Source organism: Heptranchias perlo, unplaced genomic scaffold (genome assembly GCF_035084215.1).
Source record: "Heptranchias perlo isolate sHepPer1 unplaced genomic scaffold, sHepPer1.hap1 HAP1_SCAFFOLD_404, whole genome shotgun sequence".
Taxonomy (NCBI): Eukaryota; Metazoa; Chordata; class Chondrichthyes; order Hexanchiformes; family Hexanchidae; genus Heptranchias; species Heptranchias perlo.
In genome coordinates this window covers 1-219,679 of record NW_027139416.1, presented here as the reverse complement: position 1 = coordinate 219,679, position 219,679 = coordinate 1, and the positions used below count along the sequence as shown (strand labels likewise).

Below are 219,679 nucleotides of genomic sequence, written 5' to 3'. Positions count from 1 at the left end.
CCCTACACACTCTCTCTCTCCATTCCCTCCCCCTACACTCTCTCTCTCTCCATTCCCTCCCCCTACACTCTCTCTCTCTCTCCATTCCCTCCCCCTACACTCTCTCTCTCTCTCCATTCCCTCCCCCTACACTCTCTCTCTCTCCATTCCCTCCCCCTACACTCTCTCTCTCTCCATTCCCTCCCCTACACTCTCTCTCTCTCTCTCATTCCCTCCCCCTACACACTCTCTCTCTCCATTCCCTCCCCCTACACTCTCTCTCTCTCCATTCCCTCCCCCTACTCTCTCTCTCTCTCTCATTCCCTCCCCCTACACTCTCTCTCTCTCTCTCCATTCCCTCCCCCTACACTCTCTCTCTCTCCATTCCCTCCCCCTACACTCTCTCTCTCTCCATTCCCTCCCCCTACACTCTCTCTCTCTCTCATTCCCTCCCCCTACACTCTCTCTCTCTCCATTCCCTCCCCCTACACACTCTCTCTCTCCATTCCCTCCCCCTACACTCTCTCTCTCTCCATTCCCTCCCCCTACACTCTCTCTCTCCATTCCCTCCCCCTACACTCTCTCTCTCCATTCCTCCCCCTACACTCTCTCTCCATTCCCTCCCCCTACACTCTCTCTCTCTCTCTCTCCATTCCCTCCCCCTACACTCTCTCTCCATTCCCTCCCCCGCACTCTCTCTCCATTCCCTCCCCCTACACTCTCTCTCTCTCCGTTCCCTCCCCCTACACTCTCTCTCTCTCTCTCTCCATTCCCTCCCCCTACACTCTCTCTCTCTCTCCATTCCTCCCCCTACACTCTCTCTCTCTCCATTCTCTCCCCCTACACTCTCTCTCTCTCCGTTCCCTCCCCCGACACTCTCTCTCTCTCTCCATTCCCTCCCCCTACACTCTCTCTCTCTCCATTCCCTCCCCCCGCACTCTCTCTCTCTCCATTCCCTCCCCCCGCACTCTCTCTCTCTCTCCATTCCCTCCCCCGACACTCTCTCTCTCTCTCTCCATTCCCTCCCCCTACACACTCTCTCTCTCTCTCCATTCCTCCCCCTACACACTCTCTCTCTCCATTCCCTCCCCCTACACTCTCTCTCTCTCCATTCCCTCCCCCTACACTCTCTCTCTCTCCATTCCCTCCCCTACTCTCTCTCTCTCCATTCCCTCCCCCTACACTCTCTCTCTCTCCATTCTCTCCCCCTACACTCTCTCTCTCTCCATTCCCTCCCCCTGCACTCTCTCTCTCTCCATTCCCTCCCCCTACACACTCTCTCTCTCCATTCCCTCCCCCTACACTCTCTCTCTCTCCATTCCCTCCCCCTACACTCTCTCTCTCTCCATTCCCTCCCCCTACACTCTCTCTCTCTCCATTCCCTCCCCCTACACACTCTCTCTCTCCCCATTCCCTCCCCCTACACTCTCTCTCTCTCCATTCCCTCCCCCTACACTCTCTCTCTCTCCATTCCCTCCCCCTACACTCTCTCTCTCTCCATTCCCTCCCCCTACACACTCTCTCTCTCCCATTCCCTCCCCCGACACTCTCTCTCTCTCCATTCCCTCCCCCTGCACTCTCTCTCTCTCCATTCCCTCCCCCTACACTCTCTCTCTCTCCATTCCCTCCCCCTACACTCTCTCTCTCTCCATTCCTCCCCCTACACTCTCTCTCTCTCCATTCCCTCCCCCTACACACTCTCTCTCTCCCCATTCCCTCCCCCTACACTCTCTCTCTCTCCATTCCCTCCCCCTACACACTCTCTCTCTCTCCATTCCCTCCCCCTACACTCTCTCTCTCTCCATTCCCTCCCCCTACACTCTCTCTCTCTCCATTCCCTCCCCCTACACTCTCTCTCTCTCCATTCCCTCTCCCTACACTCTCTCTCTCTCCATTCCCTCCCCCTACACTCTCTCTCTCTCTCCATTCCCTCCCCCTACACTCTCTCTCGCTCTCCATTCCCTCCCCCTACACTCTCTCTCTCTCTCCATTCCCTCCCCCTACACTCTCTCTCTCTCCATTCCCTCCCCCTACACACTCTCTCTCTCTCCATTCCCTCCCCTACACTCTCTCTCTCTCCATTCCCTCCCCCTACACTCTCTCTCGCTCTCCATTCCCTCCCCCTACACTCTCTCTCTCTCTCCATTCCCTCCCCCTACACTCTCTCTCTCTCCATTCCCTCCCCCTACACACTCTCTCTCTCTCCATTCCCTCCCCCTACACTCTCTCTCTCTCTCTCTCCATTCCCTCCCCCTACACACTCTCTCTCTCCATTCCCTCCCCCTACACACTCTCTCTCTCCATTCCCTCCCCCTACACTCTCTCTCTCTCCATTCCCTCCCCCTACACTCTCTCTCGCTCTCCATTCCCTCCCCCTACACTCTCTCTCTCTCTCCATTCCCTCCCCCTACACTCTCTCTCTCTCCATTCCCTCCCCCTACACACTCTCTCTCTCTCCATTCCCTCCCCCTACACTCTCTCTCTCTCTCTCTCCATTCCCTCCCCCTACACACTCTCTCTCTCCATTCCCTCCCCTACACTCTCTCTCTCTCCATTCCCTCCCCCTACTCTCTCTCTCTCTCTCCATTCCCTCCCCCTACACTCTCTCTCTCTCTCTCCATTCCCTCCCCCTACACTCTCTCTCTCTCCATTCCCTCCCCCTACACTCTCTCTCTCTCCATTCCCTCCCCCTACACTCTCTCTCTCTCCATTCCCTCCCCCTACACTCTCTCTCTCTCCATTCCCTCCCCCTACACTCTCTCTCTCTCCATTCCCTCCCCCTACACTCTCTCTCTCTCCATTCCCTCCCCCTACACTCTCTCTCTCTCTCCATTCCCTCCCCCTACACTCTCTCTCTCTCTCCATTCCCTCCCCCTACACACTCTCTCTCTCCATTCCCTCCCCCTACTCTCTCTCTCTCTCCATTCCCTCCCCCTACACTCTCTCTCTCTCCATTCCCTCCCCCTACACTCTCTCTCTCTCCATTCCCTCCCCCTACACTCTCTCTTTCTCCATTCCCTCCCCCTACACTCTCTCTCTCTCCATTCCCTCCCTGTTCTGGGCTCTAACCCACTCCCCACCATTTCCAGTGGAGATTATTGTGCCGAAAGCTGCTGTCCAATTCCACAGTCCCGCAGCTCCTGCTCTCATCAGCCCGCTCACAGGGAGATGACTCCCCGCTCAGCCCAAAGGCCGAGTCCGAGCAGCGCCGCTGTAGTTTGCGGCTCTGTGTGGAGAGGCCGCAGTGTCCGGGCCTGTTGGTGCTGGAAGAGCCCCAGGTTCCCCCGGGGGGTGGAGCCGCCTCTCCAGGCTCCACATTGCCCGTCCCTCCCTCGCTCTGCTCCGGCCCGGGCCCAGTGCCCCCGGGGGGGGGGGGAGCCCCGCGCAGGCGCGTCAGGCAGAGAGGCGGTTCCCGGGTTTATTTTCCACCTTCCTCTCTGCAGGGTTTGGAAAGGGGATTTTTTCCTCTTTATCTCCGGTTTAATTTGTTTCTTGTCCCATTCTGGGTCTGTTCTGAGCTGATTATTTTCGGTTTGTGTTCACTGGGCCCAGTTTGCTGCCCCGTCACTCCCGGCACCGAGTGTTTATAAGAATTTCACTTCCTGCTCTGGTTCCTCGCTCTCTCTTGTTCTGTGTGAAAGCTGCTTCAGGAGCTGGAGGAATGGAGCCCGGAGCTTTCGAGGATGAATTAACCTGTGCTGTGTGTCTCCAGGTGCACCAGGACCCGGTGGTGTTGTCCTGTCAGCACAGTTTCTGTTTGAAATGTATTGAGGGACTTTGGGCCCAGACACCAGGCCCAGAAGGGTTTGAGTGTCCTCAGTGTCACCGGAAATTCAACCCCAGGCCCAGTCTGGAGAGAAACTTCACGCTGTGTAATATTGTGGAAAAATACAAGCGGTCACAGCCTGCTGCTGATTCAGCCCGTGTCGTCTGCGATTACTGTGTCGAGAATCCATCCCCAGCTGTGAAGACGTGTCTGAAATGTGAAATATCTCTTTGCTCCCATCATTTAAAACCACATCTGCTGAACAAGGCCTTCAGTGGACACACCCTCATCGAGCCTGTAGCTGACCTTAAAGACAGGCAGTGCGTTGACCATAAGAAGATCCTTGAATACTACTGTGAAGATGATGCAGAGTGTGTGTGTGTTTCTTGTGTAATAATAGGGAAACATAAATCCCACACACTGCTGAGCCTGGATCAGGCACAAGCTGCAATTAAGGTGAGTGACACAAGTCCCGATATTAAATACAGTGAGGGAGAATTTTCCTGTTAATGACCAACATTAATTAGAACTTATTGCAGACAGTGCTGATTTATCCCAGTGTTTTCTTGCTGCCCCGGGTCTGGGTTTACAGCTGTTTGTCAGTCAGATTTGCTCCCTCTCCTTTCTCTTACAGTCTGAGAGAACAGGGTGGGCTCTGGGAGGGTGTGAGAGTGGCCCAGGGTGACTGCCCCTCACCCACACTCAGCCCCTCCTGGTGAGGGCACTGTAGAGCTCAGTAATTCACTGTGTGGGCACCTGTGAGAACTGGCCCTCCATGGCATAGGGCTGTAGAGCAGAGCATGTTGTCGCCCTGTGTAACGCTGGGGTATTCTGCCATCTGACCAGCAGGGAGAGGACCATCACCGGTGGAGGGAGTGAGGGACACCCACGGGGGGAGACTCAGGGGCTGGGGGGAGAAACTGTTTCTCACAACAAGAGGGAATTGGTGTTTGAGAAATGCTGGTGTGACTGAGTCTGTCTCCCTTTCCCCTCGGCTGATTCCTGGAAATGGAGGAGCTGAGTCCGTGTGAAAATTTGTTTTTTATTTGTTCATGGGATGTGGGCGTCACTGGCGAGGCCAGCATTTATTGCCCATCCCTAATTGCCCTTGGGAAGGTGGTGGTGAGCCGCCTTCTTGAACCGTTGCAGTCCGTGTGGTGAAGGTTCTCACACAGTGCTGTCAGGTAGGGAGTTCCAGGATTTAGATCCAACGATGATGAAGGAACGGCGATATATTTCCAAGTCAGGATGGTGTGAGACTTGGAGGGGAACGTGCAGGTGGTGGTGTTCCCATGTGCCTGCTGCTGTTGTCCTTCCAGGTGGTAGAGGTCGTGGGTTTGGGAGGTGTTGTCGAAGAAGCCTTGGCGAGTTGCTGCAGTGCATTCTGTGGATGGTACACACTGCAGCCATGGTGCGCCGGTGGTGAAGGGTGTATGGGGTGCCAATCAAGCGAGCTGCATTGTCCTGGATGGTGTCGAGCTTTTTGAGTGTTGTTGGAGCTGCACTCATCCAGGCAAGTGGAGAGTATTTCATCACACCCCTGACTTGTGTCTTGTTGATGATGGAAAGGCTTTGGGAGTCAGGAGGTGAGTCAATCGCCACAGAATACCCAGCCTCTGACCTGCTCTTGTAGCCACAGTATTTATATGGCTGGTCCAGTTAAATTTCTGTTCAATGATGACCCCCAGGATGTTGATGGTGGGGGATTCGATGATGGTAATGCCATTGAATGTAAAGTGGAGGTGGTCATTGCCTGGCACTTATCTGGTGCGAATGTTACTTGCCACTTATCAGCCCAAGCCTGGATGTTGTGCAGGTCTTGCTGCATGCAGGCACGGACTGTTTCATTATCTGAGGGGTTGCGAATGGAACTGAACACTGTGCAATCATCAGCAAACATACCCATTTCTGACCACATGATGGAGGGAAGGTCATTGATGAAGCAGCTGAAGATGGTTGGGCCTCGGACACTGCCCTGAGGAACTCCTGCAGCAATGTCCTGGGGCTGAGATGATTGGCCTCCAACAACCACTACCATCTTCCTTTGTGCTAGGTATGACTCCAGCCACTGGAGAGTTTTCCTCCTGATTCCCATTGACTTCAATTTTACTCGGGCTCCTTGGTGCCACACTCGATGAAATGCTGCCTTGATGTCAAGGGCAGTCACTCTCACCTCACCTCTGGAATTCAGCTCTTCAGTCCATGTTTGGACCAAGGCTGTAACGAGGTCTGAAGCCGAGTGGTCCCGGCATAACCCGAACTGAGCATCGGTGAGCAGGTTATTGGTGAGTAAGTGCCGCTTGATAGCGCTGTCGACGACACCTTCCATCACTTTGCTGATGATTGAGAGTAGACTGATGGGGCGGTAATTGGCCGGATTGGATTTGTCCTCCTTTTTGTGGACAGGACATACCTGGGCAATTTTCCACATTGTCGGGTAGATGCCAGTGTTGTAGCTGTACTGGAACAGTTTGGCTCGAGGCGCGGCTAGTTCTGGAGCACACGTCTTTCGCACTACAGCCGGGATGTTGTCGGGGCCCATAGCCTCTGTTGTATCCAGTGCACTCAGCCGTTTCTTGATATCACGTGGAGTGAATCGAATTGGCTGAAGACTGGCTTCTGTGATGATGGGGATAACGGGAGGAGGCCGAGATGGATCATCCACTCGGCACTTGTGGCTGAAGATGGTTGCAATGCCTCAGCCTCTTCTTTTGCACTCACATGCTGGACTCTGCCATCATTGAGGATGGGGATGTTTACAGAGCCTCCCCCTCCCATTAGTTGTTTAATTTTCCACCACCATTCAGACTGGATGTGGTCGGACTGCAGAGCTTTGATCTGATCCATTGGTTGTGGAATTGCTTAGCTCTGTCTATAGCATGTTGCTTCTGCTGTTTAGCATGCATGTAGTTCTGAGTTGTAGCTTCACCAGGTCGGCATCTCATTTTTAGGTACGCCTGGTGGTGCTCCTGACATGCTCTTCTACACTCCTTAATGAACCAGGGTTGATCCCCTGGCTTGTTGGTAATGGTAGAGTGAGGAATTTGCCGGGCCATGAGGTTACAGATTGTGCTGGAATACAATTCTGCTGCTGCTGATGGCCCACAGCACCTCATGGATGCCCAGTTTTGAGCTGCTCGATCTGTTCTGAATCTATCCCATTTAGCACGGTGATAGTGCCACACAACATGTTGGATGGTGTCCTCAGTGCGAAGACGGGACTTCGTCTCCACGAGGACTGTGCGGTGGTCACTCCGACCAATACTGTCATGGACAGATGCACCTGCGACAGGTAGATTGGTGAGAACGAGGTCAAGTAGGTCTTTCCCTCATGTTGGTCCGCTCACCACCTGCCACAGGCCCAGTCTGGCAGCACGTGGTGAGTCAGTGTGAAAAGAAGCCGGTGTGTGTGGTTATTCAGTTTATACAGGGCAGGGAGCGCCTCTTTACTGAGAGCCACAGAAGGGAATATTTCTGCTCGGGGCCCGGATACTGAGTCCGTTATTTGAGGGGAGGGAGTACCTCAATGGAATTGGTTTACTCAGCGGGGGATTGTGAGATCACACCCGGGAGTGTGAGATTACGGGGGATGAAATGGCGGGGGGACAGAGACCACCAGGGGCTTTGAGATCAGCGGGGGTTTGGCCAATTGTTGGGAGGGAGGCAGATAGCGAAGTGTGTAGCCCGATCGTGGGGGTTGGGGAGAGATGGCGGCAGGATTGCTTGAAGGTCCGGGGGAGAGCTCGCTCCTGCTCCTCCTGGCCCACAAGCAGTGCTGGAAAAGCACTTACCTGCTGGATCCGGCAGCTCCCGCTTCCCTTCAGCTGCCAGGTTTCCCGAGTCCTGGAAATCCCGGCCCACAGCCATTAAATCCAGATGGCAGCTAAAATCTGAGGCTGGCAACCTGATTAAAATATTAGAATTCCTGATCCACCTCTCGAGAGACCATCCTTGGTCCTTTGGTCAACAAGGGGCCATAAATATAAGACTGTCACGAATAAATCCAAGAGGGAATTCAGGAGAAACTTCTTTATCAGAGAGTAGTTCGAATGTGGAACGTGTTACCACAAGGAGTAGTTGAGGCGAATATCATAGATACCATTTACAGGGAGGCTGATAAACACATGAGGGAGAAAGGAATAGAAGGATAAGTTGATGGTGTTAGATGAAGTAAAATGGGAGGAGACTCATGTGGAGCATAAACACTGGCATACACCTGTTGGGCCGAATGGCCTGTTCCTGTGCTGTCCATTCTATGTGATCCGTTCAGCTGCCTCCGCCTCTTCCCTCCCTTCCCCTAGCCCACCAAACCAAACTTCCCCCAAGGTTCCCCCCGCCCTAGCCCTGAACTCACATTGCGCTCTAATTTATCTCCTATCTCTCCTCATGCCCTCTCCATGCTCACCTTGTTCATGAGACCCACCTCCTGCTCTCTCGACCCTATTCCCGGTAAATTACTGACCACCCAACTTCCCCAAATGGTGTGTTCGCCTTTATTGCAAGGGGGTTGGAGTATACGAGTAAGGAGGTCTTGCTGCAATGATATAAGGCTCTGGTGAGACCACACCTGGAGTACTGTGTACAGTTTCAATCTCCTTATCTAAGGAAGGATATACTTGCCTTTGACTGGGTGCAAAGGAGTTTCACTAGATTGATTCCTGGGATGAGAGGGTTGTCCAATGAGGAGAGTTTGAGTAGAATGGGCCTGTATTCTCTCTGGTATTGAGTCGAATGAAAGATGATCGCATTGAAACATATAACGTTCTTAGAGGGCTTGACAGGGTCGATGCTGAGAGACTGTTTCCCCTGGCTGGAGAGTCTAGAACTCGGAGTCCTAGTCGGCCATTTAGGACCGAGATGAGGAAACATTTCTTCACTGAGTGTTGTGAATCTTTGGAATTCTCTATCCCAGAGAGCTATGGATGCTCAGTCATTGAGTATATTCAAGACTGAGATCGATAGATTTTTGGACACGAAGGGAATCAAGGGATGTGGGGATAGGGCGGGCAAGTGGAGTTGAGGTCGAAGATCAGCCATGATCTTATTGAATGGCGGAGGAGGCTCGAGGGGCCGTATGGCCTACTCCTGCTCCTATTTCTTATGTTCTTATGTCCTTCCTGGCCCCTATGCTAGCTGATATTGTAAATAGTTCCCTCTCTTCAGGTACTGTCCCACTCCCTTTCACATCTGCTGTGATCACCTCCCTCCTCAAAAAACTCACCCTTGACCCCTCTGTCCTTGCAGACGACCACCTCATCTCCAATCTCCCTTTCCTCTCAAGTCCTTGTACGTGTTGTCACCTCCCAAATCTGTGGCAATCTTTCCCGCAACTCCATGTTTGAACCTCTCCAATCAGGATTCCACCTCTGCCACTGTACTTAAACGGCCCGACTAAAAAGTCACAAATGAGATCCTTTGTGACTGTGGCCGTGGTGAACTATCCCTCCTCATCCTTCTCCACCTGTCTGCAGCCTTTGACATGGTTGACCACACCATGCTTCTCCAACGCCTGTCCTTTTGTCCAGCTGAGTGGGACTGCCCTCGCCCGGTTCCATTCCGATCTATCCAGTCGGAGCCAAAGAATCTCCGACAATGGCTTCTCTCCCCACCCCCCCGATACCTCTGGAGTCCCCCATGGATCTATCCTTGACCTCCTCCTATTTCTCATCTGCATGCTGCCCCACGGCGACATCATCTGAAAACACATTGTGAGGTTCCACACTTAGACTGATGACACCCAGCTCTACCTCAGCACTACCTCACTCGACCCCTCCACTGCCTCTGATTTCTCACACTGATGGTCCGACATCAAGTCCTGGATGAGTCGAAATTTCCTCCAATTAATTGGGAAGACTGAAGCCATTGTCTGAGACACTCCCCGCCCCCGGCCACAAACTCCGTTCCCTAGCCACCGATTCCATCCCCCTCCCTGCCACTGTCTCAGGCTAAACCAGACGTATCGCAATCTCAGCGTCCTATTTGACCCTGAGCTGAGCTTCCGACCCCATATCCTCTCCATCACTAAGACCACCTACTTCCACCTCTGGAACATCGACTGTGTCCACCCCTGCCTCAGCCCATCAGCTACTGAAACCCTCATCCATGCTTTTGTTATCTCCAGACTTGACTATTCCAATGCTTTCCTGGCCGACCTCCCTCCTTAAATATGAGCTCATCCAAAACTCTGCTGCCCATATCCCAACTTGTACCAAGTCCCATTCACCCATGTGCTCGCTGACCTGTATTGGCTCCCAGTCCAGCAACGCCTCAATTATAAAATTCAAATCCCCCCATGACCTCACCCCTTCCTATCTCTGTAACCTACTCCAGTCCTACAACCCTCCGAGAACTCTGCGTTCCTCCAACTCTGGCCTCTTGTGCATGCCCAAATTCCTTTGCCCCACCATTGGCGGCCGTGCCTTCAGCAGTCTCGGCCTTAAGCTCTGGATTTCCCTCCCCAAACCTCTCCGTCTCTCCACCTCTCCCTCTCCTCCTCGAAGACTCTCCTTAAAACCTACCTCTTTAACCAAGCATTTTGTTACCTGTGCTAAAGTCTCCTTCTTTGGCTCGGTGTCAATTTTTGTGTGATGACTCTCCTGTGAAGAGCCTTGGGAGGTTTTACTACGTTAAAAGCGCGATATAAATGCAGGTTGTTGATATAAGAACATAAGGAATAGGAGCATACGGCCCCTCGAGCCTGCTCCGCCATACAAAAGATCATGGCTGATCTTCGACCTCAACTCCACTTTTCCGCCAGATCCCCATACCCCTTCATTCCCTTAGAGTCTAAAAATCTATCGATCTCAGTCTCGAACATACTCAACGACTGAGCATCCACAGCCCTCTGGGGTAGAGAATTCCAACCCTCTGAGTGAAGAAATTTCTCCTCATCTCAGTCCTAATTGGCCGACCCCTTATCCTGAGACTATGCCACCAAATTCTAGACTGTCCGGTCAGGGGAAACAACCTCTCAGCATCTACCCTGTCAAGCCCTCTCAGAATCTTACATGTTTCAATGAGATCACCTATCAATCTTCTAAACTCCAGAGAGTATAGGCCCATTGTACTCAATCTCTCCTCATAGGACAACCCTCTCATCCCAGGAATCAATCCAGTGAATCTTCGTGAAACTGCCTCTAAGGCAAGTATATCCTTCCTTAGGTGAGGAGACCAAAACTGTACACGGTACTCCAGGTGTAGTCTCACCAAAGCCCTGTTATTTTAAAGACTTTCTAATTGCCTTTACAGGAAGAATTGGAGAGAGAAATCGAGAAGCTTCGAGTCCAGCAGAATGGTTCCAACAAACAGCGAGACTTGGAGAGATCAGAAGCTGAAATAAAGGTGGGTAAAGTGGGACTGGATTTAGAAAGGGTTTCTCTCCCCGCTGAGTCAATGAGCACATCAGAAACAGGCCTTCCAAACCAGACTGGTTGTGTTGGGGCCGAGTCACTGATTACACTGAGTTCCCCGTGTGTTTGATGTGAGGGGGAGCTGCTTAACTCTCCCTGCACCTCCCAGGGAATATTATTACATCACTTGGGCACTGGATTTCCTGAAACAGACACAGTCAGAGGCTGGGAGTTGGAGACTTGCCCTGAAGCCTGTATCAGATGAACATAGAAAGGAAGAGGAAGAAAAGACCATTAGTCCCAGCGAGCCTGCCCCATGCAGACAGGGTTCAATCACACACACCACTGATCCACCCCGAACCATGGACTCACCTGGGAAAGGCAAACAGAAGAGAGAAAAAACACCTGCAGACAATTCAGGACAAACTCTGGGAAATTCCTTCCCAGCTCCCTTTTAAAGGGTGGGAGTGACTCCATACCCCCGACATGTTGAGGGAGTCTGTTCCAGAGATCGAGGACTCTGGGGTCTAACCTAACTCTGTGCCTATGGATTTTATACACAGGCCCTCCAGTCCTACCATCCCGATCCATCTCAAGTACCTCACCCAACGAGTGAGTCCAATAATCCCTCGATCATTTTAAAAACCTCAATCATGTCCCTCTCGGCCTGCCTTTCTCTAAATCGCCCTCCCTCTTGGAGCCGATCCTCAGAACTAAAATCCGTCAGACTACGTGTCATTCTGGCCACCGTCCTCTCCAGAGTCTCAATCTCCTTCACCAGGTGTGGGCACCAAAACTGGACCCATCACTCCAGGTGTGGATGGACCAGGTGGCAGTGCCATACACAGTCTAAATACAGTGCTCTTTCTATTAAACTCAAGGCTCAAGGCAACACTCGTTAAACTCTGTTTTCTCTCCCAGTAGACCCTCCCCCACTGCTTGTCTATCTTTAACGGGTGATCGAGTAGTGATCGAAACAAACTGTCCCGTCCCTGGAAAGTGCTGTGTGCTCAGGGTAAGAGCTGTGTGGAAGGGCCGTTTGTAATGAGAGTTGGTTTGGGTTTCAGACACGAATCAATGAGTTGAAAGGAAAGCTATCGAAGAGCTTCTCTGAATGGAGGAAAGAGCTGGAAGAAGATGAAGAATACGCACTGAAACTGATCGATGAGGAGGGGCTCCGAGCTCTCTCACAGATTAGAAGCTGTTCTGAAGCATTAAATGGGATGGAACAGATTCAATTAATGGATAGAGAAACCCAGAGTCTGGTACAGAGGGACCCTCTCTCCTTTATTCAGGTGCATCTTCAATATAAACAGGGCCATGTCTGGGGAATGGGACGTTTCTGTGAGGCTGGTGAGAGGGCTGAATTGTTTGAAGATTGTTGGTGGGTCCAGCATTGGCGCTGCCCCCTCAGCCCTGCCCTGGGAGTGTTGGCGCTGCCCCCTCAGCCCTGCCCTGGGAGTGTTGGCGCTGCCCCCTCAGCCCTGCCCTGGGAGTGTTGGCGCTGCCCCCTCAGCCCTGCCCTGGGAGTGTTGGCGCTGCCCCCTCAGCCCTGCCCTGGTTGTGTTGGCGCTGCCCCCTCAGCCCTGCCCTCAGAGTGTTGGTGCTGTCCCAGGATGGAGTGCAGTGAAATGTGGGATTATTGCCCATTCCTGTGACTGGCCCCACCTACTGTTATACACTGAACTCTTTACTCTCAATCCCAAATTCACTCTTTGGTTCCATTGGTTGTTGATTTGTTCGTTGACTGATTTGATCTCCTCTCTTTATTCACAGAACTCGAAGCAGCTCCTTTCCAGGTAAGTTCCTCTCAGTCATGCAGTACCTGCTGCTGATAGGGAACCTTCCCCTGTATCTGGGAGAAGAGTGAAAGTAGAATCACCGCTTGGAAACCTTCCCAGATAAGGTGCTTTCAAATGGTGGGAATATTGAGTGATGTTTAACTGTGGTTTGAGGGGTTATTGGCTCAGGCAGCCTGTGGGAAATGGGAGTGACCTGTGCTGTTCCATCGGTGTGTCGAGCTTCTCAGGAACCTGTTCGACAGCAAGTGAGAGAGAGAGAAACCTGCAGTGACCTGTATCTAACCGAGGCTTCCGAAAGGCTCCATGTGTGTCAGTGACAGCTTTATTCCATTGGGTCAGTAAGTGCTGTGTGATTGGCTTGTCCTATCAACCAGCCCATGGAGAAATGAGGAGAGGGGCAGGTCCCAGTGTTAGTGACAGTAAAATGTGTTGTGATTGGCTCATTCTATCCACTAACAGAGAAATGAGTCAGTGCTGAGATTTCCCAGTAATGTCAGTGTGACTGGACCCTCAGTGAGGGAATCCCACTGATCCCAGGTCCCTGGGAGGCTGTTCCTTCTCCTCTCCTCACTTCACATGATTGTAGAGAGTGTGATCCTGCACAGAGTGGGGAGCACAGACTGGAGACCCTCGGGATAATGATAATTATTAATAATGGAAAGATGAGGGCTCCAGTACAGAAAAACTGGACTGAACACAGACTGCTTTGAAAATCACAAACTGAGCTGAAGTGGCAGCAAACCAGGATCCCACTGCACATGTGGAGATCAGTGTGAATGCAGGGAGACTGCAAATCCCGGGATTCTGCCATTTTCAGGATGGGTTGCTGCGGGGTCTCAGTACGAGCATTAGAAGGGGTGCAGGTTGTTGCACTGATCACTCGTTCCCCTTTGGGTTTCGGATCTGAAATGTCCCCACTGATAAAAACATTCTCTCCTCTCTCATTCCAGAGTGATTGAGACTCAGAGAGTCACAGACCCAGATGTTCCAGCGCTCACCCTGAACCTGTCCAATATATCTCAACTTATCCAGAAGAGGCTGAATGGATCGGGAAAGTATCACTCAGACATACTGGGAATCATTGGTAAGAACGTGCAGCTTTTCTCCAATATAAGGGACTGAGAGCAGGTCGGGTTAGTTGTGTTTAGACAGTTGGGAATATCCCCGAACTTTAATATCAGGTCCCTGTGTGTGTGGATCAGGAGCCTGAGATTAATCCTCAGTCCCCAGTCACACCTGCTTTAAACATTCCTCACTGTAATGGGCCAGAGCTTCACCCCCCATGGGTCAGAGAGGGGCGGGTTAGAGGAACGATGTTCTTACTGATAAGTTCCTGCTCAATATAATAGGGTCGACAGTATTACAGTGGATTGACAACGGATCTGGCCCGGGTAAATTGGAATCAAAGATTTGCAGGCAAAACTGTAATTGATCAATGGGCGGCCTTTAAAGAGGAGATAGTTTGGGTACAGTCTGGGTACATTCCCATGAGGGGGAAAGGTAGGGCAACTAAAGCTCGAGCTCCCTGGATGACAAAAGAGATAGAGAGTAAGATGAAGCAGAAAAAGCGGGTGTGTGACAGATGTCAGGTTGATAATACAAGTGAGAACCAGTCTGAAAATAGAAAATACAGAGGGGAAGTGAAAAATGAAATAAGGGAGGCAAAGAGAGAGTATGAGAATAGACTGGCAGCTAAGAGAAAAGGGAATCCAAAAGTCTTCTGTCGGCATATAAACAGTAAACGGGGGGTAAGGGGAGGGGTGGGGCCAATTAAGGACGTAAAAGGAGACCTACGCATGGAGGCAGAGGGCATGGCCGAGGTACTAAATGAATACTTTGCATCTGTCTTTACCAAGGAAGAAGATGCTGCCAAAGTCACAATAAAAGGGGAGGTAGTTGAGATAATGGATGGGGTGAAATTTGATAAAGAGGAGGTACTAGAAAGGTTGGCTATACTTCAAGTAGATAAGTCACACGGTCCGGATGGGATGCACCCTGGGTTGCTGAGGTAAATAAGGGTGGAAATTGCGGAGGTACTGGCCCGAATCTTCCAATCCTCATTAGATCAGGGGGTGGTGCCAGAGGACTGGAGAATTGCAAATTCAACTGCAAATTTTTGAACAAGGGTTTAAGGAAACATCCGGAAACTACAGGCCAGTCAGTTTAACGTCGATGGTGGGGAATCTTTTAGAAACGATAATCCGGGACAAAATTACCAGTCGGTTCTCATAGAATCCTAGAAAGGTTCCAGCATGGAAGGAGGTCATTCGACGCATCGAGTCAGTGCCTGCTCTATGCAAGAGCAATCCAGCTAGTCCCACTCCCCCGCCCTTTCCCCGTAACCCTGCAATTTTTTTGCTTTCAAGTACTTATCCAGCTCCCTTTTGAAGGCCATGGTTGAATCTGCCTCCACCACCCCCTCGGGCAGTGTATTCCAAATCCTGACCACTTGTGTGAAAATGTTTTTCCTCATGTCACCTTTGGTTCTTTGGCCAATCACCTTAAATCTCTGTCCTCTGGTTCTTGACCCTTCCCCCAATGGGACCAGTTTCTCCATATCTACTCCGTCTCGACCCTTCATGATTTTGAATACCTCGATCAAATCTCCTCACAACTCTTCTCTGTTCCAAGGAGAACAACCACAGCTTTTCCAGTCTATCCACGTAACTGAAGTCCCTCATCCCTGGAATCATTCGAGTAAATCTCTTCTGCACCCTCGCTAAGGTCTTCACGTCTTTCCTGAAGTGCAGTGCCCAGAGCTGGACACAATACTCCAGTTGTGGCCGAACCAGCGTTTAATAAAGGTTCATCATGACTTCCGTACTTTTGTACTCTATGCCTCCATTTATAAAGCCAAGGATCCCGTATGCTTTATTAACCGTGTTCTCAACCTGCTCTGCAAATTTCAACGAATTGTGCACATATACCACCAGATCTCTCGTTCCTGTACCCTTTATGAGTTGTGCCCTCTAGTTTATATTGCCTCTCCTCGTTCTTCGTACTGAAATGTATCACTTTACATTTTTCTGCATTAAATTTCATCTGCCACATGTCCGCCCATGCCACCAGCCTGTCTATATCCTCTTGAAGTCTATCACTATCCTCCTCACTGTTCACTACCCTTCAAGTTTTGTGTCAACTGCAGATTTTGAAATTGTGCCCTGTACACCCAAGTCATTAATATATATCAAAAAAAGCAGTGGTCCCAGCACCGACCCCTGGGGAACACCACTGTACACCTCCCTCCAGTCCGAAAAACAACCGTTCACCACTGCTCTTTGTTTCCTGTCACTTAGCCAATTCTGTATCCATGTTGCCACTGCCCCTTTTATTCCATGGGCCGCAATCTTGATAAGCCTACCATGTGGCACTTTATCAAATGCCTTTTGAAAGTCCATATACACCACATCCACTGCATTGCCCTCATCTACCCTCTCTGTTACCTCATCAAAAATCTCTATCAGGTTAGTTAAACATGATTTGCCTTTAACAGATCCGTGCTGGCTTTCCCTAATCAATCCACACTCATCCAACTGATTGTTAATTCTGTCCTGGATTATAGTTTCTAAAAGTTTCCGCATCATTGAGATTAAACTGGCTGGCCTATAGTTGCTGGGTTTATCCTTGCACCCTTTTTTGAACAAGGGTGTAACATTTGCAATTCTCCAGACCTCTGGCACCACCCCTGTATCTATGGATGTTTGGAAGATTATGGCCAGTACCTCCACAATTTCCACCCTTACTTCCCTCAGCATCCAAGGATGCATCCCATTCAGAGTGGGTGACTTATCCACTTTAAGTCAGCTAGCTTTTCAAGTACCTCTTCTTTATCAATTTTTAGCCCATCCAGTGTCTCAACTTTATCTTCCTTTACTGAGACTCTGGCAGCATCTTCTTCCTTGGTAAAGATCGATGCAATGTACTCATTCAGTACCTTGGCCATGCCCTCATTTTTTCTCTTCGTTCATGGGATGTGGGCGTCGCTGGCTAGGCCAACATTTATTGCCCATCCCTCATTGCCCTTGAGAAGGTGGTGGTGAGCCACCTTCTTGAACCGCTGCAGTCCGTGTGGTGAAGGTTCTCCAACAGTGCTGTTAGGAAGGGAGTTCCAGGATTTTGACCCAGTGACGATGAAGGAACGGTGATATATTTCCAAGTCGGGATGGTGTGTGACTTGGAGGGGAACGTTCAGGTGGTGGTGTTCCCATGTGCCTGCTGCCCTTGTCCTTCTAGTGGTAGAGGTCGTGGGTTTGGGAGGTGCTGTCGAAGAAGCCTTGGCGAGTTGCTGCAGTGCATCCTGTGGATGGTACTCACTGCAGCCGGTGGTGAAGGGAGTGAATGTTTAGGGTGGTGGATGGGGTGCCAATCAAGCGGGCTGCTTTGTCCTGGATGGTGTCGAGCTTCTTGGGTGTTGTTGGAGCTGCACTCATGCAGGCAAGTGGAGAGTATTCCATCACACTCCTGACTTGTGCCTTGTGGATGATGGAAAGACTTTGGGGAGTCAGGAGGTGAATCATTCTCCACCGAATACCCAGCCTCTGACCTGCTCTTGTAGCCATAGTATTTATGTGGCTGGTCCAGTTAAGTTTCTGGTGAATGGTGACCCCCAGGATGTTGATGGTGGGGGATTCGGTGATGGTAATGCCGTTGAATGTCAAGGGGATGTGGTTAGACTCTCTCTTTTTGGAGATGGTAATTGCCTGGCACTTGTCTGGTGCGAATGTTACTTGCCACTTATCAGCCCAAGCCTGGATGTTGTCCAGGTCTTGCTGCATGCAGGCACGGACTGTTTCATTATCTGAGGGGTTGTGAATGGAACTGAACACTTTGCAAGCACCAGCGAACATCCCCATTTCTGACCTTTTGATGGAGGGAAGGTCATTGATGAAGCAGCTGAAGATGTTTGGGCCGAGGACACTGCCCTGAGGAACTCCTGCAGCAATGTCCTGGGGCTGAGATGATTGGCCTCCAACAACCACTACCATCTTCCTTTGTGCGAGGTATGACTCCAGTGACTGGAGAGTTTTCCCCTGATTCCCATTGACTTCAATTTTACTCGGGCTCCTTGGTGCCACACTCGGTCAAATGCTGCCTTGATGTCAAGGGCAGTCACTCTCACCTCACCTCTGGAATTCAGCTCTTTTATCCATTTTTGGATCAAGGCTGTAATGAGGTCTGGAGCCGAGTGGTCCCGGCAGAACCCAAACTGAGCATCGGTGAGCAGGTTATTGGTGAGTAAGTGCTGCTTGATAGCACTGTCGACGACACCTTCCATCACTTTGCTGATGATTGAGAGTAGACTGGGGCGGTAATTGGCCGGATTGGATTTGTCTTCCTTTTTGTGAACAGGACATATCTGGGCAATTTTCCACATTGTCAGGTAGATGCCAGCGTTGTAGCTGTGCTGGAACTGTTTGGCTGGAGGCGCGGCTAGTTCTGGAGCACATGTTTTCAGCACTGCAGCTGAGATGTTGTCAGGGCCCATAGCCTTTGTTGTATCCAGTGCACTCAACCATTTCTTGATATCACATGGAATGAATCGAATTGGCTGAAGACTGGCTTTTGTGACGGTGGGGATATCGGGAGGAGGCCAAGATGGATCATCCACTCGGCACTTCTGGCTGAAGATGGTTGCAAATGCTTCAGCCTTGTCTTTTGCACTCACGTGCTGGACTCTGCCATCATTGAGGATGGGGATGTTCAGAGAGCCTCTTCTTCCCATTAGTTGTTTCATTTTCCATCACCATTCACGACTCGATGTGGCAGGACTGCAGAGCTTTGATCTGATCTGTTGGTTGTGGAATCGCTTAGCTCTGTCTATAGAATGTTGCTTCCGCTGTTTAGCATGCATGTCATCCTGTGTTGTAGCTTCACCAGGTTGGCACCTCATTTTTAAGTATGCCCGGTGCTGCTCCTGGCATGCTCTTCTACACTCCTCATTGAAACAGGGTTGATTCCCTGGCTTGTTGTAATAGTAGAGTGAAGAATATGCCGGGCCATGAGGTTACAGATTGTGCTGGAATACAATTCTGCTGCTGCTGATGGCCCACAGCGCCTCGTGGATGCCCAGTTTTGAGCTGCTAGTTCTGTTCTGAATCTATCCCATTTAGCACGGTGGTAGTGCACATAACATGATGGTTGGTGTCCTCAGTGTGAAGACGGGACTTCATCTCCACAAGGACTGTGCGGTGGTCACTCCTACCAACACTGTCATGGACAGCTAGATTGGTGAGGACGAGGTCAAGTAGGTTTTTCCCTCATGTTGGTTCGCTCACCGCCTGCCGCAGGCCCAGTCTAGCAGCTATGTCCTTCAGGACTCGGCCAGTTTGGTCAGTAGTGGTGCTACCGAGCCATTCTTGGTGATGGACATTGAAGTCCCCCACCCAGAATACATTCTGTGCCCTTGCTACCCTCGGTGCTTCCTCCAAATGGTGCTCAACATGGAGGAGGACTGATTCATCAGCTGAGGGAGAGCGGTAAGTGGTAATCAGCAGGAGGTTTCCTTGCCCATGTTGGCCTAATGCCATGAGATTTCATGGGGTCCAGAGTCAATGTTGAGGACTCCCAGGGCCACTCCCTGCTTGCTGTATATCACTGAACCGCCACCTCTGGTCGGTCTGTCCTGCTGGTGGGACAGGACATACCCAGGGATGGTGATGGAAGAGTCTGGGACGTTGGCTGAAGGGATTATTCTGAGTGTGTGGCTTTGTCAGGTTGTTGCTTGACTCGTCCGTGGGACAGCTCTCCCAATTTTGGCACAAGTCCCCAGATGTTAGTGAGGAGGACTTTGCAAGGTCGACTGGGCTTGGTTTGCCTTTGTCGTGTCCGGTGCCTCGTGGTCTAATGCCGGGTGGTCCGTTCAGTTTTATGACTCCATGAGTCGGTCTCCTTTATGGTCTCTAACCGGCCCCACCCCTCCTTTTACTGCCCGTTTACTGTTTACATGCCTGTCGAAGACTTTTGGATTCCTTTTTATGTTGGCCAGTCTATTCTCATACTCTGTCTTTGCCCCTCTTATTTCCTTTTTCACTTGCCCTCTGAACTTTCTATATTCTGCCTGGATCTCACTTGACATCTGCCATACGCCCCTTTTTTCCATTTGAACTTACTCTCCATCTCTTTTGTCATCCAGGGAGCTCTGGCTTTAGTTGCCCTACCTTTCTCCCTCGTGGGAATGTACCTAGACTGTACCCGAACCATCTCCTCCTTAAAAGCTGCCCACTGTTCAATTACAGTTTTGCCTGCCAATCTTTGATTCCAGTTTACCTGGGCCAGATCTGTTCTCATCCCACTGAAATTGGCCCTCCTCCAATTGAGTATTTTTACTTTCGAGTGGTGCGTGCCCTTTTCCATAGCTATTCTAAACCTTATGATGCGATAATTGCTGTTCCCGAAATGCTCCCCCACTGACACTTGCTCCACTTGGCCCGCCTCATTCCCTAGAACCAAGTCCAGCAATGCCTCCTTCCTTATTGAGCTGGATACGTACTGATCAAGAAAGATCTCCTGAACACATTTCAAAAATTCCTCCCCCTCTTTGCCCCTTATTATTATTAACCCAGACTATATTAGGATAGTTGAAGTCCCCCATTATCACTACTCTATAGCTTTTGCACCGCTCTGTAATTTCCCTGCAAATTTGCTCCTCTGTATCGTTCCCACTAGTTGGTGGCCTATAGAATACTCCCAGTAGTGTAATGGCACCTCTATTGTTTCTTTACTAACCAAATAGATTCTGTCCTTGCCCCCTCCAGGACATCCTCTCTCCAGCATTGCATTATTCACCTTAATCAATACTGCCTCCCCCCCCATCCTTCCTTTCCTTCCCTCTCTTTCCTGAAAACCTTGTATCCAGGAATATTTAATATCCAATCCTGCCCTTTTTTGAGCCAGGTCTCCGTTATCGCCATGACATCATATTCCCGTATGACTATTTGTGCCTGCAGTTCACCGACCTTGTTTACCACACTTCGTGTGTTTACACACATACACTGCAAACCAGTCTTAGACTTTCTTCTACTCTCTCCTTGTCTGATCCCACCTAATACTGTACTATTTCTTGCTCTATTGCTGTCTGTCTCTCCCGATCCTTTGTGCCCCTTGTTTCTCTTTTCTAATGCTACATCCTGGTGCCCATCCCCCTGCCAAATTAGTTTAAACCCACCGCCCCCCACAGCATAAGCAAACCACCCCGCGAGGACATTGGTCCCAGCTCCATTGAGGTGCAACCCCCCGGCCTGTTCAGGTCCCACCTCCCCCAGCACGAGTCCCAATAACCCAGGTATCTAAAGCCCTCCCTCCTGCACCATCTCTCCAGCCACACATTCATCTGCTCTATTTTCCTATTTCTATACTCACTGGCGCATGACACTGGGAGTAATCCGGAGATTACTACCTTTGATGTCCTGCTTCTTAATCTCTTTCCTAACTCCTTAAAATCTGCCTGCAGGACCTCATCCCTCTTTCTACCTATGTCGTCGATACTGATATGGACTTCGACTTCTGGAAGTTCACCCTCCCCCTCCAGAATGGTCTGCAGACGCTCAGTGACATCCATGACTATGGTGCCATGGAGGCAACGTACCATCCTGGACTCGCGTCCGTGGCTGCAGAAATGCCTGCCTGTTCCCATAACTGTAGAATCCCCTATCACTGTTGCTCTCCTGACCTTCTCCTCCTCCTCCTCCCACTCCTCCCCCCCCCCCCCTGTACAGCCGAGTCACCCATGGCGCTATGGTCCTGGCTCTGGTCCCTCTCAGGTCTGCCACCGCTCTGTTCTCGGGTCTTGGGTCGCCCCTCCTTTTATCCCCGCTCTCGGGTCTCTCACCTCGGGGTCCGCTCCGCTCTGGTCAGTGACTTAATAGTCACGTGGACAAGAGGAGATTGGATAGAAGTGTTTCAAATCATGACGGGTTTAGATAAAGTAAATAAAGAGACACTGTTCCCATTGGTGGAAGGGTCGAGAACCAGAGGACACAGATTTAAGGTGATTGGCAAAAGAACCAAAGGCGACGAGAGGTTGGGATCTGGAATACACTGCCAGGGGGTGGTGGAGGCAGATTCAATCGTGGCTTTCAAAACGGAATTTGATCAATATTTGAAGAGAAAAAAATTTGCAGGGCTACAGGGAGAGACCGGGGAATGGGACTAACTGGATTGTCCTGACAAAGAGCCAGCACAGGCTCGATGGGCCGATTGGCCTCCTCCTGTGCTGTAACGATTCTATGATACGGGTGGATAGTCACAGGTTTATTAAGCATATGATAACTATTATTGACAATAATTAAACACACACAACAACAGCACTCAGGAGTTTTTAACCCAGAGAATCCAGACGTTAACAGTGAAATGGTCGGCTGGTCAGGCCCCATCAGATTCTGAGCTCTCTCTTCCCACTACGACTGTTTATCGTTTTTCCCAATCCTGTTATGTTTTAGTATTACCTCTTGTTCCTTTCATGTCCCCTGTCAATGATTTCCACATCCTGATTGATCTGTCAATCAAATCCTTAGGATGAGGTCAGTTACAGAACCATCAAAGACATTCTAACCCTCCAGTGCACGTGTTGCTGTTCCTCACACTGGGCCGTATTCCTTTCGACGGGTCTCTCCTTCCAGGGGGGCCTTTACAGACAGCTGTTTATGTCTCAATACAACCAGCTTCAACATTACAGACAACGAACCACCACTCCCACCTCTCTCATGTCCCTGTGAAGTTCAAAGACGAAGAGTTTACAAGATGCCGTTCCACTCGCACCGACACGCCTCCTAAGGTCTTGTTACAGGGTCTGTCCATATCAAAGGGAGAATCAAACTGCTGGTCAGATCAGTTCCAATTGAAAAGTTACTGAACACAGTTAAATTAATATAAAGAGGAATCAATAACAGTACCATTTGATTAACCCTTCGCTATCAGCGGAGTTACACACAGCCAATCAGTGTGTCTCTTAAAGGGACACCGTCCCTCACAGGGCTGTCAGTATCTGTGCTCTGGGGAGGAGGCAGAATCAGCTCAACAGGGGCAGCCCCTGTCCCAGGGATCGTCATCGAGCAGGGGACTGGGATCAGGGGGAGAGCGGGAATATTCCAAGGTGTGTTTGTAATCTTAAACGGGGATCATTAATTTCTATTTAACCCTTTATTTGTTGATTTAACCCTTTATTTTTCTGTGCTGTTTCTTCAGTCCGGGTTCAGTGTGAGGGATTCGAGGGTCGAGTTCCTGCTCCTGTTTCCCCCTCACAGCTCGGAATTGGTCCGAGTCTCAGACCCAGGTCCGGAGGGAGTGTTGGTGAATTCAGAGTGAACAGGGAGAAACAGTTTAATGTGCAGAAGGGAGATCAGATTCCCCTCAATTCCCCACTGAATCCTGCCTCCTGTGAGCTGTGTGTTCCCAGTACAGCCGGTGCTGAGATTGTGGGGCTGGAACTGTGAGTCTGTGGGATGTGTTGTGTGCCGGTGAATCCCCTCCATTGTGTCTGGGAGAACGTGAGCACAGTGCCAGGGGCTTGTGTGATTAAACTGACTGCTACTGTGTGTCTCCACTGCAGTGTTTGCACTGAGTGTACAGCACTGGGACCCACACACTGCTATTTAACAGGGATTCTGATTGAAGGCCATTGATTTAACATGGGATGAATCCAGTCTAAGAGGTAATATGGGGCTGACACTGTCTGGGAAATACTGACACTCCCACCCTGCAGCTGTCAATCATTGATCTGAGTGGAATAACCCTGTCTGACCAATCTCTTCTCTCCTCTCTAGGGCAAAGGTCACCGATGAGCCTGGATCCAAAGACAGTAAACTGGAACTTGGTTCTGTCTGATGATCTGAGATCAGTAACATGGACTGAATGGGAACAGCCCTACCCACCTCACCCAGAGAGGTTTAAAGACCGTCCTCAAGTCCTCTGCTCCCAGAGTTTCTCCTCAGGATCCCATTCCTGGGATGTGGAGACTGATGGGAAGGACTGGGGAATAGGGATTGTGTGTGGGAGTGTAGAGAGGGAGGGGGACGAGTCTAATCTTAGGCTCAGCAGGAAATCCTGGTGTTTGGATTTTTATGATGATGATTCTTTCAGAGCCTATCACAATTCCCAGTTCACTGCCCTCCCATTGAACTGGTCAATCAGCAGGATCCGAGTTCAGTTAGACTACGAGGCCGGGACTCTGTCATTTCACCGGGTCACTGACTCACTGAGACATTTACACACATTTCAAACCACATTCACTGAACCCGTGTTTCCAGCATTTTATTGTGGGAACAAATCCCTAAAACTGTTAAATTAATCTGAGATTCTGTTGACATCACTCCCGGGTCTGCCACTCGAAAGATGTCACTTCTGGGTTGCTGGATATGATTGTATCACTCCCGGGTCTGCCCCTCTGATGATGTCACTCCCGGGTCTGCCCCTCTGATGATGTCACTCCCGGGTCTGCCCCTCTGATGATGTCACTCCCGGGTCTGCCCCTCTGATGATGTCACTCCCGGGTCTGCCCCTCTGATGATGTCACTCCCGGGTCTGCCCCTCTGATGATGTCACTCCTGGGTCAGCCCTCTGATGATGTCACTCCCGGGTCAGCCCTCTGATGATGTCACTCCCGGGTCAGCCCTCTGATGATGTCACTCCCGGGTCAGCCCTCTGATGATGTCACTCCCGGGTCAGCCCTCGGATGATGTCACTCCCGGGTCCGCCCCCTCTGATGATGTCAGGAGCTCAGAAGCTTTGCTGTTTTTAAGGATCCGTGGGGTCTTTGTGCTTTTCTTTGTCAGGGTCTGTCACTAACGCTAAAAATAGTAACTTTAGGTGAGTTTGCTTGTAATTCGTGGTGTTACAATTGATTGTCTACTTCAGTTGTATAATTTTACTACTTTAGTTCCATAATTGTAGTGGTATTAATCTCAGTAATGAATCATAGAAATGTCAGGTGTGACTGTGTTAATCTCAGTAGTGAATGATAGTAGTGGCAGGTGTGACTATTAATCTCAGTCGTGAATGATAGTAGTGACAGGTGTGACTGTTAATCTCAGTAGTGAATGACAGTAGTGGCAGGTGTGACTGTTAATCTCAGTCGTGAATGATAGTAGTGACAGGTGTGACTGTATTAATCTCAGCAGTGAATGATAGTAGTGACAGGTCACGTGCCCTTTTAAGAGCTGCTCTGAAAATCTGATGTGGAGATGCCGGTGATGGACTGGGGTGGACAAATGTAAGGAATCTCACAACACCAGGTTATAGTCCAACAGTTTTATTTGAAAATCACAAGTTTTCGGAGGCTTTCTCCTTCGTCAGGTGAATGTGACGAACTCACCTGACGAAGGAGAAAGCCTCCGAAAGCTTGTGATTTTCAAATAAAACTGTTGGACTATAACCTGGTGTTGTAAGATTCCTGACATCTGAAAATCTGAGGCTGGGGTTGAAATTGTTCTTTGGCCGTAGCTCAAAACAGCGATGGTGAATCGACAGCCCGAGTTGCACTGACTTCAGTGGAAAGGAAAATCGTGCGGGGTGTAAAATGGGCTGTCCATTCACTATCGCCCGTGTTGCACTAACACCAGAGACTAATTCCACCCCCGGGGTCTCCTGGGCATCGCTGAGAGCTTCTGGGACTGCCCAGGGGGGTAACACATCTGTCCTAAACTAAGTCAATGTATTGATAGATTGGACCAGACTGGGAAATTTTAATCTATGGTTTATGGGGTAATGATTTTTAGTTTATTGGACAGTAAGGTTCCTCCAGTGCTCCCGACCAACATGAAATGGTAATATTATGGGATGTTTAACTTCATTAGACACGAGGAAGTGACTGAGTGTGTGAGGTATGAACAGGAAAATTGCCCCACCAATTGGGGTCTACAATCAGTGTCTCAGGTGATCGTGGGTGATAATGGCCCCCAGGATCCCACAAAGGAGGGGGAGGGAGGGGCTGTTGAAGATTGAGACTGAGAAGTAAGAAGGGAAACCACTTTCTCAGATTACTTCTGTAGTTTAAAACCCCTAATATTGATAGACTGACAGTGCACATGAAACAACGTAATGCTGAGATTGAAAAGGGGACCTCTCCCCTTGGGAATTATGAATGGTGGGAGGTCGTCTATAATGTGGGACAGCATCCTTGGGTGAAAATCATGTCTATACTTTTTGTTATTATACAGCTTGTTATGATTGGAACACTTTTCTTTCATTTGTCATATTTGAAAGAACTTTTGTGTCGATGTCACGGTGATTAAACTTCTTGTAACAACAATTCTTAACCTTATCTGTGGTGAGTGCAATTCAGATTCATTGAATGATTTAAAGTCAGTTGTTCGATCGCTCACACTCACTGAAGGATTTTGGACTTTTCAATCCCAGTTATTAATTACCTGCTAAAGGAGCTGAGTTTGGTTAAAAGTATTAATTCAACAAAGGACCTGTTAAACTGACTGTTCAAGGCAGCATGCTGGGAAGGTTGGTCACATTGGAAAAGTCTTATTCAGCAGACTGTCGAGATGGTTAAAGATAAGACAGCGGTGAGGCCTTGAAAGTCTGTGAGAAGCTGTTGTAAACATCAGATGCTGTCGTATCAACTTGTTTAAACCACGGGAAAGAGAGAGAGAGTGGGAAAAGGAACAACAGTGTGTTTTGAGCAGCAAGAAGGGTCTAAAACCAGCCATTTTAGTGAGATGGAAGGAGACAGTCCACGAGAGAGACCAGAGACAGACCAGAAGATCACAGCACAGGATGGTGATGGAGAATTAACCTCTCAGTCTCCCGAAGCAGAAGAATTGGCCATTCTGAGTTTCGAGTTGTGCTTCTAATTAAGCTTGTATCAATCTCTATCTGTAAAACTGGTATTTTAATGTTAATAAAACCAATTGGTTCGAAAAGTTTAAAGCCTTGTTTGATCTTACCTCTGATTACCCTAAAGAGTAAAGAGAGTAAATTAAAAACCCTACAGTCACTCTGTCCCGAATAACAGATTCTAGTAACTTCCCCACAACAGACGTTAGACTAATGGGCCTAATTCTTCTGCAAGAAATGAAGGTGTTTGGAGAATGTGGCTGCCATGGTGGAATAGCTGAGTGTGTGTGAGATGTGAGTTGTGGGTGAGTGAAGTTTGTAACAGTGCTGAGTGTGTGAGGATGGGGAGAAGGATGTTTAGTGAAGTGTGGTGCAGTGATTAAATAGAATTACATCGAGTCCACAGCACAGAAACAGGCCATTCGGCCCAACTGGTCTGTGCTTGCATTTATTAATTAGGAATTAAAGGAAATTAGTATTAGTAAAAAAAGAAGTGCTGGAGAAATTAATGGGACTGAAAGCCGATAAATCCCCAGGGCCTGATAATCTGCATCCCAGAGTAATAAAAGAGGTAGCCATGGAAATAGTGGATGCATTAATTGTCATCTTCCAAAATTCTATAGATTATGGAACAGTTCCTGCAGATTGGAGGATGGCAAATGTAATCCCACTATTTTAAAAAAGGGAGAGAGAAAACAGGGACCGACAGACCGGTTAGCCTAACATCAGTCGTAGGGAAAATGCTGGAGTCTATTATAAAGGAGGGTCATTCTTTATCCATGGGTGGGAGTGGCGATAGGACAAGAGGCCCTCCAGACATATGCTCAAAAGGCAGTGGGGGTCAGCGGGGGACGAAGTCAATGCCAGGCTCACAGCATCATGAACATGGATGCAGTGCAGGAAGAAGTTCAATGCTTTGCCATGAGTGGTCAAGGTGAGTGAGGTCAATTGTCCTTGGCATCTCCTACCAACTGCTCCACCCACTACACCCCCATCACCCACATACCAACAAACTCTATCCATCAGTACTCAACTCTTACAGTCAGATGCTTCCTCTCACCCTCACACATTACCACTGTTGCAAGCCACACACCCACAACTCATAGGACACACACTGGTAGCTATTCAACCATGACAGCACATCACCCAGACACACTTCTCGCTTCCTTGCAGGAAACGGTGGAGCATTCCAGGAGGCAGCAAGTGGCCGTGGCATTTAGTCCCTCGAGCCTGTTCCAACATTCAATGAGATCATGGTCGACCTGTGACCTAACTCCATATACCCACCTTAGCCCCACATCCCATAATACCCTTGGTTCACAGAAATCTATCAATCTCAGATTTAGAATTCACAATTGAGTGAGCATCAACTGCCATTTACAGAAGAGTGTTCCAAACCTCTCCCACCCTTTGCGTGGAGAAGAGTTTCTGAACTTCACTCCTGCACGTCCTGGCTCTAAATGTTAGACTATGTCCCCTCATCCCAGGATTCAAATATAGGAGACCTCCAAAAACAGTTACAAATGCATCAGCAGCCAGAAGCAATAATCCAGCCACTAACCTGTAAATCCTGCACGGTCCCTTTAAATAGCGCTGGTGGGGGGTCCTCCAGGCCGTCTAAGACGTGTTCAGCTGGTCGTGGTTAAGACAGTGCGTTGAGTGGAGCGTTAAATGCCAAAATGGTGTCTGTCCCTCGAATTCAGCGTTGCACACTGATCAAATGCATATTCTCCCCACTTTACATGATGCCGGCACTCGTTATTTGCGCAGGTGCGAAACCCTTTACCAAGATGGTGTCCGGCGCACGTCACGCTAGAAGCGTGCGTGCACATCCCGGAAACCATCTTGGACATTCGGAAAGCCACGTAGCGCCGAAACAACGGGCGCTACACGGCCCAATTTAGCGCTCATCGAGTCCACAGCACAGAAACAGGCCATTCGGCCCAACTGGTCTGTGCCGGTGTTTATGCTCCACACGAGCCTCCTCCCTCCCTACATCATCGAACCCGATCAGCATATCCTTCTATTCCTTTCTCCCTGGTTTGCTTATCGACTTCCCCTTAAATGTATCTGTACTATTCACCTCATGACTCGCCAAAAAACAACACTGTGACTATCGCAAGGGATTGAGTGTTTCCTCTTCCAATGACGCCCATGTGCGGGACGTCAATCTGGCCGACCGTGCTCATTGTATGTCACCGACTGCCCTCGCTGCCGTTCAGTAAAAGCGCGGACTGGAGGACGAGCACCAAAAATGCAGCCAATGCAGGTAGTCATGAGGGGGGAGGGGAGCAGAATCAGCGGGGGAGGAGCAGAAACAGGGGGCAGGGAGGGAACCCCCCCATTAGACCTGGATCTCACTCTCCTCCTCCCCCCATTAGACCTCGATCTCACTCTCCTCCTCCCCCCATTAGACCTCGATCTCACTCTCCTCCTCCCCCCATTAGACCTCGATCTCACTCTCCTCCTCCCCCATTAGACCTCGATCTCACTCTCCTCCTCCCCCCATTAGACCTCGATCTCACTCTCCTCCTCCCCCCATTAGACCTCGATCTCACTCTCCTCCTCCCCCCATTAGACCTCGATCTCACTCTCCTCCTCCCCCATTAGACCTCGATCTCACTCTCCTCCTCCCCCATTAGACCTCGATCTCACTCTCCTCCTCTCCCATTAGACCTCGATCTCACTCTCCTCCCCCCATTAGACCTCGATCTCACTCTCCTCCTCCCCCCATTAGACCTCGATCTCACTCTCCTCCTCCCCCCCATTAGACCTCGATCTCACTCTCCTCCTCCCCCCATTAGACCTCGATCTCACTCTCCTCCTCCCCCCCATTAGACCTCGATCTCACTCTCCTCCTCCCCCCCCATTAGACCTCGATCTCACTCTCCTCCCCCCCCCATTAGACCTCAATCTCACTCTCCTCCCCCCATTAGACCTCGATCTCACTCTCCTCCTCCCTCCATTAGACCTCGATCTCACTCTCCTCCCCCCATTAGACCTCGATCTCACTCTCCTCCTCCCTCCATTAGACCTCGATCTCACTCTCCTCCCTCCATTAGACCTCGATCTCACTCTCCTCCCCCCATTAGACCTCGATCTCACTCTCCTCCCCCCATTAGACCTCGATCTCACTCTCCTCCCCCCCCATTAGACCTCGATCTCACTCTCCTCCTCCCCCCATTAGACCTCGATCTCACTCTCCTCCTCTCCCCATTAGACCTCGATCTCACTCTCCTCCCCCCCCCATTTGACCTGGATCTCACTCTCCTCCCCCCCATTAGACCTCGATCTCACTCTCCTCCCCCCCATTAGACCTGGATCTCACTCTCCTCCCCCCCATTAGACCTCGATCTCACTCTCCTCCCCCCCATTAGACCTCGATCTCACTCTCCTCCCCCCACATTGGACCTCGATCTCACTCTCCTCCTCCCCCCATTAGACCTCGATCTCACTCTCCTCCCTCCCCCATTGGACCTCGATCTCACTCTCCTCCTCCCCCCATTAGACCTCGATCTCACTCTCCTCCTCTCCCCATTAGACCTCGATCTCACTCTCCTCCTCCCCCCATTAGACCTCGATCTCACTCTCCTCCTCTCCCCATTAGACCTCGATCTCACTCTCCTCCTCTCCCCATTAGACCTCGATCTCACTCTCCTCCCCCCATTAGACCTCGATCTCACTCTCCTCCTCTCCCCATTAGACCTCGATCTCACTCTCCTCCCCCCCATTAGACCTCGATCTCACTCTCCTCCCCCCCCCATTAGACCTCGATCTCACTCTCCTCCTCTCCCCATTCGACCTCGATCTCACTCTCCTCCCCCCCCATTAGACCTCGATCTCACTCTCCTCCCCCCCATTAGACCTCGATCTCACTCTCCTCCCCCCCCCATTAGACCTCGATCTCACTCTCCTCCTCCCCCCATTAGACCTCGATCTCACTCTCCTCCCCCCCATTAGACCTCGATCTCACTCTCCTCCTCTCCCCATTCGACCTCGATCTCACTCTCCTCCCCCCCATTAGACCTCGATCTCACTCTCCTCCTCTCCCCATTCGACCTCGATCTCACTCTCCTCCCCCCCATTAGACCTCGATCTCACTCTCCTCCTCCCCCATTAGACCTCGATCTCACTCTCCTCCCCCCCATTAGACCTCGATCTCACTCTCCTCCCCCCCATTAGACCCCAATCTCACTCTCCTCCCCCCCATTAGACCTCGATCTCACTCTCCTCCTCTCCCCATTAGACCTCGATCTCACTCTCCTCCTCCCCCCATTAGACCTCGATCTCACTCTCCTTCTCCCCCCATTAGACCTCGATCTCACTCTCCTCCTCCCCCATTAGACCTCGATCTCACTCTCCTCCCCCCCATTAGACCTCGATCTCACTCTCCTCCTCCCCCCATTAGACCTCGATCTCACTCTCCTCCTCCCCCCATTAGACCTCGATCTCACTCTCCTCCCCCCCATTAGACCTCGATCTCACTCTCCTCCCCCATTAGACCTCGATCTCACTCTCCTCCTCCTCCCCATTAGACCTCGATCTCACTCTCCTCCCCCCCCCATTAGACCTCGATCTCACTCTCCTCCTGCCCCCATTAGACCTCGATCTCACTCTCCTCCCCCCCATTAGACCTCGATCTCACTCTCCTCCCCCCCATTAGACCTCGATCTCACTCTCCTCCTCCCCCCATTAGACCTCGATCTCACTCTCCTCCTCCCCCCATTAGACCTCGATCTCACTCTCCTCCTCTCCCCATTCGACCTCGAACTCACTCTCCCCCCCCCATTAGACCTCGATCTCACTCTCCTCCCCCCATTGGACCTCGATCTCACTCTCCTCCCCCCATTAGACCTCGATCTCACTCTCCTCCTCTCCCCATTAGACCTCGATCTCACTCTCCTCCCCCCCATTAGACCTCGATCTCACTCTCCTCCTCCCCCCCATTAGACCTCGATCTCACTCTCCTCCCCCCCATTAGACCTCGATCTCACTCTCCTCCCCCCATTAGACCTCGATCTCACTCTCCTCCTCTCCCCATTAGACCTCGATCTCACTCTCCTCCCCCCCATTAGACCTCGATCTCACTCTCCTCCTCCCCCCCATTAGACCTCGATCTTACTCTCCTCCTCCCCCTGACGATACCGGATTCTTTACTCTTAGTCTGGTTCAGCAAAAACTGAAAGCGAATACACTTGAAAGTTTTAACACAATTTATTAGCTGCAGCTGGCCCGATCTATAGAATTGATTTCAACTCTTGACAGAGTCTGGTCAATCTCATAGAACAGGCAATTTACACAGTCAGAGTTCACACAATTATACATTTTCAGAGTGGGGAGGGACATGAGTAGCAAGGGGTTAAAACCAATCATAAGCTGAGTCTGGGCAAGCCATACTAACTGACATAATGACCGACCACTCACAGGTGATACCTGTTCATACGTCGGTCACAGGAAAGGGAGTCTCACTTATCTCAGGCCTGGGATGTTTTTCGACCTTGTCCGAAATAAGGATCCATTCATTAGGTAGCTGCAAAACAACACTCCCTACACCTGCTTACCCCAGAATTCAGCTTATCATATCGCTTTGCTTGATTCATAATAAAGCATACATTTTCATACAGGAAATTAATAACAATTCAGCTTATCATATCGCTTTGCTTGATTCATAATAAAGCATACATTTTCATACAGGAAATTAATAACATAAACGAATGCTCAAGGATAAACTCATTTGAAAAGCTCATTGTTCTAATTCTAGCTAGCAAAATGGGCCACTTATATTAACCCTTGGTTTACCATACTGCCATTTTGTTATGGAGGCATCTTATTGAGCTACTGAAAGCTTACTACATATGCATTTCATTAGAGGGGCACCTCGTAGGTATTCTCACCCCCATTAGACCTCGATCTCACTCTCCTCCTCCCCCCCATTAGACCTCGATCTCACTCTCCTCCTCCCCCCCATTAGACCTCGATCTCACTCTCCTCCTCCCCCCATTAGACCTCGATCTCACTCTCCTCCCCCCCATTAGACCTCGATCTCACTCTCCTCCTCCCCCCATTAGACCTCGATCTCACTCTCCTCCTCCCCCCATTAGACCTCGATCTCACTCTCCTCCTCCCCCATTAGACCTCGATCTCACTCTCCTCCTCCCCCCATTAGACCTCGATCTCACTCTCCTCCTCCCCCCATTAGACCTCGATCTCACTCTCCTCCCCCCCCATTAGACCTCGATCTCACTCTCCTCCTCCCTCCATTAGACCTCGATCTCACTCTCCTCCCCCCCCATTAGACCTCGATCTCACTCTCCTCCTCCCCCCATTAGACCTCGATCTCACTCTCCTCCTCCCCCCATTAGACCTCGATCTCACTCTCCTCCCCCCCCATTAGACCTCGATCTCACTCTCCTCCCCCCATTAGACCTCGATCTCACTCTCCTCCTCCCCCCATTAGACCTCGATCTCACTCTCCTCCTCCCCCCATTAGACCTCGATCTCACTCTCCTCCTCCCCCCATTAGACCTCGATCTCACTCTCCGCCTCCCCCCATTAGACCTCGATCTCACTCTCCTCCCCCATTAGACCTCGATCTCACTCTCCTCCTCCCCCCATTAGACCTCGATCTCACTCTCCTCCCCCCCCCCCCCATTAGACCTCGATCTCACTCTCCTCCTCCCCCCATTAGACCTCGATCTCACTCTCCTCCTCCCCCCATTAGACCTCGATCTCACTCTCCTCCCCCATTAGACCTCGATCTCACTCTCCTCCTCCCCCCATTAGACCTCGATCTCACTCTCCTCCTCCCCCCATTAGACCTCGATCTCACTCTCCTCCTCCCTCCATTAGACCTCGATCTCACTCTCCTCCTCCCCCCATGAGACCTGGATCTCACTCTCCTCCTCCCCCCATTAGACCTTGATCTCACTCTCCTCCTCCCCCCATTAGACCTCGATCTCACTCTCCTCCCCCCCCCCCCCCATTAGACCTCGATCTCACTCTCCTCCTCCCCCCATTAGACCTCGATCTCACTCTCCTCCTCCCCCCATTAGACCTCGATCTCACTCTCCTCCTCCCCCATTAGACCTCGATCTCACTCTCCTCCTCCCCATTAAACCTCGATCTCACTCTCCTCCTCCCCCCATTAGACCTCGATCTCACTCTCCTCCTCCCCCCATTAGACCTCGATCTCACTCTCCTCCTCCCCCATTAGACCTCGATCTCACTCTCCTCCTCCCCATTAGACCTCGATCTCACTCTCCTCCTCCCCATTAGACCTCGATCTCACTCTCCTCCTCCCCATTGGACCTCGATCTCACTCTCCTCCCCCCATTAGACCTCGATCTCACTCTCCTCCCCCACCATTAGACCTCGATCTCACTCTCCTCCTCCCCCCATTAGACCTCGATCTCACTCTCCTCCCCCCATTAGACCTCGATCTCACTCTTGACCATGAACGTCAGCGAGCCAATCCATGGCCCACACACGATGCCCCATCACTCTCCCCAGCTCTCTCCCACAGTGTTTAGTTTGACGGACTGATTAGTGACAGTCTGGGGATTTCCAGTATTTGATCGGCCAGTGACATCACTTCCAATGATGTCACCCTCACCCGTTCTCGGTGAATGAAATGCGCCCTCACTGAACCAACCTTAGAGCTCAGATTATGTCAAATAGTCAGTGCTGTAGATTTGTCAAATTCAGCCTCAGAGATACGGTTACAGCCCACCCACCCCCGTGATCTTGCAGTGCCCGTTCATGGGGCCGAATATTCGAAGGGGCCCACAAGCCAATTGCTGGGTTGGCCTGGAGTGGAGTGTTTTCAGAGTCAAAGTGAGGTGGGAGGCTGCTCAATGTGGAGGCCTCACTCCCCCAGCAGACAGGGGAGTTTTACAGATCAGGCTGATACTGTGCCATGTGTGATGCCAGGTTCACAATGACTGGCATAAATTGGTGCCATGCAGCTCTCCATAGAGTGGGGTCTGGCTCGCCAGTGGAGATAATCTTTCACTATTTACCCACAGTAAGGTCCCCAGGTCTCACTCACCCCTTTACCAGCTGCTCCTCTCTCGCCATCGCTCCCACTCACCATGTTCTTGCTGCTGCTCCCGACTCTGCCCGACTTATCCCGCCCCGACCATCTCCCCCACCCCCAATCCACAGTCTCCCTCTTATCATCTAAGTCTACGCTGCTCTCGAGTAAAGGGCCATTGAAAGGTCGACCTGCTGCTGCTCCCGAGATGCCCTTCCACACCAGGCACTGCAGCAGGCCGAGTCCCCAGGCATGATGGTGATCGATGAGTATGGGCCATGAGGGTGAGGGCGAGGGGGATAGTGCACCACAGTGACAGTGAGTTCCTCACAACTTCTTGTTGGAGGTGAGGGGTGGGTAGGGGCGAGTTCCTGGAAATGATTGATGGGGCAGTGAAGAAGTGGAGGGTTATCATTGCTCTCCAGGATGACCCTGGAGTAGTCGGTGGTCTTGGCAGAGGAGGGTGAGGCCTGAAAGCGCTTGATGTTGTCCATCCTGATAAGGTGATGGATGGTTAAGTGTGTTGTGCACCGGATACACCCAGACCTGTGCCCCTTGGGCTCACAGAGTGAAGATGGGGGCCAGACCACGGGAAGGCAGGAAGGAAGGAAGGAAGGAAGGAAATAAAGGAACCAAAACACGGGAGCCGATTTGCACACAGCAAGATCCCACAAACAGCAATGAGATGGTGTTGGTGAAGTGGGCAGGGTGGGACTTATGCCTGCCCACGCAATCCCCCCAGCAGCTACTCGTAATGTGGAGGCCTCACTCACCGAGCAGACAGGGGAGTTTGGTTGGAGTTTTTCCCGATCATGCTGAGCATTCGACAAGGTTCCACATCAGAGACTGTTAACAAAAATGAGAGTGTCTGGAATTGGAGGCAACCTATTGGCTTGGACAGGGAATTAGTTAGGAAGTAGGAGACAGAGAGTAGGGATAATAGCTCTGGACTCAAACTGTCAGGATGTGACCAGTGGTGTCCCCCAGGGATCTGTCCCGGGGCCACAGCTTTTCACTATATTTATAAATGACTTGGATGAAGGAATAGAGAGCCGTATATCCCAGTTTACTGACGACACTAAGTTAGGAGGCACAGTAAATAACGTCGATGGGAGCAGAAAGTTGCAAAGGGTCATTGATAGATTAGGTGAGAGGGCAAAACTGTGGCAGATGGAATTTAATGTTGGAAAGTGTGAGATCATCATCTATTTAAATGGTGGAGCAGGCTCGAGGGGCTGAATGGCCTCCTCCTGTTGCTGTAAATGTATACTACTACTCAACATCACTGGGAGAAGGCAAACAATCCCATCACTGTCCATCACCGCACTCCCTGTTCTCTGGGTCCGAACCCCCTCGAAACCTGTTATTGCATTCTAGTGAATCAAGTCATTGTAATCGAAATGAAGACCAAGGGTTTTTGCCAAACACCATTTCATCAAAGGTGAGGCCCCTTTAACTGGACGGGTCACACCGTGAGGTCACAGAGCGAGCCTCACCCTCACACTGAGCATCACAGTGAGATCAGACATCACAAGAGGTTTGTAAACTGGGTCAATTTGAGGCAGGAGGCTGGACAACCAGTTTAAGTGAAGGAAAGGGAGCTGCACTGACTGGGACTAACTGGCTGATCTATCTCGGAGTGAATGGGGTCGGGTAGAGGATCTGAACAGGTTTACTTTGTGAAGAGAACACATGGAAACATCATCAATTAGACAGAAGGTTGTGGTCATTGAAAGGTTTGTCTCAACGTTTTTATCTTGTATCATTATTTGTGAAAGTCACAACGAGTAATATGGACAGTTTAACAGACCCAGTAATATTGATGCACAGTCGGGTGGAATAGTTCAATGTAATGTCACGAAAGGATCTTCCATGGCGTTGCTCATTAGGTAGTCTGGGGCCTGGAGCCTGGTTACTGCTGGTGACTGAGCCCCACTCTCAGGTCCCTCCCTCCCTGTTGTCCCTCACTGACCGGCTGCTCCCAGTCCTTGAGTTTGGTGCTCACTCTCTGTTCTGTAAATGTAGACAGTTGTATCGGTCTCTGGTTAGACCACATCTGGAGACTGCGTTCAGTTCTGGGCACTGCACCTCAGGAAGGATAGATTGGCCTTGGAGGGGGTGCAGCCCATATTCACCAGAATGATACGGGGTTAAAAGGGTTAAATTATGAGGACAGGTTGCACCAACTCGGCTTGTATTCCCTTGAGTATAGAAGATTAAGGGGTGATCCAATTGTGGTGTTTCAGATGAGTAAAGGATTTGAAAGCGTAGATGGAGAGAAACCATTTCCTCTGGTGGGGGTGTCCAGAACAAGGGGGCAGAAATTTAAAATTAGAGCTAGGCCATTCAGGGGTGATGTCAGGAAGCACTTCTTCACACAAAAGACAGTGGAAATCTCGAATTCTCTTCCCCCAAAAAGTTGGTGGGCTGGGGGTCAATTGAAAATTTCAAAAATAGATTGATAGATATTCTTTAGGTGAGGGTGTTAATTAAGTGCGATGGAATGAAGGAGGGTAAATGGAGTCATGATAGAGATCAGCCGTGATCTAATTGAATGGCGGAACAGGCTCGAAGAGCTGAATGGCCCCATTCTTGTTGCTGTAAATGTATACAGCAACTTATCATTGGTAGAAGGCAAATAATCCCATCATTCCCCATCGCCCGTGCACCGTCTTCTCTGGGTCCGAACCCCCTCGAAACCTGTTATTGCATTCTAGTGAATCAAGTCATTGTAATCGAAATGAAGCCCAAGGGTTTTTGCCAAACTCTGTTTCATCAAAGGTGAGGCCCCTTTAACTGGACGGGTCACACCGTGAGGTCACAGAGCGAGCCTCACCCTCACACTGAGCATCACAGTGAGATCAGACATCACAAGAGGTTTGTAAACTGGGTCAATTTGAGGCAGGAGGCTGGACAACCAGTTTAAGTGAAGGAAAGGGAGCTGCACTGACTGGGACTAACTGGCTGATCTATCTCGGAGTGAATGGGGTCGGGTAGAGGATCTGAACAGGTTTACTTTGTGAAGAGAACACATGGAAACATCATCAATTAGACAGAAGGTTGTGGTCATTGAAAGGTTTGTCTCAACGTGTTTATCTTGTATCATTATTTGTGAAAGTCACAACGAGTAATATGGACAGTTTAACAGACCCAGTAATATTGATGCACAGTCGGGTGGAATAGTTCAATGTAATGTCACTAAAGGATCTTCCATGGCGTTGCTCATTAGGTAGTCTGGGGCCTGGAGCCTGGTTACTGCTGGTTACTGAGCCCCACTCTCAGGTCCCTCCCTCCCTGTTGTCCCTCACTGATCGGCTGCTCCCAGTCCTTGAGTTTGGTGCTCACTCCCTGTTCTGTAAATGTAGACAACAACTTACCATTGGTAGATCTCCCATGGCATTGCTCATAGGTAGTCTGGAAGGTGGGGACCAGTTACCAATGTTTACTGGGCCTCACTCCAGTTGCTGTAAATGTTTACAACTACCTAACATCATTGGTAGAAGGCAAACAATCCCATCGCTGCCCCACCGCTCCTGACACCGGCCCAAGGGAAGGGAATTGGATATAAACTTGTAAAGGAGAGATTTGCAGGGCTCTGAGGAAAGAGCATTGCAGTGGGATAATTGGGGAGCTCTTTCAAAGAGCCAGCACAGACACAAGGGGCCGAATGGTCTCATTCTGTGCTGTACCATTCTATGATTCCAGGTACAGCAGTCTCAACCGATGATCCTGAGCTACAAAACTCAAAATTAATTTTCCTCATTGTGATTAGAATAGACCGAGCCAGCAGAGTGGGAGAGAATAGAAGTCTTGGAGAGGGAGAGAAGACATTGACAGAGGAAGAGTTGGAGACAGGGAGTGGATACAGAGAAAGAGAAAAGAGAGAAAGACACAGAGAATATGAAGAGAGCTCAGAGAGTGAGGTGGGAAAACTTTCACAAGAGACTCTCAGAGGCAACTCTTGCAGCAAATAGGCACTGTACCAATTCCTTCCATTCTTTTGAGCTGCAGGCAATATCTGAAACACCGAAAATACTGCATTCTGGGGGTGAGAGGGGGGAGATAGTGGCTGTTTTAAACAGAAAATGGAAATACTGCTCCTGAAATGTTTTTGATGAGGAACAGTTTATTATTTAATTGAACCCAGTGCATTGACACTCTGTTAATTAAAAATATAAAAAGATCTGGAGCTTGGGCTTGGCCTCAGACAATGAGACTGAAGGAGTCGGGGAGATACTCTTGACCCAGGTGTTACTGGTGTCGTCTGGACTTGTCAATCCCTGGGTCCTTGCCAAGGACCTCCCAGGTCAGCTGGTTCAGGTCCTGCCATCTGAAGCACTCCGATAGTGTCAGACAAGCTCCTCTTGTGCCAGTGATCCTGGTTCACCTGAAGGCATGGCAGCCATTCTGGACCTTCTCTCTGATTCTGAAGAAGGTGTCAATTGTCCAACTCCAGAACCGGTGGAATCTTCTGCCTTTAATACTCAGGTGGCATCAGAATCTGTGGCCAGAAACGTTACAAGAAAAGAAACAAGTCATCTGCATTAAGCATTTCCATGTTGAATGGTTTACTATATGTGGGCAGCTATAAAATGCCTGTCGTTGTCCTTGTTGCAATCCAGTGATTTTATGTGTAATTTCTTCTGCTGCCACAGGTACACGGTTGGTGTCAGGATGAGTGAGAGGAAATGGGTGTTTTTATCAAACTCCCCACAGACTAAAGTTGGAACAAAACCACAAAGAACAAGTGGATCTAATACAAGTGAGAGCGTATCCTGACCGGAATCGAATCAATGCCAGCAGAGATACCACAAAGGAGGGAGCAGTGCAACTGAAATTCCCCTCACGCCATCCCTCTGTGTCCCATCCATTTCTCAGTGCCAACTCCACATCTTTTCATTTGCTTTTTAATTGACGGCCAAAAACCAACCCCCAAAGACCCATCTAAACGTGCAGCCAATGACTGGAGATGGTGTTAAACCCACTCTCTCCCTTCTCTCACATTTCTTTCCCATCCCAGACTCCCAGTTTTAGCAAAATGAAAGGGTCGACCCACCAGGTTTATTTTGTTCACCTCCCCGGATTAACAAGACAAATAGATGTCAAGAGTACGGAACTGAAACTAAAAGTTTGGAACTGGTTCATTGATTCTGATGATTGAAGCAATGAAAGTGCCCAGAGAGAACCTTAGTCCCTTCCTCGATTGATTGTGTCTCATCTACAGGCCCATCTGAGGAGTCATTGAAGGGTTGGCCAACAATTTACACTGATCACTAACAGTGAGAAGTCTGTGGGTCTGCAGTTTGGACACTAAGGTCACCGAGCCTGTTATCCCTACCAGCTCTGCCTTGACTTATTCTGACATCTATTTGTATTGTTAATTTGCTCCCCTCCTCCCCACTCCCCTGGGCTGGACCTCCACGTCCAGCCATCTTGTCCCTGCATCGGCATCAAGCACCAACCCTGCTCCAACTCCAGGTTCAGTTCGGCACTGCTCGGGGTTAACTGCACTGGCACTGGAGAGGGCCCAGTCCATACAGTCATCTCCGACCGATGTCGGCTGGAGCTCCACCTTGGGACTGAACAGGAAAGTCTCGAGGGGGGACACTCCGGTTGTTGCCTCGATGGTGTAGAGTGGGACAGGCTGGTTAAAGCCACTCGCCAACCAATCCCTGCCATCCCAGTCCACACCATCGGGTGAAGCCCCGGTACCAACTTGTACCGAGGCCTCCCGGGATAAAGAGGAAGAGTCCTCCTCTGGCACCAGCTGGCTCTGAGGTGTCCGTGCCTTCTGGTGCCAGAATCAGGCTGGTTCCCCCAAGTGCCGCCAGCTACTGTTGGTGAGTCCTTCACCAGAGGCATCTGTCGTGCCCTCTGGTGACACCAACCCAGCCCCGGGACATTGGTCTCCAGTTGGCGCCAGCTCATTTGGGGGCACCTCTCTCGGAGGACTCGACCCCGCTCAGGGTCACCGATGCTGCGAGTGAGTTCCACTTTGGTGAGGGCAGTCCCAGGTCTCCGTTCACTTTTTATAGATCTGTGTCTCCCCCACCCCCCACCACCTTCAGCCGCTCCCTACAATTCCTGAGGGGCATCCAGGTTCCAAGGGCTCTCACTCCCAGGGAGGTTACGTGTGCCTCAGTGGCACCTCCCCCGAGTGGCAGGGGCTCATGTCTCGAGGGTTTAACTCGATCGGCACTTGTATTCATGAGTCTGTTGCTGGTATAGCCGCCCTCATCCCTGTTCCCAGGGGCTAACTATCAACCTTCCCTGTCGGTTTAGCCCGAGGAAGCTGCCCGGAGGCTTCCCACCTTCGGAAGCCCAGTTGGGAGCCTGAGTCAGACCACGACCTCCAGTCACTGAGGCTTATTCATGTATTCAACACAAGGGTGACCCAGAGTCTGAAACTGTCGGTTCCGGAAGTCCCTGTCCTTCTGTTGGTTATGGCCAAGGTAGACAGCATCCATCGTGCCTCCGCCACCCTGCTTCACACCTTGCAGTTCACTGATCCAGCTGGTGAACTTTAGTCGTGAAAGCATCAGAAGGAAGGTCACCGCCCAGGAAACGAGTCCTGTTCCACCCACCACAATCCAAATGGTGGGACATGTGGGTCTGGTGGACCTTCCTGCAGGGTTTGGCACATATCCCATTTTCCCTGCTACCAAATCCACTGGGGCCGGCTTTACTTATTGGCAGGCAAATGGTTCGCAGGTGAGTTGAGGGAACAATCCCTGCCACACAGTGAGGACCACCTTCAGAGAGCATCCACTGCAGCAGCAGGCTGTGTGGGTGCCCTCAATGTAGGAGCAGCGTCCATCGTCCAGTGGATCTTGTATCACCAATTAGCTTGTCTGCGCACCTTGGGGTTCCTTCAGGAACTGTACAGCAACTACTGCAGCTGCCGTTTGATGCTGAGGTCTTCTTTGGCGAGCAAGTGGAGGAGCTGCTGCAGGGCTACAAGCATCTCCAGCAGAACCTTCAGGCATTCCCGGATTGGCACCCAAGGTGGGGGGGACACTTAGGCAACACCCCATCTACAGGCCCCTTCAAAGCTTTAGCTGGGCCGCAATGTCCTTTGTACCATGCCAGCCCGTCATTCCAGATTAGGACCTGGAACGCAGGGAGCTCACAACAAGTAACCTTCGAGACCCTGTCCAGCTCCACCTCCCCAAGCAGTGATCCTGCCTTGATAGCCCACCGCAGATCTGGATGACTGGCCATTTCCAGTCCTTCCATGTGGACGTGGATCACTCTGGATGCTTGGTTCCAGGAGACCAGTAGTGAGTATCCTCTGCGTTAGCAGCTTGAGCCTCCATGTTTTTCACAACGTGGTTTGGTTTGACCATCAGAGGAACCATCTACTACTGGGCATACTGGCAGGTGACATCATGGTCTTCTACCATCCACACTGAGAGTGAGTGAGTGATTGTCATCCAGAAGGCTCAACTGTTGGGGATATTTCTCCAGTTGAGTCTTGCTCCGCCAGTAATGTTTCCACAGGTCTCCTTTGCCACGGCATCTGAACTAGAGCTGGTGGTCCTGGGAGCACAGTGTTCTCCAGGGGTTGGTGCAACAGCCATCAGGGTCTTCAGCTAATGCTCTGACATATGGGTGGAGGTCACATTCAGGGTGAATGGGCTTCTAGGCCAGTGGACACGGATGGGTTCACTTGGCATTTCAACAGGCTCGAGGAGTGAACGATACAACAGGACATTATCCATTTTCAGACTCGGTGCGGGGTAAGTCAGGGTGTCTCCAGACAGACAATATGGCAGTATTCCGGTCTGTCTACAGGGTGGGACTCCCTCCTGGGTCCTTCTGTCAAGATGACACGTTGCTTCCCATTGGTGCTTGAACGATGGGGTGACACTCTTGGTGCCACATTTGGCCGGCGTGGACAACACTACAGTCGGCACACTCAGCTGCTCTGTAGTCCATCCTGACGAGTGGATGATCCACACTGAGGTAGTCCAGAATATCTTCAGGACTTGGGGGGTGACCAGATCGATCGACTTGCTCGTATCACCAGACAATCACCAATCTGCTCGAGGACCTCAGACAGTCAAGGTGGAGGCTGGGACAGTCTTTCATTCTTTTGTTTCTAGATTCTGTTGCTCAGGGTTGCCTGATCTCCAGGATGCTGCAGAAAATTGCAGCAGGAGGTGGCTCTGGTTAACCCTTTACTGGCCTCACAGACCGTGCTTTTCAGATACACCGGTGTTGAATGCTGCCAGTCTGACTTCAGGAGCCCACGGGAGAACGCCAAGTCATTTGAAGATTAAAGACGTCCCTACTTTTTTAGGGAATCTTTCTGCTTCATTCCGACATCCTCCAAACACTGCTGGACACTGTCCAACTGGTACTCAGGGTGAGAAGGGTGGACCCTGCAAGGGAACAGAATCCGGCTCCCAGGACAAATAGGTCAAAGTGAGCGTGATTCCCAGAAATGCTCGGGAACCAAGGGTCCAGTGAGAAGGAGGAATTATTATTCGTAAAAAAATAGTGCTGGAGAAATTAATGGAACTTAAAGCCGATAAATCCCCAGGGCCTGATAATCTGCATCCCAGAGTACGAAAAGAGGTAGTCATGGAAATAGTGGATGCATTCGTTGTCATCTTCCAAAATTCAATAGGTTATGGAACAGTCCTGCAGATTGGAGGGTGGCAAATGTAACTCCACTATTTAAAAAAGGAGGGAGCGAGAAAACAGGGAAATACAGACCGGTTAGCCTAACGTCAGTAGTAGGGAAAATGCTGGAGTCTATTATAAAGGATGTGATAACAGGACACTTAGAAAATATCAACGGGATTAGACAAAGTCAATTTGGATTTATGAAAGGGAAATCGTGTTTGACAAACCTACTGGAGTTTTTTGAGGATGTAACTGGTAGAATAGATAAGGGAGAACCAGTGGATGTGGTTTATTTGGATTTTCAGAAGGCCTTTGATAAAGTCCCACATAAGAGGTTATTGTACAAAATTAAAGCACATGGGATTGGAGGTAATATACCGGCATGGATTGAAAATTGGTTAACAGACAGGAAACAGAGAGTAGGAATAAATGGGTCTTTCACTGGGTGCCAGGCAGTGACTAGTGGGGTACCGCAGGGATCAGTGCTTGGGCTCCAGCTATTCACAATATATATCAATGATTTGGATGAGGGAACCAAATGTAATATTTCCAAGTTTGCTGATGTCACAAAACTAGGTGGGATCGTGAGTTGTGAGGAGGATGCAAAGAGGCTTCAAGGCGATTTAGACAAGTTGAGTGAGTGGGCAAATACATGGCAGATGCAGTATAATGTGGATAAATGTGAAGTTATCCACTTCGGAAGGAAAAACAGAAAGGCAGAGTATTATTTAAATGGTGATAGATTGGGGAATGTTGATGTACAAAGGGACCTGGGTGTCCTTGTACACCAGTCATTGAAAGCAAACATGCAGGTACAACAAGCAGTTAGGAAGGCAAATGGTATGTTGGCCTTCATTGCAAGAGGATTTGAATACAGGAGCAGGGATGTCGTACTGCAGTTATACAGGGCCTTGGTGAGACCACACCTGGAGTATTGTGTGCAGTTTTGGTCTCCTTACCTAAGAAAGGATATACTTGCCATGGAGGGAGTACAGCGAAGGTTCACCAGACTGATTCCTGGGATGGCAGGACTGTCGTATGAGGAGAGATTGGGTCGACTAGGCCGGTATTCACTCGAGTTTAGAAGAATGAGAGGGGTCTCATTGAAACGTATTAAATTCTGACAGGGCTCGATAGACTGGATGCAGGGAGGATGTTTCCCCTGGCTGGGGGTCGAGACCCAGGGGTCACAGTCTCAGGATACAGGGTAGAACATTTAGGACTGAGATGAGGAGAAATTTCTTCACTCAGAGGGTGGTGAACCTGTGGAATTCTCTACCACAGAAGGCAGTGGAGGCCAAGTCACTGAATATATTTAAGAAGGAGATAGATAGATTTCTAGACACAAAAGGCATTATGGGTATGGGGAGAGAGCGAGAATATGGTATTGAGATAGAGGATCATATTGAATGGCAGAGCAGGCTCGAAGGGCCGAATGGCCTACTCCTGTTCCTATTTTCTATGTTTCTCTGGATCCAAACAGTGAGCTGAAGTGTCAGGATCAGGATCTGGATCCTGCCAGATGCTGATTGATGGCCTGGCTGTTGAGATGGAATGCCTATCAGATTAGGGTACACCAGCAGTGGGACATTCATGGGCAATGTTCACTTTATCATGTCTGTCCTGGTCACTTAAGTCTCCGTTCCCCTACAAGTACCTCCATCCTCCTTGTCCTCAGTACTACTTGGTTAGTCCCCAGCAGAGTGTGAAGAATGCCTGAATGACCATCAGCTCCCTTGTAAGCTGATTGCGGTGCAGTCTGACCAGAACTGGACACAGTACTCGAGGTATGACTGACAGAACTGGATACAGTACTCGAGGTGTGACTGACAGGACTGGACACAGTCCTCGAGGTATGACTGACAGAACTGGATACAGTACTCGAGGTATGACTGACAGAACTGGATACAGTACTCGATGTGGGACTGACCAGAACTGGACACAGTACTCGAGGTATGACTGACAGAACTGGATACAGTACTCGATGTGGGACTGACCAGGACTGGACACAGTACTCGAGGTGGGTCTGACCAGAACTGGACACAGTACTCAAGGTGGGTCTGACCAGAACTGGACACAGTCCTCGAGGTGGGTCTGACCAGAACTGGACACAGTACTCGAGGTGGGTCTGACCAGAACTGGACACAGTCCTCGAGGTGGGTCTGACCAGAACTGGACACAGTACTCGAGGTGGGACTGACCAGAACTGGACACAGTACTCGAGGTGGGTCTGACCAGACCCTGTACAGTTTGATCGTGACTTCCTCTGACTGTATTCTCCTGTTTTGGATTTGATGTACAACATTATTTTATCTTTGTTGGTCACAGCTCTGTGTTGTTTGGACATGTTTCGTGTTGAGTTTACTGAGACTTGTAGCCTCTGCTGGTTTGCTTTGTTTGATCTCTCTTTGCCCCTCTGATGAACCTTTTAACTTTTTCTGTATATTTTTCCATTCCTCCCAGAGATCTCCTTCACCTTCCTCTCTGCAGGATTTGTAAAGGTTATTCTTAAAATTACAAATTTTTTCTGTGTGTTTCTGATTTTTGTTCTGAACTGCTGCTGCAGGCCTGAAAGGGTTAATCTTCAGCAAAGGTGAATCATGAAATTAACACCGTCACTCCCGGCACCGAGTGTTTATAAGAATTTCACTTCCTGCTCTGGTTCCTCGCTCTCTCTTGTTCTGTGTGAAAGCTGCTTCAGGAGCTGTAGGAATGGAGCCCGGAGCTTTAGAGGATGAATTAACCTGTGCTGTGTGTCTCCAGGTGTACCAGGACCCGGTGGTTTTGTTCTGTCAGCACAGTTTCTGTTTGAAATGTATTGAGGGAGTTTGGGCCCAGACACCAGGCCCAGAAGGGTTTGAGTGTCCTCAGTGTCACCGGAAATTCAACCCCAGGCCCAGTCTGGAGAGAAACGTTACGCTGTGTAATATTGTGGAAAAATACACACGGTCACAGCCTCCTGCTGATTCAGCCCATGTCTTGTGTGAGTACTGCATCGAGAATCCATCCCCAGCTTTGAGGATGGGAGTAATTTTAGCCAGGAGCCAGGAAGGGGGCGGTGGGGGTGCGGGTCGATTTGCGGAGAGGAAACCCGGAAGTACGGGTTTCCCAGACATTCTTACAATTTTAAGGTCAGGATGTCTTTTTTTTGACGGTTTCCCGACTGACAGGCCAGCCTGATTGACAGGCCGGTCTCAGTCAGATGGGAGCAGAGCAAGGAAGGGGTAAGTGTTCAGGTCAGCCTTAGATTGGATGGATGGGAGGGTAAAGGTCATCGGTGGGCATGGGGGCATTGGGGGGCATGGTGGCATTGGCGGTGTCGGGGGGAGTTAGTCATTGGGGTGGGGATCAGTCATTGGGGGGTTAGTCATCAGGAGGGGTATCGGGCGTCATGGGGAGGGGAATCGGGGGTCATCGGGAGGGGAATCGGGGGTCATTGGGAGGGGGATCGGGGGTCATCGGGAGGGGGATCGGGGGTCATCGGGAGGGGGATCGGGGGTCATCGGGAGGGGAATCGGGGGTCATCAGGAGGGGGATAGGGGGTCAGTCACCGGGGGATCAGTCAACGAGGGGTGGCGGGGTCATGATCGGAGGTCATCGCTGCAGGTGGGCTTGTCGGGCCGGGGGGAAGCACTCCTGCTCCTCTGGGCCCACAAGCTGTGCTGTAAAGGCACTCACCTGCAGTTTCGGGCCTTCTCGCCTCCTCTCACGGTGTGATGGAGAAGGCCCAGGAATCCCGGGCCCCAGTGACTAAAATCACAAAACCTGACAAAATGGAGGCCCACAGCCTCCTTGAAAGCTTTTAATGACCAACCCTCCTCCTGAGAGCGGGTTGGTCGCCCGCCCCTCGTCCCGCCCCTCGTCCCGCCCCTGGGAAAACCAGAAATGGGCGGGTTGGAGGCGGGTTGGGGGCGGGTTTTAAATTGTTGCAATTTTTAATGCACCCCGTCCCCAACCCACCCGTTTTTTAAGGCGAAAATCATGCCCAATGTGTCTGAAATGTGAAACATCTCTTTGCTCCCTTCAGGGTAAGCACATTCCTTATAAAGTGAAGGGCAAGGCTGGTAGAAGTAGGGAACCTTGGATGACTCGGGAGATTGAGGCCCTGGTCAAAAAGAAGAAGGAGGCATATGACATGCATCGGCAGCTGGGATCAAGTGGATCCCTTGAAGAGTATAGAGATTGCCGGAGTAGAGTTAAGAGAGAAATCAGGAGGGCAAAAAGGGGACATGAGATTGCTTTGGCAGATAAAGCAAAGGCGAATCCAAAGAGCTTCTACAAATACATAAAGGGCAAAAGAGTAACTTGGGAGAGAGTAGGGCCTCTTAAGGATCAACAAGGTCATCTATGTGCGGAACCACAAGAGATGGGTGAGATCCTAAATGAATATTTCACATCGGTATTTACGATTGAGAAAGGCATGGATGTTAGGGAACTTGGGGAAATAAATAGTGATGTCTTGAGGAGTGTACATATTACAGAGAGGGAGGTGCTGGAAGTCTTAATGCGCATCAAGGTAGATAAATCTCCGGGACCTGATGAAATGTATCCCAGGACGTTATGGGAGGTTAGGGAGGAAATTGCAGGTCCCCTAGCAGAGATATTTGAATCATCGACAGCTACAGGTGAGGTGCCTGAAGATTGGAGGGTAGCAAATGTTGTGCCTTTGTTTAAGAAGGACGGCAGGGAAAAGCCTGGGAACTACAGACCGGTGAGCCTGACATCTGTAGTGGGTAAGTTGTTAGAGGGTATTCTGAGGGACAGGATCTACAGGCATTTGGAGAGGCAGGGACTGATTAGGAACAGTCAGCATGGTTTTGTGAGAGGAAAATCATGTCTCACGAATTTGATTGAGTTTTTTGAAGGGCTAACCAAGAAGATAGATGAGGGCTGTGCAGTAGACGTGATCTACATGGACTTCAGCAAAGCCTTTGACAAGGTACCGCATGGTAGGTTGTTACATAAGGTTAAATCTCACGGGATCCAAGGTGAGGTAGCCAATTGGATACAAAATTGGATTGACGACAGAAGACAGAGGGTGGTTGTAGAGGGTTGTTTTTCAAACTAAAGCCTGTGTCCAGCGGTGTGCCTCAGGGATCGGTGCTGGGTCCGCTGTTATTTGTTATTTATATTAATGATTTGGATGAGAATTTAGGAGGCATGGTTAGTAAGTTTGCAGATGACACCAAGATTGGTGGCATTGTGGACAGTGAAGAAGGTTATCTAGGATTGCAACAGGATCTTGATAAATTGGGCCAGTGGGCCGATGAATGGCAGATGGAGTTTAATTTAGATAAATGTGAGGTAATGCATTTTGGTAGATCGAATCGGGCCAGGACCTACTCCGTTAATGGTAGGGCGTTGGGGAGAGTTATAGAACAAAGAGATCTAGGAGTACAGGTTCATAGCTCCTTGAAAGTGGAGTCACAGGTGGATAGGGTGGTGAAGAAGGCATTCAGCATGCTTGGTTTCATTGGTCAGAACATTGAATACAGGAGTTGGGATGTCTTGATGAAGTTGTACAAGACATTAGTAAGGCCACACTTGGAATACTGTGTACAGTTCTGGTCACCCTATTATAGAAAGGATATTATTAAACTAGAAAGAGTGCAGAAAACATTTACTAGGATGCTACCGGGACTTGATGGTTTGACTTATAGGGAGAGGTTAGATAGACTGGGACTTTTTTTGGAGAGTAGGAGGTTAAGGGGTGAACTTATAGAAGTCTATAAAATAATGAGGGGCATAGATAAGGTAGATAGTCAAAATCTTTTCCCAAAGGTAGGGGAGTCTATAACGAGGGGACATAGATTTAAGGTGAGAGGGGAGAGATACAAAAGGGTCCAGAGGGGCAATTTTTTCACTCAAAGGGTGGTGAGTGTCTGGAACGAGCTGCCAGAGGCAGTAGTAGAGGCGGGTACAATTTTGTCTTTTATAAAGCATTTGGACAGTTACATGGGTAAGATGGGTATAGAGGGATATGGGCCAAGTGCAGGCAATTGGGACTAGCTTAGTGGTATAAACTGGGCGACATGGACATGTTGGACCGAAGGGCCTGTTTCCATGTTGTAACTTCTATGATTCTATGATTTAAAACCACATTTATTGAAAGGGGCCGACAAAGATCACACCCTAATCGAACCTGTGGCTGATCTTACAGACAGGCAGTGCGTTCACCATAAGAAGATCCTTGAATTCTACTGCAAAGATGATGCAGAGTGTGTGTGTGTTTCCTGTACAATAACAGGGAAACATAATTCCCACACACTGCTGAGCCTGGATCAGGCACAAGCTGCAATTAAGGTGAGTGACACAATTCCTGATATTAAATACAGTGAGGGAGAGTTTTCCTGTTAATGACCAACATTAATTAGAACTGATTGCAGACAGTGCTGATTTAGCCCAGGGTCTGGGTTTACAGCTGTTTGTTTTTTGTCAGTCAGATTTGCTCCCTCCCCTTTCTCGTACAGTCTGTCTGAGAGAACAGGGTGGGCACTGGGAGGGTGTGAGAGTGGCCCAGGGTGACTGCCCCTCACCCACACTCAGCCCCTCCTGGTGAGGGCACTGTAGAGCTCAGTAATTCACTGTGTGGGCACCTGTGAGAACTGGCACTCCATGGCATAGGGCTGTGGAGCAGAGCATGTTGTAGCCCTGTGTAACGCTGGGGTATTCTGCCATCTGACCAGCAGGGAGAGGACCATCACCGGTGGGGGGAGTGAGGGACACCCACGGGGGGAGACTCAGGGGCTGGGGGGAGAAACTGTTTCTCACAACAAGAGGGAATTGGTGTTTGAGAAATGCTGGTGTGACTGAGTCTGTCTCCCTTTCCCCTCGGCTGATTCCTGGAAATGGAGGAGCTGAGTCCGTGTGAAAATGCAGCACACGGTGAGTCAGTGTGAAAAGAAGCCGGTGTGTGTGTGGTTCCTCAATTTATACAGGGCAGGGAGCGCCTCTTTACTGAGAGTCACAGAAGGGAATATTTCTGCTCAGGGCCCAGACACTGAGAATCCCCAAAACTACTTTCTATCCACACCCAGTGGGGTCACTCCTGGAACGGAATCATTTCCCTTTTACATTCCAGTTTGAGTCCCTTTTAAACACTTTCCAATTACCTTCACAGGAAGAATTGGAGAGAGAAATCGAGAGGCTTCGGAGAGTCCAGCAGAATTGTTCCAGCAAACAGCAAGACTTGGAGAGATCAGAAGCTGAAATAAAGGTGGGTAAAGTGGGACTGGACCTGGATTTACTCTGGAACCTGCAGACAACTCAGGAAAATCTGTGGGAAATTCCTCCCCTTTTAAAGGGTGGGAGTGACTCCATACCCCCCACATGTTCAGGGGGTCTGTTCCAGAGATCGAGGACTCTGGGGTCTAACCTAACTCTGTGCCTATGGATTTTATACACAGGCCCTCTGGTCCTACCATCCCGATCCATCTCAAGTAGCTCACCCAACGAGTGAGTCCAATAATCCCTCGATCATTTTAAAAACCTCAATCATGTCCCTCTCGGCCTGCCTTTCTCTAAATCGCCCTCCCTCTTGGAGCTGATCCTCAGAACTAAAATCCATCAGACTACGTGTCATTCTGGCCACCGTCCTCTCCAGAGTCTCGATGTCCTTCACCAGGTGTGGGCACCAAAACTGGACCCATCACTCCAGGTGTGGATGGACCAGGTGGCAGTGCCATACACAGTCTAAATACAGTGCTCTTTCTATTAAACTCAAGGCTCAAGGCAACACTCGTTAAACTCTGTTTTCTCTCCCAGTAGACCCTCTCCCACTGCTTGTCTATCTTTAATGGTGATCGAGTCGTGATCGAAACAAACTGTCCCGTCCCTGGAAAGTGCCATGTGCTCAGGGTAAGAGCTGTGTGGAAGGGCCGTTTGTAATGAGAGTTGGTTTGGGTTTCAGACACGAATCAATGAGCTGAAAGGAAAGCTATCGAAGAGCTTCTCTGAATGGAGGAGAGAGCTGGAAGAAGATGAAGAATACGCACTGAAACTGATCGATGAGGAGGGTCTCCGAGCTCTCTCACAGATTAGAAGCTGTTCTGAAGCATTAAACAAGAGGATGGAACAGATTACATTAATAGATGGAGAAACCCAGAGTCTGGTACAGAGGGACCCTCTCTCCTTTATTCAGGTACATCTTCAATATAAACAGGGCCATGTCTGGGGAATGGGGCGTTTCTGTGAGGCTGGTGAGAGGGCTGAATTGTTTGAAGATTGTTGGTGGGGCCCAGCATTGGCGCTGCCCCCTCAGCCCTGCCCTCGGAGTGTTGGCGCTGCCCCCTCAGCCCTGCCCTCGGAGTGTTGGCGCTGCCCCCTCAGCCCTGCCCTCGGAGTGTTGGCGCTGCCCCCTCAGCCCTGCCCTGGGAGTGTTGGCGCTGCCCCCTCAGCCCTGCCGTCGGAGAGTTGGCGCTGCCCCCTCAGCCCTGCCCTCAGAGTGTTGGTGCTGCCCCCTCAGCCCTGCCCTCGGAGTGTTGGCGCTGCCCCCTCAGCCCTGCCCTCGGAGTGTTGGCGCTGCCCCCTCAGCCCTGCCCTCGGAGTGTTGGCGCTGCCCCCTCAGCCCTGCCCTCGGAGTGTTGGCGCTGCCCCCTCAGCCCTGCCCTCGGAGTGTTGGCGCTGCCCCCTCAGCCCTGCCCTGGGAGTGTTGGCGCTGCCCCCTCAGCCCTGCCCTGGGAGTGTTGGCGCTGCCCCCTCAGCCCTGCCCTCGGAGTGTTGGCGCTGCCCCCTCAGCCCTGCCCTCGGAGTGTTGGCGCTGCCCCCTCAGCCCTGCCCTCGGAGTGTTGGCGCTGCCCCCTCAGCCCTGCCCTCGGAGTGTTGGCGCTGCCCCCTCAGCCCTGCCCTCGGAGTGTTGGCGCTGCCCCCTCAGCCCTGCCCTCGGAGTGTTGGTGCTGCCCCCTCAGCCCTGCCCTGGGAGTGTTGGCGCTGCCCCCTCAGCCCTGCCCTGGGAGTGTTGGCGCTGCCCCCTCAGCCCTGCCCTCGGAGTGTTGGTGCTGCCCCTTCAGCACTGCCCGAGGAGTTATATCGAATTTCATAGAATCTACAGCACAGAAACAGGCCATTCGGCCCATCATGTCTCTGCTGGTGTTTATGCTCCACACGAACCTCCTCCCTCTCTGCTTCATCTCACCCTGTTAGTATCTCCTTCTATTCCTTTCTCCCCCATGTGTTTATCGAGCTTCCCTTTAAATATATCTGTGCTGTTCACCTCAACTACTCCTTGTGGTGGTGAGTTCCACATTCTAACCACTCTCCGGGTTAAGAAGTTTCTCCTGAATTCCCTATTGGATTTATTAATGTCTATTAAAATACACTCTTGGACCTAATCCATTAAATAAGTGTCCTTTTCGAGTTTTTATGTTGCTCTTCAATTCTCAATATCTGGCAAAACCACGGATCAGGGGCTGTAACCTCAGTGACACAATAAAGTCTCATTATTGAACAGAATTGATCAAGCAGTGGAGGAGTTGAGGGGATAAAATTATATTTATGGCCCCTATTTCTGGTCTCCCCCACAAGTGGAAACATCTTCTCTCAGTCTACCCTATTAAACCCTTTCATCATCTTAAAGACCTCAATCAGGTCACCCCTCAGTCTTCACTTTCTAGAGAAAAGAGCCCCAGCCTGTTTTTTGTGATATATATTAATGATTTGGACTTAAATGTAGGGGGCATGATTAAGAAGTTTGCAGATGTTACAAAAATTGGCCGTGTGGTTGATAGTGAGGAGGAAAGCTGTAGACTGCAGGAAGATATCAATGGACTGGTCAGGTGGGCAGAAAAGTGACAAATGGAATTCAATCCAGAGAAGTGTGAGGGAATGCATTTGGGGAATGCAAACAAGGTAAGGGAATAAACAATAAATGGGAGGATACTGAGAGGTGTAGAGGAAGTGAGGGACCTTGGAGTGCATGTCCACAGATCCCTAAAGGTAGCAGGACAGGTAGATAAGGTGGTTAAGAAGGCATATGGAATACTTTCCTTTATTAGCCAAGGCATAGAATATAAGAGCAGGGAGGTTATACTGGGACTGCATAAAACACTGGTTAGGCCACAGCTTGAGTACTGTGTACAGTTCTGGTCACCACATTACAGGAAGGATGTAATTGCACTGGAGAGGATACAGAGGAGATTTACGAGGATGTTGCCAGGACTGGAGAAGTTTAGCTATGAGGAAAGATTGGATAGGCTGGGGTTGTTTTCTTTGGAACAGAGGAGACTGAGGAGAGATTTTATTGAGGTGTATAAAATTATGAGGGGCCCAGATAGAGTGGATTGGAAGGACCTATTTCCCTTAGCAGAGAGGTCAGAGGGCATCGAATTTAAAGTAATTAGTACATAAGAACATAAGAACATAAGAAATTGGAGCAGGAGTAGGCCAATCGGCCCCTCGAGCCTGCTCCGCCATTCAATAAGATCATGGCTGATCTGATCCCAACCACAAATCTAAAGAACACAAGAAGTCGGAGCAGGACCCGGCCACATAGCCCCTGGGCCCTCTCCGCCACCCACAGGGCATTGACCGATCCGAACTCAGCTTCATGTCCAATTTCCTGCCCGCTCCCCATAACCCCTAATTCCCTTTACTTCTAGGAAACTGTCTATTTCTGTTTTAAATTTATCTAATGATGTAGCTTCCACAGCTTCCTGGGGCAGCAAATTCCACAGACCTACCACCCTCTGAGTGAAGAAGTTTCTCCTCATCTCAGTTTTGAAAGAGCAGCCCCTTATTCTAAGATTATGCCCCCTAGTTCTAGTTTCACCCATCTTTGGGAACATCCTTACTGCATCCACCCGATCAAGACCCTTCACAATCTTATATGTTTCAATAAGATCGCCTCTCATTCTTCTGAACTCCAATGAGTAGAGTCCCAATCTACTCAACCTCTCCTCATATGTCCACCCCCTCATCCCCGGGATTAACCGAGTGAACCTTCTTTGTACTGCCTCGAGAGCAAGTATGTCTTTTCTTAAGTATGGAGACCAAAACTGTATGCAGTATTCCAGGTGCGGTCTCACCAATACCTTATATAACTGCAGCAATACCTCCTTGTTTTTATAGTAGAAGGATTAGAGGGGAGCTGAGGAAACATTTTTTCACCCAGAGGGTGGTGGGAGTCTGGAACTCACTGCCTCAATGGATGGGAGAGGCAGAAACCCTCAACTCATTTGAAAAGTACCTGGACGTGCACCTGAAGTGCTGTGACTTACAAGGCCACGGACCAAGTGCTGGAAAGTGGGATTAGGCTGGGTGGCTCATTGTCGGCCGGTGCAGACACAATGGGCCAAATGGCCTCCTTCTGTGCCGTAAATTTTCCATGATTCTATGATTCAGTCTTTCCTGATAGGTATCACCTCTCAGTTCTGGTATCATTCCAATAAATCGTTTCTGCACCTTCTCCAGTGCCTCAATATCCTTTTTATAATATGGAGACCAGAACTATTCACAATACTTCAAGTGTGGTCTAACCAAAATTCTATACAATTTTAACATAAATTCTATCCCTCGAGAAATGAAAACCAGTCCTTTGCTTTTTTTATGGCCTTATTAACCTGCGTCGCTACTTTTAGTGATTTGTGTATCTGGAGCCTCGAGATCCCTCTGCGCTATTTCGACTCTTGTTTTCCAAGGAGTTTGAGGCCTCCTTATTATTCCAACCAAAATGTAATGCCTCACACCTAACTATATTGAAATTCATTTGCCAGATACACACCCATTCCGCAAGTTTATTAATGTCTTCCTGTATTTTGTCGCAGTCTCCTCAGTATTAACTACACCTCCAATTTGGTGTCGTCCGCAAATTTTGAAATTGTACTTCCAATTCCCGAGTCCAAATCATTTATGTAAATGGTGAACAGCAGTGGTCTCAGCACCGATCCCTGTGGGACAACACACCCCAAGTTTTACCCTGCCCTCGGAGTGTTGGTGCTGCCCCCTCACCCCTGCCCTCAGAGTGTTGGTGCTGCCCCCTCACCCCTGCCCTCGGAGTGTTGGCACTGCCCCCTCACCCCTGCCCTCGGAGTGTTGGTGCTGCCCCCTCACCCCTGCCCTCGGAGTGTTGGTGCTGCCCCCTCAGCCCTGCCCCCGGAGTGTTGGTGCTGCCCCCTCACCCCTGCCCTCGGAGTGTTGGTGCTGCCCCCTCAGCCCTGCCCTCGGAGTGTTGGCGCTGCCCCCTCAGCCCTGCCCCCGGAGTGTTGGCGCTGCCCCCTCAGCCCTGCCCCCGGAGTGTTGGTGCTGCCCCCTCAGCCCTGCCCTGGGAGTGTTGGTGCTGCCCCCTCAGCCCTGAGGGGGAGTGTTGGCGCTGCCCCCTCAGCCCTGCCCTCGGAGTGTTGGTGCTGCCCCCTCAGCCCTGCCCTCGGAGTGTTGGCGCTGCCCCCTCAGCCCTGCCCTGGGAGTGTTGGCGCTGCCCCCTCAGTCATGCCCTCGGAGTGTTGGTGCTGCCCCCTCAGCCCTGCCCTCGGAGTGTTGGCGCTGCCCCCTCGGCCCTGCCCTCGGAGTGTTGGTGCTGCCCCAGGATGGAGTGCAGTGAAATGTGGGATTATTGCCCATTCCTGTGACTGGCCCCACCTACTGTTATACACTGAACTCTTTACTCTCAATCCCAAATTCACTCTTTGGTTCCATTGGGTGTTGATTTGTTCGTTGACTGATTTGATCTCCTCTCTTTATTCACAGAACTCGAAGCAGCTCCTTTCCAGGTAAGTTCCTCTCAGTCATACAGTACCTGCTGCTGATAGGGAACCTTCCCCTGTATCTGGGAGAAGAGTGAAAGTAGAATCACCGCTTGGAATGTGTTGTGATTGGCTCATTCTATCCACTAACAGAGAAATGAGTCAGTGCTGAGATTTCCCAGTAATGTCAGTGTGACTGGACCCTCAGTGAGGGAATCCCACTGATCCCAGGTCCCTGGGAGGCTGTTCCTTCTCCTCTCCTCACTTCACATGATTGTCGAGAGTGTGATCCTGCAGAGAGGGGGGAGCACAGACTGGAGACCCTCGGGATAATAATAATGATTAATAATGGAAAGATGAGGGCTCCAGTACAGAGAAACTGGACTGAACACAGACGGCTTTGAAAATCACAAACTGAGCTGAAGTGGCAGCAAACCAGGATCCCACTGCACGTGTGGAGATCAGTGTGAATGCAGGGAGACTGCAAATCCCGGGATTCTGCCATTTTCAGGATGGGTTGCTGCGGGGTCTCAGTACGAGCATTAGAAGGGGTGCAGGTTGTTGCACTGATCACTCGTTCCCCTTTGGGTTTCTGATCTGAAATGTCCCCACTGATAAAAACATTCTCTCCTCTTTCATTCCAGAGTGATTGAGACTCAGAGAGTCACAGACCCAGATGTTCCAGCGCTCACCCTGAACCTGTCCAATATATCTCAACTTATCCAGAAGAGGCTGAATGGATCGGAAAAGTATCACTCAGACATATTGGGAATCATTGGTAAGAACGTGCAGCTTTTCTCCAATATAAGGACTGAGAGCAGGTCGGGTTAGTTGTGTTCAGACAGTTGGGAATATCCCCGAACTTTAATATCAGGTCCCTGTGTGTGTGGATCAGGAGCCTGAGATTAATCCTCAGTCCCCAGTCACACCTGCTTTAAACACTCCTCACTGTAATGGGCCAGAGCTTCACCCCCCATGGGTCAGGGAGGGGCGGGTTAGAGGAACGATGTTCTTACTGATAATTAATGGTCAAAATACTGGGGTTCACAGTATTACAGGTGGATAGTCACAGGTTTATTAAGCATATGATAACTATTATTGACAATAATTAAACACACACAACAACAGCACTCAGGAGTTTTTAACCCGGAGAATCCACACGTTAACAGTGAAATGGTTGGCTGGTCAGGCCCCATCAGATTCTGAGCTCTCTCTTCCCACTCCGACTGTTTATCGTTTTTCCCAATCCTGTTATGTTTTAGTATTACCTCTTGTTCCTTTCATGTCCCCTGTCAATGATTTCCACATCCTGATTGATCTATCAATCAAATCCTTAGGATGAGGTCAGTTACAGAACCATCAAAGACATTCTAACCCTCCAGTGCACGTGTTGCTGTTCCTCACACTGGGCCGTGTTCCTTTCGACAGGGGTCTCCTTCCAGGGGGGCCTTTACAGACAGCTGTTTATGTATCAATACAACCAGCTTCAACATTACAGACAACGAACCACCATTCCCACCTCTCTCATGTCCCTGTGAAGTTCAAAGACGAAGAGTTTACAAGATGCCGTTCCACTCGCACCAACACGCCTCCTAAGGTCTTGTTACAGGGTCTGTCCATATCAAAGGGAGAATCAAACTGCTGGTCAGATCAGTTCCAATTGAAAAGTTACTGAACACAGTTAAATTAATATAAAGAGGAATCAATAACAGTCCCATTTGATTAACCCTTTGCTAACAGCGGAGTTACACACAGGAGGGAGAGAGCCCAGGGCACACTCCTGTATTCAGGATGGGACAGTAACAGGAGGGAGAGAGCCCAGGGCACACTCCTGTATTCAGGATGGGACAGTAACAGGAGGGAGAGAGCCCAGGGCACACTCCTGTATTCGGGATGGGACAGTAACAGGAGGGAGAGAGCCCAGGGCACACTGCTGTATTCAGGATGGGACAGTAACAGGAGCGAGAGAGCCCGGGGCACACTCCTGTATTCGGGATGGACAGTAACAGGAGGGAGAGAGCCCAGGGCACACTCCTGTATTCAGGATGTGACAGTAACAGGAGCAAGAGAGCCCGGGGCACACTCCTGTATTCAGGATGTGACAGTAACAGGAGCGAGAGAGCCCGGGGCACACTCCTGTATTCAGGATGTGACAGTAACAGGAGCGAGAGAGCCCGGGGCACACTCCTGTATTCAGGATGTGACAGTAACAGGAGCGAGAGAGCCCGGGGCACACTCCTGTATTCAGGATGGGACAGTAACAGGAGCGAGAGAGCCCGGGGCACACTCCTGTGAGCTGTGTGTTCCCAGTACAAATGTAAGGAATCTTACAACACCAGGTTATAGTCCAACAGTTTTATTTGAAAATCACAAGCTTTCGGAGATTATCTCCTTCGTCAGGTGAGTGAGTGAATGACGAAGGAGATAATCTCCGAAAGCTTGTGATTTTCAAATAAAACTGTTGGACTATAACCTGGTGTTGTAAGATTCCTTACATTTGTCCACCCCAGTCCATCACTGGCATCTCCACATCATGTTCCCAGTACAGCCGGTGCTGAGATTGTGGGGCTGGAACTGTGAGTCTGTGGGATGTGTTGTGTGCCGGTGAATCCCCTCCATTGTGTCTGGGAGAACGTGAGCACAGTGCCAGGGGCTTGTGTGATTAAACTGACTGCTACTGTGTGTCTCCACTGCAGTGTTTGCACTGAGTGTACAGCACTGGGACCCACACACTGCTATTTAACAGGGATTCTGATTGAAGGCCATTGATTTAACAAGGGATGAATCCAGTCTAAGAGGTAATATGGGGCTGACACTGTCTGGGAAATACTGACACTCCCACCCTGCAGCTGTCAATCATTGATCTGAGTGGAATAACCCTGTCTGACCAATCTCTTCTCTCCTCCCTAGGGCAAAGGTCACCGATGAGCCTGGATCCAAAGACAGTAAACTGGAACTTGGTTCTGTCTGATGATCTGAGATCAGTAACACGGACTGAACGGAAACAGCCCTACCCACCTCACCCAGAGAGGTTTAAAGACCATCCCCAAGTCCTCTGCTCCCAGAATTTCTCCTCAGGATCCCATTCCTGGGATGTGGAGACTGATGGGAAAGACTGGGGAATAGGGATTGTGTGTGGGAATGTCGAGAGGGACACGATGAACTCTGATCTTAGGCTCAGCAGTAAATCCTGGTGTTTGGGATTTTCTGCTGATTTTCTCAGAGTTTGGCACAATTACCGGAGCACTGGCCTCTCACCGATCCCGTCTAACATCAGGATCCGAGTTCAGTTAGACTACGAGGCCGGGACTCTGTCATTTCACCAGGTCACTGACTCACTGAGACATTTACACACATTTCAAACCACATTCACTGAACCCGTGTTTCCAGCATTTTATTGTGGGGACAAATCCCTAAAACTGTTAAATTAATCCTCACAGCTGAGACTCTGATGATGTCACTCTCGGGTCTGCCCCTCTGATGATGTCACTCCCGGGTCTGCCCCCTCCGATGTGTCACTCCCGGGTCTGCCCCCTCCGATGATGTCACTCCCAGGTTTGCCCCCTCTGATGATGTCACTCCCGGGTCTGCCCCCTCCGATGTGTCACTCCCGGGTCTGCCCCCTCCGATGATGTCACTCCGGGTCTGCCCCCTCTGATGATGTCACTCCCGGGTCTGCCCCCTCTGATGATGTCACTCCCGGGTCTGCCCCCTCCGATGATGTCACTCCCGGGTCTGCCCCCTCTGATGATGTCACTCCCGGGTCTGCCCCCTCTGAAGATGTCACTCCCGGTTCTACCCCTCTGATGATGTCACTCCCGGGTCTGCCCCCTATGATGATGTCACTCCCGGGTCTGCCCCTCTGATGATGTCACTCCCGGGTCCATAAGACCATGAGATCATGAGAGATAGGAGCAGGAGTAGGCCATTCGGCCCCTTGAGCCTGCTCCGCCATTAAATGATGTCATGGTTGATCTGATTTTTATCTCGACTCCACTTTCCCGCCCTTTCCCCATATCCTTTGACTCCCTCGCTGTTCAAAAATTTGTCTAAGTCAGCCTTGAATGTCTTCAATGACTCAGCCTCCACAGCTTTTTGGGTTAAAGAAGTCCAAAGATTCACGACCCTCTGAGAGAAGAAATTCCTCTTCATTTCCATCTTAAACAGGCGACCCCTTATTCTGAGACTATGTCCCGCAGTTTTAGATTCCCCCATGAGGGGTAACATCCTCTCAGCATCTACCCTATCGAGTCCCCTCAGAATCTTATATGTTTCAATAAGATCTCCTCTCATTCTTCTAAACTCCAATGAGTACAGACCCAACCTGTTCAATCTTTCCTCACAAGACAACCCTTCCATACCCGGAATCAACTGAGTGAACCTTCTCTGAACTGCCTCCAATGCAAGTATGTCCTTCCTTAAATAAGGGCACCAGAACTGTACGCAGCACTCCAGGTGTGGTCTCACCAGCGCCCTGTACAGTTTGGAGCATGACTTCCCTGCTTTTATACTCCATCCCCCTAGAAATAAAGGCCAATATTCCGTTTGCCTTCTGGATTACCTGCTGCGCCTGTATGTTGACTTTTTGTGTTTCATGTACGAGGACACCCAGATCCCTCTGTACCGCAGCATTTTGTAATATTTCTCCATTCAAATAATATTTTGCTTTTTTATTTTTCCTCCCAAAGTGGATGACTTCACATTTTCCCACATTATATTCCATCTGCCAAATTTTTGCCCATTCGTTTAACCTGTCAATATCCCTTTGCAAACACTTTGTGTCCTCATTGCAACTTGCTTTTCCACCTAGCTTTGTATCATCAGCAAATTTGGCCACAAGACACTCTGTTCTTTCATCCAAGTCATTGATATTTATTGTAAATAGTTGAGGCCCCAGCACTGAGCCCTACGGTACCCCACTAGTTACAGATGCCACTTTGAAAATGACCCTTTTATCCCAACACTTTGTTTTCTGTTAGTTAGCCAATCCTCTATCCATGCCAGTATATTACCCCCAACACCATGAGCTCTTATCTTGTGCAGTTATCTTTTATGTGGCACCTCATCGAATGCCTTTTGGAAATCCAAATATACTGCATCCATTGGTTCCCCTTTATCCACCCTGCCCGTTACTTCCTCAAAGAACTCTAATAAATTTGTCAGACGTGATTTCCCCTTCATAAAACCATGTTGACTCTCCTTGATTGTATTATGAGTCTCCAAATGTCCTGCTACTACTTCCTTAATAATGGATTCTAGCATTTTCCCAATGACAGATGTTAGGCTAACTGGTCTATAGTTACCTGCTTTCTGTCTCACTCCCTTCTTGAATAGGGGTGTTACATTTGCGGTTTTCCAATCCGCTGGGACCTTTCCAAAATCTGGTGAATTCTGGAAGATTACAACCAATCAGAGGGGTCTGCCCCTCTGATGATGTCACTCCCGGGCCTGCCCCTCTGATGATGTCACTCCCGGGCCTGCCCCTCTGATGATGTCACTCCCGGGCCTGCCCCTCTGATGATGTCACTCCCGGGCCTGCCCCTCTGATGATGTCACTCCTGGGCCTGCCCCTCTGATGATGTCAGGAGCTCAGAGCTTTGATGCTTTTAAGGATCCGTGGGGTCTTTGTGCTTTTCTTTGTCAGGGTCTGTCACTAACACTAAAAATAGTAACTTTAGATGAGTTTGCTTGTAATTCGTGGTGTTACAATTGATTGTCTGCTTCAGTTGTAGAATTTTGCTACTTTAACTCCATAATTTTAGTGGGATTGATCTCAGTAGTGAATCATAGAAATGTCAGGTGTGACTGTATTAATCACAGTAGTGAACTGTAGTCGTGGCGGGCACGACTACATTAATTTTGTTAGTGTGTCATAGTAGTGGCAGGCACGATATCATTAATCTCAGTAGTGAATCATAGTAATGGCAGGTGTGACTGTATTAATCTTAGTAGCAGCAGGTGTGACTGTATTAATCTCAGTCGTGAATGATAGTAACGGCAGGTGTGACTATTAATCTCAATAGTGAATGATATTAGTGACAGGTGTGACTGTATTAATCACAGTAGTGAATGATAGTAGTGACAGGTGTGACTGTATTAATCTCAGTAGTGAATGATAGTAGTGACAGGTGTGACTGTATTAATCTCAGTAGTGAATGATAGTAGTGACAGGTGTGACTGTATTAACCTCAGCAGTGAATGATAGTAGTGACAGGTGTGACTGTATTAATCTCAGTGGTGAATGATAGTAGTGACAGGTGTGAGTGTATTAACCTCAGCAGTGAATGAGAGTAGTGACAGGTGTGACTGTATGAATCTCAGTGGTGAATGATAGTAGTGACAGGTGTGACTGTACTAATCTCAGTTGTGAATGATAGTAGTGACAGGTCACGGTCCCTTTAAAGAGCTGCTCTGAAAATCTGAGGCTGGGGTTGAAATTGTTCTTTGGCCGTAGCTCAAAACAGCGATGGTGAATCGACAGCCCGAGTTACACTGACTTCAGTGGAAAGGAAAATCGTGCGGGGTGTAAAATGGGCTGTCCGTTCACTATCGCCCGTGTTGCACGAACACCAGAGACTAATTCCACCCCCGGGGTCTCCTGGGCATCGCTGAGAGCTTCTGGGACTGCCCAGGGGGGTAACACATCTGTCCTAAACTAAGTCAATGTATTGATAGATTGGACCAGACTGGGAACTTTTAATCTATGGTTTATGGGGTAATGATTTTTAGTTTATTGGAGAGTTAGGTTCCTCCAGGGCTCATGACCAACATGAAATGGTAATATTATGGGATGTTTAACTGAATTAGACATGAGGGAGTGACTGAGTGTGTGAGGTATAAACAGGAAAATTGCCCCACCAATTGGGGTCTACAATCAGTGTCCCAGGTGACCATGGGTGATAATGGGACATTTTGTGATGACCAAAACCAGCGGGTCGGGAAAAAGATGTGTGAGTGACCGGTGAGAAACAAAGATCACCTGGGAACAACCCCCAAAGGACATCAATCAGGGATCAGTGCACAATCCAGTGAAAGTCAGGGAAGGGGAGTTAAGAATAGTTCATTGACAGCTTTCTCTTGGAGATGGTTGTGTCCTTGCTTAAACTGAACAGTGAGAAGAATATTTTATAACCTGGCCACTACCCGAGACATCGGGACCGTGCAGGGGGAGATAAGCAAAGACCTCCAGACACCCCCCGATCTGTTGATAAGACAGACTGAAAGTGCAGGAATGGTTTGTATTTGATGTCACGTTTGGGATGATTTTGGGAAACCGCTGTGTGTAAATGTGATATGTTGCGTGTGAGGCAACTCGTATGTGGAATGCATGATGAAGATGCACTGAAGAACGGGTCTCAGACACGCTCAGTCACGTTGACAACATCACTACATGAAATGGTTAATGTGCTCAGGAGAGTGAGGACATCTACTGGGTCACTACTGATCTGAACTTTTTTTAATCAAGGCACTGACACAAACTCCATAAACCGAGCAGTTAATGAAACAATCAGGATCGAGTTAAACACACTGGTACCTGTCAGAGGGATTGAAATTAAAGTAAAGAGGGACAGAGAATTTGGATTTCCAGAATTCAGGGTTGGGTTTCTTTGAGTTAACAATGAAATTGGGACAACTGAGGGCCGGAGAGAAATAATACTTAGCCTGAATTATCCACAAGATGGATAATGGGAAAGAGGGGAGCTGGAGGATCTTTGAAGTCCAAGATTTCTTGATAATATGGGAGTATTTGGGGGAGCTGAGTTTCTGTAGTTTTCTGTACAATGTATTATGATTTTCTTTGTCTCTATCATGATGTGTAATATTAACCAAATGAAACTTCGATTAGAAGAGCAAATGGCTGGAGATCGGTCTGTGATGCTAACAAGATGAGGACCTTGGATAAGGCCCCCAGGATCCCACAAAGGAGGGGGAGGGAGGGGCTGTTGAAGATTGAGACTGAGAAGTAAGAAGGGAAACCACTTTCTTAGATTACTTCTGTCGTTTAAAACCCCTAATATTGATAGACTGACAGTGCACATGAAACAACGTAATGCTGAGATTGAAAAGGGGACCTCTCCCCTTGGGAATCATGAATGGTGGGAGGTCGTCTATAATGTGGGACAGCATCCTTGGGTGAAAATCATGTCTATACTTTTTGTTATTATCCAGCTTGTTATGATTGGAACACTTTTCTTTCATTTGTCGTATTTGAAAGAACTTTTGTGTCGATGTCACGGTGATTAAACTTCTTGTAACAACAATTCTTAACCTTATCTGTGGTGAGTGCAATTCAGATTCATTGAATGATTTAAAGTCAGTTGTTCGATCGCTCACACTCACTGAAGGATTTTGGACTTTTCAATCCCAGTTATTAATGACCTGCTAAAGGAGCTGAGTTTGGTTAAAAGTATTAATTCAACAAAGGACCTGTTAAATTGACAGTTCAAGACGGCATGCTGGGAAGGTTGGTCACATTGGAAAAGTCTTATTCAGCAGACTGTCTGGACAGTTAAAGATAAGACAGCTGTGAGGCCTTGAAAGTCTGTGAGAAGCTGTTGTAAACATCAGATGCTGTCGTATCAACTTGTTTAAACCACGGGAAAGAGAGAGTGGAAAAGGAACAACACTGTTTTCGCCAGAAAGACGGTTATAAAACGAGCCATTTCTTGGCCAGTATGTTTCCGGCCCAACGAGGAAGGAGGCATTGCTGGATCTCGTTCTGGGGAATGAGGTGGAGCAAGTGTCAGTGGGGGAACATCTACCGAACAGCTATCATAGTGTCATAAGGGTTAAAGTAGTTATGAAAAAGGAGCAATCTGGAGTAAAAATACTTAATTGGAGGAGGGCCAATTTTAGTGGGATGAGAATCGATCTGCCCCAGGTAAATTGGAATCAAAGATTGGCAGGCAAAACTAATTGAACAATGGGCGACCTTCAAAGAAGTGATGGTTCAGGTACAGTCTAGGTACATTCCGATGAGGGGGAAAGGTCGGGCAACTAAAGCCAGAGCTCCCTGGATGACGAAAGAGATAGTAAGATGAAGCAGAAAAAAGGGGCATATGACAGATGTCAGGTTGATAATACAAGTGAGAACCAGGCTGAATATAGAAAGTTCATTGTGCAAATGTTTTCTGAAGAGCTGTTTAACAACAATCGACGCTGTTCAGTTAACGAGGGCCAAGATCCGCAGGATCAGAGGACAGTATCTCGGTGAGACAGTTTCTGGTGCAACACAGTGAAACATTCAAGGGAGCAGCCCATTCTGACATTCGTATCCCTCCTCTGTGATCATCTGGAAAAAAGGTTCCCAGAAAATGAACTCAATGAACGGTCGGCTTTCGAATTTGCTTAATTTGCACCACAACAAATCAGCTACGAGTTTGGGACTGAGAATATTGAAAAGCTGGTTGACAAATCCAGACAAATCCTGATCCTTGGTCAAGTAAAGTCTCCTGGGCAAAACATCATGGATGAGAAGGAGCTCATTGTGAGCCAATACAATGACTGCAAGTATTCAATTGCAGAGAGGATTGAAACAAAGTCACTGAAAACATTTCAGGACACGGCGACTTTCACTCTACAAAATGCAGAACGGTACAATGGGGTTTCACAACGAGTGGATATATGGGGAACGTTTCAAGTGCTGATTGTGAGCCTGACTTCAGCCGTATGAATAATATAAAAACAAATCACCTTGATATGTTTCTGTGGATCAAATCTCATCTGTCAAGAGGGAGAGAAGGAAACCTGGACAAAATATATAAACACTGGAAGAGAGGGAGAGACAGAAGAGAAAAATATCTGAACCAGAGACAGACACCCTCTCCTCCGTCATCTACAGACTCTGGGTCTCAATCAGGCCCCCATTCCTCTGGTGACAGTGTTTACATCTCAAATTTCCATCACCAGTTTTGTTAATTAAAAATCCTTAACAGCTCGCCTTGTTACAATTATCCAGCATTTTGTACATTTGTTCTGTTTGTTATATTCCCTGAATAATGTTTTCTAAAAACATCTTCTCTTCAAAGTTGTGTTTTTTTTACAGTGGTGAACACAGCCTTTATATCGATGGACAAACCAAACTTCATTCCTCACATGGCCGAAAAAATACAGGGAACCTTGCTCGGGAATATGGCCCACTGTAAGAGCAGGTCTCCAGAAACTGGATAGAAATACAGTACCAGCTCCTTCCTTGGTCATCATACTGGAACCTATGGGGAATTCTTAGCAGTAAGGATGTCAAGGCCATCGCCACCGAGACAAAGCTGGTCATGTACTGAGACAGATCCTGAATCACAGAGCTTATAATAGAAAATGAGTCCCTGAGAAGGTCATTTCGGAGATGTTCATCTACTCATTGTTTAGCCGCCTTCTTCGATTAAAAAAAATGTCAGTGAATCAATGCAGAGTTTAAAGCTTGCATTGATAAATTTCATAGAGAAGACTTCTTTATCTTGTATCATTATTTGTGAAAGTCACAACGAGGAATATGGACAGTTTAACAGTCCCAGTAATATTGATGCACAGTCGGGTGGAATAGTTCAATGTAATGTCACTAAAGGATCTTCCATGGCGTTGCTCATTAGGTAGTCTGGGGCCTGGAGCCTGGTTACTGCTGGTTACTGAGCCCCACTCTCAGGTCCCTCCCTCCCTCCCTGTTGTCCCTCACTGACCGGCTGCTCCCAGTCCCTGAGTTTGGTGCTCACTCCCTGTTCTGTAAATGTAGACAACTATTTACCGTTGGTAGATCTCCCATGGCTTTGCTCATAGGTAGTCAAAGAGAGTCAGCGTGGATTTCTGAAGGGTAGGCCATGTCTGACCAATGTAATAATTTTTTTGAGGTTGACCATTAACATTGTGGACAGGGAGTGTCTATGGATGTTGTCCATATGGACTTACAGAGGCATTTGATAAGATTCCGCACAGGAGATTATTATTAAAAATAAGCCTTCATGGAATTGGAAGTAACCTTGTGACATGGACATTAATTGGTTGGGAGATAAACACAGAGAGTAGGGATAAAGGGAATGTTTTCTGATTGTAACAAGTGGTGTTCCCCTTTCACTAGATTTATCAATGACTTAGATGAACGAACAGAGAGCCATATATCCTAGTTTGCTGATGTCACTAAGTTAGGTGACACAGTAAGTAGTGTAGATGGGAGTAGAAAGTTGCCAAGAGGCATTGATGGATTTAGTGAGTGGGCAAAACAGTGTCAGATGAGGTTCAACATGAGGAATTGTGAGGGCATCCACTTTGGACCCAAGAAAAATAGATCAGAATATTTCCTAAATGGTGAGATGCGAGGAATGGTGGAGGATCAGAGGGATTTAGGGGTCCATGTACAGAAATCACTAAAAACTAATGGACAGGTACAAAAAAGAATTTAAAAAGTTAATGGAATGTTAGTCTTTATCTCAAGGGGGCTGGAACACAAATGGGTGGAAGTTATGATCCAGTTGTATAGGTCTCTGGTTAGACCACATCTGGAGGACGGCGTTCAGTTCTGGGCACCGCACCTCAAGGATATATTGGCCTTGGAGGGCGAGCAGCCCATATTCACCAGAATGATAACGGGGTTTAATGGGTCAAATTATGAGGACAGGTTGCACCAACTAGGTTTGTATTCCCTCGAGTACAGAAGATTAAGGGGAGATCTAATTGAGGTGTTTAAGATGAGTAAAGGATTTGAAAGGGTAGAGAGAGAGAAACTAGTTCCTCGAGTGGGAGAGTCCAGAACAAAATTAGAGCGAGGCCATTCAGAGGTGATGACCGGAAGCAAATCTTTACAGGCAGTGGAAATCTGGAACTCTCTCCCCTCAAAAGCGACTGGGCTTGGGGTCAAATGAAAATTTCAAAAATTAGATTGATAGATATTCTTCAGGTAAGGGTATTAATTAAGTGCTATAGAATGAAGGAGGATAAAATGGAGTTATGATACAGACGAGACATGAACTAATTAAATGGCGGAACAGGCTCGAGGGGCTGAATGGCCTCCTCCTGTTGCTGTAAATATATACGACTACTAAACATCATTAGTAGAAGACAAACAATCCCATCATTGCCCATTGCCCACGCACCCTGTTCTCTGGGTCGTAACCACATGGATTATTACTGTTATTGCATTCTAGTGAATCAAGTCATTGTAATCGAAATGAAGACCAAGGGTTTTTGCCAAACACCATTTCATCAAAGGTGAGGCCCCTTTAACTGGACGGGTCACACCGTGAGGTCACAGAGCGAGCCTCACCCTCACACTGAGCATCACAGTGAGATCAGACATCACAAGAGGTTTGTAAACTGGGTCAATTTGAGGCAGGAGGCTGGACAACCAGTTTAAGTGAAGGAAAGGGAGCTGCACTGACTGGGACTAACTGGCTGATCTATCTCGGAGTGAATGGGGTCGAGTAGAGGATCTGAACAGGTTTACTTTGTGAAGAGAACACATGGAAACATCATCAATTAGACAGAAGGTTGTGGTCATTGAAAGGTTTGTCTCAACGTGTTTATCTTGTATCATTATTTGTGAAAGTCACAACGAGTAATATGGACAGTTTAACAGACCCAGTAATATTGATGCACAGTCGGGTGGAATAGTTCAATGTAATGTCACTAAAGGATCTTCCATGGCGTTGCTCATTAGGTAGTCTGGGGCCTGGAGCCTGGTTACTGCTGGTGACTGAGCCCCACTCTCAGGTCCCTCCCTCCCTGTTGTCCCTCACTGACCGGCTGCTCCCAGTCCTTGAGTTTGGTGCTCACTCCCTGTTCTGTAAATGTAGACAACTACTTATCATTGGTAGATCTCCCATGGCATTGCTCATATGTAGTCTGGAAGGTGGGAACCAGTTACCAATGTTTACTGGGCCCCACTCCAGTTGCTGTAAATGTTTACAACTACTTAACATCATTGGTAGAAGGCAAACAATCCCATCGCTGCCCCACCGCTCCTGACACCGGCCCAAGGGAAGGGAATTGGATATAAACTTGTAAAGGAGAGATTTGCAGGGCTCTGAGGAAAGAGCATTGCAGTGGGACTAATTAGGGAGCTCTTTCAAAGAGCCGGCACGGACACGAGGGGCCGAATGGTCTCATTCTGTGCTGTACCATTCCATGATTCCAGGTACAGCAGTCTCAACCGATGATCCTGAGCTACAAAACTCAAAATTAATTTTCCTCATTGTGATTAGAATAGACCGAGCCAGCAGAGTGGGAGAGGATAGAAGTCTTGGAGAGGGAGAGAAGACATTGACAGAGGAAGAGTTGGAGACAGGGAGTGGATACAGAGAAAGAGAAAAGAGAGAAAGACACAGAGAATATGAAGAGAGCTCAGAGAGTGAGGTGGGAAAACTTTCACAAGAGACTCTCAGAGGCAACTCTTGCAGCAAATAGGCACTGTACCAATTCCTTCCATTCTTTTGAGCTGCAGGCAATATCTGAAACACCGAAAATACTGCATTCTGGGGGTGAGGGGGGAGATAGTGGCTGTTTTAAACAGAAAATGGAAATACTGCTCCTGAAATGTTTTTGATGTGGAACAGTTTATTATTTAATTGAACTCAGTGCATTGACACTCTGTTAATTAAAAATCTAAAAAGATCTGGAGCTTGGGCTTGGCCTCAGACAATGAGACTGAAGGAGTCGGGGAGATACTCTTGACCCAGGTGTTTCTGGTGTCGTCTGGACTTGTCAATCCCTGGGTCCTTGCCAAGGACCTCCCAGGTCAGCTGGTTCAGGTCCTGCCATCGAAAGCACTCCGACAGTGTCAGACAAGCTCCTCTTGTGCCAGTGATCCTGGTTCACCTGAAGGCATGGCAGCCATTCTGGACCTTCTCTCTGATTCTGAAGAAGGTGTCAATTGTCCAACTCCAGAACCAGTGGAATCTTCTGCCTTTAATACTCAGGTGGCATCAGAATCTGTGCCCAGAAACGTTACAAGAAAAGAAACAAGTCAATGAGTTCTGCACCCAACATCTGCATTAAGCATTTCCAGGTTAAATGGTTTACTATACGTGGGCAGCTATAAAATGCCTGTCGTTGTCCTTGTTGCAATCCAGTGATTTTATGTGTAATTTCTTCTCCTGCCACAGGTACACGGTTGGTGTCAGGATGAGTGAGAGGAAATGGGTGTTTTTATCAAACTCCCCACAGACTAAAGTTGTAACAAAACCACAAAGAACAAGTGGATCTAATACAAGTGAGAGTGTATCCTGACCGGAATCGAATCAATGCCAGTAGAGATACCACAAAGGAGGGAGCAGTGCAACTGAAATTCTCCTCACGCCATCCCTCTGTGTCCCATCCATTTCTCAGTGCCAACTCCACATCTTTTCATTTGCTTTTTAATTGACGGCCAAAAACCAACCCCCAAAGACCCATCTAAACGTGCAGCCAATGCCTGGAAATGGTGTTAAACCCACTCTCTCCCTTCTCTCACATTTCTTTCACATCCCAGACTCCCAGTTTCAGCAAAATGTAAGGGTCGACCCACCAGGTTTATTTTGTTCACCTCCCCGGATTAACAAGACAAATAGATGTCAAGAGTACGGAACTGAAACTAAAAGTTAGGAGCTGGTTCATTGATTCTGATGATTGAAGCAAAGAAAGTGCCCAGAGAGAACCTTAGTCCCTTCCTCGATTGATTGTGCCTCATCTACAGGCCCATCTGAGGAGTCATTGAAGGGTTGGCCAACAATTTACACTGATCACTAAGAGTGAGAAGTCTGTGGGGGTCTGTAGTTTGGACACTAAGGTCACCGAGCCTGTTATCCCTACCAGCTCCGCCTTGACTTATTCTGACATCTATTTGTATTGTTAATTTGCTCTCCTCCTCCCCACTCCCCTGGGCTGGACCTCCACGTCCAGCCATCTTGTCCCTGAATCGGCATCAAGCACCAACCCTGCTCCAACTCCAGGGTCAGTTCGGCACTGCTCAGGGTTAACTGCACTGGCACTGGAGAGGGCCCAGTCCATACAGTCATCTCCGACCGATGTCGGCTGGAGCTCCACCTTGGGACTGAACAGGAAAGTCTCGAGGGGGGACACTCCGGTTGTTGCCTCGATGGTGTAGAGTGGGACAGGCTGGTTAAAGCCACTCGCCAACCAGTCCCTGCCATCCCAGTCCACATCATCGGGTGAAGCCCCGGTACCAACTTGTACCGAGGCCTCCCAGGATAAAGAGGATGAGTCCTCCTCTGGCATCAGCTGGCTCTGAGGTGTCCGTGCCTTCTGGTGCCAGAATCAGGCTGGTTCCCCCAAATGCCGCCAGCTACTGTTGGTGAGTCCTTCACCAGAGGCATCCGCCGTGCCCTCTGGTGGCACAAACCCAGCCCCGGGACATTGGTCTCCAGTTGGCGCCAGCTCATTTGGGGGCTCCACCCTCGGAGGACTCGACCCCGCTCAGGGTCACCTGTGCTGCGGGTGAGTTCCACTTTGCTGAGGGCAGTCCCAGGTCTCCGTTCACTTTGTATAGATCTGTGTCTCCCCCACCCCCCACCACCTTCAGCCGCTCCCTACAATTCCTGACGTGTGCCTCAGTGGCACCTCCCCCGAGTGGCAGGGGCTCATGTCTCGATGGTTTAACTTGATCGGCACTTGTATTCATGAGCTCGTTGCTGGTACAGCCGCCCTCATCCCTGTTCCCAGGGGCTAACTATCAACCTTCCCTGTCGGTTTAGCCCGAGGAAGCTGCCTCCGCGGAGGCTTCCCACTTTCGGAAGCCCAGTTGGGAGCCTGAGTCAGACCACGACCTCCAGTCACTGAGGCTTATTCATGTATTCAACACAAGGGTGACCCAGAGTCTGAACCAGTCGGTTCCGGTAGTCCCTGTCCTTCTGTTGGTTATGGCCAAGGTAGACAGCATCCATAGTGCCTCCGCCACCCTGCTTCACACCTTGCAGTTCACTGATCCAGCTGGTGAACTTTAGTCGTGAAAGCATCAGAAGGAAGGTCACCGCCCAGGAAACGAGTCCTGTTCCACCCACCACAATCCAAATGGTGGGACATGTGGGTCTGGTGGACCTTCCTGCAGGGTTTGGCGCATATCCCATTTTCCCTGCCACCAAATCCACTGGGGCCGGCTTTACTTATTGGCAGGCAAATGGTTCGCAGGTGAGTTGAGGGAACAATCCCTGCCACACAGTGAGGACCACCTTCAGAGAGCATCCACTGCAGCAGCAGGCTGTGTGGGTGCCCTCAATGTAGGAGCAGCGTCCATCGTCCAGTGGATCTTGTATCACCAATTAGCTTGGCTGCGCACCTTGGGGTTCCTTCAGGAACTGTACAGCAACTACTGCAGCTGCCGTTTGATGCTGAGGTCTTCATTGGCGAGCAAATGGAGGAGCTGCTGCAGGGCTACAAGCATCTCCAGCAGAACCTTCAGGCATTCCCGGATTGGCACCCAAGGTAGGGGGGACACTATTTTATTTTGTAGCTTAGGCAACACCCCATTTACAGGCCCCTTCAGGGACAGCAGCCTTTTCAAGGCTTTAGCTGGACCGCAATGTCCTTTGTACCATGCCAGCCCGTCATTCCAGATTAGGACCTGGAACTCAGGGAGCTCGCAACAAGTAACCTTCGAGACCCTGTCCAGCTCCACCTCCCCAAGCAGTGATCCTGCCTTGATAGCCCACCACAGATCTGGATGACTGGCCATTTCCAGTCCTTCCATGTGGAAGTGGATCACTCTGGATGCTTGGGTCCAGGAGACCAGTAGTGAGTATCCTCTGCGTTAGCAGCTTGAGCCTCCATGTTTTTCACAACGTGGTTTGGTTTGACCATCAGAGGAACCATCTACTACTGGGCATACTGGCAGGTGACATATGGTCTTCTACCATCCACACTGAGAGTGAGTGAGTGATTGTCATCCAGAAGGCTCAACTGTTGGGGATATTTCTCCAGTTGAGTCTTGCTCCGCCAGTAATGTTTCCACAGGTCTCCTTTGTCACGGCATCTGAACTGGAGCTGGTGGTCCTGGGAGCACAGTGTTCTCCAGGGGTTGGTGCAACAGCCATCAGGGTCTTCAGCTAATGCTCTGACATATGGGTGGAGGTCACATTCAAGGTGAATGGGCTTCCAGGCCAGTGGACATGGATGGGTTCACTTGGCATTTCAACAGGCTCGAGATGTGAACGATACAACAGGACATTATCCACTTTCAGACTCGGTGCGGGGTAAGTCAGGGTGTCTCCAGACAGACAATATGACAGTATTCCGGTCTGTCTACAAACAGGGTGGGACTCCCTCCTGGGTCCTTCTGTCAAGATGACACGTTGCTTCCCATTGGTGCTTGAACGATGGGGTGACACTCTTGGTGCCACATTTGGCCGGTGTGGACAACACTACAGTCGGCACACTCAGCTGCTCTGTAGTCCACCCTGACGAGTGGATGATCCACACTGAGGTAGTCCAGAATATCTTCAGGACTTGGGGGGTGACCAGATCGATCGACTTGCTCGTATCACCAGACAATCACCAATCTGCTCGAGGACCTCAGACAGTCAAGGTGGAGGCTGGGACAGTCTTTCATTCTTTTGTTTCTGGATTCTGTTGTTCAGGGTTGCCTGATCTCCAGGATGCTGCAGAAAATTGCAGCAGAAGGTGGTTCTGGTTAATCCTTTACTGGCCTCACGGACCGTGCTTTTCAGATACCCCGGTATTGAATGCTGCCAGTCTGACTTCAGGAGCCCACGGGAGAACGCCAAGTCATTTGAAGATTAAAGACGTCCCTACTTTTTTAGGGAATCTTTCTGCTTCATTCCGACATCCTCCACACACTGATGGACACTGTCCAACTGGTACTCGGGGTGAGAAGGGTGGACCCTGCAAGGGAACAGAATCCGGCTCCCAGGACAAATAGGTCAAAGTGAGCGTGATTCCCAGAAATGCTCGGGAACCAAGGGTCCAGTGAGAAGGAGGAATTAAAGGAAATTATTATTATTAAAAAATAGTGCTGGAGAAATTAATGGAACTTAAAGCCGATAAATCCCCAGGGCCTGATAATCTGCATCCCAGAGTACGGAAAGAGGTGGTCATGGAAATAGTGGATGCATTGGTTGTCATCTTCCAAAATTCTATAGATTATGGAACAGTTCCTGCAGATTGGAGGGTGGCAAATGTAACTCCACTATTTAAAAAAGGGAGAGAGAAAACAGGGAAATACAGACCGGTTAGCCTCACGTCAGTAGTAGGGAAAATGCTGGAGTCCATTATAAAGGATGTGATAACAGGACACTTAGAAAATATCAACGGGATTAGACAAAGTCAGCGTGGATTTATGAAAGGGAAATCGTGTTTGACAAACCTGCTGGAGTTTTTTGAGGAAGTAACTGGGAGACTGGATATTGATTGAGAGTTCGGCCGAAGGGGAAGGGGAGAAACCGGAATCGGTCGGGTCGGGGGGGGGGGGTGGGGGTAACCTTTCCCGGTTTATACTCGGGCCCGATGCCCGGTCCCCCCGGGATTGATAAACCTGCTCCCCCCGATCCTCCGACCCGCTCCCCCCGACCCGCTCCCTCCGATCCTCCGACCCGCTCCCCCCGATCCTCCGACCCGCTCCCCCCGATCCTCCGACCCGCTCCCCCCGATCCTCCGACCCGCTCCCCCCGATCCTCCGACCCGCCCCCTCCGATCCTCCGACCCGCTCCCTCCGATCCTCCGCCCCGCCCCCTCCGATCCCCCGACCCGCACCCTCCGACCCGCTCCCTCCGACCCTCCGACCCCCTCCCTCCGATCCCCCGACCCGCTCCCTCCGACCCGCTCCCTCCGTCCATCCGACCCCCTCCCTCCGATCTCCCGACCCTCCGACCCCCTCCCTCCGATCCCCCGACCCGCTCCCTCCGATCCTCCGACCCCCTCCCTCCGATCCCCCGACCCGCTCCCTCCGATCCTCCGACCCCCTCCCTCCGATCGCCCGACCCGCTCCCTCCGATCCCCCGACCCTCCGACCCGCTCCCTCCGACCCTCCGATCCTCTCCCTCCGATCCCCCGACCCGCTCCCTCCGATCCCCCGACCCCCTCCCTCCGATCCCCCGACCCGCTCCCTCCGATCCTCCTACCCGCTCCCTCCGACCCTCTCCCTCCGACCCTCTCCCTCCGACCCCCTCCCTCCGATCGGCTCCCTCCGACCCCCTCCCTCCGATCCCCGACCCTCTCCCTCCGACCCTCCGACCCGCTCCCTCCGATCCTCCGACCCCCTCCCTCCGATCCGCTCCCTCCGACCCTCTCCCTCCGACCCACTCCCTCCGATCCTCCGACCCTCTCCCTCCGACCCTTTCCCTCCAACCCTCCGACCCTCTCCCCCCGACCCTCCGACCCTCTCCCTCCGACCCTCCGACCCTCCGACCCTCTCCCTCCGACCCTCCGACCCTCCGACCCGCTCCCTCCGACCCCTCGACCCGCTCCCTCCGACCTTCTCCCTCCGACCCTCCGACCCTCTCCCTCCGACCCTCCGACCCTCTCCCTCCGACCCTCCGCTCCGACTCGCGCAGCTTCCAATGGCCGCGCGTGCTCCGGGCTCACAGGCAACAATGAGCCGCTACTGCGCCTGCGCGCTGGCATTCCCTGCTACAGATAGGGGACATTCTGTACCGCGCTGCATGCTGGGGGCTGCAGCCGCCATTGATCATCTTAATCTCCGGACTGACAGCAAAGAGATTGGAATCAGGGAGAATGTGTTTGCTCCATGGATAATAAAATACTCGGAAACTTCAACACTTGATGCTATTAAAACCGCAACAAACACCCAGTGCAGCCGTGGTCCGCCACTTTGGTTCACTCCAAATATGATTTCTTCCCGTGACTATTCATTTCGTTCTGTTAAATATTGTAACTACCGGGTTCAATTAATGTTTATTTCCCAACTGCCCCTCAGGACCGTCACTCTCACATTTCACCCCACTCTGGCGACCAAGGAGAGTCCCGGACCAATAGGAAGAGCGGAGAGTGACTGGAGGACCGAGCGTGCGGTTGGTGCTCCAACCAGTCGGAGTGTGTGAGGGGTGGGACTGACGGCAGTGAGTGGACGGGTCTGAGCCCGGAGGTCCCTCATTGTCTGAAACTCTGCATCAGATTGAAAACTTCATTTATGTTAAATTCAAGGAGAAAACCGGACCTTTATATTATGGCTTTAAACAGATGAAACCCTGTGAGGTGGAGCTAACGTTTCAACATTTGTTAGTAAAATGGATTAATTAAGGACGCCATGGATTATTTAATATAATAACTCAAGTGCAATGATAAAGGAAATGCAACGGATGTTGTATCGATGGATTTTGAAAAGGTGTTTGATAAGGTGCCGTACACGAGCTTTTTGGTAAAATTAAGACTGGAGTAATTAAAGGGAGTGGGGGATCGTGGGTAGGAAGTTGGGTAAAGGGCAAAAAACAGAGAGTTGTGGTGAATGGATGTTCTTCAGACTGGAAGGATGTAAACAGGGTCAGTATTGGGGCCATTGATCTTCTCAATATAAAGAAATGACCTGTGCTTGGGTATATGGTGCACAAGATGAGAATCACTAGTTGACGCCAAAAAAGGAACTCGGGCTAACTGTGAGGAGGACTGTGAGTGACTTTAGTGTGACAGACACGGGTTAGTAAATGGGGCAGGTCGGTGTCAGATGAAATTTAACGCAGAGCAATATGAGGTGATACCTTTTGTGATTTAAAAAAAGATAAAGTCGAGACTAAAAGATAAAAGTTTAAAAGGAGCAGAGGAACAGAACAGTAGCGGGCTGTAAGATTCTAACTGACGCCTTGTCTTATTAATTAGCAGATTCGAGAGTCGAGCGTCAGCAACTTTAATACTTTATTGAGAAATACAAGATGAGCAGATTTTATGTCCTCTACCGTCTCTTATATTGATCCATCGATCAGAGTAAACATGCAAGTCCCCCGTGTCCACAGTAACTTACACGAGGTCAGCCCACTGGATGGAACCTCGGACGTCCTGAGCTTGATGTCCGGTGTCTCCAGTCCCGACTTCCCCCTTCCATCAGTATCCCCTGACTTTAATACCCTGGAGTGATCGATCTCTGTCACCTGACTCTTTGTTTTCTCTGTTGGGTTTAGGCCGGAAGCGAAGAAAAGACAGCTGGAACTTCTCTGACCTGTGATTTAAAAGGACACATTCCTTGGTTCCCAGCAGTTGCTTTTCTTCAGTAATGTCATCATTATCCCTAAACTACCCTGTTAATTATGTTATTTCTTATACTTTTACAATTATAGGTAGAAACAGCACACATTATAATGTCATCTATTATATTGCTCACGCTGGTTTAAGTTTATAGTGTGGTTAATAACAGAGAAAGCCTCTGTTCTTTCCCCTTATCTGATCAGAGTGACCAACGAGCTGATTCTGTGAATGGAATCGCTGATCAGGATTGCCAGGGCGACCTGTCTGCTGTGAAGCGCTTGTTTGAGTTTCTAACTCAGGCTAAATTTCTCTTTCCCAAAATACACATTGTATCAGATTTATCCCAGTTATCCTGACCCTGCACCCCTGCAAGATCTAAAGGGGGTGATTCACTTTGAACTTTATTTATCTGGCCCTGCAAGGCTCCGGGTGGTTCCCACACTTCTCGGGCAGCCTCGAGTGCCCTGGGCCAGCTGATCAGCCTCGCCGTTCTCACTGGCCCAGGGGGTGATTTTAGAATGGGCTCGGACTTTGACCACCCCCAAGGGCTGTTGCCTCCTCTCAGACTCTGCCTGAATCCACTGGATCAGCCCTGCCGAGGGCAACGGCTCACCGTCCGCAGAGATAAATCCCCATTTATTCCAAATCACCAGGGAGTCAGTTAAAGACAAGCAGGAAAAGTGACTGTTGGGGAATATAGTGAGAGGGCCCTGGAGTTCCGATATCTGTAATATAGAAACTCCTGCTGCCGGCTCTCCCTGTTGGGGAATATAGTGAGAGGCCCTGGAGTTCCGATATCTGTAATATATAAACTCCTGCTGCCGGCTCTCCCTGTTGGGGAATATAGTGAGAGGGCCCTGGAGTTCCGATATCTGTAATATATAAACTCCTGCTGCCGGCTCTCCCTGTTGGGGAATATAGTGAGAGGGCCCTGGAGTTCCGATATCTGTAATATATAAACTCCTGCTGCCGGCTCTCCCTGTTGGGGAATATAGTGAGAGGCCCTGGAGTTCCGATATCTGTAATATATAAACTCCTGCTGCCGGCTCTCCCTGTTGGGTGGAGAGACCTCCCTTTGGCCGCACTGATTTCTCAATCCCCAATTTGGGACCATAAATCCCAAACCCCACTCTCGATCCCCTGGAGTGAGGTGACTCGATCCATCCACAAAACCCTGCCTGGATCCTTCTCTGGGACCCGGGATAAAGGGCCCCTGGCCGGGCTCGGGGATGCTCACCGTGCTCTGTGTGGCTTTCCAGGGAGCAACAGCCCAGCCCCCAAATACAAAGGATTGTGGACATGCAGTTTCCCTCCTGCAGTCCGAGGCTCCACCTTGCTGCCCGGCCGTTAGAAACTGCCCCCTCCCTGAGGACCCCCGAGAACAATAACTCTGTGGGGGTGAGAGTGGTGGAAAGAATGATCTTATCCAGTCCCGGAATGGGGGAGAATTTCACTGCCCCCCAATACACTGGCGGTCCGTGATTCACCCCCGCCCGTTCATTGCGATTCCGGCACAACCTCAAATCCGTGCTGCCTGATGGTTGAATGATTCCTGCCTGCAGCCAGCGCTCCCCGTGCTGTGGATTGGCTGCACGCATCAGGAGGGGGCCGATATGGGGAGTGGACAGGGCGATTTAAAGGCAGCCAGCGCCTCTTAAAGGGGAGGTGGATTGTGGCTGCAAGTTGGTCTGAAGGCGGGAATCTGTGGATATCCAGTGAAGAATGGCAGAAGGTGGGAGAGAGTGTGGAGCAAGGTTCTCCCTCACTGCACTGGAGGCCTTGGGGCAGGAGGTGGAGAGGAGGGGGGGACATCCTCTATCCCCGGGGGAGGGGGAGGTGGAGAGGAGGAGGGACATCCTCTATCCCCGGGGGGGAGGGGTGGAGGTGGAGAGGAGGAGGGACATCCTCTATCCCCAGGGGAGGGGGAGGGGGGAGGTGGAGAGGAGGAGGGACATCCTCTATCCCCGGGGGAGGGGAGGGGGAGAGGAGGAGGGACATCCTCTATCCCCGGGGGGAGGGGGGAGAGAGGAGGAGGGACATCCTCTATCCCCGGGGGAGGGGGAGGTGGAGAGGGGGAGGGACATCCTCTATCCCCGGGGGAGGGGGAGGTGGAGAGGAGGAGGGACATCCTCTATCCCGGGGGGGAGGTGGAGAGGAGGAGGGACATCCTCTATCCCGGGGGGGAGGGGGAGGTGGAGAGGAGGAGGGACATCCTCTATCCCCGGGGGGGAGGGGTGGAGTGGAGGAGAGGAGGGGACATCCTCTATCCCCGGGGGAGGGGGGAGGTGGAGAGGAGGAGGGACATCCTCTATCCCCGGGGGGGGGAGGTGGAGAGGAGGAGGGACATCCTCTATCCCCGGGGGAGGGGGGAGGTGGAGAGGAGGAGGGACATCCTCTATCCCCGGGGGAGGGGGAGGGAGGAGGGACATCCTCTATCCCCGGGGGAGGGGGAGAGGAGGAGGGACATCCTCTATCCCCGGGGGAGGGGGAGGGGGAGAGGAGGAGGGACATCCTCTATCCCCAGGGGAGGGGGAGAGGAGGAGGGGCATCCTCTATCCCCGGGGGATGGGGAGGGGGAGAGGAGGAGGGACATCCTCTATCCCCAGGGGAGGGGGGGGGGAGAGGAGGAGGGACATCCTCTATCCCCAGGGGAGGGGGAGAGGAGGAGGGACATCCTCTATCACCGGGGGAGGGGAGGTGGAGAGGAGGAGGGACATCCTCTATCCCCGGGGGAGGGGGAGGAGAGGAGGAGGACATCCTCTATCCCCGGGGGAGGGAGGTGGAGAGGAGGAGGGACATCATCTATCCCCGGGGGAGGGGGGGAGGAGGTGGAGAGGAGGGGGGACATCCTCTATCCCCGGGGGAGGGGAGGTGGAGAGGGGGAGGGACATCCTCTATCCCCAGGGGAGGGGGAGGTGGAGAGGAGGAGGGACATCCTCTATCCCCGGGGGAGGGAGGTGGAGAGGAGGAGGGACATCCTCTATCCCGGGGGAGGAGGTGGAGAGGAGAGGGACATCCTCTATCCCCGGGGGAGGGGGGGGAGAGGAGGAGGGACATCCTCTATCCCCGGGGGAGGGGGGGGAGAGGAGGAGGGACATCCTCTATCCCCGGGGAGGGGGAGGTGGAGAGGAGGAGGGACATCCTCTATCCCCGGGGGAGGGGGAGGTGGAGAGCAGGAGGGACATCCTCTATCCCCGGGGGGGGGGGGAGGTGGAGAGGAGGAGGGACATCCTCTATCCCCGGGGGAGGGGGGAGGTGGAGAGGAGGAGGGACATCCTCTATCCCCGGGGGAGGGGGAGGTGGAGAGGAGGAGGGACATCCTCTATCCCCGGGGGAGGGGGAGGTGGAGAGGAGGAGGGACATCCTCTATCCCCGGGGGGGGGGGGGGGGGAGGTGGAGAGGAGGAGGGACATCCTCTATCCCCGGGGGAGGGGGGAGGTGGAGAGGAGGAGCGACATCCTCTATCCCCGGGGGAGGGGGAGGTGGAGAGGAGGAGGGACATCCTCTATCCCGGGGGAGGGGGAGGTGGAGAGGAGGAGGGACATCCTCTATCCCCGGGGGAGGGGGAGGTGGAGAGGAGGAGGGACATCCTCTATCCCCGGGGGAGGGGGAGGTGGAGAGGAGGAGGGACATCCTCTATCCCGGGGGAGGGGGAGGTGGAGAGGAGGAGGGACATCCTCAATCCCCGGGGGAGGGGGGGAGGTGGAGAGGAGGAGGGACATCCTCTATCCCCGGGGGAGGAGGTGGCGGGGGAGGGACATCCTCTATCCCCGGGGGAGGGGAGGTGGAGAGGAGGAGGGACATCCTCTATCCCCGGGGGAGGGGGAGGTGGAGAGGAGGAGGGACATCCTCTATCCCCGGGGGGGGGGAGGGGGGTGGAGAGGAGGAGGGACATCCTCTATCCCCGGGGGGGGGGGAGACGAGGAGGGACATCCTCTATCCCCGGGGGAGGGGGCGGTGGAGAGGAGGAGGGACATCCTCTATCCCCGGGGGGGGGGAGTGGGGGGAGGAGGAGGGACATCCTCTATCCCCGGGGGGGGGGGGGGGGGGAGGTGGAGAGGAGGAGGGACATCCTCTATCCCCGGGGGAGGGGGGAGGTGGAGAGGAGGAGGGACATCCTCTATCCCTGGGGGAGGGGGAGGTGGAGAGGGAGGAGGGACATCCTCTATCCCCGGGGGGGGGGGAGGTGGAGAGGAGGAGGGACATCCTCTATCCCCGGGGGAGGGGGAGGAGAGGAGGAGGGACATCCTCTATCCCCGGGGGGGGGGGGGAGGTGGAGAGGAGGAGGGACATCCTCTATCCCCGGGGGAGGGGAGGTGGAGAGGAGGAGGGACATCCTCTATCCCCGGGGGGGGGGGGGGGGGAGGTGGAGAGGAGGAGGGACATCCTCTATCCCCGGGGGAGGGGGGAGGTGGAGAGGAGGAGGGACATCCTCTATCCCCGGGGGGGGGGGGGGGGGGGAGGTGGAGAGGAGGAGGGACATCCTCTATCCCCGGGGGAGGGGGGGGGAGGTGGAGAGGAGGAGGGACATCCTCTATCCCCGGGGGAGGGGGGAGGTGGAGAGGAGGAGGGACATCCTCTATCCCCGGGGGAGGGGGGGAGGTGGAGAGGAGGAGGGACATCCTCTATCCCCGGGGGAGGGGGGGGAGGTGGAGAGGAGGAGGGACATCCTCTATCCCGGGGGAGGGGAGGAGAGGAGGAGGGACATCCTCTATCCCCGGGGGGGGGGGGAGGTGGAGAGGAGGAGGGACATCCTCTATCCCCGGGGGAGGGGAGGTGGAGAGGAGGAGGGACATCCTCTATCCCCGGGGGGGGGGGGGGGGGAGGTGGAGAGGAGGAGGGACATCCTCTATCCCCGGGGAGGGGGGAGGTGGAGAGGAGGAGGGACATCCTCTATCCCCGGGGGAGGGGGGGGGGTGGAGAGGAGGAGGGACATCCTCTATCCCCGGGGGAGGGGGGAGGTGGAGAGGAGGAGGGACATCCTCTATCCCCGGGGGAGGGGGGGAGGTGGAGAGGAGGAGGGACATCCTCTATCCCCGGGGGGGGGGGGTGGAGAGGAGGAGGGACATCCTCTATCCCCGGGGGGGGGGGGGGAGGTGGAGAGGAGGAGGGACATCCTCTATCCCCGGGGGAGGGGGGAGGTGGAGAGGAGGAGGGACATCCTCTATCCCCGGGGGAGGGGGGGAGGTGGAGAGGAGGAGGGACATCCACTATCCCCGGGGGAGGGGGGGGGAGGTGGAGAGGAGGAGGGACATCCTCTATCCCCGGGGGAGGGGGGGGAGGTGGAGAGGAGGAGGGACATCCTCTATCCCCGGGGGAGGGGGGGAGGTGGAGAAGAGGAGGGACATCCTCTATCCCCGGGGGGGGGGGGGGAGGTGGAGAGGAGGAGGGACATCCTCTATCCCCGGGTGAGGGGGGGAGGTGGAGAGGAGGAGGGACATCCTCTATCCCCGGGGGGGGGAGGTGGAGAGGAGGAGGGACATCCTCTATCCCCGGGGGAGGGGGAGGTGGAGAGGAGGAGGGACATCCTCTATCCCCTGGGGAGGGGGGAGGTGGAGAGGAGGAGGGACATCCTCTATCCCGGGGGGCGGGGGGGGGAGGTGGAGAGGAGGAGGGACATCCTCTATCCCCGGGGAGGGGGGGGAGGTGGAGGAGGAGGAGGGACATCCTCTATCCCCGGGGGAGGGAGTGGGGGTGGAGAGGAGGAGGGACATCCTCTATCCCCGGGGAGGAGGGGGGGAGGTGGAGAGGAGGAGGGACATCCTCTATCCCCGGGGGAGGGGGGGAGGTGGAGAGGAGGAGGGACATCCTCTATCCCGGGGGGGGGGGGGAGGTGGAGAGGAGGAGGGACATCCTCTATCCCGGGGGAGGGGGAGGTGGAGAGGAGGAGGGACATCCTCTATCCCGGGGGGGGGGGGAGGAGGTGGAGAGGAGGAGGGACATCCTCTATCCCCGGGGGGGGGGGGAGGTGGAGAGGAGGAGGGACATCCTCTATCCCCGGGGAGGGGGGGAGGTGGAGAGGAGGAGGGACATCCTCTATCCCCGGGGGAGGGGGGGAGGTGGAGAGGAGGAGGGACATCCTCTATCCCGGGGTGAGGGGGGGAGGAGGTGGAGAGGAGGAGGGACATCCTCTATCCCCGGGGGAGGGGGGGAGGTGGAGAGGAGGAGGGACATCCTCTATCCCCGGGGGAGGGGGGGAGGTGGAGAGGAGGAGGGACATCCTCTATCCCCGGGGGGGGGGGAGGGAGGTGGAGAGGAGGAGGGACATCCTCTATCCCCGGGGGGGGGGGGGAGGGAGGTGGAGAGGAGGAGGGACATCCTCTATCCCCGGGGGGGGGCGGGCGGAGAGGAGGAGGGACATCCTCTATCCCCGGGGGGGGGGGGAGGTGGAGAGGAGGAGGGACATCCTCTATCCCCGGGGGAGGGGGGGAGGAGGTGGTGGAGGAGGAGGGACATCCTCTATCCCCGGGGAGGGTGGGGGGGAGAGGAGGAGGGACATCCTCTATCCCCGGGGGGGGGGGGAGGTGGAGAGGAGGAGGGACATCCTCTATCCCCGGGGGAGGGGGGGAGGAGGTGGAGAGGAGGAGGGACATCCTCTATCCCCGGGGGAGGGGGGGAGAGGAGGAGGGACATCTTCTATCCCCGGGGGGTGGAGATGAGGAGAGGAGGAGGGACATCCTCTATCCCGGGGGGTGGGGGGTGGAGAGGAGGAGGGACATCCTCTATCCCCGGGGGGGAGGTGGGGAGGTGGAGAGGAGGAGGGACATCCTCTATCCCCGGGGGAGGGGGGAGAGTGGAGAGGAGGAAGGACATCCTCTATCCCTGGGGGGGAGGTGGGGGAGGTGGAGAGGAGGAGGGACATCCTCTATCCCCGGGGGAGGGGGGAGGTGGAGAGTAGGAGGGACATCCTCTATTCCCGGGGGTGGAGGAGGTGGAGAGGAGGTGGGACATCCTCTATCCCCGGGGGGGAGGGGGAGCAGGTGGAGAGGAGGAGGGACATCCTCTATCCCCGGGGAGGAGGATGCTTTCCAGGCACTTGATGAGGAGGCAGTGGGAGGAGGTCGCAGAGGAGGTGAATGCCAGGAGGCACGGCTCCTCGAACCTGGATGCAGTATCAAAAGAAGTTCAATGATCTGACAAGAGCTGTGAAGGCATCAAATGGCGTCTCGTAACAGCTTCACCACTAACCTCATCAACTGCTGAATTCACACCACCCCATCCCCCACCTGCCTACAATCTTTATCAATGACGACTCAACACTTCCATCGATGAGCTTAACCTCACCCTCACACACTCAGAACTATCGAAAACTTCACACCGACAACTCACATCTCACACACACACTGCCAGCTATTCAACCATTAAATTAATGACCTGGACTCGGGGATACAGGGTATAATTTCAAAGTTTTCAGATAACACGAACTGAGAAATGTAGTAAACAATGTGGGGGATAGTAACAGGCTTCAGGAGGACACAGACAGACTGGTGAAATGGGCAGACACGTGGGAGATGAAATTTAATGCAGAGAAGTGGTGAAGTGATACATTTTGGTAGGAAGAATGAGGAGAGGCAAAATAAACTAAATGGTACAATTTTAAAGGGGGTGCAGGAGGAGAGAGACCTGGGGGTGTATGTACACAAATCTTTGAAGGTGCAGGACAAGTTGAGGAGGCTGTTAAAGTATATGGGAACCTGGGCTTTATTAATCGAGGCAGAGAGTACAAAAGCAGGAAAGTATGCTAAACCTTCATAAAACACTGGTTAGGTCCCAGCTGGATTATTGTGTTCAATTCTGGGCACCACACTTTAGGAAGGATGTCAAGGCCTTAGAGAGGGTGCAGAAGAGATTTACTGGAATGGTCCCAGGGATGAGGGACTTCAGTTATGTGGAGAGACTGGAGAAGCTGGGGTTGTTCTCCTTGGAGCAGAGAAAATTAAGAGGAGATTAATGGAGATGTTCAAAATCATGAGGGTTTTGATCGAGTAAATAAGGAGAAATTGTTTCCAGTGGCAGGAGGGTTGGTGACCAGAGGATACAGATTGAAGGTGATCGGCAAAAGAACCAGAGGCGACATTAGGAAGCATTTTTACACAGCGATTTGTTCTGATCTGGAATGCACTGCCTGAAAGGGTGGTGGGAGCAGATTCATAGTAACTTTCAGACGGAATTGAATAAATACTTAAAGGGAAAATTTTACAAGGCTATGGGGAAAGAGCAGGGGAGTGGGACTAATTGGATAGTTCTTTCAAAGAGCCAGCACAGGCACGATGGGCCGAATGCCACTTTCTGTGCTGTATCATACTATGGTACTGTGATACTATGACAGCCTCATCACCCAGACATATCGCAGGATGCTCACGAACACACCAGTTCACTAGTTCATGAGGTCACACACTAGTTCACAAGTTCATGAGGTCACACACTAGTTCACAAGTTCATGAGGTCACACACTAGTTCACAAGTTCATGAGGTCACACATTAGTTCACTAGTTCATGAGGTCACACACTAGTTCACAAGTTCATGAGGTCACACCTAGTTCACAGTTCATGAGGTCACACATTAGTTCACAAGTTCATGAGGTCACACACTAGTTCACAAGTTCATGAGGTCACACACTAGTTCACAAGTTCATGAGGTCACACACTGGTTCACAAGTTCATGAGGTCACACACTAGTTCACAAGTTCATGAGGTCACACACTAGTTGTGCTGCAGGGGACTCAGATGATGACGTCGATGGGCAGGCTACAGAAGGCGGCTCATGGGCTTACAGCAAGAAATGCCTGGTGCACTGGGACACCTGCCGGTGAACTTGCACACAATGTCACGGAGTATGGAGGGGTCCAGCTCCAACTTAGCTCAGGGCTTTGAGCAGAGCTTGGAGCCCATCCTTTCCAACGTGGGATGGGTGGTCACCTCCATCAGCACAGCTGTGGAACTCACCATGATGCAGCATCTGATGACCAATCTGAGAGCTTCCATCACAAATCAAACTGCTGCCATGGAAGCTCAGACAGATGCCATCTTGGCTCTGGGAACCACAGTTGAAAGGGGCTTCCAGGGCGTCACATCAGTCCAGCAATCTATTCTCCAACAGAGCCCTCGGATTGCTGAGGCTCCGTCCCAGGAGAGCGGCCTTGGCTCCATGGGAGAGGCACTTGCTGTCCTCTCTCAGGATGACAGCATGCCTGCTCCCCCGCCAGACACTCCGCCAGTGCCCTTACTGGTGCCACTCAGCCAGCCGGCCCAGACTGCTGCAGCCCAGGCCGAGATGGTGCAGTCTGCAGCCGGGCCCTATAGGCCCAGAGCTGCTCGAGGTCGTCCTCCAAGGTCATCTGCAGTCTCCCAATGGAAGCTCAGCAGCCTTCCACCTCCCAAGCTCCAGCCACTGGGGCAGCTCCTCGTAGGAGCACCAGGATAGGAAAGGTACACGAAAGACAGGCACTAAGGGAATGCACAAGGTCATTTGTTTCATTTTGTTTGCAGAATGCAATGATTAGTTTGATAATTGAGATTTGAATTTGCATTTGGTGTTGGTTTTTCTGTCTGTGGTCAAGTGAGGGCGGGAACAATAAGTGTTGGGAGAAGGAGGAGGATGTGATGGTGATTGACAGAGGAAAGGGAAGGATTGTGGGACTGCTGGTGAATGGGGAGGTGGAGTTGAGGTTCGTGGAATCGCTCCTCAATGAGCTGATCTCTTGGAGCCCTGGCAGAAAGGGCTGTGGAGATCGCTGCCTCTCCTCCTCTAGTTTGTCGGCTGATGGAGGATTTTAAGATTATGAACGGGTTTCATAGGGGAGACGGAGAGAAAATGTTCCCACTTGTGGGGGAGTCCGAAACTCGGGGTCATCAATATAAGATCGTCACTAATCCATCCAATCGGGAATTCAGGAGAAACTTCTTCACCCAGAGAGTGGTTAGAATGTGGAATGTGCGACCACAAGGAGTAGTTGAGGCGAATAGCACAGATAGATTTAAAGGGAAACTAAATAAACACGAGGGAGAAAGGAATAGAAGGAAATGCTGATAGGGTGAGATGAAGAGGAGTGGCAGGAGGCTCGTGTGGAGCATAAACACCAGCATAGACCATTGGGCCGAATGGCCTGTTCCTGTGCTGGAGACTCTGTGTAATTCTGTATAATCACTGCACCACACTTCACTAAACATCCTTCTCCCCATCCTCACACACTCAGCACTGTCACAAACTTCACTCACCCACAACTCACATACACACTCAGCTATTCCACCATGACAGCCACATTCTCCAAACACCTCACAAGACTGTTTCACATGGCTCAGTGATCGCACTCTCACCTCTGAATCAGAAGGTTTTGAGTTCAAGCCCCACTCCAGCAACTTGAGCCTAGACTTACACTCCAGTACAGTACTGAGGGAGTGCTACACTGTTGGAGGTGCCGTCTTTCGGATCTGATGTTAAACCAAGGCCCAATCTGCCCTCTCAGGTGGATGTAAAAGATTCCACAGCACCATTTCAAAGAAGAGCAGTCTCCTGGTCAATGTTTATCCTCAACCAACATCACTAAAGCAGATTATCTGGTCATTATCACATTGCTGTTTATGGATCTTGCTGTGTACAAATTGGCTGCTGCTTTTTCGACATTACAACAGTGACCACACTTCAAAAAACACTTCATTGTCTGTAAAGTACTTTGGGACGTCCCGAGGTAGTGGAAGGCGCTATATAAATGCAAATCTTTCTTTCCTTTTGACTCTCACTGACACACTTCCCTTTCTTGCAGGCCAATTAGGCCAATTAGTGTAACACCTGTTGTGGGGAAGTTTCTCGAATAAGAACATAAGAAATAGGAGCAGGAGTGGGCCACACGGCCCCTCGAGCCTGCTCCACCATTCAATAAGATCATGGCTGATCTTCTAACTACTCCACTTTCTCACCCTTTCCCCATATCCTTTGATTCCCTCAGTATCCAAAAATCTGTCGATCCCAGTCTTGAATACACTCAACGACTGAGCATCAACATCTGTTATTAGGGACAGAGTGACTGTAGGGCTTTCAATTTACTCTTTAGGGTAATCAGAGGCAAGATCAAACAAGGCTTTAAACTTTTCTAACCAATTGGTTTTATTAATATTAAAATACCAGTTTTACAGATAGAGATTGATACAAGCTTACTTAGAAGCACAACTCGAAACTCAGAATGGCCAATTCATCTGCTTCGGGAGACTGAGAGGTTAATTCTCCATCACCATCCTGTGCTGTGATCTTCTGGTCTGTCTCTGGTCTCTCTCGTGGACTGTCTCCTTCCATCTCACTAAAATGGCTGGTCTGAGACCCTTCTTGCTGCTCAAAACACATTGTTGTTCCTTTTCCCACTCTCTCTCTTTCCCATGGTTTAAACAAGTTGATACGACAGCATCTGATGTTTACAACAGCTTCTCACAGACTTTCAAGGCCTCACCGCTGTCTTATCTTTAACCGTCCAGACAGTCTGCTGAATAAGACTTTTCCAATGTGACCAACCTTCCCAGCATGCTGCCTTGAACAGTCAGTTTAACAGGTCCTTTGTTGAATTAATACTTTTAACCAAACTCAGCTCCTTTAGCAGGTAATTAATAACTGGGATTGAAAAGTCCAAAATCCTTCAGTGAGTATGAGCGATCGAACAACTGACTTTAAATCATTCAATGAATCTGAATTGCACTCACCACAGATAAGGTTAAGAATTGTTGTTACAAGAAGTTTAATCACCGAGACATCGACACAAAAGTTCTTTCAAATACAACAAATGAAAGAAAAGTGTTCTAATCATAACAAGCTGTATAATAACAAAAAGTATAGACATGATTTTCACCCAAGGATGCTGTCCCACATTATAGACGACCTCCCACCATTCATGATTCCCAAGGGGAGAGGTCCCCTTTTCAATCTCAGCATTACGTTGTTTCATGTGCACTGTCAGTCTATCAATATTAGGGGTTTTAAACTACAGAAGTAATCTAAGAAAGTGGTTTCCCTTCTTACTTCTCAGTCTCAATCTTCAACAGCCCCTCCCTCCCCCTCCTTTGTGGGATCCTGGGGGCCTTATCCAAGGTCCTCATCTTGTTAGCATCACAGACCGATCTCCAGCCATTTGCTCTTCTAATCGAAGTTTCATTTGGTTAATATTACACATCATGATAGAGACAAAGAAAATCATAATACATTGTACAGAAAACTACAGAAACTCAGCTCCCCCAAATACTACCATATTATCAAGAAATCTTGGACTTCAAAGATCCTCCAGCTCCCCCTTTTCCCATTATCCATCTTGTGGATAATTCAGGCTAAGTATTATTTCTCCCCGGCCCTCAGTTGTCCCAATTTCATTGTGAACTCAAAGAAACCCAACCCTGAATTCTGGAAATCCAAATTCTCTGTCCCTCTTTACTTTAATGTCAATCCCTCTGACAGGTACCAGTGTGTTTAACTCATGGAATCATAGAATCATAGAAGTTACAACATGGAAACAGGCCCTTCGGCCCAACATGTCCATGTCGCCCAGTTTATACCACTAAGCTCGTCCCAATTGCCTGCACTTGGCCCATATCCCTCTCTACCCATCTTACCCATGTAACTGTCCAAATGCTTTATAAAAGACAAAATTGTACCCGCCTCTACTACTGCCTCTGGCAGCTCGTTCCAGACACTCACCACCCTTTGAGTGAAAAAATTGCCCCTCTGGACCCTTTTGGATCTCTCCCCTCTCACCTTAAATCTATGTCCCCTCGTTATAGACTCCCCTACCTTTGGGAAAAGATTTTGACTATCTACCTTATCTATGCCCCTCATGATTTTATAGACTTCTATAAGATCACCCCTTAACCTCCTACTCTCCAGGGAAAAAAGTCCCAGTCTATCTAACCTCTCCCTATAAGTCAAACCATCAAGTCCCGGTAGCATCCTAGTAAATCTTTTCTGCACTCTTCCGAGTTTAATAATATCCTTTCTATAATAGGGTGACCAGAACTGGACACAACTCGATCCTGATTGTTTCATTAACTGGTCGGTTTATGGAGTTTGTGTCAGTGCCTTGATTAAAAAAAGTTCAGATCAGTAGTGACCCAGGAGATGTCCTCACTCTCCTGAGCACATTAACCATTTCATGTAGTGATGTTGTCAACGTGACTGAGCGTGTCTGAGACCCGTTCTTCAGTGCATCTTCATCATGCATTCCACATACGAGTTGCCTCACACGCAACATATCACATTTACACACAGCGGTTTCCCAAAATCATCCCAAACGTGACATCAAATACAAACCATTCCTGCACTTTCAGTCTGTCTTATCAACAGATCGGGGGGTGTCTGGAGGTCTTTGCTTATCTCCCCCTGCACGGTCCCGATGTCTCGGGTAGTGGCCAGGTTATAAAATATTCCTCTCACTGTTCAGTTGAAGCAAGGACACAACCATCTCCAAGAGAAAGCTGTCAATGAACTATTCTTAACTCCCCTTCCCTGACTTTCACTGGATTGTGCATTGATCCCTGATTGATGTCCTTTGGGGGTTGTTCCCAGGTGATCTTTGTTTCTCACCGGTCACTCACACATCTTTTTCCCGACCCGCTGGTTTTGGTCATCACAAAATGTCCCATTATCACCCATGGTCACCTGGGACACTGATTGTAGACCCCGATTGGTGGGGCAATTTTCCTGTTTATACCTCACACACTCAGTCACTTCCTCGTGTCTAATGAAGTTAAACATCCCATAATATTACCATTTCATGTTGGTCGTGAGCCCTGGAGGAACCTTACTGTCCAATAAACTAAAAATCATTACCCCATAAACCATAGATTAAAAGTTCCCAGTCTGGTCCAATCTATCAATACATTGACTTAGTTTAGGACAGATGTGTTACCCCCCTGGGCAGTCCCAGAAGCTCTCAGCGATGCCCAGGAGACCCCAGGGGTGGAATTAGTCTCTGGTGTTAGTGCAACACGGGCGATAGTGAATGGACAGCCCATTTTACACCCCGCACGATTTTCCTTTCCACTGAAGTCAGTGTAACTCGGGCTGTCGATTCACCATCGCTGTTTTGAGCTACGGCCAAAGAACAATTTCAACCCCAGCCTCAGATTTTCAGAGCAGCTCTTTAAAGGGACCGTGACCTGTCACTACTATCATTCACCACTGAGATTAAGACAGTCACACCTGTCACTACTATCATTCACTACTGAGATTAATAGTCACACCTGTGACTACTATCATTCACTACTGAGGTTAATACAGTCACACCTGTCACTACGATCATTCACCACTGAGGTTAATAGTCACACCTGCCACGACTATCATTCGCTACAATGATTAACAGTCACACCTGTCACGACTATCATTCACGACTGAGATGAATACAGTCACACCTGTGACTACTATCATTCACTACTTAGATTAATACAGTCACACCTGCCGTTACTACGATTCACTACTGAGAATAATAGTCACACCTGTCACTACCATCATTCACTGCTGAGATTAATACAGTCACACCGGCCGTTACTACGATTCATTACTGACATTAATACAGTCACACCGGCCGTTACTACGATTCATTACTGAGATTAATACAGTCACACCGGCCGTTACTACGATTCATTACTGAGATGAATACAGTCACACCGGCCGTTACTACGATTCATTACTGAGATCAATACAGTCACACCGGCCGTTACTACGATCCATTACTGAGATTAATACAGTCACACCGGCCGTTACTACGATTCATTACTGACATTAATACAGTCACACCGGCCGTTACTGCGATTCATTACTGAGATTAATACAGTCACACCTGCCGTTGCTACGATCCATTACTGAGATTAATACAGTCACACCGGCCGTTACTACGATTCATTACTGAGATTAATACAGTCACACCTGCCGTTACTACGATCCATTACTGAGATTAATACAGTCACACCTGCCGTTACTACGATTCATTACTGAGATTAATACAGTCACACCGGCCGTTACTACGATTCATTACTGAGATTAATACAGTTACACCTGCCGTTACTACGATTCATTACTGAGATTAATACAGTTACACCTGCCGTTACTACGATTCATTACTGAGATTAATACAGTCACACCGGCCGTTACTACGATTCATTACTGAGATTAATACAGTTACACCTGCCGTTACTACGATTCATTACTGAGATTAATACAGTCACACCGGCCGTTACTACGATTCATTACTGAGATTAATACAGTTACACCTGCCGTTACTACGATTCATTACTGAGATTAATACAGTCACACCGGCCGTTACTACGATTCATTACTGAGATTAATACAGTCACACCCGCCGTTACTACGATTCATTACTGAGATTAATACAGTCACACCTGCCGTTACTACGATTCATTGGAAGTGATGTCATCAGAGGGGCAGACCTGGAAGTGACATAATCAGAGGGGCAAACGTGGAAGTGATGTCACCTCAGGATCCAGAAACAGGAAGTGATGTCATCCAATTCTCAGATTAATTGAACAGTTTTAGGGATTTGTTCCCACAATAAAATGCTGGAAACACGGGTTCAGTGAATGTGGTTTGAAATGTGTGTAAATGTCTCAGTGAGTCAGTGACCCGGTGAAATGACAGAGTCCCGGCCTCGTAGTCTAACTGAACTCGGATCCTGCTGTTGGACGGGGTCAGTGGGAGGTGAGTGAACTTGGAATTGTGATAGGCTGAGAGAAAATTATCAGAAAAAAATAAACACCATGATTTACTGCTGTTCCCAAGATAAGAGCCTCTCCCCTTCCTCTCGACACTCCCACACACAATCCCTATTCCCCAGTCCTTCCCATCAGACTCCACATCCCAGGAATGGGATCCTGAGGAGAAACTCTGGGAGCAGAGGACTTGAGGACGGTGTTTAAACCTCTCTGGGTGAGGTGGGTAGGGCTGTTTCCGTTCAGTCCATGTTACTAATCTCAGATCATCAGACAGAACCAAGTTCCAGTTTACTGTCTTTGGATCCAGGCTCATCGGTGACCTTTGCCCTAGAGAGGAGAGAAGAGATTGGTCAGACAGGGTTATTCCACTCAGATCAATGATTGACAGCTGCAGGGTGGGAGTGTCAGTATTTCCCAGACAGTGTCAGCCCCATATTACCTCTTAGACTGGATTCATCCCATGTTAAATCAATGGCCTTCAATCAGAATCCCTGTTAAACAGCAGTGTGTGGGTCCCAGTGCTGTACACTCAGTGCAAACACTGCAGTGGAGACACACAGTCGCAGTCAGTTTAATCACACAAGCCCCTGGCACTGTGCTCATGTTCTCCCAGACACAATGGAGGGGATTCACCGGCACACAACACATCCCACAGACTCACAGTTCCAGTCCCACAATCTCAGCACCGGCTGTACTGGGAACACACAGCTCACAGGAGTGTGCCCTGGGCTCTCTCCCTCCTGTTACTGTCCCATCCTGAATACAGGAGTGTGCCCTGGGCTCTCTCCCTCCTGATACTGTCACATCCTGAATACAGGAGTGTGCCCTGGGCTCTCTCCCTCCTGTTACTGTCACATCCTGAATACAGGAGTGTGCCCTGGGCTCTCTCCCTCCTGTTACTGTCCAATCCTGAATACAGGAGTGTGCCCTGGGCTCTCTCCCTCCTGTTACTGTTCCATCCTGAATACAGGAGTGTGCCCTGGGCTCTCTCCCTCCTGTTACTGTTCCATCCTGAATACAGGAGTGTGCCCTGGGCTCTCTCCCTCCTGTTACTGTTCCATCCTGAATACAGGAGTGTGCCCTGGGCTCTCTCCCTCCTGTTACTGTCCCATCCTGAATACAGGAGTGTGCCCTGGGCTCTCTCCCTCCTGTTACCGTCCCATCTTGAATGCAGGAGTGTGCCCCGGGCTCTCTCCCTCCTGTTACTGTTCCATCCTGCCCACAGCTTGATTAAAGCCTCCATCAGTTTACAAACAGTACCGCGGATTGACCTGAGAATTCGGATGAATCTTATGCCCCTTCGGTTAGTCCCTGTTCACTGTGAGTTCCCCAGGACCCCCCTCCAGCCCTGAGTCTGAAACTCGGACCAATTCCAAGTTGTGGAGAGGAAAGAGGTGCAGGAACTCGACCTTCGAATCCTCTGTACTAAACCCTGACTGAAGAAACACCAGAGAAAAACAAAGAGTTGAACAGAAATGAATCACTGCCCCCGTGATCCTTGTGTAAGATTATAAACAGACCTTGGGATATTCCCGCTCTTCCCGTGATCCCAGTCGACAGCTGGAGGACGTTCCCTGGGACAGGGGCTGCCCCAGAGGAGCTGTGTGGGGGAGGAGTTACATTCGATGGGCCCCTGTATTCGGTGGAAGCTGGCACTGTAAACAAAGCACACGGTGATTGGGAATTGTAACCCAGTGAGGTATAAAGACTCTGAGAAAAGGGCAGCAAATACTCGAAAACACTTGTTCTGTTGGACCCAGGAAGCCAATCGATGTGTGGGAACAAGTTAAGTCCTGTTTTGTCTCATCCACTGATTGGCTCTTGCTTCTGTATAGTTTTGCTTCTTGATAAATACTAATTACTATTTTTCACCCGCAGAGAACAAAACAGACCGACTGTGTATTGTGTCGAGTGAACCAGACAGCACGGGTGTGACAGACCCGAACACAGTGAAACTGACGGGGCAGGTATTACAGTCGGTGAAACCGACAGGAAAACGGGGTGGGAATTACAGAGTGAAACAGATCAGTCAAGTATTAGAGAGTGGAACAGATAGGGCGGGTATTAAAGGGAATGGAATAGAGAGTCACAGTAATACAGAGAGTGAAACAGACAGGGCAGGGATGGGAACAATTCAATAAATAAATCCTTTTGATGCCAACTGTGGGAACAGTCAATGTTCCTTAAATCAGTCAGTATCAGGACTTCCATTGATTTCAATCTCTCTCTCTCACTGTGTCTGTTTATATTTGTGTATTTATTGATTGTCTCTATATCTGTCTGTGTCTGTCTTTGACTCTGTGACAGGGCGTGTGTGTCTGTGTGAGTCTCTGTGACAGGGCGTGTGTGTCTGTGTGAGTCTCTGTGACAGGGCGTGTGTGTCTGTGTGAGTCTCTGTGACAGGGCGTGTGTGTCTGTGTCTTTGTAAGTTACTGAATTATTTTGGATTTTCCCAGCTGTCTGAACACAACTAACCCGACCTGCTCTCAGTCCCTTATATTGGAGAAAAGCTGCACGTTCTCACCAATGATTCCCAATATGTCTGAGTGATACTTTTCCGATCCATTCAGCCTCTTCTGGATAAGTTGAGATATATTGGACAGGTTCAGGGTGAGCGCTGGAACATCTGGGTCTGTGACTCTCTGAGTCTCAGTCACTCTGGAATGAAAGAGGAGAGAATGTTTTTATCAGTGGGGACATTTCAGATCAGAAACCCAAAGGGGAACGAGTGATCAGTGCAACAACCTGCACCCCTTCTAATGCTCGTACTGAGACCCCGCAGCAACCCATCCTGAAAATGGCAGAATCCCGGGATTTGCAGTCTCCCTGCATTCACACTGATCTCCACACGTGCAGTGGGATCCTGGTTTGCTGCCACTTCAGCTCAGTTTGTGATTTTCAAAGCCGTCTGTGTTCAGTCCAGTTTCTCTGTACTGGAGCCCTCATCTTTCCATTATTAATAATTATTATTATCCCGAGGGTCTCCAATCTGTGCTCCCCCCTCTCTGCAGGATCACACTCTACAATCATGTGAAGTGAGGAGAGGAGAAGGAACAGCCTCCCAGGGACCTGGGATCGGTGGGATTCCCTCACAGAGGCCATGATTTTAATCTGCCTGTGGGATGGCAGCGGGATGTCAAGGGGCCCGCGGGAAACCCGAAAAATTAATCCCCACCTTTCCCCACACGATCGCGACTTAATGGATGGCCCTTAACGTTGGTGGCGGGTTTGCCGTCTGAAAGCTGCGCAGCGGGCGGACTGCGCACCCACATGACCTGCTGTCAGTTGGAGTGTCCGTATTTAAAGGGCCATTGATGCAATGACTTTTGCTGCACAAAGGAACAACCAGGCAGAATGGAGCAGCAGAGGGACAAGGCAGCTCCACGATTTAGTGACTCCTCACTTGAGGTGCTGCTGGCCGGGGAGAGGAGGAGGAGGGAAATATTTTTCCCGGTGGACAGGAGGAAGTGGCCTGCCTCTGCCAACAAGAAGGCCTGGCTCGAGGTGGCTGAGGAGGTGACCAGCAGGAGCAACATCTCCCGCACTTGGGTTCAGTTCAGGAAGCGTTTCAATGACCTAACCAGGTCAGCAAAAGTGAGTACACTCACTGATTCTCCTGCAATCCGTGGTGCACATCACTCCCCCACCCTCACCCCCTCTCACTCTGCACTGCCATCACATCACTCCTCACACCCACTTAAGGCTCATCCTCAACTTACCTTCACTTCCTCAGCACTTCCTCACCTGCCCATTAGTCCCCCCACCACTACCACTCACCCCAATCCTCATCCAATGTGATGTCTCTGTCTGATACTCACCCTCTGATGCACCTCTTTCACGGTCAGCCTCACCCAAAGCAATGCATTCATTGGCTGACCACTTCACCCTCACTCACTCACACGTCTGTACTTTCTCCCCTCGTCGGAGAAGAGCTCAAAATACACGGGAGAGGGTGAGGACTGGAGGGGGGGCCACAACTAATAGTGGTCCTCACAGAGGTGGAGGAGGAGGCCCTGCAGATCAGACGCACCCTCGAGTGCCTGTCCATCGGGGACGGCGAGACTGGCACCCCACAAACATCTGGTGACACAACTTTAACATTCATCACACACAACATGAATTGATGTTAACAATGATTGGCATGTTGAACACCTCAGTATGCTCATCGCAACATGACACATCTGTGATGATGCTTAATATTGCCTTCTGTTCTCTCACAGGCCCTTGAATGACTGCAGTAACGGCAGAGGGCGATTCCTCAGAGGAGCTCCCGGCCTCTGAGGGTGCACCGTCACATCTTAGTGAGCCATCCACCAGTGCAGATACTCACACCTCGATGGTCCTAATAGTGAGTTCGTTGGGTTGGCACCTGGTGAGTCACCATACACAAGTGAGCACGAGCAGGCACTAGTGGCAGAGGCAGCTGTGGAGAGTCCGTGTCGTTGGGAACTCTCCTCTCCTCTCCAGACTCTGCTCAGCTGGACGCAGATGCTGAACTCCGGGGACCATCCTTTGAAAAGAGAATGATCGAGGGACAGCAGCACATTTACGAGGTACTGGAATAGCGGAGAGGATGGAGGAGTCCAACTCCTGCATGAGTGGAATGGTGGCACAGATACAGGAGGGAATCTCTGAGATACTGTCACAGGGACGTGCTAGAATATCTGAGATTTTCAGAGGTGAGGTGAGAGTGACTGCCCTTGACATCAAGGCAGCATTTGACCGAGTGTGGCACCAAGGAGCCAGAGTAAAATTGAAGTCAATGGGAATCAGGGGGAAAACTCTCCAGTCGCTGGAGTCATACCGAGCACAAAGGAAGATGGTAGTGGTTGTTGGAGGCCAATCATCTCAACCCCAGGACATTGCTGCAGGAGTTCCTCAGGGCAGTGTCCTAGGCCCAACCATCTTCAGCTGCTTCATCAATGACCTTCCCTCCATCATAAGGTCAGAAATGGGGAAGTTCGCTGATGACTGCACAGTGTTCAGTTCCATTCGCAACCCCTCAAATAATGAAGCAGTCCGAGCCCGCATGCAGCAAGACCTGGACAACATCCAGGCTTGAGCTCATAAGTGGCAAGTAACATTCGCGCCAGATAAGTGCCAGGCAATGACCATCTCCAAAAAGAGAGAGTCTAACCACCTCCCCTTGACATTCAACGGCATTACCATCGCCGAATCCCCCACCATCAACATCCTGGGGGTCACCATTGACCAGAAACTTAACTGGACCAGCCATATAAATACTGTGGCTACGAGAGCAGGTCAGAGGCTGGGTATTTTGCGGCGAGTGACTCACCTCCTGACTCCCCAAAGCCTTTCCACCATCTACAAGGCACAAGTCAGGAGTGTGATGGAATACTCTCCACTTGCTTGGATGAGTGCAGCTCCTACAACACTCCAGAAGCTCGACACCATCCAAGATAAAGCAGCCCGCTTGATTGGCACCCCATCCACCACCCTAAACATTCACTCCATTCACCACCGGCGCACTGTGGCTGCAGTGTGTACCATCCACAGGATGCACTGCAGCAACTCACCAAGGCTTCTTCGACAGCACCTCCCAAACCCGCAACCTCTACCACCTGGAAGGACAAGAGCAGCAGGCACATGGGAACAACACCACCTGCACGTTCCCCTCCAAGTCACACACCATCCCGACTTGGAAATATATCGCCGTTCCTTCATTGTCGCTGGGTCAAAATCCTGGAACTCCCTTCCTAATAGCACTGTGGGAGAACCGTCACCACACGGACTGCAGCGGTTCAAGAAGGCAGCTCACCACCACCTTCTCAAGGGCAATTAGGGATGGGCAATAAATGCTGGCCTCGCCAGCGACGCCCACATCCCATGAACGAATAAAAAAAAACATGCGGGAATATCTGAGATAGTGGCACGGGTAATTGCGGGAATATCTGAGATAGTGTCACAGGTACGTGCGGGAATATCTGAGATAGTGGCGCAGGAACGTGCGGGAATATCTGAGATAGTGTCACAGGTACGTGCTGGAATATCTGAGATAGTGTCACAGGTAAGTGCGGGAATATCTGAGATAGTGTCACAGGTACGTGCAGGAATATCTGAGATAGTGTCACAGGTAAGTGCGGGAACGTCTGCGATGGAGAGAAGGCGAGCCTCCATTGAGCTTCAAGCACGGCTCACAAATGAGTCCATTCAGGCCCTGACAATGGGCTTTCGGACTGTGGATGCAAACATGTCTGCTACCTTAAACAGGCAGACAGAAACTTTAGAAGTGGCCTTACTAGGCATCACACATATCCTCCAAACTGTTGTCAGCAGGGTGGTAGGAGTGATGTGGCCCTGACCCAGGAGAGGGATGTTGGCAAAAGGGGACATGGAAGTGGGGACACCACTCAAAGCGTTCCCATGTCTCACCCTTTGCCCCCCCTCTCAACCGGTACCCACAATGCTGCCTCCTCTCCAGGTTGCCGAGTCTGCCCCTGCACAGGTGCAGGTGGAGCAGTCTTTGGAGGGACCCTCATAGGCTCCAAAACCCAGACAGCGTCGGCCGAGAGCATCTTAACAGTCAGGCTATGAATCTGAGCAACCTGCCACTACCTCTGTTACAGCCACAGGGGATGCACCACGTAGAAGTAGGAGGAAGAGGAAGGCGAAGGTTTTGTGATCACCGGGGGTTTGCACAAGTCTGACAGACTGTCAGGTTTATCATTTATATTTGGTTTTTGTTAAATTCACATTAAATGTTATCATTCTCACCACTACTGCCACATCTTGCCCATTCTTGAGTCCCTTTTGTGATCGGGCCCTTTCATGTGCTTCATCATGAACGGTGAGACTTGATGCCACCCAGTGGGTGTGTTTACAGTGGGTGTATGTGTGGTTGTTGGACTGTTTTGTGCCGGGCGGGGGTGTTGGTGTTGGTGGTACTCGTTCCAGGTGGTCTGAGGACTGGACTATCCTCACTTTGCAGATGTCCTTCTGAGAATCGGTCAAATATCAGTGACTCCTTGGCCTCACGAGCAGCAACCCTCCTCGTCCTCATCCTCCTGCTCCTCCTCCTCAATGTTGATGGCTGGGGCCTCATCCACTGGTAATCCTCTCTGTTGCGCGATGTTGTGCAGGACACAACAGACGACTATAATTCTCCCCACTCTCGCTGGTGCGTATTGAAGCTCTCCCCCAGATCGACCCAGGCACCTGAAGCCCATCACATCGCATGTTCAATGACAGACCTGGTGGTGATGTGACTGTCGTTGTACTGACTCTGTGCCTCGCTGATGGGGTTTCTCACAGGTATCATGAGCCACGTCTGCAGGAGGTTTCCCTTGTCTCCGAGGAGCCAGCCCTTAAGTCTGTTTGGTGCGTGGAAGAGGGCCGGGATGTTGGATTCCCGCAGAATGAAGGAATCGTGGCAGCTGCCAGGGAATCTGGTGCACACGTGAAGAAATCTTTTCCGGTGATCACAAACGAGCTGCGTGTTGAGGGAGTGATATCCCTTTCTGTTGGTGAACAGTCCTGGCTCGTGTGGAGGTGCTCGGATTTCTACGTGTGTGCAATCAATTGCACCCTGTACCCGTGGGAAGCCAGCACAGTGAGTGGAAACCCACTGCCCTCTCCGTCTGGCTGAGATCGTCCATGGGGAAGTTGACATAGTGAGACACCCTGCAAAACAAACCATCGGAGACCTGTCTTATGCACTTGTGGGCAGACAAATGAGAGACCCCGATGATGTCACCGGTGACACCCTGGAAGGATCCGGAGGTGAAGGAGTTAAGGGCAGTGGTGACTTTAACTGCGACGGGCAATGCGATGCCACCAGGCCCAGCCGGGAGCAGCTCTGCATGAAGGAGGCTGCAGATGTCTGCGACCACCTGGTGACTCACTCTCAGCCTCCGGATGCACTGCTCCTCAGAGAGTCCAGGAAGCTCAGCCTCGGTCTGTAGACCCTCTCACGAGGGTAGTGCCTCCTGCGATGTCAGGCCCTCTGTTGTTCCCCTCTCTGCTCTTGTGCGGGTCCCTGTGACGTACCTCTGTCTTGTGGAGCTGCAAGTGGTGGATCTGCAGGCCGTGCCTGGCGACGATGGTGATGTGCCTCCTCCTCGGATATACTGGTGAATGCAGCCATCGCGCCCCCCATCCTGATGTTACCAGTTTGAGGGGGTCCAAAATGTAGGTAAATATGTGTAAACAGAACAATTCTGAGTGTGAACCAAGAATTCTCAGACTAAACACAAAGAACTCCCAGCCAATAGTTTGTCTGAGAGAACTGAGTGCCCTGCTGCAATAACTCACCTTTTATCCCCATCTGTCAAACAGGGATTTCAATGGCCAAATGGCTGCCGGCTGCAACTCACCTCCGTTTCCATGGCATGCTTCACACAGCACAGGAAACACGTTGAGGCAGCGTTGATATCGTTTCCCTGCATCAATAAAATGTAAATCACAATTCCAAGGACTTTAACTCCGTTAATTGTGGGTTTAAATATCGTCCCGTCCCAGCTTCCTGAACCCCGCGCACCCAGGTGGCTCTGGGTCGGACGTGTTTTTCAGCGGGTTGGAGCCGGGATTCCTTCCCGCTCCGGAAATCCCCGATTTTGTTTGCCCCACGCCCCCAACCCACCCGGACCTCGGAGATAAAATCGTGGCCAGAGGGTCCAATCACAGTGACATTACTGGGAAATCTCAGCACTGACTCATTTCTCTGTTAGTGGATAGAATGAGCCAATCACAACACATTTTACTGTCACTCTGACACTGGGACCTGCCCCTCTCCTCATTTCTCCATGGGCTGGTTGATGGAACAAGCCAATCACACAGCACTTACTGACCCAATGGAATAAAGCTGTCACTGACACACATGGAGCCTTTCGGAAGCCTCGGTTAGATACAGGTCACTGCAGGTTTCTCTCTCTCTCACTTCCTGTCTAACAGGTTCCTGAGAAGCTCGACACACCGATGGAACAGCCCAGGTCACTCAATAACAACAACTTGCATTTATATAGCGCCTTTAAAGTAGTGAAATGTCCAGGGGGCTTCACACTGAGCCACATAAGGAGATATTAGGACAGGTGACGAAAAGCTTGGTCAAAGAGGTAGGTTTGAAGGAGCATCTTTAGGAAGGAGAGGTAGAGAGGCGGAGAGATTTAGGGAGGGAATTCCAGACCTTAGGGCCGAGGCATCTGAAGGCACGGCCACCAATGGTCGGGCGAAGGAAATCGGGGATGAACAAAAGGCCAGAATTGGAGGAACGCAGAGTTCTCTGGTCAGTGGACTGGTCAGGTCGGCAGAAAAGTGACAAATGGAATTCAATCTGGAGAAGTGTGAGGCAATGCATTTGGGGAGGGCAAACAAGGCAAGGGAATACACAATAAATGGTAGGATAGTGAGAAGTGTAGAGGAACAGAGGGACCTTGGAGTGCATGTCCACAGATCACTGAAGGTAGCAGGACAGGTAGATAAGGTGGTTAAGAAGGCAAAGGGGAAACTTTCCTTTATTAACTGAGGCACAGAATATAAGAGCAGGGAGGTTATGCTAGAACTGTGTAAAACACGAGTTGGGCCTCAACTAGAGTACAGTGCACAGTTCTGGTCACCACATTATAGGAAAGATGTGATTGCACTGGACAGAGTACAGAGGAGATTTGCGAGGATGTTGCCAAGATTGGAGAATTTTAGGTATGAGGAAAGATTGGATAGGCTGGGACTGTTTTCTTTGGAACAGAGGAGGCTGAGGAGAGATTTAATTGAGGTGTATAAAATTATGAGGGGCCTGGATAGAGTAGATAGGAAGGACCGATTTCCCTTCGGAGAGAGGTTAATAACCAGGGGGCATAGAATTTAAGTAATTGGTAGAAGGATTAGAGGGGAGTTGAGGAGAAGATTTTTCACCCAGAGTGTGGTGGGGGTCTGGAACTCACTGCCTGAAAGGGTGGGAGAGGCAGAAACCCTCATTGCATTTAAAAAGTACTTGGACATGCACTTGAAGTGCCGTAACCTACAGGGCTACGGACCAAGAGTTGGAAAGTGGGATTAGGCTGGATTGCTCTTTTGTGGCAAGCACGGACATGATGGGCCAAATGGCCTCCTTCTGTGCCATAAATTTCTCTCATTCTATGATTGTATGATTCTCAGGGGGTTCTAGGGCTGGAGGAGGTTACAGAGATAGGGAGGGGCGAGGCCACGGAGGGATTTAAAACAAGGATGAGAATTTGAAATTCGAGGCGTTGCTGGACCAGGAGTCAATGTCGGTCAGTGAGCAGAGGGTGATGGGTGAACGGGACTTGGTGCGAGTTAGGATACGGGCAGCAGAGTTTTGGATCAGCTGAAGGTCATGGCGGGTGGAAGATGGGAGGCCGGACAGGAGAGAATTGGAAAAGTCGAGTCGAGAGGCAACAATAGCATGGATGAGGGTTTCAGCAGCAGATGCTGAGACAGGTGATATTATGGGGTGGAAGTAGGAGGTCTTGGTGATGGAGAGGAAATGGGGTCGGAGGCTCAGCTCAGGGTCAAATAGAACGCCGAGGTTGGGAACAGTCTGGTTCAGACTCAGACAGTGGCCAGCGAGGGGGATGGAGTCGGTGACTTGGGAACGGAGTTTGTGGTGGGGACCGAAGACAATGGCTTCGAACTTCCCAATATTTAATTGGAGGAAATTTCACCTCATTTAATCGTGGATGTCGGACAAGCAGCGTAACAAATCAGATGCTGTGGAGGGGTCGAGAGAGGTGGTGGTGAGGTAGAGCTGGGGGTCGTCAGTGTACATGTGGAATCTCCCATTTCCCACAGGCTGCCTGAGCCAATAACCCCTCAAACCACAGTTAAACATCACTCAATATTCCCACCATTTGAAAGCACCTTATCTGGGAAGGTTTCCAAGCGGTGATTCTACTTTCACTCTTCTCCCAGATACAGGGGAAGGTTCCCTATCAGCAGCAGGTACTGTATGACTGAGAGGAACTTACCTGGAAAGGAGCTGCTTCGAGTTCTGTGAATAAAGAGAGGAGATCAAATCAGTCAACGAACAAATCAACACCCAATGGAACCATAGAGTGAATTTGGGATTGAGAGTAAAGAGTTCAGTGTATAACAGTAGGTGGGGCCAGTCACAGGAATGGGCAATAATCCCACATTTCACTGCACTCCATCCTGGGGCAGCACCAACACTCCGAGGGCAGGGCCGAGGGGGCAGCACCAACACTCCCAGGGCAGGGCTGAGGGGGCAGCGCCAACACTCCGAGGGCAGGGCTGAGGGGGCAGCGCCAACACTCCAAGGGCAGGGCTGAGGGGGCAGCGCCAACACTCCGAGGGCAGGGCTGAGGGGGCAGCGCCAACACTCCGAGGGCAGGGCTGAGGGGGCAGCGCCAATTCTGGGCCCCATCAACAATCTTCAAACAATTCAGCCCTCTCACCAGCCTCACAGAAACGCCCCATTCCCCAGACATGGCCCTGTTTATATTGAAGATGTACCTGAATAAAGGAGAGATGGTCCCTCTGTACCAGACTCTGGGTTTCTCCATCTATTAATGTAATCTGTTCCATCCTCTTGTTTAATGCTTCAGAACAGCTTCTAATCTGAGAGAGAGCTCGGAGACCCTCCTCATCGATCAGTTTCAGTGCGTATTCTTCATCTTCTTCCAGCTGTCTCCTCCATTCAGAGAAGCTCTTCAATAGCTTTCCTTTCAGCTCATTGATCCGTGTCTGAAACCCAAACCAACTCTCATTACAAACGGCCCTTCCACACAGCTCTTACCCTGAGTACACGGCACTTTCCAGGGACGGGACAGTTTGTTTCGATCACCACTCGATCACCGTTAAAGATGGACAAGCAGTGGGGGAGGGTCTACTGGGGGAGAAAACAGAGTTTAACGAGTGTTGCCTTGAGCCTTGAGTTTAACAGAAAGAGCACTGTATTTAGACTGTGTATGGCACTGCCACCTGGTCCATCCACACCTGGAGTGATGGGTCCAGTTTTGGTGCCCACACCTGGTGAAGGAGATTGAGACTCTGGAGAGGACGGTGGCCAGAATGACACGTAGTCTGGTGGATTTTAGTTCTGAGGATCGGCTCCAAGAGGGAGGGCGATTTAGAGAAAGGCAGGCCGAGAGGGACATGATTGAGGTTTTTAAAATGATCGAGGGATTATTGGACTCATTCGTTGGGTGAGGTACTTGAGATGGATCGGGATGGTAGGACTAGAGGGCCTGTGTATAAAATCCATAGGCACAGAGTTAGGTTAGACCCCAGAGTCCTCGATCTCTGGAACAGACCCCCTGAACACGTGGGGGGTGTGGAGTCACTCCCACCCTTCAAAAGGGAGCTGGGGAGAAATTTCCCAGAGTTTGTCCTGAATTGTCTGCAGGTGTTTTTTCTCTCTTCTGTTTGCCTTTCCCAGGTGAGTACATGGTTCGGGGTGGATCAGTGGTGTGTGTGATTGAACCCTGTCTGCATGGGGCAGGCTCGCTGGGATTAATGGTCTTTTCTTCCTCTTCCTTTCTATGTTCATCTGATACAGGCTTCAGGGCAAGTCTCCAACTCCCAGCCTCTGACTGTGTCTGTTTCAGGAAATCCAGTGCCCAAGTGATGTAATAATATTCCCTGGGACGTGCAGGGAGAGTTAAGCAGCTCCCCCTCACATCAAACACACGGGGAACTCAGTGTAATCAGTGACTCGGCCCCAACACAACCAGCCTGGTTTGGCAGGCCTGTTTCTGATGTGCTCATTGACTCAGCGGGGAGAGAAACCCGTTCTAAATCCAGTCCCACTTTACCCACCTTTATTTCAGCTTCTGATCTTTCCAAGTCTCGCTGTTTGCTGGAACAATTCTGCTGGACTCCCCGAAGACTCTCGATTTCTCTCTCCAATTCTTCCTGTAAAGGCAATTGGAAAGTGTTTGAAAGGGATTCAAACTGGAATGTAAAAGGGAAATGATTCCGTTCCAGGAGTGACCCCACTGGGTGTGGATAGAAAGTGGTTTGGGGGATTCTCAGTGTCTGGGCCCTGAGCAGAAATATTCCCTTCTGTGACTCTCAGTAAAGAGGCGCTCCCTGCCCTGTATAAACTGAGGAACCACACACACACCGGCTTCTTTTCACACTGACTCACCGTGTGCTGCATTTTCACACGGACTCAGCTCCTCCATTTCCAGGAATCAGCCGAGGGGAAAGGGAGACAGACTCAGTCACACCAGCATTTCTCAAACACCAATTCCCTCTTGTTGTGAGAAACAGTTTCTCCCCCCAGCCCCTGAGTCTCCCCCCGTGGGTGTCCCTCACTCCCCCCACTGGTGATGGTCCTCTCCCTGCTGGTCAGATGGCAGAATACCCCAGCGTTACACAGGGCTACAACATGCTCTGCTCCACAGCCCTGTGCCATGGAGTGCCAGTTCTCACTGGTGCCCACACAGTGAATTACTGAGCTTCTACAGGAAAACTCTCCCTCACTGTATTTAATATCAGGAATTGTGTCACTCACCTTAATTACAGCTTGTGCCTGATCCAGGCTCAGCAGTGTGTGGGATTTATGTTTCCCTATTATTATACAGGAAACACACACACACTCTGCATCATCTTTACAGTAGAATTCAAGAACCTTCTTATGGTCAACGCACTGCCTGTCTGTGAGATCAGCCACAGGTTCGATTAGGGTGTGATCTTTGTAGGCCTCTTTCAGTGAATGTGGTTTTAAATGAAGGGAGCAAAAGGAAGCTTCACATTTCAGACACGTCTTGACAGCTGGGGATGGATTCTCAGTGCAGTACTCACACGCGACACGGGATGATTTAGCAAGAGGCTGTGACTGGTTGTATTTTTCCACAATATTACACAGCGTGAAGCTTCTCTTCAGACTGGGCCTGGGGTTGAATTTCTGGCGACACTGAGGACACTCAAACCCTTCTGGGCCTGGTGTCTGGGCCCAAACTCCCTCAATACATTTCAAACAGAAACTGTGCTGACAGGACAACACCACCGGGTCCTGGTACACCTGGAGACACACAGCACAGGTTAATTCATCCTCGAAAGCTCCGGGCTCCATTCCTACAGCACCTGAAGCAGCTTTCACACAGAACAAGAGAGAGCGAGGAACCAGAGCAGGAAGTGAAATTCTTATAAACACTCGGTCTGGGGAGTGACAATGTGAGTTTCATTTCCTGATTGACTCTGTCTGAAGATTAACCCTTTCAGGCCTGCAGCAGCAGTTCAGAAACAAAATCAGAAACACAAGATTACAATTTTACAATCTGGAGCCAGAATACAGCAAACTGGGCTCAGGAAACACAAACCAAAAACTAATCAGCTCAGACCAGACCCAAAATGGTTTAAGAAGCAAATTAAAACTGATATAAAGAGGAAAAAATAACCTTGACAAATCCTGCAGAGAGGAAGGTGAAGGAGATTTCTGGGAGGAATAGAAAAATATACAGAAAAAGTTAAAAGGTTCATCAGAGGGGCAAAGAGAGATCATAAACTCCATCTTCTCATAATGAAGTCTACGTGTTTATTATCATCTTTCCTCTCTCTCTTCCCCCCCCCCAATTTTTAATGATTAATTTCCACCCTCTTCCTCCTCAGGAGGCAATAACCCAAAGTCTCGTTCCAGCCCAACAGGCAGTGTTTGCCTCCAGTACCTCACCCTCACGTGGCCAGCATTCATATGTAAACTTGGACATCGAGTACTGACAAGGTATTTGACCGTGGAGAGAATCACAGCTCAGCCCAAGCCTGTTTTTTATTTCTCTCTCTCACTCGTGCTCTGTCTCTCATAGGATCAGGAGGAGGCCATTCAGCCCCTCGAACCTGTTCCGCCATTCAATTAGATCATGGCTGATCTGTATCCTAACTCCATTTACCCACCTTGGCTCCATATCCCTTAATTATTAATTGAGCGAGTATCTCCTGCTTGTAGTGGGAGAGAGTTCCACACTTCCACCACCCTTTGTGTGAAGAAGTGTTTCCTAACTTCTCTCCTGAATGGCCTGGCTCTGATTTTAAGGTTATGTCCCCTTGTCCTCGACTCCCCCACCAGCGGAAAAAGTTTCTCTCTATCTACCCGATCAATTCCTTTCAAAATCCCAAATCAAATCACCCCTCAACCTTCAATATTCCAGGGAATTCAAGCCTAGTTTATGTAATCTCTCCTCATCATCTAACCCGTGGTATGTTTTGAAGTGCAGTCAATGTTGTGAGCTGGAAACACAGCAGCCAATTTGTGCACAGCAAGATCCCACAAACAGCAATGTGATAACGAGCAGATAATGTGTTTTCCTGGTGTTGATTGAGGGATAAATAGTATTCAGTCCTGCACTGGAGTGTCAGCCTAGATTTAGTGCTCCAGTCCCTGGAGTGGGACTTGAACCATCACATTGTGACTCCCGAGGCGAGAGTGCTCACACTGAGCCCCGGCTCACACCCACATTCATTACTGAGGGAAACACTTCAACAGATTCAGTTTGTGCTGTTTTATTTATGATCCTTTGTACAAAATGTGGTTCTAAATCCTGTGAGACGGTTGTTTAATAAAAGGTGGTGTTGGTGAAAGTGCCTTTGGTTTGCTGCATGAGTCCTGTGTGTAATGACAGTCCCTGGACTATAATACTGGGCCAGGATTGGGGTTTGTTATGTGAGGAAAGAGAATGGGATTTCTCTCCTAATCCTTTCTCCCTGAAGACAAGGTGGACAGAGGCTGGGGTTTGGTTCCCGAGGCCCCGGCAGTCCGACCCCACCTCATCCAAATGAGCGCTGATGGATGAGCCTCGACGGGGAGTGGAGACAGGAGACTTGAGCAGGATGTCTGGGGGAGGGGGGCGAGGCATCATTGCCGGCCTCGGGGAACATCCAGACAGGCCTGGTTTCCGGCAGGAGTCCCTGGATAATGAGAGTGATCAGGAGCAAGGCCCGGGATCATTTCTCCCGCTCCCCTCCCCTCCCCTCCTCACACCAAAAGCCCAAAACCTCAAGGGAACTGATCAGAAGCCCGGGATCAAATCTGGGCCATTCGCGGTCTATTCGGGTCACTGCCCCAGTGAGCGGGGGATTGACCGCGCTCCATGTCGGGGGATCTGATCAGAAGCCGATTACAATTTACTCACAATCAACGGCATTGACTCTCAGCTCACAACTCGCAGCGCGGGCCCGCCCCCGCGCGCTCCCGCTCACCCCCGCGCGCTCCCGCTCACCCCCCGCCACCGCGCGCTCCCGCTCACCCCGCCCCCGCTCCGCGCGCTCCCGCTCACCCCGCCCCCGCGCGCTCCCGCTCACCGCCCCCGCGCGCTCCCGCTCACCCCACCCCGCGCGCTCCCGCTCACCGCCCCCGCGCGCTCCCGCTCACCCCGCCCCCGCGCGCCCCCGCTCACCGCCCCGCCCCCCGCGCGCTCCCACTCCCCCCGCGCCGCCATCGAGCAGCGGACTGTGATCAGGGGGAGAGCGGGAATATTCCCAGGTTTGTTTATAATCTTAAACCGGGATCAGGAATTTCTATTTAACCCTTTATTTGATGATTTGACCCTTTATTTGTTGATTTGACCCTTTATTTGATGATTTAACCCTTTATTAGATGATTTAACCCTTTATTTGATGATTTGACCCTTTATCTTTTGATTTGATCCTTTATTTGATGATTTGACCCTTTATTTGATGATTTGACCCTTTATTTGTTGATTTGACCCTTTATTTGATGATTTGACCCTTTATTTCCCAGTGCTGTTTCCTCAGTCCGGGTTCAGTGCGAGGGATTCGAGGGTCGAGTTCCTGCTCCTGTTCCCTCCTCACAGCTCGGAATTGGTCCGAGTCTCAGACCCGGGTCCGGAGGGAGTGTTGGTGAATTCAGAGTGAACAGGGAGCAACAGTTTAATGTACAGAAGGGAGATCAGATTCCCCTCAATTCCCCACTGAATCCTCCCTCCTGTGAGCTGTGTGTTCCCAGTACAGCCGGTGCTGAGATTGTGGGGCTGGAACTGTGAGTCTGTGGGATGTGTTGTGTGCCGGTGAATCCCCTCCATTGGGGCTGGGAGAACGTGAGCACAGTGTCTGTGTGAATATTACTGTCTCTTTAAAAAGCCCGTGTGAATATTACTGTCTCTTTAAAAAGCCCGTGTGAATATTACTGTCTCTTTAAAAAGCCCGTGTGAATATTACTGTCTCTTTAAAAAGCCCGTGTGAATATTACTGTCTCTTTAAAAAGCCCGTGTGAATATTACTGTCTCTTTCAAAAGCCCCTGTGAATATTACTGTCTCTTTCAAAAGCCCCTGTGAATATTACTGTCTCTTTCAAAAGCCCCTGTGAATATTACTGTCTCTTTCAAAAGCCCCTGTGAATATTACTGTCTCTTTAAAAAGCCCCTGTGAATATTACTGTCTCTTTAAAAAGCCCACTTGAATAGAAAAGCAAGTTGTGATGAGGACACAAAGTGTCTGCAAAGGGATATTGAGGTTAAGCGAATGGGCAAAAATTTGGCAGATGGAATATAATGTGGGAAAATGTGAAGTCATCCACTTTGGGAGGAAAAATAAAAAAGCAAAATATTATTTGAATGGAGAAATACCACAAAATGCTGCAGTACAGAGGGATCTGGGTGTTCTCGTACATGAAACACAAAAAGTCAACATACAGGTGCAGAGGTAATCCGGAAGGCAAACGGAATATTGGCCTTTATTTCTAGGGGGATGGAGTATAAAAGCAGGGAAGTCATGCTACAACTGTACAGGGTGCTGGTGAGACCACACCTGGAGTACTGCGTACAGTTCTGGTGCCCTTATTTAAGGAAGGACATACTTGCATTGGAGGCAGTTCAGAGAAGGTTCACTCGGTTGATTCTGGGTATGGAAGGTTTGTCTTATGAGGAAAGATTGAACAGGTTGGGTCTGTACTCATTGGAGTTTAGAAGAATGAGAGGAGATCTTATTGAAACATACAAGATTCTGAGGGGACTCGATAGGGTAGATGCTGAGAGGATGTTACCCCTCATGGAGGAATCTAAAACGAGGGGGCATAGTCTTAGAATAAGGGGTTGCCTGTTTAAGATGGAAATGAGGAGGAATTTCTTCTCTCAGAGAGTTGTGAATCTTTGAAATTCTTCACCCCAAAAAGCTGTGGAGGCTGAGTCATTGAATACATTCAAGGCTGAGTTAGACAAACTTTTGATTCGCAAGAGAGTCAAAGGATATGGGGAAAGGGCGGGAAAATGGAGTTGGGGTAAAAATCAGATCAGCCATGATCTCATTAAATGGCGGAGCAGGCTCGAGGGTCCGAATGGCCTCCTCCTGCTCCTATCTCTTATGGATTTCTCAGTTTGGTTTGGAGACTCTGAAACATGGTGATTGGTTTCACTGCATCAAATACTCACCTGCCCAAGGAAACACATTGAAATGCCTCCCTCTCCTCTTGTTCCACACGGTGGAGATTATTCTTGTCTGGGTATCCAGCTGTATATTTTTTCCAGATAGTCCTTGACACAATGTGTCAGGAATGCTCACTAATATTTCACCTTAAATTCCTTATGTGTGTGTGTACACTGTTTCTCAGTTTTAAATTTAAGAAATGTTGACAAAATGGCCTCTGTACTTTGAATAAAACAAATTGCTGACAATACACAGCAGAACTGACTCAGGATCCCACCCAAACCATTGATCCTCAGATGCTGACTGACCTGTGCGGAGCTCAGTTGGTACCATGTTCCATTCTGTGACTGGAGAGTTGTGGGACTTGCTGGGGCTCGGCGTTTGAGCTCATAGAATTACAGAATGGTAACAGCACAGAAGCAGGCCATTCGTCCCATCGAGCCCGTGCCTGCTCTTTGGATGAGCAATCCAGTTCGTCCCATTCCCCCGCTATTTCCCCATAGCCCTGCAAATCGTTCCCTCCCCCGGCACTCTCTCTCTCTCCGTTCCCTCCCCCGGCACTCTCTCTCTCTCCGTTCCCTCCCCCGGCACTCTCTCTCTCTCCGTTCCCTCCCCCGGCACTCTCTCTCTCTCCGTTCCCTCCCCCGGCACTCTCTCTCTCTCCGTTCCCTCCCCCGGCACTCTCTCTCTCTCAACGTTCCCTCCCCTGGCACTCTCTCTCTCTCTCTCCGTTCCCTCCCACTACACTCTCTCTTTCTCTCCGTTCCCTCCCCCGGCACACTCTCTCTCTCTCTCTCCGTTCCCTCCACCGGCACTCTCTCTCTCCGTTCTCTCCCCCTACACTCTCTCTCTCCCCCTACACTCTCTCTCTCTCTCCGTTCCCTCCCCCTACACTCTCTCTCTCTCCATTCCCTCCCCCTACACTCTCTCTCTCCATTCCCTCCCCCGACACTCTCTCTCCATTCCCTCCCCCGACACTGTCTCTCTCCATTCCCTCCCCCAACACTCTCTCTCTCTCTCCCCCTACACTCTCTCTCTCTCTCCGTTCCCTCCCCCCACACTCTCTCTCTCTCCATTCCCTCCCCCTACACTCTCTCTCTCCATTCCCTCCCCCGACACTCTCTCTCCATTCCCTCCCCCGACACTGTCTCTCTCCATTCCCTCCCCCTACACTCTCTCTCTCTCCGTTCCCTCCCCCGGCACTCTCTCTCTCTCCATTCCCTCCCCCTACTCTCTCTCTCTCTCCATTCCCTCCCCCTACACTCTCTCTCTCTCCATTCCCTCCCCCTACTCACTCTCTCTCCATTCCCTCCCCCTACACTCTCTCTCTCTCTCCATTCCCTCCCCCTACACACTCTCTCTCCATTCCCTCCCCCTACTCTCTCTCCATTCCCTCCCCCTACTCTCTCTCCATTCCCTCCCCCGACTCTCTCTCCATTCCCTCCCCCTACTCTCTCTCTCTCCATTCCCTCCCCCTACACTCTCTCTCTCCATTCCCTCCCCCGACTCTCTCTCTCTCTCCATTCCCTCCCCTACACACTCTCTCTCTCTCCATTCCCTCCCCCGACACACTCTCTCTCTCTCCATTCCCTCCCCCTACTCTCTCTCTCTCCATTCCCTCCCCCTACACTCTATCTCTCCATTCCCTCCCCCAACTCTCTCTCTCCATTCCCTCCCCCTACTCTCTCTCTCTCTCCATTCCCTCCCCCTACTCTCTCTCCATTCCCTCCCCCTACTCTCTCTCTCCATTCCCTCCCCCTACACTCTCTCTCTCCATTCCCTCCCCCGACTCTCTCTCTCTCCATTCCCTCCCCCTACACTCTCTCTCTCTCTCCATTCCCTCCCCCTACACTCTCTCTCTCTCCATTCCTTCACCCTACACTCTCTCTCTCCATTCCCTCCCCCGACACACTCTCTCTCTCTCTCTCCATTCCCTCCCCCTACACACTCTCTCTCTCTCCATTCCCTCCCCCTACTCTCTCTCTCTCCATTCCCTCCCCCTACTCTCTCTCTCTCCATTCCCTCCCCCTACACTCTCTCTCTCTCCATTCCCTCCCCCTACACTCTCTCTCTCTCTCCATTCCTTCACCCTACACTCTCTCTCTCTCCATTCCCTCCCCCTACACTCTCTCTCTCTCCATTCCCTCCCCCGACACACTCTCTCTCTCTCCATTCCCTCCCCCTACACTCTCTCTCTCTCCATTCCCTCCCCCTACACACTCTCTCTCTCTCCATTCCCTCCCCCTACACACTCTCTCTCTCTCTCCATTCCTTCACCCTACACTCTCTCTCTCTCCATTCCCTCCCCCGACACACTCTCTCTCTCTCTCCATTCCATCCCCCTACACACTCTCTCTCTCCATTCCCTCCCCCTACACTCTCTCTCTCTCCGTTCCCTCCCCCGGCACTCTCTCTCTCTCCGTTCCCTCCCCCGACTCTCTCTCTCTCTCCATTCCCTCCCCCAACACTCTCTCTCTCCGTTCCCTCCCCCTACACTCACTCTCTCCGTTCCCTCCCCCTGCACACTCTCTCTCCGTTCCCTCCCCCTACACACTCTCTCTCTCCGTTCCCTCCCCCTACACACTCTCTCTCTCCGTTCCCTCCCCCTACACACTCTCTCTCTCCGTTCCCTCCCCCTACACACTCTCTCTCTCCGTTCCCTCCCCCTACACACTCTCTCTCTCTCCGTTCCCTCCCCCAACTCACTCTCTCTCTCCATTCCCTCCCCCTACTCTCTCTCTCTCCATTCCCTCCCCCAACACACTCTCTCTCTCTCCATTCCCTCCCCCCACTCTCTCTCTCTCCATTCCCTCCCCCCGCTCTCTCTCTCTCCATTCCCTCCCCCTGCACACTCTCTCTCTCCATTCCCTCCCCCTGCACTCTCTCTCTCCATTCCCTCCCCCTGCACTCTCTCTCTCCATTCCCTCCCCCTGCACTCTCTCTCTCCATTCCCTCCCCCTACACACTCTCTCTCTCCATTCCCTCCCCCCGCTCTCTCTCTCTCCATTCCCTCCCCCTGCTCTCTCTCTCTCCATTCCCTCCCCCTGCTCTCTCTCTCTCCATTCCCTCCCCCAACACACTCTCTCTCTCTCCATTCCCTCCCCCAACACACTCTCTCTCTCTCCATTCCCTCCCCCTGCTCTCTCTCTCTCCATTCCCTCCCCCTGCTCTCTCTCTCTCTCCATTCCCTCCCCTACACACTCTCTCTCTCCATTCCCTCCCCCTGCACACTCTCTCTCTCCATTCCCTCCCCCTGCACTCTCTCTCTCCATTCCCTCCCCCTGCACTCTCTCTCTCCATTCCCTCCCCCTACACTCTCTCTCTCTCTCCATTCCCTCCCCCGACACTCTCTCTCTCTCCATTCCCTCCCCCGACACTCCCTCTCTCTCCATTCCCTCCCCCGACACTCTCTCTCTCTCCATTCCCTCCCCCTACACTCTCTCTCTCCATTCCCTCCCCCTACACTCTCTCTCTCTCCATTCCCTCCCCCTACACTCTCTCTCTCTCCATTCCCTCCCCCGACACTCTCTCTCTCTCCATTCCCTCCCCCGACACTCTCTCTCTCTCCATTCCCTCCCCCTACACTCTCTCTCTCTCCATTCCCTCCCCCGACACTCTCTCTCTCTCCATTCCCTCCCCCTACACTCTCTCTCTCTCCATTCCCTCCCCCAACACTCTCTCTCTCTCCATTCCCTCCCCCTACACTCTCTCTCTCTCTCCATTCCCTCCCCCTACACTCTCTCTCTCTCTCCATTCCCTCCCCCTACACTCTCTCTCCATTCCCTCCCCCTACACTCTCTCTCTCTCCATTCCCTCCCCCTACACTCTCTCTCTCTCCATTCCCTCCCCCTACACTCTCTCTCTCTCTCCATTCCCTCTCCCTACACTCTCTCTCTCTCCATTCCCTCCCCCTACACTCTCTCTCTCTCCATTCCCTCCCCCTACACTCTCTCTCTCTCTCCATTCCCTCTCCCTACACTCTCTCTCTCTCCATTCCCTCCCCCTGCACTCTCTCTCTCTCTCCATTCCCTCTCCCTACACTCTCTCTCTCTCTCCATTCCCTCCCCCTACACTCTCTCTCTCTATCTCCATTCCCTCCCCCTACACTCTCTCTCTCCATTCCCTCCCCCTACACTCTCTCTCGCTCTCCATTCCCTCCCCCCTACACTCTCTCTCTCTCCATTCCCTCCCCCTACACTCTCTCTCTCTCCATTCCCTCCCCCTACACTCTCTCTCTCTCCATTCCCTCCCCCTACACTCTCTCTCTCTCCATTCCCTCCCCCTACACTCTCTCTCTCTCCATTCCCTCCCCCCTACACTCTCTCTCTCTCCATTCCCTCCCCCTACACTCTCTCTCTCTACATTCCCTCTCCCTACACTCTCTCTCTCTCCATTCCCTCCCCCTACACTCTCTCTCTCTCCATTCCCTCCCCCTACACTCTCTCTCTCTCTCTCCATTCCCTCTCCCTACACTCTCTCTCTCTCTCCATTCCCTCCCCCTACACTCTCTCTCTCTCTCCATTCCCTCCCCCTACACTCTCTCTCTCCATTCCCTCCCCCTACACTCTCTCTCTCTACATTCCCTCTCCCTACACTCTCTCTCTCTCCATTCCCTCTCCCTACACTCTCTCTCTCTCCATTCCCTCTCCCTACACTCTCTCTCTCTCCATTCCCTCCCCCTACACTCTCTCTCTCTACATTCCCTCTCCCGACACTCTCTCTCTCTCCATTCCCTCCCCCTACACTCTCTCTCTCTCCATTCCCTCCCCCTACACTCTCTCTCTCTCCATTCCCTCTCCCGACACTCTCTCTCTCCATTCCCTCCCCCTACACTCTCTCTCTCTCCATTCCCTCCCCCTGCACTCTCTCTCTCCATTCCCTCCCCCTACACACTCTCTCTCTCCATTCCCTCCCCCCACTCTCTCTCTCTCCATTCCCTCCCCCTGCTCTCTCTCTCTCCATTCCCTCCCCCTGCTCTCTCTCTCTCCATTCCCTCCCCCAACACACTCTCTCTCTCTCCATTCCCTCCCCCAACACACTCTCTCTCTCTCCATTCCCTCCCCCTGCTCTCTCTCTCTCCATTCCCTCCCCCTGCTCTCTCTCCCTCTCCATTCCCTCCCCTACACACTCTCTCTCTCCATTCCCTCCCCCTGCACACTCTCTCTCTCCATTCCCTCCCCCTGCACTCTCTCTCTCCATTCCCTCCCCCTGCACTCTCTCTCTCCATTCCCTCCCCCTACACTCTCTCTCTCTCTCCATTCCCTCCCCCGACACTCTCTCTCTCTCCATTCCCTCCCCCGACACTCCCTCTCTCTCCATTCCCTCCCCCGACACTCTCTCTCTCTCCATTCCCTCCCCCTACACTCTCTCTCTCCATTCCCTCCCCCTACACTCTCTCTCTCTCCATTCCCTCCCCCTACACTCTCTCTCTCTCCATTCCCTCCCCCGACATTCTCTCTCTCTCCATTCCCTCCCCCGACACTCTCTCTCTCTCCATTCCCTCCCCCTACACTCTCTCTCTCTCCATTCCCTCCCCCGACACTCTCTCTCTCTCCATTCCCTCCCCCTACACTCTCTCTCTCTCCATTCCCTCCCCCAACACTCTCTCTCTCTCCATTCCCTCCCCCTACACTCTCTCTCTCTCTCCATTCCCTCCCCCTACACTCTCTCTCTCTCTCCATTCCCTCCCCCTACACTCTCTCTCCATTCCCTCCCCCTACACTCTCTCTCTCTCCATTCCCTCCCCCTACACTCTCTCTCTCTCCATTCCCTCCCCCTACACTCTCTCTCTCTCTCCATTCCCTCTCCCTACACTCTCTCTCTCTCCATTCCCTCCCCCTACACTCTCTCTCTCTCCATTCCCTCCCCCTACACTCTCTCTCTCTCTCCATTCCCTCTCCCTACACTCTCTCTCTCTCCATTCCCTCCCCCTGCACTCTCTCTCTCTCTCCATTCCCTCCCCCTGCACTCTCTCTCTCTCTCCATTCCCTCTCCCTACACTCTCTCTCTCTCTCCATTCCCTCCCCCTACACTCTCTCTCTCTATCTCCATTCCCTCCCCCTACACTCTCTCTCTCCATTCCCTCCCCCTACACTCTCTCTCGCTCTCCATTCCCTCCCCCCTACACTCTCTCTCTCTCCATTCCCTCCCCCTACACTCTCTCTCTCTCCATTCCCTCCCCCTACACTCTCTCTCTCCATTCCCTCCCCCTACACTCTCTCTCTCTCCATTCCCTCCCCCTACACTCTCTCTCTCTCCATTCCCTCCCCCCTACACTCTCTCTCTCTCCATTCCCTCCCCCTACACTCTCTCTCTCTACATTCCCTCTCCCTACACTCTCTCTCTCTCCATTCCCTCCCCCTACACTCTCTCTCTCTCCATTCCCTCCCCCTACACTCTCTCTCTCTCTCTCCATTCCCTCTCCCTACACTCTCTCTCTCTCTCCATTCCCTCCCCCTACACTCTCTCTCTCTCTCCATTCCCTCCCCCTACACTCTCTCTCTCCATTCCCTCCCCCTACACTCTCTCTCTCTACATTCCCTCTCCCTACACTCTCTCTCTCTCCATTCCCTCTCCCTACACTCTCTCTCTCTCCATTCCCTCTCCCTACACTCTCTCTCTCTCCATTCCCTCCCCCTACACTCTCTCTCTCTACATTCCCTCTCCCGACACTCTCTCTCTCTCCATTCCCTCCCCCTACACTCTCTCTCTCTCCATTCCCTCCCCCTACACTCTCTCTCTCTCCATTCCCTCTCCCTACACTCTCTCTCTCCATTCCCTCCCCCTACACTCTCTCTCGCTCTCCATTCCCTCCCCCCTACACTCTCTCTCTCTCCATTCCCTCCCCCTACACTCTCTCTCTCTCCATTCCCTCCCCCTACACTCTCTCTCTCTCCATTCCCTCCCCCTACACTCTCTCTCTCTCCATTCCCTCCCCCTACACTCTCTCTCTCTCCATTCCCTCCCCCCTACACTCTCTCTCTCTCCATTCCCTCCCCCTACACTCTCTCTCTCTACATTCCCTCTCCCTACACTCTCTCTCTCTCCATTCCCTCCCCCTACACTCTCTCTCTCTCCATTCCCTCCCCCTACACTCTCTCTCTCTCTCTCCATTCCCTCTCCCTACACTCTCTCTCTCTCTCCATTCCCTCCCCCTACACTCTCTCTCTCTCTCCATTCCCTCCCCCTACACTCTCTCTCTCCATTCCCTCCCCCTACACTCTCTCTCTCTACATTCCCTCTCCCTACACTCTCTCTCTCTCCATTCCCTCTCCCTACACTCTCTCTCTCTCCATTCCCTCTCCCTACACTCTCTCCATTCCCTCCCCCTACACTCTCTCTCTCTACATTCCCTCTCCCGACACTCTCTCTCTCTCCATTCCCTCCCCCTACACTCTCTCTCTCTCCATTCCCTCCCCCTACACTCTCTCTCTCTCCATTCCCTCTCCCGACACTCTCTCTCTCCATTCCCTCCCCCTACACTCTCTCTCTCTCCATTCCCTCCCCCTGCACTCTCTCTCTCTCCATTCCCTCCCCCTGCTCTCTCTCTCCATTCCCTCCCCCTACACTCTCTCTCTCCATTCCCTCCCCCTACACTCTCTCTCTCTCCATTCCCTCCCCCTGCACTCTCTCTCTCTCCATTCCCTCCCCCTGCTCTCTCTCTCTCTCCATTCCCTCCCCCTACACTCTCTCTCTCTCCATTCCCTCCCCCTACACTCTCTCTCTCTCCATTCCCTCCCCCTACACTCTCTCTCTCTCCATTCCCTCCCCCTACACTCTCTCTCTCCATGGTTGGGGATCAATGATCTTCAGCGCTGCGGGGCTCGGGGCTTTCAATAAAAACACAACCCGGGGCCGCGCTCACTGAAGGGCAGCGCGGTGCGCAGGCGCGGCCGGCCGGGGGGAGCCCCGCGCATGCGCGTCAGGCAGAGAGGCGGTTCCCGAGATTCAAAGAGCAACTGTCGCCCTCGAGAGGAGGAAATGGCGGGCGGGCCCGGCCCGGACAGTCCGTGTGGGAACGGCGGGGTTTAGAGACGATCCCGGGCCCGGCCCGGACAGTCCGTGTGGGAACGGCGGGGTTTAGAGACGATCCCGGGCCCGGCCCGGACAGTCCGTGTGGGAACGGCGGGGTTTAGAGACGATCCCGGGCCCGGCCCGGACAGTCCGTGTGGGAACGGCGGGGTTTAGAGACGATCCCGGGCCCGGCCCGGACAGTCCGTGTGGGAACGGCGGGGTTTAGAGACGATCCCGGGCCCGGCCCGGACAGTCCGTGTGGGAACGGCGGGGTTTAGAGACGATCCCGGGCCCGGCAGGTCTGCCGCCAGTTCCAGGTGTTGCCGTTTTCACTCAGTGCCGGTGAGCGATTGGGCTTCAGCTTCCCGGCTCCAACATGTGGGACTGGCTGAGCTCGGGGGGGAAATGAGCCCATCAGACAAGATGGGAGTCGCCACCTTCACCTTGTCGCTGCTGATGGAGATCCGCACAGCCTGTCCGCACCTCCCGCACACAGTCACGGCTCTTCTCCATTCTCAGGGCAGAGAAACTCAGGGCGGACTCACCTCCTCGGCCTTTAAATACAAAACACCGGCATTTCAAAATCTAATCCGAGAAAAGCCGTGTCCACAACTGGCAACAACTGGAGAAACCTCAAACGCACAGAAACGCTGCAAATTCACAGCAAGACTTGCATCGATACGGTGCCTGTCTGTGTGTCTCAAAGTGCTTCACCTACAATCAATTACTGTGGAAGCAATGACTTGTCACAAACAGCCACCACCTTGTGCACAGCAAGATCCCATAACCAGCATTCAGATCAATGACCAATAATTTCCTGGTGTTGCTAGAGGGAGGGATGTTATTCGGGACACAAAACGTTCCTGCTTTTCAAATAATGCCCTGGGATCTTTACCATCCACCTGAACAGGCCGGCAGGGCCGCAGTTTAAAGCATCATCTGAGGGAAGGCACCTCCATAATGGAAATTGGAGAGGTACTGGCCATAATCTTCCAAACATCCGTAGATACAGGGGTGGTGCCAGAGGACTGGAGAATTGCAAATGTTACACCCTTGTTCAAAAACGAGTGTAAGGGTAAACCCAGCAGCTACAGGCCAGTCAGGTGGGGAAACTTTTAGAGACGATAATCCAGGACAGAATTAACAGTCACTTGGACAAGTGTGGATTGATTAGGGAAAGCCAGCATGGATTTGTTAAAGGTAAATTATGTTTAAGTAACCTGATAGAGTTTTTTGATGAGGTAATAGAGAGGGTTGATGAGGGCAATGCGGTTGATGTAGTGTGTATGGACTTTCAAAAGACATTTGATAAAGTGCTGCATAATAGGCTTGCTATTAAGATTATGGCCCATGGAATAAAAGGGGGCAGTTGCAACACCGATACAGAATTGGGTAAGTGACAGGAAACAGAGAGTAGTGGTGAACGGTTGTTTTTTGGACTGGAGGGAGGTGTATAGTGGTTTTCCCCAGGGGTTGGTGCTGGGACCACTGCTTTCCTTGATATATATTAATGGCTTGGACCTGGGAGTACAGGACACAATTTCAAAATTTGCAGATGACACAAAACTTAGAAGGGTAGTGAACAGTGAGGAGGATAGTGATAGACTTCAAGAGGCTGGTGGCAAGGGCGGACATGTGGCAGATGAAATTTAACATAGAAAAATGTGAAGTGATACATTTTGTTAGGAAGAACGAGGAGAGGCAATATAATCTAGAGGGCACAACTCTAAAAGGGGTACAGGAACCGAGAGATCTGGTGGTATATGTGCACAAATCGTTGAAGGTGGCAGAGCAGTTTGAGAAAGCGGTTAAATAAGCATACGGGATCCTGGGCTTTATAAATAGAGGCATAGAGTACAAAAGTATGGAAGTCATGATGAACCTTTATAAAACACTGGTTCGGCCACAACTGGAGAATTGAGTCCAGTTCTGGGCACTGCACTTCAGGAAAGACGTGAAGGCCTTTGAGAGGGTGCAGAAGAGATTTGCTAGAATGATTCCAGGGATGAGGGACTTTAGTTATGTGAATAAACTGGAGAAGCTGAGCTTGTTCTCCTTGGAACTGAGATGGTTGCGATCCAGACAGAGTAGATCGAGAGAAACTGTTCCCATTGGCAGAGCGGTCAAGGACCAGAGGACCTAGATTTAAGGTGATTGGCAAAAGAACCAAAGGTGACATGAGGAAAACTTTTACACAGCGAGTGGTTAGGATCTGGAATGCACTGCCTGAGGGGGTGGTGGAGGCAGATTCAATCATGGCCTTCAAAAGGGAACTGGATAAGTACTTGAAAGGAAAAAATTTGCAGGGTGGGGGAGTGCGACGAGCTGGATTACCCTTGCATTGAGCCAGCTCGGACTCGATGGGCCGAATGGCCTCCTTCCATGCTGTAACCTTTCTATGATTCGATGAACTTAAAAAAGGACATCAATTTTTCTCAGGGCTTTCAAATTGTCCAGGGCTTTGGTGAGACCTCACCTGGAGTCATGTGTACAGTTTTGGTCTTATCCAAGGAAGGACAGACTTGCCTTCGAGGCGGTGCAGCAAAGGTTCACTAGATTAATTCCTGGGATGAGAGGGTTGTCATACGTGGTGAGGCTGAGTAGAATGGGCCTATACTCTCTGGAGTTTAGAAGAATGAGAGGTGATCTCATTGAAACATATAAGATTATATGGGGGCTTGACAGGATAAATGCTGAGAGGTTATTTCCCATGGTTGGAGAGTCTAAGAACCAGGGGGCACAATCTCAGGATAAGGGGTCGGCCATTTAAGACTGAGATGAGGAGGAATTTCTTCACTCAGAGGGATGTGAATCATTGGAATTCTCTGCCCCAGAGGGCTGTGGATGCTGAGTCGTTGAATATATTCAAGACTGAGATAGACAGATTTCTGGACTCTCGGGGAATCAAGGGATATGGGGATCGGGCAGGAAAGTGGAGTTGAGGTCAAAGATCAGCCTTGATCTGATTGAATGGTGGAGCAGGCGCAAGGGGCCATGTGGCCTACTCCTGCTCCTATTATGTTCTCGCAGTGTCGGTTGTTGCTCTGTTTAAATTTCATTACTTGTTGGCTTGGTGCTAGATTTATTAAACACTTTATAATCAGAACACTGTGGTTTTCATACTGCGTTCCTTTGATTGTAATTGAATGCAGAGGGAAGTAAGTCCTTCCCCTCTCCTCCCACGCCTTGAATTGCTACAAACTCTTTCCCGCACCCCTCCCTCCCCCCAAAATACCTCATCATGTGTGTGTACATGTGTATATACTCGCACCAAGTCCCGTTCACCCATCAGCCCCTGTACTCGCTGACCGACATTGGCTCTCGGTCCAGGAACGCCTCAATTTTAACATTTTATTCTTGTTTTCAAAACCCTCCATGGCCTCGCCCCTCCCTATCTCTGCAACCTCCTCCAGCCCGACAACCCTCCGAGATCTCTGTGCTCCTCCAATTCTGGCCTCTTGCGCATCCCCGATTTTCAAACCTCCACCATTGGCGGCCGTGCCTTCAGCTGCCTCGGCCCAAAGCTCTGGAATTCCCTCCTTAAACCCTCCACCTCCGTGTCTCCTCCATTCAGTCGCTCCTTAAAACCTACCTCTTTGACCAAGCTTTTGGTCACCTGTCCTAATGTCTCCTTTATGTGGTTCGGAGTCAGATTTTGTTTGATAATTGCCCCCGTGACGCACCTTGGGACGTTTTACAACGTTAAAGGCACTATATGAATGCAAGATGTCGTTGTTATAAATGTGAACGTACTGCGGGAGTGAAACTGATCTACACCGGGAGCGTGAAATGAGCTCATCGCGAATCACCAGCCCGTTTCACACCACACCCGGTTTCCTTTCCCGTTCTGCCGCGGTGGAGAAGGGGCTGCCGATTTGGCGACGAGCCCGATGAGTGGAGACTGATTTCACCTCCCTGTGGGGCTGGGAATGAGCCTCGGACGATGGTGTGAAACAGCCAATAGCGAATCAGAGATACGATTCTGATTTTTGACTTGAATGGAAAAGAAAATCAGGCGGAGTGTAAAAACGGGCGGCCGATTGGCGATCACCCGTTTCACACTACAGCCCGAGACCAATTTCTACCCCATTATGTGTCCAAATGTAGTTCAGAGGCGAAGGAAGCTCTGAAAGGTGGGCTCTGTTTATGTAGGTTAGACTATCTTGTTCTTATCCCTGGTGTTTAATCTTTAAACTGGCAATAGGAAAGTCTGTGTAATAGTGTTCAATTTTCATAGTTTGTTTTTAATAATTTAAGAAATATGAATAATTAAAATAATCACTTTTACTCTGTGCCACGGTGATTCTGTGTGATGTTTGCAGCCCTGTTCCTGCTGCATTATATGGGCAATAGTTAGAATATCTCCCTCTCTTCCCGTTCCCTGCCCCTACGCTCACTCTCTCTCTCTCCGTTCTCTCCCCCGACACTCTCTCTCCGTTCCCTCCCCCGACACTCTCTCTCCGTTCCCTCCCCCGACACTCTCTCTCCGTTCCCTCCCCCTACACTCTCTCTCCGTTCCCTCCCCCTACACTCTCTCTCCGTTCCCTCCCCCTACACTCTCTCTCCGTTCCCTCCCCCTACACTCTCTCTCCGTTCCCTCCCCCTACACTCTCTCTCCGTTCCCTCCCCCTACACTCTCTCTCTCCGTTCCATCCCCCCGCACTCTCTCTCTCCGTTCCCTCCCCCCGCACTCTCTCTCTCCGTTCCCTCCCCCCGCACTCTCTCTCCGTTCCCACCCCCGACACACACTCTCTCCGTTCCCTCCCCCAACACACTCTCTCCGTTCCCTCCCCCCGCACTCTCTCTCTCCGTTCCCTCCCCCCGCACTCCCTCTCTCCGTTCCCTCCCCCCGCACTCTCTCTCTCTCCGTTCCCTCCCCCCGCACTCTCTCTCTCTCCGTTCCCTCCCCCCGCACTCTCTCTCTCCATTCCTTCCCCCCGCACTCTCTCTCCATTCCCTCGCCCTACACTCTCTCTCTCTCTCCATTCCCCCCCGCACTCTCTCTCTCCATTCCCCCCCCCGCACTCTCTCTCTCCATTCGCTCCCCCCGCACTCTCTCTCTCTCCATTCGCTCCCCCCGCACTCTCTCTCTCCATTCCCTCCCCCCGCACTCTCCCTCTCTCCATTCCCTCCCCCCGCACTCTCTCTCTCTCCATTCCCTCCCCCCGCACTCTCTCTCTCCATTCCCTCCCCCCGCACTCTCCCTCTCTCCATTCGCTCCCCCCGCACTCTCTCTCTCCATTCCCTCCCCCTGCACTCTCTCTCCATTCCTTCCACCCGCACATTCTCTCTCTCCATTCCCTCCCCTTGCATTCTCTCTCCATTCCTTCCCCCCGCACACTCTCTCTCTCTCCATTCCCTCCCTCTGCACTCTCTCTCTCCATTCCTTCCCCCCCGCACACTCTCTCTCTCTCTCCATTCCCTCCCCCCAAACACTCTCTCTCTCCATTCCCTCGACCGACACTCTCTCTCTCCATTCCCTCTCCCTACACTCTCTCTCTCTCTCTCCATTCCCTCCCCCTACACTCTCTCTCTCTCCATTCCCTCCCCCTACACTCTCTCTCTCCATTCCCTCCCCCCAAACACTCTCTCTCTCCATTTCCTCCCCCTACACTCTCTCTCTCTCCATTCCCTCCCCCTACACTCTCTCTCTCTCCATTCCCTCCCCCTACACTCTCTCTCTCTCCATTCCCTCCCCCTACACTCTCTCTCTCTCCATTCCCTCCCCCTACACTCTCTCTCTCTCCATTCCCTCCCCCGACACTCTCTCTCTCTCTCTCTCCATTCCCTCCCCCTGCTCTCTCCATTCCCTCCCCCTACACTCTCTCCATTCCCTCCCCCTACACTCTCTCTCTCTCCATTCCCTCCCCCTGCTCTCTCTCCATTCCCTCCCCCTGCTCTCTCTCCATTCCCTCCCCCTCCACTCTCTCTCTCTCCATTCCCTCCCCCTACACTCTCTCTCTCTCTCCATTCCCTCCCCCTACACTCTCTCTCTCTCTCCATTCCCTCCCCCTACACTCTCTCTCTCCATTCCCTCCCCCTACACTCTCTCTCTCTCCATTCCCTCCCCCCACACTCTCTCTCTCTCCATTCCCTCCCCCTACACTCTCTCTCTCTCCATTCCCTCCCCCTACACTCTCTCTCTCTCTCTCTCCATTCCCTCCCCCTGCACTCTCTCTCCATTCCCTCCCCCTCCACTCTCTCTCTCTCCATTCCCTCCCCCTACACTCTCTCTCTCTCCATTTCCTCCCCCGACACTCTCTCTCTCTCCATTCCCTCCCCCGACACTCTCTCTCTCTCCATTCCCTCCCCCGACACTCTCTCTCTCTCCATTCCCTCCCCCTGCACTCTCTCTCTCTCTCTCCATTCCCTCCCCCTGCACTCTCTCTCTCTCTCTCCATTATCTCCCCCTACACTCTCTCTCTCTCCATTCCCTCCCCCTACACTCTCTCTCTCTCCATTCCCTCCCCCTACACTCTCTCTCTCTCCATTCCCTCCCCCTACACTCTCTCTCTCTCCATTCCCTCCCCCTACACTCTCTCTCTCTCCATTCCCTCCCCCTACACTCTCTCTCTCTCTCTCCATTCCCTCCCCCTACACTCTCTCTCTCTCCATTCCCTCCCCCTACACTCTCTCTCTCTCTCTCCATTCCCTCCCCCTACACTCTCTCTCTCTCTCCATTCCCTCCCCCTACACTCTCTCTCTCTCTCCATTCCCTCCCCCTACACTCTCTCTCTCTCCATTCCCTCCCCCCACACTCTCTCTCTCTCCATTCCCTCCCCCTACACTCTCTCTCTCTCCATTCCCTCCCCCTACACTCTCTCTCTCTCCATTCCCTCCCCCTACACTCTCTCTCTCTCCATTCCCTCCCCCTACACTCTCTCTCTCTCCATTCCCTCCCCCTACACTCTCTCTCTCTCTCCATTCCCTCCCCCTACATTCTCTCTCTCTCTCCATTCCCTCCCCCTACACTCTCTCTCTCTCCATTCCCTCCCCTACACTCTCTCTCTCTCCATTCCCTCCCCCTACACTCTCTCTCTCTCTCTCTCCATTCCCTCCCCCGACACTCTCTCTCTCTCTCCATTCCCTCCCCCTGCACTCTCTCTCTCTCTCCATTCCCTCCCCCTACACTCTCTCTCTCTCTCCATTCCCTCCCCCTACACTCTCTCTCTCTCTCCATTCCCTCCCCCTACACTCTCTCTCTCTCTCCATTCCCTCCCCCTACACTCTCTCTCTCTCCATTCCCTCCCCCTACACTCTCTCTCTCTCCATTCCCTCCCCCTGCACTCTCTCTCTCCCCATTCCCTCCCCCTGCACTCTCTCTCTCTCCATTTCCTCCCCCTACACTCTCTCTCTCCATTCCCTCCCCCAACACTCTCTCTCTCCATTCCCTCCCCCTACACACTCTCTCTCTCCATTCCCTCCCCCTACTCTCTCTCTCTCTCTCCATTCCCTCCCCCTACACTCTCTCTCTCCATTCCCTCCCCCTACACTCTCTCTCTCTCCATTCCCTCCCCCTACACTCTCTCTCTCTCTCCATTCCCTCCCCCTACACTCTCTCTCTCTCCATTCCCTCCCCCTACACTCTCTCTCTCTCTCCATTCCCTCCCCCTACACTCTCTCTCTCTCCATTCCCTCCCCTACACTCTCTCTCTCTCCATTCCCTCCCCCTACACTCTCTCTCTCTCTCTCTCCATTCCCTCCCCCTACACTCTCTCTCTCTCTCCATTCCCTCCCCCTGCACTCTCTCTCTCTCTCTCCATTCCCTCCCCCTACACTCTCTCTCTCTCTCCATTCCCTCCCCCTACACTCTCTCTCTCTCTCCATTCCCTCCCCCTACACACTCTCTCTCTCCATTCCCTCCCCCTACACTCTCTCTCTCTCCATTCCCTCCCCCCAAACACTCTCTCTCTCTCTCCATTCCCTCCCCCTGCACTCTCTCTCTCCCCATTCCCTCCCCCTGCACTCTCTCTCTCTCCATTCCCTCCCCCTACACTCTCTCTCTCCATTCCCTCCCCCTACACTCTCTCCATTCCCTCCCCCTACACACTCTCTCTCTCCATTCCCTCCCCCTACTCTCTCTCTCTCTCTCCATTCCCTCCCCCTACACTCTCTCTCTCCATTCCCTCCCCCTACACTCTCTCTCTCTCCATTCCCTCCCCCTACACTCTCTCTCTCTCCATTCCCTCCCCCTACACTCTCTCTCTCTCCATTCCCTCCCCTGCTCTCTCTCTCTCTCTCCATTCCCTCCCCCTACACTCTCTCTCTCTCTCCATTCCCTCCCCCTACTCTCTCTCTCTCTCTCCATTCCCTCCCCTACACTCTCTCTCTCTCCATTCCCTCCCCCTACACTCTCTCTCTCTCTCCATTCCCTCCCCCTACACTCTCTCTCTCTCCATTCCCTCCCCTACTCTCTCTCTCTCTCTCCATTCCCTCCCCTACACTCTCTCTCTCTCCATTCCCTCCCCCTGCACTCTCTCTCTCTCTCCATTCCCTCCCCCTACACTCTCTCTCTCTCCATTCCCTCCCCCTACACTCTCTCTCTCTCTCCATTCCCTCCCCCTACACTCTCTCTCTCTCCATTCCCTCCCCCTACACTCTCTCTCTCTCTCCATTCCCTCCCCCTACACTCTCTCTCTCTCTCCATTCCCTCCCCCTACACTCTCTCTCTCTCCATTCCCTCCCCCTACACTCTCTCTCTCTCCATTCCCTCCCCTGCTCTCTCTCTCTCTCTCCATTCCCTCCCCCTACACTCTCTCTCTCTCTCCATTCCCTCCCCCTACTCTCTCTCTCTCTCTCCATTCCCTCCCCTACACTCTCTCTCTCTCCATTCCCTCCCCCTACACTCTCTCTCTCTCTCTCCATTCCCTCCCCCTACACTCTCTCTCTCTCCATTCCCTCCCCCTACACTCTCTCTCTCTCCATTCCCTCCCCCTACACTCTCTCTCTCTCCATTCCCTCCCCCTACACTCTCTCTCTCTCCATTCCCTCCCCCTACACTCTCTCTCTCTCCATTCCCTCCCCCTACACTCTCTCTCTCTCTCCATTCCCTCCCCCTACTCTCTCTCTCTCTCCATTCCCTCCCCCTACACTCTCTCTCTCTCCATTCCCTCCCCCTACACTCTCTCTCTCTCCATTCCCTCCCCCTACACTCTCTCTCTCTCCATTCCCTCCCCCTACACTCTCTCTCTCTCTCCATTCCCTCCCCCTACACTCTCTCTCTCTCCATTCCCTCCCTGTTCTGGGCTCTAACCCACTCCCCACCATTTCCAGTGGAGATTATTGTGCCGAAAGCTGCTGTCCAATTCCACAGTCCCGCAGCTCCTGCTCTCATCAGCCCGCTCACAGGGAGATGACTCCCCGCTCAGCCCAAAGGCCGAGTCCGAGCAGCGCCGCTGTAGTTTGCGGCTCCGTGTGGAGAGGCCGCAGTGTCCGGGCCTGTTGGTGCTGGAAGAGCCCCAGGTTCCCCCGGGGGGTGGAGCCGCCTCTCCAGGCTCCACATTGCCCGTCCCTCCCTCGCTCTGCTCCGGCCCGGGCCCAGTGCCCCCGGGGGGGGGGGGAGCCCCGCGCAGGCGCGTCAGGCAGAGAGGCGGTTCCCGGGTTTATTTTCCACCTTCCTCTCTGCAGGGTTTGGAAAGGGGATTTTTTCCTCTTTATCTCCGGTTTAATTTGTTTCTTGAACCATTCTGGGTCTGTTCTGAGCTGATTATTTTCGGTTTGTGTTCACTGGGCCCAGTTTGCTGCCCCGTCACTCCCGGCACCGAGTGTTTATAAGAATTTCACTTCCTGCTCTGGTTCCTCGCTCTCTCTTGTTCTGTGTGAAAGCTGCTTCAGGAGCTGGAGGAATGGAGCCCGGAGCTTTCGAGGATGAATTAACCTGTGCTGTGTGTCTCCAGGTGCACCAGGACCCGGTGGTGTTGTCCTGTCAGCACAGTTTCTGTTTGAAATGTATTGAGGGACTTTGGGCCCAGTCACCAGGCCCAGAAGGGTTTGAGTGTCCTCAGTGTCACCGGAAATTCAACCCCAGGCCCAGTCTGGAGAGAAACTTCACGCTGTGTAATATTGTGGAAAAATACAAGCGGCCACAGCCTGCTGCTGATTCAGCCCGTGTCGTCTGCGATTACTGTGTCGAGAATCCATCCCCAGCTGTGAAGACGTGTCTGAAATGTGAAATATCTCTTTGCTCCCATCATTTAAAACCACATCTGCTGAACAAGGCCTTCAGTGGACACACCCTCATCGAGCCTGGAGCTGACCTTAAAGACAGGCAGTGCGTTGACCATAAGAAGATCCTTGAATACTACTGTGAAGATGATGCAGAGTGTGTGTGTGTTTCTTGTGTAATAATAGGGAAACATAAATCCCACACACTGCTGAGCCTGGATCAGGCACAAGCTGCAATTAAGGTGAGTGACACAAATCCCGATATTAAATACAGTGAGGGAGAATTTTCCTGTTAATGACCAACATTAATTAGAACTGATTGCAGACAGTGCTGATTTAGCCCAGTGTTTTCTTGCTGCCCCGGGTCTGGGTTTACAGCTGTTTGTTTGACAGTCAGATTTGCTCCCTCTCCTTTTGACGATCCGGATTCTTTCCCCTCAGTCTGGTTCAGTAATAACTGAAGTCGAATACATTTTAAAATTCAACACATCTTTAATAGCAGGGTTCTTAGTCTGCAGCATTGATTTGGACTCCTGATAGAGTCCCTCTATGCTGGCAGAGCAAGAACAAAAACATACAGAAATCCACACGTTTTTATACAAATCAATAGGGTTGGAACATACTTAACGAGGGTCAACACCAATCATAAGCCGGGCATAGGTTGCCATGCGAGGTTACATTATTTCCGGCCAATCATAAATCGTCCATGTGCTGATCATGCTGCTGTTAGACATCAAAGGGGATAACTTCCTCACTTTCCAACTTAGAATGTTCTTCCCTGTTCCTTCTGTTCCTTATCTCCCAACCTGGAATGTCTTTCAACTTTGGCTAAGCTCGTTACCTATATTGATCTGCCATAAACATGGAGACATTCAGACCAGTCCTTGACTCACATCAAAGCCTCTACATTGCTAAGACCATGCAACCCTGCTGACTACGCAAACATATGGCCCAGCAGGAGGACCAGGCCACTTGTACCAATCTCAGTTACTAACTAATTAACCCTTTCTAACCATTTTGCATTCTGCTTCTTTGCCACGTAGGCATTTTAATATTTTACTGAAAACTGACCACGTAGGGATTCTCATTCCCCCCTTTTATCATTTTATGATAACCAATTATTACGGTGCTCACTGGTTCTGCAGGTTCTGCAGTGCAGCAACATTTAAGTAAGCAATAAACTATAAGAATTATAACAATGAATATGACTAGCCCTTGAACTGGAGAAGTCCCAATAGAACACAGACATGTTTCATCAGTACGCCTTTGTATCTTATCTGTTCTCAGGAACAGACTCCTTCTAAACATCTCTCAAGTAAGTTGCGAATGTCCTTGGTCAGCTAAACCTATTCATGTTAATTTGAAAAGGCTAACATGGTCAAATGTCCTATGGTGCTTTATATTTTGTTTCCAGCCTAACTAGACTGAATGGTACCTTTCAGACCATTTTACACCTGTGAATTGGTGCCCTCCCCATTATATCCCTTAATCCAAATTCTCCCTACAATATCCCGTTAGATGCTGTACCTCATCTTAACCAGGTTCCCTTCGTGTTGGCCACCAGTCCGGGTGGAAGAGAGGCAGAGCATCTGATAATCCTATCAAACTATAATTGTTTTCCCTTTTACATGCACCTTACCCCAGCGGGTGCTACTCCCAGTACCATTAAGATGTGTTCTTAGTTGAAACCACAGAGACAATGGGGACATTCTCACCCAGGCTCTGTTTTACTATCTTTGCCAAACCCTTCATCCTCTGCTTACATTTATTACATGCAATGAAAATCAAGAAGCACATTACAACAAACTGCACTACGACTAATACATATGAAACTAATCTAATCCAAGGATGGATCTGTATATTCAGTCCCAAATTCCAGAGGTCATTTCACCAGGTGGTGACTTTAATTTGGTCAATGTCATGCTTAATGTTGTTATTGTCCTGTTGTAGGTTATAATAAACCTTCTGGGAGAGTCGTATCTCCATTCGCAATGCTTTCAAGTATTTAGGCAACAGGGGTGTCAGATACCCAAATGTGTCCTGATATGCTTTGAAGTCCTTTCTGACATTCTCAGAAACTTGTAAGGTGGTGAGGTTATGCTGGTGTATCTCTACCAGTTCCTCGGGTCCAATCCGAACCAGGACTTCAGAAATGGAGTAGAATTCTGGACTTAAAATATCACAAGTTAGATTGGCATATTTAAACGTTTTCAAATTAGTTGTAACACAGTATTCGCCCTCTCCGGCATATACCACTTAAGTGGGTTTTAGATCCGCCTCTAGGGCCTCCATGGTACAGTTAATATCCTGATTGGTACCTGGTATTATTAAACCCACACTGTGCTTCTAGGCTGTGTCCAACACTATGTGGACACACAGTGACAGCATGTCTAGTAACACATCCCTTTAATTTTGTTCCAGCCAATCAGCTTAAATCTACGTCCTCTAGTTCTTGAACCCTCTGCTTGGGGAAACAGGTACTTCCTGTCTACTTTATCTGGGCCCCTCATAATCTTGTAATTTTGTATCCATCGTGCGGATATCTTCTAAATATTGTTTCTCCCAATTTTATTGTTAACTGATGGGAACCTAACCCTAAATTTTGAAAATCCAAATTACTGTGTCCCTCTTTACTTTAATTTCAGTTCTTTTGATTGATACCAGTGTTTCCTGACTGTTTCATTAATTAGTTGGTTTCTCTATGGACCATGTGTCAGTGCCTTGTTTAAAAGGATTTCTCACTCGCCTGGACCACATTAACCATTTTCCTGTTGTGCTGTTGTCAAGTAACTGAACCTGTCTGAGACTCATTCTTCAATGTATCTTCTTCATGTATCTCCGCATACTAGCAGCATCTCATAGGAATGAGCTTAGTGTTCTTGGATATTAACTTTCTGCTGGCCAGTCTCTTCTTCCTCATGGTATTTCCGAACATTTCCCATGGCACACATCATATGTCCTGTAGGATTCAGTCCTGTAAAAGCAACTGGTTTGTTTAAAGAGTGGTTGCAATAGCTCACCAGGCCATAGGCCTTTGTAATCATGTTCTTCATCCTGGTCTCCATTTCAGATGATGGCAACATACATTTGTATCTTTTATGTCCACTGTAGCCATTCTTAGGTTTTCAGGTTATCTTATCAAAAAGATCAGGGGTGTCTAGAGTGCTTATCTCCCCCTGCATGGTCCCGATGTCAGGGTAGTGGCCAGGCTTTGAGTGTAGTTTTCTCATTATTCATTATAGGCAAGGACACAAATATCTCCACGAGAAAGCTATCAATTTACTATTCTCAACTACACTTTCCTGACTTCCACTAGATTGTATATTTATGCCAGATTGATTTTTTATCATGCCCAATTCAATGACTTTAGAGAAATTCCCATATCTCCCCACCTCGAGCATTCTGTCTCGGAAGACAACAAATAGGTTAAAACAAAACAGATCAAAATGTTTTCAAAAGAAGAGAATCAGGTTGATATCACCACGCTGTGACATTTGGTATCCGCTGATGTCTGCAGCTAAAGTCTTAAATCTTTAACACCACTGGATCGTTTCCTGCACCAAATTTCTCCAGCAAAGGTTGCACCGTAACTTTGTAACTACTCTTGGTAATCCTGCACCATCAACACTCACGTGGTCCCAAAAAAAACCAGGGTCACCTGTATTAAAAGAAACACAGAAAATCCATTGCAGCTCTTCTTGAGAGCCCAAGTGATTAATTTGTCAAATCTTCATTTATTACTTATTTATCCAAAGGAATAATCCCTATACCCAAAACAAATTTAGAAAACAAAACAGGAGAGAGAATTTGCCTAGTTCCACTCTCTCCCTCTCTCTGAAGCCCGCAGCCTGTCTGAAATAAACACTGTCTCTCCCACATACAGAGGAAGCCTCCGAAAGCTTGTGAATTTAAAATAAAATTGCTGGACTATAACTTGGTGTTGTAAAATTGTTTACAATTGTCAACCCCAGTCCATCACCGGCATCTCCACATCATACAGATGTACGCAGGGCTGCAGACTGGAATTTCTAACTCCAAGTCCTAATCTCTGTGTTTTCAAGATGTAACCACATTAAGCAGATGTAACCACATGTAACCACATTAAGCAGATATCATTAGCAGCCGCCTGCTAAGATACGTTATATTCCTCTTTTATTAATTTATTAATGGTTTGGGCATGTGTTTCTAGCACTGTAGCTATCCTTTGCAAATATATGGTCAGCATTTGATCCTCAGACAATTCCTTATCTGTATTTTCATTTATCTTTTAATATATCATTAATGCGAGACCCTAAATCTCTGACCTTTTGATCTAATGTTGTCAAATCAATGGTGTTAACAACTGAGGTAAAGGCAGTTGCTATATCACTTATCACAGATCTTTACGTCTCCATATTTGCCTATCTCTTTTTACGATGTCCACCTCCATTCCATGTGGCTCTTTGTTTTAACACTTGAGTTAGGAGGTGTTGATCTAATTGTTGAGTTTTCTTAGCAGTCTCAATGCGAGTTATATAATTTGTCAGGGAAGGTCTCCCCTCTTTGGTCAGATCTTGTATTCTACTATGAATTTCAAATAAAATTGAATAGCCCCAGAACTTGTCAAAACTTCCTTATCATACTGTGGCGGGGTAAAACTGATAGGCGTTTAGTACCCTGTGTCAGTACATAGCTCAAGTAATGGACTTCCAATTGTCTAACCTATGCTTCCTTTTCATATGATTTGTTTTACATTCCTTTCTAATCAATTTTTCACAGTAGCGTGAAAACTTATATCTCAGTCAATTGTAGCCTTTGGCATTTCCGAGTGATTGGGACAATTTTACTAATATAACCTATACCAATTGTTACCTCATGTTCACCTGTGTTCTGGGCAAGCCTCAGACAGTTCTCAACCGACTGGGTCATTTCTATCTGTTTGAACTGGTCTTGGCATGACAGTCTGGCTTCTTGGGATGGAAGGGGTTAATATTAACTTGCTCTTGTGGTAGGAGTAACTTGATCCTTCTCCCTTTTGAGATTAAGTTCCCACCTTCAAAATTTCACTTCACACAGGTTTGACTGATTTTTTTACTTCTCACATTTGTGGATTGCTTTGTACTATATTTTTGCACACTATTTTTTCACATACTTTTAGTGGATGTGATTGTAATCAACGCTCCGAGCTGTTCCAGCTTTCCGACTTTTCCTATCACAATGATCCTGATAGTTTTTTAATCTATCCCGTTAATTTTTAACCTCTTTTTAAACCACAGCCAATCACAAAATAAACATTCAAAATGCCAATTTTTTGAAGATCCCATGTCTGGAATTTAACATGCCCACACTTTATAAGAACCAGAATTTAATAGGTCACTTAACCTCAATAACTCCAATTTTAATTCAGCAGTATCAGAATTAAACACACGACAAGACAGATACATTACACAAAGGAAGAAAACACGTAAGACACAGTAAGAAGGGGGCGTGGCCCACAACACCAACAAAAAAACACTGATCAAGACAGGCTTTTTAAAGGGACAGTACACTTAAACAACAAAACCTTTCTTTTTCGGGTCTCTGTCTTTTAAACATTTGTCTAGTCACTTAATTCTATCCATATTTTTCTACAGTACTGTCTCCATAAAGCAATTAGTTCTTTGGCTGAGGTACCTCTGTTATTTTTCCAAATTAATTCCTGAGCCTTTTTTTTCCGGCATCTAAGTTTTATCAATAGTTCCTGTTTATATCCAATCATCAGGAACTTAAACCCTGACTACCCTCAGTGATATTAACCACTGACCTACCGCTTACAAGTTATTCCCTCAGTGATATTCGACCACTGACCTCTTCCTGCTATTTCTGTGTATTCGCCAGACTGACCTGAATCTTGTAAGGACGCACACGAGTGTTAGCGATCGGACGATTCGTCGTCAGACTGACGGATTGGAGGAAAACCGACATAGTAAATTAAGACTACTTACATCGGGGCGCCATTTCCTTCCTCCGTGTCTGAGACAATCCGCCTCTTACTCCGCGAACTCTCGGTGAACGACCATTAAGATCCCACCGCTGCCACCAAATGACGATCCGGATTCTTTCCCCTCAGTCTGGTTCAGTAATAACTGAAGTCGAATACATTTTAAAATTCAACACATCTTTAATAGCAGGGTTCTTAGTCTGCAGCATTGATTTGGACTCCTGATAGAGTCCCTCTATGCTGGCAGAGCAAGAACAAAAACATACAGAAATCCACACGTTTTTATACAAATCAATAGGGTTGGAACATACTTAACGAGGGTCAACACCAATCATAAGCCGGGCATAGGTTGCCATGCGAGGTTACATTATTTCCGGCCAATCATAAATCGTCCATGTGCTGATCATGCTGCTGTTAGACATCAAAGGGGATAACTTCCTCACTTTCCAACTTAGAATGTTCTTCCCTGTTCCTTCTGTTCCTTATCTCCCAACCTGGAATGTCTTTCAACTTTGGCTAAGCTCGTTACCTATATTGATCTGCCATAAACATGGAGACATTCAGACCAGTCCTTGACTCACATCAAAGCCTCTACATTGCTAAGACCATGCAACCCTGCTGACTACGCAAACATATGGCCCAGCAGGAGGACCAGGCCACTTGTACCAATCTCAGTTACTAACTAATTAACCCTTTCTAACCATTTTGCATTCTGCTTCTTTGCCACGTAGGCATTTTAATATTTTACTGAAAACTGACCACGTAGGGATTCTCACTTTCTCTTACAGTCTGTCTGAGAGAACAGGGTGGGCTCTGGGAGGGTGTGAGAGTGGCCCAGGGAGACTGCCCCTCACCCACACTCAGCCCCTCCTGGTGAGGGCACTGTAGAGCTCAGTAATTCACTGTGTGGGCACCTGTGAGAACTGGCCCTCCATGGCATAGGGCTGTAGAGCAGAGCATGTTTTAGCCCTGTGTAACGCTGGGGTATTCTGCCATCTGAGCAGCAGGGAGAGGACCATCACCGGTGGGGGGAGTGAGGGACACCCACGGGGGGTGACTCAGGGGCTGGGAGGAGAAACTGTTTCTCACAACAAGAGGGAATTGGTGTTTGAGAAATGCTGGTGTGACTGAGTCTGTCTCCCTTTCCCATCGGCTGATTCCTGGAAATGGAGGAGCTGAGTCCGTGTGAAAATTTAAAAAAAAATTTGTTCATACGATGTGGGCGTCACTGGCAAGGCCAGCATTTATTGCCCATCCCTAATTGCCCTTGGGAAGGTGGTGGTGAGCCGACTTCTTGAACCGTTGCAGTCCGTGTCAGGTAGGGAGTTCCAGGATTTAGACCCAACGATGATGAAGGAACGGCGATATATTTCCAAGTCAGGATAGTGTGAGACTTGGAGGGGAACGTGCAGGTGGTGTTGTTCCCATGTGCCTGCTGCTCTTGTCCTTCTAGGTGGTAGAGGTCGTGAGTTTGGGAGGTGTTGTCGAAGAAGCCTTGGGGAGTTGCTGCAGTGCATTCTGTGGATGGTACACACTGCAGCCATGGTGCGCCGGTGGTGAAGGGAGTAAATGTTTCGGGTGGTGGATGGGGTGCCAATCAAGCGGGCTGCTTTGTCCTGGATGGTGTCGAGCTTTTTGAGTTTTGTTGGAGCTGCGCTCATCCAGGCAAGTGGAGAGTATTCCATCACACTCCTGACTTGTGCCTTGTCGATGATGGAAAGGCTTTGGGAGTCAGGAGGTGAGTCACTCGCCGCAGAATACCCAGCCTCTGACCTGCTCTTGTAGCCACAGTATTTATATGGCTGGTCCAGTTAAGTTTCTGGTCAATGGTGACCCTCAGGATGTTGATGGTGGGGGATTCGATGATGGTAATGCCATTGAATGTAAAGTGGAGGTGGTCATTGCCTGGCACTCGTCTGGTGCGAATGTTACTTGCCACTTATCAGCCCAAGCCTGGATGTTGTGCAAGTCTTGCTGCATGCAGGCACGGACTGTTTCGTTATTTGAGGGGTTGCGAATGGAACTGAACACTGTGCAATCATCAGCAAACATCCCCATTTCTGACCTTATGATGGAGGGAAGGTCATTGATGAAGCAGCTAAGATGGTTGGGCTTACGACAATGCCCAGAGGAATTTCTGCAGCAATGTCCTGGGGCTGAGATGATTGGCCTCCAACAACCACTACCATCTTCCTTTGTGCTCGGTATGAGTCCAGCCACTGGAGAGTTTTCCTCCCGATTCCCATTGACTTCAATTTTACTCGGGCTCCTTGGTGCCACACTCGATCAAATGCTGCCTTGATGTCAAGGGCAGTAACTCTCACATTGGACCGAGGCTGTAACGAGGTCTGGAGCCGAGTGGTCCTGGCAGAACCCAAACTGAGCATCGGTGAGCAGGTTATTGGTGAGTAAGTGCCGCTTGATAGCACTGTCAACAACACCTTCCATCACTTTGCTGATGATAGAGAGTAGACTGATGGGGCGGTAATTGGCTGGATTGGATTTGTCCTCCTTTTTGTGGACAGGACATACCTGGGCAATTTTCCACATTGTCGGGTAGATGCCAGTGTTGTAGCTGTATTGGAAAAGTTTGGCTAGAGGTGCGGCTAGTTCTGGAGCGCACGTCTTTGGCACTACAGCTGGAATGTTGTCGGGGCCCATAGCCTTTGTTGTATCCAGTGCACTCAGCCGTTTCTTGATATCACGTGGAGTGAATCGAATTGGCTGAAGACTGGCTTCCGTGATGGTGGGGATATCGGGAGGAGGCCGAGATGGATCATCCACTTGGCACTTGTGGCTGAAGATGGTTGCAACGCCTCAGCCTCTTCTTTTGCACTCACATGCTGGACTCTGCCATCATTGAGGATGGGGATGTTTACAGAGCCTCCCCCTCCCATTAGTTGTTTAATTTTCCACCACCATTCAGACTGGATGTGGTCGGACTGCAGAGCTTTGATCTGATCCATTGGTTGTGGAATTGCTTAGCTCTGTCCATAGCATGTTGCTTCTGCTGTTTAGCATGCATGTAGTCCTGAGTTGTAGCTTCACCAGGTCGGCATCTCATTTTTAGGTACGCCTGGTGGTGCTCCTGACATGCTCTTCTACACTCCTCAATGAACCAGGGTTGATCCCCTGGCTTGTTGGTAATGGTAGAGTGAGGAATTTGCCGGGCCATGAGGTTACAGATTGTGCTGGAATACAATTCTGCTGCTGCTGATGGCCCACAGCACCTCATGGATGCCCAGTTTTGAGCTGCTGGATCTGTTCTGAATCTATCCCATTTCGCACGGTGATCGTGCCACACAACATGTTGGATGGTGTCCTCAGTGCGAAGACGGGACTTTGTCTTCACGAGGACTGTGCGGTGGTCACTCCTACCAATACTGTCATGGACAGATGCACCTGCGACAGGTAGATTGGTGAGAACGAGGTCAAGTAGGTTTTTCCCTCATGTTGGCCCGCTCACCACCTGCCGCAGGCCCAGTCTGGCAGCACGTGGTGAGTCAGTGTGAAAAGAAGTCGGTGTGTGTGGTTACTCAGTTTATACAGGGCAGGGAGCGCCTCTTTACTGAGAGCCACAGAAGGGAATATTTCTGCTCGGGGCCCAGACACTGAGTCCGTTATTTGAGGGGAGGGAGTACCTCAATGGAATTGGTTTACTCAGCGGGGGATTGTGAGATCACACCCGGGAGTGTGAGATTACGGGGGATGAAATGGCGGGGGGACAGAGACCACCAGGGGCTGTGAGATCGGCAGGGGTTTGGCCAATTGTTGGGAGGTAGGCAGATTGCGAAGTGTGTAGCCCATTCGTGGGGGTGGGGGAGAGATGGCGGCAGGTTTGCTTGAAGGTCCGGGGGAGAGCTCGCTCCTGCTCCTCCTGGCCCACGAGCAGTGCTGGAAAAGCACTTACCTGCTGGATCCGGCAGCTCCCGCTTCCCTTCAGCTGCCAGGTTTCCCGAGCCCTGGAAATCCCGTCCCACAGCCATTAAATCCAGATGGCAGCTAAAATCTGAGGCTGGCAACCTGATTAAAATATTAGAATTCCTGATCCACCTCTCGAGAGACCATCCTTGGTCCTTTGGTCAACAAGGGGCCATAAATATAAGACTGTCACTAATAAATCCAAGAGGGAATTCAGGAGAAACTTCTTTACCAGAGAGTAGTTCGAATGTGGAGCGTGTTACCACAAGGAGTAGTTGAGGCGAATATCATAGATACCATTTACAGGGAGGCTGATAAACACACGAGGGAGAAAGGAATAGAAGGATAAGTTGATGGTGTTAGATGAAGTAAAATGGGAGGAGGCTCGTGTGGAGCATAAACACTGGCATACACCTGTTGGGCCGAATGGCCTGTTCCTGTGCTGTCCGTTCTATGTGATCCGTTCAGCTGCCTCCGCCTCTTCCCTCCCTTCCCCTAGCCCACCAAACCAAACTTCCCCCAAGGTTCCCCCCGCCCTAGCCCTGAACTCACATCGCGCTCTAATTTATCTCCTATCTCTCCTCATGCCCTCTCCATGCTCACCTTGTTCATGAGACCCACCTCCTGCTCTCTCGACCCTATTCCCAGTAAATTACTGACCACCCAACTTCCCCAAATGGTGTGTTAGCCTTTATTGCAAGGGGGCTGGAGTATACGAGTAAGGACGTCTTTCTGCAATGATATAAGGCTCTGGTGAGACCACACCTGGAGTACTGTGTACAGTTTCAATCTCCTTATCTAAGGAAGGATATACTTGCCTTTGAGGGGGTGCAAAGAAGTTTCACTAGATTGATTCCTGGGATGAGAGGGTTGTCCAATGAGGAGAGTTTGAGTAGAATGGGCCTGTATTCTCTCTGGTATTGAGTAGAATGAAAGATGATCGCATTGAAACATATCACGTTCTTAGAGGGCTTGACAGGGTAGATGCTGAGAGACTGTTTCCCCTGGCTGGAGAGTCTAGAACTCGGAGTCCTAGTCGGCCATTTAGGACCGAGATGAGGAAACATTTCTTCACTGAGTGTTGTGAATCTTTGGAATTCCCTATCCCAGAGAGCTATGGATGCTCAGTCATTGAGTATATTCAAGACTGAGATCGTTAGATTTTTGGACACGAAGGGAATCAAGGGATATGGGGATCGGGTGGGCAAGTGGAGTTGAGGCCGAAGATCAGCCATGATCTTATTGAATGGCGGAGCAGGCTCGAGGGGCCGTATGGCCTACTCCTGCTCCTATTTCTTATGTTCTTATGTCCTTCCTGGCCCCTGTGCTAGCTGATATTATAAATAGTTACCTCTCCTCAGGTACTGTCCCACTCCCTTTCAAATCTGCTGTCATCACCTCCCTCCTCAAAAAACTCACCCTTGACCCCTCTGTCCTTGCAGACTACCACCTCATCTCCAATCTCCCTTTCCTCTCAAGTCCTTGTACGTATTGTCACCTCCCAAATCTGCGGCAATCTTTCCCGCAACTCCACGTTTGAACCTCTCCAATCAGGATTCCACCTCTGCCACTGAACTGAAACGGCCCGACTAAAAAGTCACAAATGAGATCCTTTGTGACTGTGGCCGTGGTGAACTATCCCTCCTCATCCTTCTCCACCTGTCTGCAGCCTTTGACATGGTTGACCACACCATCGTCCTCCAACGCCTGTCCTTTTGTCCAGCTGAGTGGGACTGCCCTCGCCCGGTTCCATTCCGATCTATCCCGTCGCAGCCAAAGAATCTCCGACAATGGCTTCTCTCCCCACCCCCCCGATACCTCTGGAGTCCCCCATGGATCTATCCTTGGCCTCCTCCTATTTCTCATCTGCATGCTGCCCCACGGCGACATCATCTGAAAACACATTGTGAGGTTCCACACTGAGACTGATGACACCCAGCTCTACCTCAGCACTACCTCACTCGACCCATCCACTGCCTCTGATTTCTCACACTGATGGTCCGACATCAAGTCCTGGATGAGTCGAAATTTCCTCCAATTAATTGGGAAGACTGAAGCCATTTTCTGAGACACTCCCCGCCCCCGGCCACAAACTCCGTTCCCTAGCCACCTATTCCATCCCCCTCCCTGCCACTGTCTCAGGCTAAACCAGACGTATCGCAATCTCAGCGTCCTATTTGACCCTGAGCTGAGTTTCCGACCCCATATCCTCTCCATCACTAAGACCACCTACTTCCACCTCCGGAATATCGACTGTGTCCACCCCTGCCTCAGCCCATCAGCCACTGAAACCCTCATCCATGCTTTTGTTATCTCCAGACTTGACTATTCCAATGCTTTCCTGGCCGACCTCCCTTCTTAAATATGAGCTCATCCAAAACTCTGCTGCCCATATCCTAACTCGTACCAAGTCCCGTTCACCCATCACCCATGTGCTCGCTGACCTGTATTGGCTCCCAGTCCGGCAATGCCTCAATTATAAAATTCAAATCCCTCCATGACCTCACCCCTTCCTATCTCTGAAACCTACTCCAGTCCTACAACCTTCCGAGAACTCTGCGTTCCTCCAACTCTGGCCTCTTGTGCATGCCCAAATTCCATTGCCCCACTATTGGCGGCCGTGCCTTCAGCAGTCTCGGCCTTAAGCTCTGGATTTCCCTCCCCAAACCTCTCCGTCTCTCCACCTCTCCCTCTCCTCCTCGAAGACTCTCCTTAAAACCTACCTCTTTAACCAAGCATTTTGTCACCTGTGCTAAAGTCTCCTTCTTTGGCTCGGTGTCAATTTTTGTGTGATGACTCTCCTGTGAAGAGCCTTGGGAGGTTTTACTACGTTAAAAGCGTGATATAAATGCAGGTTGTTGTTATAAGAACATAAGGAATAGGAGCATACGGCCCCTCGAGCCTGCTCCGCCATACAAAAGATCATGGCTGATCTTCGACCTCAACTCCACTTTCCCGCCAGATCCCCATACCCCTTCATTCCCTTAGAGTCTAAAAATCTACCGATCTCAGTCTCGAACATACTCAACGACTGAGCATCCACAGCCCTCTGGGGTAGAGAATTCCAACCCTCTGAGTGAAGAAATTTCTCCTCATCTCAGTCCTAATTGGCCGACCCCTTATCCTGAGACTATGCCACCAAATTCTAGACTATCCGTTCAGGGGAAACAACCTCTCAGCATCTACCCTGTCAAGCCCTCTCAGAATCTTCCATGTTTCAATGAGATCACCTATCAATCTTCTAAACTCCAGAGAGTATAGGCCCATTGTACTCAATCTCTCCTCATAGGACAACCCTCTCATCCCAGGAATCAATCCAGTGAATCTTCGTGAAACTGCCTCTAAGGCAAGTATATCCTTCCTTAGGTAAGGAGACCAAAACTGTACACGGTACTCCAGGTGTAGTCTCACCAAAGCCCTGTTATTTTAAAGACTTCCTAATTGCCTTTACAGGAAGAATTGGAGAGAGAAATCGAGAAACTTCGAGTCCAGCAGAAGGGTTCCAGCAAACAGCGAGACTTGGAGAGATCAGAAGCTGAAAGAAAGGTGGGTAAAGTGGGACTGGATTTAGAAAGGGTTTCTCTCCCCGCTGAGTCAATGAGCACATCAGAAACAGGCCTTCCAAACCAGACTGGTTGTGTTGGGGCCGAGTCACTGATTACACTGAGTTCCCCGTGTGTTTGATGTGAGGGGGAGCTGCTTAACTCTCCCTGCACCTGCCAGGGAATATTATTACATCACTTGGGCACTGGATTTCCTGAAACAGACACAGTCAGAGGCTGGGAGTTGGAGACTTGCCCTGAAGCCTGTATCAGATGAACATAGAAAGGAAGAGGAAGAAAAGACCATTAGCCCCAGCGAGCCTGCCCCATGCAGACAGGGTTCAATCACACACACCACTGATCCACCCCGAACCATGTACTCACCTGGGAAAGGCAAACAGAAGAGAGAAAAAATACCTGCAGACAATTCAGGACAAACTCTGGGAAATTCCTCCCCAGCTCCCTTTAAAAGGGTGGGAGTGACTCCATACCCCCCACATGTTCAGGGAGTCTGTTCCAGAGATCAAGGACTCTGGGGTCTAACCTAACTCTGTGCCTATGGATTTCATACACAGGCCCTCTAGTCCCACCATCCCGATCCATCTCAAGTACCTCACCCAACGAGTGAGTCCAATAATCCCTCGATCATTTTCAAAACCTCAATCATGTCCCTCTCGGCCTGCCTTTCTCTAAATCACCCTCCCTCTTGGAGCCGATTCTGAGAACTAAAATCCATCAGACTACGTGTCATTCTGGCCACTGTCCTCTCCAGAGTCTCAATCTCCTTCACCAGGTGTGGGCACCAAAACTGGACCCATCACTCCAGGTGTGGATGGACCAGGTGGCAGTGCCATACACAGTCTAAATACAGTGCTCTTTCTATTAAACTCAAGGCTCAAGGCAACACTCGTTAAACTCTGTTTTCTCTCCCAGTAGACCCTCCCCCCACTGCTTGTCTATCTTTAACGGGTGATCAAGTAGTGATCGAAACAAACTGTCCCGTCCCTGGAAAGTGCCGTGTGCTCAGGGTAAGAGCTGTGTGGAAGGGCCGTTTGTAATGAGAGTTGGTTTGTGTTTCAGACACGAATCAATGAGCTGAAAGGAAAGCTATCGAAGAGCTTCTCTGAATGGAGGAGAGAGCTGGAAGAAGATGAAGAATACGCACTGAAACTGATCGATGAGGAGGGGCTCCGAGCTCTCTCTCAGATTAGAAGCTGTTCTGAAGCATTAAATGGGATGGAACAGATTCAATTAATGCATAGAGAAACCCAGAGTCTGGTACAGAGGGACCCTCTCTCCTTTATTCAGGTACATCTTCAATATAAACAGGGCTATGTCTGGGGAATGGGGCGTTTCTGTGAGGCTGGTGAGAGGGCTGAATTGTTTGAAGATTGTTGGTGGGGCCCAGCATTGGCGCTGCCCCCTCAGCCCTGCCCTCGGAGTGTTGGCGCTGCCCCCTCAGCCCTGCCCTGGGAGTGTTGGCGCTGCCCCCTCAGCCCTGCCCTGGGAGTGTTGGCGCTGCCCCCTCAGCCCTGCCCTGGGAGTGTTGGCGCTGCCCCCTCAGCCCTGCCCTGGGAGTGTTGGCGCTGCCCCCTCAGCCCTGCCCTGGGAGTGTTGGCGCTGCCCCCTCTGCCCTGCCCTGGGAGTGTTGGCGCTGCCCCCTCTGCCCTGCCCTGGGAGTGTTGGCGCTGCCCCCTCTGCCCTGCCCTGGGAATGTTGGCGCTGCCCCCTCAGCCCTGCCCTGGGAGTGTTGGCGCTGCCCCCTCAGCCCTGCCCTGGGAGTGTTGGCGCTGCCCCCTCAGCCCTGCCCTGGGAGTGTTGGCGCTGCCCCCTCAGCCCTGCCCTGGGAGTGTTGGCGCTGCCCCCTCGGCCCTGCCCTGGGAGTGTTGGCGCTGCCCCCTCGGCCCTGCCCTGGGAGTGTTGGCGCTGCCCCCTCGGCCCTGCCCTGGGAGTGTTGGCGCTGCCCCCTCGGCCCTGCCCTGGGAGTGTTGGCGCTGCCCCCTCGGCCCTGCCCTGGGAGTGTTGGCGCTGCCCCCTCGGCCCTGCCCTGGGAGTGTTGGCGCTGCCCCCTCGGCCCTGCCCTGGGAGTGTTGGCGCTGCCCCCTCGGCCCTGCCCTGGGAGTGTTGGCGCTGCCCCCTCGGCCCTGCCCTGGGAGTGTTGGCGCTGCCCCCTCGGCCCTGCCCTGGGAGTGTTGGCGCTGCCCCCTCGGCCCTGCCCTGGGAGTGTTGGCGCTGCCCCCTCGGCCCTGCCCTGGGAGTGTTGGCGCTGCCCCCTCGGCCCTGCCCTGGGAGTGTTGGCGCTGCCCCCTCGGCCCTGCCCTGGGAGTGTTGGCGCTGCCCCCTCGGCCCTGCCCTGGGAGTGTTGGCGCTGCCCCCTCGGCCCTGCCCTGGGAGTGTTGGCGCTGCCCCCTCGGCCCTGCCCTGGGAGTGTTGGCGCTGCCCCCTCGGCCCTGCCCTGGGAGTGTTGGCGCTGCCCCCTCGGCCCTGCCCTGGGAGTGTTGGCGCTGCCCCCTCGGCCCTGCCCTCAGAGTGTTGGCGCTGCCCCCCTCGGCCCTGCCCTCAGAGTGTTGGCGCTGCCCCAGGATGGAGTGCAGTGAAATGTGGGATTATTGCCCATTCCTGTGACTGGCCCCACCTACTGTTATACACTGAACTCTTTACTCTCAATCCCAAATTCACTCTTTGGTTCCATTGGGTGTTGATTTGTTCGTTGTCTGATTTGATCTCCTCTCTTTATTCACAGAACTCGAAGCAGCTCCTTTCTAGGTAAGTTCCTCTCAGTCATACAGTACCTGCTGCTGATAGGGAACCTTCCCCTGTATCTGGGAGAAGAGTGAAACTAGAATCACCGCTTGGAAACCTTCCCAGATAAGGTGCTTTCAAATGGTGGGAATATTGAGTGATGTTTAACTGTGGTTTGAGGGGTTATTGGCTCAGGCAGCCTGTGGGAAATGGGAGTGACCTGTGCTGTTCCATCGGTCTTTCGAGCTTCTCAGGAACCTGTTAGACAGCAAGTGAGAGAGAGAGAAACCTGCAGTGACCTGTATCTAACCGAGGCTTCCGAAAGGCTCCATGTGTGTCAGTGACAGCTTTATTCCATTGGGTCAGTAAGTGCTGTGTGATTGGCTTGTCCTATCAACCAGACCATGGAGAAATGAGGAGAGGGGCAGGTCCCAGTGTCAGAGTGACAGTAAAATGTGTTGTGATTGGCTCATTCTATCCACTAACAGAGAAATGAGTGAGTGCTGAGATATCCCAGTAATGTCAGTGTGACTGGACCCTCTGTGAGGGAATCCCCCTGATCCCAGGTCCCTGGGAGGCTGTTCCTTCTCCTCTCCTCACTTCACATGATTTTAGAGAGTGTGATCCTGCAGAGAGTGGGGAGCACAGACTGGATAATAATAATTATTAATAATGGAAAGATGAGGGCTCCAGTACAGAGAAACTGGACTGAACACAGACGGCTTTGAAAATCACAAACTGAGCTGAAGTGGCAGCAAACCAGGATCCCACTGCACGTGTGGAGATCAGTGTGAATGCAGGGAGACTGCAAATCCCAGGATTCTGCCATTTTCAGGATGGGTTGCTGCGGGGTCTCAGTACGAGCATTAGAAGGGGTGCAGGTTGTTGCACTGATCACTCGTTTCCCTCTGGGTTTCGGATCTGAAATGTCCCCACTGATAAAAACATTCTCTCCTCTTGCATTCCAGAGTGACTGAGACTCAGAGAGTCACAGACCCAGATGTTCCAGCGCTCACCCTGAACCTGTCCAATATATCTCAACTTATCCAGAAGAGGCTGAATGGATCGGGAAAGTATCACTCAGACATATTGGGAATCATTGGTAAGAATGTGCAGCTTTTCTCCAATATAAGGAACTGAGAGCAGGTCGGGTTAGTTGTGTTCAGACAGCTGGGAATATCCCCGAACTTTAATATCAGGTCCCTGTGTGTGTGGATCAGGAGCCTGAGATTAATCCTCAGTCCCCAGTGACACCTGCTTTAAACATTCCTCACTGTAATGGGCCAGAGCTTCACCCCCCATGGGTCAGGGAGGGGCGGGTTCGAGGAACGATGTTCTTACTGATAAGTTCCTGCTCAATATAATGGGGTCGACAGTATTACAGTGGATTGACAACGGATCTGGCCCGGGTAAATTGGAATCAAAGATTTGCAGGCAAAACTGTAATTGATCATTGGGCGGCCTTTAAAGGGGAGATAGTTTGGGTACAGTCTGGGTACATTCCCACGAGGGGGAAAGGTCGGGCAACTAAAGCCAGAGCTCCCTGGATGACAAAAGAGATAGAGAGTAAGATGAAGCAGAAAAAGCGGGTGTGTGACAGATGTCAGGTTGATAATACAAGTGAGAACCAGTCTGAAAATAGAAAATACAGAGGGGAAGTGAAAAAGGAAATAAGAGGGGCAAAGAGAGAGTATGAGAATAGACTGGCAGCTAAGAGAAAAGGGAATCCAAAAGTCTTCTGTAGGCATATAAACAGTAAACGGGGGGTAAGGGGAGGGGTGGGGCCAATTATGTAAAACGAGACCTACGCATGGAGGCAGAGGGCATGGCCGAGGTACTAAATGAATACTTTGCATCTGTCTTTACCAAGGAAGAAGATGCTGCCAAAGTCACAATAAAAGGGGAGGTAGTTGAGATAATGGATGGGGTGAAATTTGATAAAGAGGAGGTACTAGAAAGGTTGGCTATACTTAAAGTAGATAAGTCACGCGGTCCGGATGGGATGCATCCTTGGTTGCTGAGGTAAATAAGGGTGGAAATTGCGGAGGTACTGGCCCGAATCTTCCAATCCTCATTAGATCAGGGGGTGGTGCCAGAGGACTGGAGAATTGCAAATTCAACTGCAAATTTTTGAACAAGGATGTAAGGAAACATCCGGAAACTACAGGCCAGTCAGTTTAACATCGATGGTGGGGAATCTTTTAGAAACGATAATCCGGGACAAAATTCCCAGTCGGTTCTCATAGAATCCTAGAAAGGTTCCAGCATGGAAGGAGGCCATTCGACGCATCGAGTCAGTGCCTGCTATATGCAAGAGCAATCCAGCTAGTCCCACTCCCCCGCCCTTTCCCCGTAACCCTGCAAATTTTTTGCTTTCAAGTACTTATCCAGTTCCCTTTTGAAGGCCATGGTTGAATCTGCCTCCACCACCCCCTCGGGCAGTGCATTCCAAATCCTGACCACTTGTGTGAAAATGTTTTTCCTCATGTCACCTTTGGTTCTTTGGCCAATCACCTCTGGTTCTTGACCCTTCCCCCAATGGGACCAGTTTCTCCATATCTACTCCGTCTAGACCCTTCATGATTTTGAATACCTCGATCAAATCTCCTCGCAACTCTTCTCTGTTCCAAGGAGAACAACCATAGCTTTTCCAGTCTATCCACGTAACTGAAGTCCCTCATCCCTGGAATCATTCGAGTAAATCTCTTCTGCACCCTCGCTAAGGTCTTCACATCTTTCCTGAAGTGCAGGGCCAGAGCTGGACACAATACTCCAGTTGTGGCCGAACCAGTGTTTAATAAAGGTTCATCATGACTTCCATACTTTTGTACTCTATGCCTCCATTTATAAAGCCAAGGATCCCGTATGCTTTATTAACCGTGTTCTTAACCTGCTCTGCAAATTTCAACGAATTGTGCACATATACCACCAGATCTCTCTGTTCCTGTACCCTTTATGAGTTGTGCCCCCTAGTTTATATTCCCTCTCCTCGTTCTTTGTACTGAAATGTATCACTTTACATTTTTCTGCATTAAATTTCATCTGCCACATGTCCGCCCATGCCACCAGCCTGTCTATATCCTCTTGAAGTCTATCACTATCCTCCTCACTGTTCACTACCCTTCAAGTTTTGTGTCAACTGCAAATTTTAAAATTGTGCCCTGTACACCCAAGTCATTAATATATATCAACAAAAGCAGTGGTCCCAGCACCGACCCCTGGGGAGCACCACTGTACACCTCCCTCCGGTCCGAAAAACAACCGTTCACCACTGCTCTTTGTTTCCTGTCACTTAGCCAATTCTGTATCCATGTTGCCACTGCCCCTTTTATTCCATGGGCCGCAATCTTGATGATAAGCCTACCATGTGGCACTTTATCAAATGCCTTTTGAAAGTCCATATACACCACATCCACTGCATTGCCGTCATCTACCCTCTCTGTTACCTCATCAAAAAACTCTATCAGGTTAGTTAAACACGATTTGCCTTTAACAGATCCGTGCTGGCTTTCCCTAATCAATCCACACTCATCCAACTGATTGTTAATTCTGTCCTGGATTATAGTTTCTAAAAGTTTCCGCATCATTGAGATTAAACTGGCTGGCCTATAGTTGCTGGGTTTATCCTTACACCCTTTTTTGAACAAGGGGGTAACATTTGCAATTCTCCAGACCTCTGGCACCACCCCTGTATCTATGGATGTTTGGAAGATTATGGCCAGTACCTCCACAATTTCCACCCTTACTTCCCTCAGCATCCAAGGATGCATCCCATTCAGAGTGGGTGACTTATCTACTTTAAGTCAGCTAGCTTTTCAAGTACCTCTTCTTTATCAATTTTTAGCCCATCCAGTGTCTCAACTTTATCTTCCTTTACTGAGACTCTGGCAGCATCTTCTTCCTTGGTAAAGATCGATGCAATGTACTCATTCAGTACCTTGGCCATGCCCTCATTTTTTCTCTTCGTTCATGGGATGTGGGCGTCGCTGGCAAGGCCAACATTTATTGCCCATCCCTAATTGCCCTTGAGAAGGTGGTGGTGAGCCACCTTCTTGAACCGCTGCAGTCCGTGTGGTGAAGGTTCTCCCACAGTGCTGTTAGGAAGGGAGTTCCAGGATTTTGACCCAGTGACGATGAAGGAACGGTGATATATTTCCAAGTCGGGATGGTGTGTGACTTGGAGAGAAACGTTCAGCTGGTGTTGTTCCCATGTGCCTGCTGCTCTTGTCCTTCTAGTGGTAGAGGTCGTGGGTTTGGAAGGTGCTGTCGAAGAAGCCTTGGCGAGTTGCTGCAGTATATCCTGTGGATGGTACACACTGCAGCCACGGTACGCCGGTGGTGAAGGGAGTGAATGTTTAGGGTGGTGGATGGGGTGCCAATCAAGCAGGCTGCTTTGTCCTGGATGGTGTCGAGCTTCTTGGGTATTGTTGGAGCTGCACTCATCCAGGCAAGTGGAGAGTATTCCATCACACTCCTGACTTGTGCCTTGTAGATGGTGGAAAGGCTTTGAGGAGTCAGGAGGTGAGTCACTCTCCACCGAATACCCAGCCTCTGACCTGCTCTTGTAGCCATAGTATTTATGTGGCTGGTCCAGTTAAGTTTCTGGTGAATGGTGACCCCCAGGATGTTGATGGTGGGGGATTCGGTGATGGTAATGCCGTTGAATGTCAAGGGGATGTGGTTAGACTCTCTCTTTTTGGAGATGGTAATTGCCTGGCACTTGTCTGGTGCGAATGTTACTTGCCACTTATCAGCCCAAGCCTGGACGTTGTCCAGGTCTTGCTGCATGCAGGCACGGACTGCTTCATTATCTGAGGGGTTGCGAATGGAACTGAACACTTTGCAAGCACCAGCGAACATCCCCATTTCTGACCTTATGATGGAGGGAAGGTCATTGATGAAGCAGCTGAAGATGTTTGGGCCTCGGACACTGCCCTGAGGAACTCCTGCAGCAATGTCCTGGGGCTGAGATGATTGGCCTCCAACAACCACTACCATCTTCCTTTGTGCAAGGTATTACTCCAGTGACTGGAGAGTTTTCCCCCTGATTCCCATTGACTTCAATTTTACTCGGGCTCCTTGGTACCACACTCAGTCAAATGCTGCCTTGATGTCAAGGGCAGTCACTCTCACCTCACCTCTGGAATTCAGCTCTTTTATCCATTTTTGGACCAAGGCTGTAATGAGGTCTGGAACCGAGTGGTCCTGGCGGAACCCAAACTGAGCATTGGTGAGCAGGTTATTGGTGAGTAAGTGCTGCTTGATAGCACTGTCGACGGCTCAGTCTAGCAGCTATGTCCTTCAGGACTCGGCCAGTTCGGTCAGTAGTGGTGCTACCGAGCCATTCTTGGTGATGGACATTGAAGTCCCCCACCCAGAATACATTCTGCGCCCTTGCTACCCTCAGTGCTTCCTCCAAATGGTGCTCAACATGGAGGAGGACTGATTCATCAGCTGAGGGAGGGCGGTAGGTGGTAATCAGCAGGAGGTTTCCTTGCCCATGTTGGCCTAATGCCATGAGATTTCATGGTGTCCAGAGTCAATGTTGAGGACTCCCAGGGCCACTCCCTCCTGACTGTATATCACTGTACTGCCACCTCTGGTGGGTCTGTCCTGCCGGTGGGACAGGACATACCCAAGGATGGTGATGGAAGAGTCTGGGACGTTGGCTGAGTGTTTGGCTTTGTCAGGTTGTTGCTTGACTCGTCCGTGGGACAGCTCTCTCAATTTTGGCACAAGTCCCCAGATGTTAGTGAGGAGGACTTTGCAAGGTCGACTGGGCTTAGTTTGCCTTTGTCGTGTCCGGTGCCTCGTGGTCTGATGCCGGGTGGTCCGTTCAGTTTTATGACTCCATGAGTAGGTCTCCTTTATGGTCTCTAACCGGCCCCATCCCTCCTCTTACTACCTGTTTACTGTTTACATGCCTGTAGAAGACTTTTGGATTCCTTTTTATGTTGGCCAGTCTATTCTCATACTCTGTCTTTGCCCCTCTTATTTCCTTTTTCACTTGCCCTCTGAACTTTCTATATTCTGCCTGGTTCTCACTTGACATCTGCCTTACGCCCCTTTTTTCCGTTTCAACTTACTCTCCATCTCTTTTGTCATCCAGGGAGCTCTGGCTTTAGTTGCCCTACCTTTCTCCCTCGTGGGAATGTACCTAGACTGTACCCGAACCATCTCCTCCTTAAAAGCTGCCCACTGTTCAATTACAGTTTTGCCTGCCAATCTTTGATTCCAATTTACCTGGGCCAGATCTGTCCTCATCCCACTGAAATTGGCCCTCCTCCAATTGAGTATTTTTACTTTAGAGTGGTGCATGCCCTTTTCCATAGCTATTCTAAACCTTATGATGCTATAATTGCTGTTCCCGAAATGCTCCCCCACTGACACTTGCTCCACTTGGCCCGCCTCATTCCCTAGAACCAAGTCCAGCAATGCCTCCTTTCTCATTGAGCTGGATACGTACTGATCAAGAAAGTTCTCCTGAACACATTTCAAAAATTCCTCCCCCTCTTTGCCCCTTATATTATTATTATCCCAGTCTATATTAGGAGAGTTGAAGTCCCCCATTATCACTACTCTATAGCTTTTGCACCGCTCTGTAATTTCCCTGCAAATTTGCTCCTCTATATCGTTCCCACTAGTTGGTGGCCTATAGAATACTCCCAGTAGTGTAATGGCACCTCTATTGTTTCTTTACTAACCAAATAGATTCTGTCCTTGCCCCCTCCAGGACATCCTCTCTCCAGCATTGCATTATTCACCTTAATCAATACTGCCACCCCCATCCTTCCTTTCCTTCCCTCTCTTTCCTGAAAACCTTGTATCCAGGAATATTTAATACCCAATCCTGCCCTTTTTTGAGCCAGGTCTCCGTTATCGCCATGACATCATATTCCCATGTGACTATTTGTGCCTGCAGTTCACTGACCTTGTTTACCACACTTTGTGTGTTTACACACACACACTGTAAACCAGTCTTAGACTTTCTTCTACTCTCTCCTAGTCTGATCCCACCTAATACTGTACTATTTCTTGCTCTATTGCTGTCCGTCTCTCCCGATCCTTTGTGCCCCTTGTTTCTCTTTTCCAATGCTACATCCTGGTGCCCATCCCCCTGCCAAATTAGTTTAAACCCACCGCCCCCCACAGCATAAGCAAACCTCCCCGCGAGGACATTGGTCCCAGCTCCATTGAGGTTCAACCCCTCCGGCCTGTTCAGGTCCCACCTTCCCCAGCACGAGTCCCAGTAACCCAGGTATCTAAAGCCCTCCCTCCTGCACCATCTCTCCAGCCACACATTCATCTGCTCTATTTTCCTATTTCTATACTCACTGGCGCATGACACTGGGAGTAATCCGGAGATTACTACCTTTGATGTCCTGCTTCTTAATCTCTTTCCTAACTCCTTAAAATCTGCCTGCAGGACCTCATCCCTCTTTCTACCTATGTCGTCGATACTGATATGGATCACAACCTGTGGCTGTTCACCCTCCCCCTCCAGAATGGTCTGCAGACGCTCAGTGACATCCTTGACCATGGTGCCATGGAGGCAACATACCATCCTGGACTCGCGTCCGTGGCTGCAGAAATGCCTGCCTGTTCCCAGTGCCACGGGCTAGTGAGTATAGAAATAGGATAGAACAGATGAATGCGTGGCTAAAGAGTTGGTGCAGGAGGGAGGGTTTCAGTTTCCTGGATCACTGGGCCTGTTTCTGGGGAAGGTGGGACTTGTACAAGTCGGACGGGTTGCATCTGAACCAGAGCGGGACAAATATCCTTGCGGGGAGGTTTGCTAGCACTGTTGGGGGGGGTTTAAACTAACTTGGCAGGGGGATGGGATACAGAGTGGAGCTACAATAGGGGGTGATGTGCAGCCAAATATAGAGAAAAAAACAAGTCAGCTTGGAAGACAGGGCAAATATGTGAGGGCAAGGCTGGATGGCATCTATTTTAATGCAAGGAGTCTTGCGAATAAGGTGGATGAACTGAAGGTGTTGATAAACACATGGGAGTATGATATTGTTGCTGTCACAGAGACATGGTTCAGGGAGGGGCAAGACTGGCAGCTCAATATTCTGGGGTACAGAATCTTCAGGCGAGACAGAGGGGGAGGTATAAGAGGAGAGGAGGTCGCAATATTAATTAAAGAATCAATTACTGCCATAAGGAGGGATGATATATTAGCAGGTTCCTCTAATGAGGCCATATGGGTGGAGCTTAAAAACAAAAAGGGGGCAAGCACTTTGATGGGAGTGTACTATCGGCCCCCAAACAGTCAGGGGGAGATAGAGGAACAGATATGTAGGCAAATCTCAGAAAATTGTGCAAATAATAGGGTAATAATAGTGGGGGATTTCAACTTCCCCAATATTAACTGGGATACTCAGAGTGTAAAAGGCTTCGAGGGTACAAAATTCTTAACGTGCTTCCAGGAGAGCTTTTTGAGCCAGCATGTAGAAAGTCCTACAAGAGAGGGGACGGTACTGGACCTAATTCTAGGGAATGTGGCCGGCCAAGTGGAAGAAGTGCTAGTAGGTGAGCACTTTGGTGACAGTGACCATAATTCGGTGAGATTTAAGGTGGTCATGGAAAAGGATAGGGAGGGGCCGGAAATAAAGGTTCTAAATTGGGGGAAGGCCGATTTTAATAGGATAAGGCAGGATCTGGCCAAAATGGACTGGGATCAGCTGCTTGTAGGAAAATCCGCATCGGAGCAATGGGAGTCTTTCAGAAGGGAGATTGAGACCATACAATGGCAACATGTTCCCATAAAGGTCAAGGGTGGTTCCAAGAACTCCAGGGAACCTTGGATGTCAGGGGATATACGAGAATGGATTAGGAAAAAAAGGAGGGCTTTTGGCAGATACAAAAGGCTAAAGACGGAGGAAGCCCCAGAGGAGTACAAAAAGTGCAGGGGGATACTTAAAAAAGAAATTAGGAGATCAAGGAGGGGCCATGAAATAACACTGGCAAGCAAAATAAAGGAAAATCCTAAGATGTTTTATAAGTATATTAAGGGTAAGAGGATGACTAGGGAAAAAATAGGGCCCATTAGGGACAATAATGGCAATCTGTGTGTGGAGCCAGCAGATGTAGGAGGGGTTCTAAATGAATTTTTTGCATCTGTTTTCACTATGGAGAAGGACGATGTAGACATAGAAATACGGCAGGGGGACTGTGATATACTTGAACATATTAACATCGAGCGGGAGGAGGTATTGGCGGTTTTAGCAGGCCTAAAAATGGATAAATCCCCAGGCCCGGACGAAATGTATCCCAGGCTACTGTGTGAGGCAAAGGAGGAGATTGCGGGGGCTCTAACACATATATTCAGAACCTCTCTGGCCACAGGGGATGTGCCAGAGGACTGGAGAACCGCTAATGTAGTACCATTATTCAAGAAGGGGAGTAGGGAAAAACCGGGGAACTACAGGCCAGTGAGCCTAACATCAGTGGTAGGAAAATTATTGGAAAAAATTCTGAAGGACAAAATTAGTCTCCACTTGGAGAAGCAAGGATTAATCAGGGATAGTCAGCATGGCTTTGTCAAGGGAAGATCATGTCTGACTAATTTGATTGAATTTTTTGAGGGGGTGACTAGGCGTGTGGATGAGGGTAACGCAGTGGATGTGGTATACATGGATTTCAGTAAGGCCTTCGATAAAGTCCCCCACAGGAGACGTGTCAAGAAGGTACGAGCCCATGGAATCCAGGGTGCCTTGGCACTTTGGATACAAAACTGGCTTAGTGGCAGAAGGCAGAGGGTGATGGTCGAAGGTTGTTTTTGTGACTGGAAGCCTGTGGCCAGTGGGGTACCACAGGGATCGGTGCTGGGTCCCTTGCTGTTTGTGGTCGACATTAATGACTTGGATATGAATGTAAAAGGTATGATCAGTAAGTTCGCTGATGATACAAAAATTGGTAGGGTGGTAAATAGCGAGGAGGATAGCCTCAGTCTGCAGGACGATATAGATGGGTTGGTCAGATGGGCGGAACAGTGGCAAATGGAATTTAACCCGGAAAAGTGCGAGGTGATGCACTTTGGAGGGACTAACAAGGCAAGGGAATACACAATGAATGGGAGGACCCTAGGCAAGACAGAGGGTCAGAGGGATCTTGGTGTGCAAGTTCACAGATCCCTGAAGGCGGCGGAACAGGTAGATAAGGTGGTAAAGAAGGCATATGGGATACTTGCCTTTATTAGCCGAGGCATAGAATATAAGAGCAAGGAGGTTATGATGGAGCTGTATAAAACACTGGTTAGGCCACAGCTGGAGTACTGTGTGCAGTTCTGGTCGCCACACTACAGGAAGGATGTGATCGCTTTGGAGAGGGTGCAGAGGAGATTCACCAGGATGTTACCAGGGCTGGAGCGCTTCAGCTATGAAGAGAGACTGGGAAGATTGGGTTTGTTTTCCTTGGAGCAGAGGAGGCTGAGGGGGGACATGATTGAGGTGTACAAAATTATGAGGGGCACAGATAGGATGGATACTAAGGAGCTTTTTCCCTTCGTTGAGGGTTCTATAACAAGGGGGCATAGATTCAAGGTAAAAGGCGGGAGGTTTAGAGGGGATTTGAGAAAGAACTTTTTCACCCAGAGGGTGGTTGGAGTCTGGAACTCACTGCCTGAAAGGGTTGTGGAGGCAGGAACCCTCACAACATTCAAGAAGCATTTGGATGAGCACTTGAAATGCCATAGCATACAAGGCTACGGACCAAATGCTGGAATATGGGATTAGAGTAGACAGGGCTGATGGCCGGCGCGGACACGATGGGCCGAAGGGCCTCTATCCGTGCCGTATAACTCTATGACTCTATAACTATAGAATCCCCTATCACTGTTGCTCTCCTGACCTTCTCCTCCTCCCCCTCTCCCTCCACCTTCCCCCTCCCCTTCTCCCCCCCCCGCCCCACCCCCCCGCCCCTGTACAGCCGAGTCACCTATGGCGCTATGGTCCTGGCTCTGGTCCCTCTCAGGTCTGCCGCCGCTCTGTTCTCGGGTCTTGGGTCGCCCCTCCTTTTATCCCCGCTCTCGGGTCTCTCACCTCGGGGTCCGCTCCGCTCTGGTCAGTGACTTAATAGTCACGTGGACAAGAGGAGATTGGATAGAAGTGTTTCAAATCATGACGGGTTTAGATAAAGTAAATAAAGAGACACTGTTCCCATTGGTGGAAGGGTCGAGAACCAGAGGACACAGATTTAAGGTGATTGGCAAAAGAACCAATGGCGACGAGAGGTTGGGATCTGGAATACACTGCCAGGGGGTGGTGGAGGCAGATTCAATCGTGGCTTTCAAAAAGGAATTTGATAAATATTTGAAGAGAAAAAATTTGCAGGGCTACAGGGAGAGACCGGGGAATGGGACTAACTGGATTGTCCTGACAAAGAGCCAGCACAGGCTCGATGGGCCGATTGGCCTCCTCCTGTGCTGTAACGATTCTATGATACGGGTGGATAGTCACAGGTTTATTAAGCATATGATAACTATTATTGACAATAATTAAACACACACAACAACAGCACTCAGGAGTTTTTAACCCGGAGAATCCACACGTTAACAGTGAAATGGTCGGCTGGTCAGGCCCCATCAGATTCTGAGCTCTCTCTTCCCACTACGACTGTTTATCGTTTTTCCCAATCCTGTTATGTTTTAGTATTACCTCTTGTTCCTTTCATGTCCCCTGTCAATGATTTCCACATCCTGATTGATCTGTCAATCAAATCCTTAGGATGAGGTCAGTTACAGAACCATCAAAGACATTCTAACCCTCCAGTGCACGTGTTGCTGTTCCTCACACTGGGCCGTATTCCTTTCGACAGGGGTCTCCTTCCAGGGGGGCCTTTACAGACAGCTGTTTATGTCTCAATACAACCAGCTTCAACATTACAGACAACGAACCACCATTCCCACCTCTCTCATGTCCCTGTGAAGTGCAAAGACGAAGAGTTTACAAGATGCCGTTCCACTCGCACCGACACGCCTCCTAAGGTCTTGTTACAGGGTCTGTCCATATCAAAGGGAGAATCAAACTGCTGGTCAGATCAGTTCCAATTGAAAAGTTACTGAACACAGTTACATTAATATAAAGAGGAATCAATAACAGTCCCATTTGATTAACCCTTCGCGAACAGCAGAGTTACACACAGCCAATCAGTGTGTCTCTTAAAGGGACACCTTCCCTCACAGGGCTGTCAGTATCTGTGCTCTGGGGTGGAGGCAGAATCAGCTCAACAGGGGCAGCCCCTGTCCCAGGGATCGTCATCGAGCAGGGGACTGGGATCAGGGGGAGAGCGGGAATATTCCAAGGTGTGTTTATAATCTTAAACGGGGATCATTAATTTCTATTTAACCCTTTATTTGTTGATTTAACCCTTTATTTTTCTGTGCTGTTTCTTCAGTCTGGGTTCAGTGCGAGGGATTCGAGGGTCGAGTTCCTGCTCCTGTTCCCTCCTCACAGCTCAGAATTGGTCCGAGTCTCAGACCCGGGTCCGGAGGGAGTGTTGGTGAATTCAGAGTGAACAGGGAGCAACAGTTTAATGTACAGAAGGGAGATCAGATTCCCCTCAATTCCCCACTGAATCCTCCCTCCTGTGAGCTGTGTGTTCCCAGTACAGCCGGTGCTGAGATTGTGGGGCTGGAACTGTGAGTCTGTGGGATGTGTTGTGTGCCGGTGAATCCCCTCCATTGTGTCTGGGAGAACGTGAGCACAGTGCCAGGGGCTTGTGTGATTAAACTGACTGCTACTGTGTGTCTCCACTGCAGTGTTTGCACTGAGTGTACAGCACTGGGACCCACACACTGCTATTTAACAGGGATTCTGATTGAAGGCCATTGATTTAACATGGGATGAATCCAGTCTCAGAGGTAATATGGGGCTGACACTGTCTGGGAAATACTGACACTCCCACCCTGCAGCTGTCAATCATTGATCTGAGTGGAATAACCCTGTCTGACCAATCTCTTCTCTCCTCTCTAGGGCAAAGGTCACCGATGAGCCTGGATCCAAAGACAGTAAACTGGAACTTGGTTCTGTCTGATGATCTGAGATCAGTAACATGGACTGAATGGGAACAGCCCTACCCACCTCACCCAGAGAGGTTTAAAGACTGTCCTCAAGTCCTCTGCTCCCAGAGTTTCTCCTCAGGATCCCATTCCTGGGATGTGGAGACTGATGGGAAGGACTGGGGAATAGGGATTGTGTGTGGGAGTGTAGAGAGGGAGGGGGACGAGTCTAATCTTCGGCTCAGCAGGAAATCCTGGTGTTTGGATTTTTATGATGATTCTCCTCTCAGAGCCTATCACAATTCCGAGTTCACTGCCCTCCCATTGAACTGGTCAATCAGCAGGATCCGAGTTCAGTTAGACTACGAGGCCGGGACTCTGTCATTTCACCGGGTCACTGACTCACTGAGACATTTACACACATTTCAAACCACATTCACTGAACCCGTGTTTCCAGCATTTTATTGTGGGAACAAATCCCTAAAACTGTTAAATTAATCCTGATATCTGAGACTCGGATGATATCACTCCCGGGTCTGCCACTCGAAAAATGTCACTTCTGGGTTGCTGGATATGATTGTATCACTTCCAGGTCAGCCCTCTGATGATGTCACTCCCGGCCCTGCCCCCTCTGACGATGTCACTCCCGGCCCTGCCCCCTCTGACGATGTCACTCCCGGCCCTCCCCCCTCTGACGATGTCAGGAGCTCAGAGCTTTGCTGTTTTTAAGGATCCGTGCGGTCTTTGTGCTTTTCTTTGTCAGGGTCTGTCACTATCGCTAAAAATATTAACTTTAGGTGAGTTTGCTTGTAATTCGTGGTGTTACAATTGATTGTCTACTTCAGTTGTAGAATTTTACTACTTTAGTTCCATAATTGTCGTGGTATTAATCTCAGTAATGAGTCGTAGAAATATCAGGTGTGACTGTTAATCTCAGTAGTGAATGATAGTAGTGACAGGTGTGACTGCATTAACCTCAGTAGTGAATGATAGTAGTGACAGGTCGCGTTCCCTTTAAAGAGCTGCTCTGAAAATCTGAGGTGGAGATGCTGGTGGTGGACTGGGGTGGACACTTTCTTCGATTACTTCTGTAGTTTAAAACCCCTAATATTGATAGACTGACAGTGCACATGAAACAACGTAATGCTGAGATTGAAAAGGGGACCTCTCCCCTTGGGAATCATGAATGGTGGGAGGTCGTCTATAATGTGGGACAGCATCCTTGGGTGAAAATCATGTCTATACTTTTTGTTATTATACAGCTTGTTATGATTGGAACACTTTTATTTGTCATATTTGAAAGAACTTTTGTGTCGATGTCACGGTGATTAAACTTCTTGTAACAACAATTCTTAACCTTATCTGTGGTGAGTGCAATTCAGATTCATTGAATGATTTAAAGTCAGTTGTTCGATCGCTCACACTCACTGAAGGATTTTGGACTTTTCAATCCCAGTTATTAATTACCTGCTAAAGGAGCTGAGTTTGGTTAAAAGTATTAATTCAACAAAGGAACTGTTAAACTGACTGTTCAAGGCAGCATGCTGGGAAGGTTGGTCACATTGGAAAAGTCTTATTCAGCAGACTGTCTAGACGGTTAAAGATAAGACAGCGGTGAGGCCTTGAAAGTCTGTGAGAAGCTGTTGTAAACATCAGATGCTGTCGTATCAACTTGTTTTAAACCATGGGAAAGAGAGAGAGTGGGAAAAGGAACAACAATGTGTTTTGAGCAGCAAGAAGGATCTAAAACCAGCCATTTCAGTGAGATCGAAGGAGACGGTCCACAAGAGAGACCAGAGACAGACCAGAAGATCACAGCACAGGATGGTGTTGGAGAATTAACCTCTCTGTCTCCCGAAGCAGAAGAATTGGCCATTCTGAGTTTTGAGTTGTGCTTCTAATTAAGCTTGTATCAATCTCTATCTGTGAAACTGCTTTTTAATATTCATCAAACCAATTGGTTAGAAAAGTTTAAAGCCTTGTTTGTTCTTACCTCTGATTACCCTAAAGAGTAAAGAGAGTAAATTAAAAACCCGACAGTCACTCTGTCCCTAATAACAGATTCTAGTAACTTCCCCACAACAGACGTTAGACTAATGGGCCTAATTCTCCTGCAAGAAATGAAGGTGTTTGGAGAATGTGGCTGTCATGGTGGAATAGCTGAGTGTGTGTGTGAGATGTGAGTTGTGGGTAAGTGAAGTTTGTGACAGTGCTGAGTGTGTGAGGATGGGGAGAAGGATGTTTAGTGAAGTGTGGTGCAGTGATTATATAGAATTACATCGAGTCCACAGCACAGAAACAGGCCATTCGGCCCAACTGGTCTGTGCTTGCATTTATTAATTAGGAATTAAAGGAAATTAGTATTCGTACAAAATGAAGTGCTGGAGAAATTAATGGTACTGAAAGCCGATAAATCCCCAGGGCCTGATAATCTGCATCCCAGAGTAATAAAAGAGGTAGCCATGGAAATAGTGGATGCATTAATTGTCATCTTCCAAAATTCTATAGATTATGGAACAGTTCCTGCAGATTGGAGGATGGCAAATGTAACCCCACTATTTTAAAAAAAGGAGAGAGAAAACGGGGACCGACAGACCGGTTAGCCTAACATCAGTCGTAGGGAAAATGCTGGAGTCTATTATAAAGGAGGGTCATTCTTTATCCATGGGTGGGAGTGGCGATAGGACAAGAGGCCTCCAGACATATGCTCAAAAGGCAGTGGGGGTCAGCGGGGGACGAAGTCAATGCCAGGCTCACAGCACCATGAACATGGATACAGTGCAGGAAGAAGTTCAATGCTTTGCCCTGAGTGGTCAAGATGAGTGAGGTCAATTGTCCTTGGCATCTCCGACCAACTGCTCCACCCACTACACCCCCATCACCCACATACCAACAAACTCTTTCCATCAGTACTCAACTCTTACAGTCAGATGCTTCCTCTCACCCTCACACATCACCACTGTTGCAAGCCGCACACCCACAACTCATAGGACACACACTGGTAGCTATTCAACCATGACAGGCACATCACCCAGACACACTTCTCGCTTCCTTGCAGGAAACGGTGGAGCATTCCAGGAGGCAGCAAGTGGCCGTGGCATTTAGTCCCTCGAGCCTGTTCCACCATTCAATGAGATCATCGTTGGTCTGTGACCTAACTCCATATACCCACCTTAGCCCCACATCCCATAATACCCTTGGTTCACAGAAACCTATCAATCTCAGATTTAAAATTCACAATTGAGCGAGCATCAACTGCCATTTACAGAAGAGTGTTCCAAACCTCTCCCACCCTTTGTGTGGAGAAGAGTTTCTGAACTTCACTCCTGCACATCCTGGCTCTAAATGTTAGACTATGTCCCCTCATCCCAGTATTCAAATATAGGAGACCTCCAAAAACAGTTACAAATGCATCAGCATTCAGAAGCAATAATCCAGCCACTAACCTGTAAATCCTGCACGGTCCCTTTAAATAGCGCTGGTGGGGGGTCCTCCAGGCCGTCTAAGTCGTGTTTAGCTGGTCGTGGTTAAGACAGTGCGTTGAGTGGAGCGTTAAATGCCAAAATGGTGTCTGTCCCTCGAATTCAGCGTTGCACACTGATCGAACGCATATTCTCCCCACTTTACATGATGCCGGCACTCGTTATTTGCGCAGGCGCTAAATCCTTTACCAAGATGGCGTCCGGCGCACGTCACGCTAGAAGCATACGAGCACATCCCGGACACCATCTTGGACATTCGGAAAGCCACGTAGCGCCGAAACAACGGGCGCGACACGGCCCAATTTAGCGTCCATCGAGTCCACAGCACAGAAACAGGCCATTCGGCCCAACTGGTCTATGCCGGTGTTTATGCTCCACACGAGCCTCCTCCCTCCCAACATCATCGAACCCGATCAGCATATCCTTCTATTCCTTTCTCCCTGGTTTGCTTATCGACTTCCCTTAAATGTATCTGTACTATTCACCTCATGACTCGCCAAAAAACAACACTGTGACTATCGCCAGGGATTGAGTGTTTCCTCTTCCAATGACGCCCACGTGCGGGACGTCAATCTGGCCGACCGTGCTCATTGTATGTCACCGACTGCCCTCGCTGCCGTTCAGTAAAAGTGCGGAGTGAAGAACGAGCGCCAAAAATGCAGCCGATGCAGGTAGTCATGAGGGGGGAGGGGAGCAGAATCAGCGGGGGAGGAGCAGAAACAGGGGGCAGGGAGGGAACCTCCCCATTAGACCTGGATCTCACTCTCCTCCCCCCCCCCCCCCCATTAGACCTCGATCTCACTCTCCTCCTCCCCCCATTAGACCTCGATCTCACTCTCCTCCTCTCCCCATTAGACATCGATCTCACTCTCCTCCTCCCTCCATTAGACCTCGATCTCACTCTCCTCCCCCCCATTAGACCTCGATGTCGCTCTTGACCATGAACGTCAGCGAGCCAATCCATGGCCCACACACGATGCCCCATCACTCTCCCCAGCTCTCTCCCACAGTGTTTTGTTTGACGGACTGATTAGTGACAGTCTGGGGATTTCCAGTATTTGATCGGCCAGTGACATCACTTCCAATGATGTCACCCTCACCCGTTCTCGGTGAATGAAATGCGCCCTCACTAAACCAACCTTGCAGCTCAGATTATGTCAAATAGTCAATGCTGTAGATTTGTCAAATTCAGCCTCAGAGATACGGTTACAGCCCCCACCCCCGCCCCGTGATCTTGCAGTGCCCGTTCATGGGGCCGAATATTCGAAGGGGCCCACAAGCCAATTGCTGGGTTGGCCTGGAGTGGAGTTTTTTCAGGGTCAATGTGAGGTGGGAGGCTGCTCAATGTGGAGGCCTCACTCCCCCGGCAGACAGGGGAGTTTTACAGATCAGGCTGATACTGTGCCATGTGTGATGCCAGGTTCACAATGACTGGCATAAATTGGTGCCATGCAGCTCTCCATAGAGTGGGGCCTGGCTCGCCAGTGGAGATAATCTTTCACTATTTACCCACAGTCAGGTCCCCAGGTCTCACTCACCCCTTTACCAGCTGCTCCTCTCTCGCCATCACTCCCACTCACCATGTTCTTGCTGCTGCTCCCGACTCTGCCCGACTTATCCCGCCCCGACCATCTCCCCCACCCCCATTCCACAGTCTCCCTCTTATCATCTAAGTCTACGCTGCTCTAGAGTAAAGGGCCATTGAAAGGTCGACCTGCTGCTGCTCCCGAGATGCCCTTCCACACCAGGCACTGCAGCAGGCCGAGTCCCCAGGCATGATGGTGATCGATGAGTATGGGCCATGAGGGTGAGGGCGAGGGGGATAGTGCACCACAGTGACAGTGAGTTCCTCACAACTTCTTGTTGGAGGTGAGGGGTGGGTAGGGGCGAGTTCCTGGAAATGATTGATGAGGCAGTAAAGAAGTGGAGGGTTATCATTGCTCTCCAGGATGACCCTGGAGTAGTCGGTGGTCTTGGCAGAGGAGGGTGAGGCCTGAAAGCGCTTGATGTTGTCCATCCTGATAAGGTGATGGATGGTTAAGTGTGTTGTGCACCGGATACACCCGGACCTGTGCCCCTTGGGCTCACAGAGTGAAGATGGGGGCCAGACCACGGGAAGGCGGGAAGGCAGGAAGGAAGGAAGGAAGGAAATAAAGGAACCAAAACACGGGAGCCGATTTGCACACAGCAAAATCCCACAAACAGCAATGAGATGGTGTTGGTGAAGTGGGCAGGGTGGGACTTATGCCTGCCCACGCAATCCCCCCAGCAGCTACTCGTAATGTGGAGGCCTCACTCACCGAGCAGACAGGGGAGTTTGGTTGGAGTTTTTCCCGATCATGCTGACAGCATTCGACAAGGTTCCACATCAGAGACTGTTCACAAAAATGAGAGTGTATGGAATTGGAGGCAACCAATTGGCTTGGACAGGGAATTAGTTAGGAAGTAGGAGACAGAGAGTAGGGATAATAGCTCTGGACTCAAACTGTCAGGATGTGACCAGTGGTGTCCCCCAGGGATCTGTCTCGGGGCCACAGCTTTTCACTATATTTATAAATGACTTGGATGAAGGAATAGAGAGCCGTATATCCCAGTTTACTGACGACACTAAGTTAGGAGGCACAGTAAATAATGTCGATGGGAGCAGAAAGTTGCAAAGGGTCATTGATAGATTAGGTGAGAGGGCAAAACTGTGGCAGATGGAATTTAATGTTGGAAAGTGTGAGATCATCATCTATTTAAATGGTGGAGCAGGCTCGAGGGGCTGAATGGCCTCCTCCTGTTGCTGTAAATGTATACAACTACTCAACATCACTGGGAGAAGGCAAACAATCCCATCATTGTCCATCACCGCACTCCCTGTTCTCTGGGTCCGAACCCCCTCGAAACCTGTTATTGCATTCTAGTGAATCAAGTCATTACAATCGAAATGAAGCCCAAGGGTTTTTGCCAAACTCTGTTTCATCAAAGGTGAGGCCCCTTTAACTGGACGGGTCACACCGTGAGGTCACAGAGCGAGCCTCACCCTCACACTGAGCATCACAGTGAGATCAGACATCACAAGAGGTTTGTAAACTGGGTCAATTTGAGGCAGGAGGCTGGACAACCAGTTTAAGTGAAGGAACGGGAGCTGCACTGACTGGGACTAACTGGCTGATCTATCTCGGAGTGAATGGGGTCGGGTAGAGGATCTGAACAGGTTTACTTTGTGAAGAGAACACATGGAAACATCATCAATTAGACAGAAGGTTGTGGTCATTGAAAGGTTTGTCTCAACGTGTTTATAGGAACATAGGAACAGGAGTAGGCCATTCAGCCTCTCGTGCCTGCTCCGCCATTTGATAAGATCATGGCTGATCTGTGATCTAACTCCATATACCTGCCTTTGGCCCATATTCCTTAATACCTTTGGTTGCCAAAAAGCTATCTATCTCACATTTAAATTTAGCAATTGAGCTAGTATCAATTGCCGTTTGCGGAAGAGAGTTCCAAACTTCTACCACCCTTTGTGTGCAGAAATGTTTTCTCATCTCACTCCTGAAAGGTCTGGCTCTAATTTTTAGACTGTGCCCCCTACTCCTAGAATCCCCAACCTGCGGAAATAGTTTCTCTCTATCGACACTATCCGTTCCCCTTAATATCTTATCAACTTCGATCAGATCACCCCTTAACCTTCTAAACTCTAGAGAATACAACCCCAATTTGTGTAATCTCTTCTTGTAACTTAACCCTTGAAGTCCGGGTATCATTCTGGTAAACCTACGCTGCACTCCCTCCAAAGCCAATATGTCCTTCTGAAGGGGCGGTGCTCACAGTACTCCAGGTGTGGTCTAACCAGGGTTTTGTATAGCTGCAGCATAACTTCTGCCCCCTTGTACTCTTGTCCTCTCGATATAAAGGCCAGCATTCCTTTTGCCTTATTGATTATTTTCTGCACCTGTTCATGACACTTCAATGATCGATGTACCTGTACCCATAAGTCCCTTTGGACATCCACTGTTTTTAACTTTTTACCATTTAGAAAGTACCCTGTTCTATCCTTTTTTGATCCAAAGTGGATGACCTCACATTTGTCTACATTGAATTCCATTTGCCACAGTTTTGCCCATTCACCTAATCTATCACTATCGCTTTGTAATTTTATGTTTTCTTCTACACTGCTTACAGTGACACCAATCTTTGTGTCATCGGCAAACTTAGATATGAGACTTTCTATGCCTTCATCTAAGTCCAACCGCAACATCGTCATCAAACCAGCGGACAAAGGAGGAGCCATCGTCATACAGAACAGAACGGACTATTGCAAAGAAGCATAATGACAACTGGACAACCAGGAACACGACAGACGGTTACCCGCAGATCCGACCAAAGAACACACCCACCAGCTCAACAAACTGATTAAGACCTTCGATCCAGACCTTCAAAGCATCCTACGCGCTCTCATCCCACGTACTCCCCGCGTGGGAGACTTCTACTGCCTCCCAAAGATACACAAAGCCAACACACCCGGACGTCCTATCGTATCAGGCAACGGAACCCTGTGTGAGAACCTCTCTGGATACGTCGAGGGCATCCTGAAACCCATCGTACAGGGAACCCCCAGCTTCTGTCGCGACACTACAGACTTCCTACAAAAACTCAGTACCCACGGACCAGTTGAACCAGGAACACTTCTCACCACGATGGACGTCTCGGCACTATACACCAGTATCCCCCACGATGACGGCATCGCTGCGACAGCATCAAAACTCAACACCAACAACAGCCAATCTCCAGATGCCATCCTACAACTCATCCGCTTCATCCTGGATCACAATGTCTTCACCTTCGATAACCAGTTCTTTACCCAAACACACGGAACAGGCATGGGGACCAAATTCGCACCCCAATACACCAACATTTTCATGCACAAGTTCGAGCAGGACTTCGTCACTGCACAGGACCTCCAACCAACACTATACACCAGATACATCGCCGACATTTTCTTTCTATGGATGCACGGCGAAGAATCACTAAAGAGACTACACGATAACATCAACAAGTTCCATCCCACCATCAAGCTCACCATGGACTACTCCTCAGAATCGGTTTCTTTCTTGGACACATGAATCTCCATCAAAGACGGGCACCTCAGCACCTCACTCTACCGCAAGCCCACGGACAACCTCACGATGCTCCACTTTTCCAGCTTCCACCCCAACCACGTCAAAGAGGCCATCCCCTATGGGCAGGCCCTGCGAATACACAGGGTCTGCTCAGAATAGGAGGAACGCGATGGACACCTACAGACGCTGAAAGACGTCCTCGTAAGAACGGGATATGACGCTCGACTCATCGATCGACAGTTCCGACGGGCCACAACGAAAAATCGCATAGACGTCCTCAGAAGACAAACACGGGACGCAACCAACAGAGTACCCTTCGTCGTCCAGTACTTCCCCGGAGCGGAGAAACTACGCCATGTTCTCCGCAGCCTTCAACGTGTCATCGATGACGACGAACGCCTCGCTATGGCCATCCCCACACCTCCACTACTCGCTTTCAAACAGCCACCCAACCTCAAACAGACCATCGTTCGCAGCAAATTACCCAGCTTTCAGGAGAACAGCGTCCACGACACCACACAACCCTGCCACGGCAACCTCTGCAAGACATGCCAGATCATCGATACAGATACCACCATCACACGAGAGGACACCACCCACCAGGTACATGGTTCATACTCCTGTGACTCGGCCAACGTTGTCTACCTCATACGTTGCAGGAAGGCATGGTACATTGGCGAGACCATGCAGACACTGCGACAACGGATGAACGGACACCGCGCAACAATCGCCAGACAGGAGGGTTCCCTCCCAGTCGGGGAACACTTCAGCAGTCAAGGACATTCATCCTCCGATCTTCGGGAAGCGTTCTCCAAGGCGGCCTTCGAGACACACGACAAAGCAAAATCGTCGAGCAGGAATTGATAGCCAAGTTCCGCACCCATGAGGACGGCCTCAACCGGGATCTTGGGTTCATGTCACGCTACACGTAACCCCACCAGCGAATAAAAGTTATCTGTTTTTAATACAACGGGTCATTCTCTGTCTTTCTCTTCCTTTCGGATGTTTCTCCCTCTCTCTGTCTTGTGTTCTGGCCGTTTGTATATTCGGTGGTCCTGTAGGTAACACCTCTCTGTCTGAACACTTTGATTGCCTTGACAACGGGCAGTTGGAAAGATTATCTGAAATCACCAGGTATTGTTCTCTGAATATAAATGCGAAACGTTCAAGGATTCACACACACCTGATGAAGGAGAAAGCCTCCGAAAGCTTGTGATTTTCAAATAAAATTGTTGGACTATAACCTGGTGTTGTAAGATTCCTTACATTCATCTAAGTCGTTAATAAATATTGTGAATAATTGAGGCCCCAAGACAGATCCCTGTGGGACTCCACAAGTCACATCCTGCCAATGTGAGTACCTACCCATTATCCCTACTCTCTGTCGCCTTTCGGTCAGCCAACTTCCTAACCAAGTCCGTACTTTTCCCTCGATTCCATGGGCTTCTATCTTAGCTAACAGTCTCTTATGTGGGATCTTATCAAATGCCTTCTGGATTATATTGTATCATTATTTGTGAAAGTCACAACGAGTAATATGGACAGTTTAACAGACCCAGTAATATTGATGCACAGTCGGGTGGAATAGTTCAATGTAATGTCACTAAAGGATCTTCCATGGCGTTGCTCATTAGGTAGTCTGGGGCCTGGAGCCTGGTTACTGATGGTTACTGAGCCCCACTCTCAGGTCCCTCCCTCCCTGTTGTCCCTCACTGATCGGCTGCTCCCAGTCCTTGAGTTTGGTGCTCACTCCCTGTTCTGTAAATGTAGACAACTACTTACCATTGGTAGATCACCCATGGCATTGCTCATAGGTAGTCTGGAAGGTGGGAACCAGTTACCAATGTTTGCTGGGCCTCACTCCAGTTGCTGTAAATGTTTACAACTACTTAACATCATTGGTCGAAGGCAAACAATCCCATCGCTGCCCCACCGCTCCTGACACCGGCCCACGGGAAGGGAATTGGATATAAACTTGTAAAGGAGAGATTTGCAGGACTATGAGGAAAGAGCATTGCAGAGGGACAAATTGGGGAGCTTTTACAAAGAGCCGGCACAGACACGAGGGACCGAATGGTCTCATTCTGTGCTGTACCATTCTATGATTCCAGGTACAGCAGTCTCAACCGATGATCCTGAGCTACAAAACCCAAAATTAATTTTCCTCATTGTAATTAGAATAGAGCGAGCCAGCAGAGTGGGAGAGGATAGAAGTCTTGGAGAGGGAGAGAAGACATTGACAGAGGAAGAGTTGGAGACAGGGAGTGGATACAGAGAAAGAGAAAAGAGAGAAAGACACAGAGAATATGAGGAGAGCTCAGAGAGTGAGGTGGGAAAACTTTCACAAGAGACTCTCAGAGGCAACTCTTGCAGCAAATAGGCACTGTACCAATTCCTTCCATTCTTTTGAGTGGAGGCAATATCTGAAACACCGAAAATACTGCATTCTGGGGGTGAGAGGGGGGAGATAGTGGCTGTTTTAAACAGAAAATGGAAATACTGCTCCTGAAATGTTTTTGATGTGGAACAGTTTATTATTTAATTGAACCCAGTGCATTGACACTCTGTTAATTAAAAATATAAAAAGATCTGGAGCTTGGGCTTGGCCTCAGACAATGAGACTGAAGGAGTCGGGGAGATACTCTTGACCCAGGTGTTTCTGGTGTCGTCTGGACTTGTCAATCCCTGGGTCCTTGCCAAGGACCTCCCAGGTCAGCTGGTTCAGGTCCTGTCATCTAAAGCACTCCGATAGTGTCAGACAAGCTCCTCTTGTGCCCGTGATCCTGGTTCACCTGAAGGCATGGCAGCCATTCTGGACCTTCTCTCTGATTCTGAAGAAGGTGTCAATTGTCCAACTCCAGAACCGGTGGAATCTTCTGCCTTTAATACTCAGGTGGCATCAGAATCTGTGGCCAGAAACGTTACAAGAAAAGAAACAATTCGATAAGTTCTGCACCCAACATCTGCATTAAGCATTTCCAGGTTAAATGGTTTACCAGACGTGGGCAGCTATAAAATGCCTGTCGTTGTCCTTGTTGCAATCCAGTGATTTTATGTGTAATTTCTTCTACTGCCACAGGTACACGGTTGGTGTCAGGATGAGTGAGAGGAAATGGGTGTTTTTATCAAACTCCCCACAGACTAAAGTTGTAACAAAACCACAAAGAACAAGTGGATCTAATACAAGTGAGAGCGTATCCTGACGGGAATCGAATCAATGCCAGTAGAGATACCACAAAGGAGGGAGCAGTGCAACTGAAATTCCCCTCACGCCATCCCTCTGTGTCCCATCCATTTCTCAGTGCCAACTCCACATCTTTTCATTTGCTTTTTAATTGACGGCCAAAAACCAACCCCCAAAGACCCATCTAAACGTGCAGCCAATGATTGGAGATGGTGTTAAACCCACTCTCTCCCTTCTCTCACATTTCTTTCACATCCCAGACTCCCAGTTTCAGCAAAATGTAAGGGTCAACCCACCAGGTTTATTTTGTTCACCTCCCCGGATTAACAAGACAAATAGATGTCAAGAGTACGGAACTGAAACTAAAAGTTAGGAGCTGGTTCATTGATTCTGATCATTGAAGCAAAGAAAGTGCCCAGAGAGAACCTTAGTCCCTTCCTCGATTGATTGTGCCTCATCTGCAGGCCCATCTGAGGAGTCATTGAAGGGTTGGCCAACAATTTACACTGATCACTAAGAGTGAGAAGTCTGTGGGTCTGTAGTTTGGACACTAAGGTCACCGAGCCTGTTATCCCTACCAGCTCCGCCTTGACTTATTCTGACATCTATTTGTATTGTTAATTTGCTCCCCTCCTCCCCACTCCCCTGGGCAGGACCTCCACGTCCAGCCATCTTGTCCCTGAATCGGCATCAAGCACCAACCCTGCTCCAACTCCAGGCTCAGTTCGGCACTGCTCGGGGTTAACTGCACTGGCACTGGAGAGAGCCCAGTCCATACAGTCATCTCCGACCGATGTCGGCTGGAGCTCCACCTTGGGACTGAACAGGAAAGTCTCGAGGGGGGACACTCTGGTTGTTGCCTCGATGGTGTAGAGTGGGACAGGCTGGTTAAAGCCACTCGCCAACCAGTCCCTGCCATCCCAGTCCACATCATCGGGTGAAGCCCCGGTACCAACTTGTACCGAGGCCTCCCGGGATGAAGAGGAAGAGTCCTCCTCTGGCACCAGCTGGCTCTGAGGTGTCCGTGCCTTCTGGTGCCAGAATCAGGCTGGTTCCCCCAACTGCTACTGTTGGTGAGTCCTTCACCAGAGGCATCCGTCGTGCCCTCTGGTGGCACAAACCCAGCCCCGGGACATTGGTCTCCAGTTGGCGCCAGCTCATTTGGGGGCACCTCTCTCGGAGGACTCGACCCCGCTCAGGGTCACCTATGCTGTGGGTGAGTTCCACTTTGCTGAGGGCAGTCACAGGTCTCCGTTCACTTTTTATAGATCTGTGTCTCCCCCACCCCCCACCACCTTCAGCCGCTCCCTGCAATTCCTGAGGGGCAGCCAGGTTCCAAAGGCTCTCACTCCCAGGGAGGTTACGTGTGCCTCAGTGGCACCTCCCCCGAGTGGCAGGGGCTCATGTCTCGATGGTTTAACTCGATCGGCACTTGTATTCATGAGCCCGTTGCTGGTACAGCCGCCCTCATCCCTGTTCCCAGGGGCTAACTATCAACCTTCCCTGTCGGTTTAGCCCGAGGAAGCTGCCTGGAGGCTTCCCACCTTCGGAAGCCCAGTTGGGAGCCTGAGTCAGTCCACAACCTCCAGTCACTGAGGCTTATTCATGTATTCAACACAAGGGTGACCCAGAGTCTGAACCTGTCGGTTCCGGTAGTCCCTGTCCTTCTGTTGGTTATGGCCAAGGTGGACAGCATCCATAGTGCCTCCGCCACCCTGCTTCACACCTTGCAGTTCACTGATCCAGCTGGTGAACTTTAGTCGTGAAAGCATCAGAAGGAAGGTCACCGCCCAGGAAACGAGTCCTGTTCCACCCACCACAATCCAAATGGTGGGACATGTGGGTCTGGTGGACCTTCCTGCAGGGTTTGGCGCATATCCCATTTTCCCTGCCACCAAATCCACTGGGGCCGGCTTTACTTATTGGCAGGCAAATGTTTCGCAGGTGAGTTGAGGGAACAATCCCTGCCACACAGTGAGGACCACCTTCAGAGAGCATCCACTGCAGCAGCAGGCTGTGTGGGTGCCCTCAATGTAGGAGCAGCGTCCATCATCCAGTGGATCTTGTATTGACAATTAGCTTGGCTGCGCACCTTGGGGTTCCTTCAGGAACTGTACAGCAACTACTGCAGCTGCCGTTTGATGCTGAGGTCTTCATTGGCAAGCAAATGGAGGAGCTGCTGCAGGGCTACAAGCATCTCCAGCAGAACCTTCAGGCATTCCCGGATTGGCACCCAAGGTAGGGAGGATACTATTTTATTTTGTAGCTTAGGCAACACCCCATTTACAGGCCCCTTCAGGGAGAGCAGCCTTTTCAAGGCTTTAGCTGGACCGCAATGTCCTTTGTACCATGCCAGCCCGTCATTCCAGATTAGGACCTGGAACGCAGGGAGCTCGCAACAAGTAACCTTCGAGACCCTGTCCAGCTCCACGTCCCCAAGCAGTGATCCTGCCTTGATAGCCCACCACAGATCTGGATGACTGGCCATTTCCAGTCCTTCCATGTGGAAGTGGATCACTCTGGACACTTGGGTTCAGGAGACCAGTAGTGAGTATCCTCTGCGTTAGCAGCTTGAGCCTCCATGTTTTTCACAACGTGGTTTGGTTTGACCATCAGAGGAACCATCTACTAGTGGGCATACTGGCAGGTGACATCATGGTCTTCTGCCATCCACACTGAGAGTGAGTGAGTGATTGTCATCCAGAAGGCTCAACTGTTGGGGATATTTCTCCAGTTGAGCCTTGCTCCGCCAGTAATGATTCCACCAGTCTCCTTTGTCACAGCATCTGAACTAGAGCTGGTGGTCCTGGGAGCACAGTGTTCTCCAGGGGTTGGTGCTACAGCCATCAGGCTCTTCAGCTAATGCTCTGACATATGGGTGGAGGTCACATTCAGGGTGAATGGGCTTCTAGGCCAGTGGACACGGATGGGTTCACTTGGCATTTCAACAGGCTCGAGATGTGAACGATACAACAGGACATTATCCACTTTCAGACTCGGTGCGGGGTAAGTCAGTGTGTCTCCAGACAGACAATATGGCAGTATTCCGGTCTGTCTACAAACAGGGTGGGACTCCCTCCTGGGTCCTTCTGTCAAGATGACACGTTGCTTCCCATTGGTGCTTGAACGATGGGGTGACACTCTTGGTGCCACATTTGGCCGGTGTGGACAACACTACAGTCGGCACACTCAGCTGCTCTGTAGTCCACCCTGACGAGTGGATGATCCACACTGAGGTAGTCCAGAATATCTTCAGGACTTGGGGGGGTGACCAGATCGATCGACTTGCTCGTATCACCAGACAATCACCAATCTGCTCGAGGACCTCAGACAGTCAAGGTGGAGGCTGGGACAGTCTTTCATTCTTTTGTTTCTAGATTCTGTTGCTCAGAGTTGCCTGATCTCCAGGATGCTGCAGAAAATTGCAGCAGAAGGTGGTTCTGGTTAATCCTTTACTGGCCTCACAGACCGTGCTTTTCAGATACCCCGGTGTTGAATGCTGCCAGTCTGACTTCAGGAGCCCATGGGAGAACGCCAAGTCATTTGAAGATTAAAGACGTCCCTACTTTTTTAGGGAATCTTTCTGCTTCATTCCGACATCCTCCAAACACTGCTGGACACTGTCCAACTGGTACTCAGGGTGAGAAGGGTGGACCCTGCAAGGGAACAGAATCCGGCTCCCAGGACAAATAGGTCAAAGTGAGTGTGATTCCCAGAAATGCTCGGGAACCAAGGGTCGAGTGAGAAGGAGGAATTAAAGGAAATTATTATTATTAAAAAATAGTGCTGGATAAATTAATGGAACTTAAAGCCGATAAATCCCCAGGGCCTGATAATCTGCATCCCAGAATACTAAAAGAGGTAGTCATGGAAATAGTGGATGCATTGGTTGTCATCTTCCAAAATTCTATAAGATTATGGAACAGTTCCTGCAGATTGGAGGGTGGCAAATGTAATCCCACTATTTAAAAAAGGAGGGAGCGAGAAAACAGGGAACTACAGACCTGTTAACCTAACGTCAGTAGTAGGGAAAATGCTGGAGTCCATTATAAAGGATGTGATAACAGGACACTTAAAAAATATCAACGGGATTCGGCAAAGTTAATTTGGATTTATGAAAGGGAATTCGTGTTTGACAAACCTACTCGAGTTTTTTGAGGATGTAACTGGTAGAATAGATAAGGGAGAACCAGTGGATGTGGTGTATTTGGATTTTCAGAAGGCCTTTGATAAAGTCCCACATAAGAGGTTATTGTGCAAAATTAAAGCACATGGGATTGGGGGAATATACTGGCATGGATTGAAAATTGGTTAACAGACAGGAAACAGAGAGTAGGAATAAATGGATCTTTTTCGGGGTGGCAGGCGGTGACGAGTGGGGTACCGCAGGGATCAGTGCTTGGGCCCCAGCTATTCACAATATATATCAATGATTTGGATGAGGGAACCAAATGTAATATTTCCAAGTTTGCTGATAACACAAAACTGGATGGAATTGTAAGTTGTGAGGAGGATGCAAAGAGGCTTCAAGGCGATTTAGACAAGTTGAGTGAATGGGCAAATACAAAGCAGATGCAGTATAATGTGGATAAATGTGAAGTTATCCACTTTGGAAGGAAAAACAGAAAGGCAGAGTATTATTTAAATGGTAATAGATTGGGGAATGTTGATGTACAAAGGGACCTGGGTGTTCTTGTACAACAGTCACTGAAAGCAAACATGCAGGTACAACAAGCAGTTAGGAAGGCAAATGGTATGTTGGCCTTCATTGCAAGAGGATTTGAATACAGGAGCAAGAATGTCTTACTGCAGTTATATAGGGCCTTGGTGAGACCACACCTGGAGTATTGTGTGCAGTTTTGGTCTCCTTACCTAAGAAAGGATATACTTGCCATAGAGGGAGTGCAGCGAAGGTTCACCAGACTGATTCCTGGGATGGCAGGACTGTCGTATGAGGAGAGATTGGGTCGACTCGGCCGGTATTCACTCGAGTTTAGAAGAATGAGAGGGGTCTCATTGAAACGTATAAAATTCTGACAGGGCTCGACAGACTGGATGCAGGGAGGATGTTTCCCCTGGCTGGGGGTCTAGAACGAGGGGTCACAGTCTCAGGATATGGGGTAGAACATTTAGGACTGAGATGAGGAGAAATTTCTTCACTCAGAGGGTGGTGAACCTGTGGAATTCTCTACCACAGAAGGCAGTGGAGGCCAAGTCACTGAATATATTTAAGAAGGAGATAGATAGATTTCTAGACACAAAAGGCATTAAGGGGTATGGGGAGAGAGCGAGAATATGGTATTGAGATAGAGGATCATATTGAATGGCAGAGCAGGCTCGAAGGGCCGAATGGCCTACTCCTGTTCCTATTTTCTATGTTTCTCTGGATCCAAACAGTGAGCTGAAGTGTCAGGATCAGGATCTGGATCCTGCCAGATGCTGATTGATGGCCTGGCTGTTGAGATGGAATGCCTATCAGATTAGGGTACACCAGCAGTGGGGCATTCATGGGCAATGTTCACTTTATCATGTCTGTCCTGGTCACTTAAGTCTCCGTTCCCCTACAAGTACCTCCATCCTCCTTGTCCTCAGTACTACTTGGTTAGTCCCCAGCAGTGTGTGAAGAATGCCTGAATGACCATCAGCTCCCTTGTAAGCTGATCGCGGTGTAGTCTGACCAGAACTGGAGACAGTACTCGAGGTATGACTGACAGGACTGGACACAGTACTCGAGGTGTGACTGACAGGACTGGACACAGTACTCAAGGTGCAATCTGATCAGAACTGGACACAGTACTCGACATGGGACTGACCAGAACGGAACACAGTACTCAAAGTACAGTCTGACCAGAACTGGACACAGTACTCGACATGGGACTGACCAGAACGGAACACAGTACTCAAAGTACAGTCTGACCAGAACTGGACACAGTACTCGAGGTGCAGTCTGACCAGAACTGGACACAGTACTCGAGGTGGGACTGACCAGAACTGGACACAGTACTCAAAGTACAGTCTGACCAGAACTGGACACAGTACTCGAGGTGGGACTGACCAGAACTGGACACAGTACTCGAGGTGGGACTGACCAGAACTGGACACAGTACTCGAGGTGGGACTGACCAGAACTGGACACAGTACTCGAGGTGGGTCTGACCAGAACTGGACACAGTACTCGAGGTGGGACTGACCAGAACTGGACACAGTACTCGAGGTGGGACTGACCAGAACTGGACACAGTACTCGAGGTGGGACTGACCAGAACTGGACACAGTACTCGAGGTGGGACTGACCAGAACTGGACACAGTACTCGAGGTGGGACTGACCAGAACTGGACACAGTACTCGAGGTGGGACTGACCAGAACTGGACACAGTACTCGAGGTGGGACTGACCAGAACTGGACACAGTACTCGAGGTGGGACTGACCAGAACTGGACACAGTACTCGAGGTGGGTCTGACCAGAACTGGACACAGTACTCGAGGTGGGACTGACCAGAACTGGACACAGTACTCGAGGTGGGACTGACCAGAACTGGACACAGTACTCGAGGTGGGACTGACCAGAACTGGACACAGTACTCGAGGTGCAGTCTGACCAGAACTGGACACAGTACTCGAGGTGGGTCTGACCAGAACTGGACACAGTACTCGAGGTGGGACTGACCAGACCCTGTACAGTTTGATCATGACTTCCTCTGACTGTATTCTCCTGTTTTGGATTTGTTGTCCAACATTATTTTATCTTTGTTGGTTACAGCTCTGTGTTAAGAACATAAGAACAGAAGAAATGCTGCATTTGTAACTGTTTTTGGAGGTCTCCTAGACTTGAATACTGGGATGAGGGGACATAGTCAGGATGTGCAGGAGTGAAGTTGAGAACATAAGAAATAGGAGCAGGAGTAAGCCAATCGGCCCTTCGAGCCTGCTCCGCCATTTAATAAGATCATGGCTGATCTGATCCTAACCTCAAATCTAAATTCATGCCCAATTTCCTGCCCGCTCCCCGTAACCCCTAATTCCCTTTACTTCTAGGAAACTGTCTATTTCTGTTTTAAATTTATTTAATGATGCAGCTTCCACAGCTTCCTGGGGCAGCAAATTCCACAGACCGACTACCCTCTGAGTGAAGAAGTTTCTCCTCATCTCAGTTTTGAAAGAGCAGCCCCTTATTCTAAGATTATGCCCCCTAGTTCTAGTTTCACCCATCCTTGGGAACATCCTCACCGCATCCACCCGATCAAGCCCCTTCACAATCTTATATGTTTCAATAAGATCGCCTCTCATTCTTCTGAACTCCAATGAGTAGAGTCCCAATCCACTCAACCTCTTCTCATATGTCCACCCCCTCATCCCCGGGATTAACCGAGTGAACCTTCTTTGTACTGCCTCGAGAGCAAGTATGTCTTCTCTTAAGTATGGAGACCAAAACTGTATGCAGTATTCCAGGTGCGGTCTCACCAATACCTTATATAACTGCAGCAATACCTCCCTGTTTTTATATTCTATCCCCCGAGCAATAAAAGCCAACATTCCGTTGGCCTTCTTGATCACCTGCTGCACCTGCATACCAACTTTTTGTTTGGACATGTTTCGTGTTGGGTTTACTGAGACTTGTAGCCTCTGCTATTTTGCTTTGTTTGATCTCTCTTTGCCCCTCTGATGAACCTTTTAACTTTTTCAATATATTTTTCCATTCCTCCCAGAGATCTCCTTCACCTCCCTCTCTGCAGGATTTGTAAAGGTTATTCTTAAAATTACAAATTTTTTTGTGTGTTTCTGATTTTTGTTCTGAACTGCTGCTGCAGGCCTGAAAGGGTTAATCTTCAGCAAAGGTGAATCATGAAATTAACATCGTCCCTCCCTACACCGAGTGTTTATAAGAATTTCACTTCCTGCTCTGGTTCCTCGCTCTCTCTTGTTCTGTGTGAAAGCTGCTTCAGGAGCTGGAGGAATGGAGCCCGGAGCTTTCGAGGATGAATTAACCTGTGCTGTGTGTCTCCAGGTGTACCAGGACCCGGTGGTGTTGTCCTGTCAGCACAGTTTCTGTTTGAAATGTATTGAGGGAGTTTGGGCCCAGACACCAGGCCCAGAAGGGTTTGAGTGTCCTCAGTGTCGCCAGAAATTCAAACCCAGGCCCAGTCTGGAGAGAAACTTCACGCTGTGTAATATTGTGGAAAAATACAAGCGGTCACAGCCTGCTGCTGATTCAGCCCGTGTCTTGTGTGAGTCCTGCATTGAAAATCCAACCCCAGCTTTGAGATTGGGGGTAATTTTAGCCAGGAGCCAGGAAGTGGGCGGGGGTCGATTTACGGACAGGAAACCCGGAAGAACGGGTTTCCCAGACATCCTTACGATTTTAAGGTAAGGATGTCTTTATTTTGACGGTTTCCCGATCGACAGGCCAGCCTGATTGACAGGCTGGTCTCAGTCAGATGGGAGCAGAGCAAGGAAGAGGTAAGTGTTCAGGTCAGCGTTAGATTGGATGGATGGGAGGGTGAAGGTCATCGGTGGGCATGGGGGCATCGGGGGCCATGGTGGCATTGGCGGTGTCGGGGGGAGTTAGTCATTGGGGTGGGGATCAGTCATAGGGGGGTTAGTCATCGGGAGGGGGATCGGGGGTCAGTCACCGGGGGATTGGGGGTCATCGGGAGTGGGATAGGGGGTCAGTCACCGGGGGATCAGTCAACGAGGGGTGGCGGGGTCATGATCGGAGGTCATCGCTGCAGGTGGGCTTGTCGGGCCGGGGGGAAGCACTCCTGCTCCTCTGGGCCCACAAGCTGTGCTATAAAGGCACTCACCTGCAGTTTCGGGCCTTCTCGCCTCCTCTCACGGTGTGATGGAGAAGGCCCAGGAATCCCGGGCCCCAGTGACTAAAATCACAAAACCTGACAAAATGGAAGGCCCACAGCCTCCTTGAAAGCTTTTAATGACCAACCCTCCTCCTGAGAGCGGGTTGGTCGCCCGCCCCTCGTCCCGCCCTCGTCCCGCCCCTGGGAAAACCAGAAATGGGCGGGTTGGGGGCGGGTTTTAAATTGTTGCAATTTTTAATGCACCCCGTCCCCAACCCACCCGTTTTTCAAAGTGAAAATCATGCCCAATGTGTCTGAAATGTGAAACATCTCTTTGCTCCCTTCATTTAAAACCACATTTACTGAAAGAGGCCGACAAAGATCACACCCTAATCGAACCTGTGGCTGATCTTACAGACAGGCAGTGCGTTGACCATAAGAAGGTTCTTGAATTCTACTGTGAAGATGATGCAGATTGTGTGTGTGTTTCCTGTACAATAATAGGGAAACATAAATCCCACACACTGCTGAGCCTGGATCAGGCACAAGCTGCAATTAAGGTGAGTGACACAATTCCTGATATTAAATACAGTGAGGGAGAGTTTTCCTGTTAATGACCAATATTTATTAGAACTGATTGCAGACAGTGCTGATTTAGCCCAGTGGTTTCTTGCTGCCCCGGGTCTGGGTTTACAGCTGTTTGTTTTTTGTCAGTCAGATTTGCTCCCTCCCCTTTCTCTTACAGTCTGTCTGAGAGATAGACAGGGTGGGCACTGGGAGGAGTATGAGAGTGGCCCACAGTGACTGCCCCTCACCCACACTCAGCCCCTCCTGGTGAGGGCACTGTCGAGCTCAGTAATTCACTGTGTGGGCACCTGTGAGAACTGGCACTCCATGGCATAGGGCTGTAGAGCAGAGCATGTTGTAGCCCTGTGTAACGCTGGGGTATTCTGCCATCTGACCAGCAGGGAGAGGACCATCACCGGTGGGGGGAGTGAGGGACACCCACGGGGGGAGTGAGGGACACCCAGGGGGGGAGACTCAGGGGCTGGGGGGAGAAACTGTTTCTCACAACAAGAGGGAATTGGTGTTTGAGAAATGCTGGTGTGACTGAGTCTGTCTCCCTTTCCCCTCGGCTGATTCCTGGAAATGGAGGAGCTGAGTCCGTGTGAAAATGCAGCACACGGTGAGTCAGTGTGAAAAGAAGCCGGTGTGTGTGTGGTTCCTCAGTTTATACAGGGCAGGGAGCGCCTCTTTACTGAGAGTCACAGAAGGGAATATTTCTGCTCAGGGCCCAGACACTGAGAATCCCCCAAACCACTTTCTATCCACACCCAGTGGGGTCACTCCTGGAACGGAATCATTTCCCTTTTACATTCCAGTTTCAATCCATTTTAAACATTTTCCAATTACCTTTACAGGAAGAATTGGAGAGAGAAATCGAGAGTCTTCGGGGAGTCCAACAGAATTGTTCCAGCAAACAGCGAGACTTGGAGAGATCAGAAGCTGAAATAAAGGTGGGTAAAGTGGGACTGGACCTGGATTTACTCTGGAACCTGCAGACAACTCAGGAAAATCTGTGGGAAATTCCTCCCCTTTTAAATGGTGGGAGTGACTCCATACCCCCCACATGTTCAGGGGGTCTGTTCCAGAGATCGAGGACTCTGGGGTCTAACCTAACTCTGTGCCTATGGATTTTATACACAGGCCCTCTAGTCCTACCATCCTGATCCATCTCAAGTACCTCACCCAACGAGTGAGTCCAATAATCCCTCGATCATTTTAAAAACCTCAATCATGTCCCTCTCGGCCTGCCTTTCTCTAAATCGCCCTCCCTCTTGGAGCCGATCCTCAGAACTAAAATCCATCAGACTACGTGTCATTCTGGCCACCGTCCTCTCCAGAGTCTCAATCTCCTTCACCAGGTGTGGGCACCAAAACTGGACCCATCACTCCAGGTGTGGATGGACCAGGTGGCAGTGCCACACACAGTCTAAATACAGTGCTCTTTCTATTAAACTCAAGGCTCAAGGCCACACTCGTTAAACTCTGTTTTCTCTCCCAGTAGACCCTCCCCCACTGCTTGTCCATCTTTAACGGGTAATCGAGTAGTGATCGAAACAAACTGTCCCGTCCCTGGAAAGTGCCGTGTGCTCAGGGTAAGAGCTGTGTGGAAGGGCCGTTTGTAATGAGAGTTGGTTTGGGTTTCAGACACGGATCAATGAGCTGAAAGGAAAGCTATCGAAGAGCTTCTCTGAATGGAGGAGACAGCTGGAAGAAGATGAAGAATACGCACTGAAACTGATCGATGAGGAGGGGCTCCGAGCTCTCTCTCAGATTAGAAGCTGTTCTGAAGCATTAAACAAGAGGATGGAACAGATTACATTAATAGATGGAGAAATCCAGAATCTGGTACAGAGGGACCATCTCTCCTTTATTCAGGTACATCTTCAATATAAACAGGGCCATGTCTGGGGAATGGGGCGTTTCTGTGAGGCTGGTGAGAGGGCTGAATTGTTTGAAGATTGTTGGTGGGGCCCAGCATTGGCGCTGCCCCCTCAGCCCTGCCCTCGGAGTGTTGGCGCTGCCCCCTCAGCCCTGCCCTGGGAGTGTTTGCGCTGCCTCCTCAGCCCTGCCCTCAGAGTGTTGGCGCTGCCCCCTCGGCCCTGCCCTGGGAGTGTTGGTGCTGCCCCCTCAGCCCTGCCCTCGGAGTGTTGGTGCTGCCCCCTCAGCCCTGCCCTCGGAGTGTTGGTGCTGCCCCCTCAGCCCTGCCCTCGGAGTGTTGGCGCTGCCCCCTCAGCCCTGCCCTGGGAGTGTTGGCGCTGCCCCCTCAGCCCTGCCCTCGGAGTGTTGGCGCTGCCCCCTCAGCCCTGCCCTCGGAGTGTTGGCGCTGCCCCCTCAGCCCTGCCCTCGGAGTGTTGGTGCTGCCCCTTCACCACTGCCCGAGGAGTTATATCAAATTTCATGGAATCTACAGCACAGAAACAGGCCATTCGGCCCATCATGTCTCTGCCGGTGTTTATGCTCCACACGAACCTCCTCCCTCTCTACTTCATCTCACCCTGTTAGTATCTCCTTCTATTCCTTTCTCCCCCATGTGTTTATCGAGCTTCCCTTTAAATATATCTGTGCTATTCACCTCAACTACTCCTTGTGGTGGTGAGTTCCACATTCTCACCACTCTCCGGGTTAAGAGGTTTCTCCTGAATTCCCTATTGGATTTATTAATGTCTATTAAAATACACTCTTGGACCTAATCCATTAAATAAGTGTCCTTTTCGAGTTTTTACGTTGCTCTTCAATTCTCAATATCTGGCAAAACCACGGATCAGGGGCTGTAACCTCAGTGACACAATAAAGTCTCATTATTGAACAGAATTGATCAAGCAGTGGAGGAGTTGAGGGGATAAAATTATATTTATGGCCCCTATTTCTGGTCTCCCCCACAAGTGGAAACATCTTCTCTCAGTCTACCCTATTAAACCCTTTCATCATCTTAAAGACCTCAATCAGGTCACCCCTCAGTCTTCACTTTCTAGAGAAAAGAGCCCCAGCCTGTTTTTTGTGATATATATTAATGATTTGGACTTAAATGTAGGGGGCATGATTAAGAAGTTTGCAGATGTTACAAAAATTGTCCGTGTGGTTGATAGTGAGGAGGAAAGCTGTAGACTGCAGGAAGATATCAATGGACTGGTCAGGTGGGCAGAAAAGTGGCAAATGGAATTCAATCCGGAGAAGTGTGAGGGAATGCATTTGGGGAATGCAAACAAGGCAAGGGAATAAACAATAAATGGGAGGATACTGAAAGGTGTAGAGGAAGTGAGGGACCTTGGAGTACATGTCCACAGATCCCTAAAGGTAGCAGGACAGGTAGATAAGGTGGTTAAGAAGGCAAATGGAATACTTTCCTTTATTAGCCAAGGCATAGAATATAAGAGCAGGGAGGTTATACTGGAACTGCATAAAACACTGGTTAGGCCACAGCTTGAGTACTGTGTACAGTTCTGGTCACCACATTACAGGAAGGATGTAATTGCACTAGAGAGGATACAGAGGAGATTTACGAGGATGTTGCCAGGACTGGAGAAATTTAGCTATGAGGAAAGATTGGATAGGCTGGGGTTGTTTTCTTTGGAACAGAGGAGACTGAGGAGAGATTTTATTGAGGTGTATAAAATTATGAGGGGCCCAGATAGAGTGGATTGGAAGGACCTATTTCCCTTAGCAGAGAGGTCAGAGGGCATCGAATTTAAAGTAATTAGTAGAAGGATTAGAGGGGAGCTGAGGAAACATTTTTTCACCCAGAGGGTGGTGGGAGTCTGGAACTCACTGCCTGAATGGATGGGAGAGGCAGAAACCCTCAACTCATTTGAAAAGTACCTGGACGTGCACCTGAAGTGCTGTGACTGACAAGGCCACGGACCAAGTGCTGGAAAGTGGGATTAGGCTGGGTGGCTCATTGTCGGCCGGTGCAGACACAATGGGCCAAATGGCCTCCTTCTGTGCCGTAAATTTTCCATGATTCTATGATTCAGTCTTTCCTGATAGGTATCACCTCTCAGTTCTGGTATCATTCAAATAAATCGTTTCTGCACCTTCTCCAGTGCCTCAATATCCTTTTTATAATATGGAGACCAGAACTATTCACAATACTGCAAGTGTGGTCTAACCAAAATTCTATACAATTTTAACATAAATTCTATCCCTCGAGAAATGAAAACCAGTCCTTTGCTTTTTTTATGGCCTTATTAACCTGCGTCGCTACTTTTACTGATTTGTGCATCTGGAGCCTCGAGATCCCTCTGCGCTATTTCGACTCTTGTTTTCCAAGGAGTTTGAGGCCTCCTTATTATTCCAACCAAAATGTAATGCCTCACACCTAACTATATTGAAATTCATTTGCCAGATACACACCCATTCCGCAAGTTTATTAATGTCTTCCTGTATTTTGTCGCAGTCTCCTCAGTATTAACGACACCTCCAATTTGGTGTCGTCCGCAAATTTTGAAATTGTACTTCCAATTCCCGAGTCCAAATCATTTATGTAAATGGTGAACAGCAGTGGTCTCAGCACCGATCCCTGTGGGACAACACACCCCAAGTTTTACCCTGCCCTCGGAGTGTTGGTGCTGCCCCCTCACCCCTGCCCTCGGAGTGTTGGTGCTGCCCCCTCACCCCTGCCCTCGGAGTGTTGGTGCTGCCCCCTCACCCCTGCCCTCGGAGTGTTGGTGCTGCCCCCTCAGCCCTGCCCTCGGAGTGTTGGTGCTGCCCCCTCACCCCTGCCCCCGGAGTGTTGGTGCTGCCCCCTCACCCCTGCCCTCGGAGTGTTGGTGCTGCCCCCTCAGCCCTGCCCTCGGAGTGTTGGTGCTGCCCCCTCAGCCCTGCGCTCGGAGTGTTGGCGCTGCCCCCTCAGCCCTGCCCTCGGAGTGTTGGTGCTGCCCCCTCAGCCCTGCCCTCGGAGTGTTGGTGCTGCCCCCTCACCCCTGCCCTCGGAGTGTTGGCGCTGCCCCCTCACCCCTGCCCTCGGAGTGTTGGCGCTGCCCCCTCACCCCTGCCCTCGGAGTGTTGGCGCTGCCCCCTCAGCCCTGCCCTCGGAGTGTTGGTGCTGCCCCCTCAGCCCTGCCCCTGGAGTGTTGGTGCTGCCCCCTCAGCCCTGCCCTGGGAGTGTTGGTGCTGCCCCCTCAGCCCTGCCCTCGGAGTGTTGGCGCTGCCCCCTCAGCCCTGCCCTCGGAGTGTTGGTGCTGCCCCCTCAGCCCTGCCCTCGGAGTGTTGGCGCTGCCCCCTCAGCCCTGCCCTGGGAGTGTTGGCGCTGCCCCCTCAGTCATGCCCTCGGAGTGTTGGTGCTGCCCCCTCAGCCCTGCCCTGGGAGTGTTGGCGCTGCCCCCTCGGCCCTGCCCTGGGAGTGTTGGCGCTGCCCCAGGATGGAGTGCAGTGAAATGTGGGATTATTTCCCATTCCTGTGACTGGCCCCACCTACTGTTATACACTGAACTCTTTACTCTCAATCCCAAATTCACTCTTTGGTTCCATTGGGTGTTGATTTGTTCGTTGACTGATTTGATCTCCTCTCTTTATTCACAGAACTCGAAGCAGCTCCTTTCCAGGTAAGTTCCTCTCAGTCATACAGTACCTGCTGCTGATAGGGAACCTTCCCCTGTATCTGGGAGAAGAGTGAAAGTAGAATCACCGCTTGGAATGTGTTGTGATTGGCTCATTCTATCCACTAACAGAGAAATGAGTGAGTGCTGAGATTTCCCAGTAATGTCAGTGTGACTGGACCCTCAGTGAGGGAATCCCACCGATCCCAGGTCCCTGGGAGGCTGTTCCTTCTCCTCTCCTCACTTCACATGATTGTAGAGAGTGTGATCCTGCAGAGAGGGGGGGAGCACAGACTGGAGACCCTCGGGATAATGATAATTATTAATAATAGAAAGATGAGGGCTCCAGTACAGAGAAACTGGACTGAACACAGACGGCTTTGAAAATCACAAACTGAGCTGAAGTGGCAGCAAACCAGGATCCCACTGCACGTGTGGAGATCAGTGTGAATGCAGGGAGACTGCAAATCCCGGGATTCTGCCATTTTCAGGATGGGTTGCTGCGGGGTCTCAGTACGAGCATTAGAAGGGGTGCAGGTTGTTGCACTGATCACTCGTTCCCCTTTGGGTTTCTGATCTGAAATGTCCCCACTGATAAAAACATTCTCTCCTCTTGCATTCCAGAGTGACTGAGACTCAGAGAGTCACAGACCCAGATGTTCCAGCGCTCACCCTGAACCTGTCCAATATATCTCAACTTATCCAGAAGAGGCTGAATGAATCGGAAAAGTATCACTCAGACATATTGGGAATCATTGGTGAGAACGTGCAGCTTTTCTCCAATATAAGGGACTGAGAGCAGGTCGGGTTTGTTGTGTTTCGACAGTTGGGAATATCCCCGAACTTTAATATCAGGTCCCTGTGTGTGTGGATCAGGAGCCTGAGATGAATCCTCAGTCCCCAGTCACACCTGCTTTAAACACTCCTCACTGTAATGGGCCAGAGCTTCACCCCCCATGGGTCAGGGAGGGGCGGGTCAGAGGAACGATGTTCTTACTGATAATTACTGGTCAAAATACTGGGGTTCACAGTATTACAGGTGGATAGTCACAGGTTTATTAAGCATATGATAACTATTATTGACAATAATTAAACATACACAACAACAGCACTCAGGAGTTTTTAACCCGGAGAATCCACACGTTAACAGTGAAATGGTCGGCTGGTCAGGCCCCATCAGATTCTGAGCTCTCTCTTCCCACTACGACTGTTTATCGTTTTTCCCAATCCTGTTGTGTTTTAGTATTACCTCTTGTTCCTTTCATGTCCCCTGTCAATGATTTCCACATCCTGATTGATCTGTCAATCAAATCCTTAGGATGAGGTCAGTTACAGAACCATCAAAGACATTCTAACCCTCCAGTGCACGTGTTGCTGTTCCTCACACTGGGCCGTGTTCCTTTCGACAGGGGTCTCCTTCCAGGGGGGCCTTTACAGACAGCTGTTTATGTCTCAATACAACCAGCTTCAACATTACAGACAACGAACCACCATTCCCACCTCTCTCATGTCCCTGTGAAGTTCAAAGACGAAGAGTTTACAAGATGCCGTTCCACTCGCACCGACACGCCTCCTAAGGTCTTGTTACAGGGTCTGTCCATATCAAAGGGAGAATCAAACTGCTGGTCAGATCAGTTCCAATTGAAAAGTTACTGAACACAGTTACATTAATATAAAGAGGAATCAATAACAGTCCCATTTGATTAACCCTTTGCTAACAGCGGAGTTACACACAGGAGGGAGAGAGCCCAGGGCACACTCCTGTATTCAGGATGGGACAGTAACAGGAGGGAGAGAGCCCAGGGCACACTCCTGTATTCAGGATGGGACAGTAACAGGAGGGAGAGAGCCCAGGGCACACTCCTGTATTCGGGATGGGACAGTAACAGGAGGGAGAGAGCCCAGGGCACACTGCTGTATTCAGGATGGGACAGTAACAGGAGCGAGAGAGCCCGGGGCACACTCCTGTATTCGGGATGGACAGTAACAGGAGGGAGAGAGCCCAGGGCACACTCCTGTATTCAGGATGTGACAGTAACAGGAGCAAGAGAGCCCGGGGCACACTCCTGTATTCAGGATGTGACAGTAACAGGAGCGAGAGAGCCCGGGGCACACTCCTGTATTCAGGATGTGACAGTAACAGGAGCGAGAGAGCCCGGGGCACACTCCTGTATTCAGGATGTGACAGTAACAGGAGCGAGAGAGCCCGGGGCACACTCCTGTATTCAGGATGGGACAGTAACAGGAGCGAGAGAGCCCGGGGCACACTCCTGTGAGCTGTGTGTTCCCAGTACAAATGTAAGGAATCTTACAACACCAGGTTATAGTCCAACAGTTTTATTTGAAAATCACAAGCTTTCGGAGATTATCTCCTTCGTCAGGTGAGTGAGTGAATGACGAAGGAGATAATCTCCGAAAGCTTGTGATTTTCAAATAAAACTGTTGGACTATAACCTGGTGTTGTAAGATTCCTTACATTTGTCCACCCCAGTCCATCACTGGCATCTCCACATCATGTTCCCAGTACAGCCGGTGCTGAGATTGTGGGGCTGGAACTGTGAGTCTGTGGGATGTGTTGTGTGCCGGTGAATCCCCTCCATTGTGTCTGGGAGAACGTGAGCACAGTGCCAGGGGCTTGTGTGATTAAACTGACTGCTACTGTGTGTCTCCACTGCAGTGTTTGCACTGAGTGTACAGCACTGGGACCCACACACTGCTATTTAACAGGGATTCTGATTGAAGGCCATTGATTTAACATGGGATGAATCCAGTCTAAGAGGTAATATGGGGCTGACACTGTCTGGGAAATACTGACACTCCCACCCTGCAGCTGTCAATCATTGATCTGAGTGGAATAACCCTGTCTGACCAATCTCTTCTCCCCTCTCTAGGGCAAAGGTCACCGATGAGCCTGGATCCAAAGACAGTGAACTGGAACTTGGTTCTGTCTGATGATCTGAGATCAGTAACATGGACTGAATGGGAACAGCCCTACCCACCTCACCCAGAGAGGTTTAAAGACCATCCTCAAGTCCTCTGCTCCCAGAGTTTCTCCTCAGGATCCCATTCCTGGGATGTGGAGACTGATGGGAAAGACTGGGGAATAGGGATTGTGTGTGGGAATGTCGAGAGGGACACGATGAACTCTGATCTTAGGCTCAGCAGTAAATCCTGGTGTTTGGGATTTTCTGCTGATTTTCTCAGAGTTTGGCACAATTACCGGAGCACTGGCCTCTCACCGATCCCGTCTAACATCAGGATCCGAGTTCAGTTAGACTACGAGGCCGGGACTCTGTCATTTCACCGGGTCACTGACTCACTGAGACATTTACACACATTTCAAACCACATTCACTGAACCCGTGTTTCCAGCATTTTATTGTGGGGACAAATCCCTAAAACTGTTAAATTAATCCTCACAGCTGAGACTCTGATGATGTCACTCTCGGGTCTGCCCCTCTGATGATGTCACTCCCGGGTCTGCCCCCTCCGATGTGTCACTCCCGGGTCTGCCCCCTCCGATGATGTCACTCCGGGTCTGCCCCCTCTGATGATGTCACTCCCGGGTCTGCCCCCTCTGATGATGTCACTCCCGGGTCTGCCCCCTCCGATGATGTCACTCCCGGGTCTGCCCCCTCTGATGATGTCACTCCCGGGTCTGCCCCCTCTGAAGATGTCACTCCCGGTTCTACCCCTCTGATGATGTCACTCCCGGGTCTGCCCCCTATGATGATGTCACTCCCGGGTCTGCCCCTCTGATGATGTCAATCCCGGGTCCATAAGACCATGAGATCATGAGAGATAGGAGCAGGAGTAGGCCATTCGGCCCCTTGAGCCTGCTCCGCCATTAAATGATATCATGGTTGATCTGATTTTTATCTCGACTCCACTTTCCCGCCCTTTCCCCATATCCTTTGACTCCCTCGCTGTTCAAAAATTTGTCTCAGTCAGCCTTGAATGTCTTCAATGACTCAGCCTCCACAGCTTTTTGGGTTAAAGAAGTCCAAAGATTCACGACCCTCTGAGAGAAGAAATTCCTCTTCATTTCCATCTTAAACAGGCGACCCCTTATTCTGAGACTATGTCCCGCAGTTTTAGATTCCCCCATGAGGGGTAACATCCTCTCAGCATCTACCCTATCGAGTCCCCTCAGAATCTTATATGTCTCAATAAGATCTCCTCTTATTCTTCTAAACTCCAATGAGTACAGACCCAACCTGTTCAATCTTTCCTCACAAGACAACCCTTCCATACCCGGAATCAACTGAGTGAACCTTCTCTGAACTGCCTCCAATGCAAGTATGTCCTTCCTTAAATAAGGGCACCAGAACTGTACGCAGCACTCCAGGTGTGGTCTCACCAGCGCCCTGTACAGTTTGGAGCATGACTTCCCTGCTTTTATACTCCATCCCCCTAGAAATAAAGGCCAATATTCCGTTTGCCTTCTGGATTACCTGCTGCGCCTGTATGTTGACTTTTTGTGTTTCATGTACGAGAACACCCAGATCCCTCTGTACCGCAGCATTTTGTAATATTTCTCCATTCAAATAATATTTTGCTTTTTTATTTTTCCTCCCAAAGTGGATGACTTCACATTTTCCCACATTATATTCCATCTGCCAAATTTTTGCCCATTCGTTTAACCTGTCAATATCCCTTTGCAGACACTTTGTGTCCTCATTGCAACTTGCTTTTCCACCTAGCTTTGTATCATCAGCAAATTTGGCCACAAGACACTCTGTTCTTTCATCCAAGTCATTGATATTTATTGCAAATAGTTGAGGCCCCAGCACTGAGCCCTACGGTACCCCACTAGTTACAGATGCCATTTTGAAAATGACCCTTTTATCCCAACACTTTGTTTTCTGTTAGTTAGCCAATCCTCTATCCATGCCAGTATATTACCCCCAACACCATGAGCTCTTATCTTGTGCAGTAATCTTTTATGTGGCACCTCATCGAATGCCTTTTGGAAATCCAAATATACTGCATCCATTGGTTCCCCTTTATCCACCCTGCCCGTTACTTCCTCAAAGAACTCTAATAAATTTGTCAGACGTGATTTCCCCTTCATAAAACCATGTTGACTCTCCTTGGTTGTATTATGAGTCTCCAAATGTCCTGCTACTACTTCCTTAATAATGGATTCTAGCATTTTCCCAATGACAGATGTTAGGCTAACTGGTCTATAGTTACCTGCTTTCTGTCTCACTCCCTTCTTGAATAGGGGTGTTACATTTGCGGTTTTCCAATCCGCTGGGACCTTTCCAAAATCTGGTGAATTCTGGAAGATTACAACCAATCAGAGGGGTCTGCCCCTCTGATGATGTCACTCCCGGGCCTGCCCCTCTGATGATGTCACTCCCGGGCCTGCCCCTCTGATGATGTCACTCCCGGGCCTGCCCCTCTGATGATGTCACTCCCGGGCCTGCCCCTCTGATGATGTCACTCCTGGGCCTGCCCCTCTGATGATGTCAGGAGCTCAGAGCTTTGATGCTTTTAAGGATCCGTGGGGTCTTTGTGCTTTTCTTTGTCAGGGTCAGTCACTAACACTAAAAATAGTAACTTTAGATGAGTTTGCTTGTAATTCGTGGTGTTACAATTGATTGTCTGCTTCAGTTGTAGAATTTTGCTACTTTAACTCCATAATTTTAGTGGGATTGATCTCAGTAGTGAATCATAGAAATGTCAGGTGTGACTGTATTAATCACAGTAGTGAACTGTAGTCGTGGCGGGCACGACTACATTAATTTTGTTTGTGTCATAGTAGTGGCAGGCACGATATCATTAATCTCAGTAGTGAATCATAGTAATGGCAGGTGTGACTGTATTAATCTTAGTAGCAGCAGGTGTGACTGTATTAATCTCAGTCGTGAATGATAGTAACGGCAGGTGTGACTATTAATCTCAATAGTGAATGATATTAGTGACAGGTGTGACTGTATTAATCTCAGTAGTGAATGATAGTAGTGACAGGTGTGACTGTATTAATCTCAGTAGTGAATGATAGTAGTGACAGGTGTGACTGTATTAACCTCAGCAGTGAATGATAGTAGTGACAGGTGTGACTGTATTAATCTCAGTAGTGAATGATAGTAGTGACAGGTGTGACTGTATTAACCTCAGCAGTGAATGATAGTAGTGACAGGTGTGACTGTATTAATCTCAGTGGTGAATGATAGTCGTGACAGGTGTGAGTGTATTAACCTCAGTGGTGAATGAGAGTAGTGACAGGTGTGACTGTATTAATCTCAGTGGTGAATGATAGTAGTGACAGGTGTGACTGTACTAATCTCAGTTGTGAATGATAGTAGTGACAGGTCACGGTCCCTTTAAAGAGCTGCTCTGAAAATCTGAGGCTGGGGTTGAAATTGTTCTTTGGCCGTAGCTCAAAACAGCGATGGTGAATCGACAGCCCGAGTTACACTGACTTCAGTGGAAAGGAAAATCGTGCGGGGTGTAAAATGGGCTGTCCGTTCGCTATCGCCCGTGTTGCACGAACACCAGAGACTAATTCCACCCCCGGGGTCTCCTGGGCATCGCTGAGAGCTTCTGGGACTGCCCAGGGGGGTAACACATCTGTCCTAAACTAAGTCAATGTATTGATAGATTGGACCAGACTGGGAACTTTTAATCTATGGTTTATGGGGTAATGATTTTTATTTATTGGAGAGTTAGGTTCCTCCAGGGCTCACGACCAACATGAAATGGTAATATTATGGGATGTTTAACTGAATTAGACATGAGGGAGTGACTGGGTGTGTGAGGTATAAACAGGAAAATTGCCCCACCAATTGGGGTCTACAATCAGTGTCCCAGGTGACCATGGGTGATAATGGGACATTTTGTGATGACCAAAACCAGCGGGTCGGGAAAAAGATGTGTGAGTGACCGGTGAGAAACAAAGATCACCTGGGAACAACCCCCAAAGGACATCAATCAGGGATCAATGCACAATCCAGTGAAAGTCAGGGAAGGGGAGTTAAGAATAGTTCATTGACAGCTTTCTCTTGGAGATGGTTGTGTCCTTGCTTAAACTGAACAGTGAGAAGAATATTTTATAACCTGGCCACTACCCGAGACATCGGGACCGTGCAGGGGGAGATAAGCAAAGACCTCCAGACACCCCCCGATCTGTTGATAAGACAGACTGAAAGTGCAGGAATGGTTTGTATTTGATGTCACGTTTGGGATGATTTTGGGAAACCGCTGTGTGTAAATGTGATATGTTGCGTGTGAGGCAACTCGTATGTGGAATGCATGATGAAGATGCCCTGAAGAACGGGTCTCAGACACGCTCAGTCACGTTGACAACATCACTACATGAAATGGTTAATGTGCTCAGGAGAGTGAGGACATCTACTGGGTCACTACTGATCTGAACTTTTTTTAATCAAGGCACTGACACAAACTCCATAAACCGAGCAGTTAATGAAACAATCAGGATCGAGTTAAACACACTGGTACCTGTCAGAGGGATTGAAATTAAAGTAAAGAGGGACAGAGAATTTGGATTTCCAGAATTCAGGGTTGGGTTTCTTTGAGTTAACAATGAAATTGGGACAACTGAGGGCCGGGGAGAAATAATACTTTGCCTGAATTATCGACAAGATGGATAATGGGAAAAAGGGGAGCTGGAGGATCTTTGAAGTCCAAGATTTCTTGATAATATGGGAGTATTTGGGGGAGCTGAGTTTCTGTAGTTTTCTGTACAATGTATTATGATTTTCTTTGTCTCTATCATGATGTGTAATATTAACCAAATGAAACTTCGATTAGAAGAGCAAATGGCTGGAGATCGGTCTGTGATGCTAACAAGATGAGGACCTTGGATAAGGCCCCCAGGATCCCACAAAGGAGGGGGAGGGAGGGGCTGTTGAAGATTGAGACTGAGAAGTAAGAAGGGAAACCACTTTCTTAGATTACTTCTGTAGTTTAAAACCCCTAATATTGATAGACTGACAGTGCACATGAAACAACATAATGCTGAGATTGAAAAGGGGACCTCTCCCCTTGGGAATCATGAATGGTGGGAGGTCGTCTATAATGTGGGACAGCATCCTTGGGTGAAAATCATGTCTATACTTTTTGTTATTATACAGCTTGTTATGATTGGAACACTTTTCTTTCATTTGTTGTATTTGAAAGAACTTTTGTGTCGATGTCACGGTGATTAAACTTCTTGTAACAACAATTCTTAACCTTATCTGTGGTGAGTGCAATTCAGATTCATTGAATGATTTAAAGTCAGTTGTTCGATCGCTCACACTCACTGAAGGATTTTGGACTTTTCAATCCCAGTTATTAATGACCTGCTAAAGGAGCTGAGTTTGGTTAAAAGTATTAATTCAACAAAGGACCTGTTAAATTGACAGTTCAAGACGGCATGCTGGGAAGGTTGGTCACATTGGAAAAGTCTTGTTCAGCAGACTGTCTAGACGGTTAAAGATAAGACAGCTGTGAGGCCTTGAAAGTCTGTGAGAAGCTGTTGTAAACATCAGATGCTGTCGTATCAACTTGTTTAAACCACGGGAAAGAGAGAGTGGAAAAGGAACAACACTGTTTTCGCCAGAAAGACGGTTATAAAACGAGCCATTTCTTGGCCAGTATGTTTCCGGCCCAACGAGGAAGGAGGCATTGCTGGATCTAGTTCTGGGGAATGAGGTGGAGCAAGTGTCAGTGGGGGAACATCTACCGAACAGCTATCATAGTGTCATAAGGGTTAAAGTAGTTATGAAAAAGGAGCAATCTGGAGTAAAAATACTTAATTGGAGGAGGGCCAATTTTAGTGGGATGAGAATCGATCTGCCCCAGGTAAATTGGAATCAAAGATTGGCAGGCAAAACTAATTGAACAATGGGCGACCTTCAAAGAAGTGATGGTTCAGGTACAGTCTAGGTACATTCCGATGAGGGGGAAAGGTCGGGCAACTAAAGCCAGAGCTCCCTGGATGACGAAAGAGATAGTAAGATGAAGCAGAAAAAAGGGGCATATGACAGATGTCAGGTTGATAATACAAGTGAGAACCAGGCTGAATATAGAAAGTTCATTGTGCAAATGTTTTCTGAAGAGCTGTTTAACAACAATCGAAGCTGTTCAGTTAACGAGGGCCAAGATCCGCAGGATCAGAGGACAGTATCTCGGTGAGACAGTTTCTGGTGCAACACAGTGAAACATCTAATTGCATCATGTACAAGAGATGAACCATTCAAGGGAGCAGCCCATTCTGACATTCGTATCCCTCCTCTGTGATCATCTGGAAAAAAGGTTCCCAGAAAATGAACTCAATGAACGGTCGGCTTTCGAATTTGCTTCATTTGCACCACAACAAATCAGCTACGAGTTTGGGACTGAGAATATTGAAAAGCTGGTTGACAAATCCAGACAAATCCTGATCCTTGGTCAAGTAAAGTCTCCTGGGCAAAACATCATGGATGAGAAGGAGCTCATTGTGAGCCAATACAATGACTGCAAGTATTCAATTGCAGCGAGGATTGAAACAAAGTCACTGAAAACATTTCAGGACACGGCGACTTTCACTCTACAAAATGCAGAACGGTACAATGGGGTTTCACAACGAGTGGATATATGGGGAACGTTTCAAGTGCTGATTGTGAGCCTGACTTCAGCCGTATGAATTATATAAAAACAAATCACCTTGATATGTTTCTGTGGATCAAATCTCATCTGTCAAGAGGGAGAGAAGGAAACCTGGACAAAATATATAAACACTGGAAGAGAGGGAGAGACAGAAGAGAAAAATATCTGAACCAGAGACAGACACCCTCTCCTCCGTCATCTACAGACTCTGGGTCTCAATCAGGCCCCCATTCCTCTGGTGACAGTGTTTACATCTGAAATTTCTATCACCAGTTTTGTTAATTAAAAATCCTTAACAGCTCGCCTTGTTACAATTATCCAGCATTTTGTACATTTGTTCTGTTTGTTATATTCCCTGAATAATGTTTTCTAAAAACATCTTCTCTTCAAAGTTGTGTTTTTTTTACAGTGGTGAACACAGCCTTTATATCGATGGACAAACCAAACTTCATTCCTCACATGGCCGAAAAAATACAGGGAACCTTGCCCGGGAATATGGCCCACTGTTAGCGCAGGTCTCCAGAAACTGGATAGAAATACAGTACCAGCTCCTTCCTTGGTCATCATACTGGAACCTATGGGGAATTCTTAGCAGTAAGGATGTCAAGGCCATCGCCACCGAGACAAAGCTGGTCATGTACTGAGACAGATCCTGAATCACAGAGCTTATAATAGAAAATGAGTCCCTGAGAAGTTCATTTCGGAGATGTTCATCTACTCATTGTTTAGCCGCCTTCTTCGATTAAAAAAAATGTTGTCAGTGAACCAATGCAGAGTTTAAAGCTTGCATTGATAAATTTCATAGAGAAGACTTCTTTATCTTGTATCATTATTTGTGAAAGTCACAACGAGGAATATGGACAGTTTAACAGTCCCAGTAATATTGATGCACAGTCGGGTGGAATAGTTCAATGTAATGTCACTAAAGGATCTTCCATGGCGTTGCTCATTAGGTAGTCTGGAGCCTGGAGCCTGGTTACTGCTGGTTACTGAGCCCCACTCTCAGGTCCCTCCCTCCCTCCCTGTTGTCCCTCACTGACCGGCTGCTCCCAGTCCCTGAGTTTGGTGCTCACTCCCTGTTCTGTAAATGTATACAACTATTTACCGTTGGTAGATCTCCCATGGCTTTGCTCATAGGTAGTCAAAGAGAGTCAGCGTGGATTTCTGAAGGGTAGGCCATGTCTGACCAATGTAATAATTTTTTTGAGGTTGACCATTAACATTGTGGACAGGGAGTGTCTATGGATGTTGTCCATATGGACTTACAGAGGCATTTGATAAGATTCAGCACAGGAGATTATTATTAAAAATAAGCCTTCATGGAATTGGAAGTAACCTTGTGACATGGACATTAATTGGTTGGGAGATAAACACAGAGAGTAGGGATAAAGGGAATGTTTTCTGATTGTAACAAGTGGTGTTCCCCTTTCACTAGATTTATCAATGACTTAGATGAACGAACAGAGAGCCATATATCCTAGTTTGCTGATGTCACTAAGTTAGGTGACACAGTAAGTAGTGTAGATGGGAGTAGAAAGTTGCCAAGAGGCATTGATGGATTTAGTGAGTGGGCAAAACAGTGTCAGATGAGGTTCAACATGAGGAATTGTGAGGGCATCCACTTTGGACCCAAGAAAAATAGATCAGAATATTTCCTAAATGGTGAGATGCGAGGAATGGTGGAGGATCAGAGGGATTTAGGGGTCCATGTACAGAAATCACTAAAAACTAATGGACAGGTACAAAAAAGAATTTAAAAAGTTAATGGAATGTTAGTCTTTATCTCAAGGGGGCTGGAACACAAATGGGTGGAAGTTATGATCCAGTTGTATAGGTCTCTGGTTAGACCACATCTGGAGGACGGCGTTCAGTTCTGGGCACCGCACCTCAAGAAGGATATATTGGCCTTGGAGGGCGAGCAGCCCATATTCACCAGAATGATAACGGGGTTTAATGGGTCAAATTATGAGGACAGGTTGCACCAACTAGGTTTGTATTCCCTCGAGTACAGAAGATTAAGGGGAGATCTAATTGAGGTGTTTAAGATGAGTAAAGGATTTGAAAGGGTAGAGAGAGAGAAACTATTTCCTCGAGTGGGAGAGTCCAGAACAAAATTAGAGCGAGGCCATTCAGAGGTGATGACCGGAAGCAAATCTTTACAGGCAGTGGAAATCTGGAACTCTCTCCCCTCGAAAGCTACTGGGCTTGGGGTCAAATGAAAATTTCAAAAATTAGATTGATAGATATTCTTCAGGTAAGGGTATTAATTAAGTGCGATAGAATGAAGGAGGATAAAATGGAGTTATGATACAGACTAGACATGATCTAATTAAATGGCGGAACAGGCTCGAGGGGCTGAATGGCCTCCTCCTGTTGCTGTAAATATATACGACTACTAAACATCATTAGTAGAAGACAAACAATCCCATCATTGCCCATTGCCCGCGCACCCTGTTGTCTGGGTCGTAACCACATGGATTATTACTGTTATTGCATTCTAGTGAATCAAGTCATTGTAATCGAAATGAAGACCAAGGGTTTTTGCCAAACACCATTTCATCAAAGGTGAGGCCCCTTTAACTGGACGGGTCACACCGTGAGGTCACAGAGCGAGCCTCACCCTCACACTGAGCATTACAGTGAGATCAGACATCACAAGAGGTTTGAAAACTGGGTCAATTTGAGGCAGGAGGCTGGACAACCAGTTCAAGTGAAGGAAAGGGAGCTGCACTGACTGGGACTAACTGGCTGATCTATCTCGGAGTGAATGGGGTCGGGTAGAGGATCTGAACAGGTTTACTTTGTGAAGAGAACACATGGAAACATCATCAATTAGACAGAAGGTTGTGGTCATTGGAAGGTTTGTCTCAACGTGTTTATCTTGTATCATTATTTGTGAAAGTCACAACGAGTAATATGGACAGTTTAACAGACCCAGTAATATTGATGCACAGTCGGGTGGAATAGTTCAATGTAATGTCACTAAAGGATCTTCCATGGCGTTGCTCATTCGGTAGTCTGGGGCCTGGAGCCTGGTTACTGCTGGTGACTGAGCCCCACTCTCAGGTCCCTCCCTCCCTGTTGTCCCTCACTGACCGGCTGCTCCCAGTCCTTGAGTTTGGTGCTCACTCCCTGTTCTGTAAATGTAGACAACTCCTTATCATTGGTAGATCTCCCATGGCATTGCTCATATGTAGACTGGAAGGTGGGAACCAGTTACCAATGTTTACTGGGCCCCACTCCAGTTGCTGTAAATGTTTACAACTACTTAACATCATTGGTAGAAGGCAAACAATCCCATCGCTGCCCCACCGCTCCTGACACCGGCCCAAGGGAAGGGGATTGGATATAAACTTGTAAAGGAGAGATTTGCAGGGCTCTGAGGAAAGAGCATTGCAGTGGGACTAATTAGGGAGCTCTTTCAAAGAGCCGGCACAGACACAAGGGGCCGAATGGTCTCATTCTGTGCTGTACCATTCTATGATTCCAGGTACGGCAGTCTCAACCGATGATCCTGAGCTACAAAACTCAAAATTAATTTTCCTCATTGTGATTAGAATAGACCGAGCCAGCAGAGTGGGAGAGGATAGAAGTCTTGGAGAGGGAGAGAAGACATTGACAGAGGAAGAGTTGGAGACAGGGAGTGGATACAGAGAAAGAGAAAAGAGAGAAAGACACAGAGAATATGACGAGAGCTCAGAGAGTGAGGTGGGAAAACTTTCACAAAAGACTCTCAGAGGTAACTCTTGCAGCAAATAGGTACTGTACCAATTCCTTCCATTCTTTTGAGCTGGAGGCAATATCTGAAACACCGAAAATACTGCATTCTGGGGGTGGAGGGGGGAGATAGTGGCTGTTTTAAGCTGAAAATGGAAATACTGCTCCTGAAATGTTTTTGATGTGGAACAGTTTATTATTTAATTGAACCCAGTGCATTGACACTCTGTTAATTAAAAATATAAAAAGATCTGGAGCTTGGGCTTGGCCTCAGACAATGAGACTGAAGGAGTCGGGGAGATACTCTTGACCCAGGTGTTACTGGTGTCGTCTGGACTTGTCAATCTCTGGGTCCTTGCCAAGGACCTCCCAGGTCAGCTGGTTCAGGTCCTGCCATCTAAAGCACTCCGATAGTGTCAGGCAAGCTCCTCTTGTGCCAGTGATCCTGGTTCACCTGAAGGCATGGCAGCCATTCTGGACCTTCTCTCTGATTCTGAAGAAGGTGTCAATTGTCCAACTCCAGAACCGGTGGAATCTTCTGCCTTTAATACTCAGGTGGCATCAGAATCTGTGGCCAGAAACGTTACAAGAAAAGAAACAAGTCGATAGGTTCTGCACCCAACATCTGCATTAAGCATTTCCAGGTTAAATGGTTTACTATACGTGGGCAGCTATAAAATACCTGTCGTCCTTGTTGCAATCCAGTGATTTTATGTGTAATTTCTTCTACTGCCACAGGTACACGGTTGGTGTCAGGATGAGTGAGAGGAAATGGGTGTTTTTATCAAACTCCCCACAGACTAAAGTTGTAACAAAACCACAAAGAACAAGTGGATCTAATACAAGTGAGAGCGTATCCTGACCGGAATCAAATCAATGCCAGTAGAGATACCACAAAGGAGGGAGCAGTGCAACTGAAATTCCCCTCACGCCATCCCTCTGTGTCCCATCCATTTCTCAGTGCCAACTCCACATCTTTTCATTTGCTTTTTAATTGACGGCCAAAAACCAACCCCCAAAGACCCATCTAAACGTGCAGCCAATGACTGGAGATGGTGTTAAACCCACTCTCTCCCTTCTCTCACATTTCTTTCACATCCCAGACTCCCAGTTTTAGCAAAATGTAAGGGTCGACCCACCAGGTTTATTTTGTTCACCTCCCCGGATTAACAAGACAAATAGATGTCAAGAGTACGGAACTGAAACTAAAAGTTAGGAGCTGGTTCATTGATTCTGATGATTGAAGTAAAGAAAGTGCCCAGAGAGAACCTTAGTCCCTTTCTCGATTGATTGTGCCTCATCTACAGGCCCATCTGAGGAGTCATTGAAGGGTTGGCCAACAATTTACACTGATCACGAAGAGTGAGAAGTCTGTGGGTCTGTAATTTGGACACTAAGGTCACCGAGCCTGTTATCCCTACCAGCTCCGCCTTGACTTATTCTGACATCTATTTGTACTGTTAATTTGCTCCCCTCCTCCCCACTCCCCTGGGCTGGACCTCCACGTCCAGCCATCTTGTCCCTGAATCGGCATCAAGCACCAACCCTGCTCCAACTCCAGGCTCAGTTCGGCACTGCTCGGGGTTAACTGCACTGGCACTGGAGAGGGCCCAGTCCATACAGTCATCTCCGACCGATGTCAGCTGGAGCTCCACCTTGGGACTGAACAGGAAAGTCTCGAGGGGGGACGCTCCGGTTGTTGCCTCGATGGTGTAGAGTGGGACGGGCTGGTTAAAGCCACTCGCCAACCAGTCCCTGCCATCCCAGTCCACACCATCGGGTGAAGCCCCGGTACCAACTTGTACCGAGGCCTCCCGGGATAAAGAGGAAGAGTCCTCCTCTGGCACCAGCTGGCTCTGAGGTGTCCGTGCCTTCTGGTGCCAGAATCAGGCTGGTTCCCCCAACTGCTACTGTTGGTGAGTCCTTCACCAGAGGCATCCGTCGTGCCCTCTGGTGGCACAAACCCAGCCCCGGGACATTGGTCTCCAGTTGGCGCCAGCTCATTTGGGGGCACCACCCTCGGAGAACTCGACCCCGCTCAGGGTCACCTGTGCTGCGGGTGAGTTCCACTTTGGTGAGGGCAGTCCCAGGTCTCCGTTCACTTTTTATAGGTCTGTGTCTCCCCCACCCCCCACCACCTTCAGCCGCTCCCTACAATTCCTGAGGGGCAGCCAGGTTCCAAGGGCTCTCACTCCCAGGGAGGTTACGTGTGCCTCAGTGGCACCTCCCCCGAGTGGCAGGTGGTCATGTCTCGAGGGTTTAACTCGATCGGCACTTGTATTCATGAGCCCGTTGCTGGTACAGCCGCCCTCATCCCTGTTCCCAGGGGCTAACTATCAACCTTCCCTGTCGGTTTAGCCCGAGGAAGCTGCCCGGAGGCTTCCCACTTTCGGAAGCCCAGTTGGGAGCCTGAGTCAGACCACGACCTCCAGTCACTGAGGCTTATTCATGTATTCAACACAAGGGTGACCCAGAGTCTGAACCTGTCGGTTCTGGTAGTCCCTGTCCTTCTGTTGGTTATGGCCAAGGTGGACAGCATCCATAGTGCCTCCGCCACCCTGCTTCACACCTTGCAGTTCACTGATCCAGCTGGTGAACTTTAGTCGTGAAAGCATCAGAAGGAAGGTCACCGCCCAGGAAACGAGTCCTGTTCCACCCACCACAATCCAAATGGTGGGACATGTGGGTCTGGTGGACCTTCCTGCAGGGTTTGGCGCATATCCCATTTTCCCTGCCACCAAATCCACTGGGGCCGGCTATACTTATTGGCAGGCAAATGGTTCTCAGGTGAGTTGAGGGAACAATCCCTGCCACACAGTGAGGACCACCTTCAGAGAGCATCCACTGCAGCAGCAGGCTGTGTGGGTGCCCTCAATGTAGGAGCAGCGTCCATCGTCCAGTGGATCTTGTATCACCAATTAGCTTGGCTGCGCACCTTGGGGTTCCTTCAGGAACTGTACAGCAACTACTGCAGCTGCCGTTTGATGCTGAGGTCTTCCTTGGTGAGCAAATGGAGGAGCTGCTGCAGGGCGACAAGCATCTCCAGCAGAACCTTCAGGCATTCCCGGATTGGCAACCACGGTAGGGGGGACACTATTTTATTTTGTAGCTTAGGCAACACCCCATTTACAGGCCCCTTCAGGACAGCAGCCTTTTCAAGGCTTCAGCTGGACTGAAATGTCCTTTGTAGCATGCCAGCCCGTCATTCCAGATTAGGACCTGGAACGCAGGGAGCTCGCAATAAGCAACCTTCGAGACCCTGTCCAGCTCCACGTCCCCAAGCAGTGATCCTGCCTTGATAGCCCACCACAGATCTGGATGACTGGCCATTTCCAGTCCTTCCATGTGGAAGTGGATCACTCTGGACACTTGGGTCCAGGAGACCAGTAGTGAGTATCCTCTGCGTTAGCAGCTTGAGCCTCCATGTTTTTCACAACGTGGTTTGGTTTGACCATCAGAGGAACCATCTACTAGTGGGCAGACTGGCAGGTGACATCATGGTCTTCTACCATCCACACTGAGAGTGAGTGAGTGATTGTCATCCAGAAGGCTCAACTGTCGGGGATATTTCTCCAGTTGAGCCTTGCTCCGCCAGTAATGTTTCCACCAGTCTCCTTTGTCACGGCATCTGAACTGGAGCTGGTCGTCCTGGGAGCACAGTGTTCTCCAGGGGTTTGTGCTACAGCCATCAGGCTCTTCAGCTAATGCTCTGACATATGGGTGGAGGTCACATTCGGGGTGAATGGGCTTCTCGGCCAGTGGACATGGATGGGTTCACTTGGCATTTCAACAGGCTCGAGGAGTGAACGATACAACAGGACATTATCCATTTTCAGACTCGGTGCGGGGTAAGTCAGTGTGTCTCCAGACAGACAATATGACAGTATTCCGGTCTGTCTACAAACAGGGTGGGACTCCCTCCTGGGTCCTTCTGTCAAGATGACACGTTGCTTCCCATTGGTGTTTGAACGATGGGGTGACACTCTTGGTGCCACATTTGGCCGGTGTGGACAACACTACAGTCGGCACACTCAGCTGCTCTGTAGTCCACCCTGACGAGTGGATGATCCACACTGAGGTAGTCCAGAATATCTTCAGGACTTGGGGGGTGACCAGATCGATCGACTTGCTCGTATCACCAGACAATCACCAACCTGCTCGAGGACCTCAGACAGTCAAGGTGGAGGCTGGGACAGTCTTTCGTTCTTTTGTTTCTCGATTCTGTTGCTCAGGGTTGCCTGATCTCCAGGATGCTGCAGAAAATTGCAGCAGGAGGTGGTTCTGGTTAACCCTTTACTGGCCTCACAGACCGTGCTTTTCAGATACCCCGGTGTTGAATGCTGCCAGTCTGACTTCAGGAGCCCACGGGAGAACGCCAAGTCATTTGAAGATTAAAGACGTCCCTACTTTTTTAGGGAATCTTTCTGCTTCATTCCGACATCCTCCAAACACTGCTGGACACTGTCCAACTGGTACTCAGGGTGAGAAGGGTGGACCCTGCAAGGGAACAGAATCCGGCTCCCAGGACAAATAGGTCAAAGTGAGTGTGATTCCCAGAAATGCTCGGGAACCAAGGGTCGAGTGAGAAGGAGGAATTAAAGGAAATTATTATTAGTAAAAAAAATAGTGCTGGAGAAATTAATGGAACTTAAAGCCGATAAATCCCCAGGGCCGATAATCTGCATCCCAGAGTACGGAAAGAGGTGGTCATGGAAATAGTGGATGCAATCGTTGTCATCTTCCAAAATTCTATAGATTATGGAACAGTTCCTGCAGATTGGAGGGTGGCAAATATAATCCCACTATTTAAAAAAGGAGGGAGCGAGAAAACAGGGAAATACAGACCGGTTAGCCTAACGTCAGTAGTAGGGAAAATGCTGGAGTCTATTATAAAGGATGTGATAACAGGACACTTAGAAAATATCAACGGGATTAGACAAAGTCAACATGAATTTATGAAAGGGAAATCATGTTTGACAAACCTACTGGAGTTTTTTGAGGAAGTAACTGGGAGACTGGATATTGATTGAGAGTTCGGCCGAAGGGGAGAAACCGGAATCGGTCGGGTCGGGGGGGGGGGGGGGGGGGTGGGGGTAACCTTTCCCGGTTTATACTCGGGCCCGATGCCCGGTCCCCCCGGGATTGATAAACCTGCTCCCTCCGATCCTCCGACCCTCTCCCCCCGACCCGCTCCCTCCGATCCTCCGACCCGCTCCCTCCGATCCCCCCGACCCTCTCCCTCCGACCCTCCGACCCCGACCCTCCGACCCCCTCCCTCCGATCCCCCGACCCGCTCCCTCCGACCATCCGACCCCCTCCCTCCGATCTCCCGACCCTCCGACCCCCTCCCTCCGATCCCCCGACCCGCTCCCTCCGATCCTCCGACCCCCTCCCTCCGATCCCCCGACCCTCCGACCCGCTCCCTCCGATCCCCCGACCCGCTCCCTCCGATCCTCCGACCCCCTCCCTCCGATCCCCCGACCCGCTCCCTCCGATCCTCCGACCCGCTCTCTCCGACCCTCCACCTCCGATCCCCCGACCCGCTCCCTCCGACCCCCTCCCTCCGATCCCCTCCCTCCGATCCCCCGACCCGCTTCCTCCGACCCGCTCCCTCCGACCCTCCGACCCGCTCCTTCTGATCCTCCGACCCCCTCCCTCCGATCCTCTGACCCTCTCCCTCCGACCCGCTCCCTCCGACCCTCCCCCTCCGACCCTCTCCCTCCGACCCTCCGACCCTCTCCCTCCGACCCTCCGACCCGCTCCCTCCGACCCTCTCCCTCCGACCCTCTCCCTCCGACCCTCCGACCCGCTCCCTCCGACCCTCTCCCTCCGACCCTCCGACCCGCTCCCTCCGATCCTCCGACCCCCTCCCTCCGACCCGCTCCCTCCGACCCTCTCCCTCCGTCCCTCTCCCTCCGACCCTCTCCCTCCGACCCTCTCCCTCCGTCCCTCCGACCCTCTCCCTCCGTCCCTCTCCCTCCGACCCGCCCCCTCCGACCCTCTCCCTCCGACCCTCTCCCTCCGTCCCTCCGACCCTCCGACCCGCTCCCTCCGACCCTCTCCATCCGACCCACTCCCTCCGATCCTCCGACCCTCTCCCTCCGACCCTCTCCCTCCGTCCCTCCGACCCTCTCCCTCCGACCCTCTCCCTCCGACCCTCTCCCTCCGTCCCTCCGACCCTCTCCCTCCGACCCGCTCCCTCCGACCCTCCCCCTCCGACCCTCTCCCTCCGACCCTCTCCCTCCGACCGGCCTCCCTCTCCCTCCGACCCTCTCCCTCCGACCCTCTCCCTCCAACCCTCTCCCTCCGACCCTCTCCCTCCGACCCTCCGACCCTCTCCCTCCGACCGGCCCCCCTCTCCCTCCGACCCTCTCCCTCCGACCCTCTCCCTCCGACCCTCCGACCCTCTCCCTCCGTCCCTCCGACCCTCTCCCTCCGTCCCTCTCCCTCCGACCCGCCCCCTCCGACCCTCTCCCTCCGACCCTCTCCCTCCGTCCCTCCGACCCTCTCCCTCCGTCCCTCCGACCCGCTCCCTCCGACCCTCTCCATCCGACCCACTCCCTCCGATCCTCCGACCCTCTCCCTCCGTCCCTCCGACCCTCTCCCTCCGACCCTCTCCCTCCGACCCTCTCCCTCCGTCCCTCCGACCCTCTCCCTCCGACCCGCTCCCTCCGACCCTCTCCCTCCGTCCCTCCGACCCTCTCCCTCCGACCCTCCGACCCTCCCCCTCCGACCCTCCGACCCTCTCCCTCCGACCCTCCCCCTCCGACCCTCTCCCTCCGTCCCTCCGACCCTCTCCCTCCGACCCTCCGACCCTCTCCCTCCGACCGGCCCCCCTCTCCCTCCGACCCTCCGACCCTCTCCCTCCGACCGGCCCCCCTCTCCCTCCGACCCTCTCCCTCCGACCCTTCGACCCTCTCCCTCCGACCCTCTCCCTCCGATCCTCCGACCCTCTCCCTCCGACCCTCTCCCTCCGACCCTTCGACCCTCTCCCTCCGACCCTCTCCCTCCGACCCTCCGACCCTCTCCCTCCGACCCTCTGACCCTCTCCCTCCGACCCTCTGACCCTCTCCCTCCGACCCTCTCCCTCCGACCCTCCGCTCCGACTCGCGCAGCTTCCAATGGCCGCGCGTGCTCCGGGCTCACAGGCAACAATGAGCCGCTACTGCGCCTGCGCGCTGGCATTCCCTGCTACAGATAGGGGACATTCTGTACCGCGCTGCATGCTGGGGGCTGCAGCCGCCATTGATCATCTTAATGTCCGGACTGACAGCAAAGAGATTGGAATCAGGGAGAATGTGTTTGCTCCATGGATAATAAAATACTCGGAAACTTCAACACTTGATGCTATTAAAACCGCAACAAACACCCAGTGCAGCCGTGGTCCGCCACTTTGGTTCACTCCAAATATGATTTCTTCCCGTGACTATTCATTTCGTTCTGTTAAATATTGTAACTACCGGGTTCAATTAATGTTTATTTCCCAACTGCCCCTCAGGACCGTCACTCTCACATTTCACCCCACTCTGGCGACCAAGGAGAGTCCCGGACCAATAGGAAGAGCGGAGAGTGACTGGAGGACCGAGCGTGCGGTTGGTGCTCCAACCAGTCGGAGTGTGTGAGGGGTGGGACTGACGGCAGTGAGTGGACGGGTCTGAGCCCGGAGGTCCCTCATTGTCTGAAACTCTGCATCAGATTGAAAACTTCATTTATGTTAAATTCAAGGAGAAAACCGGACCTTTATATTATGGCTTTAAACAGATGAAACCCTGTGAGGTGGAGCTAACGTTTCAACATTTGTTAGTAAAATGGATTAATTAAGGACGTCATGGATTATTTAATATAATAACTCAAGTGCAGTGATAAAGGAAATGCAGCGGATGTTGTGTCGATGGATTTTGAAAAGGTGTTTGATAAGGTGCCGTACACGAGCTTTTTGGTAAAATTAAGACTGGAGTAATTAAAAGGAGTGGGGGATCGTGGGTAGGAAGTTGGGTAAAGGGCAAAAAACAGAGAGTTGTGGTTAATGGATGTTCTTCAGACTGGAAGGATGTAAACAGGGTCAGTATTGGGGCCATTGATCTTCTCAATATAAATAAATGACCTGTGCTTGGGTATATGGTGCACAAGATGAGAATCACTAGTTGACGCCAAAAAAGGAACTCGGGCTAACTGTGAGGAGGACTGTGAGTGACTTTAGTGTGACAGACACGGGTTAGTAAATGGGGCAGGTAGGTGTCAGATGAAATTTAACGCAGAGCAATATGAGGTGATACATTTTGTGATTTAAAAAAAGATAAAATCGAGACTAAAAGATAAAAGTTTAAAAGGAGCAGAGGAACAGAACAGTAGCGGGCTGTAAGATTCGAACTGATGCCTTAGAATAGAAGTTTACAACATGGAAACAGGCCCTTCGGCCCAACATGTCCATGTCGCCCAGTTTATACCACTAAGCTAGTCCCAATTGCCTGCACTTGGCCCATATCCCTCTATACCCATCTTACCCATGTAACTGTCCAAATGCTTTTTAAAAGACAAAATTGTACCCGCCTCTACTACTGCCTCTGGCAGCTCGTTCCAGACACTCACCACCCTTTGAGTGAAAAAATTGCCCCTCTGGACCCTTTTGTATCTCTCCCCTCTCACCTTAAATCTATGCCCCCTCGTTATAGACTCCCCTACCTTTGGGAAAAGATTTTGACTATCGACCTTATCTATGCCCCTCATTATTTTATAGACTTCAATAAGATCACCCCTTAACCTCCTACTCTCCAGGGAAAAAAGTCCCAGTCTGTCTAACCTCTCCCTGTAAGTCAAACCATCAAGTCCCGGTAGCATCCTAGTAAATCTTTTCTGCACTCTTTCTACTTTAATAATATCCTTTCTATAATAGGGTGACCAGAACTGTACACAGTACTCCAAGTGTGGCCTCACCAATGCCCTGTACAACTTCAACAAGACATCCCAACTCCTGCATTCAATGTTCTGACCAATGAAACCAAGCATGCCGAATGCCTTCTTCACTACCCTATCCACCTGTGACTCCACTTTCAAGGAGCTATGAATCTGTACTCCCAGATCTCTTTGTTCTATAACTCTCCCCAACGCCCTACCATTAACGGAGTAGGTCCTGGCCCGATTCGATCTACCAAAATGCATCACCTCACATTTATCTAAATTAAACTCCATCTGCCATTCATCGGCCCACTGGCCCAATTTATCAAGATCCCGTTGCAATCCTAGATAACCTTCTTCACTGTCCACAATGCCACCAATCTTGGTGTCATCTGCAAACTTACTAACCATGCCTCCTAAATTCTCATCCAAATCATTAATATAAATAACAAATAACAGCGGACCCAGCACCGATCCCTGAGGCACTCCGCTGGACACAGGCATCCAGTTTGAAAAACAACCCTCTACAACCACCCTCTGTCTTCTGTCGTCAAGCCAATTTTGTATCCAATTGGCTACCTCACCTTGGATCCCATGAGATTTAACCTTATGTAACAACCTACCATGCGGTACCTTGTCAAATGCTTTGCTGAAGTCCATGTAGACCACGTCTACTGCACAGCCCTCATCTATCTTCTTGGTTACCCCTTCAAAAAACTCAATCAAATTCGTGAGACATGATTTTCCTCTCACAAAACCATGCTGACTGTTCCTAATTAGTCCCTGCCTCTCCAAATGCCTGTAGATCCTGTCCCTCAGAATACCCTCTAACAACTTACCCACTACAGATGTCAGGCTCACTGGTCTGTAGTTCCCAGGCTTTTCCCTGCCGCCCTTCTTAAACAAAGGCACAACATTTGCTACCCTCCAATCTTCAGGCACCTCACCTGTAGCGGTGGATGATTCAAATATCTCTGCTAGGGGACCCGCAATTTCCTCCCTAACCTCCCATAACGTCCTGGGATACATTTCATCAGGTCCCGGAGATTTATCTACCTTGATGCGCGTTAAGACTTCCAGCACCTCCCTCTCTGTAATATGTACACTCCTCAAGACATCACTATTTATTTCCCCAAGTTCCCTAACATCCATGCCTTTCTCAACCGTAAATACCGATGTGAAATATTCATTCAGGATCTCACCCATCTCTTGTGGTTCCGCACATAGATGACCTTGTTGATCCTTAAGAGGCCCTACTCTCTCCCTAGTTACCCTTTTGCCCTTTATGTATTTGTAGAAGCTCTTTGGATTCACCTTTGCCTGATCTGCCAAAGCAATCTCATATCCCCTTTTAGCCCTCCTGATTTCTCTCTTAACTCTACTCCGGCAATCTCTATACTCTTCAAGGGATCCACTTGATCCCAGCTGCCGATGCATGTCATATGCCTCCTTCTTCTTTTTGACTAGTGCCTCAATCTCCCGAGTCATCCAAGGTTCCCTACTTCTACCAGCCTTGCCCTTCACTTTATAAGGAATGTGCTTACCCTGAACCCTGGTTAACACACTTTTGAAAGCCTCCCACTTACCAGACGTCCCTTTGCCTGCCAACAGACTCTCCCAATCAACTTCTGAAAGTTCCTGTCTAATACCATCAAAATTGGCCTTTCCCCAATTTAGAATTTTAACTTTTGGGCCAGACCTATCCTTCTCCATAGCTATCTTAAAACTAATGGAATTATGATCACTGGTCCCAAAGTGATCCCTCACTAACACTTCTGTCACCTGCCCTTCCTTATTTCCCAAGAGGAGGTCAAGTTTTGCCCCCTCTCTAGTCGGGCCATCCACATACTGAATGAGAAATTCCTCCTGAATACACTCAACAAATTTCTCTCCATCCAAGCCCCTAATGCTATGGCTGTCCCAGTCAATGTTGGGAAAGTTAAAGTCCCCTACTATTACCACCCTATTTTTCTTGCAGCTGTCTGTAATCTCCTTACATATTTGCTCCTCAATTTCCCGTTGACTATTTGGGGGTCTGTAGTACAATCCTATCAAAGTGATCTCTCCCTTCTTATTTTTCAGTTCTACCCATATGGACTCAGTGGGCGAACCCTCGGATATATCCCCTCTCACTACTGCCGTGATGTTCTCCCTAATCAAGAACGCAACTCCCCCTCCTCTCTTACCTCCTGCTCTATCTTTCCTATAGCATCTGTACCCTGGAACATTGAGCTGCCAGTCCTGCCCCTCCCTTAGCCATGTTTCAGTAATAGCTATAACATCCCAGTCCCATGTACCCATCCATGCCCTGAGTTCATCTGCCTTGCCCATCAGACTTCTTGCATTGAAATAAATGCAGTTTAATCTAGACTTCCCTTGGTCTTTGCCCTGCTTTCTCAGACCATCTGTCCGGTCATGTTCTGTACACTCTCCCTTACTGCCTTTTGTTTCTGTCACCACTTTATTTCCCACTGACTTCCTGCATCGGTTCCCATCCCCCTGCCACATTAGTTTAAACCCTCCCCAACAGCACTGGCAAACACTCCCCCTAGGACATTGGTTCCAGTCCTGCCCAGATGCAGACCGTCCAATTTGTACTGGTCCCACCTCCCCCAGAACCGGTTCCAATGGCCCAGGAATTTGAATCCCTCCCTCTTGCACCATCTCTCAAGCCACGTATTCATCCTAGCTATCCTGTCATTCCTACTCTGACTAACCCGTGGCACTGGTAGCAATCCTGAGATTACTACCTTTGAGGTCCTACTCTTTAGTTTAACTCCTAACTCCCTAAATTCAGCTTGTAGGACCTCATCCTGTTTTTTACCTATATCGTTGGTGCCTATATGCACCACGACAACTGGCTGTTCACCCTCCCCCTCCAGAATGTCCTGCAGCCGCTCCGAGACATCCTTGACCCTTGCACCAGGGAGGCAACATACCATCCTGGAGTCTCGGTTGCGTCCGCAGAAACGCCTGTCTATTCCCCTTACAATCGAGTCCCCTATCACTATAGCTCTGCCACTCTTTTTCCTGCCCTCCTGTGCAGCAGAGCCAGCCACGGTGCCATGAACCTGGCCACTGCCACCTTCCCCTGGTGAGTCATCTCCGCCAACAGTATCCAAAACGGTATACCTGTTTTGGAGGGAGATGACCGCAGGGGACCCCTGCACTGCCTTCCTACTCTTCCTCTGTCTGTTGGTCACCCATTCACTATCTCCCTCAGTAATTTTTATCTGCGGTGTGACCAACTCACTGAACGTGCTATCCACGACTTTCTCAGCATCGCGGATGCTCCAAAGTGAGTCCATCCGCAGCTCCAGAGCCGTCAAGCGGTCAAACAATAGCTGCAGCTGGACAATAGCAGATTCGAGAGTCGAGCGTCAGCAACTTTAATACTTTATTGAGAAATACAAGATGAGCAGATTTTATGTCCTCTACCGTCTCTTATATTGATCCATCGATCAGAGTAAACATGCAAGTCCCCCGTGTCCACAGTAACTTACACGAGGTCAGCCCACTGGATGGAACCTCGGACGTCCTGAGCTTGATGTCCGGTGTCTCCAGTCCCGACTTCCCCCTTCCATCAGTATCCCCTGACTTTAATACCCTGGAGTGATCTATCTCTGTCACCTGACTCTTTGTTTTCTCTGTTGGGTTTCGGCCGGAAGCGAGGAAAAGACAGCTGGAACTTCTCTGACCTGTGATTTAAAAGGACACATTCCTTGGTTCCCAGCAGTTGCTTTTCTTCAGTAATGTCATCATTATCCCTAAACTACCCTGTTAATGATGTTATTTCTTATACTTTTACAATTATAGGTAGAAACAGCACACATTATAATGTCATCTATTATATTGCTCACGCTGGTTTAAGTTTAGAGTGTGGTTAATAACAGAGAAAGCCTCTGTTCTTTCCCCTTATCTGATCAGAGTTACCAACGAGCTGATTCTGTGAATGGAATCGCTGATCAGGATTGCCAGGGCGACCTGTCTGCTGTGAAGCGCTTGTTTGAGTTTCGAACTCAGACTAAATTTCTCTTTCCCACAATACACATTATATCAGATTTATCCCAGTTATCCTGACCCTGCACCCCTGCAAGATCTAAAGGGGGTGATTCACTTTGAACTTTATTTATCTGGCCCTGCAAGGCTCCGGGTGGTTCCCACACTTCTCGGGCAGCCTCGAGTGCCCTGGGCCAGCTGATCAGCCTCGCCGTTCTCACTGGCCCAGGGGGTGATTTTAGAATGGGCTCGGACTTTGACCACCCCCAAGGACTGTTGCCTCCTCTCAGACTCTGCCTGAATCCACTGGATCAACCCTGCCGAGGGCAACGGCTCACCGTCCGCAGAGATAAATCCCCATTTATTCCAAATCACCAGGGAGTCAGTTAAAGACAAGCAGGAAAAGTGACTGTTGGGGAAAAAAGTGAGAGGGCCTGGAGTTCCGATATCTGTAATATATAAACTCCTGCTGCCGGCTCTCCCTGTTGGGGAATATAGTGAGAGGGCCCTGGAGTTCCGATATCTGTAATATATAAACTCCTGCTGCCGGCTCTCCCTGTTGGGGAATATAGTGAGAGGGCCCTGGAGTTCCGATATCTGTAATATATAAACTCCTGCTGCCGGCTCTCCCTGTTGGGGAATATAGTGAGAGGGCCCTGGAGTTCCGATATCTGTAATATATAAACTCCTGCTGCCGGCTCTCCCTGTTGGGGAATATAGTGAGAGGGCCCTGGAGTTCCGATATCTGTAATATATAAACTCCTGCTGCCCGCTCTCCCTGTTGGGGAATATAGTGAGAGGGCCCTGGAGTTCCGATATCTGTAATATATAAACTCCTGCTGCCGGCTCTCCCTGTTGGGGAATATAGTGAGAGGGCCCTGGAGTTCCGATATCTGTAATATATAAACTCCTGCTGCCGGCTCTCCCTGTTGGGGAATATAGTGAGAGGCCCTGGAGTTCCGATATCTGTAATATATAAACTCCTGCTGCCGGCTCTCCCTGTTGGGGAATATAGTGAGAGGCCCTGGAGTTCCGATATCTGTAATATATAAACTCCTGCTGCCGGCTCTCCCTGTTGGGGAATATAGTGAGAGGGCCCTGGAGTTCCGATATCTGTAATATATAAACTCCTGCTGCCGGCTCTCCCTGTTGGGGAATATAGTGAGAGGGCCCTGGAGTTCCGATATCTGTAATATATAAACTCCTGCTGCCGGCTCTCCCTGTTGGGGAATATAGTGAGAGGCCCTGGAGTTCCGATATCTGTAATATATAAACTCCTGCTGCCGGCTCTCCCTGTTGGGGAATATAGTGAGAGGGCCCTGGAGTTCCGATATCTGTAATATATAAACTCCTGCTGCCGGCTCTCCCTGTTGGGGAATATAGTGAGAGGCCCTGGAGTTCCGATATCTGTAATATATAAACTCCTGCTGCCGGCTCTCCCTGTTGGGGAATATAGTGAGAGGCCCTGGAGTTCCGATATCTGTAATATAGAAACTCCTGCTGCCGGCTCTCCCTGTTGGGGAATATAGTGAGAGGGCCCTGGAGTTCCGATATCTGTAATATAGAAACTCCTGCTGCCGGCTCTCCCTGTTGGGGAATATAGTGAGAGGGCCCTGGAGTTCCGATATCTGTAATATATAAACTCCTGCTGCCGGCTCTCCCTGTTGGGGAATATAGTGAGAGGGCCCTGGAGTTCCGATATCTGTAATATAGAAACTCCTGCTGCCGGCTCTCCCTGTTGGGGAATATAGTGAGAGGCCCTGGAGTTCCGATATCTGTAATATATAAACTCCTGCTGCCGGCTCTCCCTGTTGGGGAATATAGTGAGAGGGCCCTGGAGTTCCGATATCTGTAATATATAAACTCCTGCTGCCGGCTCTCCCTGTTGGGGAATATAGTGAGAGGGCCCTGGAGTTCCGATATCTGTAATATATAAACTCCTGCTGCCGGCTCTCCCTGTTGGGGAATATAGTGAGAGGGCCCTGGAGTTCCGATATCTGTAATATATAAACTCCTGCTGCCGGCTCTCCCTGTTGGGGAATATAGTGAGAGGGCCCTGGAGTTCCGATATCTGTAATATATAAACTCCTGCTGCCGGCTCTCCCTGTTGGGGAATATAGTGAGAGGGCCCTGGAGTTCCGATATCTGTAATATATAAACTCCTGCTGCCGGCTCTCCCTGTTGGGGAATATAGTGAGGGGGCCCTGGAGTTCCGATATCTGTAATATATAAACTCCTGCTGCCGGCTCTCCCTGTTGGGGAATATAGTGAGAGGGCCCTGGAGTTCCGATATCTGTAATATATAAACTCCTGCTGCCGGCTCTCCCTGTTGGGGAATATAGTGAGAGGGCCCTGGAGTTCCGATATCTGTAATATAGAAACTCCTGCTGCCGGCTCTCCCTGTTGGGGAATATAGTGAGAGGGCCCTGGAGTTCCGATATCTGTAATATATAAACTCCTGCTGCCGGCTCTCCCTGTTGGGGAATATAGTGAGAGGCCCTGGAGTTCCGATATCTGTAATATATAAACTCCTGCTGCCGGCTCTCCCTGTTGGGGAATATAGTGAGAGGGCCCTGGAGTTCCGATATCTGTAATATATAAACTCCTGCTGCCGGCTCTCCCTGTTGGGGAATATAGTGAGAGGGCCCTGGAGTTCCGATATCTGTAATATATAAACTCCTGCTGCCGGCTCTCCCTGTTGGGGAATATAGTGAGAGGGCCCTGGAGTTCCGATATCTGTAATATATAAACTCCTGCTGCCGGCTCTCCCTGTTGGGGAATATAGTGAGAGGCCCTGGAGTTCCGATATCTGTAATATAGAAACTCCTGCTGCCGGCTCTCCCTGTTGGGGAATATAGTGAGAGGCCCTGGAGTTCCGATATCTGTAATATATAAACTCCTGCTGCCGGCTCTCCCTGTTGGGGAATATAGTGAGAGGCCCTGGAGTTCCGATATCTGTAATATAGAAACTCCTGCTGCCGGCTCTCCCTGTTGGGGAATATAGTGAGAGGCCCTGGAGTTCCGATATCTGTAATATATAAACTCCTGCTGCCGGCTCTCCCTGTTGGGGAATATAGTGAGAGGGCCCTGGAGTTCCGATATCTGTAATATATAAACTCCTGCTGCCGGCTCTCCCTGTTGGGGAATATAGTGAGAGGGCCCTGGAGTTCCGATATCTGTAATATATAAACTCCTGCTGCCGGCTCTCCCTGTTGGGGAATATAGTGAGAGGGCCCTGGAGTTCCGATATCTGTAATATATAAACTCCTGCTGCCGGCTCTCCCTGTTGGGGAATATAGTGAGAGGGCCCTGGAGTTCCGATATCTGTAATATATAAACTCCTGCTGCCGGCTCTCCCTGTTGGGGAATATAGTGAGAGGGCCCTGGAGTTCCGATATCTGTAATATATAAACTCCTGCTGCCGGCTCTCCCTGTTGGGGAATATAGTGAGAGGGCCCTGGAGTTCCGATATCTGTAATATATAAACTCCTGCTGCCGGCTCTCCCTGTTGGGGAATATAGTGAGAGGGCCCTGGAGTTCCGATATCTGTAATATATAAACTCCTGCTGCCGGCTCTCCCTGTTGGGGAATATAGTGAGAGGCCCTGGAGTTCCGATATCTGTAATATATAAACTCCTGCTGCCGGCTCTCCCTGTTGGGGAATATAGTGAGAGGGCCCTGGAGTTCCGATATCTGTAATATATAAACTCCTGCTGCCGGCTCTCCCTGTTGGGGAATATAGTGAGAGGGCCCTGGAGTTCCGATATCTGTAATATATAAACTCCTGCTGCCCGCTCTCCCTGTTGGGGAATATAGTGAGAGGGCCCTGGAGTTCCGATATCTGTAATATATAAACTCCTGCTGCCGGCTCTCCCTGTTGGGGAATATAGTGAGAGGGCCCTGGAGTTCCGATATCTGTAATATATAAACTCCTGCTGCCGGCTCTCCCTGTTGGGGAATATAGTGAGAGGCCCTGGAGTTCCGATATCTGTAATATATAAACTCCTGCTGCCGGCTCTCCCTGTTGGGGAATATAGTGAGAGGCCCTGGAGTTCCGATATCTGTAATATATAAACTCCTGCTGCCGGCTCTCCCTGTTGGGGAATATAGTGAGAGGGCCCTGGAGTTCCGATATCTGTAATATATAAACTCCTGCTGCCGGCTCTCCCTGTTGGGGAATATAGTGAGAGGGCCCTGGAGTTCCGATATCTGTAATATATAAACTCCTGCTGCCGGCTCTCCCTGTTGGGGAATATAGTGAGAGGGCCCTGGAGTTCCGATATCTGTAATATATAAACTCCTGCTGCCGGCTCTCCCTGTTGGGGAATATAGTGAGAGGGCCCTGGAGTTCCGATATCTGTAATATATAAACTCCTGCTGCCGGCTCTCCCTGTTGGGGAATATAGTGAGAGGCCCTGGAGTTCCGATATCTGTAATATATAAACTCCTGCTGCCGGCTCTCCCTGTTGGGGAATATAGTGAGAGGGCCCTGGAGTTCCGATATCTGTAATATAGAAACTCCTGCTGCCGGCTCTCCCTGTTGGGGAATATAGTGAGAGGCCCTGGAGTTCCGATATCTGTAATATATAAACTCCTGCTGCCGGCTCTCCCTGTTGGGGAATATAGTGAGAGGGCCCTGGAGTTCCGATATCTGTAATATATAAACTCCTGCTGCCGGCTCTCCCTGTTGGGGAATATAGTGAGAGGCCCTGGAGTTCCGATATCTGTAATATATAAACTCCTGCTGCCGGCTCTCCCTGTTGGGGAATATAGTGAGAGGGCCCTGGAGTTCCGATATCTGTAATATATAAACTCCTGCTGCCCGCTCTCCCTGTTGGGGAATATAGTGAGAGGGCCCTGGAGTTCCGATATCTGTAATATATAAACTCCTGCTGCCGGCTCTCCCTGTTGGGGAATATAGTGAGAGGGCCCTGGAGTTCCGATATCTGTAATATATAAACTCCTGCTGCCGGCTCTCCCTGTTGGGGAATATAGTGAGAGGGCCCTGGAGTTCCGATATCTGTAATATATAAACTCCTGCTGCCGGCTCTCCCTGTTGGGGAATATAGTGAGAGGGCCCTGGAGTTCCGATATCTGTAATATATAAACTCCTGCTGCCGGCTCTCCCTGTTGGGGAATATAGTGAGAGGCCCTGGAGTTCCGATATCTGTAATATAGAAACTCCTGCTGCCGGCTCTCCCTGTTGGGGAATATAGTGAGAGGGCCCTGGAGTTCCGATATCTGTAATATATAAACTCCTGCTGCCGGCTCTCCCTGTTGGGGAATATAGTGAGAGGGCCCTGGAGTTCCGATATCTGTAATATATAAACTCCTGCTGCCGGCTCTCCCTGTTGGGGAATATAGTGAGAGGGCCCTGGAGTTCCGATATCTGTAATATATAAACTCCTGCTGCCGGCTCTCCCTGTTGGGGAATATAGTGAGAGGGCCCTGGAGTTCCGATATCTGTAATATATAAACTCCTGCTGCCGGCTCTCCCTGTTGGGGAATATAGTGAGAGGGCCCTGGAGTTCCGATATCTGTAATATATAAACTCCTGCTGCCGGCTCTCCCTGTTGGGGAATATAGTGAGAGGGCCCTGGAGTTCCGATATCTGTAATATATAAACTCCTGCTGCCGGCTCTCCCTGTTGGGGAATATAGTGAGAGGGCCCTGGAGTTCCGATATCTGTAATATATAAACTCCTGCTGCCGGCTCTCCCTGTTGGGGAATATAGTGAGAGGGCCCTGGAGTTCCGATATCTGTAATATATAAACTCCTGCTGCCGGCTCTCCCTGTTGGGGAATATAGTGAGAGGGCCCTGGAGTTCCGATATCTGTAATATAGAAACTCCTGCTGCCGCTCTCCCTGTTGGGGAATATAGTGAGAGGCCCTGGAGTTCCGATATCTGTAATATATAAACTCCTGCTGCCGGCTCTCCCTGTTGGGGAATATAGTGAGAGGGCCCTGGAGTTCCGATATCTGTAATATATAAACTCCTGCTGCCGGCTCTCCCTGTTGGGGAATATAGTGAGAGGGCCCTGGAGTTCCGATATCTGTAATATATAAACTCCTGCTGCCGGCTCTCCCTGTTGGGGAATATAGTGAGAGGGCCCTGGAGTTCCGATATCTGTAATATATAAACTCCTGCTGCCGGCTCTCCCTGTTGGGGAATATAGTGAGAGGGCCCTGGAGTTCCGATATCTGTAATATATAAACTCCTGCTGCCGGCTCTCCCTGTTGGGGAATATAGTGAGAGGCCCTGGAGTTCCGATATCTGTAATATAGAAACTCCTGCTGCCGGCTCTCCCTGTTGGGGAATATAGTGAGAGGGCCCTGGAGTTCCGATATCTGTAATATATAAACCTCCTGCTGCCGGCTCTCCCTGTTGGGGAATATAGTGAGAGGCCCTGGAGTTCCGATATCTGTAATATAGAAACTCCTGCTGCCGGCTCTCCCTGTTGGGGAATATAGTGAGAGGGCCCTGGAGTTCCGATATCTGTAATATATAAACTCCTGCTGCCGGCTCTCCCTGTTGGGGAATATAGTGAGAGGGCCCTGGAGTTCCGATATCTGTAATATATAAACTCCTGCTGCCGGCTCTCCCTGTTGGGGAATATAGTGAGAGGGCCCTGGAGTTCCGATATCTGTAATATATAAACTCCTGCTGCCGGCTCTCCCTGTTGGGGAATATAGTGAGAGGGCCCTGGAGTTCCGATATCTGTAATATATAAACTCCTGCTGCCGGCTCTCCCTGTTGGGGAATATAGTGAGAGGGCCCTGGAGTTCCGATATCTGTAATATATAAACTCCTGCTGCCGGCTCTCCCTGTTGGGGAATATAGTGAGAGGGCCCTGGAGTTCCGATATCTGTAATATATAAACTCCTGCTGCCGGCTCTCCCTGTTGGGGAATATAGTGAGAGGGCCCTGGAGTTCCGATATCTGTAATATAGAAACTCCTGCTGCCGGCTCTCCCTGTTGGGGAATATAGTGAGAGGGCCCTGGAGTTCCGATATCTGTAATATATAAACTCCTGCTGCCGGCTCTCCCTGTTGGGGAATATAGTGAGAGGGCCCTGGAGTTCCGATATCTGTAATATATAAACTCCTGCTGCCGGCTCTCCCTGTTGGGGAATATAGTGAGAGGGCCCTGGAGTTCCGATATCTGTAATATATAAACTCCTGCTGCCGGCTCTCCCTGTTGGGGAATATAGTGAGAGGGCCCTGGAGTTCCGATATCTGTAATATATAAACTCCTGCTGCCGGCTCTCCCTGTTGGGGAATATAGTGAGAGGGCCCTGGAGTTCCGATATCTGTAATATATAAACTCCTGCTGCCGGCTCTCCCTGTTGGGGAATATAGTGAGAGGGCCCTGGAGTTCCGATATCTGTAATATAGAAACTCCTGCTGCCGGCTCTCCCTGTTGGGGAATATAGTGAGAGGGCCCTGGAGTTCCGATATCTGTAATATATAAACTCCTGCTGCCGGCTCTCCCTGTTGGGGAATATAGTGAGAGGGCCCTGGAGTTCCGATATCTGTAATATATAAACTCCTGCTGCCGGCTCTCCCTGTTGGGGAATATAGTGAGAGGGCCCTGGAGTTCCGATATCTGTAATATAGAAACTCCTGCTGCCGGCTCTCCCTGTTGGGGAATATAGTGAGAGGGCCCTGGAGTTCCGATATCTGTAATATATAAACTCCTGCTGCCGGCTCTCCCTGTTGGGGAATATAGTGAGAGGGCCTGGAGTTCCGATATCTGTAATATATAAACTCCTGCTGCCGGCTCTCCCTGTTGGGGAATATAGTGAGAGGGCCCTGGAGTTCCGATATCTGTAATATATAAACTCCTGCTGCCGGCTCTCCCTGTTGGGGAATATAGTGAGAGGGCCCTGGAGTTCCGATATCTGTAATATATAAACTCCTGCTGCCGGCTCTCCCTGTTGGGGAATATAGTGAGAGGCCCTGGAGTTCCGATATCTGTAATATATAAACTCCTGCTGCCGGCTCTCCCTGTTGGGGAATATAGTGAGAGGGCCCTGGAGTTCCGATATCTGTAATATATAAACTCCTGCTGCCGGCTCTCCCTGTTGGGGAATATAGTGAGAGGGCCCTGGAGTTCCGATATCTGTAATATATAAACTCCTGCTGCCGGCTCTCCCTGTTGGGGAATATAGTGAGAGGGCCCTGGAGTTCCGATATCTGTAATATATAAACTCCTGCTGCCGGCTCTCCCCTGTTGGGGAATATAGTGAGAGGGCCCTGGAGTTCCGATATCTGTAATATATAAACTCCTGCTGCCGGCTCTCCCTGA

The 219,679-nt window shown here is 50.1% G+C and overlaps 4 protein-coding genes and 2 long non-coding RNA genes across 8 annotated transcripts; 4 read left to right on the top strand and 2 right to left on the bottom strand.

Annotated features, from left to right (window-relative positions):
- Positions 1 to 2,985: 2,985 nt before the first annotated feature.
- Positions 2,986 to 25,128, top strand: LOC137312210 (E3 ubiquitin/ISG15 ligase TRIM25-like). Its single transcript, XM_067978859.1, has 6 exons — positions 2,986 to 4,201; positions 10,994 to 11,086; positions 12,162 to 12,389; positions 12,871 to 12,893; positions 13,847 to 13,980; positions 23,657 to 25,128. The coding sequence occupies exons 1-6, from the start codon at positions 3,641 to 3,643 to the stop codon at positions 24,178 to 24,180; spliced, it is 1,563 nt and encodes a 520-aa protein (XP_067834960.1). The 5' UTR covers positions 2,986 to 3,640; the 3' UTR covers positions 24,181 to 25,128.
- Positions 25,129 to 51,253: 26,125 nt separating this feature from the next.
- On the top strand, positions 51,254 to 56,784 carry LOC137312209 (uncharacterized). Its single transcript, XR_010960652.1, has 3 exons — positions 51,254 to 51,478; positions 56,017 to 56,039; positions 56,657 to 56,784. It is a non-coding gene; the product is annotated as an uncharacterized lncRNA (long non-coding RNA).
- Positions 56,785 to 88,224: 31,440 nt separating this feature from the next.
- LOC137312208 (E3 ubiquitin/ISG15 ligase TRIM25-like) lies at positions 88,225 to 106,970 on the bottom strand. The gene is made up of 7 exons (XM_067978857.1): positions 106,288 to 106,970; positions 105,588 to 105,683; positions 104,283 to 104,513; positions 103,778 to 103,800; positions 95,362 to 95,495; positions 94,358 to 94,492; positions 88,225 to 93,164 (listed from the first exon to the last, which is right to left on the bottom strand). The coding sequence occupies exons 1-7, from the start codon at positions 106,846 to 106,848 to the stop codon at positions 92,644 to 92,646; spliced, it is 1,701 nt and encodes a 566-aa protein (XP_067834958.1). The 5' UTR covers positions 106,849 to 106,970; the 3' UTR covers positions 88,225 to 92,643.
- Positions 106,971 to 119,306: 12,336 nt separating this feature from the next.
- LOC137312211 (E3 ubiquitin/ISG15 ligase TRIM25-like) lies at positions 119,307 to 166,232 on the top strand. 3 transcript variants are annotated; one of them, XM_067978861.1, is made up of 7 exons: positions 119,307 to 120,137; positions 129,059 to 129,568; positions 142,660 to 142,752; positions 143,829 to 144,056; positions 145,492 to 145,514; positions 146,459 to 146,592; positions 158,471 to 160,472. In XM_067978861.1, the coding sequence occupies exons 1-7, from the start codon at positions 120,123 to 120,125 to the stop codon at positions 158,992 to 158,994; spliced, it is 1,527 nt and encodes a 508-aa protein (XP_067834962.1). In that variant the 5' UTR covers positions 119,307 to 120,122; the 3' UTR covers positions 158,995 to 160,472. The 3 variants fall into 3 exon arrangements, 2 of the variants coding, with proteins under 2 accessions (XP_067834962.1, XP_067834961.1); XR_010960653.1 differs by lacking the exon at positions 119,307 to 120,137 and adding an exon at positions 166,146 to 166,232 and having other exon boundaries at positions 128,344 to 129,568; positions 158,471 to 159,293; XM_067978860.1 differs by lacking the exon at positions 119,307 to 120,137 and having other exon boundaries at positions 128,344 to 129,568.
- Positions 166,233 to 187,734: 21,502 nt separating this feature from the next.
- LOC137312212 (E3 ubiquitin-protein ligase TRIM39-like) lies at positions 187,735 to 189,695 on the top strand. The gene has a single exon (XM_067978862.1). It carries the CDS (start codon positions 188,067 to 188,069, stop codon positions 188,571 to 188,573), a length of 507 nt encoding a protein of 168 aa, XP_067834963.1. The 5' UTR covers positions 187,735 to 188,066; the 3' UTR covers positions 188,574 to 189,695.
- An 8,955-nt stretch (positions 189,696 to 198,650) lies between these two features.
- LOC137312207 (uncharacterized) lies at positions 198,651 to 211,271 on the bottom strand. Its single transcript, XR_010960651.1, has 2 exons — positions 210,876 to 211,271; positions 198,651 to 199,045 (listed from the first exon to the last, which is right to left on the bottom strand). It is a non-coding gene; the product is annotated as an uncharacterized lncRNA (long non-coding RNA).
- Positions 211,272 to 219,679: the final 8,408 nt, after the last annotated feature.

Bases quoted from the DNA above. Each gene is read 5' to 3' on its own strand.
- LOC137312210 (XM_067978859.1), top strand. From the start codon at position 3,641: ATGGAGCCCGGAGCTTTCGAGGATGAATTAACCTGTGCTGTGTGTCTC. The intron at 4,202-10,993 runs GTGAGTGACACA...TTGCCTTTACAG, and splicing joins AGGCACAAGCTGCAATTAAG to GAAGAATTGGAGAGAGAAAT. The intron at 12,894-13,846 runs GTAAGTTCCTCT...CTCTCATTCCAG, and splicing joins TCGAAGCAGCTCCTTTCCAG to AGTGATTGAGACTCAGAGAG.
- LOC137312208 (XM_067978857.1), bottom strand. From the start codon at position 106,848: ATGGAGCCCGGAGCTTTCGAGGATGAATTAACCTGTGCTGTGTGTCTC. The intron at 105,684-106,287 runs GTGAGTGACACA...TTGCCTTTACAG, and splicing joins AGGCACAAGCTGTAATTAAG to GAAGAATTGGAGAGAGAAAT. The intron at 93,165-94,357 runs GTCTGTTTATAA...TCTCCTCTCTAG, and splicing joins AAGAGCGGGAATATCCCAAG to GGCAAAGGTCACCGATGAGC.
- LOC137312211 (XM_067978860.1), top strand. From the start codon at position 129,008: ATGGAGCCCGGAGCTTTCGAGGATGAATTAACCTGTGCTGTGTGTCTC. The intron at 142,753-143,828 runs GTGGGTAAAGTG...TTTGTGTTTCAG, and splicing joins GATCAGAAGCTGAAAGAAAG to ACACGAATCAATGAGCTGAA. The intron at 145,515-146,458 runs GTAAGTTCCTCT...CTTGCATTCCAG, and splicing joins TCGAAGCAGCTCCTTTCTAG to AGTGACTGAGACTCAGAGAG.
- LOC137312212 (XM_067978862.1), top strand. From the start codon at position 188,067: ATGAGCCTGGATCCAAAGACAGTGAACTGGAACTTGGTTCTGTCTGAT.